The sequence below is a fragment of the Harpia harpyja genome, chromosome 1, assembly GCF_026419915.1.
Source record: "Harpia harpyja isolate bHarHar1 chromosome 1, bHarHar1 primary haplotype, whole genome shotgun sequence".
Lineage (NCBI taxonomy): Eukaryota > Metazoa > Chordata > Aves > Accipitriformes > Accipitridae > Harpia > Harpia harpyja.
In genome coordinates, this window is record NC_068940.1 from 61,524,251 (window position 1) to 61,798,723 (window position 274,473).

Below are 274,473 nucleotides of genomic sequence, written 5' to 3' on the forward strand. Positions count from 1 at the left end.
ATTTGAAAACTATATAGGCTCTGCTGTGCCAATTTTGAACTGGGGAAGAAAAACAGCCCTTATTGTTTCAATACTTAGGTCCACATTTTCTCATTTGCAAAGTAGATCTGTTGCCTTGAGAGACTGACTAGAATTACCTGGAACAAACATTATTTTCGCATAGGATCTGTTTGTTAGCTGAAAAAACAGTCACTATGTCTTGATAGTAATACTACATGATTTCATCAACACATTTCTGTCTCAAGGGGCCCAGTTCTATTTAATTTTCTAGTAACACATTATCTATCCAATTCCTGCCTCTGACTTAGAGATGAGCAGCATACAATTTCTTCAATGTCTACTTATCACATGAGGAAGTCAACAAATCTCTTTTCCACAGTTCCAAGCAGTTTTCAAAGATGTGACAGTTCGCTCCAGTCATCAACTGATCCTGAACAAGGAGGAAAATACAAAAGGATCAATAAATGTGAGAAAGACCTTTGGTATTAGGGAACCCAGACAAAGTGGTGCAGCTTTCTTCTCTATTGGTTTGAAAAGAACACTCTTTGACTGCTGCTCATACTGATAATCCACAAATTATTTGCTACTCTTTTTAGCCAAAGGGCTAAGGCAGTACCATCAGCAACTTCATAATATACCCTGAAACAAAAATCAGATATTACAGCTCCAGGTCTGAGGAAACAGCATCAATGATTAAGACAGCTGTAACATGGAAGGCATGGTAAGCAGCAGTTGTATAAGGCGTTAATAATTTATCAGGGCTCTGTTTCAAATGCTGACATTTTCCATGACTTGGATTTTGCCTATTATTACGAGATCATTACATCACCTATCACACAAGCGTAACCTTGTTAACTTTGAAATAAAAGCTGCTAGACGATACACAACACAAAATTACACAAGCAAGGGAAGTACACAGTGATTTCACAGGCAATCTGGAACTGGGCACCTGACTTTAATTCCTGACTTTGAAAACCTCTCTCCAAATCATTTGCCATCTTCCACTAAGATCCAGCAGCAGTTCTCTCCCATGCCTCATGCTTTTCTTTAGTCATCCAACGCCCACAGAGCTGCACTGCAGGCTTAAAGACCAGTAGGCCAGCCTCACGTCCTATTTCTGCCACCTCGTTTTTATGTACTGTTTCTCACTAATTAAAAGGCCCAGTGATTCCTCGTCACACATCATGCTTGAGTCAGTACATCCAAGCTTTATTTTTGCAGCACTACATTTGCATGGATTAGCTGTTGAACCCTCCAGATGATGTACTGCTTTTCAAGAAGGATGTAGTACAACTGGTGAGAGTCTACGGGAAGTCCAAGACAGTGCTCAATGATGTACAAAAGTCTGACTTCAAAGTATAAATTGAAAAACAGCTGCTTAACCTGGAAAGGGCAACACTGAAGAGAAATAACAATGTTTAAACTCTAAAAGGTAGCTATAAAGAAAAGCTTTTGTGTACATCCACTGCACACAGGACATGGAATAAGCGGGCTTAAATTATAACCTGAAAAACTTAGGGTACGTAGCAACCTTTGCAACAGCAGTAATAATTACAGGAAATGTTTAAGAATAAATTAGACAAGCATTTGTCAAGAATGATACAGAAAGTTGATCACTCACCTTTAGAAAGGGAGCAACAATGGACTGTATTTAAAGGTTCTTCTTTCCCCATTGCTGTCCCTCTGTGTATTTCTACCCTGACCAAACACAAGCATTGTCCCCAGCTGTGCACTTACAATTATGTATGCATATGCACATGTCTACGTATGCAAATTTATTTCTTTGTTACACACAGTTGAAGGAGATTACTCATAGGTAAGCCAATTTACATAAACAGCATTTGAAAGTTAAACACCTCAGTTTCTTGCAAAACATTAGCCCAACAGAACACCGGTAGCGGTATGTAAATCCTTACTCCAAAACTGTGTTCTCTTAAATCTTACGAAAATCATTTCTAATATAAAGCCTAACTCATCTATTTTCTGACATTCCCCTTCTCTGTCATCAGGTACTTGTTAGATAGTAAAACAACTGACTGGGGGCAAACACCGTAACTAGCAAAATAGCTGACTTCTGTAGCAGTTGTATATTATGTCTGAATAAATGTTAGTTCAGTAGGTATATAGGTAGATACACATTCATAAATGCACAAGAACGGGAAGGAGTAATCTGTAACTGGCAGACTGAGAACTCTGCAATAGCATGCAATGTAGATCAACATGCATCTATGGGGAGGGAAGTACAGAAACATTCTTCTGGATTAAAAAAAAAAATGCAGCAATGGTAGGAAAAGGTACTTGGAATGTGTCACTTGCAATCCCCTGAAACAATGTCTGCAACAGCAGTAAGAAGACTGGCAAACTACCTTCTCTGTTCCACAGTGCCTTGAAACCAATATGCATTGTCTGTTGCTAGCTGCCGTTCACGAAGGCATTATGATCAGCAGAAGTGTGTAGGACACCAAAAATGAAGCTTTTAAATATGTCACATACAAGATACTCATTCTCAGTACAGTCTACAAGGCTATACAATTGTAAAATAACTTGTGAGAATGAGGTGGGTTAGATAAGTTTTAAAATGGTGTTTTGTTTTGTTTTTTTCCAAGTGTTTTAGAAATAAAAGAATCTTGGTAAAGTCATTCTCACACACTGCACAAACACACACAGTGTCTCTCCCACTGTGAGAGGAGTATAAAAATGCTCTTAGCTATATGTTAGACAGAGTGACCCAGGTCACAGGAGAATCTGTACTTTTCCACTGATTAAAAGGAACAGGCCAGGTGCTTTGTGCCTCTGATGCAGCAGGAGTGTGCAGTTGCCTGGTAACTTGTTCTGAGCTATTGCATTTTAATCACACCTACATGTAGGAATACAAAGCTGACCGCTTAGGTTTATCAGCCAAAATAGTTTACAGCAACACAATAGTTTATAGCAATTCAGGAAGTTTAACATGGAATTTAGGTATGTGCTTATATGGTTTGATGAACAGAACTTTTATAAATGAAAAGGAAACAATAGAAGTTATTTCTATGTGACTTTAGAGCATACAAAAGGTATAGTCTACAAACCAAGTATCGATTATTAGCAATATTTACCTTTTCAAAGGGCATCATGTAATGTCTCAGACTCAACAAGCATAAACTGACAGACCGTTATGATTTGAAAATTTTACAAAAGTTCTAAGAGTGTACCCAAAACTGAGGTGTTTCAGTGTTTGGGCTAGACTCATTGTCTTCAGTAAATATGTATCTTAATTCTAACACAGGATAAAAACTGATTTATAAATTTCCTCTTGTAAAAATGAAATTGTTCCAATTATACTGTTCATTTGTATTTAAGATATTAAATAGTGCAAATAAGAAGTAACTTTAACCAATCCCTCCCACACAGCTACAAACCACGACCACATACAGTCCTTCCAGACTACACAAGACCCTGTTTCATTCCAGCCATATCATTAGCATAAGCTGTGCAAATCCATTTAAATCTACAGGTTTTTCAGGCATAAAAGCAGAATCCAGCAGCAGTTAAAACCACGTCTTACAACTGACAATGTAATACTTCCGTCACTGATGATAGCACCATAACAAAAAAGAACGGGTCTTTATTGTCCTTAATGAACTCGAGGGGCTGCAAGAAAGCAGTGAAGTTACGAGCATGGATTCTGTAATGTCACAATCAGCATAATTTCCAGATCAAAGATCCAGCCTCCTGTTAAGATGATCAAATACAATTTTGATTTCAGATGACAAGTCATCACAACACTACATTAGGTAGAGTATAAAATCTTATCATCAGATTCTCAGCTAGTTTAAGTCAATGTATTCTGCTGAAGTCAATGAAACCAAACACACCACCGTGTGAAAGAAATCTTTCAGTGTGCCTCAGACCTGGAAAAATATCTTGAAAAATGACTATAACTTTTAACACAAATTCTCTGCATTTCCCACAATCTCTCGACATGGAGCAGTAGTAAGACCCTAACATTACTTTTGATATATTTCTTGCATAACATTAATTTTTATTTTAAAAAGGGGCTACTAAGATTTTCGTAGCTACTCACAAAAAAAATCAATAAGCAAATATATTTGTTCCAAGATTTAAATTATTTGTACAATTTAAAGACTATCAAAGCTCTACAAAATAAAATAGATACATTTACCTACTAATGTAGGAAACTACAGAAAAACTTCAGGAAATGACCAAAGGTGCAGAGGATAGGCTAAGGTAGAAAAATAAAAAAAAACCAGGAGTTTTACAGAAAAATGAGTGAGCAGCCCACAGCATTGGCAGACAACAGACTTTTTACCCCCACTTCCTCCACCCATTCTTCTTCTTCTTCCTTCCTTTTTTTTTTTTTTAAGGAAACAATTTTTCCATGGTTAAACATATTGTCAGGGATGTAGTGGAGGCCAAAAGTTTAAATGAGTTCAAGAGAGGATTAGCCGAATTCTAAGACACGTGCCAACACAACTGCTAGAGAAAGGATCTGCATCACAGTGAAACGCAAACAGCTACTTTGATAATGACACATATTATTCACTAAATTTGTCTTTTACATTGTTGTATAGCTACTAGTATTGAAAAGAGTCACTGCCATGCAAGAAACTAAACTTACAGCACTTTATGCTCTGAGAGAACCGTGGCCCGTCAGCTCATGGCCACGAAGTCTTACAACTTACACGTTTCAGTTGTACACCAAAAAGTTCTGAGGTGGACTGCTGACTGTATTCAATAGTCACAGCTGATGTAGGAGCATATGATAAACTTTTCCCATTTGCCTCTAACTGATGGTCCAAATATTTTAAAGTAACTCTTAAAGTAGGTTACTGGTTTGATTACCCTTCATACAAAATCCTCCTTCAAATGTAGGTTTCTCTTCTTTTCAGATTTAAGGCATGAACAGAAATCAAACCTGCATAATCACTGAAATCAGTGCATATTTTTCAATAAACTTTAGCAGCATCAGAATTTGTCCTCAAGTATCGTTCATAAAGCAAATGCTTCATTCTTCAAAACTTTAGCAAATGTTAGTAATGCTGCACCACAGACTCTCACACCCAGTCACACATGTTCTTCCTGAGACTGTTATGCAACTTGGTATTTTAAAAATCACCATCCTAACTGTGTACTTGATACTGGTTCTCCCCTTTTTAAAGTCTGATGATAAGGAAAAGCTGCAAGTACTACAAACCCAGGCAGACTTGCTTGTTCTTGCCAAAGAGAAAAAGGTTAAGCATTATTAAAAAATAACACTATTGCCTATCTTTAAGTATCCATAAAGCTATGAACACGAACTGTATGGTGGCTCGTTAGCATCAATATTTGAACACGGGCATGCAAAATGTCCTTCAGTTAAATTCCAAATTCTATGAATTAATTGCTGGGCAATTCCCCAAGGATAAAACATCTATTAAAAGCCAACAGTAAGCCAGAAATCTCTTTACATGTCATATGGTAAAAAAAATATAGTGAATCCTGAAAAAAGAAATAGGTATTAGACAGGGAAAGCTGATATAGTTATAGGGCATGTAATAAAACATTTAGTGTTTTGATTTCTTTTTTTATTTATTTCATCAGAATAGTTGGACAAACATGGAAACATTTGCAACAGCAATACTTGGGTCACTTCGAAATCTTGATAACACTGAAATACAGGTCAGCAAAACCTAATCATGTGGGGAGGGCACTTTAGGTCTTATTATTTTCATACACATTCACACACACACATATCTATATACACACACACTCCACAACTCCAAAGAGCTCTTAACTATGCCTGCAAGTAAACTAAAACAGTAGGCAGAAAGGAACCATATCCATACTAAGACAATTAGCCATGTCGTAAAACTAAAGATCACTGCAACAAGTGCCATCTTAAAGAAGAAAAAAAACAACCCCAAAAACCTGAAAGGAACCATCACTGTGCATGTCATAAGCATGAAGTTATTTTAACCTGATGACTACCCTGCTCTGAACTTTAAGCATCATTAAGTTTTATGTATTTTTAAAGTCTAAGGTTATTATTTTAAATGACCTACTTGTAGTGGCAGCCTAAGTAGCATTCTGGAGAACACCACAGTGTCCACAACTTCTACAGGACAGTGCAGTATAGTTAAGCACTAGATTTCTAGGGGAGGAAAAACAAAAAGCACCACCACTTGTTTATTCTATTGAAAAGCTTATTACCTGCACTTCCAAAGCAACAGGCTACAGGAATACTGAATGCAAAGTAAACCAGACCCATCTGGAATACTTTGACTTCTCAGCTCCAAGTTACAAATCTTTCCTTTTGTATTTTAATGGATTAACAGCATTTGGATGCACAGAAACTGTCTTTACAGTGACGTCTGCAGACCTCCGAGTCATGAGTTAAAATGTCTTCCTAAAATATAACAGTCTTGGCACTTCCTCTGAAAGGAGTGAAAAATCCACAACCAGGGAAGGTGGAAGTGAGGCAATCCCGTGTTTTTTTTCCAGAGATAACTAAATCCTGAGAGAACAAGATGTTTGTGCTGTCAGGATAAAAATCCCCAAAGAAACAAAATAGTTTACCTTTCCCTTTGAAAAGTTGCTTTTGAGTCAATATCTGCTCTTTTTCTCTCCCAAGCATGAAACCTCTCTTCAGCTTAAGACTGTTTTCAAAATACTGAATGCAGTAGAAATTTAGTGCACACACCAGAACCTGTAGAGAAACTTATTAAAAAAAAAACCAACCAACACAATAGTACTGCACTGGCTAGAAATCTTTTATGTATTCTGATGAAAAGACTCAACTTATTTCTAGGAAATAAAGCGTTTGGGGCCAAAGGTGACAGATGATGCTCATGTAAGTTTAAAAAAAAAAACCCACAACTTTTAATTTTTTTTAATTGATATATTGAAAAAAGCTGGAGAAGAAAATGGGGACAGAAATGAAAAAACATTCAGGAAGTCAATGGTATAGATTGTCACCATGCAATCTAAATATTATAACTGCAGAACATATATTCAGAACAAGTAAGTCAAAAGTAGCACACTCCCTGGGAGAGGGGAGCGAGTCTCTTTCCCCTTTAACGGGCTAATTTTTCCTGTTACAGAGAACTTCTCGCTGTATTTCGAGCCAAGACCCAGCTAGCAGAAGGCAGCTTTTCTGTCAGATAAAGCAAGGCAAAAGGATCAAGTAAAGCAACTTCCTTGCAGTTTCTTGCTCCTGAGCCCCCTTCTTCAGCTCTTTGTTCTTCTGGTGACAGGAAGGCAACGCATGTTCTGTTCCTGTGAGCCCATACTGTAGCCTGCTTATCCCTACAGTAACAGCAGGCACCTGCGATTCCTCCTGTGACAGAAAAGGACTTAACTGCAAGGTTCAAGCAAACGACTTGAACTTCACTCGCAGACTTAATTGCAAGGTTCAAGCAAATGATTTATTTGAACCTCACTTACAGACTTAACACGCCACTATTGCAGGTTTTACAGATACAATGGAGGAATGCACTACTGCAATTTTTTAAGGCAAGAGTAGTACCCGATTACAACCACAAGCGATTCACAAATAACCACAAGCACACACGCATTTACAAACTCAAAGCATAAACAATATTCACTTACCCCTGCGGGTAAGGGCTCTCAATCCCAGGGAAGTTACCTCGACCGGCGTCCCGATCGAGGGGGGGAAGGGTTTCCTTCACAAGCCAACTGTATAGCTGGAGAAGTGACTCCCCCATTTCCAACCTGAATCTTAGAGTTTTTATCCCCTGACTTGTGGAATGGTGTGTATGACTATGTCTGAGTGGATTATGATATATGCCTAAAGGATTATGTATATCTGAGTGGAGTTTCCCCTTATCTTTCCTTTGTTGGTCTGTGATTGTTTGAATACACAAGGTTGTCATTTGAAACTGAAGCCTAAACCCTCCAGGTTTGGGGGTTTTTTTTACCTTGCTTCCTCGGGCAACTGAATAGTGGTTGGATTGAGACTCAGGGCATACTATTTGTTAAGGGATTTCAAGGCTCAGTTCAGGTTTTGGTTCTTTGAATGGCACAGCCACCGCCCTGTTTAGTTTAGGGTTTATCAGACAGCCCAGGGCTAAGCTGTCTACACAGCTCCCGGTGAGTGAGTCGTCTCCCCGGAGAGACAGGGCCTCAAGGCTGGGTCGCTTTTGTAACCCCCCATGAGTCGCCTGCGTGCACTAGACATGGTGAAACTCATTTGTGAACTGTGATAATAGATAAGCGTTTGTTAATCAAATCTTGCTTATGTTAGTAGAAAAACCAGATGTCGGCCTTAAAACAGGAAGGAGGGGGTCTTGCATTAGCTACAGATAACTGGTAATGTAAACAATGTTTGTGCAAGCCTTGTGTTTATACAAAAGGTAATAAAACATGTATGTGTCAAGTGAGGGGCCCAGGGTGGTCACAGGAGGAAGACTTGGGGCCTATAAAAGGTAATAAAACACGCATGTGTCAAGTGAGTGACACAGGGCAGTCGCAGGAGGAAGACTTGGGGGCCTTCATCCCAGCAATCACCAGGAGGCAGAAAAAGACCCCCCTAGCAACAGATCGGCGCAGATGCGGAGTACACCAAGGAAGCCAGAAGGCAGAAAAAGACCCCCCTAGCAACAGATCGGCGCAGACGCGGAGTACACTAAGGAAGATACGTATACCGAAAATGACACATATACCGGAAATAGAGGACTATAAGAACTGTGGCTACGGGAAGGGGGGTTGCGAGCCGTTGGTAGAGCAGTGGCTCCCCGGCCGCCCAGCGCTGTTTTGCCTATTTACCGCTTGCTTAATAAATTACTTCTAATTATTCACCACAGTCGGCTCCTGGACCTTTGTCCAAACTTATAACATGAACTGTGAGCCGGACAATCCACACACCTCCCCAAAGACATTTACACATAGAAATCAGTTGAGTAGCATGTTACGGAAGCATAAGCTGCAGCGGATATGATTTAGAATCAGTTATTTTTTTGTCCATCATGACAAAATAAAACCAGCATTTTCTTACTTTATAGAAGTTGTCCTAAAGTAGTAGTTACCCCCGATAGCTGTCAAGTTTTTCCATCACAGGAGAACAAATGCAGCCAAAAGAACGTTTTCTCTAAAGTGACTACTCTGAACTACACAAGCAGGCAGGCACAGGCAGCTCCCAATTTAATTAAGTATAGATACACAGCACCGCTTAGTGGTGAAAGCGGAGTCACCACTGACAGGAATGAGAAGTTTTAACACCAACCTTCCCGCGCCCTCCCCTGGACACGAACGAGGTCTGACTGGTCTGTGTGTCCTCACTTGCCAAATACCACTACAGTGCCTTTACTTTAAGAAAGTACATCTGCCAAGAACAAGAAATCCAAGAGAGCTGAACCTCAAGGCCAGCAGAACCAAAGGCTGCTGAGCATCAAACAGATGCATCCACTTAGAAGAGCTTTCAGAATTCTACAGCACACAGCCTAAAGCAGTGCTTAAACAAATGATCCAGCTTAGTATCTGCCTGTACTGCAAAGAATAGCAATCTCTTGGCTCACGACTTGGGTTTTATATAGATTTGGGCCATAAGCAAATGCAACAGATGTAGAAAAACTGAAGACTGACAGCAACTGGAACATAACATTATTTTTCCAGACTAACTCGTGCACTTACATCACAGAACACAGTAACTAACAAAAAGAAAGCCTTTTATTCAGAACAAATTAGTGCATCTTTACAAGAAAGTCATGATTGCAACTTAGAAAATCAGCATTATCATTAGCAATGCACCTTTCCTGAGGGGGAAATCCTTGTCTTTTATGAAATGTCAACTGCAAGAGTGTGTAAACAAAACAAACAATCCACGTCAAAACCCACCCACACCCATACCCCAAAAGCTCTATTTAGATTACATATATATATATATATATATATATGTAACATGTCTTCACAGATGACAACTGTATCAATTTATACTTCAGGTCCTTCTCCTCCAGGAACCAGCTATAAAAGAAGATGACAATTTTGTATTAGTGCCATAGATTTGAGTTTTACAAACCCATACATGACAGTTCTTGCTCTACAACATTTCAGCAGATGGAGACTTCATTTGTAGACCACAAAAGTGGTTTTTAGATTCAATATTATCTTCCTCTCCCAACAGAGGAAGTCAGTTACTGCCAGAGAAGCACATGCCACAAAGAATCTCCAAAATACAAAGAATGTTTAACAAAACACAAAGGAGTTCCTAGATAACATACATTTTGGTTTTCGTCTTTGTTATTCACTTCAAGGAGATGATTCTGTCTAGAAACACTACAGCTCATTTTTAAAAGGACAAAGAACATCCTTCCTTTCATGAAGAAGTTCTCCAATTGCTGATTCCTCCCCACACTGTCACTGTACTGGGAAGTTGATTTCCTCTTTCCAACTTCTATTGCTAAGCAGAGCCCAAAAACTAATAAAGAGCCTGAACCCTTCTACAGGCAGCAGGGAGTAATTTTCCTGGGAAGAAAGTAAAGAACTGAACAACAGAAAAAGAAATACAAAAGGAAAAACATGAGTAAGGGAAAAAAGAAGAGGACAACCATTGTCTTTACTGATACATTCTTAATAATTAGCTGAGCACTTCCAAAGACAAAGAGCATTGCTGATTTCGGGACTGAAGTAAGAAAAAGTATAAAGCATACAGTCTTCCTGACATGGGAAGATGTGTCTGCAAAAGAGACACAAGATCTAATACAGAAACATATCTACGTCTCACTGAAAATTTGCACTCTAAGAATCACCGGCTTCTGCTTCAAGGGCAGTATACCACCAGCTTAACTGGATGGTAGTAATTTTACCCCATACAAGAAGTCAGAACAAGCACTATCCTTTCAGGAGGCAGAACAATAACCAAAGCAGAAAAAGGTTTAGAAATTAAGTCAAGATGGCACTTGCTCAGACACACAGCGAGGAGGTACAAGGTAGGTAAGACAGCAAAATGGAGATTATTCCTCGTTCGCACAGAGCTGACTTCAACTCAAGTCAGTCTTCCTCTCCTCTTCCCACAAAATTAGGAATGCCCTTACGTAGGAAGTCCAGACTTTGTAGCCATCTATGCAGACAAGCAAAAAACTACTCTGGGTCTGCTTCTGTGGTATTTAGGAAGTTGCAGAATTCAGCTTAGGGATGCATAATCACATATTTAATTACTGTTTCAGTACTGATCTACATACATCAGCAGATGATAAACTAAAAATTATAGTGCTTCTGATTTAGTATAATCCAACAGACCTTCAGATTTTTTTCAGAGCATGTAAAGGTACAGCTCTCTGGGCATCACTCGGTATCATAACTGCCAAACAACTTAACAACCTTGTAAGCATCCAAACTGCTACAAACACATTTATACATACAATAATGGATGAAATGTAGATGCATTCCACCTACACACTTACGCAGGCAAACACTCACGAGTTAAAAGCCACTGTATGAACCAGCCTATGGAGTGCTTAACAAAGCCAGTGATTCCCTTGCACAATTGAAGACCAGAAGAACATTCACCAAAATAAAATTAGGGCCACGCTCCTTTTTTTTTTTTTAATAAACTGTAACATACACCAACTAAGACAATAAGACCACTTTTCCAGCATCATTCATACACACATATGCCCCAGAAGCTACTTCAAAGTACCTTATGTAATGGAACTGTCTGGAAAGCGCAGCTTAAAGTAGTTGAACTCAATTACTGATCGATTTACAGGTACAGAAAATAAACGCATGCAGCTTTTTAACAACAATGACTTACCATTGTTATGTTATTTCCATTTAGCAAAATCTGGTCTAGCTTTGTGATTCTTCTGCCCTCAGGTGTAATCTCACTGAAGCAGCATTAGAAAAAGTAAGGAAGAACATATAACCAGGGACAACGATTCCAGTTTTGATTACAGAACTGACATAAATCTCTACATCAAGATGACAGTTGTTGGAACTAACAAATAAGTTGGCCACACTGTGGCGTAATCTTGATAAATTGACCACCTGGGTAAAGAAAGCTACCTGGCAACTAAAAAGATCCGTTGTACTTTTCTACTCAGTACACATAAGGATACAGATTCACCCTCTACATCTTGGCAAACCTCAAAATAGGTTTCGAAGAGCAACATGGCACAACAAAGTAATAAAAACTTAGCCTTAAGTCTGCTAACTTTCTAAATCTTTGCCTAGACCTTAAGGAAATGTAAAAGCAAACAAACTACCGGGAAGTTCAACGCACAATCCACGCAAAGTTGAGGCTACAAATTAGGAACCTGATTACAAGTATAAATCATGCAACAGCTACTCTATGACACAGCTGTCCTGAATAGATCACCCTCTATAGTTCAAGTCCAAGGTACAAACCATTCAGCTGGCAAGTATTCAAAAAATATAAAACCACTTTACTTATAGATCTTACACAATATTTTTCCTCAGGAAACTAAACAAGAGGTAGAAACAATACTTAGAATTCTGTAACGTCTTCTATCACTGTACCTGAAAGTCCAGTTTCAAGGAAAATAAGGCCCCGAATTTTAAAATAAAACTATTTAAAGTTATTTCCATTTTATACTGAGCTGTGAGTTTATCTGTAAAATAAAAAAACAGAATAATACAAGTGACCCGTACAAAAAGGCTCTTCTATCCGGTGAACTCAAACCTCCCAAAAGCAGTAACATAACTGAGCTGGAGCATAAACCGGACGGCCTTAAACGCTTCCGTCAAAGGATACCGACAGAGCCATCAAATCCTAGAAGCGTTCCAACAATTTCTTGTCACTCTTCATCACAATACAAATGCGTGAACCTATGCATTTGTCCACGAGCTCTGCAAATAAAAATAAACTGAAAGGCACAAGAGATTGTTTCACAGAACACGCGTTTTTCGAGCAAAAACCTTAACGTTGTGGCGGCAAAAAAACCTAACTGCCACGGGCACTGGTAAAAAACACGAAAAGGTGGTGGGAAAACAAAAGAGACAGGACAACAGACATTAAAACCCCACGTTTCCTCGCACGCCCTACTGCTGCTAGCACCTCCGCAGGTTTCTGCGGCCGCAGGAACACGCTCCCTTCACCGAGAACGCCTCGGTGCCGCCGGTGCACAGCGCATCACCGCGGCTCTGCCGAGCGCCAACGCTCGTCCCCAGCCGGCCTCTGCTCCGCGCCCACACCTCGGCCCGGAGCCACCCCGCGCTCGCTGCCCGGGCCGGAGACCGGGACGCCCCACCGCCTCTGCGCCGCCGCCGGCAGGGACCGCGCCGCTCACCCCCACACACCCCACCCACTCCGGCTTCCCGCCAAGCGGCGGCGCTCGCACCACCCACGGCCCCTCCCTGCCCGCCCGCCGGCCGGCCGGCCAGCCACAAGACGGGATCCTCCCCGCCTCTCCCCCCCCCCCCCGCGGACACCGGGAGAGCGCGGAAGGGCCCCGGCAGCGCCGGCTACCGAGCGGCAGCCGCCGTGTTGGACCCAGGCCTGACCCATGGCTGCCGCCGCCCGCGGAGGGGAGGCGAGGCGAGGCGAGGCGAGGCGAGGCCAGCCCAGCAGCCCCGACGAGCGGATGGCAGAGCCGTCGCTCCCCCGCTCCGGTGCCGCCTCGCGGCCCCGTTTTCCGATAAAGGCCCCGGGAACGAGCGGGAGTCGCGACACCCCGCGAGGTGGGTGCTGAACGCGTGGCTCGCGCTCCTGGGAGCCGCGCGTGTCGAACGCGTCCCGGTGGAGTTTTAAAGGAAAACCCCCTTTTTTCCCTCCCTTCTCCTCCGGGCGGGCGGCGCCGCCTTGGGCTGTCGCCGGTGCAGCCGGTACCCGAACAGCCCGGCGGCCTCAGGGGGTCAGTCCCCCCTTCGGACAAGTCTTCTTTCCCTCGGGAGCGGCAGGTGGAAGGATTTTAGGCGCTGCACCTCATAGCGGTTTTATGTGCCGATTTTTATGTTTCTCCCCAGACTCGCTCATCAGTTCACAGGAGGGCTGTTGCAAGAAGGATTTTTGGAAGCCCTTTTGCCTGTGCACGATGGGCTTGGAGCCGAAAAACCACTGGCTGTTCAAACAGGCTTTGCTTGCTCAATGCTGCAGCATTAATTAAACCGGCGTTTCGACTTGCAGAGCCGTTGTGCATTTTGTGGCGGGGCAGGTGCCAGCAGAGTTGAGCCTGAACAAACTCCGTCCTCCGCCTCCAGAAACGCACGCACCTTTCGGAGGATGAATGGAGGGCTGCTGGCTCGGTTCTTACATGGGGTTAGCTCCCAGGTAACGCTGAACGCCTGGACTTTCTGTTCTCCGAGTGAAATGCAACCTTGGAAAACGGCGGGTGCTGCTGCCCCGCTGGGCTCTGGGCAGGAGCGCTTCGCTGTGACCGGAGCAGAGAGATGGGACGCTGGACTTGACTTGCTGTGAGGCTGCGGGGCTGGCGTGTCTCCTTGAGCAGCGGGTGTTTGAAGTGCCAGTTGGGGTAGTTACAACGACTGTGCAAGCCGGCACGGGCAGGACGCAGGAACAACCGCAGAACCACGGATGAAATGCAAAGAGTAGATTTATTGTCGTTACCTCACCAGCTGGGGGATCCCTGATACCTGGGCGCAGGCAGACGAGTGGGGACACAGGCACTGCTGAGCTCAGCCCGTGCTAGGGGACTGCCGCCCCTGCTGTTTTCACCAGTTTATCAGGGATTCGCGTAGGTGTAATGTACCACTGTGCTTCGATCCTTCCCACAGCAGGACAGGAATCTCAAGCGTGTTCGGCAGGGTGCCTCTAAGTCTATCGCAGGTCTGCGTTACCTAAACACAGATGTTCTACTTGTCAAGCACGTGAGGATAAATAGCAATTGGGACGATATATGTGCTCTTCTGCACCCCAGCTGCAAGTCACTTGAGCATGTTTACAATCCTCCTCGCCAATCATCCGTTATTATCCCATGTTCCGCTCCCTCGCTCGAGGGACCGCTTCCGCTGGGGCTGGCAAAGCTGGAGGTGTCCACTTGGGCTTGCAGGGTGTAGGGCAGGGTAATGTAGAGGCGCGTAATGAACCCATATAGAAAAAGGCATAAACTTATCCCTACAATAATGCTTTGAATCGGGTGTCCCACCCATCCTGCCAGGGAATTAAACTGCTCAGCCAGCCAGGCACCACTGGTAGATTGTTTCATTTGACGTGTTACGTCCTGGAGATGTTGAATGTCATCCTCTATGCTGGGTATTCATCAGTTATGTTGGAGCAACACATGCCTTCAAGATTGGAGCAGCGTTTATGGTGTAGAAGAAGGAGATAGCCCACCGCCAGTTGATTTCGTAATGTTTCTGGGCATACAGCCGTTACCTACTCAGAAAAAATAGCAATGAGGAACATTAATATCAAAAGCACTTAACACAGTATAGTTCTGTAATACAGCCACTGGAGTTGGCATGCCGATAAAACACATTGTCAAAAGACCTGCCGCTGTTAATCGATACAATAGAAAAAGCAGATGAGTTAGTTACAGTAGAGGCCAACCAAATCCAAGTATTTACATGTTGATCTTGCAGAAATGCATCCAGGGCATGTGCTTCTAGTACAAGATTACAAAGCATGATGAGCCAACCTGTGATAAGGGAGGAAAACAGGAGTGTCGTCTCCTTCCAGTAATACATACGCCATTGCTCCAGCTCCTTCAGCTAATGTTACTCCGGGTTTGATAACCTGATGTGGGGTAATTGCCCACACAGATTGAAGAGCTACGGCTTGCACTTTTTCAGATTGAACTTCAATTTGATGTTGGATTTGCGACACCAATAACAGCGTTCCAATGCTATCTGTCTCCCTAGATAAGGCACAGGTATTCGTCAAAGATACCTGAAATACAAGAGCTTAAGAATCTGATATCAACAGAGGGTGTAAAATAAAAGCAGAAGTTGGGGTACAGAACCATACGGCGTTCTCAGCAGTTATTATATGGATCTTCATGTCTAGACTAAGAGGTTGTGGTCCCAACACACAATCCGTCAGTGTAAACAATTCCATTAGCCCCGTAGTTAATATTTTGGGAGAGATAGATAGCGTCTGGAAGAATTTCAATCCTCACCATGTTTCCTGCTGGAGTTGTTGTAATATGATCATAGGGTGTTCATTATGAATATTGTGGCTGTTTAACAAAAAACCTGCTTTAGTAAGATGTGAACTCCAATGTTGTAAAGTTTTAGTACTGGCTACGTTGCTTAATTGTTCCATCAACATCCTAATTATTCTTCTGATCAAGCCATTAGCTTGGGGATGGTAGGCAATGTGGAATATCCAATCTATGCCTAGCCCTTGAGCCTGATCTTGGACATTATGTCCGCTAAAGCGTGTTCCTTGGTCACTTTATATTTGGTGAGGAGGTCCGTATAGATGAATGAGTTGTTCTAATGCTTCACTTGTGCTATGTTGATTAGTGTATTTGGTGGGTTTAGCAAAAAACAGCCCTGACACTGTATCCACAGCACTGAATACATATCGCCACCCCCTTGACGGGGGCAGGGGGCCCATGTAATCGACCTGCCAGATATTCAAGGCCACCTGACCCTGTTCTATCTTTCCCCATGGCCTATATAATGCCCTTAAATGTAGCTGCATACAAATACTACAATTACATGCACGTGCTTTATAAATACGTAATGGCAGAGGGGTTTGATTGTGACCAAAGTCCCATGCGCATGCACTGTGAGCTGATCAATGTCCACAAGCTATATATGCCTTTATAGCTTGAGCGGGTACTTCGGCAGCAGTCATATTATCTACTTCTCTATTATTTTGTAACTCAAGCGAATCATCTTTTCGATGAGCTGAGATATGCTTTACTTTTGAAGGACACCTTTCTACATATTGCCAAATTTGTTGCCATATATCTGGCCCCCATATAGGGTATTTTTGTACATGCCAATCCTCTTGGGCCCAGCAGGGTAACCACATTGTGAGGCTTTTGTATACAACCCAACATGCCTGCCTTCCAGGATGGTGGCGGGTGCTGCAATCAGTTCAGCCCACTGACTAGATGCCTGTACACCTGTTTGCCATAATATAATTCCTGGAACCAGAGCATATGCAACTGCTCTCCGTTGTCGTTGTCCAGTTGCTGTGTATGTTGCAGTTCCATCGGTAAACCAGGCATCTTTTTTGTGCTCTTCTATTAACTTGTCATAAGGTGGAGCTTCCTCCACAGGAAATGTAGGGCTGTCTCCAAGGGGAAGAGTTTCCCCCAGCGTGGGTATATGATTAAGTGATACAGTTCCTAGAAGAGTGGCGTGTAGAGTGGTTACATGTGGTTTTCCTGGTAGAAATCATTGCTGTAAATAATGTTTCCATTTCCAGTGTGTGGCTGCCTGAGCTACCCCTGCATGGGCCCTGACGGAATCATCAGTAACCCACCCATGGATAGGTGTGGGTGTGTGTACAGTCTCCCTATCCTGGCATGTGATTCTTTCAGTTTCTTGTAGCGCCCAAACTAGCACCCAAGCTAAAATTTGTTTTTCCTTCAGGCTACAATGTACAGCAGAGCCTTGTAATGCCTTAGACCCAAATCCTACAAGTTCTTTCTGATTTTTCAGCCCATTCATCTGTCACAATCCCCACGAGACTGTATCATCTAGAATTGTTACTTCTAATTCAAAAGAATATCCTTGCCTCGGAGTGTATAATTGTGCATGCTCAATCAAAGCATTTTTGCAGGCATCAAAGGTTTCTTGTTGTTGCTTGGTCCACTGCCAAACAACCTTCTTCCTAATTTCTGCAGAGGGTGCATTAATACCACCAGATGTGGGATAAAAGTTCTCCAATACCCTGAAAGTCCCAAGAAGGTCTTTAGCTCTTTTACTGTGGTTGGTACAGGAAATTGCTGGACTGTTTGCTGTACCTTATTTGGTATTTCTCTAATGTGTCCATGCCAAACTATTCCCCCAAATTGTACAGTAGTACTAGGGCCCTGTATTTTCTTTGGATTAATTGCCCACCCTTGGTCCCGTAAATGTGCTTTCAATGATTTGGCAGCTACTGCAATTTCTTGTTGTGACTCTGCCATAATCAACAGATCATCAATATAATGGTAAACAGTAACAGTACCTGACCATAGTGCTACCAGCTGCTATCATGTGGTGGCAAATGGGGGGATTGTATCCCTGAGGCAATACTTGGAAAGCATATTGCTTTTGTTGCCAGGTAAAGGCGAACTGGTTTTGGCTTTCTAAAGCAATGGCTATCAAAAAGAAAGCATTAGCAAGATCTATCACCACCTTCCAGGCAGGGTTGTAAATTTTTGCTAATTTTTTCTATAAGAGTAACCATGTCTGGTACCATAACTGCAAGTGCAGGGTGTGACTTTATTCCATTCTCTATAATCTACAGTCATTCTCCAAGTGCCGTCTGGTTTTTGAACAGGCCAAATAGGATTATTACAAGCAGTCATGGTTTCCTTAACAAATCCCACTTACAGTGCCTGAATGGTTTGAGTAATTTCCTCCTCCCCCTCTTGGAATACGATATTGTTTTTGTCGTGGTTTAACCCCAGCCAGCAACTAAGCACCACGCAGCCGCTCACTCACTTCCCCCCCACCCAGTGGGATGGGGGAGAAAATTGGGAAAAGAAGTAAAACTCGTGGGTTGAGATAAGAACAGTTTAATAGAACAGAAAAGAAGAAACTAATAATGATAACACTAATAAAATGACAGCAGTAATAATAAAAGGATTGGAATATATAAATGATGCACAGTGCAATTGCTCACCACCCGCCAATCGACGCCCAGTTAATCCCCGAGCAGCGATCCCTCGCCCCCACCCGCCCCCAGTTTATACACTGGGCATGATGTCACATGGTATGGAATACCCCTTTGGCCAGTTTGGGTCAGGTGCCCTGGCTGTGTCCCCTCCCAACTTCTTGTGCCCCTCCAGCTTTCTCGCTGGCTGGGCATGAGAAGCTGAAAAATCCTCGACTTTAGTCTAAACACTACTGAGCAACAACTGAAAACATCAGTGTTATCAACATTCTTCGCATACTGAACTCAAAACATAGCACTGTACCAGCTACTAGGAAGACAGTTAACTCTATCCCAGCCAAAACCAGGACAGTTTTACAGTTACCACCTTGGTAGGCACAGGCAGCACAACAGGATCCCACTTTGGGAATCCATGCAAGATGGTTATAGATTGAATAGCAAATCCCGCTTACAAAGTTCCGAAGCAGAAGCAACCACTTAAAGTTTCAACTGTTCATCCTGCCAGCACATCAATACCCCAAATATATTCTTTAATTGGGGCAATTAACACCATCATGGTAAATGGAGTGGCATTTCCTATTGTTAAGGTTACCTTAGCTCAGAGGCCAAGGGTTGAATTTCCCCCTAATCCACAGATCTGTGATGTGACTTCTTTATTATTAATATTACTATGTAATACAGTAACTTCAGGTCCCATATCCACAAGAGCCAACACATGTAAAATCCCCCCAGACCGCCGGCTAACAAAATGAGGCTTCCAAAAAGCAAGCCTTGTTTTGGTGGGTTCATTTGGAGCTGGTTGTTTCATGGGTTCCGTTTGCCGAGTGGACATCTGCAGAAGGCAGCTGCACAGGCAGAAGGAGAAGACCAGCCAGGGGATGGAAGAGAGTCTCTTGAAAGTGGCAGTCTGGGACTTCTCTTTGCTTGCCATGTTTGGAGCATTCACTGTTTGGTAGTGATAAGAGCAGTGGCTTAAGGAAAGAGGAACAGCAAACACAGCCCTTCATCTTATCTAGTTGCTCGTACTTTTGTCCATTTATGTAAAACACACGATTTTGATTTGGTAGGAGTTTCTACACGCTTCTCAGGTTCTACAGGACAGAAGTGAATTGAGCCCCATGGAGGAGAGTTTTTCTTGCCTGAAACAAATTCTGGAATTGGGTTCACTGTGTTCCCACAAAAAAAGTGCTAACCATAATTATTTCTTTTCTTCTTAGCCTTTTATGACTTACAAGCCTCTAACTGAATAGCAGTTAAGAGTTCTTGAGTGGATTGGCTTGTTTAGTTTCTCTAGCACTTTAAATTTAAACATGTAGGGGAAAAATGAGGAAATTGCTAAAAAAAATACAGAAAAATTGAACTGAACGGTAAAGACATTGGTGCAATAAACAATAAAATCCAGAGCCAGAAACGTGAGATTAGAAACAATTGAGCTAAAAAAAGCCCCACAGGCATAACATGTCTGATTTTAGATTAAATTCCCCATTTGTCTTCTCAGGTTGTTTGCCCTTTTCAGCTCATCGTTCCACGAGCATTTTTCCCCCCTGTGGATAGACACTTTCCACTTATGAGAACACAGAAGAACTTTAACACAGAGCTAAAGAAAAAGGCAAGTCTGTTGATTTCTGTCTGAATAGTTTAATTTAAAACCTTGGTATGCCATAGCAAGCTTGGGTGTCTCAACATGATTTACAGAAAAAAGGGGTTTCACAGTATGTTGTCATTGTCTTCACAGTCTCAGCTGTAATAGCTCTAGCCCACAAGAAAGTCCTACTTTTTAGACCTTCCAAAAGAGGGTTTGCTGCTAACGTGCACCTGGGGAGAAGTATCTTCAAGATATTACACTCCTAACCTGAGAATGCCCTGCATCCTTCTCTGATGAAAAAATGTGCTCTAAATGGCCCAGGAAATTTGAGCGTGAACAGAGGGAAATGTGGGGAAATGATCTGAGTGTGAGAGAAATTCTTCAGCTCAGTCGTGAAAGCGTTTGCACATAAATTGATATGAGAGAAGCCTACCACAGAAATGGAAAATCTTGCAGGCAAGAGAATTATGCACAAGTCCCTGTAAGCCCCCTGGCTGGTTACTGAGGAAGCAGATGCTCCCTTTACTACTGTGCTGCCTGACCCGGCACAAGAATCCCCATCTTCTCTTGCTACGAGGCTTTGAGACTATTACGCCTGAGTGAACTCAGGCCCTGGGTCACCACCGCTCAGGCCATACATAATCTCACTTCACTGGGGCAAGGCCCAGCTTTTCTGCACTCAGTGTCCTGAGCAGTTCCGCAGATCGCCTCTGACCTCATGCAGTGGGTGACCATTGTCTCGCGTATCCTCTCAAGGGCTTGACTATCTTCCAAACTGCTCTTGACTTAAACATACTCATTTCCAACTGTGTTGTGGAAAAGAAAAAAACACCAGGTGGGTAGCAGGGAAAGTGCTGTGTGTGTCCTGGACTGCTCGCATTGCTGGTCACTGTTGTTTACTTGGTATCCTTGTTCTGTAAAATAACTGCGGCTGATCTTGACCCACTTCTCTGTACGCCAGTGACTTCTTTGTACGCCAGTAGGGAATGACATTTCCAACTTGGTGTCACAGACACGGGAGTGGATTATTGTAAATACAGAAAGGCGTATTCCTGTGGAATCCCAAAGTTTCTCCTAAGGATCTTCAAGGTACTTTTAACTTTTTAATGTAAATTTGATGTTTGCTTTCTCCATAGTGTCTGATTTGCCTCTCTGTGTGAATATGTTTTTATGTGGACTGTGTTTGAAGACCAATCCCCCTGTCTTGCCTGACCATAGATTTTCTTCCTGGCATGCAAAGGAAACTTAGATCAGGAATTAAACAGCTGATACCATGGGCCGCCTTTCTGGAGGCATCTTAAGGGGAACACTGCTAGCCCATCCTAGCAAAGATGAGAACAAACGATAGACAGCAATCCCCCACGGGCCTTCCCGTCCTCACTGAAAACCCCACCTCCAGGCCCCAAGGACCTCCCTCGGTGGCCCTACAATGGCCCTCTCCTCCCCTCTGCCCCTCTCTGCTGCTGTCAGGTGCGGGGACGAGGCCACTTGCAGGCAGCCCAGCAGCTGGAGGGTAATGGAGACTCCCCGACCCTCCCGGGACACTGTGGCCACCGTCCCGTCGAGGGGACCCCAGGCCTGGCACGAGGAGGGGGCTGGAGCTGGAGCCCAGGGCACACAAGGGCAGCTGCAGGGCAGCCCCGGTGCCCGAGGGGCAGCCTTTCTCTCTGGCAAGCAAAATGGCCACCCGGAATGGGGCATCATGGGCCACCACACCAGCCACCCTAACTGCTGTTGGCGATGTCACCGGCCTTCCGGCACAGAAGCTGGCACCCCTGCGGCCGGCCCACAGCTCGCTGAGCAGCTACAGACTCTGACACCACGCGTGCTTGGTAGAGGAGGACCCGGTGAAGCGAGGCGAGAGCCCACGCTCAGGGGCAAGACAGAGGAGAGGTTCTCGGAACCACTCAGCATGCCTCCCCAGCCCAAAAAACGCAAGCAGGCTGACGGGAGGAGCAGCACCTACGGCAGGTGAGTCGAGCCCATGGAGGTCGACCTGCCGCACAATGGCGACGAGCCCATGGAGGTGGACCCACCTCCGCAGGAGGAAGAGCCCATGGAGGTGGACCCACCTCCACAAGAGGAAGAGCCCATGGAGGTGGACCCACCTCCACAAGAGGAAGAGCCCATGGAGGTGGACCCACCTCCACAAGAGGAAGAGCCCATGGAGGTGGACCCACCTCACGCAGGGCCGATGGGGCACCACACCACCATGCCCGGGGTTCCTCCAGCAGCATGCTGCCCAAAGCGCCGCAGGACCGCCGGGGGCTCTCCGGGACCCTCCAAGCAGCCAGCTCCCAACAAGCGGCGCCAGCCCTAAGCGGGCCAGAAACAGCCACGGCCGCTCGCCAGGCTCAGCAGCAACTTCACCCGGCTTGACAGCCGCACATGAGCCCTGCTTGCCCACCCCCACCCCCGCCCCTCATCAAGGGGGGCCATCTCCTCCGCCCTCAGCGCTGGGGAAGAGGCGAGGAGAGGGGCTGCCATCTTCTGGCCGGCAGCACCACTGCACCAGGAGGTGTCCCTTGGAGTCCACTGGAGACTGCCGGATGCCACTGCAGACCGCCAGAGACCGTCGGATGGAGAGAGACCGACCGCCGGAGACCGCCGAACACCGCTTACACCACTGGACACCATCTGGACGAGCCTCCTGGACTCCCCTGGAGCGCCACCCAGGTTATTGGGGCCTGGACGTGGCATTTGGTCACTCTGAGGGTGACAAAGCCAGTGGGGGGTGGCTGTCCTCAGCTAGCTCTCGCCTCAGCTACCAAATGGGTGGGTGAAGATGAAGCCAGACCCACCCTGGCACTGCGCAGAGGATAGCAAAAGAGGGTCACCAAAGAAGGCAGATGCCCCATCCCTGCAAACATTCAAGACGGACAGTCAGCGCTTTAGAGAAGCACAAGCCTCAGTTCTGACCGGAAGAAGTTTTGACAAGACTGGGCAATAAACAATTAAAAAACCCAATAAAAAACAATAAAGCCCAATTAAAAAACAATAAGCCCCAATAAAAGCCACTTTAAAACCCAAAACAACGCTCTCCTCTCTTACTCGGCACTTTGGAGACTGTATGCGGACTCCCGTGTCCCGTTCTGGTCTCCCCAGGACAGGAAAGACACTGACAAACGTGGTGCGGGCCCAGCCCGGCGCCTTCGAGATGGTGAGGGGCCGGGGCACGTGGCACACCAGGGCAGGCGGAGGGAACTGCCGCCGTGCAGCTGGGAGAAGAGAAGGCTCAGGGCTGGGTCTGACCGCTGATCTTCCACAACGCTGGAAAGCAATTGCTTTCCTGACCCAATACCACATAGAAAACCATCCTGTTGATCTCCCACATGCACTTCACTTACGCTAGTTTTGGTACCCAGAACAGCAAAGGCCTCGTGTAAAAAATAAATAAATAAATAAATAAAAGAGAGCAAGCTCGATTTCCCCCAGCTGGCTTCCCTACTCTCTTTGGTAGGGTACAAGCCACGGGCTCATCTCTCCTACCTGCTTGATCAAACAAGAAGTATGAGAGCACTCAAATGCGAGTGTCATTTGCCAACATGCACAGAAGCGGCCTCGCATCTCTAGTTCACGAGACAGGTGAGAAAAAAGCTTCACCTCAATGCTAAGAGTAAAACATGGAAGTGGAGCTTTGCCATGAAAACTGGTTCTACAGGAAAAAATACCTCTGGGAGTTCCTGAGCTCCTCTGGCTTTAAGGTCTTTAACCCCACAGCCAGCAGGGAGCAAGCCGTGCTGTCAACTACTTTTTTACACCTTGGTTTCCACTCAACAGCACTGATTGCTTTGCTCCCACGTGGAGCCATGGAGCGGACTGGCAGGCATCCAGCACAGGTTACTGGAGCCCAGGGCTTGCTGCAAACCAGGGAACACCCAAAACTGACAGTCCTGGTGCACCTCAGGGACTTCATATCCAGTTTGCTCTGTACATAGGTGAAAACATTGGGGCGGTGGGGTTTGGTTTGGTGTGGTTTACGAGAGGGGTTTGGCTTTGGTTTTCTTTTTAGCTGCTACATCATCTCTCTCCCTCTTAGAGCAAAAAAAAGGCAAACTATTCCATCGCTTACTCCTGCATTTTCATGCCCTTCCAGTTCTCTCTTTTTTAACACTTGCCTAGCTTTATTGCGCTCCCAGACAGAATAGGACACCCCATTCAGCACCCTGGCAAGAGGGGCTAGAATGAAACAGCACTCATTCATTCACAGATGAGTTGCAGCTAAATTACTAACAGACCCGAGAAGCAGCAAGGTGGGAAAAGGCAGTTCTGAACATACACAGGCAGGAGGGCTGTTTCCATCCAGTCCCTCTTCAGAGCAGAGCAGCCCCAAGTGAAAACTACCCTTCTTCAACGGTTTCAGGAGAAAAAGGGGATCCATTTGCTCACCATTATAATGCAATTTGCATTACTCAACGCTCTATTATTCTTACTGACTACAGCCTTCAGTGCATTTTCATTAACTAAGGGCCCTAAAAGCAGCAGGGACCAATTTGGGATCTCACGGGAGGGTTTGAGTATGCATCTGTAGCAGTTGCCAATTCGACCTAATTCCTGTTTACTTCAGACACAATCAGGAGCAACTGACACACCTTTGGTCAGAATCGGGCAGTCTGGGTCAGGTCTCGAGACAGACAGGGCCTGACTCCTTCCAAATACGTCTTTGGTAAACATTGCAATCCACAGGGGCAGTCTACATTCAACACAGGAGACTGGGGACGTGTTTACAGCAGGCACTGGAGCACATTACTCCTCCGGGAAGAGCATCCAGGTCTGCCTTCAGAATTGAAAGCAACACGACTGTGACAATCAAGGGACCGTGTGCACAAAAGGTTGCTCCTGAGCGCAAGCCAGTTCAGCCGGCTTTGCTGTAGAGTCTGGATGGAGAGCAGCATCTCCAGAGCACGGCTCTTGTCATCCTCAAGTTAAGTGGAATGAATTGTCCTTCGGAGGTACTGCCTTGCTCCCGTAAGTAAGAAGAAAGCTTAGACAATTTGCTGCTTTACATGAGGTGAAATGAATTCCAACAAAAGTGAGTTGGCACAATCACCCAGCAGATCTATGGCAGAGTGAAAAACAGAGCTCGGGTTTCTCATTTGTCCTCTTTTAGATCACTGTTTGTGGCAACAAAAATACAGTCACATGAAAGTGGTCGCTACTGAGAACTCTGTTATGGCTCTGCTAGGGCTTCAGAATGGGTTTTCTTGCAGGTCCCCTCAGCGAAGATCCCTTGTGGACTCACAGTCTTTTTTACAGACCTGGCTGTGCTGCTTGGCTGACTAATTAGGGATTTTAGTATTTCTCCTTACACTTCCAGATGTTTTCTCTCATGGTAGAACATGCATTTCCCTAAGAGCAGAGGCCAGGAGCCAAGCAGTCATCACATTCTCACACCTATAACCTACCACTGAGAAAAAGTTACAAGTTACCAAATTTGAAAAGAAATTCTAAGCTAACTTGCCCATGCCTTTTACTAATCCCTGCAGAATTAGGGAAAGGAACAATTAGGTGGAGACAGCAGGTTGCCAGGGAACAGGGTCAGGAAAAGCAACTGGAGAAGAGGGAAACCTGAAGTGAACTGCATGGCTTAGTACCGTCATATGCTGAATAATAACTCATCCTGTGGCCAATGTCACAGCTTTGATTTTTTTTTTTTCCTAACCAACGTCCTGCAGGTGATTCACATGGAAACATGGTATCTGGCACAGTCCCACCAGCAAGCACAGTTTTATGGTATCTTTACTACTCATTGCTAAGACAGACTCTGGCTGACTTCACATCTAAATACTTCCAAGCCTTGCATTGATCCATCTGGCAAAGACCTTCATTTCCTCTTTACCATCATTACTTCATGGTTTTACCTTCCTTGCCTCAGAGAACATCACATCATTTTGTTGGACACTTTGTTAGACGTGTCTTTGCTCCGTATCAGCGTCCACCTTAGAGCTGTATCCTAGTGAAGGACTCGCATCCCCTTGCACTCATGGGAAAGGGACAGGAAAAAGGCCACTTTAGGCCACTTAATCCCTATGCTAGGAACCAACCTTAACATCTCCTGAGGTGAGCTATTTTGCTCATTTTGTCCACTTGAAGTCTCAGTACTTTATTCTTACGGAGATGAATAGGAAAAACGCCACATTCAAGGAAACATTTTCAATGGCTGATCCTCACTAAGGGTGTAACAGTCAGAATACGCACGTGCCCACCCTGAGCGCATAGAAACAAACTTTTACAAGAAATGGCTGTGACTATGCAACCATGCACACGCTATTATGTACAAAAGAAGGCTCTGACCAAAATTTGTCTTCAGTCAAAAAACATGCAAGGTTTCTCACCACAATCTCGAAAGGAGTAACACTGATTGACAAAGAGGGCTCAGAACTATTTGAGGGACGAACCCCAAGCAGCTTTACTGACAAAGTCAGTATTGCATTAAAGGTTACTTCCCAAAGCTGTACTCCAATACAGTGTTAAGGAGCTCCACATGTTCCAGATGCCTTTTTAATCCTGCACTTGACGGTAAAGGCCTCGCGCTAAACATACTCTGTTTCAATCAACTGCATGGAAATTATTAACAATGAAATTCAGTGCCAGAAAAGACATCTGTAACAGTATCTTGGAAAGCATCTGTTCACTTTGCTGTCACCTTATTGTCTTAATTCACTGTGATCTGGTTTTGGTACAGTTTCTTCATTTACTTGTTGATGACTTGCACAAATGGGATGCACAAACTGAGGCAACTCAACCGATTTTCACATATTTCATAAGCAACAGAGGTTTTTATAAATGGAAAAAAAAATGTAGGTTAAGTACTAGCAAGCATTCAACTCTGTTCTCCTTGACTGTAGCCCGAAAGATCTCTTCCGGTCTCATCTGCTTTCCTCACAAAACCTGTGCCCATTTATTTCCCAGCAGTAAAATGTAGCTCCAAGTTTCTCCATTTCTTTCCTGAAAATATATTCCCTAACTAGACAACTGAATACCACAAAAGTGATAAAATCCACGCAGACATCTAGGATTGCAAAATACACTGACCATCAGAGTTTCTCTTACTAGTAGTGTGAAAAAAGGAGTGAGAGCTCAGCTCAGAAAGGCACTGAAGAACTTGCTTTCCAAAAGCCACTACTCGGACCTTTTGCCGAGAGAGATTTATCAGGTACGTCTACAAAATTAAAGTTCAATTTGGACACGCTTTAATAGTTTCCCAAAGCATCCTTCAATACTGACGGTCCTATTTTTGAGCGCCAGTCTGGGAACCTCTGGGCTTCTTGGTTTTCTTCTCAACACCCCAGATCCTGCTCAAGTCAGCTGATGTTGCCAGTGCTTCCCAAATGGTTGCCTATGGGATTTCAAACTGGCAGTCAAAAGCAAAAGCACACAAAACCCACAATGTTTTGGAATTAGAGCACATCCAGACAGTGGCCTTTATTTGGCAGCCGCTGCTTGATCAGCAGCTACAAAATAATAAAGCCCTACTTGAGAGGGAACAAAGCAGCAATCCAAGCCACTCCATATTTTTGCTCAGGCAGTTACAGTATTTCTTAGAGAGATGGGTTGATCTTTAAAACTTTGGGTCTAAGCATATTGCCTCAACAGAACACACACGCTGACACTACAGAAGCAATGAGAAATATCTGAAGCTAGCTTTGATCCAACCAAAACCAGTTTAAAGTCCCAAAGCAGACCATTTTCCTAAAGACACTATCTATGCAGTGAAGCCTACTCAACTAGATGCTCCACTGTTCCTTGCAGACAGTGGCTCTAAGGCTGCTGTTTCTGTTCCATTAGTTCCTTGCATTTCCCCTGCCAGCGTAACAGGAAGCAGTAATTTGCCACCAATATTTGACAAGGCATTACCAGCTGTAGCTAAAAAATAAATTTGATTTTTAACACCTCAATGTAGATTTTTTTTGTTTTTTAAGTTCCTGCTTGCTGCCCACCATGAGACTACTTTCTATATTGGGGGATAGAATTTCTCACGCCACTCCTCCAAATTGATTGATATCAGCCACCTAAGTTCCTGAGTTTTACTCCTAGTGTTCAGCTATAGGATTGCATCACTGTCCACAAGTCGAAATAAACAGGAAACTCAGGCTAAACAGATTAGCAAGCAGCACCTTCACTGACCAGCTTGCTAGAAGCCGGGCCCCGGAGAAGGGCTCATTTCCCCACGTTTATATTAAAAGAAGAGGAACTGACTGCTCAGCACTGTATCACATTTAAGTGTATGCAGGAGGCACCGTGTGTCACGTAAGACCCCACAGGTTGCTTCCCCACCCATGAGAGAGACCGTGGGGCAAAAGTCTTCCTGTCCAGCGCACTGGGCTATTTTTAAAGTACCACCCCTTGGAGTTCAAAAAACCCCATAAAAACCCTATTAGCAAGCAAATCATGGGCCGATTTTGGCACATAAATCATATACTGCAGGAGGCTTATTTTAAATTACAGCTTCTTACATCACCTTGGCATATATAGCACACTGATTTATGCTCCTTGGACTGGATTCTTTTTTGCATTAAGTCCCATTTACAATTTCCAGGCAGGGAGTGGCAAAGTGGATACAGGTTATGCTTGTGCTTTAGGATCAACAAACAGCGGGCTAGCTCTACACTCACTTACAAATGCATGTGTCCAAAGGGTTCCTCTGTGACACTTAGAAACTAGATGGGAGTCAATTTGTATATTATAATCCATTGTCGTGCAGTCTAGCCTCACTACCAGAGGTGAAAACCAAAAGCAGAAATAAGCAAGACAAACACCTTTTAAAGCTCTTTTTCTTGCAGCAATAGAAATACTAATATGTAACACACAAGAATGCATATTGCCGTTCAAACAAGGTAACAACAGTCTGTGGCAATGCTGCAATGTTCCTAGGCAGCCACCGCGTTCTTCCTAGGTTCTTCTGTGGTTCCTAGAGCCGCAAGCTCCAGTCGTCCTTTGAGAGATTAGATAAAATATTCATCTCTTCATCACCTTGCAAAGGACGACACGCCGCACTAACGTGGTGATTTTCAAGCACAGATCGGTCATTATAGAGAATGGCTGAGTCTGACCTAGCATTTAAAAGAAAACATAGGAAAGGTGATGTTTCTGCCCTCTCTAGAGAGTCTCACATTCAGAAGTCTTCCGTTGATCAGCTGCAGAGATTAGTTCTATAGCACAGATAGGAGCATTTTAAGAGCACTTGTAAAACTTTGTTCGTTGCTGCTATTCAGTAAAAGAAAACTGAAGATCAAAATTCACTGCAGAATCTATTTCATCAGCTGAGACTCACCTAGTCTCCTTGCTACATACTGAAAAAAACTGCTGAGCTGTGAGAGGTACGTAAATTTGGAGTTGCATCATGAGACTCTTTTCCAGCTCTTGTGGATGTTGCTCTCATATTAAAGCCTGACTGTACCCAAGGAAGCCATTGCAAGATGTGTCCCAGTATTGTTTCCAGAACAGCAAACTGGCTGTAAGCAAGACAGAACTGAACTGCTTTCTGTCATCTGTGTGCTAGACTATGCTGTCTGGAAGGGCAATCGCCAGTGGGATAGAGTAAGACCAAAGGTACTTCATGCCTTATTTTAAGCTCCAGGGCGTAGATCTGAGATTGATGAATGGCTAAACTGCTCTGAAGACAAAGGTCTTGCTGGAAGCTAATGGCAACAGAGGGCGAGTATGATTTGTTACAGTCCCCACTCAGTTCTGCTTCCCAGAGAGCAGTGTCTATTTTTCTCCCCTGACACTTCACACCCTCTGATGTTCAGTGTCACAGAAATTAAATTGCAACTGTCCTTCCTTGAATTCTTCTACTAGTATTTGGGAAATACAGCGGATCTCTAATTCTTGCCTGTATGAAGCCGTAAGAAGTGGAGCGTGGCTTGGCCCAGAACAGAGGCAGAAGCTTCTCTCTATGTTCCCAAGCTTTGCTGAGCACATGTGTGATTTATCCTAGCAACCTTCACATATCTGTGATACACAGCGTGATTCAGCTAACATACGCCAGGCACAGAATTTAGGCTAAGATGCAATGCATCTTACAAATGCCCAAGTGTGCAGTGTCAGCCGAGGACATCTAGACATTTCGTCATTGCTACCAGTACACTCCCATCGTCAAAATAATACACAGACATTAGATGCCCAATTATCCCTGCACCTAGAGACTTCACAGTCTTTGCACCCTTCTGAATTTTGCTGCCATCCTCATCTTCTCCTTCTCTCTTCCACCAACCCAAAAGCCTTATAGAAGATTCTGAGTTCAAAAAACACACCGGTCCAGTCTAGCTTGTGATCAGCTAATTACTGTCCAGCAATTTACAAAGCTTTAAAAAAATGGCATCCCTGAAGAGGTAATGGTAAACATATCCCCTTGCTGCAGGTGTGGTTTTCCACTCAAGTAAAAATAGTATGCGTAGTCTTAGTGTTCTCTGGTGAATACAGACAGTGCTGAAATCTTGATGTATGCAGTTAACGCTTGATTCTTCAAATTCAACAAGGAGACAAAACGGTTGAATTACTGCATCTCCGCCAAAACTAGACCTTCATCAAAATACATCACTCTGTACTGCAATTTGTCTTCGGCAACTTTACACAGAAATATTTGGGGACCTTCCTTTTTCCCCAGTTATTAACACAAAACAATGCTCAGGAAGCTAGAATACACGCATTCCATTGTAAATGCCTGAGCAAGAGAAAATTACGTGCAACCTAAGGAAGTGAACTTTCCTCCTGTAACACTTGAAAGCAAAAGCTCCTGCACTTTTCTAGGTGGCTGTGCTGTTACTCTCCAAAGTGTACTCTCCCCCTCCATTTCCCAGCCCTTCATCATGACTTACAGTGGCCTGACTGTGCCTGGATGTGAAAGTTGGTGGTGGTTCCAGTGTGCTCATAGTCATGGATGGCAGCTGCAAAGATCATAGCGAAGATCTCCAGCTCTGTCAGCCAGTGCTGAAAAGGGATTACGGGGCAATCAGAGAAGCTGTCACTTGCCCAGGCATTAAGGCTTTTGTCTTTTAAGGCAAGTTAGCCCCTGCTGACCGTCAACGCTGCATGCACATCATTGCCTTTCCCCTGCAGCCTGCCAGCTGTTTTAAAGCAAACTTCTCTGGTTTGTGTCTGATACACAAAAGCCAAACCAGTGCTCTTCCTGAAGCTTCAGCTAAATAAACTGAACTTCAGCAAAATGGTTTCAGGAGCTAATAAGGCTTAAGGCAGAGCAAGGGGAAGAATGTGCCCTTCTTAAAGAGCAACGTGTGAGGAAGAGAGGGAGGGAAACCTCCAGAAAAATCGAGCTTCTTCAAGTGGAACTTGATGATACACAGGCAGGTATGCACATACCACCAGGGTGTGTATTTTCAGCTCAGTTGACCTGGGTAGCAGAGCCTCAAATACAGAAGAATGTCACTACTTTCCAGGAACTGAAAGTCTTCATCGATCACAATCATGAGGAGAACAGGGAACACAACCTCACAAGATGTACGTTTTGTTAGTTATTTCTTGTTTCTAGAAACATCTGAGAAAGCCCTGACGTTTTGTTTTCCTGATTGCCTGGTCGAAGCCTTACTCTTCAATGCTTAAGTCACTTTTGACTTACATTTCTAAATGACTCAGATGCTTTTCATCGTTTGCCTCCGAGTCAATCAATCATTTTATGCCTGGTTTTCCACTGGTAGCACACAAGGAGTGCTATTAACATCAAGTGCATCAGAGACAAAGGCTCTAGATACAGCGCATGCTGTAAATATTTCTACGAAATGCTTAAATGTATTACATTCAGAGAAAACCTTTCCCACAGCAGTTGCCAAGTATTTTTGTAACAGCTCACTGTCAACCTGCAAACGTTCTGACAGACATTCATGTACGAACTACCTTCTAACTCAAAGACCACTAAAGGCAGTATGGTTTCATAAATCTATTCTAGACATCTACTACATATAGCTCAGGGCTCACCACTGCTCTGTTAACCACGTGCAGGGAAAGCACAGATGACTGGGGGGCTCTGCACACAGTGACCTGTCCAGCTCTTCTCCTGCCTTTTGCAGCCATCTCTGCAGAACCAATGAAGAATGAAGCAAGTCTCAGTATTAAAGATCCTTACACTAAAGATGCAGTTTGAAACAACTGGCCAGGGATATTTTGCACAATGCCACTGACCATAATCAAGGTAGCTCTTGTTTTTTTTTGTTTTTTTTTTGTTTTGTTTTTTTGAGAGAAGGGTGAAGAGATGAAGGAATGAGCAGACACAGAAACTAAACTATTTTCTCATTTGTACACAATTGGTCCAGGACAGGAATGGACAGCAGTGGTGCTGGAGAAACCTGTGATGATTCTGTTTCCAGGTATGACTTGTGAATAGGGAATGCTTTACAGATGATGAAGAACACAATTTCAACTTTCAAGCAACCACTTCTGGCAGCTGCAATGGGGGAAAAAAGGAACTAGGGTTTCCAGGCTACACGTCTAGATCTGGACTTCCCTTCCTCAACCGTGGTCTGCCATTTCCCAAAAGGAGAGAGTGCAAATGATGGAAAAAAAATCAGGCACAAGTGCTCAGGAACAGGCAGAGCAAACCTACATTATGCATGCAGAACTACTACGCAACATGCCCAGCTGGCCTAATGCATCCACTTCAGACGTTCTGGGCATCATCTGACAAGTCCCACGCCAACGGGATCTTATGACCCAAGTCTTAAAACATCACTAAGGCAACGAGCTCTGTCTTGAGGTCTCCTACCTCATCTCTTAAGACACACACTGGAAAAGTGCTAACTTGCATGCCCTATCAAAACATCACTTGTTGAACAAGTTCGGGTAATGTAGGTTTTCAAATAGGGTGTAATACACCTGAGGAGAGGTATTAAATATCACAACAGCATGTGAGGAAGACCACTCAGAACACAGACTGGGATTACAGTTGCAAACTGTGGGTAATAAACAAACAAACCAGTGCAGGTAGCACAAAGTCAAAACAGGCTTGTGAGTAACAGGAGGGAAAAAGCAGGTAAGTAATGGGAACCTTTTAGTCCCTTTTTTCTGCTACAACCTTGCAAGGAAAAGCAAACAAGATGGCAAAGAGCCTGTAGAGAATGGATGCAATCTCAATCAAAGCAGCGATACTCCCTTTCACTAGGCTGTGATGGACTTCGTCTTGAGAACGGAGAGCTAGTTTTAAAGAACAAAGCCATCAAGAACTATTGAGAAAGCAGCGGCACACCGTCGCAGGTGAAAAGAGGGAGGAAACGTGAATGTTTTTCATTTCTGAAGGGTTGGCAAAAACCATCCAGAACAAAACCTTCCAACTCTCTGCGATGATAGGGGGTGGGGGGTGGCAGGGGAAGAAGGCATGAAAGAACCAGTATTGGCTTCCAGAGTGGAAGCAAAAAAAGGATAACAAGGCATGACTGTCTTTCACAAACATACAATAAATACGAAGAATTAGCTACTAAGGTAAGTCACTGGCATATAAACAAAAGGATCAATGCATACGGAAAGAAAAAGGAAGAGGAAAGAGCAGTGTTTCCAAATCTAACAAAACAAACGGATGCATTTCCAAGAAAATGACACAAAGCAAAGACAGCAAAAATTAGCTTGTTTCCTTCCCCAGAGTTTGTGGTCTTCTATTTTATTCCAAAGGAGTTACCATTTTCAGAGCTCACGATGATTTGCTTATTAATCACAACAGTCTAGAGGAGAGGAGGTTCTCGCTCCCCCTTGGTACAAACCGAGGTGACAGAAGTCCTGCACTTCTGCAGTTTTACGGGTCTGCTGCAGGAAATATCCTCCTGTAATTCTTGACAGGATCAGCGAAAGAACTCTTAAGCTTTACCATTTGCACCTCATTGTCTGGATTCACAAAGAAATCATATGGTAATTCCTAATAATGATAAAGATTAATCAGAAAATAATACCAAAGAAAGTAATAATCACGGCTGAACAACAGAGTTAAATAAAGGAAAGAAGGAAATGAGCAAAAAGTGTGTCAGCTCTTGGAAGTTGTTCCTACACATCATGCTTGTATACCAATCCTCTAAGAGATAAACATCAGAGTAATTCCAAATTCTCTTTCAACATTATGTCTGTGAGAGAACCCAAAACATTCTAGTTCATATGGTAAAGTATAACAAATTCATTCCCAGGCATCATCCTGAGGAAGACAATAACAGGAAAACTAAAGAGATTTCAGGCACCCAATATGATTAGAGGGAAAGAAGATCTTTTAATTGGAAAGAAAATAGAAGAAAAAAGAAGCCTGGAACAAAACTGGTGAGAGACCTTGTAAATAACAGGGAGCATGACAAAGGCAAATGAACCACAGAAAGATAAACCACACAACCCTTTATTCCCTTTGGGACTAGAACAAATTACCACTATGCAGGCTATTTAAATTTGAAAAAAAAAGCAAAACAAAACAAAACATTTTTCCACATCGCAAAGAACAAGTTAACAAGATAAATGAGGGGTTTTCCATTTTCTTGTATGATTTTTTAGCAAGTCTTTGTCTTCATACCCATGAAGAATTAACCCAATGGCCCCAACATGCCTTCTGAAACCAAAGTCTTGCATTCCAGCATGTCCAAGTTCCTTGCCGAAATATTGTGAAAGTGATGAACTGAACAACTATGTAGCTAGAGTAAGGATAAGGTACTGATGCGAGAAATTCTGGAAATCGGAAAATGTCCCCTACCTTCCTTTACCATGTGTGAACATACTACGCATGTTAGAAGCTAGCCCTGCTGTGAGCAGTAGGCTAGGATCGATGACCTCTAGAGCTCGTTTTCAAACTACATTAATCTATGCACATTGAGATGGGGTGTACCCTGCAGGAGAGGCGGGGTGGAAACTGAGGGGGAAAAAAAAAAACAAAGGAAAAAAAGGAAAAAACAAAGTTAAAAAAAGCATTCTAACAAGGGAAGCAAAGCTGAAATGTCACTGTTGGCACACGGTAAGCCCCTTGCTTCTGGTAGCACAAGAGTGGTTTCTTACAGTGCTACATCAGATCCTAAACCAGACGCCACATATCACTTGGCTGTGGGAACAATCAGTGCTTGGGATTATTCCTGGGAAACAGCAGACACTTGAAATTGAAAAATGCTAGCCTGCCATAACTCACTGCAGAAAATTTTCTTTCTTTTTATACAAGATTACATCAGACTGTGAGGCATGTGATTAATTATATACATGTGTAAATAGCATGTGGAGATCTCTTAGTTAATGTAATAGTTCATAGTGTCATTGGTGCCTTCCATTCAAACTTATTTCATATGAAGTTTTATTTCATTATTAAGCCTCTTTTCCCAGTCAACAGTCAGAAGAAAGACTGTGCAGATGCAATTCCCAGAAGTGTGCTTACTAACTACGAAGGTGAAGAATATAGTTGCTATCAACACACATTTATAATTTTCTTGCATCTTTCCAAGTTAGGATAACAGTCCCTATGACCATGATCATTTGCTTCCAAAGAGATGCCACAAATTACAACCTGTGAAGTTGAGAGCCAGTGTTTTAACTGTGCAAGAAGGAACTCTTTAGACAATCGTAGTACTTTTCGTAAGAAACCAACGTAAGAAATTTTGGAGGACTGAAATAATCTGTGCTAAAACAGTGCTATTTAGTAATAAATAAAAAAAAAATACAGAATTACAGTACATGATTTTATATTCCATACTGCTATTTCTCTAGTCTTTGGGGGCCCCAAAACTTCTGGCCAGTCTGGATACTGGATGTTTGACTGCAAAAAGCAGATTTAAATCTCTGTCACTGAATCAAGAAAAAACTCCAAACCCGAAATGAACAAAAGCAACTTTAGCCACACTTGTAACTAAACCAGACCCAAACTGAAAATGTATTTGTTCAATTTCTGTTCTTTTAACCACACAAAACCATCTAGCTTTAATCTAACAGTAGATGGACATCTAGTGGTGTAATATAATTGACTCCTTTTTCCAAGTAGCTTCATATATTCAAAGCCCTATCAATAGAAATGCTTTCTAGCATATTAATAATTAAAATACCATACACACACTTAAAGGCTCTATTTTCAGCTGTGCTTTACCTGCCTTCTTAATTTCACAAAAGTACCACCAGTAGAAATCAGGGGTCTGGGTTCAGATTAAGAAGCCTTCCACAAGGAACATTTCATTTTGTGGTGAAAAGTGTTTATTATAATCAATAGGTAAGGGTTCAGCCCTGAAAACACAGTACTTGGGCACTTTATGTAATAAACTGGTGGTAATTAGCATAAAAATAGGTCAACATCAGATAGTCTGTTTAAAAAAACATTTTATGCATTAGAGAATATACACAAACTCCAATCATCTGTTAAAACAGATTTGCTCTGGAACAGCCCAACCAAAGCAGGCCCACAAATACAGATATAAGGAGTTGCTCCTACAGAGCTGATAAAAGTATAGGCAATGTTTTTCTAAATTATTGCAGAATCCATTCAATTGCATATACAGATTCAACAACTTATTGATGAAACAGGTGTTCATTTTCAACGATGTTCTGAACAAACAGCAGTCATTGTTTAGCGAGATATTTTACCTTCCTTAACTTCTTGTCACTTTGGTGCATGCCTCTAAGTCTAAGGTCTGCCCAGGTCTTTAAAATATTAACCATCACATGTCTAAAATAATTTTATCTGGTGCTTACTGTACTGAATCAAACTGGGTAACACAAACCTACAATCTTTTAATGTAGAATAAAGAGATTATTCGACATACTTAACATGACTAAAATAATACAAATGACAAGGGGGGGGTCCAATACAGTGATTAATTTTATTATTTACATTAGTGACAACTTCTGCCATAGTCTTGCTGTACTTGGAACTATAAAAATAGAAGGAAATCACCTATAGTGTGACTAGACATAAAACAGTACAGTCCACGGAAGCAATGAGGTACCACTGTCCTCACTAACCAATAGGCTTAGCATATGAACAACATCTCACATAGAAGGTTTTGAAAGCACCTTGTGAAAGGAGAGTGCGAGGGAAAGGATAGTCTCTTACGTCACTCATAAGAGCAAGGGTTTGGAAGGCAGTTCAATACGGGGGCCCTTAAAGGTTCACACACAGTGCCTTTCTTTAACAAGAAGATGGAGGAAAATCATAGGTAAAGTATATGTGATGCCAGTTCTTAAAATGGCAATGGGGGAGGTCTCTATGGAACCTGAAAACAGCACATGCAACTTCTGTTTCTGAACAAAGTGATCGACGACTGTAACAACTCAGAAGTTATATGGAAATGGCAGGAAATAAGGTGAAGAGGTATGCCAGCGATACAAACACTCTGGTTTGTGAAAGCCTAGTACAGTAAGTTGCACAAGTATCTCACATCACTGTGTATGTAATAAACAGCCTGTGAAATTAAATGCTGTTAAATCACAGGGGAGAAAACACTACATTAAGTACATAATGGCAGATGCTAAATTATCTATCCTTTCTCAGGAAAGTGAGTCATTCTGGAGAGTTCTCAGAACTTTAGTCAATGCTCAGCAGTGGTTATAAAGGCAAATACAGCATTAGGAGTCATTATGAAACAGAATAAAACAGTACATCGGGATACAAAATTAATGATACAATTCTAATACTGCACACCATTCTGGTCGCCCCATCTCAAAGAAAACATAAATGAGATTGAAAAGAGCTTCAAGGATAAATCAAAGATACTGAGAGGATTCTGTTCAAGCAGAGATTAAGTGTATGAAGAAAGAAATAACTGAAGAGAGAGAAAAGAAAACCACAAACTTAGGGGCAACCTAAAATATGTGCGGGATGTGATCGTAATTTCTATAAGCAGGGGAGAGAGGGCAAAAAATTAAACTGCACAATGGGGGGGGGGGGTTTGGTTTTGTGTTTTGTTTTGGTTTTTTTTTTTTTTAAAGGGAATGTTATCTCATACAACAAATTTAAACTACAGAGCACATTCCCACAAAATGTTTTGAATGCCAAAAATCAAAATGTGCTAAAGCAACAATTAGACTAATTCATTGAAAATAAGCCCAGCAAGAGGTATCAGAAGCAATGATGTGAGTTCAACCCACAGGTTGACTGCAGGAAGCTGAGACAAAATACTACATTGAATTTGCCCTATTCTTGTACTTTTTACACAAGCATCAACTACACTCCAGTCAGGGGAATACAGGACTAGAGTGGCCCATGTTCTGACTCTGTATTGCCACAACAGACAGAGTGAAAGTAACCATGGAGGAATTCAAACACAGACACCTGATAGCAAAACATGTGGAAGACCAAATTATACCAAAGTTTTGGGGCTTTGTTTTTTAACACCCAGGAGCATTAAGCGCTATGGCTGTTGTCAAATGAAAATAGGTAAGGCAATATGCAAAACTTGGGTAAGAACCATCACCAACATGCAAATGTCTACCCTTCCAGCGTATGTTTGGAAAAATGAGGAGAGGAAGAGGCAGAGAAGCAAGAATCAAAATCAGGAGGCAGGAAGAGGAGCTGGGAGACATCAAATTATAGCATTATGGGAGACACAAGGAAAAAAGGGATGAAAACATCTCAAAGAGGAAGGACAAATGAGAATGAGCTGATTCTGTCTCATTAGCAGCAAAGGAGTATGAAAGAGAAAGAAAGACCTGAATTTCTTCATCTGATATTGCCTCTGCAAAAAGGCAAGAGCTGGAGGGAATAAGATAAAGACAACATATAGAGCTATGATCTTCTCAGAGCATACTGACTGCAAAAGGAAGGCAGGAAGAAGAGATAAGAAAGCAAGCATTAGATGAAGTTAGGAAGGAAGGCACATAAGGAAATTAGATTGTGAGAAGCAAGGGATACTCAGGGCAAGTATCACCAAAGGTAAGAAAAACCGAGCCAAAGGACCACCTGGATGTGGAATCTGGGTTTGTGCCAGTGGAAAAGGGATGTAACAGAAAAGGATGCCAGGAGACCTGTAGGGATGTTAGAACAGGAATTATAACAATAGGGAAGTGGAACAAATTGGGGGGGGGGAGGGGGGGGGCGCAACACTATAATGCAAAAGTGCAGGGAAGAGAAAGATTGGCAAGTTTAAGTGCATAAAATGCGTACAAGCTCAAAGAAAAATAGGGTTCCCCAGTACCTGTAGAGCAAGCCCTTGTCAGGTAGGTGGAATCCAACACTTGCAGTGAGAAGTGGAGGACAGCAGTCAGTATCACTGGCAATTACCAGAATTTGCTTCTCCAGAAGGTGCTCTCACTTATGACTAAGTTCTTACCACAGATGCATGTACTTAATGCTTTTTCCAGCCAACTTGAAGCTTCTGCCCATCATCATCAGCCCTAATAATGTTTGTCTACTTCCTGTTACTGCCTTCTACATAAATAGTAACTTCATGTGATATTTAACAACCTTAGTAACTGGAAGTGATTTTCTGCACTGTACCTTGGAAGACAAGAGTTAACCATAGATATAAAAAGTCTGTGATACATCAACATCAATGGAAAGAACTGATGCTTCTTCAGCTACAAAAGCGGACGATTTTAATACCTGACTCCAAAACTAAAATGCTACTACAACCAAAAGGCAAAAATTGATACATATGAAGTCTTAGCCACAGTCAAGACCTCACTAACTTACACTACTTTTTGTACATTTAAAAGCTTCTTGTAGAATTTTACAGCAGATTAGCAAGAAACACACAAGCCATTTATTATCTGAAGAGGGCCAGTCACCAGTGGCCATTAATTAGTGAAAAATTAATTCTCCCCAAGTGACATTTCTGAATCCCAATTAGCTAGAAGAGACCTTAGTTTATGTAAGAGAATAAACTTTTTTGACATGCAGATTTAAATCAGGAGTAACATTATCTGTTGTTCTGCCCAGTTCAGTCTCCTTTTCATCATGCATGTCACTCTGGATACTTCAGAGTTGTATTTGATCTGTAAATGGTTTAGTCTGAAGCCATGATACACAAATTAATTTTAGGCTATATGAGTTACGCCACTATGTCTGAACATCAAATTGAAGCAGACCTTGACTGAAATTCCTTGTTCATTTTTATGGTATCATTAAGTAAATATTGAACCAATACACCTTTATTCAGAAAAATCCTTTAGTGTAATCTGGATCTTTCCTGTGCGCAGGCAAGTAGCATAAAACATACTTTGAAAGAAAAAAACCAAACAACCTTATTAGGAGCACAACCAAAAGCAAAGCTATGAAGATTACAAGAGCTGCCCCCTACATAGCAAATCACAAAAACCAAGTCATCTTTACACAGAATATTACTGCATTTAATATCAATGCAGTCTGTAAAGCACAAAAGGGATAAGGAAGAGAATAAGATAGAATGGGAACACTAACTCTGTACCTAAGAAAATCAGGGAGGAAAAGTGGTATTTTAGTATTTCAGTACCTAGTATTCCTGCCTTTAGCTGCACCTCTTACTAAATCTATCATCAGAAAACAGGTTGAAAATTCACACACTCATAAAGGAAAGCTTCAGAATAAGTTGCCAGGCAGTATTTTTGCATCTCATGAAAACAATGCCTTGCAGTAAGCTGTATTTTCAGGCAGAAATAAAAGCCTGTAGAATCACAGAATTGCCCATGTTAGAAGGGACCTCAGAAGATCACCTGGTCCAACCTTCCATGGGAAAAAGAGCACAGGTGAGATTATCTAACACCCTGTCCAATACCATCTTGAAAACCTCCAGCAATGGGGACTCTACCACGTCCCTGGGGAGGCTGTTCCAATTAATGGTCATTCTTACTATAAAAAATTTCTTATGTCAAGATGAAACCTCTCCCAGTACAGCTTGTTCCCGTTGTCCCTTATCTTCATCATGTGGCTCCTTGTGGAGGGACCCCACCCCTCAAGGGCCCTACCCCTCATATCAAGTAGGGACTCTGAAAGCATGAACATATAGCTGAACTGGTTTTCACACTGAAGTGCAATTTGTGTCACAGACACAACCCTTCTAGGGCACAGCCCTCAAGACACTGCTTCCAGAAGGGATACAGACCAAGGTTTCCCAGCCCAGGGCTATCAGAGCAGCTCAGCCTCAGGAATTCATCCTTCAACACGAGCTGGGGCTAGGAGAAAGCAGATGCTTTAACGTAAATAAGAAATAGAGCACTGGCAGCCACCTCCCAATGAGGGCAGTCTTCCCCTAAACTGCTCCTAAGGAGGAAAAAAATCCTAACATCCTACATAAGACATCTAGTTTACAAAACTGCCAACCCAAAGCACGCCAGCAGTGTTAAGATTACTTATTTTTTTTAAAGCAGGTCAGTACAATACACCTTTTCTTATTTTCTTTCTACTTTACACTTGTAGGACACACAAGGATACACTAAAAATGCCCTTTAAGGCTAAAAAAACTAGCCTCGAGAGAAAAATGTTAACTATGAGCATGGACTAAAACACCCACCTCCACAGCTTAGAGCTTTGAAGAAGCTACAAAGTATTTCACACACCTCCATGAAAAAGTGAGGAAAGAAAGAAAAAAACCCCACCCCACTCTATTTTAAAATACAGCAGTAATACCTTTAGGGCTCTCCAGTAGCTTATAAACGCGGGAGAGGCGGGCTGGGGGCTCGCGCAGCCTCCTCTCAGCCGCCACGTGCAGCCGCACGCCACCGCTCCTCAGTGTCCCCGCGCCACGCGCGCGCGCGCCCGCCAAACCCGAGAACCCCGCCCCCTCACACGTGTCCGAGCATGCGCAATATAACCCTCACACCCGCCCGACGTGGACCATCCTCCCGCACCTTTTTAAAAAAAAAAAAAAAAAAAAGGCACCCTCTGGACGCATGCGCACTCCGCCCCCGCGGCCCCGGGCGCCGGGGCGGCCGCTGTCAGGGCAGGTGGGCGTGGCCAGGGGAGAAGGCTGTTGGGATGGGGGTGGGGCGGCGGCGGCCCTGGCGGGGTGAGGCAGGCGGGGGAAGCGGCCGGGCGGGCGCGGAGCCGGTTGGCGGGGTGGGCTCGGAGGGGCGTTGGTGCCGGTGGTGGCGGCGGCACCGGCACCGGGAGGGAACTGGCCATGGACGCAACCGCGCTGGAGCTGGATGCGGTGAAGTTCGCGCAGCTGGCAGTGCAGCGGGACCAGAGCGGGCGCTACCAGGAAGCGGTCTTCTACTACAAGGTACGGCGGGGGCTGGCGGCAGCCGGTTCCCTCAGGGCGCCGGTGTCCCCTTCCCCCTCGCCGCGGGCCTCCCTGAGGCCCTTGAGCTACTGGGAGGTTTGCGCTCCTCCCCTCAGCCCCCAGAGGGCCGGGCGAGGGAGGGAGGAGTGGGCCCCTGCGGCCCGGCCCGGCCGTGGCGGGCCGTGCCGTGGCGGCGGGAAGAGGTGCGCAGGGCTAGCGCTGCCTCAGCCGCTCCCCTCCCTTGGCGGGTACGCCCTGGAGACCGGAGCGCTGCTTGGCCTCGGAGAAGACGTGGCGGTTCCAGCCGAGAAGAAAGCGGAAGGCCGAGCGTGCGCGTCGGAAAGTTTGCCTGTCTCCGGAGGAGCAGCGTCCTTCAGGGCAGGTTGCGAAACGCGTTTTCCCTGCGTTTTGTTTTCAGGTGGGAACAAGTACTGGCCGTGCGCTGCTGTTTACTGACGGGCTTAGGGGTGGCACTGCAGCTACAGTACTTGGAAAGCGGCTACGGGCACTTCTTCCAGCTGCTGGAGGCACAACCCCTTCGGTGCTTCTCGGGAAGCTTCGTCGGAACCTAGCTAAAAATGTCTCTGCCCCGATGGTTCTCCACTTTCATTCCCGGCCTCTCCCCTACCCCCACCAGGCCTGAAAGACTGTTCAGTTTTATGTCGGAGATGTAAGAGCAGCACATTTTGGAGAACTGCAAGTGGGCATACTGCAGCTCTTGAGTACGCAGCTGGAAACAACTCTGTTGTATAATCAGTCGTCAAATAAGTAGAGAAGTACATGGTGAAATACAAGATGCTCAGCAGTGAGCTAGCTTCAGATCACAACCTACGAGTAACGTGTTTTTAACCACATGTGAATATTCTTTCTACTAGGGATCTGGTTTTAATATTTCAATACAGCTTCAGGGTGGTGTAACCAAGGGTGCGATGAGGTTGATTCAGTGTCTTCCTCAATACCTATAGACTTACGACTGGTATTTAGTGGCTTCTGTGCAACCAGTATGCGTTTTTCACCTGTGTAAGTGGTCTCACTTTCTTAGATTTATGTTTTGCAAAGTTACATTAAAGTTCCATATCCCACTGGCTTTACTTCTCACCTGCAAGAAGGGATTTCTTTGAAGCCTATGTTTATCCTTGTTGTAGTAACCATTCCACATATTCTGTTATCCTGCCAAAGTTATTTTCTTCCATTAACTTGCTAAGAGCTCTGTAGTTGGCCTTTTGCTTCGTGAGTACTAGGTGTCTTTGAAATGTATAAAAAGCATAGTGTTATCATGGTGGCCTATGCATGTAAGTGTGAAAGGATAGGAAGAGGAGTATTTTTTTTTAAACCTGGTTGTTAATGTAGGGTGAGCTAAGTTTATATATGTAAAGTATATATATGCAAAAGTTATAGTTACCCATAATAATGCTGATAAGCTCTGTGCTTATCAGCAACAGTGTGTGCGCATGGTCTGATAGCTATGTGCAGTACTGCTTTGTTACAATGCATTTCTCAGTATATCTAGAAGAAATTATTGGATGCTCTTCAGAAGAATACTATCTTTTTGTGCAAATAATCATTCTTGCATGCTTTTGTACAGTGTATGGAAAAATCTTTCTCACTTGCTGCATATGAGTGATATTCTTGCTAAGAGCAAAAATGCATCCCTGGCAGTCTTGGTGCACTTCAAGCTACACATGACAAAGACTGTAATCTGGACAATGTTTTCTGGTAGGCAAAAGCTAGGCCACAGAGCAGCACAATTATGGACACTTATGTAACAGGAAAGTTTTAAATCACAACTGCAGCTAAGATTTTTGGTATTCAGACAGGTGACTCGGCAGTCCAAGATTAGGTATTGATTCTTGTGTCAGATTATATGTGAAGGTGTTGGTGTTCAAACCTGTTGTGATCAGGAGGAGTGAGAGCAAACTCAGCAGATATTGTTTAAGCAGAATTCTTTATGTATGATTTAGTCTCGATAGGTTTGGCTTTCTAGACATTACCTGAAGAATCACTGTCAATGTTAGATTAAACAAGAGTAGTTACAAAATATCATCTAGTATTTTGGGGGTACTTTATGAATTTTTTTGGACAGTGCAAATAAGCTCTGGCCTGTCACCAACTTTCTTGTCAACTGCTCTAAGTGGTTCAGAGCCCACTGATGCAATTACTAAGCATGTGGGAAAGCTTGGGTGCTGAATTGGATTCTGCAAGAAGTTGACCTTAAGGATGAAGCATGGGAAATGCTACAGTGTATTGCCGATAGACAGCAAAGGGACCTGTCTGGATCAAGTTTCTATGGCTAGCAAGTGCTGGTTGTCTTCCTGCTATCGTGTAACCTTCATAGATCCCTAGAGGAGGGCTGCACATGAACCAGCTTAGGGTAACTTGCTAATGGTGCTCTACAGAAATGTCAGAACCATATTTGGGCACCTGATGACTTCAGCAAAACAGCTGAAGACTGTTGCTAAGTTTAGCTGTAGACCAGCAGTTAGCAACTTGCAAACTGATGATCAGTAGTTAGCTTAGTGTGACTGTGGCACACTACTTACACCAAAGAACAGTAGGGCATTGAAGAGATCATAAATACTAACTCTGAATTGTACGTCCATCTTGTCACTGGGAGCAGTTGGCGTGCTGGCTCTGCAGGCGGTTGGTTAACTGCTTCAGTCCTTTAGAGGCTTAATTTATAAAAAACTGTTTACGTCTTAAGACCAAGCAAAACAGTTGTGCTTGAAATCATAGAAGCAACATCAATTATGCATTGGTTTTGCAGCACTGGGTTGAAAATCCACATTTGTTCTTTGTATCTTGTGTAGACAATTTAGTATTATGATACAGCACCTGTTTTGTCAGTCTGTACTTGTGGTATGTCACAGACAAATATATGCATCCTTTGAGCAGATATCTGTAGTGCAGATTTTTTTCCCCACCAAAAATAGTTGTATGTTAGCCCTTAACAGTAGTTAATTGCTACATATAAATGGAACAGTCATTCTATTTACCTTTCTCTTGCTGTGGACATTTTATAATATATAAAATAAATGATGTAATATGGTGACGGATGTTTAGAGGGAGTATGTGGTACTTTGTTCTGTGATGCTTGTCAGTGAAAATTTGTCCTGGTGACAAGTACAGGCTGCATCAGGATCAGTTTTAAGCTTGGGCACACTAGGCAGATGTGTATGGGAGCAAACTGCCAAGCTTGACAAAAATCATGGCCATGAAGCACACAAGAGACCCTCTGGCCATGGCTCCCTGCTTGCCCTATGCAGAGCAGCCTCTCTGAGCACCATTTTTGTAGAGCAGCTCTCTAGTTACTGTTCTGCTTCCTACATTGTCAACCTGCTACATGACTGCCTCCTCTTTTCTACTGCTACTGGGAAGACAAGCACTGCCACAAAAATGTGGATTTTTTCCTATGCCAATAATGAAGACAAAATTAGGTTTTTATCCTCATTTTTGTGAGTGACAAATTTCAATTCTCCATATGCTTGTGAGACTCTCAGCTTTGACTGTTTATTACAACCCTGCCAAACCTTACATGTTTTTCATAAATTTAGTGAATGGATAGATAGCTTATGCAACTGAAGGTGTTTTTTCTTAATAGATTTGTGCAGTATGGAAAAAGCCTTAATGCGGATAACGTACTGTGCATCTGAGCTGGAGGTCTACGCTCCCTCCTGGAAGTAGACTTTCATCAATATCTGGTGTTTTGTGTACATACAAACATTTAAAAACCAAAAGTTTGAGGAGCTAGGAAACTTTAAATTTGTAAACTTTCCAGATTTGATAGCTTTATGTAAGTAATACTAAAAGAAAAGACTTTCTAAATCAAAATTCTATGCATTTGATTCTGAAAAGCTTTTATATTGGTTTACTTTCATTGTTATAAGATTAAATGCAAATAACTTGTGAGTAGTTCATTGTTTTTTTTTTAACCTTAAATCCGCAGCTTTAAAAATAAAAGGCAGTTTGTGGCTTGTGAGCTTTACTTAACTGATTTCAGTGCATGCTTGAAAAATTTTACTTAAAATCTCCTAATTCCTTGCATTATTATAGGCAGGCCTAAGATCTGGCCTTATAGAACCTCAGAAGGTTTTTTTAATAGTCTTATAGGTTGTCCCATGTTTGAGAAATTGAACATGATCTCATTTATCACTTAAAACTTGTTCTTTCCACCAGAATTTCCCTGCAGCCACTGAATCTTTTTGCAGATGTAGAGGCTTGCTTTCATGCAACTTATGGGTTCTATAGGCCCTCTGTTTATGGAAAGTGGTTTTCTAGGCAGCAAACGTTAACTTTGCCTCAAATTCTTCTCCCTGCAGGAAGCTGCACAAGCCTTGATTTATGCTGGGATGGCAGGGTCCAACCTGGAAAATATTCAAGAAAAAATAAATGAGTACTTGGAGAGAGTTCAAGCTCTCCATTCAGCAGGTGGGTAGGAGCTTTCTAATTAAACCTCTGCTTAAATTAATTGGGTGGAAAGCCTTTTGGTGCTGTGAAATATGTATCAATGATGTTTGCTCTGTTTTTCATTATTCTAATTGTCTTGTCCTTTGTGAAGGACCACAAATATAATGAGCACATCAGTGCTTTGAATTCTGATACATCAGAAATGATACAAAGACCTACTTCCTAAGGACTTAGGTGTGGGTATTCTTTCCTTTTACATATTCTTAGGAACCATATCTGTAGAGCAAACCTGAGAAAGTAATTAAGTATAGCAACAAAAATTGATGAGGAACAAATCAAAACTTGCATGTAAGCCTCAGCTTCATGATGGATTTGAAGTAAGTGGGTTCTGGTATTTGTGTAGAATTACTACCTTTGAGAGGGTAAAAGAGCTTTTTGCTCTCGTAGGGGTTTCCTTGTTTGATCCAGTTTCAGTGTTTGTACTTAGACCAAAACCTCAAATTTTTGCACTTCTCAGTTAGAATCATAGAATCACTTGGCCAGAAAGGGACCTTGGGAGGTCTATAGACCAATCGCATGCTCAAAGCAGGGTAGACATTGATTTTTGGACCAGGTTGCTCAGGTCCATTCAGGTCCTGAAAATGCCTAAGGACAGAAATTCCCTGGTGCCTCTGGGCCCCGTGTTCCAGGGTGATTTTTTTTTTTTTTTTTTTTTTTAATATCTAGTTGGATTCTCGTGTGTTTCAATTCACAGGCACTGGCTCTCATTCCCTTTCTTTGCACCTCAGTGAAGAGCCTGAATCCATTTTCTTGATAACCTTGCAGTTACTGGCAGGTTGCTGTTAGGTCCCCACAAAGCCATCTCTCCTCCTGGCTGGACAAGCCATGCTCCTGCAGCTTCTTCTCAAAAGGCCAAGTCCTCCAGCCCCAACCATCATTAGGGACCTGAGGTTGGGTGTGGTATTCCAGATACAGTCTAATGAGTGCCAAGTAGAGGGTGGTAATTGCTTTCCCCCATCTCCTGGCTGTGCTGCTGCTGACACAGCCCAGGGTGCTGTTAGCCTTCATTGCTGCCAGGGGCCTGCTGGCTTGGGCTTACCCAGCTGTCCCCCAGGACCCCAGGCCCTTCTCCACAGAGCTGTACCCCGCAGGGTGTTAGTCTGTCCCAGCCACAGGGCATAGCATTTGTCCTGGTTGAATTTCCTGAGGTTACTGTTAAGCTGTTACTTTAGCTTGTCTGTCTCTCCTTGAACAGCAGCAGTGTCCTTCAGTGAATCAGTTTGGTGGGGTCTGCAGCCTTGATGAAAGTGCATTCCATTTTCTCCTTCAGGTCATTAAGGTGTTAAATGAGATAGACACCTAAGGAACTTGCATATTACCGTAGGTGATGTATTTTCACAAATGATGCAACATTTTACATAGTTAAACGTCCTTGTCCTTAGTGCAGTATGAAAGAGATTTTATTTACATTATTTGACACGTGAAATATCCTGAGAGTGTATGTCTGCTTTCAGGGGTGATGGTGTTTTCTTGTCCTTGCAAAGATGTTTTTAGCCAAGTTTGGAAGGATTTGGATTCCAGCCAAGAAATAGATACTACCCATCTGATTAGAACTGCTAGTGTTTCAGTACCATGTTAAGGATGTTTTTACATGTCCACTGCTGTAGAAGGCTAAATACTTTCTTTTTCATTTAGTTCAGTTGCAGAACACAGACCCTCTGAAGTCAAAACAACAGTTGGACTTGGAGCGTGCTCACTTCCTAGTTACACAGGCTTTTGATGAAGATGATAAAGGCAATGCAGAAGAAGCTGTAGAGTTGTACACAGAAGCGGTGGAACTCTGTTTGAAAACAGTATGTTAAGCTACAGGTTAACTTGGTGGAATTATGTGATGGTAAGAAATTCTTCCACTTACGCAAGTGACTGATCCTTAAAGACTGGCTTAAAAATGGAGTACCTGTATTTCCAAAAACTATTTTAAAAATCTTTTTTTCCTTTTATTTTTTTTAGTGTTTCTTCCAGTCTTTATGTTATGTTGCTCTTCAACACTGTAAATTTATGGGGACTTGTGATTTATGTTTTTTTCTTGAACTGGATTATACTAAAAAAACAGAAATATTCTGGAACTTTTTTCATGTTAATTTTTGCCCTGGAGCAAATGCAACACTAAAACAGGAATTAAAAATAGTTAAAACTGAAGATGACTTGCTAATATGTCAGCCATATTACTTTCTGACTAGATTAAAGGAAGTAATTTAAGGGAAATCTTTGCGTGTAACACTTTCTGAAAACATAATGGTCTACTGATGCCACAACTAGTAAAAATACTACTTGATTACTCAGTGCTCAACATTAAAGCTGTTATGAGTTAATTCAATTCACACTGAAATTAAGGGTAAGGATTAATTGGCCATTATGTAAATGATGGAGAATATAATTACAGGTACTGCTTTTTTCCCTTAAGTCCAGTTGTCTTAACTAATTACAGGAAGAGCTCACCATCATAATGTAACTCCACCAAGTCTGTTTTTCTTTTTCCCTTCTTTTCCCTTTTTATAATGTAAATATACGTGGGCTGTTGGGAGGGGAATGTTACTTTTGCTACATGGTAGAGTAAAATCTTCTTTTCTCTGAATTCTGTAACATGGTTTTATGTAGGCTAAAGAACCCTGGTCATACAGGGTAACCAGATCAAGAGTTAGTAGAACTGTTCTAGTTTTTCCACTTTGGCTGTTGGAGCAGAACATTTTCAGCCTATTAGATAAAATTTACTGCAGCAGCATACTGTTTTTTCCTCTGCTGTGTTCCTCCTTCTGTTGTGTCAGTGCATGCAAATATTACTTGCAGATGTTGAAGTTAGTCTGAAATTATCTTATATTAACAACTGCTTTTATCAGGTATTTCATTAGGTACAGATACTGCTCAAGTTTCTTTTAATCTTGACTAGCATATTCTTTTGTTGAGATGACTGTAGGCTTTGTCCCTCGGGGTGATCAAAAAGTACCTCCTTCTTCCCAGGATGAAAGAAGATTGAAGGAACTCTGCTATCTTGAAGCTTTACTTCTGTCTTTCTCCTCAGTATATTCAGGTGGAGAGATTTGTTTCTTCCTTACCCTTGAAGTACTCGGAGAGTAGCCATTCCTCCTCTTCTATGGCTGACTCCTAGATGAGTGTGCTGGTATTCCATCTCCACTGCTTACCTTCATACATCTTTCAAAGTCTTTTCCAACCAGGAACTCTGGAGTGTAATTTACTTGGAAATGAAAATAGTTGCTTATGGAGGGTGTTTCTAGTTTGTTTCTTGGGGTGAAAGTAGCTTGCCTTTTGTTTCCTCAGTTGACCTAGCTGACCTGGGAGAATTGGTCCAGGTACAAAGCTAGAACCTGAAACCTGCTTGCTGGTGTCACAGGAGAAGCCACACCTCATGTTGTGCCTCTTGCAGATTGTTTAGGTGCAGTAGCCATGCTTCATCTGTAAGCAGAACAAAAGTGTGAACTGTCACAGCTTGACCCCCCAACTGGGAACAGAAGTTAGCACTCTTGATATCTGTTTTGGTGCCCTGTCATAGATTATTTTATACCTTAGATGTGCAAGAACAAGAATTTCAGCTTGCAAGCAATCTTACTTGTTTGTATTTTATGAAAGTAAACATTAAAAAAAAAAATTTCCCTAAGTTATCATGATTATTTTTGACTCATTTTGGGAAAAGAACTGGAACACATCTAAGCTCAGTAGTATACGTAACGTTTGGTTTTGTCTTCTTTCTGCCCATAGTGTTTTAATATGGTTAATTCTTCTGGCAAATTTTTTGTGTATACAGGGTTTCCCATGCTGAAGAATTTTAAATATCGCTTCCATTCTATGAACATTCACTAGAACAGCAAAATTATATTCACTTACTTAGATGCTTCTTATGCTGAGATTTTAAAAAAAAAATATTTGCTCATTTCAAAAGAGAATTAGAAAAAATAGCTAGTTACTGTTTGCTGTAATCAATAAGTGTGGAATTTGACAAACTGAGCTTATAAAACCTGCAGGTTTTTTGGATGTGTAGCTTTTTCTTTTATTTTGCACATAAGGCTACTGAAACTTCAGAAGCAGGCCTCCAGTCAAAACTGAAACAGCTGGCTCGACAAGCACTGGATAGGTGAGTATGGCCAATGTTAGTAAACAAACTTGCTGTCAGGGGTAAGTGCACTCTGAGTTGGATTCTCAATCTAGCATGTCTGTTCTGTACTGCACAGAGTATGGATTGTGGGTAGACCTAACTGCTGTAGAGTTCTCCTTGGAGATGGCTGTCAGCTGCTATACTGCTGAATACAGCAGTTGTTTTGTCAACCGTCTGGGAATCTTGGGACATGCAGAATTAGGAAAGGACTGTGTATTTGTTAGTACCAATGCACTACTTCAGTCTTCAGAGATATAAATCAGAGTACTATACTACAATTTTCAGCTTCTATAAAAATGCTGAATTCAGGCCAGCACTAAGGGTGTCAGCATCCCTTCGTAAGGAAGACAGGTTGGTAACTGGGAAATACTTGTCTTGATGGTAGCAATCTAATGGTATGGGTAGATCTAATGGAATGGAGTCTATATCTGAAACAAGATACACGAGTGTAAGTTCCATGTAAGTCTTTTTAAATTAGCTGTATGATGGCAAATAATGGATCATCTTGGGCTAAGTTTCAGTATAAGCTGGTTTTCAGCACTTCTCTGTGCTCAAAAAACCCCCCACATTTTGCATATATGACTATCCAGCAGCTTAATGCAACAACAAAAAAATATGGTTCCTGAATACACAGTCTTCAAGCAGTCGAAATGCTGGGTTGTGAGAATGCTAGTGGATTTTTACTGCTATTGTAGTTGCTAGGTAAATTAAATATTGAAGGTATGAGAGAATGCAAATCAGTTTTCTCTCTCTGTGTTTCAGTGGTCTTGTTCTGAGGTTCCAGATAATGAACACTTACACAAATTCTCCGATTAGCATAATTTAAAGGCAACAAAAATCTAACAAGTTCTGCCAAAAGTAGCTTATATACGAGTTGGAAATGCTATATTTTAATTGATTCTGGAAGAGGAAAATAAATAAGTATTGGCATCAGAAATTGTTTTTCTTAAGAAAAATGGTGTTGGTCAATTTGGGCATTTGCTCATTCCATTTAACATATGTGGGAACACGAACCAAGCAAATCAATAATTGAACCATAACTATATTTTTATCATTGTTGTAAACAAAATGCATTTTTATTTGCTTTAGAGCAGAGGCACTGAAGGAATCTGTGTCAAAGTCATCTCAGAAGGAGAAGTCAACTGCAGCTAAACCAAATCTGCCAGTCAGAACATTCTTTCCACTGGGACCTGATTTTTCTTTAAATGATAAACCACAGACAATCAGAGCAGTACAAGCTAGTGAATCTCAAGGTCAGAGATACACTGCAGAGGAGATTGAAGTGCTTAGGTAAGTTTTTCCAAAATGTTATCATTTGTGCTCACATCCTTTGTGCATCTTACACAGTCAATTGAAATAGCCGAAGCATGAGGTGTATAAATAGAGGGTTGGAAAACCACCTCTTACAAACCCCATTGCTGGTATTACCTACAGATTAATAAATTCTTTTATTCTCTATGGTAATGTAATTAGTGCCTTTTATTCACAGAGCATACTTTCTAGTTTGTATTTAGAAGACAATTTCTTGTAACTGCCAGGATTATTTGTCATAGCCTCATTTTTGTATGTTATACGTAACCTACCTGACTGAGTTCATGAAAGATCTGGCTCTGAGAAGCCAAGCTACAAAGATGTTTTTATAGATTATACAACTACTACGTCACTGGAAATTGAGGAAGAATAATATTTTGTAGGACTGTGACTCTGTTACATCCAGTTCATTTTGCTTTGATTTTTATTATAGGTGGAATAAGCTACAAATAATCCATAAAACCTTTAGCCTAAATCGTGAATTTTGAAAACTATCAAATATACCTTAAAAAAACCAAACAACATTGTCTGATAGGTGTTTCAACCTTCCTCCTCCTCCGCATGCAATAAAAAAAGATTGTTACAGAGGTGATGCTGAACACTGTCCAGGATTTGATCATAAAACATTTAGTCTGCTTGTTGACTTTAGGGGACTTAAACGGACTGAGGATATGGTCATGAAGACAGAAATGTACGTGTGTTGGAAAAGTTGCAGAGCATTAAGAATTGCCTTATTAAAATTTCGGGTTTTTTCCTCTTGTAGCAGTCCACGCAGTGAATGTTTCTGGTTTTGTGGATGGAGGGGGGGCTTTCCGGGGTGGGGTGGGGGGTGTTTCGGGATTTGTTGTTGTTTCAGTCTTGCAAGAGAACTACAAGTTGTTTCACATATTTAATAATCATTTGCTTTAAAAATATTTTGCATACCTTTTTCAGTTAACTCCTTGTTTGAAACTTAAATTACATTCACATTGAAATATGATTATTTTTTTAGAAAGTGTGCTGTGCGCTTTAGTCAAAAATGTACTAATAAACATGCAGTATTTTCGTTATTGTTTTTTGACAAAGTGTTCCAAAATACTGCCCCAATTAGATGAAATCTAAGTGTTGCTAATTGTTAATTGCTGTCAACTTATCCTAAGACTCTCTTTAATGAGAGTCTTAATTGACTTGAGAAATACTAATAGACAGATGTAGTTTTAAATGTGACTTCTAGAACTATGAAGAGGTTTGTGGCTGATAATCATTTCTATCCTGGCATGGTGACTTGTCCGCAGGTATCTACTTGCAGGATGACTTGATGTCTGAGCCATCAAGTACTGCACATTTCAAACCCAAACATATACAGTGTTTGTTTCATTTTCAACAGGTAGTTGTCTTGCTTTCAGAAGCACTGTGTCTTTTTAGTTTTTGAAAACTAATTTTGTTGTTACTTTCTGGAACTTAGTCTTTGAAAGATGAGAGAGAGGTTTGTAACTATATGGGTTTTTTTTCTTATGACTTGCAGAAAGACTTCAAAAATTAATGGCATTGAATATGTACCTTTCATGAGTGTTGATCTGAGGGAACGTTTTGCCTTCCCTATGCCATTTTCGTAAGTGTGATTTGATTACTGAACTTTTTTTTTATTTCCAAAGCTTTTCCCATATCTGGTATTTCTATGTTTTCTTTTTCAGAGTTTTAAATTGTTTAAGTAGGCTTTTAAGCATAATTCAGGCAGATATTTAAGTACTACCACTTTCTTCTTCCAGTCTGATCTTAAAACTTTAGTGTAAGCTGATCCTGCTCTCGAGTCTTTTTGCAGTTGTGTCTTCAGGACTATAAGGACAACATTATATTTGACTTTTTGGAGTATTGGGCTGGGCTGGCAACGTGGGTCCATTTCCTGATTCTACTGCATGCTAATGAACTTAGCTTCCTCTGCCTCAGCTACCTGTAAAATGAAAGTGATAGCTGTTTCCTCTGTAAAGGACTATTCCAAGGAAGAGTGATATGTAACTGCTAGACCTTCATACATGAGCAATAATAATGTTAAGATCACATAGCCATAATAGACAAAGACACTTGGGCTTGGTTGGTTGTTGTTTTTTTCAATTTTCCGCTAAAGGCTTGTCAATCAGACAAGCCTCAATATTTTCAGAACTAAAGAAACTTTTTATTATTAGTTCATCATATTGAAATAAAGTGAAGAATTTGAGTTTCTGTTGATGTAGATAGCTCTTTGGCATTCACTTCTCCTGTTCAGTCCTGTATGAAGGAAGCTTTTGGGTTTTATTTCATGTTTTTAATATTTTTGCCTTTTTTCCATAAAAATCACAAACTTAGCAGTAGTGTTCTTTGAAATTGTTTTACATCTCTGTATACAAAGCTGTGTAGTTGTTCTGCCCGTATTTTGCACCATCTATCAGACATATATAAGACTGAACATACCATGAAAAGCTTTTCTAAACTGCTATTGATTTATTTCTATTATTGATTTATTTGTACACTTTTCTCTCTTAAATCTAGTGATAAATGTGGGAAGTTACCATTATCCCCCAAACAGAAAGCAATGTTTGCCAAGTGGGTGCGACCAGATGACATAACAAATAACCCTACAATGATTTATACTGTATCAAGTTTCAGCATAAAGCAGGTAAATTGTTCCTAAAGAGATATGTGTGCTGCTAGCAGTTTATTGTAGGGGACTTTCTTGTTCAAAAAGGAATCCTGAAATGTGCGAGTGCTTTCCTTGGTTCTCATTGGATTAAATAAATAAATAGTATCACTTCAGATTCCATGCATTTTCTAGCCATGAGAATAAACAGGTGTGTTAGCAGTGGAAGTGAAAATCAGAATTTGAATTCCAACTGAAAATCCTGTTTTCCAGAAGTAGTGGTAAGGTTAGTATGAAAAAAGGCAAGGTGTACTCTGCAGCAAATTGATCACTTAATTTACGGCATGGAAAAAATACCAAGCAAGATTTTTAGATTTTTTTTTTTTTTTTGACAGGAAGCAGAGTGGCCCATTGAGAATAGTGGAAATGACTCGCTTAGTGTTAAGTTGCAGACAGCCCAAGCTATTCTGCAATCAGCAACAGATTATGTCATTGGATATGGTTTTTATTACACAGTGTGTTTTGGGGAAGAGGGAGTAAGTGTGAGTGTATGCTGAGGTATCTGCACTTGCCTCTGATTGTCATTAATAATTCTAACTCTGGTTTGCCCTGTAGGGGCCTCATCTTGAGCAAGCATACATTTCCTGCCTTTTTAGTAGTAACTTTGCTTCTCTTGGTTGAAATCTTTCCCTTTTGAAGGGATTTACTAACTTACGATTTTCCTTCCCTCCACACACCCTGTTTGTCTTTCACTATCCAAGTTATTAGTAAATGTCCTCACTGGTTTTCTTTACAGACAATAGTGTCAGATTGTTCTTTTGTGGCATCACTAGCTATCAGTGCAGCATATGAAAGAAGATATAACAAAAAATTGATCACAAGGTAAGTAGCTGTTGCTTTCTAATACTTTTTCAGACTTAATACTGCCAGGCTTTTGCAGTATGTTCTATGACAGTTGGACACAGTAAAAACTAGCATTTGTTTCCCCTTCATCTCCCTGGGACTCATGTGGCTTCAGGACTTCTGACAGGGAAGCCAACTTCATACAGACATGTATACAGACACTGGAGTCTAACTTCACGTGCACTTTGAGGAGTAATAAATAGTTTGGAAGGTTTTGTTTGGTTTTTAATAGAAATTTTACTTATAATGCTTTACAGGTTTATTTTCCTACTTTGCTATGCCAACTGCTGTGCAACAGGTGGTCCATCTTGCATCTCATTGTCAAATTAATGTTAACAACACTATCTCAGTTCCACTTGACTGGCACCCTGTGATACATTCAGCATGGGTTTGGGAGACTCTGCTGGGAGCCCATTGCCAGACCAGTGTGTGAACTTTGTTCCTGCATTTTTTTGTTTTAACCTATACTCATTAGAACTGAACTTGCATTCTTTTCAAGAGCAGCGAGTTCTGCATGGTTGTCTTCTTCAAATGTTTGACTTGTCATTCAGGCCAGTACTGTATTTATACTACAGATATGTAAATAACCTTTGTTTAATAGCAAGATAAATTTGTTTGCCTTGCTTCTGTTGGAGAAACAATTACATTATTTTTGTTACTATATTAAGCAGAGAACTGCAGCGAGACCAAGGCCTGAAAAAATAAAACCTATTTAAACATCATTATTATTTTTACTAAATTTGAGTTGCTCTTTCATTAACAATTCCATATTTTTGTTCAGTGTAAATTCCAGAAACAGACCATGTTAATCCCATTTTTATTGTTATCAGTGTATGTACAGCTGAGACATTTATGTCACAATCTCTGCCTTTTTTTTTTTTTTTTTTTTTAACAGTATAATTTACCCTCAGAATAAGAAAGGAGAACCAGAATATAATCCGTGTGGCAAATACATGGTGAAGCTTCATATCAATGGTGTACCTAGAAAGGTAAATGGTTTGGGGGAGTCTTAATACTGCTGCTGTTTAATTCATATATTTTAAAGGCTTGGTCTGCTTCACTGTGAAGCTATGCTTGCATAGCAAAAACTTTAGACAAAGTTTTGTTGGAAAGTGCTTTTTAATAGTTAAACCTTTTGAGATTCATTTTGGTTGTGAAGTATGTAACAGAATGTAGGTATTTCTTCTACAGACATTCATGAAAATAGCCTCACATTAAATTAATTAAAAAATCTTTCTATTGCTTAAAAGAATTATGAAAACCATACAGAAACGAAATTACGCATCCCACGTTTATGATAGGGTGTGCAAGTAATCCACTCTTCTACTCCATCTTAGAAAGGAAGTTACAGAACTAAGAAGTACAGAGGGGTACATCCAGGAAGAGTATAGATGACCATAGAGGAATGACTCAAATGACCACAGATTTTTAGTAAGGAGGGGAGGTGCCTGAAGATACATGACAGAATTTTGTAAACTCACAAATAGCTTAATTTTCTTTTCAGTGCAATAAATAAGGGCATGGAATAATGTATTTCTTCATATAATACTTAACTGTAGCACTGATTATTGCAGGTTGTAGTGACCAATGAACATTTATGGGAGTTCAAAAGTTGAGTGGTCATATTCATGGGGTGGGGGGGTAAGGCGAAATTCCTCAAAGGCTATTAATTGCTAAGATAATAACCTCTGGGTCAGGAAGTCCTTGAGTTGCAAAATTCTGGAATCTGAATGTTTCATGGAAGTATCATTTATGTGCTTGCCTTGCTCTTAATACTCTTTCCAACATGTCTCCTAATGGCCTTTTGTTAGGATGAATGGCCATTTGCTCTTCTATGAAAAGGATTATTCATTCCTGTGCAGATAGAATTTGACCAGAAAATGTGCTGTGTTGGTAGCCTGTATAGGTAACGGACTAATGCCAACGTGAAACTGAAACATCTGTTCTGGAAAAGAGTTTCAGACCACTACAAATACTGCAGTAACAATCTGTAATAATGCCAAATATATCCTACCTAATTTAAAGAAGAAACGTTAATACTTTCACAACCGTTTCTTTGGGTTGTTTTTCCTTTCCAGACAGAAGAAATTTAAATCTGGAACTAGAGACTATGAAAGTGATGTGACACATAGTTTCATTCCTTATAGATAAATAACTGGTTTTTTTCTGGTGGCTATGAAGCACAGTCCATGTTCTGTTTCCAAATTAGGTGAGGAATATTGTTTGGCTTTTCTTTACTTTTTATGCTGGTAATTACACTGAACTTTTCTGTGGCTACCTTTTACAATAGATACTAGACATTTTACAAGAGCATGCTGTCATCATCCCCATTTACATAGGGGAAGGCGAGGCAGGTGATCACAGGTCACCCAGTGGACCAGTGCAAGTAGGAGCTGGCAATAGAATTTCTTGTTCACTTGGGCAAACCACTGCAGGATTGATAGAGGTGTCCACATATGAGAGCAATGATCAGATCTGGCTGTCTGAGAAGCTATATATTAATGAGAGCTTGGTTTTATTTTTTAAATACTCCCCAAATACTTTATTAGCTTTATGGTGATTTTTCATTTGTTTATTTCACACAGGTAATCATAGATGACCAGTTACCTGTTGATCATAGTGGGGAACTTCTCTGCTCTTATTCTAACAATAAGAATGAATTATGGGTATCACTAATAGAAAAGGCTTACATGAAGGTCATGGGAGGATATGATTTTCCTGGATCAAATTCTGTAAGTACTAGATTATTTCTAAGAGGCAAAAATTCCACCTAGATAATCTTGGGTCAAATAACTGCCCTTCTAATGAAATAAATGAATTGCCTGGGGAGGCAAGTACTGGGTTTGATGTTTTCTTAATTTTTTTTTTTCTATTTCTTTCTTTCACAAATATGCTTAGCTGTACTTGATGAGATGTATTCCACCAAAATAGAGTGAGCAAGGCATCTTGATGGGCAGAGTTAATCTTAGTTCTCTGACTGCAGGATTGGCACTTACAGTTGGGAAGTGTATGTGTTTATATAGAGTCTAGATGAAAGTGTTGGGTAAAGTCATAATTTTTTTGCCCATATCAATACTGCTGATTTTGGTTTCTAACTGTCGTTCAATAAATAGGACAGTTCTCCCTCATTAGCTAGGGGAGACAGCTAGGAAAGGAACAGGCTATAGTCATTCAGTACATGTCTATAGAGGAAGGAAGTACTTTGATCCATGAAACGTTGTTTATCAGATTGTTCCACTCATTTACATAAATATGTAATGGGTTCCTATAATGTGGTTACTAAAGAAACAGTCGTTGTACTGCAGCTAGGCTGACGCGCAAATTATTCTTTTAAAGAGGGCCAGTTTACTGAAATGAGTAGCCTGCATAATCTTAATTCATTACTTAGGAAGCATTTCTGATTTTAATTTAAAATTCTTTAAAATTTTAACAGTATATTTTTGATTTCATGGTGCTGTTCACATTCTAGTTGGTGTCTTGATAATTGCGTTCTTGGAGGTTATACTAGGTAATCATCACCTTTTGAAAAATGATTATGGAGACAAATGTGGCTTTGTATAAGGGGAAATGTAGTATACTTTTTAATGTATGTTTATGTCAGTGTTGGGCTCCTTTGTTTTGGAGGACAGAAGCTGCTGAGAATAGCTGTGTTTTATTCTCATTGTCGTCCTCTAACTTGCTATCTGGAAAAACAGCTTGACTTGTGACCTTTAATCTCCACCCTTTCCACCCCCTCTGCTTTCAACTGTATTATAGCTTCTGTGTATAATCAGGGTTACTTACTGGCTGTGTTGTACTTGTAATTCCTCAAGTTCCCACCTACCAGTGCTGGTTATTGACACTTCAAGCATTTATAGTCTCTGCTTTTGCTTTGAGGAGTACAAAGCAAAAGAAAAGGGAATAAGCAATATTTTGAGGAGATTAAATGGGGAGATTAAAGCATCTTTTTATGGAAATACATGTCAGTGTCAGCTTTAGCAAAAAGAATATAAAAGCCAAACCCTGAGCCTTAGAAGTAAAACTTAAATTATTTAAAATGCATATATAATAACAAGGTTCCAAATACTGCTTCTGAGACTGTGCTTTAAAAGTCTGTGAATCAATGAAATGAATAGAACACATCATAGAATTGAGCATGATTGATCATTCTCTTATGCTTCCATTGCTCTGAAATTCCAGTTTGTTTCATCAGTTCACTTTCTAGCTTGGTGCTGCCTTTTTTTTTTTTTTTTTCTTTTTGAGGCTTATTTGGAAATGTCCTAAACTAATCAAATAAGTTTTTGTTTGTTTTAATATAGCCTTAATCTTGAGCCTTTTATGTGTAGAGCTATATTGTAACTTGTGTATACTTGATTTCTTTCAAGGCACTTTTATAATTTGTGTACAGACATCATATGCTTATAGATGGATTATCTATTCTGATTTCTTTTGAATGCTTGCATTTCAGAATATTGATCTCCATGCACTGACTGGTTGGATACCTGAAAGAATTGCTATGCACTCTGACAATCAAGCTTTCAATAAAGATAGTACTTTCAGAATGCTTTATCAGAGGTAGAACTTTGTTCTCTCCTAAGTAATTAAAATGCTCTGTAGTAGCTGCGTTACCACTGTAAAAGCAGTGCAATCACCACAGATCCTTTGATAGCATTTTGGTACTACTAGAAATTGTGCTTTGTAAAACCTCCATATACTTTCTGGAAGAAGAATTAAGGTATCAGTGGCTTTGATAGAACAGAAGAGTAAAATATTGTGGAATTTTGTTTGAGGTGATTTTTCTTCTTTACATATGAAGAAAAAAAAAAAAGACAGTAGCCTATTTCCTTGATGAAGAAAATAGAATATAGAATCAGAGAAGAGCAGCTTGGAACCAATATATGTTAGAAGTGTTTAAAAATAGAAGGAAATGTGTTCTGTGTTCCCACACAGTTCCCCAGAACTTTGGCATTGATGTGCTGTCCTTAGCAAGCAGATATAATATAGTATTTCTAATTGTATCACAAGATCTTGGTTATTATGCCCCATTAGTAAATCTGGAGGAGCAGCAAAAGTCTATCAGAACTGCAATACTGATTTTTTCAGACCTACCATAACAATTCTACTCATGGTGAAAGATATAGCTGTAATTTACAAATGTCAGCTAGCAAGTACTTTGATTTCTTTCAAAACAGTTTTGTGCAACCAGTTTCTTATGCGTTTTAGTGCAGCAGAAGGGGGATATTCTGTTGACTGAAACATCTGCATTTATGATAAAAGAGCGTGACTCTATTTCTACAGTGCTTTTTCATTTGGTTAGGAGCTCTCAAGTTGATTGTCAACAACTTTTCAGATATGCCGGTGTCACAATTTGGAGGTGTGACTGCAATTAGTATGGGATCTAGCCATTATAGCATCACTATTGTTCACCTGTGGTAGACTGAAACTGTGTCGATCCATAGTCCAGTGATGCTGTAAACTGTCTAGGGATGCTCAGTATGTACTTGGATTTTAGCATGGGCTGGGAAATGTGCTAGTGTGTTTTCACAGCAATAATTTTGTGAAATTAATAATTGCAATTCAGAACAATTGCAGAACTCAAGTTGTTGTGAGTTGACAATTCAGACCCTGTAAGGCCTATGCTGAGGGACACAAAACGTTAGTGTAAACACCTGCAAAAGTATAGAAGCATGAACTTCTCATTCTTCAGGTTTTGGGAAGCTCCTTTAGAATCCCGGGGGTGTCACAGAGTTGTTAATTTGCTATATGCAGTGATTGGCTAAGTGTTGATGAAACCACATTTGTGTTCAGCAGATGAACTGTGAAGAGTATCTTTAAAAAGTGACACAGATTGAACTTCAGGTTGATAAATGCTGATTTTTATTTACAAAAAATATGAAATTATATGAAAATAATTTTTTGCTTAAAGCCTATACTTAAATACTGAAAGAAAATAGTTCTACTTTCTCAAGCTTTTTCAGGAGTGATTTCTGCTGACCTGTATTCCAGTTTTTAAAAAGCACGGTCACGCTAATGGACAGTGTAAAAACATACTATTACAGTATCTGGCAAATGTTAGTTTGCAACTTGCAAGATTTTAATTAAGCTATTTTTCACCTCTCTTTGAACAGATTTCACAAAGGAGATGTCCTTATCACAACAGCAACAGGGGTGATGTCTGAAGAGGAAGGAGAAAAATGGGGTTTAGTTCCAACCCATGCGTATGCAGTCTTGGATATAAGAGAATATAAGGTATCAAGTAAAACTGAAGATGTTTCCAGATGCCTGTTTGAAACCTGTCTGTGATGGGTAGCTGCTGATTTTTTGCTCTAATGGCTAATATAGTTTATTCTGTCTTGAGCTCCACTGGGAAATTCCAGAAAGCTTAATGATGCTGTATTTTCCTGAGCTATTGGTCCGTATTCCATGTTAATATAAATACCAAAATTACAAGATGAATCCAGCAATTTTATTTTGTATTTCTTTAGGGACTTCGATTTCTTCAGTTGAAAAATCCCTGGAGCCACTTACGTTGGAAGGGACGATACAGTGAAAATGACACAAGAAACTGGACCCCAGATTTACAAAAATACTTGAACTTTGATCCACGAACAGCTCAGAAAATAGACAATGGTAATAAGGTTTAAAAAGTCGTTATCTTTTCAGATAATATAGATCTTTGTGGTGTATCGCTGCTGGAAGGTAGAAGGAAATGCTTAAGCACAAGGAGAGGGAAAGTAAAACAAATACTAGAAACTAAATAGCCCCAAATGTTTAGGAAGCGTTTGTGTATTTAAATCTGTCATTTCAGGTTTGTCTGGGGTTTAAGTAATCTGTACTGTTTAATGTATCTCAAATTTATTGACAAGAAATTACCTCTTTGCTTAAGTGTTGCTACCTCTGTATCTGGGCATGGGGGAGTACGTTGCAAAGATAACATTCTGACAGTAAGCTGTGTAATGCTGCTTTTTAATACATGAATAGACTTTTTGTGGGTTTTTTCCTCCAATATTTGCAAATATGTGTCAACATGCTTACTATAATCAGTATTCAAATTAGTCTTGCCTGTATTTAAGGTTATGCACTGGAGGTAAGTGGTTTTTTTCCCCTTGCATTACATTAATATGTCTATAAACAAATCTTTACATACAGTTTATTTCCAGCTGTAAGTGTAGATTAAGATCGATCTTTGAGACAGTGGTACTACTGTGTTACTGTCCAGAGAAACCACTTGGAGTGATGCCCAGTGTTGTCCTGTCCCATCTTCCCTAGGGAGCAGAAGAGTGTAGCATCTGGAAAGTCAGTGTGGGTTTGCTGGTGGAAGGGCAGGTTGCTGGCAGTTTAGAAATTCTGCAGAAGCTGTGTTTTACAATTCAGAAAGAGATATCTGCTCTTTTTTTTTAGTATCCTAGTTGCTGTCTGTGTATCCATGTGAGGGAGCCCTTCTGTTCAGTGCCACTCTATTTTGACAACAGTATGCATCCAAACCCATTAAACTATAGCATTTATTGATAAGGAAAAATTCTGATTTAAATATAAAAATAGCAGCCCTGGCTTTGTGACAGTTATGAGAGATTTGCTCATTATTTATTTACTGATTCATTTAGTAAGGAATTTATATCTGTAACATCTAGTAGTTAAAATTTAATATAAATTACATTAGTAATTTTAAGGGAGTTGTTTCTTCTGACTGGATTTGCGCTCTGGTCTTGTTGTCTAAGTGTGTAGCTATTATGACTGCATTTTTTTTTAGTGCTGCAAGATCTGCAACTGCCTATGTCAGAGACTTGATTTATAACGCTCTTACCTTTTGAGAGTTAATTTCATCAGGAATCTGTCAGCTTGCAGGCATTATTGTTGGCTGGAGTTGCAATTAAGGGAGCTACGGAGAATTAGAATAAATGCATGAGAATGTTGTAAAGATGAAGCAGATTCAGGATGCCAAAGCAAGTCATGTAGGTGTTGGATGAAGTATCTTAGAAATACATTCAAATGTACTCAATGTTGATTGAATACTTGATGGTGCTGGATGACTACTGAAGTAGGTTGTTGAATTGTGAGAACCTGTTTGACTATGTAATTTCCCCCCCCCCCCCCCCCCCCCCCCGCCAGAAACCTAGGAAAGGGGGAGGCAGGTCAGAATCGCCTAATGATGTCTCTCTCAATACAACAGATTCTTTCATATCTTCTGCTGAGTGCTTGAGAATGAAAAGCATTCTGATAGCTTCAGAAAGTCCTTGATGATAAGCAGAGACTAACTTGTTTAACTTGTTTGTTTTGGGAGCTAAGTTTAAATTAGAAATTTGGGCAATGCAGACATTGCTACTAAGTTTTACAGAAATGTTCATTTATATGAGCTGTATCATTTTCCTGGAAAGAGACTTTTGAAAAACAAGTGAAATCAAGGTGTCTGGTAAGGAAACAATAACAGCATTTCCTTTGTAGGCATTTTCTGGATTGCCTGGGAGGACCTGTGCCAGTACTATGATGTTATTTATTTGAGTTGGAACCCAAGTCTTTTTAAAGAATCTACGTGTATTCACAGGTTGGTCCAAAAGATAAAACTTCTGTGCCGTTTCCACACTAAATGTTCTGATGTGGTGTCTCCTTCCTTCTATTCCTCCTAGTTACAGCTGAAGAGGTTGAACTCCAACCATGTTCCCTGAGCCTGACTCTACACTTTTAAATTCTCAGCCCAGGCTTTGTTTTTTGACTACTTCTATAACATCATTGGACTCTAGTGACCTTTGTGATGTTCCTGTGGACCTAAGGCTGAGTAACCAGATTCTGACCTCAGTGCCACATCTCTGTATCAGAATAGAAATCAGATTTTTGTGCAGTCTGTCTTTAAGCAGTGACCAGACGATGCTTGAGTGACCTAGTTTTTATTTGGAATTCATTTTCCTGGCCAGCAGCAAGTTGTTTGTGCAGTGCATGTTGTCTTTACAGGGTGTGTTCACTGATGTTAGTGTAGTTTAACTAATTCTGTTTTTCACCAGTTGTAGTTATCATAAGTAATCTTCCTTGCCTGCTGATTTTTTCTGAACATGATACCTGTCTCCTACCTAGTATCTATTGCATTCAGTCTTTGTCACCTAGTTTGATGATAAGTGGGTGTCTGTGTTCTGGAAAGCAAGGGTTTCTCTATTTTTCCACTCCACTATACTACACTTTGCCACCGCTTCCACACTGTTTCTGCGTATGTTAGCTCTGCACAACCTCCTTCATCCATACTGCAACTGGTGATCTTACCTGTAAATGCTCCTTCCATATTTGTGTTCAAATTAATTCTAAAATACACTGTGGTGATGTAGCAAGATGAGGTAACGTGCATGCTAATCTCAAAGCTCACCTACTAGTCTGTGTTTCCTTATATTATTAGTGATTGTCATACTGCTGTGTAGGGAAATGGCTACTGCTATAAAAAGTGGAGTAATGATGGTGATAATTTGAAGCTTAGTTGATAACACATGCTGTGCAGTTTTAAAAGTGTGGGAGGGTCAATGGGACTTACAAATAGCTTTATCCACTTCTGTTTCCAGCGTGCCATGCTTTGCATTCAGTCATCAGCACTTTTTATTTTTTCACATTGTATTTTCCTTGTCTAGACAGTTCATGAGGCAGCAGGCAGATTTTGCAATACGGTACCTCAAAGATCTTTAACACTTCATGCAGGCACACTTCCAAACATGAAACAGATCAAATTTTAAAATAAAAATTACCTCAATAAAAAACTGGAGTAAAAAAATTGGCAAGCTTTTGAAACTAACCATAGCTTATATGGGGATTTCTATGGTTACAAAAGCATAGGTGTTTTTCACTTAATATTGGTGTATGCAATCACCAATATGACTGTGATCGGGTAGCCTGGGCTCCTTGAATGGTTCAGCTTTTTCTATGCTTTGTGTGGTTGCAGTCACCATACCAAACAGCCAAGCCGTTTGTATTTATCATTTTTTATTATCATACTTGTATCATAGTGAAGTCATTTATAAAACAAAGCTATAAGATAATGCTTGCGATGCAATTGTATTATGTAACCACTATCATAGATTCCAGTAGAAAATTAGCTTTCAGTAACTTTGTTACTGATAATCGATAGCTCTGTATATATGTAGGACTTGCAAGTTCGTTTTCAAAGCACGAATTAGTATCTTACTCGTCTAATAACATGTCTGTATTACTTTTAGTACTTGGGATGCAAAGCAAGGTCCAGTGAAGGATGCCTACAGCCTGGCTAATAATCCTCAGTACAAGCTAGAGGTCCAGTGTCCACAAGGTGGTGCTGCCGTCTGGGTTCTGCTTAGCAGGCACATCACAGATAAGGTGCCGGGTTCTTTTTCTGTATTATGAGTTCTGCAACATCTTCCGTAAACCTTTCTATATAGCTTTCTGTTATTACTGCTTGTGTGTTCATGTTCAGGTATGAATGCCTCTGTATATGTAAAAATCTTAAATTCAGCAGGTACACGTACCTACAAACAAGATTGTTGAAATAGACCCAGCGTAAAAATTGAGCTAAGTGATTATATTCCACCGTAAAGGTTCTGAAGTAACTTTGAATCTTGGGGCCCAAACTGTTGTAAGTTAAATTAGTGGCAGTTTATTTACTTCACGTATTTTAAAAAGAATTGGATCAGGTATCTCAATAAATATCAGATAATACCATGTGGTGATCAAAGGAGATGGTAGAATGTGTACTTGATTCTGATTAAGCATTAGTTACTTTCCACAGAAGTGTACAACTCTACTTGATTTGTGTTTTTTATAGGATGACTTTGCACACAATCGGGAATTCATTACAACGGTTGTATACAAGACTGATGGCAAAAAAGTTTACTATCCAGGTTAGTGTACCTTCATTGTCAAGAAGATTGGTAGAAATAAATGAAGAATTGCAAAGGATTTTGTGGCGAGGAAAGGCACTTCTTGCTTTAAAATGAGATGCCTCACTCTGAGAGGTCAATTTTCTGAAATAGTTGTTTAGCTCTGTTTGACCACCTTCAGCAGCCTACACTGAAGGAATAAACCAAGTTGTACATGTTGGAAGCACACTACGAAGTCTACGTAGTCCTGCTGACACTTATTTTGGCGCAGCATTTTCTTTATTGTTCTGTTTATTTTGCAGTGGTAGTAGTTAATGCTTAGAGGGAACAGATGTCGTGCTTCTGTTTATCTGATCGCATAATTATTTCCCATGTTTGTGAAATTATTTAAAGGTTTACAGCTTCCACTAAATGAAAATAATTAAGGTTAATTGTTCTATGAACTTGGCTTAGTAAAGTACCTAAGCAAGCTCATGAGATACAGCTGAATACTTTCAACATATTTCAAAGCATCAGGTATGGAATGTTTAAGAAAAATATTTAGATGTTCAGACTTGTCAAAGTATTACTCTTGGTCGTTATAGGTCAGATTCTACTCATCTTGAGAAGAAGGGGCTTGGCTTTTGGAGCTTTGTTGTAGCTGCAAAAAAGCCATGTTTGTTTTATTTCAAGACAGATAGCAGATCTGAAACACAGATTGAGACACAGGAAGTAAAGGTAATGCCCAGGTTGATGGATAGGGTAGAGGGCATTGTTAAGGTAGAGCTAATAATATAATATTTTTATTTATTCTTTACATCAAGTTAGAGATCTCTGTAAAAATATTTCTTGGAATAATTCAGTGAAGGTGCCTCCTAAGGCAGCTAGGGTTTGGCCTGTTGCTTTTACAGATAGGGAACCTCTTTAGAACCAGGGTTGCATTCAGGTAGCTGCTCATGCGACAGGTAATAGCAACAGTTAATTAGAGAGTAGCTTTTAAAGCTCTTTTCACCAAAGAGTGGAATTTGTGTGGTTTTTTCCTATTGGAATGGCTGGTAAAGGTTGCATTGTTCATCTCTGGTCTTGTTCAGTGAACTCTGGTGACCAGTTCCCCTAGAATCCAAGCTGTCTTTCTGCGGAAAGCATTTGTTGAGATCTAACCAAATCATTATCTGTTTTAGCAAGAGCTGATCTTGTTAAAGCATCTGCTTCTCCTTACGTCCCAAGACTTGCTTCTGGTGTTGCTAGTACTTGTAGCAGTGCTTATTTTACATGTGTGTCTTACTGAAAACAAGTAGGCAAACCAAACGCACTTGTATAGTGGAGGGAATTGTTCAGTTGTGCTTGAAAGAGTCTTCCTGCAAGACCACTAGCAAGAACTCGATGATTCATATGTTTTGTCTTGCTATCCAAACTCTTCTATAAACTTTTAATCTCACGAGCTCAAACTTGTTTAAAACCTTTTTCCATGGAAATAGATTGGACAAGCTGCAGTATTATTTTTACCATCTGTTAAAATGAGATCAGAACAAAGCAGGTTAATCCTTTAGCAGCGAGGCTAAGATTTCCCATTCCTAAGCTTCTCATTGTTTTATATTAATCCTTTCCCCTCTCCCATGTTGCTTTGTGGAAGAAAATAAAAGGACCTGATCCTGGGCCTATTGAAGTAATTAGTTAGACTTGTTCCTGCTTCACTGAAACTAAAAGAAGTCTCAAAAGAACCAATTAGAGGCCAAATAACATTGTCTAATTGTAAAAGCAAGTATTTGGGAGGTTTATAATAAGTACCCGCATTTGCATTGGTAGTGGGATGCAACTTCATCTGTGTAATGATCACAAGGATTTGGGGGGGCAGGGGAGAAAAACTGTGTGTGATTTAGTTAAGGAATTAACATGTTTTAAAGTCTTGTTTACCCAGTGGCCAAAGATTTTGGCAGCTTGCACTCCAGAACTGTCCAGCCAATGAAGAAGGAACAGACTCCTCAGAGATTTTTAAAGAGTGCTCAAATGTTCCTTATCTTTCTCTTCAAATTTCAACATAATCACAGTAGGTCTTCTTTGAGTAGTGACATTGGTGTGAGATTGATAAGCAGTTCTTGCAAGTCATGGGATTTAAGCCATACTTTCAAGTGCAGAATTTGTGCCCTGTCATGTGTGATGTACCTCTCCTGAAAATGATAGTTGCTCTTACTTGTCCTTTTTATGAGCAAATCTTGAGGCTCTATTCTTTTGAGAGCACTCAGGTCTGCCTACAGTCTAGCCTTAGTACCAACAATCTGATTTTCCTGGCAAAATTCACTGATACAAAATGGCTAAGAAGTTTACCAAGCTGGGGGATTTTTTTGATCAGGGAAAAGTGTTCATCCTTTTATTTTTCAGCTGATCCTCCTCCATATATTGATGGTATTAGGATCAACAGTCCTCATTATCTGACCAAGATAAAGCTGACCTCTCCAGGGCCCCATATATTTACCTTAGTGGTGTCCCAGTATGAGAAACAAAACACCATCCATTACACCATCAGGGTATGTACTGTTGGTTTCATAATGAATGTAAATAATTAAAGTATCCTTTATTTGTAAGTTTGATAAAAAAAGTGTACTTCTGGATCAATATCGTTATTTTGGGGAGGGAGTCTATGAATGATGGAGCAGAACTACTGGATGAAGTGTTTGATAATGTTCTCCATTTGTAGTTAAGACAATATAGTGTGTGTGTTTTTAATAATGAAATTTTAGTAATGAAGTCAGCTGAAAAAGACTTTCATTTCCTAGAATCTGTGCACAGGCACAGCATTGGCACTCTATATATCCACAATAAGCCTATTGTAGATCCCAATTAAGATTTAAAGGTTTTTGACTTCTCTGAGTCCTTGGACTCAGTATTTAGGTTTTTCTGTAATTGCTGAGTCATGTGATGATCAATGCTAGATGTCTCTTTTTGTCACTAAGAAAGTAAAATGCAGATTGTTTCCATTTTGCTTTTTTAAAGAAAAATTAAATAGAACTAAGTCTTGTTAGTCCAAGCATTATTCTGGATTTTGAGTTTCAGACAGGGTCATCTGATGAGTAATATGGGCATGTAGTGAATAAGTATCTAAAAATGATGTGTAGGCAATTCTGCTTTTTTTTAAACATGTCATGATTTCATATGAAAAGTGCAAGATGAATGTGTGACCAGCTTCTTCTTCTACAACACAGGTGTATTCCTTGTGCAAGTTCACCTTTTCCAAGATTCCTACACCATATACCATTTCCAAACGGGTAAAGAAATATTTTCTTTTATGGGTCACTGGATAATAATTCTGGTTTGGCTTTTCCATATTTGAGATGTACAAGGTTTTTAAATACATTTTTATACTACTGCCCAAAAATGCCATCTCAGGCCATGTTCTAGTAAATGAAACTTAACTAAAGCTTAATCTAAGCATCATTAGCTCAAGACCAATCCTGTACTTGTTACATATAATTTGCCAAACAATTAGCTGCACTGTTAGCATAATTCATACCAACATAAAAGTCCTTGGGCTGGCTCACTCTGTCCACACCACTCTGTATGGATGGTGGCTTAACTTTCACTGGCATTTGGTATGTAAGCTTCACCTTCATTGCAGAGTGTGTTGTTACAGCTGTATTATTGCAGATAAACTGCAAAGCCTTTGTAGAATAGACTGGCCTTTAGAATACAAACCTGTACCCTAATATGTAATTACTCTGCAGAGATCAAATTGTGCTAGTACTACTGCAGAGTAAAAACCCTGCAAAAGTGTTGCTCATTTTCCATTGAGAGAATTGCATGATTTTCTTGGAAAAACTCTTGGCATGATGGAACAAAATCAGCAATGGCAAACCAAAGGCACCAGTAGCAAGACTCTGACAAACGGACTTAGGATGGCAATATCACAATACATTACTGTTCCTAAGTTGCGAAGACATCTCAAAGGTCTGTAACCATTGGGATAAGCACTCACATTGCCAAACAGGATCAAGGCAATATACCCATCATACATTTCATGTAGAAATGCTCCCTGAGAGTACAGCAGCAGGGGCAAGAGCAAAAAACTTGACTGAAATTAAGTCAGAAGCCCAGGCAGTTTTGGGGTCAGCTGCTGTTCATATTTCAGCTGTCAACGTGAGCTGCAGTTGTATCTTCAGCTGAAGTATAAATATAGCCAAGAGCTCACAGGATAAAGTAACTTGTGTATATTTTCATGTATTAGCACTTTTATCCTCAAGAGAGAATAAGTCAGCAGCTGTTAACTTTAATCTCTGTACCCACCATGCATACCCTGGGGAATCCTACTATAGGCAGAAGTCTTCTGTCCAAACCGTAACTTCTTTAGGAAGAAAGAAAGAAGGCTAGTTTGAGCCACAGTGGAACAGTCCATTTTCTAGGATGCTCATGCCTGAAGCCAAGGATTACATTACTTTGTGTGGTCAGGGGGACATGCTGGCTTGCAGCTAGGCTCTTGAGTTCAGACAGTGCTTTGTACCAGCTGTTATTTCTGGAACAGGCCCTTGAAGCTAGCCTGTTCTGGGGAACGGTAAGTGACTAGAGAGATTCCTGGGAACAGAGAGATGATTTGCTTGATTCTTCCAGAAACCATTGTCCTTTTTAGCTCTTAAAAACTGGGCTTAAGTTGGGGGAATGCTTTAAGAGGTCAAAAACTCATTGAAGGTGACCAGCCTGTTTGAGGCAGGATATCTGTTTTATGTTGTATTGTGTTTCAAAAGAAAATTAAGTATGTGGAAACCTCCTATTAATTATTTGAATATGTCTCTCTAGCATTCAAATAAAAGGCATGTTCTATCTATCCAAGGCCAGCTCTGTCTTTATGATTAAATACAAAAAGTTAGTTGCCTGTGCTTAATGCTTCTTTGGTGCTTGCTTAGCAGTCATCACACTTAAGGAGAAACTAATTCACAGTTTACCAGTAAAAGCAAGTTCTGTTAGATGCCTTATACTAAAGTTGAGTGGTCACCTCTGGAGCTCACCAAGCCCTAGGGCAATTCCTGGAACTAAGTGCTGTGGAGGTGGAAAAGGCCTGGAAAGCTAACACCACACAGCAGTTTTAAGTACCTGGGTAGTAGCATGTTGGGGGTTTTTGGACACTGAGTAGAGAAATTAAATCACAAGAAAAAATGTTGCTCCTTGCTCATTTGACAGAAAGGGGAGGGAAGTAACAGGAGAAATGTATCTCTCGGCTATAAATTTGTGTGAATGCCTAGCATGTCTTGCAAGTCTAACCTTTCAGTTTAATGACTAGCAGGAGGAACTTGTAAACAGAAGGCCTGTTTCTCAAACTCTGAGCAGTAGTTTTCCTCTTGTATGTCTTTGTCCTTGTGAAATCTGTCCTTATGGATATCTATCATCTTGTCCCTGTAATGCTCGTTTCCAGAGTACAGAGGTGAATGGGCAAGGCTGGAGGCAGTGATTTCAAAGGCAAAGGTTACAACACAAGTAGTGTTGTACTACCTGTACCGCTGTTGTTTCTCATTTAGCACAACAGAGGAGCATCTGAGCAGAAAAAAAATAACCTGCATAGCCCAGTAGTTAAGGGGTAGGTGAGAATATAGACCTTTCGTTAGATGCAGTTTGTCATAGTCAGAAACAGTCACTTGTTACTTATTTAATATAAGCTGAAAAAAATACAGTACACTTGTAAGGGATCTAAGGCTTTGATTGAGGTGGGTGGAGGACTGCGGTGAAACTCTGACTACTTAACACAATCTTTTACTTTAAAAATCAGTGACCTCTAAAGTGAGAGGAGCCTATAGTCTTGTTTGTGTGTATAAATAAGCAATAAAAATCCTCAGGATATAAAGTATTTTCTGTACTTTTGACTTCTTTCAGGTTAATGGACAGTGGAAAGGTCACAGTGCTGGAGGATGTGGAAATTTCAGAGACACCTACAAAAATAACCCCATTTATCAATTCCAGCTGGACAAGAATGGACCATTGCTAATTGAACTACGGGGACCAAGGTTTGTAGCGAATAAGTGTGCATCAACGTAGCAAGAGTATTACATGCTAAAGATAAAGCTTTGTCAGTATCCTCCATGGGGAGGGTGGGAAGCTCCCTGAAAAGCTAGAAGATAAGGTATGGGAGGTGGCTCAGATTTAGGACTAGTTATATTTCTAACTTCACCATCAATAGCAATTTAAACCTGCCCATTTGCTACTGAGGAAATCCTTGACCTACAAGGAAAGCAGGAGCCTTCTTTCTCTTTAGTTTTGGGGTATAAGCAGAGCTAGGCTTTGCACAGAAGGGAAGAAGGTACAAAAAGGACTTTTTCTTCCTCTTAAAAGTAGTTATGATCATAATTCCTTTTCTTTTGTAGTAGAACTAATATGCAGGATACTAAACCCTTACAGGTCTCAAACAACAGCCTATGTAGTAGCTTCAGCTTCAAAAGTGCATTTACTCTGCCACTAGCAGGCCAGGAGAAGTATTGGATGTCAGTGCCTTATAGAATAGACCTACACAGGTCAAATTCCTTTGGCAAAATTCATGATCTACCTCAAAATACCAATATACAGCACTTCTAAATAGCAACATCCCCTGACATGCAGTCAACTGTTTTATCTTTTGCAAATCTGTACAGTGGGCCCCACAAATAGGCAGCACTTTTCTATCCATCCTCCCCTCTTTGAGGAAACACCTCTCGTGAAATGAAGATGAGTGCAAAGGTGTGGCTATACTGTTCCACTAATTGAGCAGTTTTTTGTACGCATTTTTTTCTGCACTTGCAGATCATATTCAGGTAGTTTGAATGACAGGGGCAGTGGTGCCCGTCACATGTTAAAGGTAGTAGACAAACTGTCCCAAGTTATAGTGCAACATGAGAAATTCTGCTGTGATCACTGACATTGATTCCTCTGACGGCAATCAGATCACACCCCAGGATCTGTGCCGTGTGTCACCACAAGTTTAACTACTTCAAGTCTACTTAAATGCAGAGGCAGACTTCTAGCAGGCGTTTTCCATATAGTCTAGTTCCAAACCTGAAACATGTTCTGCCTTCCTCCAAATTCTACATTCATGTCATGGTAAGTTTGACAACATTTCTGTCACAAATGTGACAAAACTTTTAGATGTCTTCCAGTTACACTGTGTAGTTTTTAATAAATAGCCCTCTTCATGGTAATCCTGATGACCAAAATAACTAAAGTTAACAGTCTGTCATGTCACTTGCAGGCAATACAGTGTTGGTTTTGAACTCATCACAGTCTCGACAGTAGGAGATCCTGGTTCCTATGGCTTTCAGAAAAAAAGCAGCGGTGATTACAGGTAATACTCACTTAATGCAGTCTTAAGAAGTTTGAAACATACTTCAGATCTTAGTTCTAACAGGTAGTTTCTTTTATCATAGGTGTGGATTTTGCTACTTGGAAGTGGAGAACATATATGCTGGAGTTTACAACATTATCCCCACCACATTCCTGCCTCAACAAGAGGGTCCTTTTTTCTTAGATTTTAACAGTGCTACTTCTCTTAAGGTATCACAGCTGCAGTGAGGAGACAGATCGGTGCATTAGTGTTTAAGGAGGTGTTTTTGATCTGTCCTACAGTCTGAGAACAGGTGAATAACTCTTACTACACATACGCATAAAAGAAAATTACATTCTAAGTTAGAACCAAAAGCATGGAATCACTGATTTACCAGTTAATTGTGGTAGACAGCTGTGGTTTTTGCTGCTATGGTATTGGAGTGAGCACTGTTCAACAGGCTTGTGAACAGGCTAAAATACTTAAATTCAAATGAACTGAGAGAACTCCATTTATTGCAATTTTTTCCACACTTCATATCAAAGCCTAGTGAGTTAAGAGAAAAACTAACATTGAAAGTCTCTTCTCCCAAAATACAGGGTATATAGGTTTAAGATTTTATTCTTAAAAGTAAACATGTAAGAAAAAATTTTCTTGTGTATTCTGCTTATTCAGTCTCAGGACCAAATAGCTTTTACTACGTATTTGTGCTGCTATCTTGAATGTTTTCACCACTGAACTAGTTCTCACATCTAAATGTAAATTTATTACTGCTGAGCACATAGTATTCCAGACTAACATGTTCAGCTTATCTAAAGTATGTATATAGGAGTAAAGGAAAATGAAGATTCTGACTTTATCTATTTCTAAATGAAGAACAATGGCTTCACTCATTACATGTATTTTGAGAGCTGTTATTTCATATCTGTATTACTTTAGTACATAATACTACAGGACCAGGTACTCTGTGGCTTCCTTCCTACTAGCTGCAAGACCTAGCTTGATCCAGATCAGCAGTAAAAACAGGTTAGCCAGCAGCAGCAGTACAGTGCAGCACACCCTTCTTTTAGCAGGTGTGAAAGGTTTTCATCTAAAGGTGCACTGTAAGATTCTTTGTATCTGCTGACGTGGTCTCATTTGCTGGTGTGAGGAGGTAGGGAACTACCCACCATCAGCATCCCCGCAAAGAAATGTTTTATCCTCAACATTTTATAAGTATTCAGCTTGTAGGGGAAGGATCATTCAAACCTCTCCCCCTAATAAACCACAGATGCAAGAAATGCACTTGCTGATCCCATTATACAAGACATCTTTTAAAGGGTACCTTCTTCTTTTAAGTTGAAAGCAGTGAATGGAGTCCTTGACCAGTGTCGTCAATAGGAGTAGGGTCAAACTTCTTAATAAAATAGTGGGAGTGGGATTAGTCCAGAATAAGATTTTTTTTAGAAGCCTACTATCTGTGCTCTTCCTCCAGAAGATCTATATACATTGTATCTGAAAAGGATTAAAGATAACGAAGTTTTTCTTTTTAATTTAAACACTAACTGCCTCACTGATTCTAAAATGCATTGGTTTCTGTCCTTTTACAAATGGCAGACTTAAAATTCCACTATATTTGACAGTTGGGGGAGAGGGTGTTTTTAAAACAGCCATAGGATGTTCCCTGCCATTCAGGTTGGTTTAGCAGTTTTCCAAGCAAAAAGGTAGCATTTAAATCTTATTTTAGAGCACAGGTGCTATTTGGTCATTGGGAAACTAAGCACACATGCTACAGGAGCACCAGAAATATTATCTGTGGGCTAAAATTGTTCCCAGAGAAGTCTGCTATTAGCCCTCTCCAGAAAGTACAAGATCCTTTTGTTTCATTTCCTTCATCAGACAGCTGCTTAACAAATGTCCAGCTTTAAAAGGGCATTGAAAACACATGCTTTTGAAAACACATGCCCTTCTGATTGCAGTTCTCTGAGACCATCTGGGCTAGGAAATTTGTGACACATTTGTCACAGTGTGACTTACCTTCTTTTGCAGGGAAGTTTCTGACGATTATTGCAACAAATCAACAGAGGGAACAGCATGGGCACAAGCTGAGCAAAAATCAGATTAGGTTCTTTGTGGTTATCCTTGACCTTTAGAGTATGTGCCAAGGACTGCTTCATCCCTACAAAATTAAAATTTCATCAACTCACATTTTCCCTACAAATGCGTGTTAAGTAAGTTTTTAGCTCAGGCTAAACCATAGTGGCAATGGAGACCTGCATATATTTTATCACCTATGAAGTTAGAGGTAGTTAGGAAGTCTCAACTGAGTATCTTTTTGACAGTACAAAAGGCCAGAACTGCCTGCTTTCAGTACTAAGTTCTTGCACAGCCTCGCTGTCTGAGATCAAGCTGGTAGACTTGCCTACAGTAAAATCTATTGTTTGTCTCTTGTAGTTGGTTTCTACTCTGCAGGAAGGGGTTTTTCTTCCCCTCTCCCCCTACTCCCTGAGCACAAGCTAGTGCCAAAGCTTATGCTAGAGGAAACAAGCATAAGGCTCAGCTTCCATACTGTGCTAAACTAAAACTGAGGAATGTACTCACTTTCTTAATGCCAAAGGCATTAAGGACAAAGGATCCTGTCCCCACCAGGATACACTAACAGTTCTTACATGTACAGTACAGTTCGTGGATTGGGCTCATCCCCATAACTGCACAGGATTTAAGCCTAGTATCAGTGTCCTTTATAACACAAGTTCTATTCAAATATTGTACCTACATAGGCTACTAGAATACCATCACTGCACATTTCCTTTCAGATAGATATAGAACAGGACACTCAGGTAGAGCATTTAAAAGGAAACACAGAATATTCTTATAAATTCTAGACCATAGATTCTGGTTGTGGCAAATTAATTTTACAATAAAACTTTCTTGCCCTTTTTTCGTAGAAAAAAAAAATGTTCACGTAAGCACTTTACATACTTCTATATTTTTTCCACAAATAGATCTGGAAAAAATATTGCAAAGTGAACTGATCCTTAGATTTTAACACAGCCTCAAGCCAGTATCTAGGTTAAGCTTTTCTTTCCCCTACAACATTTAGCAATTTTTGATCCATATGACAGAGGAATATTAGATGCTGATGAAAGCATGAAAATGTTACATAGCAAGACTTTTAGAAAGGAATAAGGCCTGCATGTGCAAAAATTCAAATAGCTGCACAACAGCTCAGACTGTAACGAAGGTACATTGGTCATGTTACTTTATTTCCAGTTAGACAGTCATGCACCTCTTGACCCTTAAGTCTTCTCTGCCAGTAAACATGCAATTCAAGCTTTTAAACGTTAAAATACAAAGCCTCATAAAATATACCAAGAAGTATCCTGCACTCCTGAGTTGTTTGTCATGCACTGTACATGTCTGAACTACTGCCTGAGCTACAGAACAAGGGGGTAACTGATAAAGTGAAAGCCAGTTACTGTAAGGGGCTTTAAGAGGATTTACACTTTCTTTGATTCACTAAGGGAAGACTACTACAAAGAAATTATTTTTAATTCTCTATCAATCAGCGATGCAGAGGGATAACTGGAGATAGCCTCTTCAGAAGTTTTGGCATTCTCCTTACTTATGCACTGCAAAGGCTTTTTTTTTTTTTTTTTTTTAATCCTACTTTAAAGCTCTATACAAGACCCCATAATGCTGCTGTTTATAGCTCAGGGTGAGACACCCCAGTGACACACACTTCCCCCAGGTTGTTTTGTTAGGAAGACACAGGTTAATCCTTGGTTAATCCGATCCATCAGTCCTCAAAAGACTCAGTGAGAGGTAGTACCATGGATGAATGGTATCAACAAACAGCTTCTATCCCATCTGCCCTATGAGTCTCAGAGTCAGTTCTAGTTTCCTGATGCAAGTTTCATGTAACTATTTTGTATAGTAATTATGCAGTTGACCACACAATCTATGCAGTGTTTGAACAGCCAGCTATTTAGAATTAAGTTTGTGTACATATAGTAGAGGTTTTCATTGCTTAGTCAAAAGGACATTTATATTGTTTGATAATACCAAAGAGAAGTAGAATTCCTAGGTTAACATTTACTTTATACATTCTCACTTCAGGGCAGCTGAAGTGATCACATATACTTTGATACACCAGAGGCTTATTTTTATACCCATGAAGGCAGCCACCATCATGTTACACTTCAGAATGCATAAAAAGAGCTCCAACAGAAAAGTAACTGGAGAAAGCTCGTTCCTTTGCCTGTACTCCATAGTGATGTATGTTCATTTAAGTTTGTCATATTTATAATTATGGCTTTTATGAAGTTTAAAATAAAATTAGTTTTCCATTAATTTATTAGACACACAGTTCTGCCTGTTTGCTTGCACGTTTGAAGGGTGATTTACCTGCCAAGTCCAGGGCTCGCCAAAGGAAGAAGGCTGCGGCAAGATCTTTAAACAAATCTTGCAGAAGCATGGTGTAAAAGTAACGGTATGGTGGGTTCCACACCCTTCTATACTTCCTGATCAATGGTTTTACCCTGCTGGGAGCTGAACCCTATCAGGACACATGCAAAGCAGCACACACAACTATTTTTATATCCTGCTAAACATAAAATTAATTCATTGCCCAAGTGCAGGGAGTTTCGGTTTCCAGTCAGAACTGGCAAGATGAGAGGAAATTTACCAAAGAGTGACACCAGGCTGCAGTCTTTGACTGGAAGTGCATATTTAAAGACTAAACTTGCTCCAGGAGAAGATTCAGTTCTTAGCACTTGAAATACACTTAGCTTGCACAGACTCGAAATGTGGAAAACAAAAATGTTTACTGTAGTGTGAAGAATTTTACATTAACTTTGAGAATAGATACACAAGCTGTGGCAGGGACAAAATACAACAGGACTGCAAAAACATAGAATAGAAAATACTTTGGGGGTAATACTAAAATTCCCATCAAATTAACGATATAAACTGACATCTTAGATAAAATGGTGCTTTCAGAAATGCTTAGCCACCAAAACTGAAGAGTCCTAGGATTTTTACTACCACTTATTAGCGTAATTACCAGACACTACTACTGCCTAACAGCTGCTGGCAAAACATGCCCATGCCCTTTCTAGTTTTATTGAACACTTTCTCTAGGGCATACTAAAATCCCAAGTCCCTTTAACAGTTATAAAACCCCACACAGTACAACCTACGGAGAAGCTTAAGAACACATTGTCAATCTACACTGGCAATTTCTTTTCTTCATGCATATTTCAAAGGCGAATCCCTTATCATAACTGTCCTGAAAACATCTATGACTCCCATTTTCGAGCAAAAAACCAAAGTGCTGAAAAATAATACTTCACTTTTCAGGGGAGGAGAAGGGAAGGGGCCAATTAACTCTTTTTGGTCACTGCAATCACCCTCAGAGTCTAAGCCAGACTCAGGAAGGTGGCTAGAAAGGGCCTACCACTGCTGAGTGTCACCTTCCCCATTCTGTCCATCTCATAACACCAGTTTTTATAGGTGTGACATGTTTATCCTTTCTGTGAGCACCAAGGGAAGAGTGAAGGCTTTTAGACGCCACACATGCAACAGCTTTCCTGTATACAAAATACTTCTACAGTTTCAGCATAATACAGACAAATACAGATGTTTAAAGAATATGCCACTTATACTCAAAGAGATCCACTGTATCTAAAGAGCATTTCATTCTACAAAACTGAAGCCAAACTGCTCTCTGCAAATGTCTGGCTTGAATTTCAGACCCCCTACTGGCACAAATTTACACGGGAACATTACTTATTGCTTCAGCCAGGCTGCTACAAAACAATTTACAAAGTCTGTGAAATATGAGCACAGCTTAAACATTTCATAACTTGTCCGGCCTACAAAGGATTTACTGAATAAAAACTTCAGCCCTCCACATCAATTAGACTTCTTAGTGCAGTTTTAAGTTCTTAGAGTAAACGCTTAAGATTTGGCATATATTATTGGCACAATGTTCTTCAAACACTTAGAAGTTCATGTATAAATATTTATACTCCCATTAATCAGGACAGGGCACAAGGAGGACTCAGCCAATCTGGGCAGCTTTTCTGCCTGCACATATTCCCTCTTTGATTTTCATGCACTGAAGGGAGAGCTGCTTCATTCGGTTATCCAAAGCCAGCCCCTCAGTGGAGCTGCTCCTGTTGCTGCTCCTATTCTTGTTCACTCTGTCGCTTGTCTTGTTCTCAGCCCCTTCTGCCCTATCCCCTGCAAAGAAAGGATTAAACTAGATGTTAAACCCAGATTTCATTCTGCAGCTTAAGCTTCAGTGGGTGCTTCTGCAGCTTCCTTTGCCAAAGCGCGCAAAAAAAAAATTATAGGAGCAGGAGCAAGATGCTTTAATGAAACCGAAGTTGGCCTTCCAAGCCGCGTTTGTCTTGTGCACTGCATCAGCAAATTACAGTGTAAACAGCCTTAGGTTGGAGCACACAAGAGCGGTGGTAATCCTCTAGTCTGAATTTGTCAGCAAGGGCTGGCAGAGCCTGCAAGAGGTTCCTTTTGGCATGTTATTTCTTTTTTTTTTTTTTTTCCTGGAAAGCAGAATTTTCAGCAAGCAGGACAGTAATTTAAGAAAAAAATTAAACTCAGATTTTCCTTAAAATAAACATACCATCAGAATCCCACTGATCGCTTATTTCATGAGGAACCTCGAACCCCTCCACTGAGACAGAACTGGGGAACCTTCCCAGCCAGGAGAAAAATAATGAAAACATTTTAGATGTCATCATTAACTGTGGGATGCAGGGCCTTCCAGAACTGCCTTCCCCAAGGAAGCAGCCAACAGGTCAGAGCTCAGTGAGCTGGCGATATGCCTAGGGGAGCTGAGAAGGTTTTCCTGCTCCCTTTATAAAGCTGAAAAACATAGGCCCAGGGCGTATCCAGCTGTGCGTACCTCTTTCAGCTTCGCACTCGGGGGAGGATGCCCCGCTGCATTCACTTCGGGGGCCGAGGACAGGAAAGATCATCCCAAACTCAGAGAGGGATACAGGGCTGGGCAGATCCAGGCTTCCAGGTCGCGTTGCAGGAGGAAACTGAGTGGGCACCTCACAGGGGCTCGTAGGACCAGAGCTGAAGCTGGACACCGACTGAGTTTCCGAATCTTCTTCGGATATGAAGCTGCTGCCATTGTCATCCTCAAACACTTCTGAAGCCACTGCAATGTTCAAAGAATATTCCAGTTAGCAAACCTACCCCCCCTCCTGCACCTTCCTGGGCAACGCGAATTTCTCAGGTTTGCATCTTCTGTACATGCATGCACTGCTAACCCACGGGCTGCCTCTTCTCACACTCTGCCCTCTTTGCAAAGCCTTAACCCAGCATTTCATACATGGATCGTGAAGGCCTGATTCTGCTTGGAGGAACAGCACACCTGCCAGACATGCCCTGCAAGACCAGCTCTACACCAGCTACTGCTCCTCGTGCCAAGATGGTCTTGGATTTTTACTGTTCCTGCTGTCCCCTGCCCAGCTGGCTTTGTTCACTTGACTTCAGTACATAAATCAGGCCAGGGCCTAGTCCCCTGTGCCCACCTTAGCCAGCAGCATCTTGATCCCAGCACAGACTCCTGGTTATTTAAGGCACTAATTAGAAGGCAGATTACTTCCACCTTATCTTCCCACTTTCACAGTTAAAATCCAGCATGAACTCCCAAGATCTCTTTTTGGATGAGGATCATCACGCAAGACCAAATTAAAAAAAGTCCCACCCACATATATGATTTTCCCTGCTCATGTTTGCTCAGATCTGAATTCTCATTAAAGCAAACCAACTCCAAACTGTCTGGCTAGATTAAGCTGCAGGCTCTTTGTTAGCAACAGGAGGAGGAATCCATTAATGAAGGTTCCATTTTGTGGAACATAGAGGGTGTAGATTTTGCTAAAATTCAACATTTTTCAATCTTGGCTCATTGTGGGATTGGGACCTATGAACCAAAGACTTCTGCATGCAAGTAGCCCCACTGGAATCAGAAGGTTTTTTGTTGCGCAGAGGCTGATGCATGTAAAAGTGTGTGCTGAATCACACTGGTCTGAAGAAGTCCCACAAACAGCAAGACATTTACAGTGACCTGAGGTTATCTTCAATGACACCTCCTTGCAATTCCTGCTATTGTTAGAGAGGCTCAAACCCAGCTTGAAAGAGCAGCAGGAGCAAAGCAGCAGCATTAACAAAATGACTCAAAGGAGAAGTTTCAAAGTAGTTGTTCTGTTGCCCCGGCAGCCTGGGGCTCACTTGCGCCACTCGGACACAAAGGGTGCAAACAGAGGCAGCTACCATCATGGTTATTTTGGAGATGTTATGCCTCTTTCTGCTGCATTTGCACATTGCAGCACTGACCTAAAAGACTTCAAACATAAAATGGGTAACGGCATTATCCACCTTCCTGAGCCCCCTCTGGGGCACTTTGTGCTCAGAGACAGTTTGTTGTGGTTTGGGTTTTGTTGTTTTCTTTTTAATGATGTCGAATCCAAGACTGCAGAGTGGTCTTTCTTCTCACATGGTGTGTTTTATCAATATATGGTGAGCAATACAGGTAACTTTGCAGGGGGTGAAAGCAAAAAACGGTTGGGCAAAATAAAGATGTTTCCAATTACAGGAGTCCTCTACTTGGCAAGAGGCACTGACACCAGCTAGTCTACAGCAAGCGGAACTTATCACAATCTAAACTTACCATACCACACAGGAGCATCTGCTAGGGCCAGAAACTCTTGCTGATGATGAGGTGTTTTATTCAACTCCAGCAGACAGAAATCAAGATGTAAAAGGACCTTGGCAGAAAACCCCCACACATTACTACACGTGAGAGCTTAACCTGTCGAGGCTATTTTGGTTATTATGTCTGGCAGGCTGCTAGTCCTGCCCTGTTGTAAACCAGTTCTGCGCTGGCACTAGACACAACCTGGAGTCCTTCCACATATATCAGACTGCATTCAAAGAGAGGGATGTGCCATCCTTGCCTGCAGCCTCAGCAGCGACCAGGAGGGCCAGCAAGTGGTTGCTCCGAATTACCTTTCCTGGCTCTTTCTGCCCCTACATACCAGCGTCCTGAACTCCTTCAGCACAAGAAAACCCTCACCACAGTTATACTTAAGGCTCTCAGGAGGCCTTCTGCACAAGGAGGGGGGACTTGTGGGTATCCAAAGAGGCAATCCCTAACTCAGAAAGGCTCAACCTTGGGACTTAAGGAGTCAGAAGATACGCAGCCATACCAAAACCCCACTGCATCAGTGGGCCCAGACACCACGATCGCTCACTGTGGCAAATCGGGTCCCAGCTACACAGTACTGAGGGAGCTCCAGCACATTGTGCAAAAACTCCTGCCACTGCAGAGGACTGAGGCCAGCCCAGAGCTGCCTCCCAGCTCCCACAGCACAGCCAGGCTGTACCACGGACCTACAGAGCCTCGGCACTGGTACACGAGGGCATTGCACATTCAGCCTTCGGGTCGTGTAATTAGTAACTCCTGCAATCCTGACCTAGACTTTTCCCTGCAGAAATGGAGCTGAAATACAAATTAAAATGGGAATTGTGGGACTGGGCAGCAAAAAAGACTTTCTGCATCAAGAAGGGGACAAAGTGTCCAGGTGGGAGGAAAAAGTGGGCCACATGCAATGTCCATCTATCCACTTTCACCCAGAGCCAGGACAAAAGCAACTTACAATACAACAGACCATTCCAATCTTTGCAGCCCAAGCTGCCCGTGTGCCACCAGAAAGCAGAAGTTACCTAGAAACTTGCTCAGTGGTTGCTGCTGTCACCCAAGAGAAACGTCTCTCATACAGAGTCTCAGTACACTGCATGAGCGTATCACTGCTTCTTCGCTTCCCTTGTTCACAGCATACATACTCTGCTGAAATCACATACTGGCAAAAGATCCTACGGTGCAAAGGAGCTTATCCTTTCAGCCCCTCTGTCCAAACGTTGTGCCCTTCTGTACTACTGTAGCTGCAACTTTAATCCCTTTGCCACAAGCCCAGCACTGCAAGACAAGCACTTGATCCAAAAGGTCTGTTTCCAAACAGTGCTGCCACCTCAGCAACCTGACTGAATGATCTACAACAGCCTGCAACCACCCCAGGCGAGTCACCGACAGCAGCATCACTGGCTTAAAAATTAGGACTGTGCTTTGAAGTGCATTAATTTTGTTCCTTTCATTACAACACTGTACAAAAACCAGCAGCAATGCTAAGGGAACAGCTGATGCATTTCAACTCATACCCCTTCCCCTTGAAAACTGGCTATTAAAGAATACAATAAATTTCAGTAATAAGTGTAATAAGTTAGCCACAATCCCACAACAGCCAGCAAATTTCAAGCTGCAGAATATGCACAGCATCCTTCATCTCAGCATTTCTTACGATGCCCACGGGATATTCGCAGGCACAGGAGCACTCAGTACTCACTGGAGATGGTGTCCGACTCCGGTTTACTTGCTGACAGGTCTTCTACAGAGATATTGCTCCCTTCAGCACCCACGCCACATCCTCGGGGCCCCATGGCAGTGGACCGTCTCCTCTCGTGAATCTCATCTGAGATCATCTCCAGGTTTTTCAAGGCAGTCTTATACTCTCCCTTTGCTAGGGCCAGTTTTGCCTGCAGGTCATCCACTGTTTTCTTCAGTTGCTAACAAGGAAGACAGGTATTAGATGTGCTTTCATTATGAAAGACGCACAGTATGCAGTTCTCCATTATGTGTACACGTGACTTCGCTCTGCACAGGCAAGCTAGCATAAACCATGGTTGGTATCTAGGTGGTGGGAGAGTTCGTAATTCAAGAGTACCCCAGTGCAAGCAGTGGCACTTGTACAGGAGACAGGAGCATGGCAAACCATGGGAGCCAGGGGCTAGGACTGCTTCTGGAGTGTGGTAATGGCCCCTGATTAAGCACAGAGCAGGGGTCCCCCCATTAACATGCAGGATCTCTCGTTAACACGAGTGCAGCTCTCAACAGTATGTCACTGCTTACCCCACAACCACCCCTAAGGGTTTGCTGGCAGCCCCTGCCTGCAGGGCACAGCATGGCTGTGGGTCGTCCCTAAAGGGGCTAAGCCTCACTCTCCTCTGAGCACCAAACCCATCACTTCTTGGTCACTAAATCTGCAGACCAGAAAGCCTCAAACCCCGACAACTGTAATACAGCAGTTTCTGTATCCCCAGACACAAACCCCACTCTACAGCAAGGGCAAAAGTGTTGTACACCCTATGCCCCAAAGGTAAAACACTACTTGGGTATCGACAGCTGTCTCAACTGTTTTATATTGTACATTAAAAGCAATCTGTGCTGTCTTTTGTATTAAATTTTACACAACCACCTTCTTCAGGAGGGCACCAAGCAGCTGTCTCGGAGAAGCAACAGGGCCCCCAACAGCAGGCCTTCACCCATGGAGAAAAGGAGATTTCTCAAAAGATGCCTTTAGCCAGAAGGGATTATTGGGCTGGCACCCAGCCCAGGACGGGCAAGGCTTTGGCTCCATGCAGTGGCTGCCGACCACGGCTGCGCAGGCAGGCGAGAGAGGAGCAGGGGGCAGCCCAAGCCCAGATCCTGGTAAGGAAAAGGTGCACGCCGGAGTCTCTGTGGCCTATAAAGAGCTGTTGCATGTCAGGCAGCCCAGCGAAGGGCTCACAAAGAAGGTGTGGGACATACCGTGCATCTCAGGCAAGGAATGGGAATCTGCTTCTAGCTAGGCTCCTGCTGACCTAGCATCCTGCTGGAGCCTTCCTGCATCCATGGCCAACAGCACAAAGCCACGTGCTCTACTTCGACCCTGTGCACATCCCACACGCCTACAGCACCAGCCACCACCCTTCAACTCAGAGGAGCCAGGGTCCCAGTTTTTGGGGGCCACATTCAGCAAAAGTCACTCAAATAGAAAGAGAGCAAATCTTGCATTTGAATTTTTAGCGCAACTTTGCTCTCCCACCGCTGGCCGCTCCAAGACTAAGGCTGTAATAGCAGGGATTACCATCCCATACACAACTGCCATGCCCACCCTGGGGCCACTGTGCCCTGCAAGGTGTGCGCTGTGCCCAAGCACTGGCTAGACATTGTTGCACCACACAGAGTGCAGTGTGGAGATGCCAAAAAAAAAAAAAAAAAAAAAAAGCCCTGGCAGCCTATCCAGCCACAAGGCCAAGGGCTTGACATCCCAATTCTGCCAAACCCCAAATCAGAAATTCACATGTGTGTGATGTTTGAGTACTACAAGCAGGTTACTTGTTCTGTTAATTCACCCAACCAGCGAACAGAAAAGAGCATCCCAAGCACAGTTAGTCTGATGCATAAAACATGGAGGGCGGGGGGGAACCAAACCAAACCCCAGAGACTTCAGACTACAAGAAGCAAAGACGGTCAAACCGTATTTGGTTCTGGCAGTGAGCAGCAGGGTTTGAACACTTATTTCACACGAGGAAACAAAGCCTCTCAGTCTTTTATCTTTAAAATGTGCTTAGCAAATTGCTCAAGAGGTTTTGAATTGAATTGGTTTTGTACAGAAAGGCAACACAGTTGTCAGAGCACTTTAGATGTAATTGCAGTATTTACCGTAAGCAGTAAAGAGTTTCAGATGGATCCAAATTACATACGTACCTCTAGTTGGACATAGTACTTTGCCTTGAGTTCAAAATAAGGTCTGTGGAAAAACAAAGAACAATTGTTTACAATCACTGGAATTGAATGCAGAGTACTGGAGTGGGAGTTGCTCTCTTCATAGCATTAACAGAGCTATTTTGTGTTTCACTGTAATCCCAAGAGACTATCTACATGCTAGAACACCTACGTGTGCTCTCAATGTCTCTTTTCCCCTCTAATATATCTATTTCTCATGGGTCTTTTGACCTAAATACAAATTGCAAAATTCCAGTTTTTGGAGTTGACAGCACAATTCCTTCAGGCCTAGATTCTGCAAGATATTTAAACGCAATGTCCAGCTTTAGGGCATAGGCATCCTCTCTGTATCCATCTAATTTTAGAGCCCACAGCACATGTAAATTCCCCACAGAAGGTGAACCTTAGACTCCCCCATGTTCAGATGCGGGGGTGGAGGGGCAGTTCTTAGGTTTTTCAGTGGAGGAGAGAGGATGAAGGGAGGTCAGAGCATCACATGCAAAGGCACAGCACTTCCCACCAGTGGCCCATCAGGCATTTCCCTCCCGCTGCACTGCTCTCCAACAGTTTGCTTGGACACGGAAGACGGCGTCACACCTGGTCCATTTCTCACTATAGACAACAAAACTTTCTTACAAGGTTGCAGGAGGACAAGGGCACAAGAGGTACAGTACAAAGCCTAGAAAACACGTTCCGGCTTCGAAGTTTTGAAGCCCACAAGCCAATATCATCCAATGTAACGCTGGGCAGCAAAAAAAGCTCCGATTTTTAGCAGGGCTCACTACACCCCCCTCCTCTCAGAAGCTCTCCTGGAAAGTATGGGAGAGAGAAACAATTAGATATGGTTTTATATGAAATAGAATGTGAACTACCCTTGCCATATTTCTACCCTGACAGCAAGCCTCTTCTGAGCTGTAAGTCCTACTGTAGCTACATTTTGGACTGTGCACTGGAACTCAGCAGTTTCAAACTGTGGCCTTCTGATCCTATATGCTTTGAAGGGTTGAATTCACTACAGTCATACACAAAATAACTGAGTCGCATTTCCCTAAGACTAGATTATTTTGCAGCTTCTGTGTTTTTAATCAACTCCCCTACCGCAACTAGGAGCGCACAGCCAAGTCTGCAATGTTTCCAGTGACACTGATCCAGTCAAACTGCACCTCTGCCTTCCCTCGCTGGGACACAACACAGCCAAAGTCTACACAGATGGACCTGCCAGGCACGGTAGAACACTGCAGTTAGGAGTCTGGATCCAACAGTTAAAGGACTCCTACAGACGTACCCCAAAGCAATGAGAGGGCAGAGATGCTGACAAAATGGCATTGCAGGGAAATGTGCAGGGAAAACAGTGAAACCCACTCACCCCAAATGACCTGATTCTCTCTCTTCCTTACCCTGGTGCCAACTGGGAGGGAAGAACTAGGCTTGAGTCCTAACCTCCCATCAGCTTCCACAAGTCTGGGGGAAAAGTCCCCTTTCTATCCGCAAACAAGCACGTGTGTGTTTGTGCGGTGTGGGGAAAAAAAAAAAAAAAAATATATATGCCATGTATGTGCATATGTAAACACAAATACATACACGTGCATATATGAGCGGGCATGTTTACAGGTAACAGACAAGAAAGATGCCACCTGAGCCAGGAAAAGGACACCAACAGCCTGACATGAAGGAGCTCAAATGTAAGCACTCTTCCTCGCTCATGCCTAACACACAGCTGGGCATCTGATGCTAGCAGAAAGCAATGCACTGGCCAGGTAGGGACTCGCATCTCCTCAGGTTACTTCATTCTACTACATCTACAACCCTGTAACTACTGAAGCCTGGTCCATGACACAGCAGGGCTGGTGAATCTTTCTTCCACTGATGCAATCGGTGTCCTACATCATCAGTTGTCTAAGTCTGTGACATTGCATAGTCGAGCAAAGTGCTTTTTAAGTAGATGACAGGAAGAGCGAAAGGCACTTTGCCCAAGTCACTGGAGCAGAAAGTGACTTCCAAAAACCAGCTAACACAGGCAAGTTCATTATCCTACAGCTCAGAGGCACTGAGCCAGAAGATCTGGTGACTGTTAAGAACATGCAGCCGTGTGCACATTCATAGCTTACAAGCAAGTAAGCACCCAGAAACAAAATTAAAAGCAAAGCCAAAACAAAACAATCCAATGATCATCAACATTTTACACAGCAAATCATCTAAATGACATTCCTCCCGGCGGTCCCAGTCTTACTTTCAAATAGTAACGCTTTAAGCATATTAATCCCGACTGAAGTGAGGAGCGAACACAAATAATTTTTTGCATGGAAAAGAGCAACTCATTCAGTATGTCTACCCACAAGTTTATGGAGAGAGAGGATAGACAACATGGGCCTGAAAGGCCCAGGCGTTACAGCCAACCCTCCCGCACCACCCAGTTTGCTGGTGTTAAATCCTTCCTGAAAAACAGCTAGTAGCCAGTTACACCCTACAATACAAGCAGCTGCAAATTCAGCAGCCTCATTCCCCAGTTTTATGTAGCCACTTGACGGCATTCACGTTTTCAGCTCAGTTTCAGTCCTCCTTTACATGAAAATTGCAACGCTGAAAGACGACTGACCTTTCCAACATCCCTATGTAGCATGACTTCAAATACATCCACAATAAGCCTGTTCGTGCCACTAGACACCTTCCACTTCAATACCAGGTTAGAATAATTGGCATTTCTGCGCACCCCTTATTAGGGGATCTCCAAAACACCTTACCTAGGTGGTTTATGCTGCAGTCAGCCCTGCTGTGAGACGAAAAGGAGTATATTGGGATTCTTCCACATACAAGTAAAAACCAGCTTGTCCTGAGGAGAATGCCAACACCCCTACAAGGGTAGTTTCAGCAAGGAAATGAAGACTCAGAAGGCAAATCACACAAGATGCAGCTGGGGCATCAGGCTCAGCACCATCATTGTTATAAAAAGCTATGTAGGACCCCACTGACAACTTGTCAGGGTCTTTATTTTAAATCTTATTGTAAGGAGGGAACTCCTAGCAGCCAAACCGCTTCTCAGACATTGCTCTTCTCCAGAGGAATCTGTCATTTAGTGATCTGATGATGTTTTTCACAGTCCTTGTGCAGTGCTAGACAGACAGCATGCAGCTCATTCTATGAAGCCATGCTGCTACGCTGTTTTAGCAAACATGCTTGAATCTTCCTTGAGAAGTGCTAATCCTTTCTTGAATTGAGCAAACACCAATCAAAATAGATTTTAGCTGACCAATTTCACCAAAAAGTAATTTTTAGATGGAGGGATTAAAAGCTAAATACAGCAAGCAGATTGTTTAGACAAGCTGCAGTCTGGAAATATAAAGAAAACAACTGAAATATAAAAAGGATTAAGAATAGGTTGTAAGCAGGGCCAAAATCTAAACAGGTTCTGAACAAAAAGCTGTTTCAACTTCTCTGCAACAGCAAAACTGCACATCACAAATGCAGATACATTTATTAATGACACTTGCTGCTTAGCTATGCTCTCTGAAGTGTGTTTCCTTCCCCAAGAACAGCTCTCGGACACCTTTGCTACGGCAGCATTAGGAAGTAAACAAGTCTGATGTACAGCATGCTACTCTGATGCAGTCTCGCACCTTTCAGGTTTCTGTCACTTGCTTTGTTGCTCTCCTATCTAAAAATAAGAACTAAACTGCAAACACACCTAAACTGCAAAATATCCACACACAGAGCTCTGTGGTTCTGTAGGCAGCATCTACGTGAATCCCATGAGCCTGTTTCTCAAGTCACACGCCACCAAAGGGTTCAATGCACTAGAACAAGACTAAGAACATGCCCAGAAAAGGTTTCTTATCCCATTTAGTTCACCTGTCTATTAATTCAGGTGCTTCAAAAGACACTTAGAAGGACAACAAATGCAAGGACTAATACCAGTACCAGTTCTGCTGCGAGGCTGCCACATGCAGACAGATGCCCAAAGGGAGAGATACAAAGGGTAACACACTTTCACAAGTTTGAAAACCTGCACAGAATCGTTATCTCCCACAAACAAACTTCATCACTAAACTCGTCTCCAAGTGTAAAACCTACTTTGATTTATTGATGGCTCTTTTCAGCTTCTTCTCCAGCTGTTTCATCCTTCCCATGGCAGCATTGTATTTGGCTGCAGTCTCCTTGTGAACCAACTCACTTCTCGTTTTGGTCTGTTCTGCCTCCATGACCTTGAATAGGGAAAATACAGGTTGAGTGGCAAGACACAATGATCCATTTCTTGTTATTTTAATTAACAGCAGCTTCATAATCTCTCCAATCAGCTCATGTCAGGAGAGTAAGGGTATAGAAAAAATTACTTTCAGTGAACCTACTTAAAAGTCTTTTCCTGAAAGGAGCAGCAATATGTCAGATTTGCAAACACTGTGCTAGTTATGACAGAGGTGTTGCAGCTTCTTGCATAACATCTCTTACGGGAAGTTCAGAAGAGCCTCAAATTTTGGGATCATCCATATTTAAACCCAGTTAGATATTCAGGAGCAGAGCGCTGCTAGCAGAAGCCACCCAGTTACATTTCACCATGTTATTTCTGTCCCCTCCTGCTTCTCCCACAGGAGCCTGCCTTTCCCCGCAGGGACCCAGCAGGCTGTTCAGCCCCTCGCTGCTGCGGTGCCCACCCTCAGGACACGGCTGAAAACCAGCCGCAGCCGTGGGAGGACTGAAATGCCGTTCAGCTTGAATCACCAGTCACCAGAAACAGTCTGTCCAACCACAGCCGGCCCATTTGAAAGCCAGGAAGCCGGCTTTTCTCTTAAAAAAAAAAAAATTGACCAGCCTGAAATCACGGTTTGAAGACCAAAAATGCAGAGAGGTTCGCACCCCGAGCTGACACCCCTACCATGCAGGGGAGAAGCTGTGCTGATGACCAGCCGCTGTGCAGGCTGGCAGATGGTTAACACGCAGCAGTCCCAGGCCCAGCACGTGAGCTGCTCTCCATGAGCGGCAAGCCAGTCGGGCTGCAGCCCTGCACACAAGCGAGCAAATTCTTCAGGCAATCATTTCTTCAAAGCTTTATAAACAAGCGCTCACGGCCGTGGCATTTTGCAGCAATTGGGAGTCTACAAAAGTAACAGGAAAAGTAAGTGTCCCCCCATTAGCTGGCTCTGCTGGTACCCCATAGTCACACTTCGCCAGTAATTAAATCCAGGGTAATTTTATCGTGCAAATTTGCAATGTCAGAAAACGTCTAAGACAGAAAATGTTTTCTTTAACGCACTAGCAGTCAAGATCCAGAAAGGGAGGTAACTGATATGTTTAAAGAAAGAAAAGTGGTGACACCTCTCCATCGGTCTGGCAATGAGGAGAAAGCAGGCAGTTTTCAGGCTCCCCCTCCTGCAGCTATGAAGGTATCCATACAAAAAATGGCAGGACTTGATTTTCTCCAGTACTGGATTTCAAAATGTCTCAGCTGTGAAACCAACTACTCCACAACTTCATGCAAATTTGCTCCAACTGGCTCCCACCACCAGAACGTGCATCTGAGCTCTCAGCTCCAGAGAGAATATTCAAGATATCTTGATTTTAAATAACCTCACCCACAAAGCTCTAATCTCTTGAAAGTGTCCTAGCCCTCACGCTGAACTGAACAGGGAGAAGAGTACAGTCAGCTTTGACTTGCTTGGAGTGCTGCTCCCTTCACGAAAACTCACGTTGTCCTTTCTGATGCCTAAATGAAAGCGTGAAATTGCTACATGCCAAGGCTGAACTGCATCATCATCAACTAGAAGCTCTTGCTGCCACAACTGGAGGCCACGTTTTGCTCTCCTGCACACACCACTTACTATTAAACAAAGGAGTTGCTACAGAACTTCAAACTACAAGAAAGAAAGGTTTCTAAAGGCTCTTTTGATTAGATGTAAAATAATATACTCAACTCCAACACCCTTCAACTATTTTATATATAAATAGATATAAATAAGGCATCCACTGTCAAAAAAAGGTCAAAAAAAAAAAATCTATCAGATTCCTAATAGGCTCTCTCCTGCATCCTGAAAACAAGCTGCAGCCTCTTATCTTGAACAACTGTTTGAAAGCTAGGTTAATGCAATGACTTTCCATAGTGAAATATGTCAGACAAGGCTGGTTTTAGCATGTTAGTGTCTTAAATTAAAATGCAGTCTCCAAAGTCTGCACAGAAGCTGGTTTGCCTTCTTTGTAGCATGGCAAGGAAACTGCAATTTAAAAATGCTGGAAGCTACAAAATAACAGAGTGGCTGGAATTTGCCAATGCTCAATTAAATGTCAATCCCTCGCATCCATTCCTGGGGTAATATTAGCATCAACTTTGATAACTGGGATGAACCACATGATAAGTACTAACAGCATCAGAGTCATAAAGCAGGTTAGGTGTCCAGTATCATGTTGATTTTGCACATCTTTCACATCAAACATCACAGAAATGCTCAACCCTGCAGAACCGGGATTTGAGGATGACAGATCATAAACACTTCAAAATATCTGACAAAATATGGGATTTGCTGCCAGCCATATATACCCACATTCATTACCCTTTCCAGAAAGAAAAAAAAAAAAAAAGGTTGTATACTTCATCCTTTTGAGAAATCAGTGATGTAAGGAAAACCATCTCCCCCCACTCCCTTGTTTTCCTGTGGGCATTCTGCCATCGGACTCACATTACCCACACAAGCCTGTGGAGAGGCCAGAGACAGCCTGTCCCTTTCCCCTGGGACAGTGGCCCAAGGTGCATGCCCGAGGCTGAGGACAATACCGGGAAGGTTATGAGGTATCTCTGTGGAGGTCCATCACCTGCCAAGATGGATTTAAGTATTTCATTCAGACAAGAAGAAACAAAAAGATCATCCACCCCTTCACAAAAGCCAGATGGGCTTTAAATCGAGAAGCTGTCCACCAGGGCAGGCTGACAGAAACAGACTGCAAGCCATGCTGCCACCTCTACATCTGAGAGGTTCAATGCACAACCAGCTAAGGAAACCCATCACCTTTTAAAAAGGTCTTAGAAATGACCAACAAGGCTTGTGTGGGAAAGAAGTACTTTTTATCAGATCTAATAATACAGTTGGGGAAAAAGCAGTCTTACATGGACTTGTAAACAAGCTTTTGGACACAGTTACCAAATAAGCTGTTTTGTTTAACAGTCACTGTGCTTCTACCACCAGCCTTGCCTTGTTGATGCTCCTAAGCCATCACAGATGCAACAGCATTACTTAGAAAAAGGCAGAGATAAAAGTGAGGATGACACCTTTTCAAATTAAGACTGCTCAAGACACACCTCTCCTCCTTACATTGTACCTGCCATTCACACCCTTGGGGACTCTTACACAAAAACATCCAGAGTGGGTGAACATCTAGGATGCCCACACATTCACTGGACACTTCTGTAGCCCACACCTGTCCTTAAATACTAGATCACCAATTCCAGGCAGAACTTATTCTCCCAAGTAGCACAGGCTACAACTTTGGGGAAAAAAAACCACAACAAAATCCCACAGGCATCAATCAATTCCTCTTCTCTCCTTCCCTACCCCCTATGTCCAATCCAGATGTCTGGGAAAGGAAGGTTGGTGTAGAATATATATTTTTAGTGAGTAAGTCTGTACAAGTAGCTTTGTTCCCCCCAAGAGATTTGCATGATCTAAAGTCAAAGATGGACTCCAGGCAAAATTTCAGTAATAACAACAGGTGCGAAAGAAAAATCTATCAGTGAAATTAAGCAAAGCTGAGCATCTAAGCCAGAGAATTACTTTGGACAACTGTTTCTTTCTCAAAAAATTAAATTGATGACTCTTCTAGAGGAAGAATTAGAAATAAGAGAGGTAAGAGACAATGCAAAAATCAGTAAACCGGGAGGACAGAATCAACAATACCAGGGATTGCATTTAACCCCTGCATTTCCAGGGTGAAGTGACAGAGAGATTAGGGCAGGGAAGAATGTGGGTATTTTTGTTGTTTCTTTTCACAGACTTCTTTCCCCCCTTTTTTCTCCAAGTATTTCTATCTGCAGGAAGTATCTCTTCTCTCTACATCGTGAACGCACCCAAGCATTTTACACTGACAGATGGTATTTCATGGTGTAATATCAAAGGGGGCTTCACAAACCGGATTAAACCAAGAGGGAGCATGCCTCCTCCCTCTTCACTCTCCCCTCATCCCTTCCCTTTTTAAAATGTCTCAGGATCAAGAGCCAAAACATTTCTTCTCCCTGCCAGAATTTATGAACTGAACATATCTCAGGAAAGACTGTAAAAGCAGAACCTTTTTAAGACTGCAGATTGCATCGGGAATTAGAAATTAGCAATTTCTCTTGAAATTCACGAAGGATCTTCCTTTCTGCTCCAGCTTGTCTCAAACTTGAGGTAACGCATCTGTCAGCACTTTCCTTTTGTACATATTTGTGAATGATTTTCAACAGGAGTATAGATGTGAAGACCTCTCCTTCATCCCTTCAAAGTTCTCCATCCTTTGGCCCTTTTATAGCCCTGCTCTCTGCACCCCAAACTGCAGCATTATAACTCAAGGTACTAGCAGATAGGCAACACACTTCCACTTCCCCAAAACATTTTCTCCAAATTTTAGAGACAAACTGCAGTTACCAAAAACCTGGTAAGCCAATGACTAACAGTGAACAGCACTTTTTCTTCTCCAGGCAGGTTAAGAGCTCATCAAACCTGTCTACATGCAAGCTAAGTGACTACATTTCCATTATAATCAACAGAGAATTCACCTTACAATGAACTTGCCCCTCTGGTCACATGAATTGTTCTCCAGGTACCGTCGTCAACTTATTGATCAGGCCTCCTTTGACTGTAATAGAGGTTTAGGCAAGTAACTGGGACATACAAAGTAATGTTCTAGACACCTGAAACTGATGAGCTAAATCTCAGCCTAGGTGTCATTACACTGATCTAAGATCTGTGGAGAAATGGACATCTAGAAAGAAAAAAGACACAGGAATTTACCCCAAAATACACATCAAGGTAAGAGTAGAAACGGGTAAAGCAGCTGCCTGACTGGCAGGATAGCATCACAGTCACTAGTGGTCATCACACAGATCAAGCACAGACATTTACAGGGATTAGTTGCATCTTCACAGGCAGGCAGGCATCGAGCTCCTATTTAGGCACCCAGCTTCCTTTGAAACATAGCTCAAACTGCCAGGTGAAAAAAAAATTGCTGAGTGACAGCCTGTACTCCCTGTACCTGTTCATGCCAGTCCTGTCTGCTCCGCAAATAAAAACCATCTTCCACATGTTACACTTCCAGCCCACCCAGGATAAGCAAAATTTCAGTAACTCTCCTATTTCTCATCAGTTTAATTATATGATTTTCTATATCAGTGGCTACAAAAGCCTTGTTTACAGTAACCCATTAGACTGACACATTAAAAATAGTGTTAATAGCTTTTCAGTCTATGAAGAAATGAAAAAGCAATTATAACATGCAACCCTTATCTCCATTTCCTCCCAGTGAGGGTCTGCAAACAGCTTTTCCTGTTTGGTACTCTGGAACCCAAGTCTTTGTCCACATCCATTGGGTCAAGTGCAAAAGTAACCTGGCAGTATTTCCATACATGCCTGTATAAAAAAAACCCCACAAGTGTCTCATTTGTTCTTTTGCCTACCCTCTTCCTTTATGCTCTCTGTTTGCATTGTTTGTCAGCTACCAAGCTGCTACAGGGCTCGGGTTTTGTTCCAAATTTCAGATTAATTCAATAAAGCCTGCTGCCTCTGCCTGTGAATAGCAAATAAAACCACCTTTACTCTTGCCTGACATTTCTATCAATAGAGAAACAAATTAATTAGTAGCCCACTTCTAACATTTGGCACAGAGGTGCTTTTCTGCATTTGATTCATTGCTGTACAAGGCCCAGTACAACTGTCATTTATAGATTCATGAAAGAAGCTAACAAATCCAAACAACTAGAGTGCAAAAAACTTTTTCTGAGAGTGATTTTGTATGTGGAAGGAAGTAGAGGAATTCTATTTCTTAACCCTCAGCCTTTACCCTCAGAAACAGTTTTTGCCATTAGCAATTCTAATGTAATTAGCAGTTAACTATCGGAGTTAACAGCAACACTGTGGCAATCAAGGAGAACTTTTGTTCTAGTAGATCTCATGCTCCAACCTGTTTTCATTCATAGCTTGGTAGGGAATTATGATGTTTTCTGCTCCTCGAGATCCCAGTTATTCTGTTTACCTCACTGAACACTGAGCACTTCACTAATTGCATGCACTGAAACCAAGGAATTATTCACTCTGCTCCTAAAGAAGTTATAAAACTCAGCCAAGCACTCCAAACAAACTAATGCTGGGTCTGTTCAGTCAGGACTTCCAACAGCATTTTCACTCTTCTTAGCTCTGGCCCTAGCCTTAAGGCCTCCAGTCTGGCCAATGAAAATCACGAGACAAACTTCCACGTAACTCTTTCAAAACCTGCTGTACCCTGAAAAGGTGCAGGTGGGTGCTTTCTGGGAACTGAGCTTACCCAGACTATTTTAAGCACCAGGAAGAGTTGGGTAACACACTTTCCATTCAAGGAGCCATCAGCTGCTCTATACAATCCAGTCTGTGCCTAGGAGATTTTATAACAGTGGTAAACAAGCCTAAGGTTCCTATTTACGGTTCTGCTGTAACCATCAGAGACATTATGGTTTGAATCAGTCCTCCGACACACAGATACGCTGCACTCGGTGATGATACATATCAACATCACCAGCATGACTCCACCAAACACTGTCAGCAGCCATCTTCTGCTCTAAATCACTGGGTTTGCCCATCTCAGGTGTACTCCTCTCACAGACTGTCAGGGAAGGATTAAGGGTTGTAGGAGGACACAGCGATCCCCTTGAAATAGCCAAGGAAAAGAGGAATCCATCTGAACTCTCAAAATTGCTAGCATTTCTTTCCTCACCCACCCCAACACAAGTTTTCATTATGCCAGCTAGAGAGAGGCAGCTGGTACATGGTTGCTCTCATTCTCCACCAGATCTCAGCAGTTCAGCAGTCAGGAGCTCTAAGCAACTCCTTAGATGCTTCCAGTTTTCTCCCCTGTCTATTCTGAGAATCAAAAATTGTGTATGCATTTCTGGACTTTGCTCATATTAAGCAGGGATAACAACCAGGGAAAACGACAGCTGCTGCTGTCCTGGCACACACACACTGCAAAGGTGGGGCTCCCTTCAGAAACACACAGAGGTTAACAGATCTGCAAATACCTAATGATAACAGGGACAATAACAAAAACAATACCCTAGAGTTTGTTTTCTCTTTTTTAACATATACCAGGTTTTCCATCCCTCCCCTACACACAGCCAACATCCTTTTTGTTCCCTGTTTCTTCATCAGGCAGCTGGTTTTTACAATTCACTTTGAAAGAGAGGCTTTTCTTATAACCGAGAAGCTTCTGCAACAGAACAGTGCTACTGCATTGAGGACTGCAAGACAACACGAACATTGTACAGCAAGCTAGCACATTTGGAATAGCAAGTTTAGCTTCACTGGCGTATTAAGGGAACTCTGACAGAACAAAGGTTTTTAACTTCTATTTTTGGTTCTTTCATGTTTAAAAAAAAACCTTTCTGCCTTTTTTTTTTTAAACAGGAAAAAAAAGACACAGCAAATGACAGGAAAATTCTTCTTGACAGATGCTAAAATGAATACCACCTTTCATTGTTAGACAGTGCATCTCTTCTGTAGATTTAAAAAGACTTTACAAAGGAGGTAAGACCTTGTATAAATTTGAAAATTAATTCAGGATAGAGCAGTGTGCAAGCTTAAAATGCAGCACACATTTTTGAGTAATTCTACATTCAAATACATGTTTCCAAAGCAAAATGCCTTGTTCAACTGACTCCATACTAAGAACAGGTTATACTAAAATTGGAACATGTCCCTGTTTTTCCAGAGTAAGAGTTTCCATAACACGTGTATTCAGGAATAGCCATCCCTGTGCAATTATTCTGGCGTAACTCCAAATGCAGATATGCCTTAAAACATTGTTTATCCCTATTACATAGGTGGTAACTTTTTTCTTCTTTAGATCTATTCCACTAGCTCCTAGCACAGCCAGATAGAACTATAGTTTTCCCAGTTGTAGCCCAAGGCCCAAATAATTTAACCTTAGGCTTCATAATTTTCTGTAGCTTCATTTCCTACATGTCGTTTATCTGGAGCAATACAAAAATTTGGTCTTTTAGAAAGTAGGCCTCATACACCACAGGAGAACACAAAATATGAAAAAGACAGATGCTGGGGCAAGTTTGTATTACCCTCTGAGTAGCATGGTTGAGCATCTCTTGCCAGGCAGAGTCAAACTGACGTTTGTCATCTTCCAGTAGCCTCTGCTCAGCAAGTGAAATGGTCTCTTTCGCAGCACGCAGCACTTCAGTGGCCCTCTGAAAATCCTGAGTCGCCCTCTGAGCTTCCAGCTGTGCCTAAAAAAGAGGCAAAAAAAAAGTTGGGATCAGAGACAAAGGAACCCTCACGGTCACATTTAGAAGATCTACCACACTAATCCCGGGACTTTAAAAACACCACACCAGCATTACTGTTTCCCAACCTTTTACTTGGAAGTGACACATATTTCCTCACTGGAGTAAGTACTGCTAAGACAGCAGTTCCCACCCAAACAGGTAATTTGCAAAGAACTGCCTCATGGTGTTTGTAATCAAAAAACGCACAGCTGATGGCCTACAAATAAGCACCTGGCTGAGAGATAAATACCTTGCGAGGTAGGTTTAAATCACTGACAAACATAACAAAAGAAAACGCAATAGCAAACTTGTAGCATGTCAAGAATACATTGAGAATGGCACTCCCTGAGTTTAGTCAGGGTGGATTTTTATCTGGTGCACCATTAATCATGCTGAGGAAATGTTTTGGAAGTATTACATTGCTCTAAAGCATAAACAAGTTTTCTGAGAAGGTGGCTGCTAATTCTGTGGACATTCTTCTACTTTGTTATTGCTGGGACAGAACTGGTGCAGCAAGTCCCCAGTACAGAGACACGGAGGTAACCAAGGGAATTTGCAATGCATGTGAAACACAGATAAAGGCCCTGCTATGTCCTTTGGAAACCGCTGCTTCTTTTCAGCAAAATAACACAAAGTCTGAGCTTGAAGGAAGCACCTTCAAGTGTCTGCATGAAAGCAGGGGAGAAAAGAGTCTTCTGATGAACTATATGGTTCTTGCTGTGAGATCAAAGACTCCTCCAAAACAATATACAACCTTCCCAGCCAAGCAAGCACGGCTTAAAGCCATCTAATCAATGGGCTGTGATCTCTTTTTTCTGGACCAAAAAAAATTCTCCAAGACATTGCATTTACAGACCACCCTCACCTCTCCTGAAGGCTGTAACAAGGTTCTCACCATATCCAAATCCCACTCTGAACAGTCCTCAAGTAAAATGCTCACATCCCATCTTGCAGGCTGGAGCCACCTCCGTTTTTCACACCTGAGCATCAGCCCGCCAGGGTCCCTAACACAGCATCAAGCCCTTGCCTGTTGAACCCAAAAAGGGAGAGCAGCCAATAAAGCAGAAATAATGCCAGGCATACTGCATGTTTCAGTGGTACCGCGGTGACAAAAACCATCACAGAGTTCAGCAGTCTTGCAGTGTTGCACTTTAGTACCAGTGACAAGTCTTAAATGTTCAAAATAGGTGACTCTACAACAAATAGACATAGAATATCCATAAACAAATTACTGGTGTTGGCTGAGTTTTGGTTGGTTGGTTGGGATTTTTTTGTTTGTTTGTTGTGGTTTGGGTTTTGGGGAGGGGTTTTTAAGATAGAGATGTCCTCTCTTTTTATAGTTATCACTGAATGACTAGCAATTTTAACATTCAGGCTTTCAAACATGCAGGTTTCACATTGTTTTCCTTCATCAGAAATTTTTTATTTCTGAAGCTTTTGTGTTCATTTGCTGTCTCTTAATTGCATCAGCACTTTACTGCTCTAGAGCCCTTTTGAGGTTGATGCACAAATACCTTGTTTAGCTCAAAAGTAAAATCTACCTGAACTTTTCTATGTTATATATTTCATAAATTTCTATCTAAAGGAGTATTTTTGAGCTGTTTTGCACTGAAACACCACCCTTCAAATGTAAGCTTCACATTCAATTAATCGAACATCCAGCACTGTCAAGACAGTTTTCGTTTACGCTTCAGTGATTTAAAAAAAAGGAATTACCCTGTTTATACCTATGGGAAATGTCTTTGACAAGACACGACTGACAGAACAAAATAACAAATAAAACTTTACATGTCATGATATACAGAGAAGGAGCCTGAGGCTGAAACAGGGGAAAGGACTCTGACATACAGAATACTAAATTGAGGAAGATGAAGTCTTATGAATAAAGGAAGAGGTTTTAGTGTGAAGAAGCAGTGGTCATCTGGGAAGTGGCTAAAAATCCCTGATACAAAATGGCAAATAAGTAGAACAATGGTGCATTTCTCCAGCAAAGAAGCTGGCTATGCCTCCTCAACACCAGCTGCATGAAATACTTGAGACACCACAGTTATTTGTAAAGGTAATGGGAAAAACCCCTCCCTCCCTGCCCCACGGCAGGGGAGACAGACTCCTAATTTAAACAGAAGTCTCAAAAGGAAATAAAGCACACTAAGTTTCCCTCACAATGTCCTGAAATAGCAGCAAGCCCTTCTTACTTCCCCCTATCACACAAAGGGGCACTTCACTCCAGAGTGACCGTGGAAAAATAGGAGTTACATGTCAGAGGTCCTTCAGCTACTAGCTGGGGAGGGAAATCAAAGTCATCACAATCAGCGCAGTAACTTCCTTCCAGCCAAAGTCCCTGATGCACTTCCTTCTGAAGTGGCTGCTGGCATTTTCCACAGAAGAGAAATTCATCTAACCATGCCCTTTGCTGCTTTCAGGCAACTTACACCACACCACCCTGCCTAAAGCCTTTGTGAAGAGCCAGGGCATTAAAGTGTTAATTTCCATGCAGGACTGCACATCCCAAAGCAGCACAGAGCTTTGAGCCAGTATTAGTGGATGAACAGCATGCTGGGGTAAATTCAACGTTAATATGGTCTCTTAGAAAGTCAAAGAAAAAAACCCACACATTACATCTCCTCACCACCCCAGTCACCAGCTGCCTGTTTCAAATGTATTAACACGTTTTATAAATTCAGAATAAGCCTGGCTAAAGAGTATTTTGGTTTAGCCACTAACTGACCTAAACCATGGTATCCACTAAGCACAGGAAAAGCCACCTGAGGATGTTTAAACAAGGCTCAACCTAAGCTTCCAACAAAGGACAGAGTGAGAAGCCCGAATCTTAGTCCTGAAAATATCCTCTGCTGAATTCTCCAAAAATTCACAAGTTTTTTTTTTTTCTTCCAGTAAGTTTGACGTATGCTAGTAAAGGGATCAAATGCAAATAAAGACCGAAAGTTTTCCATTAAAATAGTTTTGAGACGGGATTTTTAAAAGTGAAATAAAATGCAAGACTCCAGTAAGAGCCCACACCAAGTACTGCAGAACAGTGCTGAGAATGTTGGGAGGAAGGGCAGGACTGATTTTCATGGAAGACCCTACGCGAGAGAGCCAGGTCCCAATAACTTCCAGGCAATAAGGCTGTCAAAGCCTAGCCCCAGTGAAGGCTTCAGCTCCGTGGCTGCTCTGCTGCAGCAGTGGGCCTGCCCGTGCAAGAAACAACTTACAAACACAGGAAAACAGACTGGCAACCTATTCCTAGCACAGGCAGAACTGCACCAGCAAGTAACTGCTTTCGAAACTCTACTAAAACCAGATCCCAGGGGGAATGCGAACACAGAAGTACAGTTTTCTCATCGTAACTGCATCAGCACTTGAAAGTTTCTGTTGGCACAGATACCTGGGGCAGGGATCAACACATCTAAGCCAGCAAAAAAGTCTCCAGAGCATTAGGAGCTCAGTTACTAAATCCCCATGGAAAACAACATTCATTTCAGCTTGCAGTACTAGTAGCTCCTCTGATGAAGCTTCTAAAGCACAATTGGCTGCACAGCGGAAAAATGTTCTTTATGATAAGAAAACCAGAAGCTAAATTTACAGTTCAGCTAGATTTATACTTGCACCTGGACCTGTAGGACACTGACAGCTGAAGCTGTTAACAGGCAGGCCCATAACTCTGGCCACATTCAGGTTCATGCCCCATAACTGTGTGGGCAAATGGAAAACTGAAACAAAACCGTTCTCTCGCAGCTGCATTTGTTAAATGCTACTCTGCAATGGCCATTTGGAAACACTGTTTTGGAACACAAAATGCTTTTTGGTTTAAGCAAAAGAGTTAGTCCAAATAGCAATTTAGCTTCAACAGTTAGCTGAAGTCAGTCTACAGTCTTTTATTTTAAGCAACTTGCTGAAAGCCTGGGAAGGAAAAAAGCCAAATGCTAGAGTAAAGAATGAGACATTAGTCATTAGAGAAACATAAACAGGTTTGTGGTTTTGCCAATGTGAAGAAGGATACTCAAACACTTTTTAGTTAGTACAGTTATTCCATAATTAGCTTTCATTTAAAACTCCCTCCAGCATGTACAAGTTGTTCTGCACCATCACCGACAGATTGCTCTCGCGCTCTTCAGTCTCAAGCCTGCAGGTCACTCAGTTTGATGAAGGAGAGAGTAGCCATGTTCTTCATGTGCTTTTAAAACCACAGAGAACAACAGGAGCTCACGTCTCCATCCAACCTCCTCACATTGTGTATGAACTTCATTTTAGACAGCACTTGTTTCTCTCAAAAGACCAGAATTCAAAGTTCAAATGAACAGCTGAAAACTAGGTTATTTTGCTTTCAAGCACAAACTGGTGTTCGAGTTGAGAAAGGTTTAGCCCTGGGGTGGCATGAGGGAAAATGTACTAGGGGTGAGGACAAAAATCTCCAAGGGAGGTTGGAGGCAAGTGGGATGTCAACTTTCTGCCTATCACACACATTGCTGGTGCTTGATGGAGTCTATCCGATATAAAAGTGAGCATCTCTTTCAAAAGAGTCAGGAGCTAGGCCAGTGAAACCCCTTATTGAAAACAAGGAAGCCTCGACACCTTGGGAACTGGGGAACCTGTGCCCAGCTCCCACTGCCGCAGTGACTGGGAGCTCATTGTGCCTCATCATCAGTGCTTTCTGCCAGGAAACTCAACTGAATGTCTTCACCACTGCAGCCCCTTCCCCCGTTAGAGTAAAATGTAAAATAGGACCCCTTGAGAAACGCAATTAAGCAGCACAGCAGTCTGTCGCACGCCATCTGCGCAGACCACCAACTCTTTCTGCCACTGTGTTCATCCCTCCTCTTCAACTCAATACTCCACAAGCGACCTGCTACAACCGAGCCTCCCACAGCAGTAAATCCCTCCCCTGCAACAAGCAGCACGCCCAAGAGTCCTGCTCTGCCCACCCAGCTCGCTCCTCTCTACCTCTCCTCATGGCTGAGAGCTTTCTCTTCGCCACTATCCACCCCGTGCTCTTCCACACAGGCGATCTCCTCTCATCAGATCACCTGCCACTGATCTCCCTGGCTCTGATACGCACAGCCCCAAACTTAGCAGCCAGCTCCCAAAGAGGTGGTACACAGTAGCAGCGCTCGCAGAAGCAAATGGAGCACTGCAATATAAAATATGTCAACTTTTAAAATAAAAAACAATGTAAAATTAAAGGGGTACTAACAGGGTTCGTAACAGCGAGCTATTAATATGTTGCTGAAAGGAACTCAGTCCTGACAAATCCCTTTTGGTGGGGGATAAAAGCTGCACCCTCATGCTTAGCTTACACAGGGCCTCGCACAGAAGGGAACCATGCACAACAGCTGGATTATATTATTAGCTAAAGATAGTGATGAAACCAAAAAAGCTAAGCCGTCGCAAGCTAATAGAAGAAAACAAAACCAGGCACTTTTAAAAATGCAACCATTCTTCTACAATTGGCAGTGGCATACAGACAGATTTTCAGGCCAGCATAGACACATCTGCTTGCCTACTTTCAAAGCAGAAAACCCTGTACCCTTTAGTTATGAAACACAATTTTCTGTTTAGTCCACATAGCTTTTATTGCCCTAATCCCCCTTTGCAGCCAGAGCCCTTGCCCAGCTGACCTAATAGAGGATTTTTCCCACCCTACCACACATAGCTTCAATCTTCTGCGTTAACATCAACCAAGATATATACTCCTCTTCCTCATTTCATCTAATCTCCAATTTTTGTTTTTGCCTACCTAGTTATCCGGGACTGCACAGTATCACTGACACCAAAACATGGTGCAACACAGCTATAGCATTCATCTGAGGTTAGCTGACATCTAACATACCCTGGTAGACACTGCCCAGCCTCTGACCAGTGAGCACATGTGCACGCAGCTAACAGCCAAGCTAGGTTGCCAGAAATAGATGCAGAGGGTACATTTTGCGGGGCCAAGCCTGCTACAGAATTTCTGCCCTCAGCCAGCCTCCCTCACCAGAGGACCAGACCACAAGTGTTGGTAAATTCATGAAAAGGACATCACTAACACAACCAGCAAATTTCCCATTAGAAACGGCAGTCAGCAAAGTTCGGTTATTTTCAGGTATTTACAAAATGGGCCTCTCATTTATCCAGGTGAACCTAACTCATCCTGCACTGCCAAGGTGTTGACACCCACTTTATTTCAGCATCTTTGTGTTTTTGCCAATAGAAGGCATGAAGAATCTGTTTACAAAATCACTGTAAGCTGGAGCATGAAGGGAACACACGGTTGCTGTTCAGAACAAGGCACCAGCACACCACGTGCTGGCCCAAGGCCTTTGCTCTAAAAGGCACTTGTTTGTTACTGTGAAACCAATGTCTCTCCCACTCATTAATCTTTAAAACAATAGTTTAATTGCTACCAGCAACACGTACTTGCTTACTACCAAATAGATAATGATTAACTGTGTTCCAGTCACACTCTTCAGAAAGAGGCAAGTTTCAGATGTTTCCATTCTTTTAACAACATCACACGGTTCATTTGCTGTGCAAAGTACAACAGGGAACATGTTTAAAAACAGGAACTTTCCTCCATCAGTCACCCAGCAGAGTTGCTGGAGCAGTGCCTGTCTTCAGGGATCACTCTGATTGCAGTGACCGCCCCGCAGCATCCTGCATAAGCTTCTGGTAGGGATGAGGACAGCAGGATGACCACTCGTTGAGTGCGGCATACCTGTCTTGCCCACCACTGTAGTGGATTCAATAATTCAGAAGCCTACAAGGTAAAAGCTGTTAAGGGCTCGCAGCATTCACAGTAACTAGCCGCTGAGTGCTGCTATTTTGGCTCCAGTTTTCCTCAACCTGTTTCAATGCAGCTGGCAGCCAGTAACAAGAAGAGCAGCCCAGACATCAACACAAGGGCCCATAATGCTCAACATCCTAATAACAATCTTGATACAGGCACAGCTGCACCCCCAGCAAATCTGCGGACGATACTAAGTTAGAGGAGGTAGTTGAAGAGGCAAATGGCAGAACCTCAACCCCGATGGACCTTGTGAAACTCAACTGGGCCAAGAGAAACCTCACACGGTTCAACAAGGAGAAGTGTAGAGTCCCGTACCTGGGGTGGAATAATCCCATGATCAGCACAGATGGGAAGATCAGCCCTGCCAAAAAGGACCTGCGTGTTACAACAGGTGTCAGGCTGAAAAAGCTGAAAACATGCACTCCTGTTGTAAGGCAAACCACGTGCTAGGCGACATTAAGAGGGCCACGGCTGGCCAGTCATGGGAAGTTACCATTCCTCCCCACTCAGTGCTGGTGAGGTTGCACACTGAATACTACATCCTGGCCCCCCAGTTCAAGAGGGATGTCAAGACAGGGTCCAGAGGCCTCCAATGACTCCTACAAGGAGTGCTGAGGGATGTGGGCTTTTTTAGTCTAGCAGGCAAAAGACTAAGGAGTAATCTAATTAGCTTCCAGCTAAAATTTGAAGGGGAACTGCAAAGATGACAGAGTGACATGAATGCTTCTCAGCCGTACTGGATGATATAACATGGAGCAACAGCCACAGACGGCAGCTTAGAAGTTCAGGTTGCACATTAAAGAAGTCTTTCTTACCAGGAGGGCAGTGTGACCCACAGACAGGTTACCCAGAGGGGTTACAAATCTCCATCTCTGGTGGTTTTCAAGACTTGGCAAAGCCATGGTTGATGCAATACAGCAATGGTGACAGTTCTGCTTTGAGCAGGAGGCTGGGATCAGATGACCTCCAGAGGTCCTGTACAGCCAGCATTTCTATCAAATACCACGTTTTCTTACAGTTTCTCAAAAAAAAAAAAAAAAAAAGAACACAGTTGCAAAAAATTTGCAGCAATACTGAATTCTCAGGCCCACGCATTTATTTTCTTGAATAATCAGACTAGTGGTGCAGTTGGGGGGTGGGGATTTTGTTTGCTTTTTTTTTTAAGGACCATGACCTTCCTTTCCCCTCTGCCTACAGACTAAAAACTCCAAGATAAACCAGAACTGAGAGGTAGTAAAAAACCCAGAAACTCCTTCTTGCTGTAGATGCTTATATCCCATGTACAGATGCTTATAAACAACTTATAAAATCCAAAGCCTCGGGAGTGACCTCATTTTGGCAGATCTATGAGGCTTTGTGAGCTATGTATTAATCTGTGATGATTGTTTGTATTACTGACAGACAATACAGTCTCTCAAGAGTCTGAAACACCCTTGCATTCTTTAAGCTGTTTATTGAAAAGCTATAAAGTTGTGCATAGGTTAAAATTTGCTTTTTCAACAGCAGATTTGAAGATTTTTATTAGGGTGGAGAAGGCGAAGGGGAGGAGAAGGTGAAAATAAGCCTTGCTAGAGCTTTTTCGAGCACAAATCATTTCCTCCCTCCTGCAAAACTAATGAAATGCCTGTGGAAAATAATAACGAGATGTCCCTTAGTCTCCGCTTTTGATTAGGTGTCTTGTTCTTGTGCTGGGCTTTTTGGTCCCATCCATGCATCCACCCCTCCTCTTCTAACAGCTTAATTGTTATAGAACTGACCTGACTCCTGGCTCTGTTTTATTTTCCTGGTAAACCTGTAGTCTATAAACAGGCCCAGGAAATAAAAGCAGACCTACAAAGCATGTTTGAGATGCATCTAGCTGTGTACTGAAGTTAGGCGATACGTGTAACTCCCTTAAGACAGGATCACAAGCTGTATTCCAGGAGACAAAAAGTTCAGGGCACAACTTCATTAGCTACTTCTGTTACCAGCATACAGACAGTTGGTCTCCTCAAAGACAGAATCCCACCTCCCTTCTTTAGGAGCTATGGAAGGAAATGAGAAAGAAACTATCTAAACATACAATCTCCTTAAACACTGTTAAGACCAAGGCCGGACTGGACAAAAAAAATCAGCTGCCAGCCCTTCTCTGTTCTCTGGTGGCTCCCATCTAGGCTGTACACTAGCATCTTGTGAAACGAGGGCAAGAATGTCACCGATGTGAATGTGAGCCGATTATCACCACTGTGCACTCAGTCATTTGAAGCCTACAGGACTCCTTGCTGTTTTTAATTGATCTAGCTCCTTGCCTCACAGGAGTAGAGAGACGATGCTCATTTGGGCGTGGAGATTGTATGGGAGATACTACACCAAGCCTTTTGGCCCTCCCTCATTTTTCATGAGGTTGTTGTGAGATGCTGGTCTGCTTGGAGTTACTCACATTCATTAAGTAGTCTATGGCACCAGAATATGACAAATTGTTCATCCTAATACCATTCAGCCACAGGCTTCCTGGGCACTCACTGCCATCTGCTTGTTAGTTGTGCATTTCTTTGTGGCCAAAATTATAAGGCTGCTGGCTTCTGGAAGATGGGATCATAGAATATGTACAGGTTTTTCCTCTCCAAAGTAAAATATCTTATTAAGAGAGAAAAATATCAAGATAATCCTCCCTCCAGTATGCACCTGCATTCTGAGAGCTTAGGCAGTGACTCAATGAGTCTAGGGTTTACAGCTGGTTTCTAGGTTTACAGAGGCTCAACACGCTCACCTGCACCTCGCAGCAGTCTCCTTTACTGAAATCAAATACTGAAGCAAGGAACGAACTCCCACAAATACACGCTGCAAGATATACATTGCCTGCCTTAGTGGATTTTACTAATTATCCAAGATAACGTTCAGCACATACAGATGCAACAGATACGTTCAGAAGAAACACCGGATCGTTGTCTCACCTAATTGCCACCAAAGCAGGAAATGTTTGTAAGTAGAAGTTTCCAGAGGGTTGGCAAGGGATTGACAGCCTGGTTCTGAAAGCACGTCTTATGCATGCATGCACACCGACATAAGCAAAGACAAGGCGCATGGGTAGGAGTTTCACCTGGGTGATGGGCTGTTCTGGACGTGTTCTCCCAGTCCCCAGAAAGCCTCACACCCACCAGCAACTGCCCATCCTCAATAGCAAGGACATGCTCTGGAAGAAAGGCCCAGGCTGACCTTGTACATCTTTGACTGCATGCTCACAGCTACTTTTGAGGCAGTCTTTTTCCTAAGGGACCTGCTGAAGAAAATTAATCTCTTGACCCTTCAAATTTTTTCCTAGTGGAATTATATGACTCTACAGCATATGTGAATAACAGGCTTGCTTCACTTAAAGGAAAAGTGGGGGGTGTTGTCCTGGACAAATGAAGGGCTAAGTCCATTCCTTGAAGGAAAAAGTCTAGGTAGCAGCAGGAACAGACAAAATTTCATTTCCACTTCACAGCAATAAAATCCTACTTTAAGAACAAACCATTAGCACCCTTTGCCAAGTGGAAAAAACACCAGACATCAGAAGCAGACACAGCTAAAAAAGATGGACATTTCTTCCACATCCTGGCAGCAAAAATTATTTTCTAACAGTAGAATTGCAAGTTTGCTGCAATTAAGAGAGATTTTTCCTAGAGAAACTGAGTCAACGCACAGCCGTTCCCACACATGCTACAGAGGAATTAGACTCTTCAGATAATGTTTTCCAGCAAGAACAGACAAGAGCTCATAAATTTGTACTGTTCTACTAGAAGTCATAATGAAACACACCCAGAAGGCAGTAACCAACATCCATATCAGATTTATTTTGGCAGCAGCCCCTAGCTTGAGCATTTATCACTTCATAATAAATGCCCACCTATTTAGACCACTGTACACAATAACGATTGGGGTAGCTGAACAACTTCCAAAAAGTTGCAAGACTTGTGCTGCCTTCAACAGTCATCCCTGAGCAATTAGCACGCAAAACAGGTACATAGGATATCACCCTGACCTCAAGTCACCCAGGCTCAAATGCCAGCTACTATTTTTAACAGATGATCCTGTCTGTGGCTTACAATCTCTTGAAATAGCCTTTACTAGTGGCCAGAAAAGATTAGGAGAGGAAATGGTGAGAGAGAACAAAGCAAGGCAATCTTTCCTTTAAATTATTGGGGTTTTTTTCAAATGCTGTAGATTTGCCTCTTGGCAATAGCTATGCAAAGTGCTACAGCTATGCAAAGCTATCTAAATCTCTTGGTTTTTTCCAAACTGAAGAGGATGCAAAATTATGTTAATCAAATCTTCAGACAACAGCAGAGGAAAAAGGAATTCATCTCTATCTATTTTCACATCACAGCACCCTTTGAGAACTGCTTACACCTTCCTGCCAGTTCCAGCATCTGCCATTGCATCTGTGATTAAGCATAATAGCCAGATCACCTGTATCACTACTTTCTGCCTAAATCAGCTGACATCTAACAAAAAAACCCCAAACTTTCCTGCCCTAGCCCTCTCCTTGTAACTCCAAAGAACGGAGGGCATTTCTACACCAACTTACCCCAGTATTCCAATATTTCAGACCTACTTGCACAACACTTCCAGTATTTCACACCAGAAAAAGAACATGAAAAACCATTCTTGAAGGGTAGGGAAAATAATTAGTTCATTGCATTCCTGACAGTTAATGGAGAGGAGGTTGAACAGCTAGCTGGCTTTGTATTGCTGCCATCCAGAATAGCTAAGAACTGATGGATGCTTTGTGGGGTTGGAGAAAGTGGGAGAAAGAGACACCAAAAAAGAGAAAGTAATTTTTTTCATCTCTTCTAGACAAATTCCTCAAAACACTTAGTTGAAAACAGTATTTTCTTCTACTTCTGGGAAGAAAAGCAGAAGAGGGAAGAACCTCTAATTTACAGTGCACAGCTAACAAATTTAAATAATGGAGCCCTTGCATCAATAGCTTATATAAACTAATCATCCATCAAGAGAATAGTGCTCACATAAGACGAAAATGTAGGATGTATAAATACCAACCCAAAATAACTAGACCTATTCACTGAGGCATAGAAAGCACAGATAGACACAGGTGGTCTAACTTTTAGAGGGGACACATATATGCGCAGAATTTATTGATACAGATATTTCAACAACCAAGTAGCTAAAAATTAGTTCCTACTATCCAAAGGTGCCAAGAACATAGTATTTGCAGATGGGTTTGCTACAGATGCCACCTAGTCTCCAGCAAATAAGTAACAGAGCACTAAATATGAATCAGGTAAGGATTTTGTTCAGCTCATCTGTGAAGTAGCAGCTGTTAGTGTTCCCAAACACAGGGTAGATTTCCAGCTGCTCAGGATTAAGAGTGTAGAAACCTGCTAGTCACACTGACCTACTATCCTGCATTAGCAGGGCTGATGGGAAGACAAACACATTTGGGAGCTTTCCTTCACAGATCAGATCTTTGGCGTAACTTTTCAAATCCGACCAGGCAACATCTATTATCTTCTCAGCAGTTTAAGGACAGCTAGTTTGAGACACTCAGATATCACACTGCTCAACCAAATGACAGAGCCAGAACACAGATGTAAAACTGAGGTCTTAAAGTTGTAAGCAAATAAATAACAATGCTAATAAATCAGCCAGGCAAAACCCAGCTGGTTAACCCAGTTAAGTCTCCCTGAGCTCCCTGCTTCCTAGGCTTCGTCACAACTCTGGCCTGAAGGAAAATGCAACAGAACCATAATTCAAGACTTAAAATACAGGTTTTAATCATTCAGGTGGAGCAAACAGAACACACCAAGCACAAACTCCATCTGGCAGCAGTGAAACACTGAGCCATACGTACCTGAACGCGAGGTAGCAACTCCTCCACGCAACTCACAGGGTTTCAATCACAACTGTGCAAACATGACAAGAGAGCATAAGAGGCACTCCATCAAATTTTGAGTGCAGCAAAACATTTTCTTTACTTAACCCAAAGTGCATCCTACTTTAGAAATAAAGTTTATGAAACATGAAGTCCAGGAAGTGACTCCTCACCCTCAATAATAAAATTACTAATGTCAAGATTGCCTTGCTTGGCTTCTTTCCTCTTCAGGCAGATGCCTGGCCCCACAGACAGCCATGCACCATGTGGAAAGGGAGATTAATATACTGACAACGGCCCTTGCGATCACAGCAACGGGAACTCCACATTTCACAAGAGGACTGACGTCACATCGACATGGTTTCCTCAAGATTTAACGATGTGTTTCGTAACAAAAAAATGAAAGAGTTGATGGGAAGAAGGGGTTCAACTGTAGAGCAAGTCCACAGGGAGCAGAAAGGGAAAAAGGACACACAAAACTTCTTAGGCCATCAGGTACAACCCGCAGCCTCCATGCTTCATCCTTCCAGGTACCACTTCATGCACAGCTCACCTACATTTCATCTCCTTACCATTTCTTTACAGCGCTGGGCTCCCCAGTTGCCCACATGGCAACCTCCGTGTCTCCTTTCCCTTTGGAGCACCCCAGCCATCTCTTCCCAGGCAAGGCTTGTGCTGCCTGCCTCCCTCCCTCCCATGCCTGGCCTGCCCCAGCGCTAACCGAGGCCATCGCATCAGCCTCTGCTCCACAGACAAGACAAGTTTCTCAATCACCAACAGGTAAGTCCCAGTTCGGGAAGGGAGCTGCTCCCCTGCTTCTGAGTGGCCCCTCCGCCCCACCAGCCTAAGTAATCCAAAACCGAATCACAGCCATTTCGGTATGGTTGATTTACACACCTGGGGAGCAAGCTCCATTCACCCCATCTTCCTAAACCACAAACTGTTACCTCCTCTATCCTCACACTACTGTGAGGCTCCCCAAGAGCCACCAGCGCAGCTGCAGTACAGCATCTTCAATTAAAAGGGCAAACTATCAGCACAGGCAGACCACAAGTAACACAACCTGTACTGCCAGCCTAGACTGGTTATTGCAAATGGCTGGAGGAGCAATGTCCATACAAAATACCTTCTGCTGGCTCCACCATGACAAACATGGGTGGAAGTACTCTTAGGAGTGACGGCCCCACGCTGACAGGAGTTGTTCTCATTTGATCAAAGGGGCACTTCTGCACACACCACTTTCTACTGCTTTCTCCATATATAAAGTGAACAAACTGTAAGAGAGACCAGAATTAACAGTCCATTGCCAGCAGTGCTGCACAGACAATCATTACTTACCAGTGACAATGCAACACCAAACTATAGCCACAGAAAGCAGTCAAGTGCTCTGGGCGTTTGTGTCTTTTCTTAAACAGTTGGAAGGATTTGTAGAAGGTTTGTCAAAGTCAATTTTCAAGTTTCTGTATCCTTGCTTTGAAAATGTGAATCTACCAGATAGTTTTTTGGTTTCTAAACAGTTAAACCAGAAACACTCCTCAGCCAGGCAAGGTCAGTTGGTTGTTCCACTGTAACTGTGCCAATAATTTTGCTTTTTACTAGCTCCATGGCAAGTTGCCAAACAGCACTGCAAGTCTGTCACAGTTCTGCTGACATTTAATTTCTGCTTCTCAAGTTCCCTGTCCCTCCACCTTTTTTGCCAAGATAAGCTTACCAGATAATACGAATCAGTCTTAACTCCTTGTTGTCTTAAACATGAGCATCAGGACTTCAGCTCATAAAAGTAGGATCGAAAAGGAGATTCCTTATGACATGGCTACTTCCAATATATATACTGATGGATAACACATCCAGTACCTAAGAACCCAAGGGGAAGACCTGGATATCCACCACTGTTGGATCTGGACCCCACAGGTGTCACACACACTCAGTGCTGCCCTCCTGACCACAGCAGAACCAGCTGATGTTGTGATCCGATTAACTCACACTCACTGAGCAAATTTGGATGGGAAACTTGGGTGCTACAGGAAGCGACACTGGCAATTCTTAAGAGCGATTGGCAGTTTCAAACCTCCAAGTTATATGAATTTTAAAAGCTTTTGTCTCCTGAGCTAAGAAAGTTACCACCTGTAACTTTCCACGTTTGCCACACTACTTTCAGACATCTCAAGCTGAACACTAGAAACTGAGATGCAAATGGCCACTTTGGAAAGTTTTGTTCATTTCTAGGCACTGCAATCCCGACTTCTGCAAAGAATGGTATCAGTCTCATCTGCTGAGGAAGACTCTTCCAACTAGGTGAGTGTGCTCTTATCTGCTTACACCCCTCCCACCTTCACCATCAAGTGGCTCAGTTCCTCCTCAGTTCCAGTTCTGCAAGATTACAGCAGTTCCTTTTCATCCTGATTCACTTTGGATACAAGACTCATTGAACCACCTGATGCAGGATTCACCCGACAACTTCCAAATGGCTAAACAACCCAAGATGAGATGTCTGACCTTCCTCTGCATTTAAGGAAGAGGGACATATTTCAGAAGGCTTTTCACATGCACCTACCTCTCACCACTGATTACAGTCAGTGATTAAGGGCCCAAATTATTATTTTAGACTGGGTTCCAAACACTTCAGTAGGTAAAATTAATCAAGGTGAATCCTATACACCCACATTGGTCTACTGGTGTCCACTATTAACTTCTGACCCTACTGGTCAAATCCAACCAAAACTCACATTTGAGAGAGGAAATGATTCCCAGGGGTAACTGGGTTCCCCTAAGTTTTGTGAAGACAGGCAGAATGGAGCGCCAGGATCTGAGTATCTGAAAGCTCATCCCTAATAATTCTTTACTCTTTAAGCTCATTTCTTCAAACAGATGTGGCAATCCAGTATAAAATATTACATGAGAGAAAGATTATTAGTGAGGTGAGAGGAAGGAGCTCTACTACATAAGAAGTTGCAGTGAACAGGACAGGTTAGCTGTCCCTGCTGAACACAATCTATTTGTCCATCAACTGCATTTCCTCTCAGGTATGCCTGGACTTCAGCAGGGAAGAACCATTGTACGTACCGATTCCAGCATGTTTTTCCAAGCCTTTTGAGATAAAAGGGTGCTGCTTAAGAAAGTATGCCAACAACATGAAAAGAAGAATTAGTTGTAAAACTGAACCAGGAGGAGTGACCCAAGAGGAAGCAGAACATGCATACCCTTCAACATACCGCTCTCTGAACAGTTGCTACAGATGGGTCCCTTAGTGAAAGATACATATAAATATGACCTAGCACAGATCTTTCATCTGGTTTTGCCTGAAACAAGTTTTCTGACATTCTTTTGTAAAAGCTAAATGAGATGGGGGGGGGGAATATTACAAAGCAAAACCGTGTCCCTCCCAAATAACTTCAGTACTAAAGCAGAGCAAAGTATCCACACCTACTCCCAACCTGAGCCAGTACTGGGGACTAAAACTTAACTCCTCACTCTGCAAAAAAAATGCTCAGTAATAGGAGCTAAAGCTTAATTAAAAGCAACACTCCCACAGCTCTTATTCAGGTTAGGGTCACTACAAATGCATGGATTGTTTTATTTGTGGGGGTGGGTGCGAACATGTTTTTATCAGATCTTTTTTCCAGCAGAAACAAAGCAGAAAGGCAAGTCGTCCTGTTCAGTTTGTCCCTGGGTTCACAAGTGATGACGTACAGCTAACAGTGTTTTAATGGCACCTCTCACCCAATGACTCCAAAGTGCTTTTAATTCCCTTAATGAACCTGGCTTCACAGCAGCCTGACATCTCCATTTTACATGGGAACTGAGAGAAATGAAGTAATTTATCTACGCCATGCAGCAGCACAAAATCGGCTCCTACCAGCCCAGTGATTTATGCAACAGACCAACTTGCTTTTGCACAGCAACCTGTCCCAGAGCATGCTGTCGCAAGGGAGGTAACACACTTCTCAAACTCTATTACCTCAGACACTATTGTGCAGGCACTCTCCAGCCCCAGCTGTGCAAAATGCTAAGTCAACAGTGGCTTAAGCCACTCCTTACCTCACAGGCTCAAGACCTACACTGTTGTTTACATTATTAAGGTTTCCTGGCAACTTCACCCTTCTTCCCCATTACCTTCAGGCAAGAAAAGTCTAATGCTCCGACGAGTCAGCCAGGGAAGCAGATTACTAGGAAAAAACAAAACAAAACAAACTAACAGACATGGGAAGATTGATCTTCCCAGCACTTCGAACCTGGACCACCTCCACCTTCTGGATTATAGGAATTTCGTATTGCTGCAACATGGTCATTGCTATGTACATACACAATCCTCCTCTATATGCCAAGACTCTTCCATTGAACACGTGCATTATGACATAAGTTAAAGAATAACATGAACAGACAATATGCCAAATGCAAAAAAAATTCTTGCAGCAGAAATACATTAAAATTTTATTAAACAACAAATTTGGATCAAAATGCTCCAAAACAGTCAGGTGTGCCTGCAATCAACACAAAAGGCCCACAACTATACCAAACAAGGAATCACAACAAAGCTGTCTTGGCAGGAGTTGCATGAAATCTACAAGGGCAAGAATACTAGCCCGCTCTCACTTCTGTCTCAGCAAAGCCAAATATTACTGCTTTGGTGCCAACAGACAGCATCCCAGTTCCCCACGCCACCACTTGAGAGGGCAAAGCACGCAAATCCTAATGCTAAGGGGCCATTCTTCTGTCAAAGCAAGTTTCACCCTGAGACAGGCCAAGCTGAAGCTCCCTTGGCATACGTTACACAAACAAGATGCTACAGGACTTTTGCATGGGAGAATTAATTTGTTTTGAATTCACCATCTTCTACCAACACAGGATTGCACCAGATGGGGATAAAGGTGAGCAGACAAAAGGACTCAAGGTCCTAAAGCTTCTCCAGGGAAGTATTTGAGTTGGAGACCTGTTTTTTGCTGACTCCACATGCAGTGACCTCACACATTTTTAATGGGTTTTATCTTAACAGATGAAACGAGTATTTCCAAAAGAGAATCATGCTGGTGCCAAGTGAAAGCAAGCTCCTCAATATGACTAAATACAGCTTGCATCAGGCAACTCACCCTACAACTGACATCTTAAATACAAGTAACTCTGGACAACTCCTGCATTTCTGCCAAACTAGATGTCATTAATTATGCAGTTCTTTGTTCCCAGAAGACTTCAATTTATAGGTCATATTTTTACTTCCTTTTACTGAGAACAAACAAGAATCCACACTTCCCTTTCTCTTACAAGTACAGTCATGCATTTTTCCCTTATTGTTTAATTAAAGCTGCTTCAACGACCGAGAACCTTGTGCCTATGGCACCCTAAAGGCTCTAAAATAACTGTAAAGACAGAAGGAGGAAGACAGGCTTCATAGCCTAGATGTTATTAGAAAATTGAACAGAAAAATACCAAGCTGTTCCCATGCTTTCTCTACAGTTTTACAAATCAAAGTAAAAAGAAAGATGCAGACTGGCATCTAGACATACTAATATTCTGGTACATTCCTCCAGTTTCATATTTGCCTACCCATTCACCCCTTCTCCCCACTTTAATATAGCAAATTTGCTCCCAATTAAACGGAAGTATTCTAGACTAAATTAAGACTAGAAAAATTCTTTAGGCAGATGCTTTACTGATGATTGGTACCAAGCTTTCCAATCTCCTGGTTTCCAGATAGATTCACTGTCCTTCAATGCTAATGTTCCTCTTGGCCCTCACATTTTCTATTTCAAGATTTTATTAGACAAAGAGCCGAAGGGAAACCAGAGACCATCTTCCAGCTCTGCCTGCTGAGCAGATACAAAGAAGGAGCCCTGTTCCATGACTGGCTCCATAACACAAAATGGAAAAAAGATGAACAGTTAGAAGAGGGATCCCTGCTTAAACAAACAAACAACCCCCCACAAAACACAAAACACCCACCCCCCCCAAAAACCACCCCACCCCCCAAAAGAAACCCAAATCAACCAACCAACAAGGTTCTCAAGGAATTAAAAGAAAATTGAGCGTGTAGCAAATTAGCAGATCTGGTGGGATAAGCAGCATTTAAACCTAGCTAATGACCGAAAGGATTGGGAGAAAAATATGGTTCTCTCCAAAAAGCCCAATACCCAAGTAGTGATTCTACAAATCTAAGGACCTTAAGCAGTTTGGGTTTTTTAGTGCTCTTGCAAAGCACCTTTGAACCAGCATGACTGAATGGACTTCAGTGGCAGCAAAGATCGGGGAATAAAAAAAAAAAAAAAAATATCCATTTTCAGGACATAATCCGCTGCCAGCTGCAGGACAGAGGACAAAGTTCACTCTCTCAGTGCCTGATGTTACAAACCTCAAAGTCATCTGATTTTTTTGTACTGCAGAGTACACATTTCTACCATTGACTTTTCCAAGTATAACTCTTGAAGTCCTATGCATTCTGTCCCTTACACAGCTATTTATAGTAATAAAGTATAAAATCATACTTGAGGCAGGGTTTTGGACATTTTTTTTTTTAATTGAACACACTAATTAACACAATATAAACAATTCTTTGATCTTACTTTGTTACTAACTTCCTCCCTTGCTCTAGCTCACTACCAGTTTATCTCTAGCATACACCATAGGGCCCATGAACCAGGATTGCTTTCAGGGAAGTTACAGATGAGTAGTAGATACCGTGCTTACTGTGCTTTAAAGCAGTTTACCTATTTGCCATGCCACTGCTAGTCTGGAGGATTAAGCCCAATAACCCCCACACATCAACCCCACTGCCTGAGACAACAGCTCCAAAACAATGCCATGCAATTTAAAGGATCAACATGGTCACATACTATCTTGCATGCCACATCCTGTCAACCCTATTCCTGCTTCATCAGCTTTCAAAGCAATGAAGCTTGCATTCATGCCTCCCTTTTCTATGCCTTGTTCTGAGGATGTATTCTCTTAGAGTCATAGAATGGTTTGGATTGGAAGGGACCTTAAAGATCACCTAGTTGACCAGGTTGCTCAAAGCCCCATCCAACCTGGCCTGGAACACTTCCAGGGATGGGGCATCCACAACTTCTCTGGGCAACCTGCTCCAGTGCCTCACCACCCTCACAGTGAAGAACTTCTTCCTTACATCTAATCTAAATCTACCCTCTTTCAGTCTGAAGCCATTACCCCTTGTCCTATCATTACCTGCCCTTGTAAAAAGTCCCTCTCCAACATGCCCTGCCTTCTCTTACCCTGCGAGTTTACCTTCTGCCTCCTGGCACACACCTACACTACCTTTCTCATCCCTCAATCTCATCCCCTACCTATTTTTACAAACAAAGTCCTCCTCCTGTAATTTTTATATATTTCACACATGCTACTCCATCTCTCTTTCACTCTCCCCTTGAACACAGTCGCATCCTGGTCACCCAGCCACAAATGCCACTCCACACATACTTCCAGCCAAGCACAGAAGCAGCACCCTTCCCCTACTTCTGCCTCTCCCTGCCTTGAGAGAAAATAGAAGTAGCACCCAGGAACAGCCTCCCTCTTGGGGAAAAAACAAAGACACCGGCAGAACCCATCACAGACACCAAGCAGAAGCACTGCCTAAGCCACCACACACTCAACTGTCAGCTACTTTTTCCCTAAGGTGAGAAGCTGCCTGACATCTCGCAAGCTTTCTCACTTTCCCCACAGCCAGTAGATCACACCCTTACTTCCACTCCTCATCCTTCCCTTCCTCAGCGACATAGGCCCTTTCCAACCAAAAAACCCTATTTTAGGTGCCTATCAGTAATCAAGTAGTAGTTGGGGCAAGGAAAGTAAGGTCCTGATGACAGTACAGAAAGCAGAGTTCAGTTTCTCCCAAGACCAACCCACTTCAGAGCCACATTTAGCACATTCCTGCTTCAGCACAACGTAATCAGTACCAAACCCTGCAGGCTTCCCCAGGTCTGCCCCACTCCAGCCTCTTTCCTAGCAGCTTCCAGTTACAGCCATTTAGCTGCTGAGCATTTTGCTTTAAGAAGAAAAAGCAGATACACGAAGCCTACACTGTATTTTCAGACAATTACAGCTATTGACAGTAAAGAGCAGGGCTCTGAAAGGCCATTGATAATGAGGGGAGAACAGAACTAGTCTTTTGCTATTGATAGTTTGCATCTGCTGTAGCTGTTCCTAGACTGGAGAACACGTGCAGTTGTGGCTGTGAAGAAACACATTTTTGCCATTGATTCACACGGCTGACCTGCAACTCAAGACAGAGACCAGTGTCAGTCAAGCGCACAAGCTTAAGATGTTATTAATAGTGGGAAAGCAATGCAATCAGTATGGCCTTTCCAACTACCAGCACAAGCTCACAAGGCAGAAAGTTCTCACCTGCCTGGCCACCCTCCGAGCTTCCCAGTAAGGTTTAGAGTCTTCTACAGCTTTTCCTATCTTCTTTACCAGTTCATCCAGTTTTACTGTTGCTTCAACCAGCACGGAGCGGAACTTCTGGCGTGCATCCTTCAAAACATTGCAGAAAGGAAAGAAAGGACAAAGACAGATTAGAGGTTTAAAAATTATTTCTACCTGTTTGTTCTTACTTTCAGGTTGCTCTTTAGATTCACACACGAGCTGACACATTCAAAACAGTTACTGGCATTTGGACTAAGCCAGAATTTTTCAGCAGAAGTAATAACAGGAACCCAGAACCACATCTGAGAGCTAGCATCCTGGACACCAAATCTTTGTCTTTCAGAGACAGCTTTTACACAAAGCCTGCAATAGCCTGTGCTCAGTGTCACCTCCGGCAGGGTTTCCCAGAGAGGAATAGCTTGTAAATTAATCACTCAGTGAGGAGGCAAACAGCAGTGTAACAAGTTCTGAGGGGGAGTTCAATGGCAAAGACATCTCATCTAGACAATGCTAGAATGGGGCCAGCAGGCAGGCAAAATCCCCACAGCAGGCTGGCAAATCAGCTGGAATCAGCATCTCTTAAACCTTAGCCTGTCACACCCCTAGTACTGTTCACCCCAGAGACACCATTTCACAATGGAAACAAGGATGGACAGGATCTGCTTTCTGTAGAAAAAACTGGACGCTTCCCACATAGTATATTTTCAAGTCAGCTCCTCTTTCCTTTTACAAACACACCCTACTTAACTTCAATAGCAGCAAAAAACTTCCAGGTCGTTGTGGCAAGACTTCCTGCCATAAAAGCCTGTCTTCTCAGCTATGGTTTGTATCAATGGGTGAAGATGCCTACTTTCCATTTGATTGTAATTATTTACTACATTTAAGAAAAGTAAATTCCAGCTACTTCCAAACTGGATGAGTTGCCCTCCTTACATGATTAGCTGAAGCAATTAAAATATTTTCTCTGCTCCACTGAAACTTCCTCACCTTTAAGCAAAGTGATTCTGCATCGATCTCAGCATCCAACACAGACTCTAAATCAATTGAATTATTGCAGAGAGATGCAAATTCAGGCTGGGACCTGGCCCAGGATTTAAGGAGATGAAGAGGAAGGGCCATGTGAGCTCTTGACAAGCCTTGTAATTCTAATTAGAGAGCAGGATTTATGCAGACTGCTGGAGTGACATGTTGATTATCAGGAAGCAGCTGGCTTGAAGAAGTGCTCTAATTCAGGAGGTTTTTGTCATTATTGTTGAGGATTTCTAGAAGGCACAACTGTTTATTCATTGGAAGATTCAAAATACATCGGAACCTACCACTATGCTCTCAGAAGTGGAAAAAACCTGCAATAATACATTCGTTTTTACAAAAAAAGCAACATCAGTAAAAGCTGCTTTGCTTCCTTTTTACTGTTATCTAAAACCTTAACCAGCTTCTTTGCTTCCTTTTTAGTGTTATCAAAAAAGTTAACCAGCACTGGTAATATTTTAGTCCAATGCAAATAGCTTTAGATTCTTAAGGTAGTCCAATTTATTCTGAGGAAGTATTCAAATGGGTTAATAAGGTCAAAAATGGAGAATTAAATGCACATTAAGTTATTATTTTTATTAACTCCAGTCAAGTCAATAATCTCATTTCTTAGTGAAAGCCTGAATTGTATCATTCAAACAATATGTATTGAGTCAATGATTTTCTCAGTGAGAAGCGTTTGAATATTTTCAATTAAAGTACTGGTCAATATATGGTTCACTGCTCAAAATGAGTTTCACAAGTAACTGAAATAAGACTGCAAGCATGATGACTATATTGCAAGAAAAACGTTAAGTACTGAAGTATATTTAACAACAAAAAAAATTTTCCTGCAAGTGCAGGAAAAAAATTAAAAACGCATTTCTAAATGAGTAAGCCTGAAGGTTTGTTTTTCACTTTCTTTGGGAAAGCTGCATATTAGAATACTAGTTGTGGAAAGCAAATAGTTAAAGAAAAAACATAAATGTATACACATTAGGTAAAAAAAGCCCTATGCAGTGATTCATCAAAAAATTCAGTTCCTATGTTTGTAAGATAAGCACTTGGAACAAAGAAACCATCACTACCAAATCTGTGCTTAGAGACCTACCCCAAATTTATCCATGTAATAATTATGTACACTGTTATCCAATAGGAAAAAGAGGACTAGTCTCCACCTGGAATTAAAAAAAAAAAAAAAAAAAAAAACAAACAAACCAAAAACCACCAAGGACAGAGCAGTCAAACTAACAGGAACTTCTGTACCCATTAATCTCCCACCAAATCAGATGAAGCACATACAAATTACTAAACTGTAACTAATCCTGTAACTGGCACCCAAGGAGGCACAGGTCTTGCGAATGGTTAAGCACACGGTTATCCATGAGCACAGCCCCACTTCACACAGTAGCTAGTTACACAGAATAGGGAGCTTCAGCTGAAGAATATAATGATGTGAACTTCCAGTTCATCATTTTCCCCAAAAGATGCCTGCTTCCTATTTTGAGGCTTTATTTGGGTCTGACCATCCTCATTTTTTCCAGTGAAGAACAGTAACGAAAACCAGAACACCCTGGAACTTTACACCCATGTCATCCATCACATGACTTATTTTAAATTACATTTATTCTCAGGCTCCTGACTGTCAGGAACACAAGCCTGCAGGCTCCGCCACCTTCTGCATGAGCGAATACGCAGATGCTCGTACTCTGCTGGGATCAGTCCCCCTACCAAAGGTTTCCAGCCATCCCCTTTGGACACAGCAACAAGATGCTGAGGTCTCTGAAAAGCTGTAATGCCAAACCCATGCCCTCTCCTGTGCTACACGCACTACTTTTACTCTTCGCTAGCCCCAACTACACTACAAAAGCAAACAACCCCACATTGTGTATCTACACCATGTGCATCCACGCCACCCAGCCTCCTCAATCCAAACTGATTCAGCTCTCATGGTCGCAGTGACCACGACTCCTGTCCAGGAGCTATGGCAACATCTCCTATGAGCAGGGGCACAGCTCCCACCTGGAAACGTGCAGCCGCACTCAGTGCATCGGCTCAGCGTGTCGAACCTGCCACGTGCTGGCAGAGCATCTGTAAAAGTCACCACCGATGGGACAGTGCAGAATTCCCCTGGCAGGTGCCCCCGGGGAAGTTTAAGTAAGAAATACAGGTGCAGCAGCTATTTTTACTCTTCATGTGAAACCTGGGAGGTCAGAAGCACCAAGGCAATTGCACCAGGAGCACTGGGCTTGGTGCACTTGCTACTTACGTGACATGAAAAGCGCATCTGTGGTTCACGGGAAGGACGGGCCTGTGATCAAGGCAATAACTTGGGAATCAGTTTAATTCCCTGCTCTCTGTCTGGCTTCCTGTGTTACTGTCAGTGAGACACTTTGACCCACATGTGAAGTGGTTCAAAGCTATAAATATTCTTAATAGTGTTTTCCTTAAGAATGCTCAGTCAAAAACTTAGAGGCTCAGGAAGAGCACAGCAGTGCAGTTCCTCCATGGTCCCCTGCACGAGGGAAGCCTGACGTCTGTGTTAGGAAGACAACCACACCACCTTCAACTTACTTATCAAGTTCTCTGGTGTGATGTGCCTCCCTGCAAGTGTTACTGTTTAACTGCCAAACTCTTGCTTCATTCAGACCTTTACCTAGCACACATGGATAATAGAGAAAGGAAAAAACAACAATTCCTGCAACTTGCTGTCGCGTGCAAAACTGAGACGGCGCAGCATATGCCATGCAACTTTTCTAGCACAGTCCTCAATTCCCAGTTTCTGTATTTCAGCTCCCTGAAAGATGGTGCTTTCCCAACAGAAATGCTAGTTATTGATAAAAGCAAGTATGCAGCCTTATGTACAAACCCTGTGAGTCACACGCACTATTTCTGGAGGTTTTTAAAAAAAAAAAAAAAACCCACACACGGGTTTGTTTTTGTTATCACTGCACTGAATACATACACAGAGCAGATAAACTGTAACAGAAGCAATGCAACTGACAAAAGACATCTCAAACACCCAGACAACATTTCAAAAGCACATTTTCCTCTCTACTCACTCACAATCTTCCGTGATCTTTTTTAAGAACACCTTGTTACTGATTTTGCAAACAGAAAGGCAATATTTAAAGCTGACTGGCTAACATTTCCAACATTTTCTCCCTCCTATTTGCTCAAATGAGATTATGATAAACCTTTTTAAAGCTGGACAAAAGCTCATTAAGGCACTTCGCCCTCAACATGTGTTGCAAGGTGCAAAAAAAAAAAACAAAACCAAAAGTGAGAACTTTCAACTGCTACTTAAGTTATAGTCTTAATAACTAGACTCTCGCTACCTAGGTGTTTGTCATACACACACTCTAGCAAGCGTAGCACTTCGTGCATCACGTGAACAGCTGCAGATTACTTTTCAGCATCTTGTTCTACGGCTGCAAGAGCTCCACTCTCATCAGCTTTCTTCCTGGACATCCTTAGCACTTTTCTCCCAAATGATAGACTTCACAAGCACAGTTTTAGGGAGCATGCCAGACTTATACCCCACATATGCTTTTGCTGCAGTAGTTCATTATTAAAAGGAGATTTTGCTTCCAGTAACTTGCTGTTGCGCAGCTACCTGCTACTGCACCAAAAGAGGGACAACACTTAATGACAGGCCATCCATACAGCAGCATTTTGGAGATCCACCCTCAAATGTGGAAAGAAACTAGAATACAATTTTATACTTAAGCTGCACATGTTGGAGAATAAAACATGCTTGTTTTCCTTTCTCATAAGTGATGGTGATGAGCTGGAGTTAGATGCCAGATGACAGGCAAGTAACTATTTCTGCCCATCAAATGAAGCGTGTATTTTCAAACATTTTGCTTTTTAAAATGAACTTAACACATCCACCAGGTATGAAGCATCTTAATACCAAGCACATCTAAACTTCATTTACAAAGGTTGTCCTATTACCTTGCTGACAATTTGGTGTGCAGAACCTCTGACAACCCATTAAACCAGCCTGGGAGGTGCATGGGAAATGAAATTGCTGACTGAGAGATGGGCTTCATCTACTTCCAAGAGGGAGGCAGTATCCATACCTGCCTTCCTCTGCTACAGGTCTCTGTAAAAAAAGCTGCAGAAGCTCATTCCAAAGTTAAAATAGCATCAGGATCAACCATGGCCAAGTGTGAAAGCAGGTAGGCAGGTAGGCTTCCCAATTAACATTCACACCAGACAGATGCACATGCATGTGCCCAGAAATCTGCCTCAGAGCATCGAACAGGTTAATGACATCTTCAACATCTATTTGGTGTCCGAGAAGTTAAAGTAAACCAGACTGACTACCAAACCTTAAAAACAAACTACAAGGAAGGAGTTAAGTAACATCTCAATTTTAAGCATGGGGAAAAGTTTTTTTTTCCACACAGCTACTAATTTGCCATCTAAGAACAATCAAAATTGGTATTTGGAAATTGCTCTAACCTCCTCCTTGCAGATAGTTACAGACCAAAACTACAAACACACTGGTATTTTTAGTGCTCTTAGAAGAAAGGAGAGGAAAGCAGGCAGGGGAAGGCACTGGGTGCTCCTTCCAAAACAAGATTTCTCTGCCTAACCTTTCTTCTCTCCCTTAGGCTAGAAACCCATCTCTGCTTCAAGAACGTGAATCAAGTAAAGCCCTTTGACTCACTCAGGTGACAAAATCTTTCCAGAGCCATAGCAGAGGAAGAAGCCTCTCCTTACTCATCCATGGATGAAAGCAGAAGGCAAAACAACAAGCAATCCACACACAGGAGCCATTTCCTATGGCAACAAGTAGATTGTAAAGAGACACGGAAAGATTTGTTCTGCTAGTGCTGGACAAGTCCATCATGCACGTATATCGCACTCCAAAAACCAGCAGGAACACCAGCCAGCGAGCTGTTTCTCCCCTATCTGTGTACTCTTTTGTGGACACTGGAAAATGCTGCACAGGGGTGCTGATAAGGCAGCAGACATTTCTACAGATAGATGTTTCCCCATGCCAAGCAGCCGTGCTCAGTATGAGATTTCTGCCACCGACAGGCCATTCTTCTAAAACTTGAAAGATTGAGGATTTTTTTAAAAAGTCTACTTAAAATTCTTGTGTGTGACAGCGTATAACGCTTGAGCTTTACCCAAACCCAAGTATTTTAGTGAGGAAGTGAGAAGAGCAACTCTAAATAAACTAGCCCTTCCCCTTCTGAGAGGGGTTCAAATGCTGACAAGACTCACAAGTGAAAGAGCACCATAGCTGATACACCCCTTTCCTTTGACTCTATCCGACACCAACCCAGGGTGACCGTTAGGATAAATCCAGGACTAAAAATAACACAAAGTCTTGCAGATCAGGACTAGAGGATCTAGGCAAGCATACAAGAAGGATCCTAACCAGGCCCTACTCATAACAAGCGTGGCTGAAAGCAGCGCTGTTCAGCTCTAGTTTTCATGTGCCGTTGTCTCCCCTTAACAAACATTGGCAAGCTCATAGCTCCAGCAGCACAAAAACTCTCTCTAACAAAAACCACATTTGGGATAGCTGGGATTCCAGTGGTAATTTTAATGGTATGTGCTGTATTTCCCTTCCCTGCAATGCTGCCAGAGGGTCCCTGGGTGAATTTGCTACATCTGAATTGTACTTTCAGGAGCCGGTCAAAGACGTGTAGGAATTAGCCGGACAGGCGATTCGTGCACATTTGCTAAGTACATTTGCAACTCCTGATGTGAGTTCAGATGGAGATGCATTTCCAATAAACAGGAAAAAAGCTCAAATAGCAAGGCGCCGCTCTAACTTGCATTTGGCCAAAACATACTTGTATCTTCATCGCAAGATGTTTCCCCCACCTCTTCACAGACACTTCAAACATAAACAGGGACGTTAGAGAAGCCAAGTGTTAAATCCCTCAGAGGACCCTTATCATCCTTTCGCTGTGTCAGTAATGCTCAGTGTTGCACTTAGTATGAGGAGCATTATGGATTTTAAATCAAGCCTAATCAAAGATTCATTAACAGGCAATACATTAACACAACATATAACTACCATCCACTCAGTGCCCTTTAGCAGCTCCGCAACTCCTGAACAGGCTGTGAGCAGCATCAGGTCAGGATATTTCTCCAGGGTTTAATAGGATAGGTCAAAAGAGCAAAAAATGAGTAATTATATCAAGTAGAAGAATAGATGTAGCCAACTTCAATGCATCTAAGTCATGCCACGCATGCAAACTCACCCCTCTCACACGTGGCTTGGGTGCAGAACTTATTTTAAAAGGTAAAAAAAGGCAGGCTGATCAACTTAAAACAGATCACATGGGAGTGTGGGTGCAGAACTTTTTTTTAAAAAAAAAAAAAAAAGGAAGGCTGATCAACTTCAAAAAGAATTCCCCATTTTATCACCTCTGTGAGCAGCAAATGCCAGTATTTTCTACATCACTCAAACACGGACATGTCTGTGGTGACACCAAGAGAGTGTAGCCTCAAAATCCTAGAAGCCTCAACTGACTTCAGTCCCGTAACATTTCCATCAGGTAAGGCAGCATTTTTACTTCTGTTTTGCAGATGTAGACCTGAAGCACAGTGAGAACAAGAGCATGGGGTTTAGAAGCATTTAACACCTACAGCCTTTTTTCCCAGTTAATGGGAACTGGAGACGGTCAGCAGTCCCATTTAGAGCGACTCGTGCAAAGGTACAGGAAGTCCAGAACAGACTCGCAGTACTTCGATGCCACAAGGTTACTCTTCCTGCTTATCAGAGAGTACATCAAGTCACAAAAACACAGGTGTCTTTTTCTGAACTTCCTTCAAAGAAATATACATTCTACTCAAACACTCCTGTTGCTTTTCCAGATTATTCTGGGAAAAAAATTCAACAGTGGCAATGTATGGACCACGAAGTAATGCTAGAGGAAGCTGGCAATCAGCATCTTGTGCTGTAAATAGCCAAATGATACTGTCTACGTTCCCATGAAAGTCAACTATGATCAGATACTGAAAAGATGAAGAAAATAACAATAGAAGAATAGGATAACTCCATTTTCTGGTTAAAAAAACCCCACATCTTCCTTCTAATGAAAGATCTTGCAATAGCAGCAACTCCACAAACTAGGAAGGGGTAACAAGAGGGACCCAAAGCAGCTAGTAACAGCCAAAATAGCAAATCTTCAAAGGCAAACTCAGCATGGCTCTTCCAGAAGCCCACGTTTTCAGCAGTATTCAAGGATTTTGGAAGTCTCTGAAGCAGAACGATCCCAGTTCTAAACTCCCCCTTTCAAACTGGATTTATCCTATAAGGCTGCTTGGCAAAGCTTTCTTTTCTTGTCCAGAGTATGAATGCAGGGATTTTCTTCTAACCACAAGTGTTGGGTTTTGGTGGGGGGTTTTTGTTTGGGTTTTTTTTAATATCTTTCCTCTAGAAATGTCCTAAGTCCATTTAAAATGCATTTATCAACATGTATATCAATTAAGCCTTGCTTACATCATTCAACTGCATTTGCCCTCAAAATTCAAGCAGATCAAAAGTAATGAAAATCTTTCTGAATTAAAAATTATGCAGTTGCATTATACCACAAACTTGCTTCAATCCAGTAAGATTTTTGGATGAAAAGCGAAGAGGAAACATTCATGAAAGCATACTGTTGATGATATTTCAACTTAATTCCATCAAACACTGCTTACAGTAAGTACTACAGACAGATCTGCAGTAAACATTTAATGACACAGAGGTAGAAAGCATCACATAATCATTCTCTGCATTATCTGACACCTAATATTTCTTAGACTAAGTAAAGTAAGCAACAGTGTAAGATCAAGCTAATGTGGAAACACTGCTCTTATTTATCATTATGTATCTAGGAGCCTTTCAGCCTTTACAGCTCAGCACGTGTCACACACACAGTAGCTACAAATCTCCAGACTCTACAAACTCTTGAACACATGAATAATTTTAATCAACCAGTAAAATCCCATCTTAAGTCACTGGGACTTATTTCATGAGTATGCATTTGCATTATTATTACTATTCTATCTGCTTCATAATGTGTCCTCAGTGCAAGGTTATAACAAGATTAATGAAATCCAGGCAACTATCCATAGAACCATCTTTCAATTTCAGTACCTCAGCATGAAATAAGGAGACTGAAAAAGATATATGTAATGAATTTTTTTTCTTTAATATATGTATATAAAGAGTCCTGAACTCCATTTAATTGGTACTGTTGCAGACTAGCATACTGATTTTTAAAGTTCACTCATAAAATTTAAATCAAGCTAGTGACACTGAACAGTTTTCACAGCTGAAATATGGTTTAATTTTGCATAACAAAGAGTCCCCCATTCCACTAAGTTTATTTGCCAATAAATTCATGATCTACATGCTGCAAAGCACAGAAAATGCCAACAAGTAGGGAGAAGAAAATAGCCACGTGACAAGGCTGCTTTGTTTCCAAAGAAGTTCATAACCCCATATCCTCTTTGGTGCATACAGTAGATACTCCAATATTTTAAAATACTACCAGGAACCATCCCATGCTCCAGGTACCCATCTCGTGAAAACACACATACAAGGGGAAGAAAAAAAAAAAAAAAAAAAAAGGAAAAAAAAAAAATCAATCTCAGCATGTTTTTATATGGTATTCAAAATACTGTAACGTTATCAAAATTATTTAGGATGTAAAGTAGCTTTTTATGCCAGTTTTCCTTTAGCAGCATATTCATCTTAAGAGTTACACTGGCTTTACCTTCTTTGTTTTGCAGTTAACAAAAGAAAATTTAGACACACAAGTAGGACAGTTTGTTTTGACTTGTTATTAGATCAAAAATGCTGAGCCTTCCAGAAAAACTACCAAGTAGCTGAAGCTCAAATTTGGGGCTTTAGAAACAATTTCTTCAGAACCTTCCATTAGCTTTTTAAATGTCCAAGAAAACCTCTTTTTCCAACTAGGAAGCCTTTTCCTTCAACTCCTTCAACTTTCTTTCATTACTTTCCCTACTCCAAGTAACGACAAAAAAGGTAAAACTAACACGCTAAAAAAAAAAAATAGCCACCAAGGAGGAGAACCTGGCAGGTAATTGTACGGCAAAGACCTCTTAACCAAATAAACTTTCACTGTCTATAATCACAAGAACGCAAACCCAAAATGGTGACTTGTAAAAACAGAACTTGTCTAATTTTAGTTTTGAAACCTAAAAATAGGGTTTGGCAGCGTGTGTGGGGGGTTCTCCACATAGGGTTTTTACACTGTCAGCATCCCTCTACCTTCTCCCTTCCTGTTCCAGCTGTTAGCTCAATTCACACCTTTAAAAAAATCATCACCAGACTCTTGCTACCAAATTACCATTCAGGCTGGCACAATTCAGGAGGGAACCTATTCAAAAACACTGTTCTGTTGCTCACAAAACCCAAAATACACACAAGGAAAATGCAAGGATGAATTCTGTACCTCCAACTCCGTCTCTCTGCGATTGATATCATCTGTAGACTGATTCAGTTTTTCCAGCTCTCCCTAGAAAGAAAGGTCAAATGCACATTAAGAAATCAGGGGAAAAAAGCGTCTGAGAAGGCTCATTCAGCACCCCCACTGAAAGCTCACAAGGGCTGTGGCTTCCAAATTCAGTGAAAAGAGGAAACCTTGAGACATGTAGTCTTCTATTTTGCTACTTGTAAGAAAAATAATCAGAGAAGCTCTATAGTTTTATTTTAAGGCAGTACATTTCCTGTCCTGGCTTATTCCTCACTATTAAAAATAAACATAAGGTACAGTAAGTTCTGTCTTGTTAATCAATATAGTCAGTATCTGCTAGTTTCCAGATACACACCCCTCGCCAAAAGGATTAGCATAAAGTTAGGACTATCACAGGAAACATACAGTGAAAGCACAGCATTGGTAAGAACCGTGTCTTGCAGCATGAGAGGCATTTTACTCTGGATTTTGGCAAACCATTTTAGAACACAACCAGTCAACGGGACATATGATTATGTTTACTTAGTCTGCATTTGTGCCAGTATTTTGATCTCTTAATGGCAAAAACAAAGGTGTTAATTCCCTTGAATAAATATTTACTAGAGGTGGTGTTGGCATGAATGAAGTTACTGTAAAAACAAAGCTCATTCTTAATGACTTTCTTACCACAAAAAGCAACCCTCAGGAGCAGGCTCCAATAGCCTTCTTTAATTGAGCAACATGTGAAATCCTGTGATTTCAACAGGAGTGTTCTCTAACTCAAACGTTATTTAATTTTCAACTGGTGTAACAGAATCCACCTTGAAATGTTTAGCTGTATAAACCAAACACTGTAAATTGATTGTCACTTGAGCCATTTCCCACTAGATTACAAGAATGAGTCTGGTTACAATCAGAAGAGAATTAACTGCAACAGTTCTCTTATCCTCGGAGGTCAGATTTCATTTCCAGCTCCTAGGATGTGGAAGATACATGTTTGCATATCCATGTTTTCTGAGGCAGACACTCATACAAAAATTACCTAATTGCCTTCTACTGTAAGGCTAAGAACATTATGGGTCTCACGGAGGCAGACACAGCAGCCTGTTTTTTCACCCAAACAGAAAACTCAACAAAAACGCTGTTTTGCCAACAACGTTCAAATCATGTAGGTGGAAACGTGTTGCAAGCTGAAGAACCTAAGGCCAAAATTAGATCGATAAGCACTAAGGGAGCTCAGCTTCTCAAAATCAGGGCAGTAACAGGCTAGCTTTTGGCCGAGGGCCTCGCTCTGTGTAACCGTGTTTTGTGAATTTTGCAACTGCTCTGCTCGGCCCTGGAAAAAGAAATGCTCACAATGGAGAAAAGAATGACAATTACAGCAAGGAAGGCCCTATGCCAAGGATCCATCCTCTCAGCAACGTACATACATGCTTACATTCGCTCACGACAAACGGTCCCAGCAACGCTGGAGGCAAAAGCTGTAAATCTGCAGCGACCTAAAAATACGTTTCATTTGAGGGACCACAGCATGCTGAAGTTTGCGCCAGGCAGTTGGTCAAGATGCAATTTGGGGGAGAAAAGGTTTGTTTAGAAACCATGCAAGAATAAAAAGCACTTCGGAAGGCATTCATAGAAAGGAAACACCGCCTTCCACCAAAGCTGCTTTTTTAAACAAATAGAACTAATTTTAAAAATCCATGTTTTCCCCCGTTTATGAATTTCTGAGCACCAGCCCCGTTTTACGAGCAAGGTCACGCTGTCGCGGTCACAAATATAAAGGGGAGGGGGATTTCAGCAGGAGAAGGCGGCAGGACGGAGCCCGGCGCTGCCCGGGGCCGGGGCCGGGCAACGGAGGGGCCGGGCCGGGCCGGGCCGCCCCGGGGCCGCTCCCCCCGCTCGCGGCGGGCGCCGAGACACCCGGGGCCGCTCCGCACCGCCGCCCGCCACAGGCAAAGACATCCGTCGGGGCGGGGGTGTGTATATACGTATATACCTATGCACTTAAAAAACAAAAATAAGGGGGAAAAGCAACGATTATAACCATTATTATATACATTATATATGCATTAAATTAAAGAATTCAGGCCCGCCCCCGGAGAGGGGGGGCACGGCGCGGCGGCTCTCACCTGGATGCGGGGGTCCACCTCCTCCTCCTCGGGCCGCGGGCCCTCCTCGGCAGCTCGGCCGCGCCTGCCCACCGGCTCCATGGCGGCGGCGGCGGCAGCGGCTGCCAGCACCTCCCTCCCGCTCCGCTCCCCTCCGCCGCTGCCGGCCCCAGCCCCGTTCCCGTTCCCGGCCCCGCCTCCGGGGGGAACCCCTCCCTCAGCACCCCCAACCCCCCCGTCTCTTTGTGTATTCGCACTGCAAGGAGGAAACGAGCGCAAAATTGCGGGGTTTCCTTTTTTTTTTAACCGTCCTCCCCTCCCCCTTTGTGTGTGTGTGTGTGTTAATGCTTGGGTTTTGCCGTCCTCACCGCCGGGCAGAGCAAGTGCACGCCACTGCAGTGCGTGAAACCAAAACGAGTAGTTTCAGGTGGGGGGAAACGCCGATAAGACCTTGCGTGGCTTTTTTGTTTTTTGACACCTCCCCCCCCTCGTCGTCTTTCCTCTTTTTCAGGCTCTGCTGGGGGCTGATGTGTCTATGGGGAAGAAAAGGGAAGAGAAAGGGAGGAGATAAAAACAATAAAGGCACTTTCAACAACCTTGAAAATTCAAGTGAAAACCAGATTTCTATTGTGTGGCAGCTAGGCAAGCAACCTACTGGATATATACCTACTGGATGCAGCAGCAAAGAACATGCTAAAGACACGTCCTTTTGTTGTCAGTAAAAAGGAACTTCTTGCAAGAAGCACTGACGCTATGTACATGCATGGACCCTGGCTAGCAGAGCAGTTCAGATTAGGGCCTCCTTAATCATGGTGGCAGTGCCCAGACTGGCACCCAAACACTAATGGGAAAAGAGTGGGCAACCCTTCTGACTAGCAGTGTACCAGCAGAGATCAGCTCCAGCCCCTCTTCGTCTCACTGGCATTGGGCGCAGCTGAAACCCCTTCTGTGGGCTGCAGCAAAGAAAGAAAATTTTAAACAATTAACTTTCTCTTCCCTTCTCACAGCAACCCCAGAGAGAGACTAACAGCGCATTCCCTCGCCGTTGAAAAGGAAAAACATGATGCTTTGTCTTTTCCCTCCTCAAGACACAGAGAAGACAGTCCCGTCAAAGCACATGGGCCAGGCTACCCACCTAGGAAAAACAAAGCAAGAAGTGGCAACTGGCTGAGCCAAGGCCCTCCGTCAAATCACACCAACCACACTGACCCGCTTCCTCACTCCCTCTGGGCGGATAACAAGTCATTTCAAACAGATGAGGAATATACCTCCACCTTAAAAGTATCACTTTTGATTTAACCCTGTTTTTGTTAGAAAACTCCTCAAAAGATTACAAAAAATAAAATTAAAACAAAAGTTTAGATGTGGTGGAGAAACTTCCTTTGTGAGACTGGAGATGAAAAAAAATCTCAGCAAAGCACAAGAAGATAAAAAAGCACAAGAAGGTAAAAAAGGAGGCAAAAGAAAAGCAGTCAAGCTCTTCCAAACACTGTAAAGCAACCAAAAAAAAAAAAAAGGAGAAAAAGGAGAGTGGCACAAACATTTGAAAATAGTATAAACATGCAAAGTGACACCAACAAACTAAAATAATCAAGGAACAGAGGAGGTGTTGCAAAAACGCAGTTGGGTTGTTTGCAACATCTTCATTTCTCACAGCAGAAGAAATCATGTAAAAGGAACAAAAAAAACCAAATCAGCCAAAGCTAAGTGTTTTACTGCTGTCCATTAAAGGAATTCAATGTGTACACACAGCCAGAGGTTCCCAGGGCGCTGGCATCTCTCATCCTTTGCGTGCTGTGGCACACGCCAAGACCGTGGTGGTCCAATGTCCAAAGTTACTATCCTAAAAAAGCATAGAAAACACAAAGCAGCATATGGAAGGGTTAATGCTGGCAATCCAACTGTTATGGCTTAATTTCTAGAAAACAAAGCTACGTAAAACAGCTACTGCAGCGATGCCACGTTTCTCCAAAACCTACGCAGTCTGACCTATGGCAATGTCACGCAAAGCACTGCCCATTGCTTGGGGTACAGAAACACTCCTGCGCAGACATGCTCTCCCCAAGGGATCTGTCATTTTTGTGCGAGGACCCTGTTCTTCCATTGCCACCATGACAGTCCCCGTGATTGTCACAGCTCAAAAAACCTGCAGCCAAATTCATCAATCTGCTACCATCGAGGCAGAGCAAGCTGTTTCCTCAGTCATACAGCGGAATTAGCATGTTGGGAGAGCTGCCTGCAGAGCTTAGCACTGTGCAAGAGGCGGTATGAATACACAGGCCCCTTTCGCCATGGCTCTGCAATCTCACACAGAGCCCCAAGGCCATTGAGATCATTTTATATCAAACCAATACATCAGAAAGATTTATATATAAAAAAATCACTGAAGAATGCACAGGTCATACACGTCTGCCATCACTTCAGATGTCACTAAGGCATAAACAGAAAAGTGGCCTTAGGGAAAGGGAAAGGGAGACTACTCAGTACACATGAAGATCAATAAAAGACTCAAGAATATTATTTGCATGCTTAGTTTTCTCTTCCCCATGAAATAGTTTTGGCTGAAACCGCTGTCACATGCAAAGGGCATCCAAGCAACAATTCTGCACAGCACGTAGGCAGGCTTCGTGCTCTGCTTAAGCCAATACGGTGCAAGAAGTCAGCTACGGACGATGGCCTTTGGGTATTACTTTTGCCAAGTCATGAGTGATCTCGTCCCAGCAAATCTCTCCTACACCATCTGTTAAAAGCCAGACACCTCCCCAGCCCCACCCCAGTCCCAGAAAGCCAGTCATACTGACCTTTTTGCTTCCCCCACATGCGCCAAGGCGGCTGAGTAAAGCCCGCACGAGGCTCGACTGAGACACTCTGTGCTTTCTCCTGTATCAATATTTCAGAACCCTGGTCCCAAGCATTCAATATTTGAACAAAGCACTGTGAAGTTAAGGCAGGAAGAAACAGCTTGCTCTTTCACTAATGGGATGCCAGAGTGGCTGCAGCGGAGAAGTAGCCCAGACCCACCAAGCTGGGCTGCAGCTTGACACGAGCTATGCCGGAGATGGTACAGCTCACCTAAAAAGCACAAGGAGAGGTACCGGTGCAGGAAGAGCCACGATCCAAGTTACTTCAACAACCAATTTAACTGCACCAGGCAACATCAGTGTTGCAACACGACAGCAGGCATTTGGGGTACAAGCCTTCTCATTAACACCAGATCCTGGAGCACGGAAACTCCTGGGCAAGGGTGATGCTCTGGCCAAGAGTACTGCTACAGTCTTACTTTGGAGGGAAGTTGTTAGATAACCTGATTTTTTGGTCCCACAGAAATCCTCAGTGTACAGGCAGCATTTGACAGGGGAAAGAAGGAAATGTCTGTACTTTGAGGGAGGAGTACAGAAAGGAATTCTCTCCCTCGTTCTGGAGGATAGTTTGTAGATTAGGTATTACATCTCTGAATAGACATTGGGGAACTAGAAGTTGCATTTTAAATAAAATCAGCTGGGAAGAAGTATGCATTAGTGAAGAAACGCTTGGGGAAACGTACTAATGACTCTAGTTAATTTAGGGGGGGAAAAATCAAAGTGAATGGATAGTATAATTTTACATATATTTGATAATGGCAGATTCTTAATGGATTTTAAGGAAGGGTTGGGGTTTTTTCCAAATCTCATCTTACATTCAAATTTCTGCTCATACTTGCCCTCAAAGCTTGCTTCTGTTCAAGAACTAGAGGCAAGGGCCTAAAACACAAATCAAAGTTACATTTCCTTCTTCAGAAACAAGTATCTCCTCTTTTTGAACACTGATAGCATATTGAGCAGTGTTCAGGACTAATTAATGCACATTTGATGACTGAAGACACATTTGCAGTTCATGGAAACCTTTGTGGAGAAAACAGCCTGAGAGACAGAGCCTTGCTTACAATGCTGCCTCTCTCCTCCAAGGGGACTGGAGAAATAGTTCTGCTCTGAAAAATTCTTCTGCTTTCATTGATTATGATGCTACAGGCTAACTTACAATTGGCCTCAAATATTGAAGCACTGTTGCAATTTGGTTTTAAATAACTTACCATCAAACAAACACAGAAGAACTATAAACAGTCCAATTCTAAGGAGAAAAAAAATCGTATAAAACATAGCCCCCAAAATACATTTATGGACATAAAATCCTCCATGTAACTTCTTAACTGAATTAATACTGAAGACCAGTTTGCCACACTGACTTTTGCAATGTAACACCAGAAATTAGTTTAGCTCAGGGAATCTCTCATTTAAAAACAAAGCCGCCATCTCCCTTTTCCAAACTGCAGCAAGGACATTGCTCTGTCAACATTCAAACCGCATATGCTTTCCTCGTTTTCAGAAGTATATTGCATGCATTCGAAACATTTTTAAACGTTAAGTAGGATCTTGCCCACAGTCACAGTACATTTGAAGATCTGGTCCTCCATATCTTAATCTTTGATAAGAGGCTAAGCACATACTTTTTTTGAAGATACGCACAGCATTTATGGGAGATTTTAAATTCCCTGGATGCACATGCAGGGTATTAAACACTTAAGAAGTGGTCAGAATCAAAACTTCCTCTGGCTTACTTCTCAAGCAAATTTTCATGCTTCCATACTCACAGTGGTGGTGGCAGCATGCTTGTGCTCTGCATTTTAGGAAGTGCTGAAAATCAATTATCTTTTTTACACCAGTTTGTATGATTCTATCACCTTATGAACTTGCATACAAACGATGAACACAAAGACACATTAATGGAGCTTGAGCATCTATGGTACAAGAAGTATTAGATTTTCCCACCTACAAGGAATGTATTTAAAGAAAAAGCTACTTCCCAAAATACCCTTTAATTTCACTTCTTTTTAACAAGCACCATTTAAGGATGATTAAAAATACCCTCTAGGCTTCACAGGGCTACAAAGAAAGGAGGCTCATTTAAAGAGTCACAATCTATTTTCTAGCCACACTAATCTTAATATCTTTCATAAAAACTAAATAGAAGGATTATTAGCAAAATTACCTGCTGGGCTAATTTCTACTGGATATACATTTATCTCCCATTAGCTACTTTTCTTATTATTCTGAAGCCTGATATTGATGATGCTTTATACAGACAGTGTGAGTGCAGTATTGTTTATATATATATATACACACACTCATATATAGTGTGTATATATATATATACACTATATATATATATATATACTCACACACAGTGCATGACTAACAGCTTGATGGATTTCCCTGCTTCTTGTTGTTTCATTGGGAAAGAACCACCATCATTATGGGACTTATTTCTCCTCTTCCAAGCTGTGTTTTGGCAAGGCAGGTGGCAGGTGGAATTTCCCACTGGAAACCATCAGTACAATGACACTACATCTGCAGAGAAGCAGAGCAGTCCTGCTGCTCATGTGGCCAAAATACAGCATGTGGTGCTTTTGCAGATTTAGAAAACAACAGAGTAACATGAGACTCTTCCTCAGATCTGCTGCTGAATGATAAGGAAAATCCCTTTTACAGTGCTTGATACTTGAACAGGGAAAAACCCCTATATTGCACCCTTTTAAGTTGAATATATCCATCGAGGTTCCCAGTCCTGCTGTCTGTTTTCCTCGATAAGTAGCCTCCCATCAGTTTCAATGGGAGCAGGATCAAATGCAAAGGTGGTGTTAGTCTGTACTCAAAATAAGGCCTGAGACAAGCGGTGTTGCCTTGTGAGAGCCAAAATGAGATGCAAGTGCCATTCTCTTCTGCCCAGCCTGACAATTCAGTAATGCTTCTGCAGTGGTGTAGATACATCACTGCTATTCAGTACAAAACCACCCACCCTGACCTTTTATTCTTTAAACTTGGACATCTAGGCAAACCACTTTTAAAACATTTCTTTAAAGTACCACCTCTAATTCCCAAATAGCATTAGCCATGTGCAAGAATACATCTCATTTTTCCAGTCCTTTGTTTGCTCAACGTTCAGACTGATTCCCTATTTGTGGCTATTTAACTACATTAATAGGTTTCTCACTGGTAGATTTAAAGGATAAAATCCCCTCACTGGTCTCTTGCCACCAGCCCACACTGCTCACGATACCAACCGCAAAACTGGTAGAGGAGGGCAGGAGTCCCTGCAACACAGCACTGTGAAAATGTAACGAGAAACAAGAAACTCCAGGTAGTGAAGCTCCTGTGGGTCTGGTTCAGGGTATTCACGTGTCCCGTGTACTTCAGCGAAAGCCATCAGCGGTTGCTGAAAGGTGGCAGTTTCCACAACCCTTCCCTCACACAGCATGGCTACTCTATGCACTCAGCGCAGAGTCATTTTCCAGCTCACCAGGAAAGGGGCTCGTTACACGTCGGGGTGATGGGCACCGCTCCTCAGAGCTGCTTTGTGACGCTGTTCACAGGCACCTTTCCTCTGCCAGTGTGCCATCTCCTAAGGAGCAAAGCTACCCCGTGCAGGCAGGCTGGAGCACAGCTCTGTGCAAAAGCAACCTGGTGACCGCTCCAAGCTCTCTGACCACAGACTTTGCTTCTTAGTAATCTTGCTATCAGACAGGAAATTCACCCATATCCTATTTTAATCTGCTGAGCGCACAACATTGACACCTTGAGCCTCCAGAACACCTTTCATCAGAGGGTCTCAGGGCATTCCTTCAAGCATCACCTATCCAGGGAAACTTTCCCCTTGGTTTCCTGCACAAATCCCATTTCTTATGGGTGCTAATCAATTAAATAGAGGGAAATGGGACAAACATTTCAAGTACAAGGATGGCCCGGAGGATCAGGGAAACAGACACCTATTCAAAATGAGCTTTCAAACAGGGGACTGAGTAGACAAGGTAGCTACAGAAAAATTTGGGACCTTATTCTCATGACTAGCTCAAGTGCAAAGAGAAAAAGCAGAACCCTGGTCTAGATCTGGAGAAACAAAAGACGGGCTGGCAACCAAAGGGGAACTAACTCCTGCCTCTGGGTTGTGAAGGCAGACTGGCAGCCAAGAGGGAAACAGCTGGGAAGCCCAGAGATGGGGACAGGCCCTTCCACAGCCAAGCCTCATTAGCAAGGTATTTAGAAAGGTCTTTGCACAGTCTCTTTGCTTCCTAACCACATTTGGCTGACCCATCAGCAGTGACAGGAGAAATAGGAAACGTTTTTTCTACCCTCCTCTTTAGTTTTCTTTCCAGGCCCATTACAGCCTAATTTACCTTGTGCCAGAAAATATGAGCTCTTCAAGTATCTAGATACAGAAAATATTGTCAGTTTAACAAATTCGAGTTTGATGCCTGCAAGATCGTAAGTGTCCACACTTCAAGCATCTCCTTCCAGATAATCCACAAGCCTTTAAAATATCCAAACAAAAGAAAAACTGTCTCAGCTTTGTAAAAGTGAAATGCTTCCTGTGTACAAAGCCCCTTTCCCCCCTCTCCTACCAATAATAGCAAGATTTCCTGCCCTCCACCCACTGCCTGGCAGAATCATATTCTTCAGTGCTTCTCATTACATAAAAATCAAGCGATTGAACACATTGTGCGTAGGAGTGAAATCGAGTCTGGTTTAGCACCCAACTTTATATATCAGGATAAGAATTAGTGATTACCTGCGTTCCCTCTCCTGCCTTGCCCCATGCCACAACCCACAGGGACATGCTGCTGCAGAGCCACTACCCTGCATTTCCACCTTGGTGCCCAACAGCAGCCCAGGGCAGCACCAAGGCTGTGAAACCTGCTGCGATCCAAACTCAGTCACACAGGGCAGGTTTTGAAGCCTTGCTGCCACAACCGTGCTGCCAGCAGTATCTGACCAAGTGCCTCACATCTCCAAGAGCTGAATGAACACTTTTGGATTGCAATGCAGATAACAGGCTCTCCCCCTCACCTCTGCTCCCTGCTCCTCAACTCTATCATCTCTATTTCTCCTTCACCATCCAAGCTCAGCCTTTTTTCTTCTGCAGTCTTAATACCTTGCCCTTCTTTCTACCATCTCAAGTATCATTTAACCCATTGCTTCCCTCCTTCCTTAATTTGTCTTTGTCCTTCATTCTCTTTTTCCCTTCTTTCTATCTCCCCAACTTTATGTCCTGGAAATCCCTCTCCTAGAAGTGGAATTTGCTGTTCACTCTCCCCACTCCTCAGCTGAAAATTTTCCTCTCCTTTCTCTGTTTCACCCCATCTCTCATTCACTTCCCCACACCCCAACTTTCTACCACCAAAACACAGTCTCAGTAGCGCTCCATCAGCATTGCAGTCCAGACCAGACACCAGTCCTCAGGCTGACCTTCACTCATCCCACCATTCACAAGCTCTTCCCCACAGGTCTCTCAGCCACACAGACAAGGCAGGCATGAAGTGGAGGCTGCTGGGGCTGCCTGAGGGATCTAGGGAGGAATAGAGGCAGCGGCAACAAGACACAGCATAAGTTCTGCAAAAAAAATTAAAGCAAAACTGCCCACTACTTTGGGGACTTCTGAAGATTAGGGAATATCCTTACAGCTTCTACAAACTGGCATTGTGTCTGGAAAGTACAGCATAGATATGCAGGAGCGGGGGGGGGAAAGGGTCTTCAGAGTTTCATGACACTGAGTGGTTCAGATCTCCATCTATTGAAGAGCTCTGAAGGCACAAGACCAAACCTTTAAAGCTACCAGATTACAGATACCTGTGCAACACATGCTTCTGGTCTCACTGTTTGCTAAACTGCTTCAGATTTTTCTCTTTCACCAGTAGGTGCAGACAAGTTCCAGACCTAGACTTAAAAATATTAATTCAATATACCAGCAAAAATCTGTTCCCAAGGCCAGGCTAGCTGTGGTTTCTCCTGGATGGTAAAAGCAAGAGAATGCCAACAGAAGTAGCTTTGGGTAAGAGACTGAGAGAAGACCTATGCTAGTATTATTGTTATATCTACTTTTCAGGCAAAGCCATGAAGAGGCCAAATGACTGCAGAAAGGCATGTAACAATCTTATGGCAAAATTCAAAAGCAGACCCCAAGAGTCACTTTTTTCTCTCTTCTGGACTCTCCTTTTCGGCACACTTCATCCTTGCTCTATTCCTCTAGTTCTGCAAAAGGCCTTTTCTCATTTTTAACTAGAATTACCTATTTAGGAGCCATGCCCTACTGCATAGTTCTTAAAAAACCCCCAAGATTTCCGTAGCACAAGTTACATAACTAAAAAAAGTAATTCTTGCTATGTTAATAAATTATTTCAAAACCAGATTTCTTTTGTTCATATATAAACTGTTCCATAGCACTTGCCATTAGCTATGGTTCAACACCAGTGTTTGTCCAAATGATGCAGCTACATCATTTCAACTCCCACTATGGGGTTGTGTTTGCTTGCCTGTTGCAGAGACTGGAGAATTTTTCCAGTACCATCTGGAGCATGTTGATCCTCCCCAGACCAGACGAGTCTCTTTTGCCCCAGAAAACATGCTTAACCCTAGGAAAGATTAACATATGGTGCTGCAAATTCTGCTTCACTGAAATCTCTCCAATATGAGTTTTACAATCCCACTGCGTAAGAGTTCATAGGGGCAGAAGTGAAGCATGTCACCTTGGGAGTCCATGCAATGCCCCCAACAGTCAGGAAACTCACTTTTTTTTTTTTTTTTTTTTTTTTTTGAGATGCCCTCTAGACCTCCAGAGTAGGGGCTACATAGGATTGCTATGTGCCAGGTAACTGGATTAAAAAGCTGTTCCCTTTCATCCCAAAAGACCATTCATTGTTTTGTTTTCCTTGTTCCATTGACACAAGGAGGTAAGGTGACAATTCCTTTATTCTCAGGCAGTGACTATATCAGAACAGCACTTTTCCAGCTGAAATGTGCAGGCAGGTCATTTCCCAGCTATAACAGGCAGTGCCTATCAAAGAAGCAAGCTCCGCAACAGCAGGAGGAGGTAAGGGAGCATGCTTCAGCCCTTTGGAAAATCCTGCCCAAGAGGACCATGGGGAGCCTGACAGACTGTCCTTCACTAACATGCACATGAACACAAATCACTCCACACTGGGGACTATGTTCCTGTGATCTAAAACGTGACTCCTGAGCCTCCCTTTTAGCTCCTTTGGCCTTTCCTCCAATTTCCTCCCATCTTTTAACTTCCTACCCTCCCACAGGGTAACTCACTCCTTGCAAGGGAGCTGTTAGCACCAGAAACCATACATACACCCCGGCACCCACACTTCTGACAAGCTGCCAAGGCACAAGCAACCCTCCTGTGATGCAAAGCATCTGAATTCCCTGGAAATGGTAGGCATGATCAATTCTTGGGGCAGGTTCTGGGTAGGACAGTGGGATTTTACATGTCCAAAATTTGTTCTGAAAGGGTACCTTCATTTCTCTCAGCTTTTCACATTGTTCTTGTAAAAAAGAGGTGTTCAGGCACTGTCTAGGAAAGGAAAGGATGCCTAGGTGATTTGTTGCCAGGACCGTTTCAGTGAACGGACTGAATGGCTCAGGAAATCAGCGTGGTCACCAGCCAAAATGCAGCTAAGGAGGAAGGTAGTTGAAGGGATTTGTGTTTGACAGGTGTGTGAGGATCATCCAGCCCTTGTTTGGAGAAGGATCCACATATTGCAAAATATTCTGAGAATATGTTTGACACACAGATCTCCCAAGAGCAAGCTTACCAGAAAGGAGATGGATCTGCCTGCTTGGTCACCATCACAAGAAAGGGTTCAGTGTGCTCAACACCCTGGGGACCCAGGAGGCTTGTCTCTGAGATTTCCCAAGCAAATTGGGAAAACTGTCAACAGTGCAAATGCAGTCCTGAGACACAGGGACAAAAGTTGCTGTAACTTAGTCTGGCATCCACACTGCTTCCCAGTCCCAGCAAGCAGGACTGGGAGCGAATGCCAGTATGACAATAGCCGCAGTGACACAATCGGTCCTCCAACTGCCATTGCACAGTGCCAGGGATGTGCGGTGGGATGCAAGCACAGGAACACCCTCTCCAAACAGCAGGAGATGAAATTGATTTTTGGATGCAGGCGTTTTACAGAGAGAGCGAAAAGAACAAGGCACATGTCAGGTGGTCTGCAGTACAGGTCTCCCCTTGCAGGCACCGCTTTGGAGCAATAATTCCTTCAAGGGGGGGAAGGGGAGAAAAAGCAACCACCCAGCAGTGTGCTAATCTTCACAGACAGAGCAGCTTTAACGCTGTCTAATCCTCCAGAGAGAGGAAACAGCATTTCCTTTGTGCCAAGGATATTAAAATGGTTGAAGGTGGCAATCTCCACTGACATAAACTTTATTAAAGGAGGGGTATTTCCACAAGCCCTGAGAAGGCTTGGTCAAAAGCCAGCTGGAGATGCATTGCTATGTAAGCATCTACTCGTAATGCCAGAAAATAGCAGGGAGTTGGGAACTCCTGAAAGAATACATAGGCATCAAGCACGCACAGAAACTAGAGATTGTATATCACAGCCACATATGTCAACTATACAGCTATCAAGCAATAGCATAGCAGCAGCAATGTGAGCAATATGAGCAGCTAATAATTGCCATTTATTCTTCTTAAATTTGGCTCCTGTATTATTTTGCTGCAGCTATATAATTAACTTGTATCCTGAAGGGGGAAGGGGTGCCCCTGGGTTGTCGTTAGGGTTGTCGTTACAAGAATGCCAAACCTTCTTGAGCCACTTCCTCAGCAAAGAATGATTTTTCCATGTAAATTGGATGCAAAAGTGAAACAAAGGAGATAAGCATTCTCAGTAAAATTCTGAGGAATAGGAGCCTGCATTTAATTAAACCTTACTTTAAATAACAGTAGTATTCATGTTCTACTCATAGACACTTTCTTGCATCTAAATATCAGACAACTGTCACTTCACAATGCCACTGAATATAAAGTCAGTTCCTAAACACCTTTAGGTAATGCACAGGAACCATCATCTTGAATTCACATTGATATGTCAGTACATCTCATCCAGCCTTGCCTAAAACACCTTAGAAATAGCAGCTTGCACTGTATGCCACTGCCTGGATGTTCAGAGTCTTGTCGTAGAAATGGGCATAGATGTAAGTTATTTTTTAGGATCCCATACTTTTGTTATTTATATTTGGTCCTACAGAATTTCTGAAGTGTTTCAAACAGTTGCACACATTGCCTCCTTCTTGCGCAAAATGGAAAGAAAACTCTGAATCAGGGATCTGAAATACAGAGCTTTAGTATTGTAACAGAAGCAGAAAGTACCAATGCATTCATCTCCCCTTCCTGGAGAACAGTTCAATTATAATCATGTCCCTAAGCAGATTTTGCACTGAATCACTGTGACATCTGCTAGGGAAATGAACACAAATCTATATCTGCATGCAGCAAATACATTGGCAAGGTTGCAATGGGGGGGAAGGGAAATTAAGTGCCACTTTTCACACAAACTGGAAAATGACAGCTTGGCATCCATGAGTAAATACTAGCAGAAGTGAGAGGATGCAAGATGCTTCTTCACCTTTCCCCCCCCACCATAGTTTTACAAAGATAGAGGTTAGGGACCAAACTGTGACTTCTTATCCCCTGCCTACAGTAACAGCATCTGGATGCATATCACCGTCTGGGAACACTAACGATAATGGATGATATCTGCCACTCACATATATTAGCAGAGCTCCACTGAGTTCAAGGGAGCTGTGCCCCTTCCCTAGCTGAAGAGCCAGTCCAACATGCCAGACCTGGGGGGCAGAGGCCAGAAGAGCCCCAACGGGTGAGGGGGCAGAGTAACCTCCTTCGGTGCACTTATGGAGAAGAGGGATTGCTCACAGCCTTGTCAGCAGCGGGGACAATGTCATGACACAGAAGCAAGGTGGTTAGTCATGACTTGCCTACATGCAAAAATCATTATATAAGTGTAGAACAACCCTCTTTGTACAGACAAAGACACGCAGAAGAAAGGCAAAGGTAGCTCAAATTCCCCTGTGTTTCCCCAAGGACACTTGCTGCAGAGCCACCCAGACGCTATAGCTTGCTTGCCTGTCTGAGCCCATGGGCACAAAGGTGAAGACCTTTCCCACCTTCTTCAGTTCAACGTGCAAGGCTTCACTGGTTGCATCACATGGCAGGGCACAAGGTTGGCTCCCAACTGTAGGATGGAGGAATGGCCATGGTATGAAGCTACTGATAGAAAATCACCTTCTAGCAAGAAGTCCCTTGGCTCCAAAACCTGCCCCAGCTGCACCATAACACTGCGGCCTTTCCTCCATCCCGGTCACACACAAGGGTGGAGATGAACGGAACACAGCAGAGCATGCCTGAGACTCAATTACCTCATGCACAATGTACAAGATGGATCTGACTTTCCACCCATATGGGAAAATAACAACATGATTCTAAGCTTCTTTTAAGCTAATGATACTGTTTACACAGGGTTATAGTAACTGTAGCTGGTTTAGGCGGAAACAGGCTCTCTACCAAAAATACATAAATGGGTACAAAATTTCTGCATATCACACCTTCACCTATAAGAAATGCATTGCATTAATACTTAACAGTATCTCATTGCTGGAGCAGAGCAGCACAGCACCCTTTCATCGATAATGGCTTGTTTTCAGGTGCACCCTCCCTACACTCAACAGCCTGTGTTCAAGATATCGTATATTCTGTGATTAGTATGGTAAGATTAACACGACTGTAAAAAGGGTATTATTTCAGTTCCTTTTTAAAGAGATGTACAACCTTCCACCCACTCTTCTTTGTGCTTTTACAGTGAGAATTTGTTCCTAATTGACATCCAAGTGTGCAGAGTCAGATCAATTCCTTTTCAAAAAAGAGTGCTGCTTTTTATCCTGATGAAAACAGATACTACAGACTTCACTTACAGGATCTGATTTTAAAAATTACTGTAATCAGGCTTTGATGGAACCACTCTGATAACAGATGTGTGGCTAATGTGTTTCCTAATTTTATGATAATTTGACTACAGACAAAGTAAATAAATGGCTTAAAAATAAGCAAAACTTTAGGAACTTGGACATCAGTGATGAACGCCAAACTCAGAGCTCAGAAGTCTCCTCTGGAATGTTATTAGTCCATATCCTCCTACTTCTCCACAATCCTAATCTTTAAAACTTAAGATAAATGTACATAAAGAAAACTTTGAAATTTGGACTCCTGACCTGAATTTGCTTTCTCATGCAAGAGATAAACTTTAAACTTTCAGGAGTTACATATTTACAGTCTAGTTTCACAACAAAGAACATCGATTCTTCTGTTCAGTAGAAAAATAGAAACACTTTCTCTAAAAGAAAGCTGTATTCTATAGTTTACAATGAGAAACTGCTTGGGAAAAAAGTAGAAAAGGAACAGTAGGGTTTTTTTAAAAGCTATGTAAAGAAAGGTTATTCTTAGAACTGCAAGAATTCTTTACATTGGAATAATTTAGTAAGTGCACTGAAATACTTTTCTACTAAATCATGGTTTTCAGCCAGGCACTTCAAATTGCTATTTTCACAAATCCACATGGTCTAACTGCAGGGCTGTTGGCTAGAGCCACCCCACTGCCTGTTTCAAAACAGAGGTGGAGGACAAGTGTATGATCTGCCAAATACCTCCTCCTGTGCTTGCCACAGCCTGACCAAGACCCAGGCTGCTGCTGCCACCCCTGCCTCAAGCACTGAAACGAAGATTGCAATATGACCATGCACAGAGACAGCAAAAAACCACCTGTATGCCTTGAAGGGGAAAAACAAATGCAGAGAAAGAAATAAAATTTGAGTTTTAAAACTCTTTTCCTTCCAAAAGATGTATTAAAAGGGTCTTAGAGCTGTTTTACACATAGACTGACAAGCAATAAAAAGTCAGCGAGAAGTTCAAAAGACACTGATTGCTTTTATCTGCCACAGTTTGCTTTCGAGTCTGCAGTTCTGTGTGGTTTCTCAGATGTGTGGTTTCTCTCTTCTAGGTGTTTCTAACACACCTACTGACTTAGATTCCTATCCTGCAAATAGTCACAGTCATTACATTCATGCATTCTTGTCTGCAATATTCAGAATATATTTTATGTGCATTATACCTAGGATACCTTTAAAAACTACAAGGACTGAAGAGGGACATGCATGAAACACAGCAGAGTTTCGTGAAATATTTCTGTTAAAATACAAAAAGTCCAGCAGTTTTTAAATCAAGACATCCTAAATAGGTTTCCCCCATCAGCTCCCGGTAACACAGTACATTTCCCACCTCTTCATCTACAAGAACTGTGGGTGGGGGAAGGGAATTCTGCAGCTTCTGCATAGTATAGCCAAATATCCTCCTCCTGCCCACAAAATGGCTTAAAATAGATTTACAGTACAGCCCCATTTGAGGGGAGGGGTCTTACTATCATATTTATGCCATTGTTTCAAGCTCTGTAACTCAGAGGACTGGGAGCTGACATTGCACTTCTGGTAACAAGAACTGAGTTTGTAATACAACAGCCTGAACCAGGACTACAAGACAAAAATGCAGAAGGAAAACAATGAAAGTGGGCTGCATATTGGGAAGACAACATAGAGAGCTGAGGTTGCACATGAAACCTTATTTCCCCACTCCATGCTTATTTTCTCTTCTAATGGTGTCCAAAATAGATTTTTGTCATTCTTGTACTGAATTTGTTCCCTACTTTAAGGCCAACTGAACATTTTTTTTTTTTAGGGACCTGAGGAACTCAGGGCAAGACAATGAAAGCTTTCTTGAGAGCTAAAGCCAAGTCTTTATACTAAGAGTTTGAGCCTCACGCTACTGTATGGTATGTTATACCAAAAGCCTTGAGCCAGCTAGAGATGCTTGGGAAAACAAGAAGAGGGGAGTAAACTCTGACTTCTCGCAGCTCTCAGCCCTGTCTGACACCGAGGCTATGCTCCTGCCTGAGAGCACAGAGAGCCATGGAGCTGAAAACAAGCAAATGCAGCCAAGAAACTCCAGCCTCAAGGAAAACCAGAGCCTACCTCCCTCTGGTCCTTTTCTCATGTCCTTAACAGACTGCAAGAGTGGCCAAAATAGCTTCAGAGCTGCTTAACCCAGCATTTTCTCCCTTGTCCATATCCTTGCAGGGCAGCCCTAGCTAGTCTCGATATACAAGCTCAGTGATACGCATCTGCTAGTGATCCTGGCCCATCACTCTCTACTGCTTAATCCTCCCCTGCCTCAAGAAACAGGAGCTGCTATTTAAGTTTCTCCAAACAGATTTTGTGTGTGTAAGGCACTACCGTCCATTTGCTAGCCAGCTTTAAGTTAGTTAGGCAAGAGATACCTAACCAGTGTAAATCCCACTGGCCTGGCAACTCTTAGGAACAAAGCAAACTGCTTAGAGCATAGCTAGCAGTAGCACTTATGTCATCTTGCACTGCTGTTGACATTTGTCTGTGTTTATACTGTAGGAAGGATCCTCACCTGAAGCAACTATCTAGGTAATAATTAGCTCTACCCATGCTTCTCTGGTGGTTACAAGATCTCACAACTTTTGGTTTTTTGGAACCAAAGCAGAAGACCACCAGCTTGTGTGCTTTTTATCATACCTGCCGGAGCCAATAATTCAATCCTCTGTTTTGTCAAACCACTGAAGCTCATCCTCAAATCTGTCACTTCTCTTCAGCTGGGCTGCTCTTCCTCCCACCCCTACTTTCTGAAGGGAACGTGACCCAAAACGGGGAAATAGGCACTGGTCCTGGCTCCACAGAGAACAGGTGCTTTCTTTGCACAAACGTCTGCAAGCACCACTTGGCTGAAAGAACATAAGCTTACAATGAATGAGGTTTCCTCTCTTTCTGTCCAGCTTCACAAACCAGGCTGTATTACATGTAGGCTCACAGGCCAGTTAATGCAATTTAGGATATTTAGTAGCCTAAGAGCTTGCTGAGATGGGAACAAACGACTGAAGAGGTTGGATGACATACTTAACTCTGCGTAGCTGTATGTGAAGAGTGACATGAAACTGTTTGAACTAGTGAGTCAGCGTAACAAGGAGCCAGAGAAGGCTGTTACGGCTCATAAAAGAAAAATAATCTGAATTGTCAACATTTTTGTTAGTGCTTAATAGAAAAAGGAGAAATTAAAAGAAAAAACTGAGATGTTGAATAAGGGTATGATAAGGAGCAATTAACCCCATGCTGGGTGTAGAGCAATTTTCTCAAGCACATCCTCTTTGCAAGTGAGGCACAGCAGGAACTGGGACCAAGGGAGGCAGCAGTGCTTTTGCCAGAGCATTTACCAGTACAGCTTCTCTTCTATAAATGATAAATAAGAACAGGGGTGAATAAATCCTGGTAGTTTCAGCCCAAATTTGGGGTCCACTGTTCTAAGTACTACATAAACGTACAGGAAGTCAAACCTGCCCCCAAACATTTGCGGTGTAAAGGCAATAAAACTAAAGGAGGAAGGAAGTGTTTATCACATAAAAATGGCAAATGCTAGTTAACATGGTAGCTTGTATCACTGAAGGAATAAAGAAGCCAGGCAAGTCAAGTTACTGAAGGGAAGAAGAATTATAAAGAAGGATGTTATGGAAAAGGGCTGGGTAGGAGGTGACTTGCTTATGGGCTCAATTTCCTAGTTCAGAAAACACCCTGAGCCAAGCAGGCACAGAGGTCTGCCTTGTGCAGTGCGGGCTGCAACCCTGTGCAACGCGGGACTCTGCAGAGGACCGTCCCAAAAGGTGCAGCACTGCTTCCCTTCCCAACAATGCACAGCTGGTGCTCATCAGCATCCACACGCTGCATCGGCCTGATCACTCAGAGCTTCTGTCAGTTAATAAAATATCTGTCTTACAATTGTCCGTGAGAGAGGGAGATCCATGCAGTGACCCAGGCTGCCAAAGTAGCTCTCTATATAAACCTTTGCTCCTCTTACCATTTATTGTCCTTTGCATTTTCCAGTGAAATCCCTCATGTGCCAAGGAATCCCAAATGGCAACTTAAGGCTATCAGGATGAGTACCCTCCATAATACAGCCACATGGGAGTACCCACGGAGACTCTTCTGGCTTTCCCCCTGTCTGCACAGCTATGTTGCTTTTTAATGACAACTAGGACTTCAAGAGAAAGGAGGGGAAAATGTGCACAAATAAGCTTATCCCAACATGCAGTCATTTGTGAGCCAGCGTGCAGGTCTGACTCCTACAGTTTAGCTACAACCTGAGAAAGCAGTGTCACAGGAACGCAAAAGGTTTGAATACCTGCATGCACTTTTTTTAGGCTAGGACCATCTTTCAGAACTTTGCTGGTGCACTAAGCTTAAGAAAAAAATTTGACATCTTCAAGCATTTTTCTTCTAAGTCATGGAAAAACGCTCCCTTTCGAAATGCTTATTAAATTTCTTTGAGTTCATATATGAAGTGGATGATTCTGGGGTTTTGCCCTCTCCCACAATAATGAGCGAATGGGCAAATGGGTATCCATTCTGTTACCTCCCCTATTGATTTTGTGATTCCTAGTGTAATCAATCTGCCTGTCTCTCCCCAGACTTCAGCCTCAGGATGAGGAGAACTTTACTAAGGGTGTGAATTACGGGACAGTTGGATTATCTCTGGTGCTGTGTTACAAATATTGCTCATTTGTGAGCACACCCTCAAATTATTTTTTTTTTCCCTCGTCCTGTCTCTCTAATGGGTATATCCACATGAGGAGGTCAACAACTAGGTAAGTCCCAGATTCCATAACAATTACTGTCCCCCCCCCCTCCTGCCCCCCAGCAAACTGCAATAGTGCCCATTCACAACTTATCAAGATAGTCAATTCACATCTCTTATCATCACTTAGGCTTTATCTGTTTCTTTTCAGCCTTATCGGCACTGTTTTGATGTTGATATTCCCGTTTCTGATGTTAGCGCCTTGCGGGCTAACTCATTGCTAACACATGTCCTATTTGCTTTAGGGGAAATTAGTCTATATAGCTTCAGCTGCAGCATTATCCACTTTTCCTTCCTTCCTGAAGCTCACTATCCTCCAGTCCAACCTACACTCACTGCTGCCGCTAGCAAATAATACAACCCACAAGTGTTCCTGTATCCTTCTTTCAAATGCTGCATAGTCTTGGCTCACAATGATCGCCAGAGTCTCTGCATCATCACATTTTATTTCTTGAGAATCCAGTTTTGAGCTTTGACATGCCTTTCTGCATCAGATCTCCTTACTTGTAGTCTGTAGTTTTCATCTTCTAGTACCTCCACAGTACTGGACAGTTGTTCAGCCTTCATAAATTTCGTAACTGATCTGGGTGTTTTCATCTTCTTTGCAAATTACAATTGATCAATATAACTGGTCAGTTTTGTGTTCTCTAGTAATAACCTTTCTCTGATTGCTTTGTCTCAGATCCCAGTCAGCGTATGGCAGTTCATCAGGGACTATGTTAACTCCCCGATGGAAAAATCTGGTGCCTCAGTTTGCATTTTCATTCTGTATTCCCATATTAAAAACAAAACAAAAAACCCCACCCTTCCCTCTTATCTTTATTTGGTTAATGTCAGGGAGGGTGAAGCATGCCTCTAAAGTCTGAGAGACATCGAATGATTCAGAATGTGAGAAAAAAATCTCATGACTGTCTTCATTTTTGCTGGTACCCACTGTCTGCATAAAAGGCTTTTTCAGTTGGCCTCTGCTTTTCCAGAGAACGTCAGCTGTGGTGGCATTTTTAGCTGTGACATTTTCCCAACTCAGAGTATTTTCTTAGTCCGTTATAGTCAGTGTACCATCTGCCGTACAATAGTCATACACTGCCAAGAAGCCTGGCCACAGTCTGCTTTATTCGGTGGACGAGCCCTAATTGCTTAGCCTGGCACAAGGCTAAGTGAGCCACTGGATAGTGTGGCATCCAGTTCCAACTGCTTGTGCCACAGTTTCTCAGGGGTACAACGTTCCAGCACAGTGTCAGAGGCAGCTGTGACCACCAATTAGTTCCAACACAGAACAGTCATGCTTCCATTCAACTTCTGTGAAGAGAGGAGGGAGCGACCACTCTGTAGGCTTCCGGATGCCTTTTGTTCCCCGTTTCACGCTGGGAACATGGCAGAAAGGAAGAGGCCGTGAGGCTGGGAGCCGAGCAAAGCACTGCACATCCTGGATACAAATTGTCCGAGTGATTCTACGGTCCTGCCTGGGGCTAGAGAGTACTGGAGGGCTGGGGAGCAGGAAGGCTGGGGTGATGGTGCTGTGCCTAGCTGTGTATTGGGTGCAGCCTCAGTAAGTATGTGCCAGGATCACCCAACCTGTCGAACAAAGGGCCGATGCCAGTTTTAGTACTCCTCTTGCAGGCTGCACGGCTGTCGGCTCTGAGCACCTGCCTTGGTGCAAGCACTGTAGTATGCAAGCATCCAGTCTCATCCTTCTCCCTTGTGAGCTGGCCATGGCTCCTCGGAGCCGCAGGCAGTGACACAGACCAACCTGCCAACAGAAGCACCACCGTCCAGGGTACCGCTCAACATCCCTGCTCCACTGCTCTTTCAGTGTCTGCTGAAAAGAGATGCCAAGGCTGAACACAATCCTGACCTAAATGGGGAAACTTCACAGTCCCATGCCTCTGTGACACCCCAGCAGCCTGTGTTAACCAGAAAGGGAAGACTTCTTGTCCTGTCCAATGACACCAGTACACTCTCAGCTGTCTCTGGGTCTGCTGCTCTCTCAGCCTGTACAGACACACGAATGTTGACATGACAATGACACGTTTTCTTTTTGATCACTGGCTATTTAGAGTCGAAGTGGTAGGCCAGATGATACTACTTCTACACAGTGGAAATCAGGACAAATTTGGTGGACTGGGAAGGAAGAGTAATACAATGTGCTAGGACTCCCATATCACATGATTAGTAGTCACTTGTAAACCCCTATTGCAGTTCCCCATCAAAGTAACCTTTTATTGAAATGTCTCAAGGCCCAAACCTGTGGAATGCTGTGGTCCCTCCATGGAAGTCAGTAGAAATTGATGCCACAACTCAGCATTTTGTAGGATCAGGCCCCGGGTAAATAAATAAGAAGACTCTGAGCAAGAAAGCCCACAAGATGACTTGGTAGATAGGTATACCACTTGGAGAGGGGCCAGGAAAGAACTGTGCCTGAAGAGCCTGCCTGTGGGAAGAGAGTCCTTTGCGACACTTCTCCTGGGCTGAACACACCCATTAGTCCAAGTCACCGCTGTCCTGGGAGGCAGGAAGAAGCAGCTCTCAGTCTGCTCCATTTCTGCCTATCATCCAGTTGCTGGGAAGGAACCACCTAGGATACAGCCTCTGTGCTTTGCTTGGTGACAGGTTTCACTCCAAGAAGCCTTTCCATGGAGCTCCTTATTTTGGGCTTGGCAGATCCCACTCACTTGTGCAAAAAGCAAGGATAAGCCAGTCCTAAATAAAGAGAAGGGAAAGCATAAGAAAGGCAAGGAGAGGAGCTGCATTGTTACAAATCGGTTTCTGCACTAGCAGATAATTAGCATTTACACTAATTCAAATATTTAATATCCAAAAGAATTACTGTTGCATAAAATGCAGTTGAGGCAATTTTACATGTATCTCATTAGCACTGCCTGGTAACGGATTATACTAAACACACAATGTTTAAAGTGATATATAAAGCCAGCAAGATGTAAATGTAATTTCATTCTATTCTTCCTCTTTCCCTTGAAATGAGAAGGGTTTGCTGGAGACAAAATGGGGATGACTAAAGTAGGAGAAACTGTAAAATGGCTGTCCTGGTTTCAGCTGGGATAGAGTTGATTTTCTTCTTAGTAGCTGGTACAGTGCTGTGTTTTGGATGTAGTGTGAGAATAATGTTGATAAAACACTGATGTTTTAGTTGTTGCTATGTAGTGCTTATTAGTTAAGGATTTTTCAGTTTTCCATGCTCTGCCAGCGAGCAGGTGTACAAGAAGCTGGGAGGGAGCACAGGCAGGACAGCTGACCCAAACTAGCTGAAGGGATATTCCATACCATAGAACGTCATGCTCAGTATATAAACCAGGGGGGGTTGGCCAGGAGGCACGGTTCACTGCTCAGGCATCGGTCAGCAGGTGGTGAGCAATTGCATTGTGCATCACTTGTCTTTCTTGGGGTTTATTTCTCTTTTTAAAAATTTATTTTTATTCTATTCCTTTTCATTATTATTATTATTATTATTATTATATTTTATTTTACCTTAGTTATTAAATCATTCTTATCTCAACCCACGAGTTACTTTTTTTTTCTCTCACTTCTCCTCCCCATCCCAGTGGGGTTGGGGGGTGGGGGGGGAGTGGGCGAGTAGCTGCACAGTGCCTAGTTGCTGGCTGGGGTTAAACCATGACAATGGCAAACCAAACTACAGCTGACTTCACACAGTAATTAATGAGAGAGATACAGCCTCTCTGGTCACGTGCATCTTAGGTAGCTCTGCTTGAATGACTGCTCAATTGGAGAGCAGCTCATCTATAAAACAGAAGAAGTGGGAAGAAAACAGGAGCAGTTCATATAAATGGAAATTTGTCTAATATTTTTGAGGAGTTAAAAAAATATTGTATTAAGGCACTGCATTTTGAAATCTGTATCTTAAGTCACTGCAGTTTCTAAGGTAACAGTTTAGTGGGACTCAAATTAAACAGAAACAAACTGCAAGTTGTCAGTGCAACAAATTACTGCCTCCTAGGTAGAGGCAATTAGGATCCCAGCTGCCATTAACAGAAATAGTATTTCACCTTACTCTCCCTCACATTGTACTAAGAACATTCCCTCTCAATAACAAGTATCTCTGAGATGCAACTATATTTTCTTTAAAAAAAACTTTTTTGTTGTTTTCTTATTTTCTTTCTTCAAGATCCAAGAGTTATTTAAGTAGACAAAAAGATGACTTAGCTGCATATAAGAAAAGACTCTAGCTGTCTTGTCTATAGTTAATTACTACCAGCTCTTCCTACCACTGTGTTAAAGATTTAGACAATTCAGTGCTAGGGTTAAAAGGAAGGTAGCACTGGTTAGTGGCTAGTGCCATCTTGTGAACAAAATCCCAAACACCCTTCCTTCACCCTTTTTAGTCAAAGTGTACCTATGCAGCAGGATAGAGGAAAAAAATCCAACTTTTGCACAAATAAGTAACTCCATAAGAGTTACTTATGGATATGGATAAGAGCTCCATATTTAGGCATAAAACATGAGACCAAGCCTCCAACCAGGCCAGATGAGGGCTTGACAAAGTAGAGACAGTCTAGAGAGAAGAAAGTTATTTTACAGTACAGCTGACGGTAAGCGAAGCTATTCCTTTTTCACTGCTTTGCAAACATTACCTAATGTTACCCTTACTCAAGAAATACACGTCATGTCATCCACAGACTTTGCTAACCAACACTGACAGACAAACTTTCCTTCCTTTTTTAGGTCAGTTTCTTTTTTAAAACCTATGTTTCTTCTGCGCCTGGGCTCCAAACAGCAGTGGAAGACAAGGTTTCACTAAAACTATCGAATATAAAAGGGTTTATGCTATAAATCCAGCAGGCTGCCAAACACAGGGATCACCAACTCGCCAACCTTCCTAAAGACTCCACGAGGGTTGGATTTGCTGTGTTCTGACCGGGAACAGACTGGAAAGACAGGAGGAATCAGGTGAAGAGCAGCAAAAGGCAAGAGAGATCAGGCGAAGAGCAGCACTGCCACTTCTCGTAACATACGAACATCTTTATTATAATGTCTGCTCATGGCACCATGCAATTGTAACTAAAACACTTCTACTTCTGCTTAAAACAAAAGTATTTATTTTGTATCCCTCATCAAGGCACTTTTATCTTTTTCTCCTCCCCGCCCACGCCCTTCCCCACCCTCCATCTCATGGATTTTGCGTACCTACTTCATTGGTTTTTACGATCAGGTTTGACTGTATCAGTGGATCCTCTTTTCCCAACATCAAGGGTGAGCAAGGGGAGGGATGCATTAGATCTCCCATCCTAAAGTACAATTCCTTTGCCATCTTGGAGTTGCAACTGCTCTCAAGGAAGTCGGATGAAGTTTTCCTATTAACTTTGACAGAAGGACCCTTTTACCATGTCTGTTTCGAATCTGGGAAAGTACTTTCCAGTGTTGCCCTTTCACCCAATCCTTTCCTTTTCGAGGATGCATTGTGGTTACCTCTTCATCTCCTGGACTTTGAAAAACTTGATTGTAGCAGTAGGAAAACAAGAAGACTTAGAACTCACATCAAATGTAGCTACTGGTTTCTTATGTACCATTTTTCACTCCAAGATCGTTCCCTCTTTCCTACAGGTCAGAAAGCGAGAGGCAAGGCTTGAAATCAGCCAGGAAACCAACAGCAGGGTTGGGAATGGTACTCTTGTCTTTCAAATTGCAGTGACAAGACATTCAGGCACCATGTTTTCCTTCATCAGACCTAGTATCCCTCATGAACAGAGGATCTGCCCTGCAGCAAGATGGCTTGCTATTCAGATACTGATCCAAGATATGGGAAATAATTTCTTCAGTCCTGTTTTCACAGTAATTTAAATTTGAAGTAAGGAATACATTAATCTCTATGTCTTATCACAAACAGGATGTCCTTCCTTCCTCTTCTTACCCATCTTGCATAACTGAATGGTTACAATTTTTAGGACAGGGATTGTCTCTTACTCTCTGTGTCTACAGCACCCAGAACAATGCTGTCCCATTAATGGATTTCCAGATATAGCCACAACAAGCACGCAGTGAACATTTTTGAAGGGGTTTGTACAAAAGAATCCTCTTCAGAAGGTGCCATATGTTAAACGACATTTGGGCTCCATTCACTCTGGTTTCAGAGACTCTCCTGAAGTCCTGTACAATCCACCATTTCAGCACTTTATATTTCTTTCCACCTACTGTAATGTTCAACACATGCACCATAAAATTCAATAGCAATAAAAACTTAGCTGAAGTAAGGATATACGATGTTAAAGGCTCCAGGAAATGTGAAATCAACCCACAAAAGCAAATTTCTCATACTTTGCTCATACTTTACTCATATTTATGACTCATACTTTACTCATATTTATGAACGTTGTCAACAGTAACATATTCCCAACTCTCCACAAGGCTACATGAAACAAAACCGTATCATCACAGTAACAGACAGTTACACTACTGCTACCGGTGCTGCAAAACCACTTGTGTCCCTGGAGCAAAGTCTGGCATTGCACATCTTCAGCTTTGTTTGGTATTTAAATATGAATAATGCCACTTTTGCAGCTACAGTTTTACTTGCATGTTTTTTGAGCATACCAGGCACATTCTAGCTCCTCTCTTTAAATTTTTGAAAGCTGATTTTTTTTTTTTAAGGATATTCATCTTTGGATTTTTATTGCAGCACCACAAAATGCTGCCTGACATTGCATTTCCTGCGAAATGATAGGTTAGCCTGGCAAATGAACAAACCGTGTTGCTGCTACCATTGACAAAACAGTCTTGCTCCTTCAATTCATCAGTCATTCAAAAGAAGCCTTTATTTTACAGAAGTACTAATACATCTTAAGGTGTTATAACTGCAAAATCACTCTATCATCTCACTGATCTACTATTGGTGACCAAATCAGACAAAGGGCTCCCATAAGAAGAAGTCTGTACAAATGAAGTATAAACTGTGCATTATGGAATTCAGGTAAAAGCTCTCAGTACCAGTACCAGCTGGCAAGCTTACCCTGTCTTCAGTGGGCTTTTGAGAACACCACTGCCCTGCTTTAAGAGATGTATGTGGTTTATGTTGTAGAGTCTGTTTGTGGTATGCTCTTTTCCTTTAAGGTTCAGTTATGTTCTTTTTTAAAAGCCTTTATTTAGTTGCTTGGAAAGGATCCCTTAAGTAAAAGGGCAGGCTAATATTTTCTATAGAGGAAAGTCTATAAGAGGAAGATTTTTCAGTATTTCTAAAGTACATTCTGGCTCTGTTATCAGCCCGGTGATTGTTTCAGTTTACTTCAAAGTGGGTTCTTCTCTCTTCTGAGTTTTAGTCTTATTTCTAACAGGCTTTCTCTTGGCCATTGTGTCCCAGGCAAGTACAGATCAAGAACATACAGATGGTTGATGATCCTTAATTTATTGGCTGCTTTCAAAATAGAAAACAAAGCCTGAAACTGTTACTGGAATCCGATCCAAAGCCAGCAAAAGTCTTTAGTAGCATACACTGTGGAGCAAAGGGGGTATGCTACTGTATTAGATGGAGAGTCCAGTTGCATATTCAACTTCCAATAAGTGACTCACATGCATCCAGACAAGGTTACAAACATGATGTTCCCTGGTCCTAACGGGGGATTTCAACCACCCCAATATCTGTTGGAGGGACAACATGACAGGGCATAAGCAATCCAGGAGGTTCCTGGAATGCATCGATGATAACTTCCTTCTCTAAGTAATAGAGGAGCCAACAAGGAGAGGTGCTATGCTGGACCTTGTTCTCGCCCACAAGGAGGGGCTGGTGGGGAACGTGAAGCTCAGGGGCAGCCTTGGCTGCAGTGACCATGAAATGGTAGAGTTCAAGATCCTTAGGGTAGTGAGGAGGGCGCACAGCAAGCTCGCTACCCTGGACTTCAGGAAAGCAGACTTCAGCCTCTTCAGGGATCTGCTTGGTAGAGTACCATGGGATAAAGCCCTGGAGGGAAGAGGGGCCCAAGAAAGCTGGTTAATATTCAAGGGTCACCTCCTCCAAGCTCAGGAGCAATGCATCCCAACAAAGAGGAAGTCAGGCAAAAATGCCAGGAGGCCTGCACAAATGAACAAGGAGCTCCTGGACAAACTCAAACACAAAAAGGAAGCCTACAGAGGGTGGAAGCAAGGACAGGTAGCCTGGGAGGAATACAGAGAAATCTTCCGAGCAGCCAGGGATCTGGTTAGGAAAGCCAAAGCCCTGATAGAATTAAACCTGGCCAGGGATGTCAAGGGCAACAAGAAATGCTTCTATAGGTACATCAGTAATAAAAGGAAGACTAGGGAAAATGTGGGCCCTCTCTGGAAGGAAACAAACAGGAGAACTGGTTACCCGGGATATGGAGAAGGCTGAGGTACTCAGTGACTTTTTTGTCTCGGTCTTCATTGGCAAGTGCTCCAGCCACACCACCCAAATTGCAGAAGGCAAAGGCAGGGACTGGGAGAATGAAGAATCACCCACTGTAGGAGAAGATCAGGTTTGAGACCATCTAAGGAACTTGAATGTGCACAAGTCCGTGGGTCCTGATGAGATGCATCTGTGAGTCCTGAGGGAACTGGTGGATGAAGTGACTAAGCCACTATCCATCATATTTGAGAAGTCCTGCAGATCTGGGGAAGTTCCCACTGACTAGAAAAGGGGAAGCACAACCCCCATTTTTAAAAAGGGAAAAAAGGAAGACCCAGGGAACTACAGGCCAGTCAGTCTTGCCTCTGTGCCCGGCAAGATCATGGAGCGCATCCTCCTGGAAACTATGCTAAGGTACATGGAAAATAAGGAGGTGATTTGTGACAGCCAACATGGCTTCACTAAGGGCAAATCGTGCCTGACAAATTTGGTGGCCTTCTAAAATGGGGTTACAGCATTGGTGGATAAGGGAAGAGCAACAGATGTCATCTACCTGGAGCTGTGCAAAACATTTGTTATTGTCCCACAAAACATTCTTGTCTCTAAAATGCAGAGACATGGGTTTGATGGGTGGATCACTCGGTGGATAAGGAATTGGCTAGATGGTTGCACTCAAAGAGTTGCAGTCAATGGCTTGATGTCTAAGTGGAGACCAGTGATGAGTGGTGTTCCTCAGGAGGTGGTATTGGGACCAGTGCTGTTTAACTTCTTTGTTGGCAATGTGGACAGTGGGTTTGAGTGCACCCTCAGCCAGTTTGCTGACAACACCAAGTTGCGTAGTGCAGTCAGCATGCTGGAGGGAAGGGATGTCGTCCAGAGGGACCTTGATAGGCTTGATAGGTGGGCCTGTGCAAACCTCATGGAATTGGACAAGGCCAAGTGCAAGGTCCTGCACATGGGTTGGGGCAATCCCAAGCACAAATACAGGCTGGGCGATGAGTGGATTGAGAGCAGCCCTGAGCAGAAGGACTTGGGGGTATTAATGGATGAAAAACTGAGTATGACCCAGCAATGTGCACTTGCAGCTCAGAAAGCCAATCGTATCCTGGGCTGCATCAAAAGAAGTGTGGCCAGCAGGTCGAGGGAGGTGATTCTGCCCATCTACTCTGCTCTTGTGACACCCCACCTGGAGTACTGCGTTCAGCTCTGGGGACCCCAACTTAAGAAGGACATGGACCTGCTTGAGGGCGTCCAGAGGAGGGCCATGAAGATGATCAGGGGGCTGGAGCACCTCCCCTATGAGGACAGGCTGAGAGAGTTGAGGTGGTTCAGCCTGGAGAAGAGAAGGCTCCAGGGAGACCCTGTAGCAGCCTTCCAGGACTCAAAGGGAGCCTACAGGAAAGATGGGGAGGGACTCTTTATCAGGGAACGTAGTGATAGGACAAGGGGTAATGGCTTTAAACTAAAAGAGGGTAGATTTAGATTAGATATAAGGAAAAAGTTCTTCACTATGAGGGTGGTGAGGCACTGGAACAGGTTGCCCACAGAGGTTGTGGATACCCCATCCCTGGAAGTGTTCCAGGCCAGGTTGGATGGGGCTTTGAGCAACCTGGTCTAGTGGAAGGTGTCCCTGCCCATGGCAGGGGGGGGTTGGAACTAGGTGATCTTTAAGGTCCCTTCCAACCCAAATAATTCTATGACTCTATGATTTTGTGTTCCCTGGGGTCTTGAGTGTCCTTGAATGCTGAATGTGAAATCTGTGTTTAGAGACTTCAGCCAGCTGCTCACAGCTAAGTCTAAGAAGTTGTACAGGATTTCAGAACTATCTTTCTGGAGGTAGTTCAGAAAAAAACAGTGGTAATGGTTTTGTGGCTTCTTCAAAGTATTTTTATGTTCCTATGAAATTTGCTTTGCTAATAAAACAAATAGAACAGAAATTTATTGTAGTTGTGCAGAAAACAACTCTCCTTTCCTTCCCTGCCATCCTCTTCCATCCTGCTTTTGAATATTCTGGTTTTAGAAAAACAGCAACAGGTCTGTTACATTTAAAAGAAAATGCTTCTATTAAATGATAAAAATCCCAATTAAATGTGACCTTTCACACAAAAGCTTGAAGCCAAAATTAGAAAAAAAGGCCAACAAAAAAAAGCACATCAAAATCCTTAAATTTCAGATGCACAACAATCCCATATGCATGAAGATATTATTACCCAAGTGAAGAGCAGCTTCTCTGAAATGCAGTCTCCTACAGAAATCCAAGGGTCCAGAGAAGCTGACTGTAGAAAAATACTGAGTGAAGCCTAGAGAGTAGGCAGGCTGTGACTTGTCTACTCTCTGACTTTTCCCTGCAACTGCCCTTAGTTATTCCCATTCTAAGTTCTCTGGATGCTGCAAGCATCAGGAACCTGAGCTGGAGTTGATATGGCGCATCTAGCTTAAACAAGGTTAAGACAGCACATGCACTCCAGAGTGGGAGCTCTGAAAAAGCATAAAGTAACAGTGAAGTATAAAGCTTCTTAGAAGCTAAGGGAGAAAAACAAACCTGGATTTATATTTTCAGTCACACAGCTGCCTTTCCAAATCTTTCACTTCATATATTCTACAAGCATGCATTGGTTACACCTGTGTCTTTGGCAAAGACCTTCAAAAGCAACTGAATTTTCCAAGGATGAGACCTAAGACTTGCTGGAAAAGGAGGTAAACGTTCCCAAACAGAATCATTTAAGTAGAGGTACACAAAATCACTAGTTGTTTGGAAGAATCACATAGTCTTTTTCTTGTGCCCTTGTCTTCCCCGATCTCACAGCAGCAGTATTTTCTCCCCGCTGCAAACACAATGAATGGTGCACATCAGCCTGGCAAGTGGGAATGAAAAAGGTTCTCTAATGGAACATCTTACCTGGCTAATAGCTTTTATCTTTGCAAGCAATGCCTCTGTGTGCCTCCCCATAGTGTAGGCTTATCATCTGCCTTTGTTCTAATAAATGAACTCACATTACAAATACAGAGTGCAAACATAGTCATATCCTGAACCTACTGTAGCCAAGGGCCAGATGTTTTTGCAGAATGTATAACTAGTAAATGTTTGCTCCCAGATGTTTGAAATGGCTCTCAATCTTTCCTAATAACAACAAGCATAACCAGTGAAAAATTCATCAGAGCTACGCTATGGGACGTAAAAATCCATAAACAAAGACTTACCTATTTTCACTAACTGTATCTTAACACTATCTTTCCAATACAAAATTCTGCTTCCCAGATAGTCTTCCGTGTATTACTAATATTGCACACAATTAGGTGTTGCCCTTCTGCCTGCCTGTAACATTAGTCTAGCTTTGGAAGCTGCAACCCTTCATTCCCGAAATTTTACCTTTTAGATGAACAACTCCTTTAACTGTGTATCATCCCTGGCCTGTGAAACTCAGAAAACTTTTTTTCCCCAGAAGCTTAAAAATAATCTTACATTTTTTTCTTCACATACTAATTCTCAACACTGATATCCTCTCCAAATATATATCTATCTTCCAAATAACTCTTTCAGTAAAACACTTCCTAATTGGTAATTTGTATCTCAATATATTCAGATGTATAAACTGTATAACAGATCAAGAAAAAAAAGAACATCAGTTAGGTCTATAAATGACCTTTCAGATTTCATATACCAGTTTTCTCCTATGAGACCAAGGATGTATGTATGTTTTACAGTTGGCTGCTGATGCTTATAGATGCTAGAGTTTCAGGTCCTACTTTTATAGCACTTTGTTTCATAGAAATGATGCATAATCAACCATGGGGACAGTGGTGTATTAACTGCTTAAATAGTCTGCCTTTGGAACCCAAGGAACCTTCAGGTACATGAAAGATGCACAGAAATAGCCTTTTAGCTATCAAATGAACCATACAGAACTTGCTGTGATACCACTACTTTAAAGCTCAAATGGATTTTTCTCAGTAGCCCATATTTCTAAGGAAAGAAAGCTTACCCATGCATACAGTACATGCACAATACATGTGTGGATTTCTGTCTAGTCCTAGCCTGTTGTCAGACACATTGGACAGTATCAACCAAATTTGACAGAACAGTAAAGGACACAAAATATCAGAAGAATCAAAGACATTATATTTCCGTAAATTTGATGGAAATATAGCTCACAGACAGACCCTACTCATGTCTTCACTGAGGCACTGCCCCATTAACATGATCCCTTAATATATGCTGTCTAATTTCAGTAGGAGACATCAGAGAATCCCACACTGGAAAGTGACATTTAGGATTCCCTAACCGCAGGAAAAGCTTTAACCAGAGTCCATGCTTTATTAAACATCAGAGAATGTAATTACAGCACACCAGACCATTAAAAAAAAATTATAAATAAATAAATAAATCGGGTTTTCTTAGTCCCACTGCTTCAATCATTATTTGCTTCTATTCTAAATACTGCTCAGAACAGGGTGATGGCATGAAGTAACTTACTACCTATGCTTACCAGATGATAGAGCAGCTAGCTCAGCTTAAGGGAAACAAAAGGAAGGTCTTCCACAATTGAGGCAGTCTCAGCAGCCCCCCTTGACTGAAGACAACGTAAATCAAGGAACAATCAAGACATTTATTACAATGACGGCATAGTAGCTTGTTGTGCAAGGTGAGCACGATTCAGTGCATGTATATTTCTTTCCAGTCCTTTTGACTCTACCCTGATTACCACATCTCCCTAAGGACAGTTCTTCAAGTAAGGATGGCTGATTAGCAACAGCATCGCTTGTTTGAAGTGGAGGCTAGTACGCAGTTTTTCCTTGTGTGTGCTCATCTTCCTGGCAAACCAGAAATGACTGCATCCAGTACCTCTTGTTGGTTTTCCTTCTCAGATGTGAAATATGAATGCTATTTCTAATTCAAATTTAAGATGGTTTAGTGATGCAGGCAACCTGTTGAGTATCTGTATCCCTGCTTCTAAAGTAAATCCTGTGCAGCATTGTTGGGGGATCAGGTAAAGCACACTAAATACGGTTAATTTTAAGCACTAGTTTTCATTAGTTATCATAATTGTTATTTCTGTTTTTATTAAAAACTATTTTTAAAATAAGTATCCTGTGTTTCCTATCACTTATGTTTTTTGTGGCCTGGTAAATTTGCAGTATTTCATCTGCTTTCAGCACTTGTAGGACTTCTGAATAGAATTTCTCAGATACAGGAATGAAACAGACTCAGTGAGTAGTATAATGTAAGCTGCCTTGGTATTTTAATAATGGTATCTTTTTAATGTGCTTAGCATTTAGATACGTAAACAAATGTTTATATTCTAAATAAGATCCTAATTCATCTGATTTCATGCTTGAAGAAAGTTGTTAGAGGATCAGGTTGTCTTTATCCCCAATTAATTTCAGACGTTCTTTCTTTGATGAGCAGAAATAGTTGAGGTTTTGCAGGTCAGTTTCCCATTTGGAACTGAAATCAGTGAGTCAGAAGTACTTTCTTTTGTATCAAGTGTAGTCAGCTGCTTCTTTCCTGAGCAGAGGTCTTAATTCTTTTCCATCACCCTCAGGAAAGGTATTGGCTTTGCTGTTCCTATCACTAAAAGCCACTGTATTGATGCTACGGTTTATAGTCTGTCACAGACTTATATTCTTGAAGGAACTCCATCCTTTCCCTTCAACAGCCCTGGCTCTTTGCAGTGCAGAACCTCTTCTTGTTCTTGGATGATATAATCTCAAAAACGCGACTGGATCTTTAACCTGCATTTTGAACAGCTGCTCTGCAGCAGAGGAAGCTCAGAATTATCTGGTGACTTGTGCAATGGGCTGTGCTGATCTTGTGTAATATACACAAGTTGCAACAAGGGAAATTCCAATGAAATACTAAGATTTTTTAATTTTGTGTGTGTAAGGGGAGGTCAGATACTGGGACAGGGCCCAGAGAGGTTATGGAACCTCTGCCTTTGGAAATACTTGGAGATAGACTGGGCAAGGCCTTAGCAACCTTTGGCTTTATTTGAGGGTGGCCCTACTCTGAGTAGGGATTTCATCTCTTGAAGTATGTATTAGTATGTGATTGACTGACTCAGGCTGTCATTCCACTGGACTTGTGTGTTGCTAGATGACCCAGTCATACACATCTGATGTGGACCAGAGATGAATATTTGCCTCTGTTTATGACAAACTAGCCATAAGACATGATAATGATTTTTTTTTTCAGCACTCTTAACACTGGCTGCATGTGCATGGAGGGAAGGAAGTAATAACTTTCCCAGCATAAAACCTGAAGTTACAAAGTTAACCAGTCAGAATTTTCCGAACAAATTGGAGCCACCAGAGGTCTTATTCAGTCAATATGTTTATAAATAAATTTGCAGCAAATCACTGCTTTGCGTCAGAGCACCACCACAGCTTTTTTTGGTCTGATACCATGAGACCCAAAGCTGGATTTATTGTATCATCAAACTTTGGCCTCAGAGGAAAAAGCAATTAAAACACGCAATTCTCCTAACAACTCTTTGAGGAGGGTTATTACATGACATCTCCTTTTTTTATGGAGAGTATCATCCTGGGTATTTATGCATTTTATAGTGAAAAAGTATGTTAAAAAAGGGTATAACAGTGATAGCATTATTCTAATCTGAGCAATTATCATTTTGTGGCTTCCCTCAGCAAATGTTCATCTTTAGTAAAGCAGTTCTGCAATGACTGCATGTAGTCAGAGCTCTGTTGATTTTTAGTGGGGCTTGAACCCTGTTACACCAAGTGCCTTAGAGGACTGGGTGTTTCATCCTTTTAGAGTAACAGCACAAAAATGAGACTGAAGGATTGCCTTACATGACACCTCATCACTTCGTCATACACTTGTCAGCATATGCAAAGGCAAGCGCACTGAATTGGGCATCCCAAGAAGGAATTTAAATTAGGCAAGTACTAAAAATATTAATCAGAAGGTCTGAGTCAACCCAATAGACTTAGGTGCAGACACTGAACTAACTATTGCCTGAACAGCAATACACCTTTTTGTGGCTGGCTGTAGCTTCAGTGTTTCTGTGTACTTCTACTTGAGGAACTACTGTCACTTTTTTTGAAGAAACACATTAAATGGAGAGCAGTTATTTCTAATTTTTTTATTTCTCATGTAGTCGCATTTCCAGTCAGACCTGAAAAATAAAGTAGCATGCATTAGCACCCCTGCCAGAAAGGCCTTCAGCTATAGTTGTCATAAAGCAGATGTTATTTTGAGATGAATGGTCAGAAAACTTTATTTGGTCTCTATGCCTCTGCTTCTGTGAACTCTAAATCATTGCAAGTTTTTCTAACTGTGGTAAAGTTTGAGGAAGCTGAGTCAGCTTTAAGAAATCCTTGCCTCATCATACAAGACACAATAACTGACGGGGCACATGTGGTTGTTGTAGTGCTGAGTAAAGTGGATATACTTCCCCCCAACCCTTCAGCCTTTCCAAGCTTATGTAGCTCACCAGAGGTAGCACTTATGTCTTACTGAAAGGCTTTTGAAATTTGCCTTGAAGAAAAACTCTTGGAACACACAAGTCTTCTTTCCTATTCACAGTTTCTCGCTGCACATATTCATTGACCACTTGCTCATATCCCTCAGCCTTGAAAAGCTGAGACAAGAACTCTGGAAGAGAATTTAAAAAAATAAGATGAAGTATTATGTTTAAGCTATTTTTAAAACACTAGGCAGCATTTATATAAGCATATGTTCTTACGTGTTACAGCATGAAAATCACACAGGCCTTCAGATTTCAAGCTGTTCTATGCAGGCAGACTGCTGAATAAAAATCAATACAGATCTCCTTTAGAAACATCAACCTAAGCAAAACAGCTTGCAAAACTGGGTCTTAAGCTTTACTCAGTTTAATTTCCAAAACTTGCCACATCTCTTACTTTCATTGAGCCTTGCCATCCTCATGACTGATGCCAGTGCATTTTCACTTTGTGCAGCTGGCCTTCACTAGCTGAATACATCACTTATCTCAAATATTTCAAAGGTAATCCAGCCTTGTAGATGCATCTCTGCTTGAGGAAGAATACCCCCCTACATTACCAGACATTCACGTGTCATTGCTCAACAGAAAAAAATGGACAAAATGGCAAAGTGGATATGGTGGTACCAAGCCTCCACTAAGTCAAACTGAAAGTATTTTCCATAAACAAAAGAATCTTAGTCAAAGCCTATCTCCCTTAGGGGAGGCAGAAGTACCTCACAAACAGGGTGACCTATGCAGCAGAGAGGGCTGCTCATGCTATTGACTTGTCGTGTTAGTTAAAAATCATCATTTTTCCTTTCCTGCATCTTGTTTCATTTACTCAGGCAGTAATTTCACAATAAATTTAAGCCATTCTAAACTTGTGCTACTTGATAGAAAACAAAGACATGCCATTTTTTCACTGCTCTGGGGGATCAGCTTGATGAAACAGCTGATCATGTAGTTACAGAGGAACCCCAGCACTAGAAGAGGTGGTGTGTTGTGGAAGGAAGATGAGACCACCCACTTTGGTGGTAGTGCAGGCTTGTATCAACCTAAGGCCATTATGAAGCACCGGTTGTAAACATAGTGTGTTCATGTAAAATGAGGGACCCACGTCAATGACATATAAATAAACAGCACTTAATTGTGGACCTATTGAAATCGCATTGTAAGGAAGTTGCACATATTTCATAACACAAAATTATAACCATGCACTCCTCCACAAATTTAATATTATTTCAAACAGTGGAAGAATGGATTTTTTTTTCCCATGGAAGAAGCTCAGTGCTGTTATCTGAGGCCAGACATATAAATAAGCATCATTCAGATCATCCCATGCAGCATTACTTGGTGTACCAGTGTAGTGCTAAACAAATGAAAAATAGCACGGGTTGCAAACTGCAAGGAAATTATAGGAGTCATGTTTCTAATAACAAAAGAATTCTCAAGCATTAAGCACTATTTATGTTAAAATTTGTGAGAGGAATGAGATCATAATGATTAAAAATGGGAGCAGAGGTGGTCCATGAGACAGTCACAGACCAGGCCAAGGTAAAACAAATGCTAACATGAGCAATATAAGACAAATTCTGTCTTTTCTCCTTCCTTCCTCTTCTTCCTCCCTACTTCAATTCTTCCCCAAAGCAAACATGCGTACTAGCAAGGAATTTCTCATTCAGAAACAATTATAACACACAATAAACATGGGATTTAAAATTCCACAGCTAGGTCAGTCTCTTATTTCTCCCTTTAGCATCCATTCTCTTTGTAAGAGCTAATTGTTTAAACAGAACTAAAAATCACTCAATAAATAACAGTTCTCGAAATGCTTCAATGAAGCTGTAGCACAGCCTGCATTATCTTAGATTTCATCATTGTCCTATAAAGAATAGAGAGAGCTCAAACAAGATTAATGGTTTTTATATATCAGAAGCAATTAGGTAATACGTTATGTCATAAAATATGAATAACATTTACTTGGCTCCAAATCAGTCTCTTCAGTGGCTGTACTTAGCTTTAGACTAAGAACAAAGAGCCCCACAGAAATAAACACACAGCTCTTATTACACAATGCCCTATAACTGATAGGGGGAAGTAACGGTTCACTGAAGTTTAGCATGAGGAATTGGGAGTTAGAAGATGAGCTATAATCCCAACTCATTGTGACAATCTAAGCAAATTCCTTCACGTCTCTGTGCTTCAAACTGTCCACCAGTAAACTGCAGTAATTACCTTCCTTCCTAAAGCATTACAAGCACTGAACGAAAAACTTTTTAAATACTGTATCACATGGAAATGTTTTTTGCATCATCTTTACTAAAATAACAGAAGACAGAGTGATCACAGCTAGTCAGTGCTATCTCAGCAGGATTTGTGCACAAGCTTCTCAGTGCTTTAGTCATGGTTCCGCTTTAGAAGTCATTGACTTCTTCAGCAGACCTCATCTTGCACACCTGGAATAGCCTTGCAAAAAGAACGATGCCAAGATAACTACTTAGTTGCATCATGAAGATGATCAATTCTGTTATTGAACGTTGGTCTTTTTCTCCTAGGTAACAAATCTGAATGAAATTCAGCAAATTCAGAAACTGCTGCTCTTGGCACATTATAGCACATACAAGAAGCTTGTAAATAAGAAAGTGCTCCAAAAAGTCCTACCAGTTTAAATACCCTCTTTCTCCCAAAAAGGATGGCAAATGAATTACACCACAATTTAATAGTTCATCTGTGTAAAAGAAAACTTCCATGGGCATGTTGGCAATTCCCTGAAGCAAGTTTAAACAGAAGATTCACAGGAAGAAAGCACTCTACAGTATGTCTTACCTTCAGTAAAAAAATATGATCTTGTCCCATCTTGTCTAACATAAAAGTTTTCTCCAAGTTTGCTGCCAGATTTAAACCTGAGCATTGCATGATCATACAGTCCATAGTCTCTGAACAAGACACACTTGCCTGGTTTTAATACCTGTCACATAATGTGTATATGCTTTAATAAGGTAAATGGATTTAGCCATATATATGTATTTATTTGTATACACATACAGACACATAATTAAGACAAGATATCCTAACACATTCAATACAGAAGTGACATATATATTGAATTCATTCCCTGTGCAACAAAAAAGTTGTATATAAACTGTTCCACATGAACAGTAGACTACAAATAGTTTTCAGATACCTGTTTGGGTGCTGATCAGCTAAATAAGCTTTTTGCAACACTCTTCAAATACAGAGGAAAGAAGAAAATACACAGTTTAACAATAAAAATTAAGTCCTACCAGGGCATTTTCTTTGTTGGATAGTATACAGTCTGGCACATGATTTTGCTTAACGATTAAAAATAAAATTTAGAATACAATGACATTTCTTTTTTCATGTGAGAAAGAAAAATGTTGCAATATAGTAAGAAATAAAAAAGGAACAATTTCAGGAAAATGGATTGCAGGTTTGAGGTTTTTTTAAATTCCTCTTTTGCAAAGAAATCAAGCCATAAAGAGTTTAAAATTTAGAAATACATGGTCATTGGCCATGCTGACTTTAGACATTTGATGCATGCAAGTTTCCTACCTCATCAAATACCAGCTGTATTTGTTAGAGGAGAAAAGGAGTACTTGCCACTTGCAAATCTGTGCAGAAACCTACAAGCGAGTTAAATGAGCCAGGCATCTCCACTGAGAAAACAATAATTAGCCTTTTCATGTGCACGAGCTAAGAACCAACCCTGACTTTGGAAGACAGCTGGAGATATACCAAGAAATCTAACATTCCCTTTTGAAAATACTAATGATAAACCAAACAGGATATCTGATAATATAAACCCCCAAATACACACATATGCATAAATAAAAAATATGTTGACTATTTCCCTCTGCAGTCAATATATGATATCTTGGGGAAATTCAAAACAATCACAATTCAGATTGTTTAAACCACCCTCTGGATGGCCCTATCCTAGTCTATCAACTAACAAAGGCAGCCTAGGGAGATGAGTCTCTCTAGATTAATGCTGATCTCTGAAAATCTGACTTCTAAATCACCACAGATCAAGCATTTTTAATAATAACAATAGCATCCTAACTGTAAGTCACTGTATCCTCTGGAAGTCAATTTTGGTTCACTGTCATTCACACCTTATCAACACAGACACCTCTGCAATCCATAAACATTAGTTCTAGCATACAACCCAGGAGACCAAATCACAGGTTCAAAATACCTTTTTGTTGATGGCATGCATTAGGCCAGAATCCAAACCACCTCACAATACCAAGAGAGAAAAAAAAACATTTTAAAACATATTTTAGTCCCGTATACTAGGTGAACTAACTAAATACATCGATGGAATATTGTATTAAAGATCACCATTACAAGAGGGGTTATATTCTCAGAAAAAAATTGTACTTTCAAGCTAAAAAGAAGGAAAGGGCTTTAAAGGCTGTAAAATCAGCTAGTTTTACCTTGTAAATGTTCTTTAAGACAAGATGCATTTTGTCAGGATGAATGGCAGAAAGCACAAATATAAGTGTGACAACATCCACAGAATCTGCTGGTATGTTTTCTAGAAGATCATCTTTGGTAAGATCACACTGGAACACTTTACATCTTTCCGTACTGTATAAGGCGTTTTTCTAGGGAAATGAGAAGAGTATGCTTTCACTGAAAATTAGAGGCATTTGTTATTGCAGAACAGTAAAAAGCTTGTGAAACTAATCAGTAGAGTGACACAAAATACGGTGGCAAAAGAACATTAACTGCCAACAGGTGACTAATGCAATCAGAAATTCTTTGCTGCATACTACAATAGTGAAACTACAACTACTAGAATAGTCTGTTCTCAGGAATTTGAGAAGGAATGTGCACTAAGACAGTTCAGAAAACATACCATTTCTGTTCTACCGCTGCTTCTACTCTTTAAAAATACAGAAATATTATTAAAAGAAATCCTGCATTACAAGGCGATCAAAGTACATCTCTTGAGCTACAAGTATACTGTAAACAGTTTGGGTCCATGGCACATAACCTGCAGCCAGGCTGTTCTAGCCCACAGTTTTGCTCCGTAAAAGGAAACCTGGTCTGGGCAAGAAGGAAGATCAGCAAGAGCTGTGGAGGCAGACACCATTAAGTCATCCAAAACCCAGGGTACGCGCTCATCCCAACCTCATCTTGCAGTGCAGCTGTGGCATCCCAGGGAGCTGCTGTCCTCTCCTGTTTGCCACATGTATTTCTTCCCATCTTTCCCATGAGATATGCAGTATGTGTCTTGTGGTTCTTGGTCACGAATGTCCCACAAGAGAATGCTTTCATGTAACAGATATATAGAAATTTACCTGTGATTACAAACTTAATAAACAAGGAGACTTTTAAAGCCCCAAGCCCCCACGAGCCTTGCTGGAAGACTCTAACTTTGGACTGCAGTACCACTTACCTATGAATAAGTATAAACATACCTATTTCTAATCAGGCTACAAATTTCCGTAACAATAACTTTCACGGCCCTGTTTTCAAGATTCTCTTTGGGACTCCCTCTGCCCCACAAACATCAAGGGCAAGCTTCCATCACAAACAAATTTTGCTTGTACTACACAGTCAGCAGAGACATAGTAGCACTCCCAAAAAACAGTCTTCACAAATCATTCAAGTAAAGTAATATACATATATTACCATAATACTATAATTTGACACTGAAAAACTAGGTCTTGAGCAATGATTCGGCTTCTTGCATAGGAGCTCCACTGGAATGGATCAGTCTCCATTTTTTGGCAAAAGCTATTCTACCCTTCTTACAAAACGGAAGGCAAGAGAAGTCTGTCATTCCAGTCATCTGTAATTTCAGAAGCTTCTCAAGACACTCTAAAAGAAGTTCCAGATATCACACCAACCTTCACATACTCAACAGCTCTAGGAGAGAAATCACAGGCGTATGCAAAAATATTCAGATCTTCTTCTAAGAGTGGAAACAAGCAGTTCCCAACCCCACAACCTGCTTCCAGAATGGTCAGTTTCTGATCTGCAAACTGGGGAGGAAGAAATCCAAGATAAAGCACATAATTTTTGTTTTCCTCATGATATAAGCAGAGACACTGTTCAATCAGCATTTTAAAAGCTGTATCAATTTTAATTACCACTGATTCAAAAACAAAAGTAGGCATCCACTGGATAATCTGATACTACAAAAAAGAAATCTTGATTTCTGGAAAATTACAAATCTTTTTAGAATATATTAATATTTCTTTAGTCATCTACCCCTTAAGTAATCAACAGATTGTTGTACTATTTCTGTCTCGTCTTTCGTTCAGCTATAATGAACAACAGATGCATCTGGCTATTCCACTTAATGATGTTTTGCAATTAGCCTGTAATTCTGGATGGTTTTCTTCAAAGCAGTGTTCTGAAGTGCACCAACTTGCATCTGAAAATGTCACATCACAGAGAGACAAGTTGTCTATTTAGGACACAAAACAAATATTCCAGATTTCGTTCTTAGCATCCAATATGGGTCAATTATAAACTGAAACCGAACTGATGCATTTGATTCTGAGGAGGTATCTTTGATATTAAAAGAAATTACACAGGCCACTGCAAACTTAACATGTGACAGTTCTCACACTAATGGCTTTGTTATAAGTATTATTAAATCATTTGAAAATAATCAATCCCGCCTTTTACAGTGGAAGTGTATAGATCTCACCTCCCGACACGCTTTTAACTCTTGAAACTCTCTGGTTGTCCAATGTCTGTCTTTGAAGAAGTTGGTGCTGTTTCTTTTGTAGAATAGATCCCAGTTCTTCTGCGCCTCTTTCTCCAGTTTTAGTTGTTTGAACTCAGACACCAAAACCCGATCTTTTGCCAGTCTCTCAGCTTCTTCTGGGCTAAGGATTCTTGCACTGTGGCCTTTTTTTTGGAAAGCATCGTCTTCAATAGATGTTGTTGCTATATTTAAGCAATTGGCTGATGTGTTTTCTTGGGACATCTTAGATTCTGTCACACAAATATGAATGCCAAAGACTCAAGGGTGATTTTTTTTCTTTAGTGTATGTTCCCATCACTTAACCTAGGTAAAATAACCAAGGATCTAGAAGCAGCAGAAAAAATGAGAAAGAGTTACAGTACGCACTTATTGTGATTTTACGGGGATCTGTCCTACCTGATGGACTGCAATACCACTGGATTTCTCTTAATTTCAGAAATCCTCCATCCAATCTAACAACTGCATATGACATCACACTGATATCAAAATTAAAGAAGATACTTAACAGAGTCTGCTGGTCTTCCCTCTGCATCCTAGAAAGCTACCTGACAAAAGAAAGATGGTGCAGCTCTAAGCTTATTTTCACTAAAACTGACTTTAAAAGGAAAGCAAGGGCTTTGTTTCTTGTTAATCCCAGTTAGAACACCTCAGAAAAATCGTAACTGAAAAACAGATGACATTTAAAGGTCCCATTAAAGCTGATGAAACAGACTGTATTCATGTTAGCATTTCTCCTTCCTGCTCTCACCTCTGTGAGAAAACATCAGCGTTTATAACACCATGTCACTCAAACAAGAGAGCAATACCAGTACTGTGGCCAAAATGCCCATAGCCAGCCTGTGTCAGCATTCCTTCCACTGCCTCCTCCTGAGGATCCACGCCAGTTTTAACAATCACAGGTGGCTTTATTTTCAGAAGTTAACAAAAATGGAGCAATGAAAAGAGTTCTTCGTAGGCTGGGAAGGGATCCAAATCTTTCCTCTGATGTCAAACTAGTTCTGACCCCTGCCTTGCCACAAGCATCCAGATCCTGGATGATGGCACATGTGAATTAAATCCTGCATGGCCCAGTAACTCCCAGGGAAGCCCAGGTAGCCAAAATGTGCCACTTACGTATGTCAGTGCCCAGAACCAGCCATTGGTGTCATTTCACCAAAATGGAAATGAGAAAAACCCAACAATACCCACCCTAAAGCAAAAAAAGAGTGGTACTTCACTTATGTATTTTACCTTACTTGATACAAACATGAACATATAATATAAATATGTGCAAATGAAATAAAGAACTGTCAAAATTTTGTCCAGCTTCACAGGAGACAGACAGCCCCTTTTTCCTTCAAAATCAACAGAAAAGTTTGCAGAGAAGAGGCTCCCTTGAAAGAAAGTCTCCTCAAGAAGAGTATATCCTCAAAAAAAGCTTAATCAGCAAAATTTCTATTATATGCCTGGCACGCTAGAAGAAGATCAACGTTTACATTTCTTCGTAGGACAAGCTAGGAAAAAAAAAGCCAAGCTAGTCCTTTCACCGACCCATCTGCGCTCAGAAATCGCTGCGGTGGGAAGCTAGCACCACGATAAACAGGGTTTTCACAGCCTATGTTTAGGCTAAGGAGCCTTTTAAAGGTGTCTAATCCAGCCCTAAGACCGCAAACAGGTAATACCTCTGTGCAAGCCCGCGGACCTGCCACCGGGAAACCGGCTTCCCGCCAAGAGCTGCTCCCTCAGAGGGGACGGGGCTGCCACCGCCGCGCTGAATATCCCGGCGGGGAAGGTCCCTCCTGCCCTGCCCCCAGGAGGGCGGGGAGCGCCGGGCTCCCACCTCTCCTCCGAGGGACGCCCCTCCGGGGACCCGCGGCCCCTCCGCGGGCACAGCAGCCCCTGCTCGGCCCAGGGCCGCCGCCTCGCCTCACCTCGTCCCGCCGTACCCGCCGCCGGCGGCCCCGGAGCACTTTCCCGGCTGCACTCGGCCCCCGGAAGGGCGCCGGGCGGCAGCGCACGGAGGAGAGGAAGGGACCGGCCGGGCGGGGAGGGGACGGGACGGGACGGGACTGGGGACATGAACGGCTCGGCGAGCTCGCCGCTGGACAAGGAGGAGCACCCGCTGCAGCTGGGCGAGAGCTTCGAGCGGCGGCCCAAGGCCTCCTTCCACACGATCCGCTGTGAGCGCCATCCCCTCTTCTTCCCGGCGGGGCCCGCCGCGGCAGCCCCTTCCTCCCCCCTCTCTCCCCGTTCACCGCGTCCCGTCCCCCTGCCGCCTGCCCCGGCGGCGCTGCTCCTTCTGCCGCACATTCCGCTCCTACCGGCGAGCGCCCTCTCCTCGGACCCCTTCCCGCCGGGCGGCCCCGGGGCGGGGAGCAGTACCTGCCCGGCGCCCCGCCATCCTCACCGAGGTTTCCTCCCGGGGTGCCGCCGCGGCTTCTTACTTGCTAAGGGCCGCCCCCTCCCCGCAGGCCGGCGGGGGCCTCCGACCCGCCACGACGAAGCCTTCCTCTTGCCCTGGCCGCCGCTGTTCCTCACCGCCTCCTCATTCGCGCCGCCCCCCCAAGGCTTCGTCCCCCTTCGGCTCCCCTCTCCCCCCTTTCCCTCCCGCCCCCCTCAGCGCCCCTCTCCCCCCTTTCCCGCTCCCTCGGCGCCCATCTTCCCTCCTAGCCCACCCCCGCGAATGTTTTCCCCACAGAGGTGTCCCACCCCGGCGGGTAGCCTGAGGGGAGGCGGGGAGGGTGGGTGACGGCCGAGAGCGCTGGTGGGAAGGAGGTTCGAGCGAGGCAGGCCAGGGAGGACGAACGGTTTATGAAGTTTTTCGTGAAACGTCCGTGGATCGCTTAGGAGCACGAAACGATCCCTTCCGTGAGGGGGTGGCTTGCCATTTTATTTTATATTTTTTTATGGCAGTTGCAGGACAGGTCACCACAGGCCCCGGCCTGGCGGGAGTGCCTGGAGAAGAGTGCATCTGGTTGGCAGCCCAAGCGCCCACAGTTTGATTTTTAACTGGTTATTTTCACGATGAGGCAACGTGTAAACCCAGCAGCCCCATCGCTGGCTGTCCCGACTCCAGCCAGCTGTAATAAGTCACTTCCAGGAAAGCAAGCAGAAATGACTCAAACGCATACGGTACTGCCTAATAAGTGTAAGATAAAACCTGAGGTAGGATCTCGAGCAGTTTCGAAGTTTTCAAATAATTGGAAGAGTATGTGGGTTTTTTAAAGACACCAGATGTTATTCCAACTGCTCTGTTTAGCATTGGGTACATTTAATTTAATATTAGAAGATTGTTTTGAAGAGGACCTCACTGTATCTCTGTACTTGAATTCTGTGGATAAGAAGTTGCTTTTTCTTCCCCTAAATGAGTCCAGGATTTAAAACTAGTAGTAAATCACCAACAGTAAATGAAACTAATACTAAATATATTTCAGTAGCTTTGTATTAAGGTGGGGAATTTGTACAGTTAACAGTAGGATTTTTTCTTTTATGATGCATAATCCTAGGCCCAGTCTCATGGCCTGTATTCATACGCTACGAGTAAGTAATTTCGGTGATATTAGTCACCCAAGCGTGACTTGAAAGAACAACTTTCTAGATTGAGCTGTTACTCAAGCAGATGGTCAATGATTGAGGCAAAGCTATTTTGCTCAATAGTAAACTCTCTCTAGTGGATTAACACTTAAATTTTGTGTCTTTCATCCCTCTGGTTATACATAATTCCACCATGCTAAAAAATACCATACCATACCATATGTTTGGTACATTTAACCGTTTATACATAACACTGAACAGTTTTATCCAGCACTAACATATTAGCAAATCTCCATTTATAAATCAAAACTTTAAAATAGCCCAACTATCAAATGAATGAGGTTGTCTGATAATGTATGAATTAAACCCAAGCCATATCCAGATAGAAATACACTGGATTTCTAGAATTGAAAGTGCTTCAACAATCAATTTCTTAAGGGATTGCAAAGCCAAAGCTCTTCAGACTATAATTGGAAGAATGCAGTTTTATTTCAGAAGAGCTTTCTGTGTGCTGTATTTTCCTTCCATGACTTTCAAGTGAGATCTCTTAATTTCCTGGTTATACATTTTTTTTTTTCCTAACTGTTGATCTGAAATGATTTATCTGGGATCCTAGCATTATATTGTTCCCGTAATCCTCTTCACACAAACTACAATAAGAGGATTTTGTAGGCTAAATTTGTTTCGGCCTTCTTAAAATATTTCATTCCTTTCCGTAATGTTTATGAAATACTGTACTGAAAAACTGAATTATCCCTGGAAAACATATCTTAAAAACATTTGACTTTTGGAAAAAGGACTGTGGGTACATTTGGAGGGACATATGTGCACCTGATCTACAGCAAGATTAGCCAAGCACGTACACTTTGTAAGCTAACCAAATGAAAACAATTTGTTGAGTGTTTGTTTAGAGTAACTATATTTTGCTGATACTGAAGAAAGAAGTGTGATAGTGATATTCCTTTTAATTTAGTGACTGCGCTGTTGAAACTCTTGATCCCTTTTTGGCAAAGACGCTAGGTCTTGTACAGCTGGTTTGTTTTATTTAGCAAGCTTGCACATAAAGTAGGTGGGAAACAATAGCTAGAAATAGATTGCTTGGATGAAAATGAAGGGTATGATTTGGTCTGGCAGTTAAGGCACGAGGATTAAGTCAAGTGTGCCTGATTCTGCTTGTTGTGCTGTCAAAGTAAAACTCAATTGGACATTAACATCCTCTTAATGACAATTTATTACAAGCTGGGGTTTTGGTTTTTTTCTGCAAGTGTGCTTTTCATAGTAGAATTATATTTTTAATTTGTTCTGAGATATTAATTTCTTAACTAATGCAGTAATTAAAAGCCTTGATCGTGAATATAATTGCACTTCTTTGTATCCAGAGATGCTAGAATTGAATGGGGGCTTATTTTAAAAACAAACAAAGCAAACCAATGTATATCTGTCTGATCTTACTTCACTTTGTCTAAATCCTCTGTCAAAATATTACAGGTTCTGATACTTTTTTCTGGTTTTTATGGCTCATCAGCACAACAAAATAATGAGGGGAAAATACTTTTAAGTTAAAATGCTCTTAGTTCAAATAAATACACTAAACAGAAGTGCCTTGTTTGGGGACAAAGCATCCTATACAGTGCAGCAAAAATACTTGAAACTAGGGTTAGTTTAAAGCTATTACAGTGTCTCACCTTAGTCATGCTTTCCATCCACAGTGGCTTTGGACTAGTATGGAGCCTGCTGAAGTAAGATCAGCACCTCTTGTTTTTCCTCATAAGTGAGATCTGAGGTCCCCTCTACCTTTGAGGAGGTATCGTGGAGACAAGATGGCTGTTAAATAGCCAGAAATATCAGTAAGGCTAAGTAAGTTGGTATCACTAAATTAGTCTTTGTCACAGAGAGAGTCCTCAGGTTTGGAATTGGCAGGAGCTGCACAGAGCCCCGAGTCTTGAAGTTGATACTCTTTTGAGATGCATGGTACAGTTTTACACTTGCCTGCGAAATTGTCATTCAAAGTCTGGGGTTTGGAGAAGCCTGCTTTTGGTCTTCAAACAGAAGGTCTAGAACCTTACTTCCATTTTAAAAAGGAGGTTTAGAATCTGGTACCATCATATCACTGGGGCACTGAGCATAGACACATTGTACTGGTGCGTTATTCCACCCCCGTTGTAAACACTAGCATGTATTTTAGCATTCCCTATAATCACAGTGAATGTGCAGTGACGCTTTGCAGGGCAGGATGACACTTCTGAAGGCTCTAAGAAATGTAATCACAATTGTTTTCCTCTTTAGATGATTTTAAGCCAGCATCGATTGATACATCTTGTGAGGGGGACCTCCACGTGGGTAAAGGAGATGATGTAACAATCACTTTACCACATATTCCAGTAAGTTTGTTATATATGTGTCCTTGTTTACTCTCCAACAAATTTGCAATGTAGTTAGTCTAACGTAAATGTTATTTTCACTTTCATCTTTGTTAATAGAAGTGGGTACAATATTTGAGCAGCCAGACTTGTAGTGTGTTACCTTAGGGAAGGACTGTACAATTGAATCTTTGTAAAGGGTTATATTTGTAAGGTTGCAGTCTGTTCTTTACTTCTGATTCCTTCCTTCCTACTCTTCCTTGAATAACAAGAAGACTTTTACTATTAGCTGATGCTCTATATCTGGTTTCCATCCATTTTTAGTGCTATGGCTTAATGAAGAAAGGCAGAGTATTTGGGCTTTAGTCAAGGTTTGATGCTCAGAAGCCACAGGTAGGCCTGTAAGCATATTCTTCCCATTACTAAACCATGTACAGATAGCATAGAGGGTTCCCTACCTTTAGCTTTAACAGTAGAAGCAAGAGGGGCGGTTCTGGTAAGTGACAATGAAGTTGTTTCCCATCCACTTCCTCCTCAAATTATGCCATAAAGATCCACAGTGTGAGGATGACGGTCAACCAGCAATAAAACAAGTGATCAAACTGTTTATAGGTGCAGCTGTTTTGTAATTGAAAGTTCAGTGGTTTCCTTACCAAAACAAACGAAACTGCTTGCATGCTGGAACTGGATTTGTTTATTAGCTGAAGCTAATGCTATGTGTCAAGCTGATAAGCCAGAATTCACAGACATCAATGGGTTTGGTGGTTGCAGGGGGGCACCAGTCAGTTTGGAAGCTGTGTGTCAGATCTTTTTGGTATTGTTTATTCTAGCATGTTGGTGTTTTTAATTGGTAGGTGATGGTACTGTGATAATTCTTACTGAATGAGGCTTTAGCCTGTTTCCCCCGGCTCCTGTTTTTTATATGGCTTTGGTCACCTTTAGGGCTGCAGGAGGTCACATACTGGTTTTTGTCTATAAAAACAATGAGCATGGTAGTGCTATTTGAGAGCAGGTAATATGATTAACAGCAGTGGCATTCATCTTGGATTGACTGGGAACAATGTTGCTCATTCATCTTTTGTGTTGAGCAGCATCACTTGTAATGTCCCTTTCCGAATCTCTGTACTGATGAGTTTAATTTGATTGTCTTCCCATGAGTATGAACAGCTTTAACCTTACAATATGCTTTGGAGGCTTAGGCAGCTAACTGCACTGAATGCAGCCACCATGCATATGTTGTTCCAAGGCAGTGCTGCCTGTGTTCCAGACAAAGAGCTGGAAAACACTGAGCATACTGGAAGAGTGAGAAGTTTTGAGATCGTTTCATCCTGACAAGATTTGCTGAATTTCTTGGATCCTGCTTTGGTTCTCAGTTGCCCAACAGCTGGATAAGATTCAGATTCTAAGTTGTTTTTTGAAATTGCCTGGTCCCTGAGGCAGGGATAATTTGTTCAGTGGAGATATTTTGGTGTCCCTTGCTGCTTGGATAAATTGAAGTACTATTTTTACATGCAGATTTAGTGGATTTAATATAGGATAAACAGTCTTGGTTGGGGAAGTGAAGAATTTCTGTTTGTTAAAAAACCCTCATGCATGAAAACAAATTGATTAAATGTCAATTGTTTCACCTACCTCCTTCTTCTATCCTGTAATCAGCAGAATCTGTAAGCCAGTGTTATTTAGGCAGTAACATGAAACCTAAACATTTAATTTTAAGTAGAAGGGTGGGACTGTTGATTTGCTTAACGAGGGTTCCATTTCTGTGTATTTATTTAGCCAAAATCACAGTCTTTGCTGAGTTAGGAGGCTTCTGGGTAGCAGAATTACAGCCAACAAACTTTGATCAATTTTCATTAAATTTGTGCATTATATGTTTCCTGACTTAGTTGTCAGTGAGTAGGATTTGACTTGCTTTTTATTCTCTTAAATGTTGCTTTCCTCTCTTAAATGTAGGAGTGATAAAAATGTAACATGCCTTTGAAGACTAGACTTTCTTGAGACATCTTTTCTGAATCATATCTGTATCTCTTACTGTTATCTTTGTTGGGAATTCAGATTTTTCACCCTTACTGTTCCAAAGCCATTTTAAATTCAAACATACTCTATTTATTAGCAATATGGAGAATAGGATTTGTATTCTGAGTGGTTAAAATATGCTTGTTCATTTTTGCTACTCAGAATAAAACGTAGAAGAGTGCATTTTTTTCATTTTCTCCCTGATTTTGGTTGCTTTCTTACAGCACGCAGAAAGGTGCACATGAATAAACTTTTTTTTTTTTTTTTTTAATTTCTTTTGTACAGTAGCCTATACATTACAGAGAAGTCTGAGAAGGTTTCATAGCTGAGAACATATTTCTGGATATCCCCTTTGAGTAACATGTCCTTTTTCGACAGGGCCAGGTGTGTGTCCATGCTGCTGTGTGCAGGTGGGCCATAGATTCTGCCTCCTGTAACCCCAAAACCCAGGGTATGAGCCAGCCTGTATATGGATGCAGTACAGCTCAGCATAATCTCAGCAGTGTCAGTTAGCCAGCATGCACCACCATGAGTTTCTCTTTATTGCTTCTCAGCCTAAGCCATTAGACTTTTATGGCTCTATGCAGCATTGTGTGGACTTGGGCACTTTCTGGAAGGCATCAAAATACCCCATTTGCTTTTGAGAAGACATTTAGCTATAGTTGCGTGGCATCTACGTGTTAATCTGACTTTGAAGAAGGCAGCTGTTCTTAGTTTGTGACAGTTGCTTGTAATCCACTATGAAAATACTGCCTTTATATAAGAAAAAAAAAAAAAAAAGCGGTTTATTTTTCAATTGACCACATATTTCTTTAGGCAAAAGTTCTGCTACACAAATAATTAGAACGTTATTTCTTGTCCAAACCCAAGCAGAAATGTCAAGAAGATTTCTGACACTTGTCAGGGCCAGCTATGCAAATTCAGTTATGTTACCATTTAGGGAATGAGAACTGTAAATAATGGCAACCATGGAGAAGATGTTTTGTTACTGCAGAGACACTTAAAATGATGAAAGGCATAATGATGCTATGAGGAAACATCTGATCTACTGCATACAACTGGGTTTTGCCCTTTTCATGAATTAACATTTTCTGTAGGAACTAAACATTAACTGCTTAGCCTCTTGGTCAGAACAATACATATATTCATTTCTCTTAGTGTTTATAAACTTCTGGGTAGGGGAATATAACCAAACAAATGTGTGCTCTTTCTTTGATACCAGGGTTCAACTCCACCAATGACTGTGTTTAAAGGAAATAAAAGGCCATATCAGAAGGACTGTGTGCTTATTATCAATCATGACACTGGGGAGTATGTGCTGGAAAAACTTAGTAGCAGCATTCACGTCAAGAAAACAAGGTAAAGCTGGGGACAGGGCTGTTGATAGGATTAATTCTTGCTGAAGTTTCTTCTTCAGACTGGCTTCTGAACAAGAACTCAATTTTCTTTTATTTTGGAGTGATGTTTAATTACTAAGCCTTGTGGGCTTTATATGGCCAATTATCTTGCCTAAAAATGCAAATAGGAGTTTGAATCCAAGAGTAAAGAATTTGTAAATTTTCCACTGCTGAAAGGACATAATTATAGTTTGCAATGAAACACCTCTGATGATTTGAAGCTTTGGAAGCTGGCTGAAGGATGAGATGTGTTTCAGGAATCTCTGCTTAGCTGAAAAAGACCATGGAAATATTAGGCTGTCAAAATGATTGTTGGACTTTCTAGGTTTGTCCCCTACAGCTTCCTGTGGGAGTCATGATGCTTTAATAACATAGTCTTAGGGAACAAGAAACACTCATCCCTGTATTGGATCAGGGATATATAAAGTGGAACACAAGTCCAAAGCCTCCAGCTGGGGGGGGGGAACTGTAGAAATAATGGTTATGAGGTTTTGCCTAGAAGAATTGCTGAGGCCAGAAATCCTGTCTGACCCAATATTCTTACTTCACTGCACAAATGCTACAAAGTGTGCAGTTGGAACATTTTTAGTAGTCTTGCTGCTCTGCAAGTACCTGAAGTCTCTGGATCATGTTCTTTCAGCATCACTGGACCACAAGTTATTGGGATCTAAAGAGAAAGCAGTTATTCAAATGTCTTGTGAAGAAGAATCTCTGAAATAATTTTACAAGATTTACATTTGAAAAGAAAAAAAAAGAAAACACACTTTATTGCAGCGTAGAACTTTTAGCTGCTAAAACTACTAGTAATGTGGGTTACAGCTCATCAGCAGTTGGCTGGAAGTTTGCCAAGAACACCATCAGTTCCAGGTAAATGAACTGTAACACTCCTCTGAATCAGTGATGTGAAAATTCGTCCTTGTAGCATTCATCTTGTCCAGTGGATATGAGCATGTCATGGATGAGATTTGAATTCCCAGTTTAAGTTCTGCTGGACTTTGTCCAGGTGAAGCTTAAGTCAGAAAGGAGCAAAGTAGTGCAGGAGGGCTTTGGTTCCATGAGGTGGTGGATACACTGAGTTTTGGCTCTGGTGAGGTGAAAAATACTTCAACTTTTCTCAAGCAGAGGCAGGGTGGTGCAAAACTGGGGATCCCTGTTTTGAGGAATAGTGCTTTGCAAAGTCATTCAGTTTTCTAGATCAGAAGTGTCTTCTTTTTTTTCATGGCTACTTTAATCTTTAATGACCTCTTGGCACTCTGTGGGAGCAGAGTTTTTAGTGTTAATGTCCTGATGACATTCACGGGGGAATAATTGCACTTATTCTACATAAAACCTTCTGTAGTTCTAAGAGCATAGTTAATACTGGAAACAATCTTTTGCTTTCACCTTCCACTTGATACAATGAGTGTATTCCCAAATCCTTACTTCTGTTGTAAATAACTGTGTAACCTGCGTTAATGTGGTATCCAATAGCTGCATTTCAGTGATGAATGAAGAGGTAGTTCTGTGCTTAATTTTTGAGGGTACATCTACAATTCAATGAGGCACAGAGATACCTGAGTTAGTGCTAAACGTACTAGCTCAGATACCAGAAGTGGTTTAGGTGAAGCCCCAGGAAGTTCCGCATGGGCTGGTTTAACTTGTTTCTCAGTGGGATTAGCTCACAGGCACAAAGTGTCACACTGCTGAGCTGGGAAGCTCCTAGAACTGAAACTGAGCCCTAATAGCCACATAAGCTGCTTTTGTGCTACACTACATAAAGCCATACCCCAAAAGGCTTTGGTGTTACGCAAGAAATACACCACATGCTTTAACGTCACTATGGTGTACAATAGAGGGACCTGAATAAGTATTTTGTTTGGGGTTTTTTTCTGCCAAGGATATTGACTGTCCTACAATCTAAATCACATAATTGATTCAGTAAAAGGAAGAAATACCTGATCTGAATTGAACAGCTAGGCATAGCGTTATTCTGGAGACAATTTCCCACTAACGAAACAGCTTAAACTATTTTTAAGGGATAATAGCAAATGAATGAAAAACAGGAATTAAATACTTGCATGCTGTATTTAGCAGTAAGAATGATTGCTCTAGGCAGGTTGACCTCTAAGAGAGTTCAGTTTGAGATGATTTAATTGCAAGTGAGAAAATTGTTTCTTTTGCTGTGATTGTTTTAAGCAGGATTTTGTTATGAGTGGATTTTTATCATGTAGTTACTGTAAATTACTATGATTGCTTATTCTTTTTTAAAAATACAAATACTAATTGCTAAATTAAAGCCTTCATTGTTCTTCAAGTAGAGAATTTGGCACCACTGAACCACATCTGGATTTGAAAATACATTTTGTAAGGGTGTTGCAGTCTAGTTGTCTATGCTTATTTATTACTGAAAGCAAGTGTTGCGTATAGAAAGCTGTAATTCACTGTTTAACTTTATAAAACAAAGTAGAGATCTGTACAAAAGGAATTCACAGATGATGCATTAGTGCAAGGATATTGAAAAAGCTGAGCATAGTTGCACAGTACCACTGAATGTCTCTGGTTGTTTTTGCAGAGCAGAGGGCAGCAGTAAGATCCAAGCCCGAATAGAGCAACAGTCTGCCCGAGCATCTCAGCCTCCTTCACAGTTCAGAGCCCCAACCAAGCCAGCAATTGGACCTAAAACTTCTCCTTTGAAAGATAATCCTTCACCTGAGCCTCAGCTGGATGACATTAAGAGAGGTAAAGAAGGGTTTGTAGTTCCCTGAGTTTGGTTGGTTTTGTCTGTCTTCTTTAGAATAAAAGCTATGACTGTGCAATTTATAAAAATGTTAGAATGTTCAGGGAGTAAAAGATGGTACTTGACAGCTGGTTTGTCATCTTTATATCTTGTTTTAAGGCATCTTAGTGAATTATTTATTCTTTTCTGCCAGCATAGATATTTATACTGCAGTCTTCTCTGGTATGAGAGAACTTCCTCTTTCTCGATAATTTTCTCTCTTCCAAACTATTTTTCTGTTCTGAAAGCAAGACAAAATAAGCGTGAATTCAGAAACCTGTAGCTGAGTGCTAGATGAGTTGAATGGGTGTCTTAGGCAACGACAACAACAAAAGCTAATGGTCCAAGATCTAGTTGTGCAATCAAGTAACTTGGACGAAAGTTATTCCTGCACTGAGTAAGGTTGGAGCCATTTGCCAGTGAGATGGAAGGGCTGGGTGGCTGTGTTCCCATCACAGGACCTGGAGCCTGTGCTATGCCCAGTAATGCTAGTAGGGGAGGGATGAGAGAGTGAACAACCCTGCAGCTTCCCCTTTACCACAACCACTCCTCTGCAGCTTTGATCACATCTGCTGTATAGTTGCTATACTTCTATTAAAGTACCTTGAAGGGATGACTAGCTCAAATCAGTCTCCTGCTCAAACAACGCTTTGTCTCAGTGTTTCACTGTGGGCAGGGTGCACTTTCTTTGCCCATGTCCTTCCTTTCATACTACTGTGATACCTGGTTTTGCTGTGGATAACACAGTCAGAATGAGGAAGACTTTAAATTTAAATTTTTATTTGGTTCTCTTGTGTTTCTTGTATGGCACCAGATGCAATTATTTTATTTTAAGATTGTTCTTTCTGTCTAGTATTTTTTTTCTGGGTCTCTTTTTCTTTCTCTTTTTTTTTTTTCTCTGTCCCATGTAGCTATTTTTGCCTGTAGACTTAGCCTATGTTAATTGCCCAGACTATGTTAATTACTTAGCAGGGTATTTTTTCAGTTTATGGTAATCACTAGGTGACATTTTTACTGCTAAGCTATCTGTGTGTTTGCATAGGTGCTGACTGGTCTCACTCTTTGGCAGCAGTAGTATTTTCAATACCCGGACGCTGGTCAGCAGACAGAATCAACGTCTGAGAGTCTGTTAGCTACAGTTCCCTTAACTGCATTGCCATTTTTATTTTCTGTGTAATAGGTAAGGAGAAAGATAACAGGTGATATATCAATTTAAAAATTGAATCAGTTGTGAATTTTAAATGTCTTTTATTGTAGTGTGTAATAAGTTAACCATTGGGGTACTCTTTTGTATACATACAGCAATTTGTAAAGGTCGTGTTATAGTAAAATAATTACTTTTGTCTGGTGTGACATCTATTCTACAAAGACCATTTTCTAGTGGTCTAAAACATAAGTCACATTATTCAGAACTGTCCTGATCATCTTTTATTGGAAAGTACCTCCAAATAAATAACCTGTAGAGTTTTGTTTCCAAAATCAAGCAAAAGAACACCTGACTTGTACTAAAAATAGGACTTCAAGTTGGCGTTTTATAGGGAGAGTTGTTCAAGGCCCCAAAAGAGTGCAAATACCTGGACAGATGTTTTTTTGCTTACAGTATATGCTCTTTATAACTTTTTTCCAGCATTGATTATCTAGAGCATCAGCATTACTAAACCATATCATAAGAACCTACTTGGGAAAGGTAGAACTAAAATGGCACCATTCTACAATGAAAATAATTAATAAAACTTAATTGTAAAAGCTGTGAGAGAGTCTTCAGTCCTGTTACCTTCCCTTAATGTGTCTTTTTATGAACAAAGACTTGTAAGTTCTGAAGAGACTGTGTTTTTTCCATTCAAACAGTAGCTTTCCTTTTGGGTGAAGTACCTTCTTTGTACAAAAGATAAACATAAAGCTGAAATTCTGTGTTTTTTCTTTAATGGACACAGCACAGAACTTACAATCCCCAAAGGAGGTGGTTGAAAGGATCTCTGGCGCTATGACGCTCTCTTGCTCTCAGTGTGCCTTACTTAAGGGTATGTTAAGACACATAGCCCTTGTGATGTTTAACAATAGTTTTAAGGTAACCTCAGTGCAGGTTTCTGCTTTCCCCTGGTACCCTGAGCTGTGCATTCCCATAGCTCCCCTTACAGAAGAGCTGGGAAGCAAACTTTCAGGTAGGTCAGTTCTCTGTCCCATTACACAGCTGTCCAAACAACAGTGCCTGAAGACAGAGTCAGAGCATGTGGGAGTTGAACCAGTCCTTTCCTTCATGCAGAGTGGCCTTTGGGAGGCTGTGTCTAGGGTCCTGCATCAGAGGAATCTTTTCCCCTGCAAGCTTTTACATTGTCCTCCTGCCTGAAGGGAGCAAAAAAGAGGATAAGAACTTGTTCTTTTGAATACTTGGCTACATCTGATAACATTTCATTAAGTGGTGAACATTTGCACACATATACCACAATAGAGCCATTTATGTGCATGAAATAATCGGTGTTTATCAGACATGTTTGACCACAACAGAAATGTTTTCAATAACATTGACATAATTACAGCATGCCATACTTGAAAAAAAACCCACAGAAACATATTTCTGGTTTGGAGGTGGTAAATTCAGTGCTTAAAAATCTGAGCAGATCTTGTTTACCTAAAATGCAGCTGTAGCGTGTAAGAATTATGCCATAGCACTGTGTTTGTCTCTCAAGAACACCTCAATCAAATTTTTTGCACTTCAGTGTAAAATCCTGCCTCTTCTAGCTGCCATCTCTGCATGCTCAAAGTGCCAGTATCAAGTTGATTTCTCTCCACCTTGCATACCATTATTAACAGTAAGCATTCTGCTATAGGCATGCAACCTTATCCTCCTTAAAGCTGAATGACTTTATTTCCAAAAGTCCCTGGTATACTTGCAGCCCAATGTTAGGGCTTTAGTTAAAAATTCTGCATAGCCTATTGGAATTGCAAGAGGAAGTAAGAACCCTTAGATGTGATTATGGAAAGACATTAGGGCATTTGATATGGAATATATACAGAAGACAGCCCTGTTCAGAAAGGCTGTTCTGTTTGTATAATGATTTCTGACCTTGAATTTTTTTTTGCTCTAAAAACTACATTGACTGCCAGTGTAAAACAGTAAGCCGTTTTGTTTTCTTGAAAGAAAGCCTACAGTTGTAACATGAACTGTGCAAAAGTTAAGGTTCCCCTAGCAATGTAAGCCTTTTCAGATGATGTACACGCAATTAAGGCAGGTGTTCAAAACTATACTGTATGGAAAGCTTTTTAAAAGTAAATGCTGCACATCCTAACTCTTCTTGTCTTTTAAACCTTAAAGGCGCATCAACATGAGGCATTTGATACTATGGTGCAAAAAGATCTAGGAAAGGTCTGACTTCTGTTGTTCAGCTTAGCATATATGTACATACATACACACACAACTATTTTGATTGGAGGCACGGCAAGGAAAGGTTTAGCCAAGGCTTCAGTACCTATAACTGCACTAAACATAACAGGCAAATAGAAAAATGCAAAATCGGACAATTTTAAAGCAGACATGTTTTGTCTACAAGGCTTTGGTGTCACCATTGGCTTAGCCACCATCTTTGACAGTGTGACACGAGGGTTTTGAATAGACTTGCTTAGTGGTCCTGCTGGAGTTCTGCCTGACAGACTTTTAGCAATGCAGCAGCCACCATAACATTAGTGAAAACAATTACTTTTTTCTCATCTGCACAGACGAGATGTTTAGATTTCTGGGCTCAAGAGACAAGAGAGACCTGAGAGGAAGCTGACAGCCTGTGATTCAAAAGCTGAATAGAAGATGGTCTCAGACTGTTTCCACTGGGACCACAGTCACTGATAAAACCCTTAATTCCCAGTCCTTGAAGCTTGTGATATTGGTGCTGTTTTGCTTTTCCTGCCTGTATTCAGCGTAGTGGGCCTTACCACTTCTTCCAAGGCATTCTCCCTTTTCCTCCTCATAACCAAACCTCTTTTATGGGCTCTTAGTTTTCTGCTTCCCTAGCAGAAAACCCTCACATTTCAATCTGACACTAATCTCTAATTCTGTTTAAAATTAGCCAGGCTAATCTTCCTTTACCATTCATCAGACTGTATCACTTCCTTCAGTTATTTCCTTGCCTACTGTATCGAGTTCAAACTTCTTGTTTAGATTTTTTTTCCCCTAGATTTCTGGAGTGCATTTCTTGTTGCATCTTTTCCCTTTCACCACCAATGCCTCTTAGATTGCTTCACCTTCTTCACGCTATTTTATATACTGCTTTCTGGTCTGCTATGTTCTTCTCAGCCCATGTGCCAACACTCCTCCATTTCAGCCATAGACTCTCTAACTCTGTAAGCATACACGTGCAGTTCTCAGACACTTGTCCTTTATTAGACTTGTTTATTGAATCTTTTTGCAATATGGACCGTGGTCTGTAGGTGATTGTGCTTGCTACAATCCAAGATATTCTAACAATGTATTATTATCATCGCTATAACTTAAAACTGACAACTTCATCACTAGAAGTATGTGGAAATTTTACATCATTAAGCTAGGGAAAAAAAAGTTTAAATCTCGGAATTTTAAAGGGAAAGAACCCTTATTCCTGTTTACCTTTTCTTTAGCTTTCACCTATGAATTTCTTAGCCTTGAAGACAGGGAACATTTACAATACGAAATCCTCAATATGGGTAGGCTGAGAACAGTGATCTTGCAAGTGCTCATTTGTCTGTGTATCACACTCCAGGTGTGAAATGGATTTTTAAAGCCTGCAAGACTGTGTTGGGAAGGAGTAAGGGAGAAAGACATTACAGTACAAAGTAGTATCTTCTGTTGGCCTAATCATATATTCTTCCTCTGTCTTCCAATGGTCTGTTACGCTATATCTTCAAGATGAAAAAGTAAGTTTTACCTGGCGTACTGATAAACTAGAGAGGACACAGGCAGTCTCATCTGGGATCTAGATTTAGGAAGTAAGTTGGAGGAACAACCCCACTATCCTTAAATAGCCTCACCTCTGATTCAGTATAACTATAGCATTTGAAATTGATCTCTGAACTTTGAAATTGAAAACCAGCAGTTTTAAAACTAGCAAAAGAAAACTTAGTTTCTCAAACCAATACATGCTGAACTAGAGGAACTCACTCAAGCAAATAATGTGGAGGCTGAAAACTTAGCTGTTACTCTATAGTGTTAAGCAGCTCAAGGAAAGTGGGTCTTATTAAAAAAGGGAAGAGTTCCAGTTGTTCAGACTTACTCCTTGCAGGGGCTGAAGACAAGAAGCATTAAAATTGTGCCATTTTTACATAAAGGAAAGACTTGTTTTACATGATCTGGCTATGCCATAACACAAGAAGGATGTCCCCAGCTGAGGAGCTGGGGTTCATCTCACTCTGACACACATCTGACCTAAGGTGAATTACTCCTGGCATCAGTTCTCCATTTGTCAGGCAGGGATGGTAATACCTCATCTCTCCCTTCTTTCATTCTTGTCCCTTTAGCTTGTGACTTCTCCAGGGCAAGCACTGAGTTCTAACCCTTTGGGTATAGAACTGATAGCACAACAAAAGCCTGAATTTTGAGGGTTTCACATCGTATGCTCAACATATTTGTGAATATTGTTGTCCCATGGAAACCTGCCTAGGTGAACCGAGTCATTAGATACTCGACTTTGTGGGTGGATACAAAAGAATTGTCCTCTAATAGTGTTCAGGCCACTTACAATTATGACAAATTTAACAATATGGCATGATTTGGGGTGACTTACCTTAACAGCTGTTTAGTAACCAGTTGTTCAGCCAACACTAGCTGTTGCTCATGTGGCTGTCATGCTGTCATGGTATTCCAGTGTTGCTTTGCACTGGAAACCCTGAAGTGGGGTGTGTCTGACTTGAATAACTTCCCAGTTTCAGAGTAGTCTCTCTATTTTCCTGGCTACTTGTAAACTCTATAGCAGATTAAGGTATTATTACCACTCCCCAACATGTGAATATTCTCAGCTGCCCCACTGCAAAGTTATCTGATGTCATCCATCTGCTCCTAAAGTTTGTTTAAAATGAGTTGCGTGACTTTGCACTGGGGCAGTTTCATACATTATCTGAAATCAAGGCAGTTTCTGTTGTGATCATGTGCCTATGCTCCCCTCCCCCTTTTTTGTGTTTTCCAAAAGCCTAAATGTCATGTCTAACAATTTCGATTCCTCCATGTTAAGATGCTTTTAAAAAATGGGCTGGCTGTTGGTCTGTAAAACTCAATCAGGAAATGTACTTACTTTGTATGTAGAGCATATAACCTGTTGAAAATAATGAAGCAGGACATGCTTTGAGGAGTGTAAAGTTTATAAACAATAGTAGTGGAAGTGAAGGCTTTATGATACTAACCTATGCTATGCTGTTGCTTCATTAAATTTAGCTACAACAACTAAGTAAAAAAAGTTTTCAGAATTTTTTGTTTTCCTTCCTGGTCTGTCTCTTTCATATGAGATATTTTGATATGATAAATTATTCTTGACAAAACTATTGCATTTTCACATTCTTTTCCAAAATTCCATGGGACCCTGTTTATGGTTTCAACCAGATGAATGTCCTTTTATTTCAGAGCTGAGAGCAGAGGTTGAAATTATTGAGCAGATGAGCAGCAGCAGTGGAAGCAGCTCATCAGATTCAGAAAGCTCATCTGGGAGTGAAGATGAAAGCTCCAGCAGTGAGGGGGAAGAGCCAGCACATGTTTCCCCTTCCCAGCCACCACACCAGCAGTATAACAACAGGAATGCTGTTGCTAATGGCACCAGCAGGCCACAAGGAAGCAATCAGCTCATGAATACGCTCCGTAAGTAAAGGCTTGTGTCTTATCGCTGTGGGAAGCTACTTGAGACCACTCATTTCCTTAGCATGTTAGGCTAACTCCATGAAGTGCAGTTTGCCAAATAGTAATCCCAGGGAGTTGCACTGGCTGAAATATGTGGGCAGGTTTTTTGAACAGAGAGCTGAGACTTGTCTGAAGGTGTGGAGATTGCTTCAGTTTGGTCCAGAGCACCTGTGGGCATCAGTGCAGTGGCCCCCGTTGACCATGCTGAGCCTTGATTCAGGCCTCCAGGTGAAACGAGTGGGTAGAAAAGCATTGGTGTGGGAGGATCTGGTGCACCAGAGGATGGGAATTATTTTAATGTGAAAACACAGATTAGACATAAATAGCGGGGTTGTCATGTGCATCAGTTAAAGGTCTGCAAAGAATTGTGAATGGCACAAGGCTGTCCTGTGGTCATAAATGCACAGTCTCTGTGGTCTTTGTTATTAGTGGTATTGCTTTGTCAGAGTATTTATACTGTATTGGTCTCAGCTGCATTTTCACAAATAGCACATTTTGAAGGGAAATTTAAAGTGCCATGTATTTGGTTAAAATATTACAGCTGTGGCATTTGCAAGCATTGAATCAATACAGACTCACTCCACCCTTTAAAAAGTGTAAAAAACATTTTTAAAGCATAGTTTTGTCCCATGAGATTCTCTCTGGGGAGATGGTGTACATCTGTGTTGCTCCTTCCTTATGCTAGATCAGGTGTATTCTAACTCAGTGGAGTTAAAATACTGCATTTACAAGAAACTAGAACTTAGTTACCAGAAATTGTTCTTAATTCCTCCTGAGGTATGTTTGCGTACATCTCTTGGCACCCACACATAGGGAACTATAAATACAGATAAATGTAGGGTTTCCAGCTTCAAGATGACAAGTATATTGTACAGACAATACTGAAAAGGCCTGAAAAACTGGAGAGGCCTGTCAGTCTTCCTGTCAGTAGGGAATGTCCAAGTGAAATCCAAAGTTCAACGAAGTCAGTAGGACTCCTTCCACTTCCCTGTTTCTGGTTGTGAGCTGCCTCTTCCCTGCTTCTCCTGGGCCACAACAGCAATACTGCATAGGTCATTGAATGTCAAAAAGCCTCTGACTCCAGGAGAGTTTGGGAACTGGTAGGGTAGCCCCTTTTTTCGGGCAGTGATTTTTGCCTTTGGATTTAAAGTCCTTTTGGCAAGGATTAATATGTCCTTGGGCATTCAAGTCACTGGTGACCATCTACATGGGGAGAATCACCCCTAACCCAAGTTCTTGTTTCATAAAAGGGGAGAGGAGATGAAGAAATCCAGGGCATAGCTGTTGCATAGCTGCTCTGCAGCTGCTTGGGGCAGGGCCATGGAAGAATGCTGGAAGAGCTGGGTTCAGATACCAGAACACAGGCATGATTCTTGCCCCCTTTTATCCCCTTCACCTCACCAAATCACAAGCGCTCTGCAAAACAGGGTCTGAGACTGTAGGTTTTATCCATATCCTGGCCTTTTGTCTGATCTCTCTTTGCACTTTGGAGGGGGGCCTTCACTGTCACAGCATGTCAGCTTAGTTCAGCCGATAGCCTTGAGTTGCAATGGCTTTAACAATCCTTTTGGTTTATTGACATGTAGAGGCCTTGCATTGGCTACCCAAATGGCCTTAAAACAAAAAAATCTATTTTAAAGGGGCCGAGAAAGCCAGGGAATTCCCCAGTGCCTTGTCCCAGAGCCATATACGGGAGCTTGGCTGGGTGGAGGCTGTGGATTGCCTTCCGCAGCTGCTAGCATGGGGAATGCTTTCTCCGACCAGGGAGCAGCTTTGGTGGCTGTGGAGCCAAGGACACTCGGTTTGGCCTGGATCCGACCGTGTATTAGCCCCATGCAGCTCTTAATGTTCTTGGGCATGGAGAGCAGTTCCATTAAATGACAGATAATGTTTGTATTCATTTCTTGTGTTATTCTTATTTAAATCTTCCAGTGTAAATGTGACTGTTCTTTGGTTTGATTGCCATGAAATGTGAATTAACGCCTACTCACTTGTTGTGTTTTGTTTTTTGTTTTCCATAGGAAATGACTTGCAGTTGAGTGAGTCTGGGAGTGACAGTGATGACTAGAGGCTGAGCTTTTGCTGTTTCTGTTACATATACATGAAGAACTAATTTACCTTGAAGTGATCCTATTGCTTATGAAGAGGAGCTGGCACAGAGATAGTTCCCTGTGTGGAATTTTAATACAAGAAGTGCATAGCCCTATAAAATAGCAGATGTTGAGGGCTGGTTTACTTGGTGAATTCAGTGTATATTTTGTGTATATTCTTATTCTTTTAAAGCTTTAAATAGATATGTACAGTGGATAAGCCAATACATGTTTCTCTGTTCCTGTCCACCATCTGTAAGTTTAATGTGTACCTGTATCATGTCATCTAAAAAGTTCTTGTTTGTAGAAGATATTCAGCCCATCATGACTTTATGGGGGACTTTTGTATATAGGGTAAGCATGAGCCAACAAGGAGTTTAAAAAAACATGCAGGAGCTAGTGTGTGCACTGAAGTGGGACTGTCGTAAATTAAGTTTCAATACTAAGTTGATTTCTTTGGTTTGGGACTTTTCTAATGTCTTTTTATTGCTGTTTAGGGTTGATTTAATGGACTTACTTTTAAACAGTTGGAAAATAGAAATCATAAAACCACGTTCATCACAAACCTTGCTGCACCAGTGCCTTATAAGCAGGTTTTTTAAATAGTGCTTCAATTCCTGCCACCTTTCCTATAGGGAGCAATAGTGAAACCTCCTCAGATTGCTTTTGCAAACAAGAGCTGTATTTCACATACAGCCAACTGTACCCCAAGGGCAGTTACTCTAGCAAGATGAAGGATATACATCAGTCACCTGAACACATCAAAATAAGAACCAGATCAGCATTTTCTTTTGCAACTGAAGTGTCTCATTTAACTCGGACATTAAGACCTAGTCTTCAGAAATGTTTAGGAGCCCAGTTACCAGTGAAATTGCAGTGTCACAAAAATAAGATACTGGACTTATTGAAATTGTAAGACCAGAGCCTTCTTCACAGTTTCCTAGAGAATGCAGAAAGAAGAGATGACTAAACAATTAACTGTGAAACAGCAGAAGTCTCTCTCCCACCACAGTTGTCCAGGTAGACTTTAGTCCATATTGTTTGTTGGATGGGATCTCTGTGCTTGGCAGGAATACAGAGAACATGAAATATTTGCCTAGGGTGAAATTCACCCCTGTTTAAGGGGGTTTAAAGGGTGCTTAGTTGGATTATCATTAACTTTTTTTGCTTGCATGGAAAATGAGTGCCACAGGCAGCTTCTTATAGCTTGAACACCAAGCTGACTTTTTAAAACCAAAATTCAACTGACATAGGACAAGTGGTGCTGTAGTTGTGGTGTAATCCAGGGGAATAGGAAGCTGAACTGGATGCCTCTCCATTTTTAAGTGTCTGCTTTGCACTGCTTTTGTCTTTCTGTTAGTTTGTGTTTTAATGCCTGTTTGTTTACTGAGCTCTTTCCTTTTTTTTTTTTTTTTTAAGGTGTTGAAGAACAAGGCGACATTTGAAGGGAGATTTTATTAAATGGTTTATTTTTTTGCATAAGATACATATTTGTGCATATTTTTGCATCATTGTACATACATTTAAAAATACTTGGTTTTTTAAAAGTCTTTTGTGATGTGGGTACATATTTTAACAGACAATTATGAAATATACTTGATGGAAAGCCAGAATTGCTCTCCCTTTTTTTTTTTTCTCTCCCCCTGTTCCTCCTCCAACAGTGAAAGTGCTCTGTTTTAACAAGCTTGTACCAATTTGGGATTTTACACTTTGGTGCAGGAGATCTGCATGGTAGCTGGCGGTCTAATTAATGCTAATACTGCTCCTGACTTTTCCCCAGCTTAAGATCTAAATAAGCAGGGAGACATTTCTCTGATGCCTTTTCCCCATTACTGGAGCTTATTCCTGAGTTCTGTTGACATTATTTGCACTTAAATGGAAGAGCAGCAGTGGAGCATTTTCATTGCTTATCATTCACTGGTTGCTCATGTACTCTGAGATCCAGGACATGTCATGGGAAGTTTAGTAAATATGTGTAAATAAAATACATGAAACTTAAGAGGGTAAGACAACACCAGGCTACATTGATTTGAGTCGCCAGTTTAATTATGGTGTAGATCAGCAAGTGGGATTCATTCAGATAATCAATTGCTGCCTTGTTTTGTATTTGTACTCTAGGTCGTGTTTCCCTGCTATCCCTTCCTAAAAGATTTCTTCCCCTCCCTTTTTATTGGTAACCAAATCAGCATATTTTCACAGAACTACACCACTTTTAAACTACATTTGGCCATCCTTTGCATCCCCTGGAGATGCATCGTATCAAGGGCGGCCAACCTGTTGTTTGTGAGCTGTTTAGCTGCACATTCCACACCCAGACTACAGCATCTGGCTGCCCACAGGGCTGGTGAGTAACATGGTGGCCCACAGCCCACTTGCGGGTGTAAGCAGGCCAGTGCCTACACGTGTGTGACCAGCCTGTCCCCTCCCTGCCACTGTGTCCCGAGCGGCTCCTGGCATCTCCTGCCTGAGAAGCTCCTGGGATCTCCACCCTTCCCACAGCTCTCTTAGGTATGTGGAATGTGTTTTGTGAATGTGAACCATGTGGAGGCTTCAGTAGGCAACTTTTAAGATCAGAAAGGGTGGCTGCAACTTTTTATCCTTTTTCTAAATATACCTGTGAGTGTGTTTTAAAGCCATTGCCAGCCTGACATTTTGATTTGGGCTCTTAAAAGTTAATGTTTCCTATATTCAGAAATAGTAAACATTGTCTATCCTATTAGATGGTTGTTCATTTGTTCATGATTTGTGCTAAGTTTTATTCAGATGGAAATTGGAATTCAGGTTACTTGCAGAAAAGCAGTTAAGTGTTCTTTTAATTAGTTGGCAATATCTTTAACATGTATTCAGCTCTGGGGCCCCCAATATAAGAAGGACATGGACCTGTTGGAGCGACTCCGGAGGAGGACCATGAACATGATCAGAGGGATTCTCCTATGAAGACAGGCTGCGAGAATTGGGGTTATTGAGCCTGGAGAAGAGAAGGCTTGGGGGAGACCCTATAGCAGCCTTCCAGGACTTAAATGGGGCCTACAAGAAAGCCGGCGAGGGACTTTTTCCAAGGGCAGGTAGTGATAGGACAAGGGATAATGGCTTTAAACTGAAAGAGGGTAGATTTAGATTAGATATTAGAAAGTCTTTACTGTGAGGGTGGTGAGATGCTGGAACAGGTTGCCCAGAGAGGTTGTGGATGCCCCATCCCTGGAAGTGTTCCAGGCCAGGTTGGATGGGGCTTTGAGCAACCTGGTCTAGTGGAAGGTGTCCCTGCCCATGGCAGGGGGGTTGGAACTAGGTGATCTTTAAGGTCCCTTCCAATCCAAACTATTCTGTGATTCTATGCTGGAGAAAGAAGTTGACTAAAATATGTTTTGATGAAACCTGTTCATGAACAAAGTATTCCTGATTATTCCTGGTAGGTTCTAATCCTGCAGGATTTTAGTACTAGCAGATCTTACCACCTTGTGCTAATTTTTCCACATAAAGTAGGAACATCTTTTATATGCCAGTTAGTTAAATGTGACTTAACAGTGCATATGGAATGCAGTTATCTGAATGAACTGAAACTAAGTAAATATTTCTTCGCGTTCATGGGAGAGCTGCCTGCTGGCTATGATGAGGTTAGCAGTTCAAGACACCTTTGGTTTCTGATGGTTTCTGTTCAGTGACTTCATCCATTTCAGTGGTTTGACTTTTATTAAAACTTCACCAGCAAACATGGCCTGCTTATGACTTTTCCCATAACTAGAATTGCTTTAGGACTAATAACCAATAATGACTTAAATTGATTCAATTAGATTGTCATAATTTCAAATATTGTTACAATTATTATTATTTTTTTTTTAATAAAAAGGCTTGGTTTCCAAAGGAACAAATTCAGTCACCTGCTTGTCTGTGTTGGACACCTTAAAATACGATTGCAGCAATGCCCGAGCTCCTCTTTCAAATTTTAGCCATGTGCAGAAAAGCTCCCACCCACCTTTGCCCTTGTTCCACCCCCAAGGGCTGACCAGCCCTGTGGGCAGGCACAGCTTGAGTCACTCCAGCTAAACCACAGGCACGGTCACCTCCAGGCAAAAGGTGTCCCAGTCCCCTGATGAGAGCCACGTATCTGTAAGAGCATGCAGCACTACCCTTTCTTGTTCCACCAAAGTATCCCCCTCCTGTCTTAAGTCTTGGCTGAATTGATTTTGTTGAGAAGGCAGACTGATAGGAAAATGTTTTCTTCAGCATTGCTTGGAATAGCTCAAAGCTTAACTGTGGGTAGTACATCTATTTTGAAGATACTGTGCCTAAGTTGATTTGCACAGTTTGCTTTATTATAAACTAGCTATAGGCCTGTTTATAGCTATGTATAGAAACAGTTTGCTGTGCAATGCTTTATAGTCTTTTTTTCCTCCTTTAAAGTCCATTTATTTGAATTAAAAAAAAAAGTTCAACAATCCATGCATGTCTCTTTTTTTTTTTTTAAATTTGGAAACTAACAGAAATGTAACCTGGAATTGTAATGGAGAACACTTACTTTCAGTAATTGCCCATGCTTCATTGTTCAGTGTGCTATGCATTTCCTGCTAGCTGCTGAGTCAGAGGGATCCTATGGAAAACACAGCTGCCCAGCAATGGGCATGTTGGTGGGATGAAGGCTTCTGCTGGTAACTCTGAGGGTCTTGGGTTCAGCTCCTAACGATGAATGACAACATCTTGAATCTGCCTGGTTATTTACAGTTTCTTATACACACACAAATACACGTAATATAAAAGGAAAAAGAGCATTGCTGATGCTTGCCTTAAAAACAAAAGCTGCGATGTTGGGGAATCGTTGGCACAGACATGTGAACTTAAAGTAGTTGATTGTTACGGATATTGTACACCCAAACCCTGTTCTCAGAAGATAAGCTGATTAAGAACTAATAGTTAGCCTCTGGTTTACGTGAGAAGGGTGTGTATATAAAGTGAAAGGTATCTGTTTGGCTATTTCTTCCTATTCCCACTGCTTACACTCCCTTCCTTTCTTCTGTAATTCCATTATTTCTAGCACATGTATGCTTTCTGCTGCCAAAGTCCTGCAGGAATTTACAGGAAAGGAGGTGGGTGTTGAAACGTTATGAATGCATGAGCTGTATTCACCCTTGCTCTAAATTTATTGTAAATGACAAAGACCTTGTGAATGGACCATCTTCCTGCCCCTCCTTGGCTTTGCCTTCATTGGGACTGAGCAATATTCCTTTGGACAACAGGGGAAGAAAGGGCTGGATGCGAGAGGGTGAAACACCTCAAGCTGCTGCTGCTGCGTACATTGAGGACGCTCTCTTGCAGAGCCATGGTTTGATCTAGCCTGACTTGATCTTGCAGCTTCGTTGTAAATAAAACACAAAATTCATTGCTACCATTACCCTGTGGCTGAGAGGAGAGAGGTGGAGCTTGGAGAAAAAGTGGGTTAAAAATATCTTGCTAAAGGGATCTGCACAAGAGTTTTGGTGAGATGTTTGACCCTGCTGCTAACTTTCATTTAGGTCTGCCAGTGAGTTTTTGTGTGCTGTGTGTAGTGGAGGTACCCACATCTCCCTGGCTTTTGGGGCAGATGCTGTTGGAAGCAGGGGCTGGAGCAAGGCTGACTTTTTTTTTTCTGTGTGCTGTTGGATTTAGTTGAACCATATGTTTTAAAAATGGCACTGACAAGCTAAATAAGACAACTGATGGGATATCTTGGAAGGAATTGTACGAATTTGACTTGAAATCCTACAGAATCCGCAGGTCTGGTACATCTGCCAGTGATTTTAATTCTCCCGAACTTTTGTAAAAACAAGGCTTTCTGGAGGCAAAGTGTAAAAATGCACTAAATATCATATTGAAGGTTTTGCGTGAAAATTTTGACCGGCGTTTCCTTCCAGACCAGCTAGCTTTGTTGTAGGACCCTGTGTGAAAATCTTTGAGGCACACTTGTACAGGGCCTCGTCTGAAGGAAAATGTTCCCTGCATGTTGCAAATAAGATGTAATTGTCCACTTCTTTGCAACCCCAGCCAGCCCGTAAATTCTGCCATCACCCCTTCATAACTTGGGAGTTGGCTTTTTCCTCTGTAGCTCTGACACCTCCTTAACGTTTTCCTACTGGCAGATATTGTAATCACTAACAAAAATAACCAAGCATCTGCTCAGGAAAACAGCTATCAAATAGTTCAGTGAGCAGCATGAGTTTTACTCCAATGCTTCAAATAAGTCTTGGGACTGTGATAGTGTATTGGGTTTGTGTGGTGGGGTTTTCGTAGGGGGGGAGGGGCTGCAGGGGTGGCTCCTGTGAGAAGCTGCTAGAAGGTTCCCCGGTTCCAAGGCCAAGACCATCAGTGATGGTGGTAGCGCCTCTGGGATAAAATATTTAAGAAGGGAAACCTGCAGCATAGAGGGGAGATGGATGCAAGAGAAACCCCTGTGCAGACAGCAAGGTCAGTGAAGAAGGAGAGGGAGGAGTTGTGCCGGAGGAGGGGATGCCCCTGCAGCCCGTGGTGAGACGGCAGGCTGTCCCCCCCCGCCAGCCCATGGAGGGGAGCGGGGGAGCAGATGCCCACCTGCAGCCCGCAGAGGACCCCACGCCGGAGCAGGGGGTGCCCCTGAAGATGGCCATGACTCCATGGGAGAGCCCACACTGGAGCAGTCTGTGACTGAAGGACTGCAGCCCATGGGAAGGACCCACGTTGGAGCAGTTCATGAAGAACTGCAGCCTGTGGGAAGGACTCATGTTGGAGAAGTTCATGGAGGACTGTCTCCCATGGGAAGGACCCCACGCTGGAGCAGGAGGACATCCCTCATGATGCAAGAAATATATTTAGGTATGCAGTTACTGTGTAATTAGGGAAGAGAGGTGGCCGCTTGGGTCTGGATAGTGGAGACTGAAGGCGGAAAGGAAGGGTAGGGATGGGGACCACTCAGCAGCAGCAGGGTCTGAGGTGGTTCCCTGCTCTTTTCAAAGGGGAGTTAGTGGGTCTTGAGGCAAGGGAGATTACCAGTTCCCCCTGGGAGAAAAGATACTGATTGAACCTGATCCCCAGAAGTGAATGGGCACTTCCAAAAACCAGCTCTGTGGTAACCCTGTCTTACTCCAAATTAATTCTTTCAGGCTGATGCAAAAGACTAAGGTACTTTACCTCAGGAACAGAGTCAGATTTTCTTCCATGCTACTGAGGACGGACTCAGCATCATAAACAAACTGGTGTAAACAAGAAAATAAAGCCCCTGATTAAACATTAGCCAGTGAAGATACTAGGTTTGGTGGTTAGTTAATCCAGCCAGTGAACTTGCTTCCCAAATGCCATCACGAGATTTTAAGGTGCAGTAAATATACTGTAGCTGTGTCTACACTACCAAGTAGTATAGCCCAGGAGCAGATCCATGATGCAGAAGAGTGCTGAGATTGCAATGTGCGCACTGTCCACCTTTAATCTGAGAGGAATCCACTTCATGTGACCCCTCCATGATGCAAACCACAGCAGGGTAGGTGGGGATGATTGGGGCATTCACTTTGTCAGTGCTCTCCTGACCTGAGCTAACCACTAATGTGTACGCACCTTGCATGAACTGGCCCTGTTCCAGCTTCTCTGCAAAAATACTGGGATAAGAAACAGCTTAAGAAATATTGCTTAATCCCAGAAGCATAATATTAGGCTTTATAGAGACATTCTCAGTATGGTATTAATATATGAATCATGCTGAATAATAACACATGATCAAATAGCTGAGACTTAACCATTTTTTTAAAAAAAACCCTTTTTCCGCAGGAGGAACTCATATTTTCACAAGCTTTAAGGCATGAACAGCATTCCTATGTAGTACACACAAATCTCCATCTTATAAGGTGCTAAGTGACTATGCCAAATCAAAAAGAAGGCTCTCAGCAGCACAGCTAGGACCAGGCTGCAGATTTTCTCATCCAATCCTAACAGCAGCCTCATGCCTGCAACATTAACGCAGCACTTGCCTGTGCAGGAAGGTATCCCAACAGACTGAAGTTGGGAACCAGTCTGACTTTCAGAGAAGGGCTTTTAATTGCAGATGAATGATCAATGCTTTTTGCTTTTAGAAGTGTAGGCTAAATTTGGGAAGCGGGGGAGCTTCTTTTGCCATGGGGTGTTGACCTGGCCAATGTCACTGCCTGCACTCGCTTTTATATCGCTCTTCCCCTAAAGCAAGTGACTGTAACAGAAATAAGTGATGCTTCCAACTCACTGTGGACCTACTGACAGAGCAATTGCAACAGAAGTTAGGGCAAGGTCTGGACTGGTGTCGGTGCTTGGGAAAAGACCCTCAGGGTATGATGTGCCAGATACTGCTGTATCTGTGTCAGTTCACACCAGTGCTTGTACCAGTATCTTTTTTTTTCTCTGTAGACGATACAGTCAATTTTCCTCTGCTTCTCCCAGCCTTTAGAAGGAAAATAAATCACTGTAGTTAAAATCACAAGTCCTCGTAAAAACCTGCTTGTGCCCAGAAAGCTAAGTATCAGAGCTTGCCTGAAGCTTAGGAAGAAGTGGCATCTTTTTCAATAAATTTGCATCTCTAAAGAGATGATAAGTGTTGAATCAATTTCCGTATGTTTAAAATAGCAGAACATTAAGGATTCTGGCACTTCAAGCAATCAACAAATTTGGGACTATTATGAGAATATCTTTTATACTAGTAGAGCAATTCATCTGAAAATCAGGGACAGTCTGCAGCTCTGTGCCCTTTCAATATCATAAAGGATCGCAAATTTGACAAAAAATCCTGTTTGTTTGCCTGAAGAGGTTATCGTGCTTTATGACATTCAGGTCTTTGCAAAACCACCTTTCAGCTCTTAATAAGCCAATTCATAATATAACCCCCACTTGGCTTGCCTGGCCACATGATCTGCTCATGGCTACACAGATCCAATGATAAACAAGAGTGTTGGCAGGTACTTCCTGGTAAAAAAGGCAGGAACTGTGGTGTACCAACCTCTATGCCCAAAAAAGATGCGAGGGCAGAAGCTGTCCAGTGCTCTCCTCCCGATTTCTCCCATCCCTGTATCCATCCTGTGCTTGCTAAGCCTCATCTCTGGCCATGTCTGGATGGCTGCTTGCTGACCCTCAGCTGGCTGGCCCTAAACAAAGCTCACAACTCTTCATTCCTATCATCGCATCTATATTTGAGATGAGTCATACTGTTTTCAAAAGGGCACTGAATATTAAATGTGTATGCAGCCCGTGCTTCTGAAAGTTTCAAGGAAAATCAACTTCTTTCAAAATCAGCTGGTGGCGTTTCTATCTGCGTGCAGTAGGATGAAGGCTTCGTGCTGGGCTTTGAGGGTCTGAATAAAGGGAGGATGGATGAAGATACCTACAGAGAGCTTCAGGTGAAGTGATCCATGGCAAATGCAGCCTCTTGTGTCACACTCAGTTTGCTGAGTCATCAAATATTTCCATTGTATTTCAGTACATTGCTTACAAATGTAATGTGCCATTGCTTTAATAAATGCATAGCACTATTGAGCCTGAAGACACCCCACTGTTACTGCTCAGCACCCAGCAATGCGGTGTAATACTGCTGGTCTGGGTGTCAAGAGCAATAGAGACTTCAAAACTGCCTGCCTGCAGGACCAGGAAGATGACAGGGCATCAGTATATTCTCCCTCACACTTAGCACATGATCTTCCTGCTCCTAAAAAGCAGAGATTTGGAGGACAGATTTGGGGGTTGTTTGATGACTTTTTAAAATTTAAGTTCGTATTTTGGAGCAGGTAGTGCCACCAGGGAAAGCTGCTAATTAGCAAGTGGATTTTGCATAGCCCAGATCTTCATCGCTATTTATGTGCTTGATTTCTTACTGCCAAAGCAATAGGATGTTCAACCATTGACTTCAAAAGGAGGATGTCAGGATTTGTGGGAGCAGCAGGATCTTCGTTCTGTGTAGATCTTTAACTAACATTTTTTGGTAGTTTAAAACTTAATTGAGAAACCATGCATTTCTAATTTACCTTCCCTCTACAACATCTTCTTAGCTTAGGTCATTCTTCACAGTTTTCTTGCTCTTTCCTCAACTCCATTTACCATGGCAATGGGTTAAAAAAAAAGCAACCCAAAGCAAAGACAACAGCCACAGCTGCATTCCTCATTAAAGACAAGAAAAACACAAATCGCTGTCTAGGTGCTCTAGAGGGAAAGTCAGGTGGGGAACAATTTGCAAGATAACCAGCGTGCTGGCTCCTGGACTCCAGCCTTGGGGAATGATGGGGTTGGGATTGTGTGCTCGGGAAGGATGCAGCACCCGATGGGTGGGTTGGAAATATCGTAGCGGCCAGGAATTTTTCACTTTTTAGTAACCTCCATGTAGATGTTCAGCAGTTAAAAACTGATCTGCTGGGCAACAGTCACTCGGCTTGAGTCCCTGGAAGAACCCCCCCGCTGCTGTGCTGCAGTAGGATGTTTAATGCTGTTACAGGCTCAGTGAAAACATGTGTAGAGCTGTGATGGTGCAAGGACCGTTGAAAGCCCTGCATAGACCAGGCTTTTGCAGGGACAGCTGTTGCAGCACTTCTCTCAAGCAAGTGCAATAGTCAGGGCTCTGGACATGTGAAATGCATGTTGTGAATGAGTTGATATGGATAACAGTAAGAAATGTTTTCTTTTTCAAGGTCCATGGTGTAAAGAAGGTCTGTGAGAGGGTGACCACAAGGCAATCAGCCCCTCACCCATTTTTCCCCCCTAGGATTTCTCGATCCTCTTCTCTTCTGGAGCAAGGGAACCAGTCTTTCCTTAGGAGACCAAACTGCAGAGACAGCGTAGAGATGCAAGAGAATAAGCTGACACAGGACAGCAATTAACGGTGTACCTCTAATAATTTACTGAAGCTCACTCTCCTGACCTTTCTGTATTTAGATCAGCAGGAAGGGTGCGTAATGAGGGCCGCGAGAGGGCAATCGGGTTCTTACAGCTGGTCAGGCGAATTAATGCAAATTGCTTGGCAGTTCACCAAAGCAGACCAATGAGGGCTCTTCATAAGAAAAAAAGAAAAAAAAAATCTTGAAGGTGGCCAGTCCATGGGCTGGATTTGTCAGATTTCTAACCCACTGTAAAGGAGAACAGTGGTTCTGTGTTTTGGAGAGACACCACAGCCGTGGGTGAGTTGCCTTTGTCTGACACATTTCACAAACCCTTCTGCTCCTCTACCTTCCGCAGCTTCTCGCTCCCCCTCCCCTGCGTCCCTTTTCCTCATGTCATTTAATGTTGCTGTGTCCTGGGGGAGTAGGGGAATAGTGAACACTCGGCAAGGTGCTCTTCCCTTCCTCACTTGAGCACAGGGCTGTCAAGTTTCCAGCTTTCTAGACCACACTCATCACCAGGCATCTCAGAGGCAAGGGCTTTTTTTAAGGAAACTCCTGGCAGCCAGGTACCTGATACTTTAAAAACCTTCCCCTCCACACCTCCTCCAATCCCTGCAAACGGCAGAAAATTGGTTTATCCACTCAACCCTCGTGCTGTCATTCACCTTTGACCCGACAATTTCATTTCTGGGAACGTGGAGGACTTGCATAAAACCAGAAGTCACCTGTAAAATGACGAGTGCACGTGCTCTCCCCTTCCTAATACTCTCCATACACTCTTCAAAGTGAAATGCCATTTCCAGTAGGCAATAGTTACTGGCTGGTGGCATCCATCTGAAATGATCCGGCAACATTTCCCTTACCTCGTGATGGCCTGGATTGAGGCGATGGAAAGCACTGGAGCTGCTGTGTCCTGGAGGAAGATGGAAATGGAAGTGCATCCCCGCAGGGTAGGGGGAAATACCTTCCCTCTGGTGCAGTTTCCCTTCTGCAAGCCGTCCTTGCCACAGCAGACAGCTTCTTGACCTCCCCTCTCCTCCTCTCCCAAGGAGACAGCTGTTCCCCTTATGTGGCCATCCTTCGGGGCATGGATGCTCATGGGTATTTGGAGCAAGTTGGAAGCAAAACCATGCGCTTGACTTATACTGGCCATCTACCCGTCTACTCAAATGAGCAGCGAGTGCTTCTGCTTTTGACTTGCAGAGAGGCAGAAGGGTGTCATGGGCACTGCATCCGCCTTGCATGCACGTTGCCATCCTTCAGCCCCTGGCAATGGCGTGATGGCCAAGGGCTGCCGAGCCTGGCTTATTCTGCAAGCAGCACTTCTGCGGGTTGATTTCTAGCATTGCCAAAATCACCATGCTTTACCGGGTTGTTTTTATAATCTGCTTTTGGGGTACAGGTGTAAGGGCAAAGAGACTCATCACATGTAAATAAACAAATAAGCATGGCTCTTCGGTTTGAATGGCTATGCTGTCAGACGTGACAAAGGATTTTGCAGCGCATGCTGCAAGAAGATACTTAAAATCTCATTCGAAACCTGTCAGCTTCCCTACCCCACAGAAGGGAGATAACAAACAGCACATACTTCAAAGCTACGTTTTAAGGACTAAAAAGATGTTCACGCGGGGCTTTGAAAACGCACATAAATCATAGGTGTTAACACCAAGACCTCATTTATTTGAAATGGTGGCTGCTTGCAGTGCAGCCTTGACCTCCCCTTGCTGCTACGGGCCAGGACGCTGCCAGCTGGGAGGACACGGCTGCCTGCCTGGCTGCCTGCCTCGGGTGGCCCCAAACCTGGGTGCCAACCCCTGCGCATGGCCCCACCAGCGAGAGGGAAGGCGAAGGCTTTGTTCCCACCGTCGCATCCTTACCCAACGCCAACACCGTCTTCGGGGAGGACAGAAAACAAGGCCAGACCTCGGGGAAGCGCAAAGAGAAGGCAGGATTGGGGTCGACCTTGGCTGCTGAGCACTGTGGTGGGGGAGATGTCTGCCCGGGCAGTGGCACCCTGCCCACTAGTTGCAGGCAAGCCGACAATGTCCCGTTTTAGAAGAAAGGGCTGTATTTTTCCATGTCCTATTTTCATGCTAATTATGTAAATACATTTGGAAAAAAAACCCCACAAAACACCCAACACTGAAAGAGCGCTGAAGTTGCAAAGCTCAGCACAGGACTCACGGCCTCGCCAGCCCCCGGAGCCCCGACAGCATGTGGTCAAGTTTGGGTTTCTGCAGGACCCCTGCCTCGTTCAGGAAATGGCAAATGGTTTAGGATTTCCTTTCCAGGTGTGCAGGACTCACTGCTCCGGCCCAGGGCTGCCTGCAAAGCCACGGATCTTCCACAGGTGCCCCACACACCAAGTGCTTTGCAGGTATTACTGCACCCCCCCCAGGCCTGTGTGGTAGGTAGGAGACTGATGTTGCCTCATTTTCCCCTGGCAAAGGGAGGTGCGGCGGGACCGGGATAAGTACCTACAAGAGCACTGCCAGGTTCTGGGATCTGAGGCACCTGGGCCAGGAGTTTTGGAACATTTGTAATTTTTACCATGCTTTGCACAGTCAGAGCACAGCTTGAAGTGCAGTGAGGGGTGCTCAGCACTTGCCACTCTAATAGCAGCCCGGGAACGAGGGCAATATCCAGAATATCTGCAACGGAATAAAGGAAATGTCCTTTGGTGGAAAAGTCAGCAATCGCATCCCACGTGCACAAAGGGGCTGAGTTATGGTTGCACGAGCACTCATGTCACTGGTATTTCCTGATACCTCAGTGCTCAGCTGCAATGCCAGTGGAAGTTTTTCTCCATGGTATCATTAGTACCGAGCTCTGCCGCACCCATGCCCGCAGCTGGGCGAAGCCAGGGGGGCCGGAGACGATGACTGATGACTGTGTGGTGGAGCGCAGCAGCGTGGGTGCTCAGAGCATGCCCCGGGGCCAGCCAGAAGCAGGGTGGGTGCCTCCTTGCCACAGCCTTGCTGGTGCTGCCCCGGTCGGCCTCGTCCCCTCCACAGCTTGCGACCTCACCAGTTACTTTGGCAGCGGTCAAATGATTTATGCACCAACTAATATGTACGATGGGAGTGTACGATGTGCGACACAGACCCCGTCAGTTGGGCGTTCGGTACCTGTGGTGGAAATGCAGTTAAACACCGCTCTGGAGACAAGCAACAGCCGCTGGGCATTATTTAGAGGCCAGGGTTGCCTTCGTCGGTGCAGACTCTTCTACCTGCTGCCATGTACGGGCTCTGTGCGACCTGGTTACCTCTATGAGATCCCAGGCTTCCAGCTAAAAACCCACCCAAGCCTGTGGGGATTTGTTTTCCTTTGTGGCACAGTAGACACCGATGCAAATCGAAGGCCCTTTGTAAATGCAGATCAGCGCTTGTATCTCATATGCCTTGCTAGACATACAGATAATCACTTGGGATATGCTAGGAAGAGCAGTATGTACCTAACAGCAAACGCATCGGTCCCCAGCATCGTTGACACAAACCATAAAGCTTCGCACCATCACGGGGTGAATCTGTCTGTGTCTAGACAGCCCAATGTCTTGCATTTGGGTGGCTTCCGCAAAGCTTAGCGCCAGGGGGTACCGATTGGTTTAGCGTAAGAGGGTATTGCTAGGCGGACTTTCTCTTTCGTAAAAGACGAAATTCTGGATCGGTTCTGGAAAGCAGAGTCTTGCTGACAACGGGTCCCTAGGTGGGCTTCCCCCGTTCGCCCCCAAGTTGCCAGAAGGCGTCAAGTCACTTGTCCGCAGCAAATTCCCTGCCGGGCGGCGGCCGCCCGAGCCCTGACGCCGCTTTTTCCCTCCCCGGCGGGGCCGGAGCTGGGAGCCGGGAAACGAGAGCGGGGAGCGAGGAGCGGGGAGCCGGGAGCCGGGAACCGGGAGCCCGGAGCGCGGCGGCGAGGCGCGGGGCGGCGCGCGCGGCTGGGGGGGGGCGGCGCGCGGGGCGGTGCGCGGGGCGGCGCGCGCGGGCGGGCGCGGATCGCGGTGGCGGCGGCGGCGGCGGCGGCGGCGGCGGCGGGGATGGCTTTCGAGGCGCTGGCGGAGGCGGCGGAGCGGTGGTGCGCCCGCACGCCCTTCCAGCTCATCGCCGCCGAGGAGACGGAGCGGCGCATGGACTTCTACGCCGAGCCCGGCGTATCCTTCTACGTGCTCTGCCCGGAGGCCGCCTGCGGCGACAATTTCGTGAGTGCCCCGGGAGGGGACCGGGACCGGGACCGGGACCGGGACTGGGACCGGGACCGGGACCGGGGGGGGAGCGGTCACGGACGCGCGTGGGTACCCGCGCGTGTGCATGAACGGGCGGGCGGCCTCTGCGCCGCTTTGGGACACTCCCCCCCTCCGTCGGTGCAGATCCCCGGTGCTTGGGGGAGCACCCGAGGGGGAGCGCCGGCGGGGGGGGGGGGCGGAGGAGGGGGCCGTGCCGGGAGGGGCGGAGGGATGCCGGGATGGCGGGCGGTGGTGCCGGGATCCGCGGGTGCGCCCGGCGTGTGGGCCGGGGGTGGCGGGGACAGGGCGGGGGGATCCTCCCCAGCGCGCACCACAATCTGGAAAATGGAGTCCGCCGCCGGTGGGGGGCGGCCCCGCGGGCAGGGCTGCGGGCAGGGACATCCCCCCCCCCCCCCGCCCCCGCCTTCCCTATCACCCCGGCCCGGGGAGGCTGCGGGGGGGGGGGGGGGGCGGGAGAGGAGGGGTGCGAGCGGCCCCCTCTCCTTCCGCGTCCCGCGGGGGCCGCAGCTGCTGCTCCCCCCGCGGCCCCCCTCCCTCCTCCCGAGGTGCCGGGACTCGGCGCAGGGACGAGCGGACTGGCAGGGCTGTCACGGCAAATGGAGAATGGGCAGGAATAAAATGGAGTCAGGATGACAGGAGGGCCGCGCCACCCCCGCCGCCGCGCCGGGGCTGGGGGACCCGGGCAGGTGCCGGCCCGGCGCCGCCGCCGGCTCCCCTCCCCGTCCCTCGCGGAGTTCGGCGGCAAGTTTGTGCAGAAATGGCACCGGGAAAACAACCCCTGGCTTTGGGATTGGGGTGTGTGGGCGTGGGGGGGTGGGGGTGTTCCCCCCCCCCCCGCCCTCCCGGTGCTGAGCAGCAGTGCGAGAAGAGTTAACCGAAAAGCGGCACCTCGCCACGGGGTTTGTAACCTGCAAAACTCCAGTTAACTGCAATGAAAGGATTTTATTTTATTTTTTAAAAAAAACTAGCTCCTAGTGCAGACCATTATTGTAGGAATGTTGTAGGTCCTTGCCTTGCCGGAGCAACTTTCATCCCTAGAGCTGCTTGACAATTAAATCCCTTTCCAACAGGTAAGTGCAGTATGAACCCCTTTCACAGATGAGTTCGTGGAAACAAAGAGCAGTGAAATGACTTCTTCAGGACCACAAATCCCGGCGAGCAGGACATTTATTTATTGTGTTGGGCAGATGGTCATGCTGACTTATGAAAGAAGTTATCTGAAGTTTAGGTATGCATCTGTCCAGGGATACATGAGACCTTCAGCCGCTGTCCTGGCCGTGGCAGTGGAGCATCTCTGGGTGTGGATTCTCCTGGTCCACAGTGGGACTGGCCCTGCACACCCATCTCCCAGCACCGAGGAGCCCGTCAAATCCCGGCACTTGTTCCCTTCTAGAGACGCCTGTGATTGGAAGGGGCCATGCCTACTGGACCCTTAAGCAGGGATACGTATGAGTCCAATGAAGGACTAGGCTAAAGCTGTGATTGGATGCTAATGATATTGGAAATTGCCAAGAAAGCTCATTATTTTTCTTAGATGTGTATTGTTTCTTTATATGCTGCTCAATAATTGAGCAAACTCTTTCAAAACAAGATCTAGTCAACTTCTTTAAAAAAAAGCTTAAGCAGTTTCAGGCCCTATTGCTATGCTTCCAACACTGGCCAATTTTTGTGGGTTTGCAACCACATTTTCCCTTTTCTTTTTGGCAAATATTTTCATTCCAGGGTTGCTGTGGGAAGGACTCCCCGCCCAAAGCCACCAGTAGTAAAACTGAGCAAAAGGGCCAACTGCTGTCAAATGCAAAACATAAACAGTGGAAAACTAGAGGCAGTGTTTTCTTCTGTCTTTTTTTGGCATAATTACTTGAGGCACTTTTTGTAGTATTAATACTTTTAAGACAGGCAGATAGGTGTCATTCTTAATTCTTTTCCTGTTGATGGTATCTCTTTAATGCGATTAAGAACCACTAATAAGCTGATTCACCAGCATCGTGTTTTCGGCTCCTAGTGCACTGTGGGGCTTCATTTCTGCTCCCAGCTTGGCTATCTTGTGTTTTGCAGTCATTTTCTCTTTTTGTGTTCCAGAAGATAAGTTTCCTTTCTATGTGCAATTACAGGCTAAAGTTTATTTTAAGGAGACTTAATACAAGCCAGGGGTCTGATTCGCATTTGCACTCCAGCCTTGTTGCATGGCTTCAGTAACACAATGGAGTGTGAAAGTGAGTAAATATAAACAGAATTCACAGTGGCACACTTTACAGCCTTTTTACACCCTGTGACTCTTATAAAGGAGCCTCACATTTAATAAGCATCTGGTGCCTGGTATTCTTGTTCTCTTTCTTTACATCTTCATTTCATAATAATGCAACTTAAAAAGCTGAAGCTATGTAGGAGGTGCTGGAGAAGTCCATGATAACCCACTTATAAGGAGGAAATGATGAGCATGATGAACTTAAAAGGGAGGAGGAGAAAAACACAGAAAGGTTGCCAAGATGCAAACTGGGGGAGATTAACTCTGAATTTTCTATAAAATCAGAGATTCCAGATCACAACAATCATATCATTTTGATTTCCTGTAAAGGTATCATTAGGCTAGGTTTTTAGCATGCCAGGGATGCAGAAGACCCATCTAGATGCCTGCTGGCATTTTCAGTACCACCTGGACACTAAAACTCTCTGAATCAGCATTTTAGATAGCTGAATTACGTATAATTTAGCTCTTGAGGCTCATGGTGTTCTCAAAAAATTAACTGGACTTGTGTAGCCATAACCAGTGAGGGTGGGGGTTGCGATGCTATTCCTTATAGTCTGTCATTTGTTTTGTCACTGTGTTATTGCTGGTATTCAAATTAACCGTTAGATCAAATAAAAATATGATGCCACCTTGATGCAAAATATTCCTAAAATATTTTAGAACAGAGTTGGCGAGTCTGAATATTTTCTGCAAGTCCAATTACCTCCACAAAGAAAAAGTTTTGCTGCCATGCTCAGCAGGTGGGCTGGTTAGAAAAAGGTGGTCCAGCAAGTGACTCTCATCCAGCAACACCGAATCATCTAAAAGCGTGAGGGAAAGCAAACCCCTCCAGATGCAACCCTATGAATTGCCTCAGCTATGTACTGTGTGTAGGTGCTGAACTAAATAATTCAACCATGATCCTAGGTCAGCTGAGGTGGAAATTAGTGGCTGTCTGCTTTTGTAGTGACACAAAGCAACTGTGAGCAAAACTGGGCAAGCTTGGAAAACACATACTCAGATGATGAGGTTAATATTTTTTTAATTGCGCAGCCATGGCCGAGCACTGTGGTCCACTGGTTTGCTAACAGCCCGCTTCTCCGACTGCAAAGAGATCCTCAGGCATCGGGGGGGGGGGTCCAGGAAAAACATCTCCGTATGTGCAGCCTCACTGACTGCTCTAACTTTCTAAGCAGGAGCTGAAGCCTCAAATTACGTTTGTTTTTATTTTGAGAAGCCAAAATTCCTTTTGCAGGTTCCTCTGGAGATGCATGAGTCAGTGGTGAGACTCAGTTCCTGCACTGCCTCAGTGCAGCGCTGAACAGCCACAGAGTCCTGTAGATGCAGCTGAACTTATAGGTGTTATAACCCTGGTCTTTATTATGGTTGAGTTTTCTTGGGGGGGAAGAAGAAATCAAGCCATTGCTGAATGAGATGCGTGCACTAATGGCATGTGTGAGTGCATTTGTTGCTACAACCAAAGTTTTAAATCTTCTGCAGATGTTGAAATTGTTGGAAGCCTTACTTGCTTACTGCCTTATGATGCTATGCAGAAAAGTCTCTTCAAAGGCTCAATGATCAAGTTACTCGCTTAGGTTTTCCCCTTGTGCTAGATCATCTTATTCTGCGCTACTGCTGACAAATTCACGCTGCAGTCTGAAACGTGGTGCAGCTTGAAAAGAGACTGTAAAAACATGATAGGACAACACGGGGTTAACTTTCCCTGGGGAACGAACTAACTATTATTTATAAAAGGGCAGGGCCTGATTTTCATTTATGTGGAAGCTCCTGTGTATAGCTCTGGTAGTCAAAAGAAGCCACAACTTAAACAAGAATCAGGATGTTAGCAGTCATAATCGTTTTTTACATATAAACAATTACAACAGGTTTAGCATGAGCCATGAACTGCCAAGCTGCAACATCCAGCTCTTAAGTTTGACACAAAGATTAGAAGTTAACTAAACTGTTATTGCTAATGCCAAGTATTAAGAAATCATGGGCCAGACCTCCAAAATCTCAAGGCTGTTCTTAAAATGTGATTTGAAAGTGTTCATTTGATATTTTAAAGAGGGTTCATTTGAGTTCACTTCATGTACCTTCTGCCTTTTTAGGCCATAGAAATCACAAAGTGCAGGCATTTTTTATATTTTTTTTTGTAAATAGAAGCTGGGATTTGGTTGTATATTTATAGGACTACAAGGCCCATGACTCTAAGATGGCATGAAGTATCATGAGACTTGTGGTATGTGCCTTTGAGAGTTGGCAAGACTGTAAAGAACTTATTTTTATTGCCAGACTGGTTAAGAGATGACTCTGGTTACATGGAAAAAGCAGAACCTACTCAGTAAGGCAGGGCTCTTTTCATAACAAAACATTTCACTATGTTTATGCTTGTAAAATGCAACAAGCAGCAAAGAAAATGTAGGTCAAGTGAGGCTCATAGCAAGGCAGTTACAGTTTTCATCTTAAAGATGCAGCTTAGATGATGTTAAGTAGTGTTTTCTTTCAGTAAGTGTAAAACTGCATCCCTGGCAGGTATTCACCGTGGAACAGGAAGGCGACATGCAAGCCTTATGTTAGGGATTGAAACATCTGTTGTTCTTACTCTTTCCTTGTATGTTAGTTAAGCTTCAGAGAGACCCTCCTCTTTCCTTTTTTAAGCATAACCTACCGTTTATAGCACAGTAAAAAGCTGCACAGCACTTCAGGGAAAAAAGCTGCTGTGCAAAAACAGAGGTATAAGAGTCTTAAACCAATTTTGCAGTGTTACACTTCTCTGTGTAGCAGACTATCTTAAGACAGTCCCATGCACAAAGTCTTCAGAAAGAAGGTCTTTAAAAGTATGCGTTAGCTTGTGCTGCGTGCTGCCCTTGTGTGCAAGAAGCATTGTTGCCTGAGTGCTTCCACCATTGCTCATGAGCTCTGTTTCAAACAACCTTGTTGCAGCAGAATAAGCATCAATTTTGGGAGAGGCTTCACAGAGCCAGGCTGGGGAACCAGCATCTGCAAAACAAGAGCAAGAAGAGAGGAATATCCCAAATGGATTTAAATGTGCCTGCCTGGGAACAGAAGATTCAGGTCTAGGAGAAGTAAACCTCAAAACAGGGAGGGAGACATGAAGTGTCAGGATGTTGTGAGTGCCCAAATTTCTCTCCTTGGCTCTGTCTCTAAGGTGCAGGTATATTTTGCATCTTTTCTTCTGCACTGTCGAGAGAATTACACATCAAGTTCCACCTCCAGGGTCACATCACACTTGAACTAATGCCAGGAAGACAGAGAGATCCTCTAGCTCTTCCTGAGGGCTTCATTGCAGCGGATGATGCAGAAGAAGAAAAAACCCAATAGGACTTCCAGGTCTGAGCAGGGCTGATGTCAAACGAAAACACCTTTACTCATAAAATGTGCATGTGCAAGGCATGTGTACCCTTCGTTGCTGGTGCAGTTGTAAGGCTGCATTCTCTTCTGGATCGATTTCCCTGCTTTCTGATGCATCGTATTAATAAAATCAAGGTTTCTCCTCAGAAGCATGGCTTCTGAAACAGCCTGCAGTGCCCATCCCCATTGCGGATCTGAACAGCAGGAGGCCCAGTGTAGTTTGGCAGATGTTTACAACATATCACCTTATAAAATCACGTGGAAGGGCCAGCGTGAATTCCTGTTAATGCCTTTTCTTTCTCGTGTTGCTGTTGGCTTTCAGCACGTGTGGAGCGAAAGTGAGGACTGCTTACCTTTTCTGCAGCTTGCACAGGATTACATCTCCTCCTGTGGGAAGAAGACACTCCATGAAATACTGGAAAAAGTCTTCAAATCCTTCAGACCCGTAAGTGCCTCTTTTTACTTCTAAACATTGACATTTACCCGTGACTTTTAATAGGATAGCACTGGATGGAGCAAGGCAGTTTTTCTTCTGCAGGGACTTACATCTCCAGTCAGCTGCGTGGGCACAGGGATGTTAGCACATAAGCTACTATCAGGCAATTGGAAATTGTTTCTTGGAAGCCAGCTGCCTTTTTATTTCCATTTCTGTGTTTGAGAGGATGAGATTCCTGGGCAGGGTGGGAGCCCAACTGGTGCGGCAGCCGGTGGCACTGGCTCCCCAGCTGCACAGGGGCTCTCATCCTGCTGATGCAGCGCTGACTCCGAGGAACGGGATGCAAGTCAGCGCTGCGGGACTTTGTGGCAGAGTTATGTCCTGGCACTGGAATTGGGGAGTTTTGCAAGGATCTGGGTAGCGAGAGTAAACCTCTGGGAAGCTGGAAATACGGTTTCTCCTGAGAGTAGTTTGTTTTATTTTAGGGTTGGGTTTTTTTCTCCCAGGTGGTCCAGATTTTTCTCTTGGGATGGTTGCCACTTGGTATTTGCAAATGCCAGTTTGGTCACTGAGAAGAGAACAGAAGCTGGGTTTTGGCGGGGGTGTGTGTGTGTGTATTTTTCTGGTTTGCTGCTACTCAGCTTTCTCTGTCCTTGTTTAACACTAAGATTTTGGTCAAAGCCTGGGTTGCATCAGTGAGGTGACTTAGGCTGGCTGTTGTCCTTCATTTTTGCCAAATCCTCCCTGTTGCACAGCCTCTCCTTTTGAGAGCCTTGGGCTGGGTAAGTGGCTGGTGCAAAGCAGAACAGAGGTTTGTTGCCAGAGCCACGGTCCCGTGATGTCCATGGGAAAGCTGACCGATGGACATTTTTAAACTCAGCTGAAAATATAGACCTTTTTCCCTCCTCTCTTTTTCTGGCTGACTAATCGAGAAGACTGAAAATGTATCCCAAGTATTTAGAGTGAAAGGGAGGGCCTGGAGTGCCGATATGAAAACACCGGCCTCCCTGTGTTACACCCTTGCATTGCCTTGCTGCAGACTGTTGCAGCTGGTCGACATAAAAGAGCATCATTTTAAAGAATCCTTTGAGAGACTGGAAATAAATAGAACAGATGCACACTTTTCTTAGAAAGGACTGGAAATCTGATCCATCAGTACAGCTGCTTGTAATCGTGAAAACATACAAAAATATAAATATGTTTCCCAGAACAGTATTCGGCAGTTGGATCTTCATAGCTGTTTTCTCCTGCTCAGAAAAGCTGTGTCTTTGAGGAGAAACTTCCATTGGTTAACTAAAGAGGACTTCAAAAAGACTTAATTAAATTGGTACAGATCACTTATTTCATTTAAACCACATGTATTTCAGCATAGCTTAAGTTGCTGAGAAATTGGCTTCAGTCAAACCAAGTTGAGCTACTCTTCAGAATAAAAAGGTTCAAAGCAAGGGGAGCCATTATGCTCATTTACTCTGGGCCTTTCATTAATACATCACATTTCACCCCATGATTCCTACCACTGAGCACATAAATTGTGGTTGAGCTGGAGTGTATCTCTTCCAAAGACATCCAGTCTTGATGTAAAGTCTTCAGGTGACTTAAAGGATACAGCACTACTGGGCATTTTTTCTTCTCATCATTAGTTACGCTCCTGTGAAAAACTTTTATTTACAATCTGCATTTTTCTAGTTTTGCCTCCTAACTGTTGAATTTCATTGTGCTTTTGTCTGCTCCAAGCCAGCATCCTCAATTGCCAGAGACCTCTTGCAGTCTTGTAGTCAAGTACTTCTTCATTTTCTCTTGGATGTACCACAAAGATTAAGTTTCTCAGATTCTCCTTTGACCTAGTATTGAGAGATTTGCATCAGTGTAACAAAACCGGGTTTATCATTTGAGGTATGGTTGTGTGTAGACAAGTCTAATAAGGAGTGTGTTGACATTTTTCCCTTATTGTAATTATTAAAAATAGCACATGCATGGTAGGATAGATTTTTAAAAGTGAAGGGTGTTGCCATAGATGTATGGAAACAGTTATTTTGCACCCTCAGGCCTTTGCAAGAACAAAACCATTTTTCATCAGTATTGGAAAATAATTTCCTTGGCATTACTTTGTGCTGTCCCCCATCCTTTCTCTGCTGGACCTGTCTTGCTAATAAAACCACCTTGCTGTTAGCTTGGAGGTAACAGTGCATTTGCAGGGCATTTCTTCTGCGCTATCCCAACCAAGTCTGCTGTCAGAGACCGGTTTGGCAAATTTCAGTTTGAGAAATGGCAGTTTAGGAAAAATTGCTGCTGAAGGTCAGACTGGCCTCTTCTAAAGTGTCTGATGGTCCTGGCTGCTCAATCTGAGACACTGAGGAGGGGCCAGGTTTTTAGCATGTGCTTGGTAAGCACCTTCTGAAAGTCTTTTCCATTTCAGTATTTTCAGCTGGACATCCAAGATTATTAAACAGTTTTCAAAGTCTTTGTCGGGGTCCTTCAAAGGGAAATGTTTGGGAGGAGACACCAGCGGTGCACCTGCAGCTCTCCATGCCCTCCTGCATGGCATGAGCACCTGCCCTCCCTTAACCGAGGGCTCCCAGACCGATTTTTGCCTGGTAACGCAGCTCAGCCTGCTCTGCACATTCATGGTAACAGCCCAGCCGCGTCTCAGCAGGCTTACCGTGGGGCTTGCGGCATGGGAAGGGACTGGCTGCTCACGCTGCTGGGCCCCATGTTTCGGAGGTGGTGAGAGCAGGGACGCCCAGCAGTTGGCATCCCTCTCAGTGAGAGACATGGATTTCCCTCTGCTTACTGCTCTTCCCTGGGTGCAGGAGGCAATGAGGGTGGTCTGGGAGCTGCTCACCAGCCCCCACTGCTCTCAGGCATCTCTCCCTTATGTTTCATGGGCATAAACACAGTGCCAGGGCAGGATATTTATTTAGACAAGGCTTTCAAAAAGTGTCGGTTAACCGTTGACAGCTAAACCGCATATCTAAATCCTGCTCTAGACAAGGTCAAGCTGTTTCTTTGCTGAAGGTGGTGGGGGGTATGTTGTCTCTGGCCATTACTGCCTTCCTGGGTTGGTTTCCACAAAACTCTGTCATCTGCCTTATTATCCACTTACTCAGGGAGCATCCAAAAGTGCCAGACACCATGCAGGTACATGAAGTGATATCAGTAGCACTGGGCTCAAACACCACTATTTGCCTCAGAGCATCTCATCTCCTCTGATGCCCTTGTCTCTCTGGTGCCAGAAGTGTCCATGCTGGTGCCTGTAAGCACATCTGCCTGGAGACTAAGCCCTTCACACTGGGATTTGACAGAGCCATGTTATCTCTAGTGTAGCATCATGTGGACCACTAAAGCTTGGTCTTGTACTTGGCTTATTTTTCAGTGTGTTTGTGTGTCTGCTTTTGGTAGGAGGCAATGTCACTCTGCTTTCGTGAGTTTGCAACTTAAAAGTACTAGGTTATTTGTATGAAATCAGGGCATTTCAAAATAGTTAAGAGAAGAAAGACAAATAAAAAATAAAAATGCCTGAGGGACGTTGCACCAACTGACAGAGTTTGCAGAGGACCAAAACATGAGTCCTACAGTTCAGCAGCAAATTCCAGGGCTCCCTGATTGAGCTCACCTTCAGCCTAAAAAGCCTACATCTGAACTGGGGAGTCTGCAGTGTAAAAGCCACTTATCCCGTATTCATTGAATTCATACACATCCCAGTGACCTCTCCTTTGCCTCCAGATGGGTAGTTTGGCCAGCAGGAGTAAATAGATGTAGTTCAGGTGGTGCTGCTGCTGGTCGTCCTCCCTCCTCACCACCCTCCTGTCCTCCTTCTCGCCACACATCCTCACCTGGCAGTTTTGTTCCCCTTGGCTGTTTGGCTGATGGATCAGCTCTCTCTTTCTACACCCCTTTCCTGTTTTACCTCTTTCCTCCTTGTTTTTGCTCTCCATTAAAGTCCTTTCAAGTTTACCATGTAGCTGATACTTTAATATATGAAGTAGATATGGACTAGAAGCAAAAACTAGTGTGTTTGAAAAAAGACAAGGTGGGAGTTGGTCTAGGGTCAACTCAGGCCACCTTCATGATCTTATTTTGTCTTCATCTTTTATACACCCTCCTTCTGTTTTGACCCAATGTTTGTAGAGCTCCCTGCACTTTGGACCCTGATCCTCCATCCTTGGGGTCAGGGTGTGGGCTGATTTGTCACTGCAGTCCAGGGAGCAGTAAGGGGATAACAGTGGTGAGGGACCATAGTCCTGTGTGAAGCAATGAAATGTGACCCCTAAAAGCAGGACCTGCGCCTAAAAGCAGGACCTGCATGGTTGAGGTCCTTGGTGCCTTGAAATATCCTAAAGTGTCCGTGAGAGAACAAAACTGCGCCTCTTTTGGAGGAACATCCATCCCATCCCATCCCATCCCATCCCATCCCATCCCATCCCATCCCATCCCATCCCATCCCATCCCATCCCCATCCTTCCTACACTCCATAAAACCGCTAACGTCAGCAGCATCACTCTTTGATTTATGCTGCACCAGGGAGAGGAGAGCTGGGTGTCCCAAGGGTGAAGGGAGAGGGGATGTGTGAAAAGCAGGGTGTGCTTCCCGTCCTTCGGGATTGTGCGCGTCTTTGCAGTTCTCTTGGTGTATGTTGTGTCTTCTGTGCTAATTTTGCATGGGAAAGGCTTACGGTATCCCATAAAATGAAGATTCACGTGGCTCATTTCCCTGCAAATCAAGGAGGAATTGTAATCGGAGCTGAGCAAAAAAAATGTGATCAAAGCTCTTTCTGCTGGGTGATATAAACGGGGCAGTACAACACTCACATTTACTTTGAATACACCAAATCAGTTTAGCAAAAATAATACTGGTGGATAAGAAAGTCTAGAGGCCTCACTTTTGCATTTTAAAACCTGAGTATTTTAGTTGTAGCTTCAATATGAAACAAAACCCCCGCATCCTGAAAATGAACCAAGTAGCTTCATGTTCAGCTAAGCATTTGATTTGAAAAATATGTATGCATAGGAATATTTACTCTTTGTTCTGCTCAGAAAACATTTTCAGCTTGGGGTCTCTCTGTAAATATTTTTAAAATGCGAAGGAGGGGGTTTAGTCAGCAAATTCTCCTTCCATTTCCCTGCCGAAGAAACCCTGCAACTAAAAAACTGGTTTTCTTCCAGTAACAGTGGGGAATACAAGCTTCATTGGACCCAGAGGCTAATTCTGTGCATTGTATTTGTGTCCACTGAATAATTTTGAATGTTGATCACAGACTAAATTAATTTAGGTCCCTAAAAATCTGCCTCATCACAGCCTTCTCATTTTCATGCTACCACCTAGCAAGTGTCACCCTCTTCCCGATTTTTCTGGGCTTTGCCTCTTTCGAGAGCTAACAGCTGCGTCACTCTCCAAACAGGATGTTGCATGCATCTGTGCTGCTCTTCCAGCCCTGGCAAGCTAAATACATGGTATTCCCAATAATGCCTGGCATACAATTTTGCTTTGTGGCTATTAGTAGCTGCTCGTGTAGGATTCTAATACGAGATTTCCACAACAGATGCATTATTTTGACTATTATTTGGTTTATCTGTCTTCCTGACTTCTGTTGGCTTGGCAACCTTTTGGAGGAAAGGGGAAAAGTTCAAACATCACTGTTTACTCATTTTCCTGTAGCAAACAAGTGCCATTGCAGTGATAGAAGCCATCAGGTTGAGGCATCCAAACATTGTCCAAGGAAGATGGACTGGCAGTTCTTCACAAGCCCAAATCTAATTTGCAGAAATTTAGAGGGACTCGGACAATTTTGAGTTGAATACACAGTATTTCTCACTGCGAGGGCTTCACCCAGCATGCAAGGCTTCTGGAGTGATGGATTGAAGGGTTCAAGAGAAGCACTTAACATGGTGGGATCTTTAGGTTTTTAGGGACTCCTTGCCTACTCCATACTAGCCAGTTCTGCATGAGAATGCTTTCTTCTTTGGCTTTTATAGGGTTGCTGAACACAGTCTTAAACTGAGATAACTACTGCTACAGTACTATCATGGTTCTTTCTGAAGTTAAACCACTGCCAAGTGTAAACAATCAACAATTTGTGATATGACCTCAGGGAAGAAGGTGAAGCTTTTTGCAAGTTCCTTGCTTTGATTTTATTTATGTCCTGGTCTCTGAGCACTTAATTTCGTGTGAGGATGCATTTTCAAATCTTTATCACAGGAGGGAGAGAAAGAGTGTCAAGATCGTTACGCAATACTATTATTCCAGGGTTTGAGGTTTTCAAGAAGTGTCACCTAGGTATTGTGTGAAGATTTGCAGCAAAGCTGCATGAGTGGGTAATTCACTGTTACACAGTATTTTCTCTTCTTTGTAGTTACTTGGGCTTCCAGATGTTGATGATGATGCATTTGAAGAATATAATGCAGACGCGGAAGAAGAGGAACCAGAAGCCGATCACCAACAGATGGGTGTCAGTCAGCAGTGATTTTCTGAGAAGCTAAAAAAATTTGGAAGCCTTTGGTACCAGGTGGGGTCAGGTGGTCCCACGTTAGCCTGTTCGAATTCATACATCACATGGGGATATCTGGCTCCCAGGATGAAAGTTTTACAAAATGGTTTAAAAAAGAAAAAAAAAAAAATCTGTGATAAGCTTTGCTAAGAAGTGACCTGAATTTTGCTCCTGCTTCAGTGGGTTTTCTATGGAGTTGTCTTGGTAGCATTCTGCCATTATCAGTCTAGAAGTAGTTTTGTCACTGACTTGTCTCTTCGATTTATGTTCGGGAGTGGCGTTCACTGACATGAATGTAGAGTACTGAGAATGTAGGAAGCGTGTGGTGAGAGTGCCGAGTCCTCGTCGGTGACCTTTCCGAGGAAACCAGCGCAGAGAGCAAATGCGACTTGCGCTTTTCTTTTTAGTTCAACAGCTATGGTTTTTGACAAAGTACCAAACTTGGAGAGATTTCTCCTGAAAAACACTAGTTTAATATGGTTGGTACTGCAGAAGTGCACATGAAGGCTTAACAAAATTAATGGGAAGCGGGAAGTCCAGGGGAGTATTGGTGTCAGACGTATTAGTGTTGTTTTATTAACAACCAAGTTTACAAGTGCTGGATTAATAACTGAGAGTAATTAGTATCAGCAGTACACATTATAACCAACCCTGGTTCTCCAACACCATTTGATCCGAAGCCAAATGCTGCTTTCGTACAAATCAATTAAAAAATAGCCATCGCCTATCTCACTTCTGCATGAAAACCAACTTTAAGCTTTGCTGTTTTTAATACACTGCTAAATTATTACTCAAACCTCACAGCATTGTGAATTGAAGTGCAACTTAACTTTGAAGCCATAAGGGTATAAACCAGCACCTGGCTCTTAAAATTATGCTGGATATGTTCCTCTCCCTGGGCCTTTGAGCTAGTCTGGACAGTTACACCTCGCTGGAGGGGAGCTAAAATACTACTACTTTGGCTGATACAAAAACTAGTGAGGTTTTACTTAGCTGGGGACTTGCTCCCCAGAGGGATTTGGTGGGGTCTTGGTATAAAGGAGAAGAAGACCCGTCGTATTTTATACCAATTTTGCATGGATTTAAGTGACTCGGATGAGTGCCAGACTGTGAAGATGCAGGGTCTCTTTATTTACTTGCCTTTTGTACTGAAAATATAAGAAGCAAAGGGGATTCTGTTGCAATACAGCTGTTTTCCATAATTGAGCAAAATGTTTCTAAATTTACTCCTTTTTTCCAATTTTTTAAAAATCGTGAAATGAAGGTCACATGCTTCAAAAGCCCTTTTATACAGAATTAGCTTTATAAAAACAAAAAGTGAGTGACGACTCACTCTTGGACAACTCCTAGAAACAACTCGCACCATTTTGAAAACCCTGTTGTTAGCGATGTCTCCTTTTCAATAGATTTTTTTAAAGGCTTATTTTTTTCAAGGTTACTTAAGAGAGCAAGTTTGCTTGGTGGTTTACATTGCTGATGATGGCTTGAGAAATGCATAGCACTTGATTTTTCCAATCTGGGGCAAAGACCTTCCATAACCAGGACGGTGTGTCATACCTGAAGTATGCACAGAAGTGTCTACAACACTGTAAAAGTTGGAGTTTAAGAATATGAAAAAAAGTGGAAGAGAAACAGAGCTTAATGCAACTGTGTACATTCTTTCGGCATGCAGGCATAAACATGGTAGTCGCAGCACATTTTCTATGGACTAGTGACGTGAGAACCGTGGCAGTTCATTGTATAACACTGTACAGCAGCAATAGGCTTTTTGCTTACTAAAATAAAATGTAAGACCAGTGGTTTCCATCCCTGCTTTAAGTCCCTAAGTTTTTCTTTCCTCTCCAGCTAAAACAGACACCATAACCTTAAATAGAGCCTTGCTTTGGGAGAACCTTTCTCTTCATAGCATCCAATCTTTTGGTTGCGGCTCATGCAAGTAGATCTTTTGGGGCTGACTTTCCTCTGCTGTAATGTAATGCAAGACATAATTTGCAGTAGCGCAAGCTGAAGGCAAAGTCCTGCCGTTCAGGTTTGCTAGCCACTTGCACCCGTTTTGCTTAGGTGCAGGTGGCCAGCAGCGACATGCACGTGCATGCACCCACACGCACACTTACACGAGCCCCGGGCACGGCTGCGTCGTGAGCTGGGCTGCGGGCTCGGTCTGACTGGGAAATAACCCTCTGCCTTTTTACAGACAGGCAGTTTTCCAGCTGGATCAGTCCCACCGTCTGGTTCAGCGCGTCGCTGCACAAGATGAGTGCCGGCACAACAGAGGGGAGGGCGCAGGGGTGGACGTGGGTAGTAGCTGAGGACCTGCAGTTGAAGGTGCCTGGCACAGTGTTAGGGGCCTGTGGCCACGGTGGGGATGCAATCTGAATTGGCTGAAGTGCTGTGAAGGATTGACTCCACAAGGCTCAGTGGAGAATTGGGCTCTGGGTGGCAGCGGCATAGGCAGGAATTCATGAAATGAGGAAAGACTGTGAGATCCAATGCTTGTAATTGCATACAGGAGGTTGTAATATGTATGTACTGTGCTCTGCTACCTTTCTCTGCATATTGATTGAATTGTTAATGAGCGGTTGAGCATTAATATGGTTGCAAGTAAACATAACGCTGTAAATTATGTAGATATATTATTTTCTGTATTCACTAACTCACTTTTTTTCGGAATGCCATATGCCATTTGGGTGACTTCCACAGCAGACTGCAAGTGCTGGACAGCCGGGGAGCCCTTCTGCAGTGCTCACCCCTGCAAAATTCCCACTGAAGCCAGCGAGATTTTGTTCAAATGGGACCTGCAGGACTGGGCGCTCCAGGGGATGTGTGAGGCTTGGTCCTGCAGCAAGCTGAGTGCTCTTGTCCCCTCTCACTTTGCTGGGAGCCGAATGTGTTGAGCCCTGCTGCTGAACTGAAGCATGACCAGGCAGCACTGAGAATAAACTGGAATTTTATACATAGAAAATTTAATTTACATGTGTATTAAATGTGAATGAGCATTAATATAGAATGTATTTTATCAAAAAATATTGATTGCTTACTTTGACCAAATACATTTCTGTATTAACATGTTACTTGTTCCATACTTACCAAACGATGCAAGAGATGTGGAACTGGTTTAGTTGTATTACAGAGTATTTTTATATTTTATTTGTATTTTATTTTTCCCTCACTCCCACCACATATTGAGGTTCCTAGCCATTTGATAATTAACCAGGGGTGGCATGACCCAGTGGCTAGGCTGCCAGACTGAAACACAAGATTTGCGAACACATGCATAAATGCTTGCAAGCCTGGCGACTCGGTGAGAAGATGTGGGTTCAGAGCTCTGCCATTGCCTTGCCCTGAGCTTTGGGTGCATCTCAGTGGCTGGGAATTCGAGGCAGGCCTCCAGTTATGCATCCAGGCCTCCATGAAATTCAGTGGGAGCAGGGTACCCCCTTTGAAAGTCTCACCTTAAGCCTTTTGTAAAAGGGACCATTAGTATTATTTGCCCACCAGTGTATACAATGCTTTTAGATCTGTGGGTGAAAAGAGGTATGCATTATCATTGCCTATCCTCAAAGCAAACCATTAGTGAAAGGACACAGAAGAGTCTCCGTTTTCCCTCGCCCTTCTCTCATAGGCATTTCATGCTCTAGCTAAATATAAATACACCAGAGCAGAGCCTCTTGCAGAACTGGCACTTCTGAATATGAGTTGCATGAATGCAATGAGCAGAGTGCTGCTTGGGGGATGAGAAATAGATGGGATGCCAGAGGGAAGAGCAGACTTCAGAAATGTAACAACTTGTTTGGGTAGCAGGGGCAAGAGTGAGAAGGGTCCCTTTCAGAGAGATGCTGAGATTTCTGAGACAGCCCAAACCATCCTGCCAAGTATCTGCTTATTGAACCTATGCAGTTTATAAAAAAACTGCTCTGGGCATTACTGGGGTCTTGAGCTTGGTTGAGTTTTTCCGTTAGTGTCTGGCCTGATGAATGCATTGAGATGGTTGAGAGAGGAAGGAATGGAGAAAAGGCAAACTAAAAAGCTGCCTTCTCCTCTCTTCCCCAACACTATTATTTATGATATTGTGTGAGTAGGTAGGAGCAGCAGTCAGGGAGCAGGAAGCTGCTTTATTAGGTGCACAGTAACATCTCTTAAAAGGACTTGCTCATGAGAGAAAAAAATTGGCAGAATGTTCCCTTCACAGAAATGTGGGGAAAGCACACCCCTGAGCATGATGACATGAACCCTGCTAGACTTCAGCTCTACCTCCTGCCCTGCTCTGGACTGTTTTCCAGGCAGTTTCCCTCTGTGCATAGTGCTGTGCCTTTGAAAGTCGCATGCTTGTAAGAATGCCCCTTTTGATAGGAATAGCCAGAGTTAGTTTTCCTGCATCAGTGACCTGCACACTAACTGCTGCGTCTTGGCACCGTGTCCCATGTAAGGTGTGCTGTGTGAAATGGTGTCTGGGGGCAACAGGGAGGAGCTTCTGCTACAGCATTGCTTAGTAGGTAACTGCCCTTTCCCCTTCTACAAGGTGGGACATGAGACTGTGACAGTAAAAGTGATTGCAATAATATGGACGTTGCTTTGGAAAGCTGCCATACAGGGCAGATTCCCAGCCTCTTTCAGCATGTTTCCTGACCTTTCACTGGGACCCAGGGCTGAAGTCCATGGCTATTTTACTCATAGTCAGCTTTAGCTGTTGCAGGAGGCGAGGTTACCACTTCATCCATCCTTACCTTGTGTCCACCTTTACCCTGTGTCCATCCTTACCCCGTGTCCATCCTTCCCTTGTGTCCATCCTTACCACTTCATTCTTCTCAGAAATTCCCACTCCCAGAAGAGGGGAAGCAGAGGAAGGGGGAGAGAAACACCTCTTACCTCCCACAGCTTGCAGCCAGGTGCATCAGTGAGAGCTGCAGTTCAGCACAGTGTGTTACCGAGCTGTGTGGTCCTTTCTGCACAGGCAGCACCTTCTCACAGGGGGATGAGGTGGCACGGGAGATGTGTTATCCCTTGAGGACCCATGAGTGCTCTATGCTGGACAGGGGTTATGCAGAAGAGAGCAGTCATTTTAGGTGCCAAACCCCAGATCTTTTCACAGGGAGTAATGCCTAGCTAAATAATCCAGTCTCTGAAAATGATGACCCATTGAGGCTTTCCAAGCTGTGCATCCAGAAAATGAGACCTCTCTGGCTGCCAGTCGCTGGGGAGCCTGGCCCAGCCTGCAGATCTCTTTCTCAGCGCTGGCAGGTTTTGGTCTGGCCACAGGACATGGGAAATTGGGAAGGATCCCTTCAGGGGCTCTAGCTGGATGCCCCTTTCTGTAAATCGCTGAGCAGAGGGAAATGCTTTGTTTTATCTGTTTAATTCTGGCAGATCTCCCCTGCTCCCCGGCAGCCTGTCTCTGCAGCCAGCTGCAGCTGGGAAACCTTCACGTGACAGCCAGGCAGAAGTGACTCAGGGCAGTTGCTCCTAGACCCTGTAACAGGCTGAGCTTGAGGTGATCCCTGCAGTCACCACGGAGCTGAAGGCTCAGGGACGTCACTTCCAAGGCAGATACTAAAATAAAGAGATTCCTTAAATTTGTTCCTTACCTCTGATAGGAAAGACTCTTGAGGGCAGACCCTGTCACCTTGGGTTTTTATCGGACTTCTTCTGAGACTTACTTAGTTGCCTTGTTGGTATCTGATGTCCGTGGCAGGTGTATGAAGGAAACCACTTAACCACAATCACCTGTTCAGTGAGCCAAATTATCATTTACGTGCTCTACGTTTGACTTTTTTCTCATTGCTGATTTTTTTTTTTTAAAGACAGACAATCCCTAAAGGTGCATCTGCATTATTGCAAACCCAAGTTTCTACACAGCCATGTAGCACTGCACTGTCAGTATGAGCTTGGTCAGAAACAAATATACAGATTAACAAAAAGGGCATTCATTTGTCTGCAGAAAAAACTTCTTTGAACTAGTTACTGCTGACTACAGTAAAGCTCACTGATTTAATGTAAAATACATTGAACTTTGAAATTCCCTTTCTGTACCGACATGCTGTTGCTCATGTAAGCAAAGATCAGTGGTAACACTGCATGTAAAGGATGTCTGCTTTCATCTTTGGGGGTGGTGGTGGAAACCTCAGCTCTGGATTTCAGTCAATGCAATTTTTTTTTGTTGTCAAGTTTTCCTTTACTAATACAGGGACCAGTCAGACCTCAACACGTCAAGCAGAAATTATGTTGCGCCATGCCATGCAAAGGCTGTCTCTGCTGTGCTTTCCACCATTTTTCTGGCTGGAAGATCTGTCTTTGGGACTCCAAAGCTGTGAAATGGGTCACCAAAAGATGTTGCCCTTTTGTTCAATGCTTTAAAAGGTGTAAGCCTTCAGTGGAGCCCTGCCTTTCTTCTGATCCTCCTTCCTCTCTGACAACCGAGACATCAAATCTAGCAGTGTCATTACACCATGAGCTTGCCATTAAATAGCTTACCAAACTCTGATGACTGATGGAGTCTTTTCTCTGTGAGCAAAATTAACTAAATGGGAATTTTGAGGGGCTAAAGTGTACCTACAAAGCATGCGGCAAAGAGAATGAGAGGCTTGCATTTCCTGGGGGCTGTCGGTGCGTGGCGAGTTAAACACAGTGTTTGCAGCTGTAAGGAGGAGAAAATGATTTCATCTGAGCTTTGGACACTGTAGAGTAAGCCCTGCCTTGCAGGACAGGACCCAGAACTACCAGGTGGTTTGGTTTGGTGCAGTCTGAGGCAGTGGATTTGCTGTCAGAAGATGGGAATTGTTGGTTGTATTTGTGAATGAGCCAGTATTTCAGACCTCCCAGGTCGTCTTCTGTTTTGCACAGATTAGGGAGACATCCGTTCTAATTAAGAGACATGTAACAATGCTGAAATGCAAATTGGTGATTCTGTTCAACTCATTTGTCTCTTTTCTTTAAACAGTGCACTTTTAATTGCCACTTTGACATTGTCTCACCCTGATTTGAAGGAATGCTGTCAGTTGTTACCTTTTGTCATGAGCTTCTGTCTGTGGGTTGAAGAACATCTTCCAGCCCATGGAAGAGCAAGTACTTTAACTTAGCACTTGTCTTGTGTTCTTTGCACTCCCCAGGGCACGAGCGCTGAGTAGGAGCATGCCAATTACGTGCCCTGTGGTGTGTCCAGAGCCCTCAGCATTGTCTATAAAGCTGTTCCTGTGGCTGGTGGAGTGCCTGCCAGGACTGACTCCCTCATGTTGGTGCATGGTCCCAGCAACACAAGCCCCACAACCTCTTGAGAGGGACCTTTGCATATGGTGGAAGCCACTGTGACACTTAGGCTCTGGCTACATATACAGCCACGCTTGTGGAAGAGGTGACAGTCCCAGCATGTGTTCAGCTACTTGGAGGCTGCTGCCTGCTCAGGTCTGCTGGATGGACTTCTTCCTGCATCAGAAGGTCGAGTGAACTTAAACAGTTTAGAGAAGAGCTCTCTGCAAATATGGACCTCAGCCTACGGACAACAAGCTTCCCTGCTGTGATGGGGAGCTCACACACAAGGTGGTGGCTGCAGCTGGGGGCACTCTGCCATGCAAGTAGTTTTGCCCCAGCCCAGGTCTGTCCACACTCCAGCTCCCCAGGTATACATCATGCCTTCCCCAAGTCAAGAAATCAGGATATTCCTGGGCTATGACAGGTTTTGGCTTTGTATCAAGGAGAACAGATCCATTAGAGATGTGCAGTTTGTGTTGCCTCTGTAGGCTCCTGCCTAATGCTTTGTGTCCTACCACAGCTGTCCTCAAGCAGAGTCAGCTGGGACATACAGATACCCCCCCCCTTCAGCAGCTTCATGTGCTGTTTAAAGGAGCACATCAGATTTTATGCTTTCTTTCTACAAGTCTTCGTGTTCCTTCTTCTCTGTGACAAGGTTCTTGCTTCCACCACTTGTTTAGTGAGTAATGAAATGCCATAAAAAAGCATGTTTAACTTTATTTCCAATGCCTAGGTGTATGCATCCATGCTTTTCACCGAGTAGTGCTGTAGTTGTGACACCAAGGCAAGGTTTTAATATCTTTTATTAGACAAACTGATACAGAGGGGGGTGAAAGCCACAAGCTCTCAAGCTCCCAAGTGCTTCTTGAAATAAAAGCAGCGATTATATGGGGCAGTCTGATAGCCGGTAGTATCTTTCCACAGCAACCTTACCTTGCCTGTACACTTTTCTTAAGGTATTGCTGCTGTAATGGTGCGATGGAAGAGACAGCGTTGGAGCCAGGTTTTTATTTACAGCCTCTAATAGTGCTAAAGGGCCCAGAAGTGGGTGTCAGCTATGTTATACCCACCACAGGGCTCCTTAGGAGTGTGTGAAGGGCTGTAGGATGCCGTGAGCTTTGAAGCCCTTATGCTTTTGGGTTTGTAGCAGTCCCCTAGAGGTCAGCAGAGCCTAAATTTTAAAGCAACTCTAGCCGATGGCAGCATTACAGGCATGATAAAAGCAAGTTTGCTGCTGGCCTGCAAGACCCTGCTTTTGCTCTCTTGCAACTTCAGCTGTTGCTGGAGAAGGACTCAGGCTGGGGAAAAAGGAATCAGCGCATGGGATGAAAAGTCCTGCTTTGGAGATGCAGGGGCTGAGAGCTTGCCATGGAGAAAGACCACAGAGAGGAGGGGGAAGAAGCAGCTTGAAGATGGATGCCGGCATTGTCAAAGCTGCATAGGGCAGTGGGAGCTGGTGCCTACACCTCTTAGCTCAGTGGTACCCATCCCTCCTGGGACCGTGGCTGGACTGCACTGTATCAGGAGCAATGGCCCCTCAGAGTAAGCTCCACTGCAGGCGCACTTTGTGTGCATGCATCTGCACTCCAGTGTTGCAGCGTGTGTGGCTGCTGGTCACACTGGTCTGCTCTCAGCCTTGAGCTACGTCCCCAGTGCTGCGCTGGCCTCACCCACGCTTCAGCTGCTGACCAGATGTCACCTCTCTGCATGCCCAGGTCCTTGCAATCCCAACCTACCTTTCACAGGCACTCATCTCACCTATCATCCCTGCCCAGGACTGGAGGTGGAGCTGGGTTTTCCCCGGACCTTCTCAGCTTCTGGGGCTGGAGTGGCTGTGTAAGGGAGCCAAGCTGTGCCACATCCAGATGACTTGAGGCTGACAAGCCAGTCGCAGACAGCCACTCCATGTCCAGTCAGCTTTCCACAGTACCAGGAGAGGGACAGAGTTTTGGCACAAGGTACTGGCACAGCCATACGCTAAAGGGTGCTGAGGAGATGGCGAGTGGTGAGTCCTGCCCTGCATGTGCTAGCAATCCAGGGGCCAGACCCCAGACCAAGACCCTAATTCCTGCTGCCAGCCCCTGGAAACGCTCAGCCTTGCAGCAAGCAGCCCCCATCAGGTAGACCTGAAACCAGTGCTGCCTTTGCCTGCAGGGCACTGTCAGTGTGTGCATTACATTTCTCAGTAATGAGAAAATGAGTTAGCTTGAGTGGATGTGAGCTTGCATTTGCCCTACATACTGCTTGCCCTCTCCCCAGCTACAGCTGCAGGCTAAATAACTGGGAGTGCAGTTGGCAAAATATGCCTCTTTCTGCCCAGTTTTTTTCCTGGTCAGCGTGCCCAGGACTGTGGCTGCCCTTTTCCCTATTGTTTAGCTGGCCACCCTCCAAGCGTGGCTCTCCATTTTCCTCTGCATCCTTAAGGACCATATGCTCAGCTCCAGCAAAGCATTTGATGAGGACTGAGATTTGCAGGCTTCATTCAGGAGGACATGTTGTACTGGAAATGCAGCGATTCATACAGAAAATCAGTGCCAGTTTTTATCCCATCATGCTGTCCCTTTTGGTTAATAAAAGTTAGGAAATTTTTATATTGGCTCTTCCTGAAGATTTTTTTTTTCTCTATTACTCCTTGTTTGCTGTATTTCTTTTTGTTTCTGCAAAACCTTTATCAGCGAAAGTTTTGAACTGCCTGTGAGTCATGTAGCAGCAATGGGGAGTGGCAGCCCAGAGCTGTGGGAGCCGAGCATGCGATTTTGTGCCCCACTTACATCTCATGACAAAGGCTGGGTCACCCAGCTATCAGTGGACATCCTGGCTGCAGTGCCTAGGGTGGTCAACCACAATGTCGGTCATGTGTCTCCTCCATGTGCCACTGGCTACAGAAAGTGTATACCTTAACATTGATGAAATCAGCTCTGGTTTTGAGCCTTCTTGAGCCTTCTGAAATCACTGTAGCAGACTGCAATGAAATTATTTATGCAAAGCCTAAATTACAAAGCACAGACCTGTGGACCCTTTCTCACCTCCACGAAATGTCTGAGCCTGAAGGCAAGACAGTTTTATGGATGCAACAAGCCATGAGCTGAAGATGTAAAGTGGGATAATGGAATGCTTGCTGAGGCCTCTCAAACTGTGCAGCAGGACTTCCTTCCCCCTCATCCCAGCGCATGGGTGCATGTTTTTCCAGCTCTGCGGGATAGCAAGAGGCACCTTTCTGGGAACTACAACAGCAAGGCTCTTGCTAAATTCCTTTAGGCTTTGTCAATGTGCAGTTTCTTTGTTGCATCATCCAAAAAAGGGAGGGAGGGCACTATCTCCAGAGCCGGTAATGCAATCACTAACTGGGCTTCATCATCGCTCCCTGAACCCTCCCAAGCACACATGAGCAGTTAATTAGATAACTGGCCCCATGCAGCATCCCTTGTAAAAGATGGGTTGCAACTCAGCAGCAGATCAGCAAAGGCACGTACCACCAGCGCTGGGAACCTGCTTTCATGCATCAGCACACAAAAGAGCTCAAGAGGGAAACTAGGGATAGGCTTACCATCTCTGGGGTCTTCAGAAACACATAAGAAGTGATGGAGATAGCATCTCAAAACTGGTGGTGGGGGGGTGTTTTTGGAGGAAAAAAAAGCCATCTTTGTTTCTGTGGAAACCAAGCAATGAACAGCAGCTTGTTACCTCTCTTGCTTCACAGGGGGGATGCTGGCACAGCCAGCCCTGGAGGAACAGCGGCATGGACCTCGGGCCAGCAGATTGCAGCTCAAGGCAAAGGGAAAGAGCCAAGGAGGAGATGTCTGGGAGGTCACAGACCCCACCTCAAAGAGGACTGTGGTTCAGGAGCTGGTGACCTACCTGAGGCAAGGAAAGGGAACGGTAAAGAGGAGATACAAGAAGACTGAGACCAGGAAGAGGGCATCATAGCAAGGGGACTGGTGGAGAAGGGGATCGGTCTGATCTGCTATGGGACTGGAGAAGCCCTTGTCACAGCTGAGTGCAGCCTGGCTTGGCCAGACCAGGCAACAGAAATGGACATGGGGACACAGCAGCATCTGATGGAAAACATGCAGGCAAACATGGCTGTAGCAAGTGCCTCTGAGTGGCAATCACTGCACCTCTTCTTCCCCCTCACCATCCCCCAGCGAGATGCTCTGCGCCTGGTCCTGCATCAGCCACCATGGGCTCCAGGAGCTGCAGCCCACCCCTGACCCACTCCCCTGTCACTCAGCTTCTGCCTTTGCAAAAGAGAGCATTGGCAGGGCCCCAAATCCTTGTGACTAAGCACCAGCCTGCTGCCATGGTGCTCCACACCCAGCCAGCCAGCACACCGAACAGAAAGGGCTATTTGCTGCTGTGTGAAGCACTGTGCAGCTCTGTGGCTCAAGTCCCCTGTACCCTTGGCACAGCTTGTCACCATGTCCATTTGCACAGTTCACAAACTTGTACATGTTATTACACCATTAGAGCTTTCACCACCAACTGTTCTTTCAGAACAATAAAAATGATATTGTCCTTCCTAACAAAGTTTCTTTCCTCCCACTGGCCCTCCAGCAGGGTTTGTACAATGCATGGCAAGCCTTGCCCATAGACAAGGGACCTGCCCAGGCCTGCAGGTCCCTGTGCTCTCCCAGGCTGACGCCTGAGAATTAATGGGACGATGATGCTGAGAGTTAATACAACCAAAGCAAAGTGACCAAATGCTGCCATTCAGTCACCTGCAGTGGCCTGACACATGCTGTTGTATCAGACATTTAGGCACACAAGTAAATTACATAGAAGACATGAGTAACCTGTTTCTGACTGCTACCACTGAAGCCAGCACGTCCAATGGGCAGCTCACACAGTCTTGCAGGTCCCTGAATCTCTGCCCTCCTTTGCCTTTGCAGCTGCTGCTTGGCAGAGTAAAGCTTCCAGTCAGTGCCTGTCTCCTACCCTTCTTTTCTCAAAATGCATGCACCACTCTTATCCAGCAGCAGTACTTAAATAGTGTCAATCTGCAATCCCAATATCCCATAAAATGATTTGTTAGCCATGATAACAGAGGAGAAGAGCTTCCAAGGCGAAGGGGAAGACTGTTGATATCACCAAAGTCTGTATTAGCTATGCTGACAAATGAGCTTTTTACATTAAAGAAAACAGAGGAGAATTCCTGAAAAATTTCAAGCAGCCTGAATGTCTCCAGTCAAGCTCATTTTGCCTTGTTAAACTTACACTAGAGCACAATGAAGAAATTGCTGTCTCTATAGGTGACCACTGAGGGACAGTGTGGAGTGCAGCTAAGAGGAATGGGGATGCCCTGTGGTGCTCCCATGAAGTCCTAACCATCAGTAACCACTACTGCTGATGACCAGTGAGTCTTACAACATGTAGTAGCAGCAGAGTACACAACCATTACTCACCTGTCCAGCAGCCAGCCTGCAAAGATGAAGTTGGCTGGCACTGGCCATTTGTAGCCAGACCTGTGGGTTTCATGACAGTGGTGGCCACATGCTTCTGAATGGACAACCACACTCTCAGAGTTACGTGGTCTGCTGTCACCTCCACTGTCAACCCCAAGAACTGGTCACAGTTCACAGCCTCCCTGATGGACAGCGCAGCCCCTCCTAGCCAAGGTGGGCATTTTTCCATGAAGCCTCCTTTGAAAGGTCCTCTGTCTTCCCTTGTCTCAGCTGCAGTTGCTACTACTGCTACAGAAAGATGTAGCCAACAGAGGCTGGCAGAGCAGGCATGTGGCTCACCAAGCCACAGCCAGACAGAAGAGCAGGACAAACATATCAGCAGGAGCCACTGCCTGCTAACAGAAAGTAGCAATGTTGCACATGGAGCTGTCTTGGCCACAGCAGCACATCAGGAGTTTGCAAAGTCCCCGCAGTCCCTGAGAAGCAGGAGAACATGGGAAGCTAAACAGGGCTTGTGGAGTTTGACTTGCCAGATGTGCAATGTGGACCCTCCTGGCTATTTTCTCTTTCATATCCTATTGGTACCATATGAAAGTCTCCATGTGAATTAGGCCTGACTCACCCATGGAAGAAAATCCTACGTGGGGAGGAAACAATTTGATCCAGTGACTGGTTCTATGTGGAAGCAGCAAAAGCCTGGTTTAATTTCCCTCCTCTGCTGTGACTGTTTGCATTCCTTCAACACCATGTGAAGTATTCTTGCATTCACACCATGAGGGTTACCTCAGAAGTGCAAGTACCTTCTTTATTTCTGAAAGTAAAGAAATACATGTTTGGTAGCAAAGTACAGGGAGTGGAAGTATCCCAGGTCTGCAGGTGGGCTGTTGCTGGGGACACCCGCTGGGTCTGCATCCCCTGGGAATATGCTGGGCAGGACAAGCTTAATTCCTTTGCAGTGGCTCTGACCCCCTGGCAAGTTAGCACTCAGGGTATTAAGTAGTACCGCTGGGTTTGTTTACTGATAAACTTGCTAAGATGCAAAATCTGTGTGAAAAGACAGCACGTGGTTAAAGCTGATTTTACTGACATAGCTCAGTGGTTACAAGAATCTCATAAAAGAGCAAAATCCCAGTCTCCTCTTCAGCTTAATCAGTGAATCTGAGAGCTGATTTTCATCCAGCTCCTGCTCTTTTTGTCCGTCTAACCAATTGCTTTATAGCTGCATAGAGAACTCTTAAAGATGTTCTGGCGAAGCCTTTTCCTTCTGTCTTCAGGGTTTGCTGGGTCATGGAGTCCCCTGGCATGTGTACATGACTGCCAGAGGTGCCTCGGAGGGCAGATGGCAGGGGTGCACCTTGAATGACCTGGCTCTGATGCAGGAGGACTGGACAGCCTGCCTCAGAGCCTGGGCAAAGTCTTGGGCGAGAAGCCACGTACTGACCAAAGCCTGCTGGAGCCAGCACCTGGGCATGCCGCTGCGGAGGCAGAGCTCACCGACAGCTCTGTGAGCCGATGTCAGTGCGGAGGTGGCACAGACATGCGCTGTGTGCCAAGGCAGGCACCCCGGCATGACTCCGCATCCTCCGGCTCGCCTGCTCTCTCCTATGCCAGTGTAGGAAGTTTTCTCCCCAGCCCTGCCCTAATCACTCATTCCTGGCCTCCGGCCACGGTTTGCTGCTCCTGGTGCTTCTGGTAGAACTGCACCGTGACATGAGCTGGGTTAAAAACCAGCAAGGGCAACCAGGTTTCTGGTTTGTTCTGAAGGGCTGTTTTAAACCTCAGTCATGTTAGCAGCTCATTTACAGTTGCTTCAACTTGGGGATCAGGGGACAAGCGGACAGGGATGGGGACAGGATGGGTGGGAACATCTTCAGTTGGCTTTGCTGCCAAAGCTGGCGAAGCAACATCCCTACACCTCAGCCTCGCTAGAAGCTCTCTCTACTCTTCCTGGGCTTCTATCACTTTTCTGGCAGATTCCTACATTGCTTGAAGGAGTTGTATTTCCCTTTAGGGAGTAAATGGTTCACGTAGTTTGGCATTTATTCTGTCACGGCATATGTGGGACTACCATTAACATTAACAGGAATGTCACATCCATCCAGAAGAGAATAATCTGTTTAATGGCTAAATAGGAAAGCTATGTACATTAAATTTCAGGCCGCTAGTCAGCTTTGTGATGTAGTTTTCCCTTTGATAAAATTGAGACTTATTTCAAAACAGGAAATTACTTTTTCCCTCTTTTTATTCAATGGGTGCCACAAATACAAACCCACCCCTTGACAACCCATAGAGGTCTCCGCTGTAAGTGATGTATTTATAGGAGAGGACATGTCATAGATGCCTTAATGTAACACCAGCTTCTGGCTTTGTTGGACTGATGGCTTCTGAAGTGACAGATAGCCTGGGACTTTTGTCTCAGCTCACACCCTGTGCCAATCCATGAACAGCTTTTACAGGCTGAACTTAAGCATTCGAAGTTTCTCCACTGGAAAGCAGGAAAGCAAGGTGATTTGAAAGAATGCTGAAAAAAATCAGGTGGATGATAGGTACTTGATTTGTAGAGGTATAAATTACCACCAAGAATTTAGCTGTTCTCAAGAAGAGAGTAAAATCTGGCTGCATTTCATCAGAAAATTCAGATCAGTTGTACTTAAGCCCATGCTATTCTTTCAATAATTAAAGTTCTGGCTACAAATTTGCATAAATAAGCATAAAAGTTCTTTGTTATGGATTTTAATAAATGAAATGGAAATACAGCTAGAGAAAATGGGACCTAGGGAAAAGAGTCACTGGGGATCAGACAGCAGTGAGGCTTGGGACTATCATTTGAACTGCTGCCTTCTCTGTTACACATTCAGCTCTTCAGTAGATATATAGCAGTTGCTTTTTTTCAGTATTTAGAGTGCATATACCACTGCACTGCCAAAACAGATTTTGAAGAGTGTGTGCAATAGGCAACCCAGCATGCACAGCAGCAGCATTAGCAGACAATAGCACCTGGATGGCATGCACATTTCTGGATGCAGTCCAGCTCAAGCGGGACTTCATTCTGCATTTGGCCATTCATTTCTCTCCAGCCCTGCTCTCTCAGTTGTGCCAGTGAGACTATTTGTCAGGACCCACAATGAACAGGACTGGAGACTTGATTTGTATTAAAAACAACCTCCAATACAGACAAGGTTATTTCTAACCCAGGCTGGTTCACCTTTTGGCCCCAAATCAGGAGCTGATGGAACAAGGGGATGTTTCTAAGGGGCAATGAATAGCAAGGGAAGAAGCCACTGCTGAAAGAAATGTGAGTCAAATGACTACCTAAGACGATGATCTGTCAGTCCTCCTGTATGTGCTTCACTGCTGTTTGTTTATGGACAAGGATGTTTGTCCTGAGTTGTGGCTAACCCTGAACTGCAGGTGGAGGTTACACACAAACAACAATGAATGTTTAAGTACTTGAATTCACAACTGTGTTAATTAAGGAATATTAAGGTATTCTTAAAAGTCCAAGAACTGAATTGAAGCTCCTTTCGGTTGTCTCAAGGTCACAAAAGGACCTGGAAAAATCAGGACAAAGTGTGTTTCCTTCCCTACAAATTCCCACATTGCCATCCCTGCCATTCCCACTGGATAAGCTCTTCTCCCATTGCTGGCCACCAAGCAGTTCTCAGCTGCTAAAAAAAAAAAAAATCAGGCCAGACGTGTGCAACCTATGTCTGGGTTAGGCTAACCCCTGGAGCCAGGGGACAAGTCTGAGGTGGAGGGGAACAAGACCCACCTTCCCTGACCCCCCTCCTAACCCACCCACAAACCTGGAGGGGCTCAGGCTGCTCGGCTCTGGTTAACTGGAAACGTACCAGGCTCATACTAAAGTGCAGGCAAACCACAAGCCAAAGGAGTATCTTCCTTGATATTTTGTTTAAACAACTGTTTCCCCTATAAGCCATGTATGCTACAGCTGTATATGCTACAGCCCGATAATTAACAGCTTGTTCATTATGTCTGGGGTGGATAATAAATACATTGTGTCCTGTCTTCTACTCTCCCCATGCCAAATAAGGAGGTACTGTGAGTTCTTTCAGGGCTGCCACTAGCTCCTGCCGTGGGCTATTCCCAGCACAGGTTACACTGAAGGGGGATAAAAAGCCACCATGAGCGAGTACCTTAGTCCTCTCTCTGGCCCCTTGCCCCCATCGGTCTTTGCAGCTTCTGACCTCCCATGGGGAAAGGAGCTGCAGCATAACTTCTTCCCTCTTTCCCCCATCCTGTTTGCTCCTGGGGGAGTGAGGAGGGAAGCCAGAGCCAGGGTGGTCCCATCTGGCCCCCCCCTCGGCGGCCGCAGCTGCAGCCCTTCAGTCTTCAGGGGCAAAGCTGCTGGACGCTGCAGGCGGAAGCCAGAGAAAGAGAGAAATTGGTGCCTTGCAACAATTTGTATTAATATGCAACCCGGTTTCTTCAGTGTTTTCCTGAAAACGTAATCTCAAACACTACCGCTTCTATCATCACTTTTGAAATCAAATATTTCTCCTAGAAAGCACTTTTCTGCCCAGCGTCAGGACAAGAAAGCTCACCCACAAAGCAAAGGCTCTTTAGAGCTTCAAATTATGAGTAGTGGCTGTTCTTAACACAAGTAACAGGCAGCATTCATAAAAAACCTTAGCATGGGAGCAGGGCCGAGCTGAGAACATGAATATTCTGCTGCTTAAAGAGTCTGGCAGACTCATCCTGGCGTCTGCGGCTGCCCAATATGATTTGAAGAGTTGAAGAGGGAAGATCCAATGGCTGGGGGGACGCACTGGATACAGGAGAGCTTCGCAGATACTGCTGCTAGTTCCCAGAGAAGGAGCCCAGGGCTGCAGATAGCTTTGGGCAGTTTGCAATTGCAAGGGATCATATTTTTTTCTTGCTTGTGGCCAAGTCAGCTGCTGTATTCAGAAATGACCATGGGCAAAATCAGTGCTGGGCACAGCCACAATATAGGGAGGAGAAACCACACAGTAGTACATCTGCTCCCCTGGCACACAGCCCAGCATGTTAAACCAGCAGTGTTGGGGAAGAGAAGGGGAGGGGAGGTGAGAAAGAGCTACAGCCTCCAGAGGCTTCCTTGCTCTGGCGGCGAGTCTTTCTTGGGCAAAATCTTCCCATGTTGGATAAGTTTGTGCATCCCTGTGCAGCACACTCTTAACTCAAGACATATGATTAAACAGTTTCCTGAATATGGGGCAATCTCAAGTGTATACTTATAGGCCTTTGTCCTGATCTCTTACCTGCGACCCGTGAAAGAGCAGGGTATAAGATGCTCAAGGGAGCGTGGGGGGGATGGAGTTACCAGGCTTGCCAGCGGGGCTGTGAGGTCAGTCTGGGGGCTTCCCCAGGATGCCCTGGGTTGGCAGCCAGAGCAGCAGGATCCTACTCTTCTGAGGAACAACCTTTCTTTGCTGCAGGGAAGCAGATCCCACTGTGCTGCCTCATCCAGCTCGCCCTACCAGCTGCTGGAGACTGCAGCAAGGGGAAGCCCAAAGGCAATGATTTTGGATCAGAAACCTCCTGACCCCCACCACCCTCTTGCTAGAGCTGTGCAAACTCTCACGCATGCTGGCAGTCACCAGGGGACATTAATTGTAGGATGAATTGGGGTCTTGCAGTGTAAGTGCTCAGGGAACTATTTGTCTATCTGGATTTCTCTGCTGCTGCCACAGAGAGGTACTGATCTCTGCCTGGGAGCTCTGTGTGCAGTCACTGTGTCAATATTTAATCATGGTAATTAGCAGCAGGCTGGGTGGCTCAGGAATTCACAGCTCAGCATTTACCTCATTCACCTCACCCATCTTTTGGGCATGTAAAGGATATGTCTACGGCAGAGAGAAGCAAAGGCTCACGTAAGTGTAGCTGCCCCATTTTTTTGGTAAATGTTTTATTTATAGGCTTTCACAAATGCATCTTCCTTTTGCTTTGGTGATACATGATGCTGTAAACCTAGGAACAGAGGAACTGCATTCCAGATCAAAACAAATTATTTTCATACCTAACCCATGGGCAGCTGCCCTTTGCTACCAGCATTTTAAGGCTTTTAAATATCACTGACTGGTGGCAGCACACAAAGCAGCCTCTTTCCTCTGAAAACTGGAGTAAGGCAAGACCCTGCATGCCTCGTAGCTCTATCCCGGCACTACGGCAGAGCAGAACATGCATCCACTTATGTCGATCAATGCCCTGCATGTCTCCCAAAGGCATCAGCTACCAGGAGTGGGTCCTCCAAGTGTTAAGGCGCGAGGCTCAGCCAGCAGACAGGGGCTACTTGCTTCTGAAATCTTTAGGAATTTCTGTTCAGGAGAGTTATAAATTAAGCTCTCCTTGGGGACATCGTAAATCAGATCCAAGGCTGCCTGCTTTGAAGCGGCTTTCCAACATGGCAGAAGGACTTTCACTTGTGGTGTACATGAGCTAGGGCTCCAGGATATACTGATTCTTCAGCTCTGAAAGTTCAAATTAATAGGTGTGGTAAAATGAAAGCCAAATGCAGAGAGTTGCAAGGGGAATGGGCAATAAAATGGTGGATAAAACTTAACATTGATAAATGTTTCTGGGACTCTTTTTCCTGCAAAAGAGAAAGTTCAGAGGGGGAATACTAAAGGGCTGTGAAGTCAAGAGTGATGTGAAGGTGGAGAACGGGAAAAAGGTTTTCACTTTCTCCTCTGATACAGGAGGTAAGGGCTATTAAATGAAACTAGCAGGAGGCAGGTTCAAATAAGTGAAAGGTGTTTCTTCACCCAAGATGTACTCAAGCAGTGGAATAGGTTACTTAACACAGGAGTATGTGGGTGCCCAAAGTTTAGCTCAACTAGGTAAAATTGTAGAAGAACAGATTTATGGGGGGACCAGAAATGGCTGCAGTGCCCCGCCATTCTCTTTTTAGCCCATTGAGTTTTTAGTGGCAGAGGAGAAGCCATCAGAACAGGAGCTGCATTGAGTCCTGAACTGGAGAGACCTGTCATCCAGGGAAGCAAAATTCGCTGTTCATATAACAAAATGGTGATGGACTCACAACATACATGTCCATCACATAGTGAAGCCTCTGCTGTCAGCACTTACTGCACAACACAAGATAGTTACTGGGTCAATGTGCCTACCTCATCCATCCTCACCCTGTCCCATATCTCCAGCAGGGCACTGACTGCACCACATCAGGTGTTTAGGTTACATGAGTGTTTGATAGGAGATAAAGGTTTGAGTTGGACACACCACTTCCCAGTCTCAGTCCTCCCCAGAAATATGGATCAGTGGGCAGAGTACTGGTAACAGTGCTCCAAGACACATGGTAAACTGGGTCCTGCTTTTTTAGAGCACAAATAGCGCAAAATATTGCAAATACAGAGTGATCAGCCTCTCTCCTGCCCCTGCCCAAAGGTGCTGGCCTGTGGGACCACGGACTGGGAGAAGGTCTATGGCACTGTGGTGTAGCAAAGGGGGCAGCAAGGCAGGGACTATTCATCAGGGCCCAGTGTGAAGAGAACCAGCTACTTGGCTCCCTCTCCTTGCACATCTATACTGAGCTGTCTTTTCTGTGATGCCTGGTGAGATCCACCTACCACCACAGCACTGGCCTGCCCACTGTCTCACACCACACAGAAGATACTCCAGATATCATTATCACCTTTCTCTAATGCCTGTGTGCATATGCTAGTGCGTATGCATTAACTACAGTGATGTAAATACCCATGTATGTATTTTTATATAGATATAAATAGCTATTTTGGGTCTGCTATTTTCCAAGAAGATGAGGATTTGGAAAGGGCCTTTTTTTCCCAGAGGAGGCAATTAGGTGTTTTAATAAGGGCTGTATCCTGCTCTGCCAGTGATTGGTGAGAACGACTGCCACAACAGCCAAGCGGTGCAGTCGGCAAGTGTTGGGCTTAATCATTTTTTGACAGGACCAGGTCTCTGTGGAACATTCATAAATAATTAACCCTGCTGGGGGTGCAGGAGCTGGCTCATCACTGCAGACCCACAACAAAACAGACAACAAAACCCCAACTAGACCCTGAATATTTTCTGGTTAGTGGTGTGAAGCTTCCTACTAAACCAAGCTCAGAACAGAGCTGCTTGTTCATGCTGCAGAGGAGAGGGTATGGCATTAGCATCCCTTGGGCCTCATCAGTGACAAGGAGAGGGAGGGGGAAATAAGCTGGAGCCCTGATGAGCGTGGATGGCAGGAGGTGAGTGAATAGGGAGCATGACAGCTGCAAGGCTCCATGTCCCCTCTGCTTCTGACAGCAGTGCCTCCTGGAGCTTTTGTTTCTCTGCAGCCAAGATGACAGCCTTGTGCATCTTTTCACCAGTGTACACCTCCCTTCCAGATGTGGATGCTGTGCACATGGGACCGAGCATTGTCAGAGCCCGCCAAACAATAGGGCATTAAGGGAAAATAGAAGGTGGCTTTCTTCAAGCCCAGACTTTCTCACTCCCAAGTGATCTGGCTTTCAATGAGAGCAGCTTACCTGACTGCACTACTCCTTGCTGCGTGAAGGGAGAAGGAAATAGTCAGGAAATATGCCCTGTGATGGCAACGATTAGGAAAAAAAATCTGCCTTCTCAACGCAAATGGAAATTGATAACAAGGGAGCAATAGACTCAGAGCTTTCAGGGTCCTGCTTTCTCATCCCCATCCTGCCACCCTTGCGTGTGTCAGCATCCTTCCTGCGTGCTGAACCTGTGCTGGCGCTGTCATCACATTGCTGTGACCTCTTTGAGTTCAGTGCTGTGTCTCCTGACCTAGCGCTGTGTCAGTGAGAGATGGAGGGGGCTGTGCTCAGCCACGCATCTTGCGATAGAGCAGAGGAGACATGCGAGTCAGAGCTGCCATGACCCTATGGCATGGCAGTATTTGATTTGCCAGCTGGTTTCACTTCTGAACCTCACTCCAGCATGGCAGAAAACCACCAATGGAGGACTCCAGGTGTGTATCTGAGTGAGCCAAGGTCCCGATTTAGTGTGACGTTGTACAGCCTTCATCACCTCGTGGACTTCTTAAGGCTGCAAATGCTGGAATAGCTGCTTTGGTTTTGTCTGGAGCAAACAGTGAAAGCTCCAGGTTGGTCTGGGATGCAGGAAGGTGGTTTGGGAACTGCCTGCAACTCTGATAACAAGACCTCCTAAGACAGCTTGCGGGCTTTCCTCTGAAGCCCTGCCACTTGCATTCCCATGTCCTTTCCCTGCTTTTCACACAGTTCTCTAAAAGCAACCTCCTCTTACCTGTTCCCAACCCTGACTCTGATCCGGAGGGGGACTGCACAAGCCATTTTACTTCTGTGGCTCTTAGTCTTCCCACCCACTAGAAGCTCTGCCAAAAGACCTAAGGGTCATGGTTCCCGATTTAACCTGCATGGACGATACCACGCTGCGATGAAAAAAGGGAGGCGCTTGATTCACACAGATAAGTGGGTGTCATACTTTAGACACTGAACGCCACAGAATTGCTGGAGTTCTGTATTTGGCATCTAACAGCACACCAAAAAAAAGCAGTTGATATTATTTCAGTAGTTTGGGGGAAAGCAATGACCCAGGAGGGGAGGGGTGTCTAGGTAACACTCCTGGCACGCAAAGACTGTACAAATGGACAGTGCTCAGTGAGATGAGAAAGAAAAACAGAAGATTGAGAAAAACAAGGATGCAGCGCTCAAATATGCTGCTGCTGATGTGCAGGGAATAGTCTTTCCACCACAGGCAGGACAAGGAGAAGTGAACTTAAACTGCAGCAAGGGAGACTTAGACCAGAAAGTTAAATTTCCTAACTTGTGGCATTCTGAGACACTGAAGGAGGTTGTGTGGGTTGCTTACTGAATCTGTCACTGCAGGTTTCTAAGAGCAAACTAGGAAAATGCCTGTCAAAAATTGTTTACATCTAATTGATTCTGCCTTGGAGCAAAAGGATAGACTAGATGGTTACTAAAGGCCTGAGGCAGTCCTATTTCCTGAGGTGCTTTTAGATGTGCTAATGATCTAAACAGTTCATAAGAGCTAGGTATTTGTTTTTAATACCTAGCATACCTGGCATGTTTGACATGCTCTTAACCATGGTCTGGCTACAAAGGGAAACTTCTCTTTCAGTTAGCTAGCAATGTCCCAAGCAAATTATCTGTATTAAAAATGCCATTCGTGGCACATATTTTTAAGAGCAGCATGTTCATCAGGTTGCCAGCCAGCCAGCTTCAGGACATGGAGCACACGAAATCCCTGGCTCACACATTTATGAAACATGTGTCCCTGTGTCCTCCTTAAGTTAGCAAAGATCTGTCATTTATGACAATAAACAGCCTTGATTGGACTTGACCAGGGTTGGGAGCGCTCACATGAGCAGGTAAGGAGTCAGGTCAGAGGGGTCAGGAACTGCCAGCACAGGCTGGAACAAGCACAAGGAACACTCCGCCTTGGTGATTTCCAGTTACTTTCCAGTACAGCATGAGCTAGCCTGGCTTGGCCTACTGTAATCACCAGAAACACACAGGTCCAGATGAGGCAACATGCCAAAACCCACTGCTAACCTGACATCCATGGAAAAATGGAGAACAAAAAGATACCTGCTTTCTAAGGATGGAACATACCACAAGCTGAGATGGCGTGCCCACCTGTGGGTGACAGGCAAGCCTCCATACAGAGTGGTTTTGCAGCAGCTGTCAAATAATTCTTGATGCAATCTGCAAAAAAAACCAGGTTTCCATTAACCCCCATAGTGCTGGACTTGGGGGTCTCTGCAGAGGAAAACCTGCTAAGAAAACCTTGTCACTACATAGGTTCTTCCGCCACGCTCTCCTGTAACACACATCCTTCACAGGTCTTAATAATGCCCACTTCACATCACTTCCCCAGACTGTTTCAACTCCAGCACCATCTACAAGATGTGGAGAGGAAGGTAGGAAGCTGGGGCAACGCTGCCCAGGGTCACAGTGCAGGCCAAGGGGCAGAGCCAGCAGGCTGTGCATTGGTCACGGGTAAAACTCCCATTTTGTCCATTGTTTTGTCTGCTCTTCTGAAAAACCAGCTCTAAGCACAGTCCTGCCTCGCTCCTGACCATTTGTGAACAGCCCATGCTCTCCATGTGCCTCAGCATATCAGGTATGCCAGGGATCCCACCAGCAGTGGACAGTTAAGTCCATGCCCTTGCAGGGGAGTCAGGTCTGGAGGGTGGCTGTGAGGAAAGGTGGACCTGGCCACAAAGACCAGTGCATCAGTCCATATTCCTTGTATGCTACTCTGCCTGCTCTGCCTGCTGCCAGCTGAAGGCTAAGGTGCTTATCAAAGTCACTTCTATGCAGAAAAGCATAGGAGAAGGCCAAAAAGCAGGTCGTTTGCTGCAGATTACTACTTGTATAAGGATTTCAAGGGTGGACCTGTAGGCTCAGTGTACCTAAGCCAGGCGGGCTACTGAGATCCAAGGAAGAGATGGCCAGGCCTTCTCCTGAGCAGCAGTCATGAACATCCCTCTAGCAGGCTGAAGCACAGCACACTGGTCTATCTGCTGAAACAGCATTGATAACACAGGGATGTGTTATGAGCAGTGCTTACACAGCGCCAAGGTCTTTTCTGCTCCTCACCCCACCCCACCAGCGAGGAGGCTGGGGGGGCACAAGAAGTTGGGAGGGGACACAGCTGGGACAGCTGACCCCAACTGACCACAGGGATATGCCAGACCATATGACGTCATGCTCAGCATATAAAGCTGGGGAAACTGGGGACCTCTTGAATATGCAGTCAAATGCTCTTGAGTTTTCTCACTTTTACCCTTCTGGTTCTCTCCCCCACCCCACTGTGAGGGAGGTGAGTGAGCAGCTGCGTGGTGCTTAGTTGCTGGCTGGGGTTAAACCGCGACAGGAAATTATCTCCCATGCTGGTGATGCAGGCTGAAGAAAACCATATCTCCAAACCCAAGCAGCAAGTAGGATGGTGCTAAGCTCTGCACTAAGTCTCCTTTTGTTGGGAGCGCCCTGGCAGGATGGATCAGGGATTCTGTGGCAATCCAATTTAAATATGAAAATGTACAGAGTAAGTATGAAAATTAATACATAATTCAGAGCCCTCTGTACTGCCCTGGGGCTTGCTTCTGACAAGCTTACACTAAGAAGCAATTAACTTTGAAAATGACCCTATTGGACCAAGAAAGCAAGGCAAAATTTTCTGTCTGACGGCAATTTCAGTTCTTTAACACTATTTCAACATATTCCATTTTTCATCTGCTATTACTGTGGTTTTCCCCCAAACGGCGCGCAACCTTAAAGATCCCAGGCTTTGGGGATTTTGGGAGGGTATGGATGAACTCATTAGCAGGAGCAAAATGATCACTGAATGAAATAATTTGCATGGACATTTAAATGGCTACTTTTAGGTTGCAGAGCTCTTCTTTCAGTAAAAGGAGAACAGTTTCCTTTTGAAGTTACTGCGTGAAACTGCCTCACGTTCCAGAAAACAACTTGCTGGCAATTTGCATTGAGTTTTCTTCACACGGTGATGTCTAGTTTGAAAACAACAGAGGTAAAACTTCAAAAAATGCCCTGTTCCCAATCACTTACACTGGCTCCTGAGCTTCGCTCTTGCTGAAAGCTTTAGCTTCTTGGTCTTGGTTTCCACATCCCAGTTTTTCAGCAAGGTATGGAGACTTTGGCAGTTGCCAGCCAAGCGCAGAAATAAGGAAAGCCTTTGGTAAAGGAAAGGAGACAGATGCATTGGTTACCTGCCAGAACGGAAAATTACCAAGGGTGTGTCAGCACCACACTGTTTTGCACCACGGAGGTGCAATGTCTGCACCGGCACTCCAAGCTGGCTCACTGGTTTATTATGTAAAGGATGCAAATAATAGAAAAGGCGATAGCAATCTTACACCCCTTCTGCTGCTGGTAGCCCCGCCTGCTGCAGCATGGGATGAGCTCCTCTGCCTTGATCACGGCATGCTGAGATGAGTCCCTCTGCCTTGATGACAGTACGCTGAGATGAGCCCCTCTGAGCAGCTCTGAGTTCGCTAGTGCTCTTACACGGTGGTGCTCATGATACAGATTCACCAGTAGCTGATAGCAGTTGGGTCCAGCACGTGGACTTAACTGTGAGGAGTCCCTTGGACAATACGCTCCGATACCTCATCTCATTAATAAAATTACAGTTCCTGAATAGGTGCGTGTAATATTTCCAGTGGATAAGACAATGCACGATACATATACTTACGCCCATTGAATACATGTACGTGGATTAACTACGCATTGATTATGTGTACATTGGTTATACTATTGTTGCCGAAATCCGGAATAAAACTCCTTAACAGCAATGAGAAGTTAAGAAGCAGGCACTCCTTTATTGCAGCGCTGGGCACACGGGGGATCACTCTACCTATCGTGTGCACCTGTCTGGTTTAACTATGCAGGTTAAATACACACCTGTTATACATATTCACTAGATTTCCGAGAAATGTTATACATAATCATTAGTTTTCTGGGAAACTATTAACATATGTAAATGTCCTTTACGCAAGCGCGTTGAAGGTCTCTGGTGGTCTTCAGAAGCCCTCTGGTGGTCTTCCATAGTCTTCCTCACTTGTCTGCTGCTTGACCTCTCTTAGGTGATTCTGCGCAGTACGATACTTGCTATCATATATTAGATTACACAAAAGTACATTCTATGTTAATTCCTTTTCAATGATTGGTCTTTTAATCATACCATCTTATTAATATTCTTATGTTAAAACAATCATTGGTTGATCTCACATAATCCATTAACCAGAACTTTGATCAAAGTAGGGTTTCTAAGCAACGGAACTAAGGTCCATAACGATTTCTTAAAACAAACCACTATAATTAACCAATCTGTGTTAAAATTCTATGGTTAGCTGACTGTCAACAATACTTGTATTCTTATGATTATACTTAGCACATTTTGTAATGTTCCTTAAGTCTCTATAACTACGTTGCAAACTTCACATTCCTATCTCACGATTTTATTTTAATCAAATCTTTATCAAAGTATTTGCAACATTTCCCCCCTTTGAAAGTTTTGAAAATCATTTCAATACTTTCACTATAATTTTACTAATTATTCACTATAAGCTGGAGGAAACTCTGGGATTGATTGTCCGTTTTGTTGTCTTGCAACAGCTTGGATGATCATGTGATTAAAAGAAGTTTTACGAGTAATTTGCTTTTTCAGAAAATAGTAAATCAAAATGATCATTAAAGAGATTATCAACAAAGTTAATACTGTACTAATCAATGATTTAATCCAAAAACTTAGATTCCAGCCTAATCCCTTAAAGATCTTGTCTATCCAACTCTCTTGCATATCTTGTTGCAACTCTTGTGTGTCTTTCTCAATTTTTCCCAATAATTCTAAATCATGTTCTACATCCTGAGTTACATTCGGAATGTGTATGCAACAATGGTCCATTCTGTCTTTTAAATATCCACACACTCCGTGTTCTTTAAGTAAAAGCATATCTAAAGCCATTCTATTTTGCAGAGTCATTTTGGAAGTGGCCTGTAATTGTATATTTAGATCTCTAAATCCTTTTCTGGTCACATCATTGGCCAGTTTTTCTACCTGTCCTGTTAGTTGATACAGCCAGTCTTGATTCCTGTATATTGCCAAAGGGGTTAGTAGAGATTCTAGGGCCTAACTAATTCTAACTCCAGTGGAGGGTTCATTCCATTCATCATCTATTTCTGACCTTTTCGCCCGTTCCAATTTCAAATTTTCTAATGATCCTCTAAAAGGAGACTTTTTCCAAACTGGGCATAATGTTGGCATTCCCAAAGTAATTTGTTTTACCTTTCCATCAAGAGGCAGATGGGTTGTCCAGGTTCCATCACTCATTGCCCAAACCAAGTGTCCTGGACTCTGAATAGCAGTTTTTCTGCAACTAAATATTGTTCCTCTTTTAGGTTTAAAGGTTTCAGTCAATTGGAGATCATTTTTAAGTCCTCTACACAAGCAGCCATATTTCATGGCTGCTGCTAAAGGTGGAATTCTTTGAATTGCCATGTCTTTAGTACTGCAATTGTATATTTTCTCACATTTTCACCAAGATACTAAATTTTCCTTTTCTTGTAATGTACTCCCTTTGTCATTTACTGATGGCCAAGTTGTAAAAATGGTTCCATCCCAAGTGAAACACCAAGGACCTTTAGCCATATATTGGAATTGAGACAGTATAGTCATAGACCACACTGAATGCCAACTAATTGTCCTTTCTGGTATTGTCTGATTAGCCTTATCACATTTCCATTCCATGACCATTCGAGTTGTACTTTTTTTAACTTGTTCATCATAAGTACAATATCCTACATTATGAAATCTCCCAATTTTAATAAAAACAGAATTTAATAATTTTTCACAATCTGCCCTGCTCCCTGGAGACTTCCATTGCTTCTTAATATTTGTAACTTATTCTTGCCATCCAACTACTGGCCTTTGTTCACAGTGGGTAGTCACATTTCTGTGTTCTAAATTAGTCAAATTCATTGTCAAAATTCCCCATGGAACAGATTCACCAACTGCCCTTGGTATTGGCAAACAGGCAGTAATTTGTGTCACATTCTGGAAATTAGCAAATCCCTTGATCGATCCTACCATCAAATTTTCTTCCTGAGTTTTCTTTGGGAGATAAATTAATTGTTCAGCTTGTCTCATTTCTTGTCTTTTTCTTCAGCTCAAATTGTCCTGGTAGATACTCGCTTTTTTCCTTATCTCTCATCCAACTAATTTCTAATTTGTCAGGATCAAATTCTGGAATCTGAGTAAAATTACATCCCAATCCCAGAGCACCTCCATAGTTCACTGTTACTGGTTGTTTAGCCACAATCTCAGACCAGACTCCCACTAATATTATTTTCCAAATCAAAATCCATTTCCCCCAGATTTCAAAATGATATGCAAGATTAGACATGCTTCAAAGTCAGTTTTGAAGTTCTAGGGTCTCTATATACAACTTTCCAAGATGATGGAGCTTTCTTCACCCGAGTATAGTGGATCCATGCATCTGATTCAGCAATCTTGACAGCAGTGAAAGTAGTCAACAATATTTGAAAGGGTCCTTTCCAGCGTTCCTGAAGAGGTTCAGAAGTCCATGTCTTCACATAGACATAATCACCTGGTTGGAAATCATGTACTGGATTTTCCAAAGACAGAGGTCTGTTCCAAACAACCGCACTTCAAAGTGCAGTTAAAGTTTTTCCTAAAGAAAGTAGATAGTTATATACATCTTGTTTTCCTTTTAAATGTATGCTCAGATTTGGTTCAGGAGATTCATAAGGTTTACCATACAGTAGCTCATAGGGACTGATTAATGTCCCACTCTTTGGCTGAACCCGAATTCGTAAAAGGGCCAGTGGGAGTGCCTGAGGTCATTTCAAATTAGTTTCCTGACATATTTTACTAATTTGTCTTTTCAATGTTTGATTCATTCTTTCCACCTTCCCACTAGATTGTGGTCTCCAAGGTGTATGTAAGTCTCAAGTAATTCCCAAAATTCTACTAACACCCTGGACCACTTCTGCAACAAAATGGGAACCTCTATCAGAAGAGATTCCAATGGGTACTCCAAATCTCGGAATAATTTCTTGTAATAACCTTTTAATGACCTCCTTTGCTTGATTGGTCCAACAGGGAAAGGCTTCCGGCCATCCTGTAAAAGTATCAACCCCCACCAGAATGTATCGATACCCATTTTGTCGAGGTAACTCTGAAAAATTTATTTGCCAATAATCCCCTGGTTCCATTCCTGATTTCAATATTCCCATTTGGACCTTCTTCTTTACAACTGGATTGTTTTTCAAAAATATTTCACATTTAGCAGTTGTCATTTTAGCTATTTCTAGCATTTTTACTGATACCACTTGCCTTCTCAAGAGTTACTAATGCTTCTGCTCCCCAATGACATTCCTTATGTTTTGTCTGTACTATTTTCCTCATTACAAATGGTGGGACTACTACTTGACCTTTTGATGTCACCCACCATCCTTCCAGATTTTTTCTTGCATTTAATAATCTCCCCAATTTCCCATCCTCCTCTGAATATTTAGGTTTTTCCTTTGGTAATGCAATAGTTTTTGTAGGAATTAATGCCATTTGTAAGGCATTCCTTTTGGCTGCTTCCCTAGCTGATTTATCTGTTAATCTATTCCCTACAATCTCTTTTGTATTCCCTGATTGATATGCTTTACAGTGCATGATTGCTACTGCAGTTGGTTTCTGAACTGCTTGTAATAAATGCAAAATTTCCTCTTTATATTTAATGTTGGACCCCTGAGAGGATAATAATCCTCTTTCTTTCCATAAAATCCCATGGACATGCACCACACCAAATGCATATTTCAAATCAGTCCAGATATTTACTTTCTTTTCTTCACTCAATTCTAGAGCCCTTATCAAAGCCACTAATTCCACTTTCTGAGCTGAAGCTATGCTTGGCAAAGCATTGGCTTCTATAACTGATTTTTCAGTTGTTACCGCATATCCTGCATAGCGGATTCCATTTTCGACGAAACTGCTACCATCTGTGTACAATTCCCAGTCCGGATTGTCCACAGGTACATCCTTCAGATCCTCTCGACTGGAATATACATTTTCAATGGTTATCAGGCAATCGTGTTCCAGTTGTCCTTCTTCCTGTACAGAACTCAGAAAGACTGCAGGATTAGTTAAATTAGTGGTTTTCAAAGTCACATCATCTTGTTCCATTAAAATTACCTAATATTTCATCATTCTGCTCGGGGATAGCCAATGGCCCCCCTTTTGCTCCAGCACTGATATCACCATGTGTGGCACATATACCACCATCATTCTTCCCAAAGTCAATTTTCGAGCCTCCTGTATTATCATCACAGTGGCTGCTACCACTCTCAAACAAGCAGGCCAGCCTTTACTTACAAAGTCCAATTGTTTGGAAAAATATCCAACCGGTCGCTTCCAACTTCCCATCTTCTGAGTCAGCACTCCCAGTGCAATGTGTTGTTTCTCATATACAAATAACTGGAAGTCTTTAGTCAGATCCGGAAGTCCCAGGGCTGGTGCTGTCATCAGGGCCTGTTTTAGATTCTTGAAAGCTTTCTGCTGATCTGGACCCCATTCAAATGGTGGACCTTTAAGAGCTTCATATAATGGTTTAGCCAACAGACCATAGTTCATTATCCATAGCCGACACCACCCAGTCGTTCCTAAAAAGGTTCTCAATTCATGGGTATTTTTCGGCTCCGGGATACTGCAAATTGCTTCTTTGCGGTCTGTTCCTAACTGCCTTTGCCCTTGTGAGATTTCAAAACCCAGATATATCAGAGTCTGTTTTGCTATCTGGGCCTTAGTTCTAGAGACTGTATCTGCTTAGCCCCCAAAAGTTTAAAAGGTCAATTGTTACCTTTATACATGTTGGTCTCTCTTCTGTCGCTATCAATATGTCGTCTACATACTGTAGGAGCAAATGTCCAGGTTTGGGAGCATCTCGTTTCCACATCTCAAGTTCTTTTGTTAATTGGCTCCCAAAAATTGTTGGACTGTTCTTGAACCCTTGTGGTAATCTTGTCCATGTCAATCGTGTTTTTCATCCTGTTTTTGGATTTTCCCACTCGAAAGCAAGCAATCTTTGACTTCCTTCTTCCAGGGGTATACAAAAGAAAGCATCCTTCAAATCAAGCACTGTAAACCACTGATGATTTTCCCCTAGAGCTGTTAAAAGTATATATGAATTGGCCACTACAAGACGTATGTCTTTCACTATCTGATTTATCGCCCTCAGATCCTGTACTAATCTATATTCTCCTGATGGCTTTTTCACTGGTAAAATTGGTGTATTATATTCAGATTCACACTCCTCTAAAATTCCATATTCCAAAAATTTATCAATTAATTTCTTGATTCCCAATCTAGACTCAGGTTTAATTGGATACTGCTTCAATCTCACAGGCTTCACATTTTCCTTCAGTTCTACCTTTACAGGCTGTGCCATTTTAGATTTTCCAGGTATCTCTGTGTTCCAAACTGTAAGGATCACAGCATCATCAACTTCTTGTGGCATCTCCTGAATCTTAACCTTCTCCTGTATCATCAATATTTCTCCTGTCTTTGATTCTGGTATTTTTAAAAGAATTTCTCCTCCCTCAAAAGCTATCTGTGTATTTAATTTGGATAACAGATCTCAACCCAACAAGGGTATCGGACATTCTGGCACATACAAAAATTCATGTGTAATTGCCTTATTTCCAAATTTTAAATCAAGGGGTTGAAAGAATGGTCTATTTTCCTGTTTCCCAGTCGCTCCAATTATGTTAGCTGTTTTATTTCCCAATTTCCCTTTATAAGTATTCAAAACAGAATATACTGCTCCCATATCAACTAAAAATTCAACTTTATCATTTCCCAGCTTAATTGTAACCAGAGGTTCAGCTGGGTTCCCCTCCGGTCCCCTTCATTCATTTAAAGTCATCATTTTTGCAGCCTCTTGCTGACTTGTTTACAGTTTAGGGCAATCCTTTTTCCAATCTCCATCCTCCTTACAATATGCATACTGATTCATTCCTAGAGGTGCATTAGGTTCCCGGTTACCAAAGTTTCTAAAACCCCCTCTTCCCCAAGCTCGTCCTCTCCCTCTTATTGCACTTCCTGTTAGGACAGCTATTAACCTGTTATCTCTATTCTTCTCTTTCTTTTCTTTCCTTTGTTCTTCCTCTTTTTCCCGATTGTTATAAACTTTCCATGCTGTTTCTAGCATTTTATTCAAATTTCTTGAATCCTCTCCCTCCAATTTTTGGAGTTTTCGCCTTATATCAGGTGCTGACTGCCTCATAAAAATCGAAGCCAATTGTTGTTGTTCTGCCTCTGTTTCCAATTTTAAATCAGTATATTTTCTAGCAGTTTCCTTCAATTTTTCCAAAAACACAGAGGGAGATTCATTTTTATCCTGCTTTATCTCATATAATTTAGACCAATTCAAAGCTTTCGGCATTGCATGCTTTACTCCATACAGTACCCATTTTTGATATCGAGTTAACCTTCTCCTGTGTACAGGGTCATTTGGATCCCACTGGGGATCTCCCGAAGGAAAACTCTGCTCTAAAGTTCCAGAGAGCGTTTCATTCATAAGTGCTGCCTCTGCTTGTGCTTTTCCAGTTTTTAATACCATCTGTTTTTCAGTACTATCCAATAAATTATCCAATATTACTTGTAAATCATTCCAATCGGGATCCTGAGTTCTAATAATTGTTTCTACAACCCTTCCTACTCTCTCTGGATCTTCTCTATAAACCCCTGCTGCCTGTTTCCATGTCATCAAATCCATAATAGAAAACGGCACTTTGACATATACTGGCCCATGCTGTCCCACTCCCTGTCTCAAGGGAGCTAACAACTGAGATTGCTGATGAGTTCTCCGAGACACTGGGGTATGAATTACTACTTCTGCTGTCTCATCAGCTTCCCTCATTCTAGTACTATCCGGTTCTATTATTCTCCCTGATTCAATACTTCTTTCCCATGCATGTGAGGGAGAGAGATCCTGCTCCTCCCTTGGTGGGGCTATTTCTAATTCTAGTTCCATTTCATCCTCTTTTGGTACCGTACATCTAATGCACCTCCTTCCAATATCACAAGCCGAACAACAACTCTTAGTTTTCTTATTTTCTGAAGTTAATGTCATTACCAAATTGTCTCGACTAATTAACTTGCATTCTTTTTGCCAATCTGTTCTCTGCCTCAAATAAAAGAACAGATCCACATATGGCTCTTCACTCCATTTACCCTCTCTCCTACAAAATAACATTAACTGTAATATAGTATTATAGCTTAAAGTTCCATTTGTTGGCCACTTCTCCTGATCTTCCAAAACATACAAAGGCCACCAATGATTACAATATTCAATCATTTGATTCTTACGCAGATCATCATGCAATTCACCCCAATGTGTCAACAAACATCCCAATGGAGATGTTTTCGGTATCTTTCCATCAGTGGATAAATTTCCCATACTCTTACTCTTAAATAATTTGGCTAATGCCATTATACTTGTATTAAATACCAAACATAAAATATCAAATATCAAGTACTAGAATACCAAACCAATGTCAGATGCCAAGTATCAAGTACAGAGTGTCAAATACCAAATGTATGCATCAAATACCAAATACCAAACAAATGCAAATGACAATTGTCCCAAATATACAGATACGCAAATGTTCAACCCAGCAATAGCTTTCGCTTATGACTTACGGGCAGACGCCTAGGCCTCTACACAAACGGGTACCCTCTGAGCCCCAACCCTGCGAAGCTTTCGCCATGCCTTACGGGCAGGCTATCCAAACAAATTCCAAAGAAGAAGTGCCTTACCCTTTCTCCAGGGAACGTTGCGAGGAGCTTTGTGAGTCGAGAGCGATGGTTCCCCCCGAGAATCCCTCGGTGCCGGCCGGAGTTCGATCAACACTCGATCTCGTCCAGTCTCACTCGCAAGGTCCCATCTGGGGTGCCAAAACTGTTGCCAAAATCCGGAATAAAACTCCTTAACAGCAATGAGAAGTTAAGAAGCAGGCACTCCTTTATTGCAGCGCTGGGCACACGGGGGATCACTCTACCTATCGTGTGCACCTGTCTGGTTTAACTATGCAGGTTAAATACACACCTGTTATACATATTCACTAGATTTCCGAGAAATGTTATACATAATCATTAGTTTTCTGGGAAACTATTAACATATGTAAATGTCCTTTACGCAAGCGCATTGAAGGTCTCTGGTGGTCTTCAGAAGCCCTCTGGTGGTCTTCCACAGTCTTCCTCACTTGTCCGCTTCTTGACCTCTCTTAGGTGATTCTGCGCAGTACGATACTTGCCATCATATATTAGATTACACAAAAGTACATTCTATGTTAATTCCTTTTCAATGATTGGTCTTTTAATCATACCACCTTATTAATATTCTTATGTTAAAACAATCATTGGTTGATCTCACATAATCCATTAACCAGAACTTTGATCAAAGTAGGGTTTCTAAGCAACGGAACTAAGGTCCATAACGATTTCTTAAAACAAACCACTATAATTAACCAATCTGTGTTAAAATTCTATGGTTAGCTGACTGTCAACAATACTTGTATTCTTATGATTATACTTAGCACATTTTGTAACGTTCCTTAAGTCTCTATAACTACGTTGCAAACTTCACATTCCTATCTCACGATTTTATTTTAATCAAATCTTTATCAAAGTATTTGCAACACTATTGATGAGATACACCATAAGTAGCATAGGCACAGCATCTGTGATACGGAGGCATACACCTGGGTAGTCATGGCACTGCACGTCACTGGCTGGTGAGCATGGGAAGGCAGCAAACATGCAGGTTGCTCCTCGTACAATAACTACTCCTCGTACAATCATTTCTGCGTCCTCCACGACACACACAGAAAAGTGGTTGCTTCTCCATATGAAACCAAATGAAGTCAAGGAAAAATAAAAATACACCACCACCACTCATAAAGCTCCACGCACTCAAGGGCACTGGGATCAGGCAGCTCTGCTGAACTGAAGGGCCCTTCATGCCACTTCATGTATAAGTGTGAACTGTGCCCCTGTGAATTACTAACTTGTCCTTTAGGAGCAAATTAGATGAATAAGATTCCAATTTCAGAGCTAATGCCCCTTTGAAGTGTTGCTTTGCCTTTGTGCACTTCTGTCTCTGCATTATCAGAATGTCTTCCATGAAGCTTTATTATCACCGGTAATGAAGAACTAAGAGGCAAAATTTTCTATTCAAGGATTGAGTTAAAAACCCCCAACTTCCCTGGATACTGGAAAATCAAATAGAAGACTCCAGGGCAGAAGGGCTAATTAAAAAAAAAAAAAAAAAAAGCCTGCTTTACTATGAAAACCCTTGAGGGGAGATAAAAGATGAAGGGAGGTGCATGCTTGAATAATAAGACCTTAATGGGTTTGGGTCCATGTCTAATACAAACCATTGATTTTGGCTGCTTAATGAAGTCAGTTATTCGATTAGAAAAATCTAATTTAAAGGGACACCGCCCACTAAGATCACTCTGTTGGAGAAGTCTGTATTGCTGTCATAAGTAACTACTAATTTTTTTGCAAAATAAAAGAGACTAGAGTGAAAAAAATCCGCTGGGTAATCACTTTATTTCATACGGCTGGCAGAATTAGTGCTATGTCTTAGCTTCTCTCTTTGCTGTGTCCACTCCTTGCATGCTTTGTTTGGTCTCCCAGTGGCTCATTGGGAGTAGAAGAAGGCTGGAGAAGTATAATTTAAAAAATAATAGGAAGATGTGACTGTAAAACAGCAGCAAAAGATAGAAGCTGGCTAGATAGAAGCCGGCTAGATAGAAGCCAGGGACAGGAGGCATTTCCATAAGATATTTTAAACACTTTATTTGAAACTGGGCTATTTCCAGTTTGAGAGTGCCCACATAAGTAGGTGGGAATTAGACACATCATTCTCAGGGCAAATGTATTGTTTCATTTAGAAGTGACAGAGCAGGAGTGAGACTGGGCCACTGACACATCTCAAGATATTAAGAATAGTGCTCGTCTCATCTAACTTTAAATGTTACAATATAAATGTCTTTATCTGAGCGTGAGGTTTGATCTGCCTTTGTAGTCATTGGGAAGAGTGTGAGTCATCTCACCCCAATGCAGACATCTAAAAGAGGGCAGATGACTCACACCTTACAAGTACCTACTTCTCTTCACTGATGATAAAGGCCAGCTCAGATGGAGACATCTGATGTTAGGTGAGATGACTCCCACCTTGACTGGACAGACTACTCTAAGATGCAAAATAGGAAGTTAGACAAAGAACAACACATGCAGACTACTTAGCACCTGTATGATATGTTACCCTAATTGGTGACTTGATAAGAAATCTTGTGTCTGCTTTCTTACATCCATGTACACCAGCTGGAGAAGAAAGTCACCATTCATTCAGGACTGTCCTGGTATGCTCTCTCCCCACAGGAACAACAGCCCAGATCAGCTTAGCAGAGGCAACATTGTGGGTTAAACCCTGTGGCCCAGGTTACGCAGTCGTTCAGACCGGGTGGCTGTAGCAGTCAATTTTAGTCTGAGCAGCTGTGAGAACCATGCCAACGGACACAGCAGTACATGGTGTAGGAACATGAATGTCAGGAAAGCAGCAGGTTTTTGGTGTTAGACAGAATCATAGAATCATTTAGGTTGGAAAAGACATTCAAGATCATCAAGTCCAACCATCAACCATGCCCCCTAAACCATGTCCTGAAGTACCCTGTCCACTTGCTTTTTTAATATCTCCAGGGATGGTGACTCAACCACTTCCCTGGGCAGCCCATTCCAATGTTTGACAACCCTCTCAGTAAAAAAATTTTTCCTAATATCTAACCTAAATCTCCCTTGCCTCAACTTGGGGCCATTTCCTCTCGTCCTATCTCCAGACACCTGACAGAAGAGACCAACACCCACCTCACTACAACCCCCTTTCAGGTAGTTGTAGAGAGTGATAAGGTCTCCCTTCAGCCTCCTCTTTTCTAGACTGAACAGCCCCAGCTCCCTCAGCCGCTCCTCATAAGACTTGTGCTCCAGGCCCCTCACCAACTTGGTTGCCCTCCTCTGGACACGCTCCAGCAACTCAATGTCTTTCCTGCAGTGAGGGGCCCAAAACTGAACATAGTACTCGAGGTGCGGCCTCACCAGTGCCAAGTACAGGGGAACAATCACCTCCCTGCTCCTGCTGGCCACACTGTTCCTGATACAGGCCGGGATGCCTGGGCACACCACTGGCTCATATTCAGCCGGCTGTCAACCAGCACCCCCAGGTCTTTCTCTGCCTGGCAGCTTTCCAGCCACTCTTCCCCAAGCCTGTAGCGCTGCATTGGGTTGCTGTGACCGAAGTGCAGGACCCGGCACTTGGCCTTGTTGAACTTCATACGATTGGCCTCAGCCCATCGATCCAGCCTGTCCAGATCTCTCTGTAGAGCCTCGCTACCCTCAAGCAGATTGACCCTGCCTCCCAACTTGGTGTCGTCTGCAAACTTGCTGAGGGTGCACTCAATCTCCTCATCCAAATCATTGATAAAGATATTAAACGGAACAGGGCCCAACACTGAGCCCTGAGGAACACCACTTGTGACCTGCCGCCAACTGGATTTCACCCCATTCAGTGCAACCCTCTGGGCTCGGCCATCCAGCCAGTGAAGAGTATATTTCACCCAGTGAAGAGTACACTTGTCCAAGCCATGAGACGCCAGCTTCTCAAGGAGTATGCCATGAGAAACAGTGTCAAAGGCCTTGCTAAAGTCAAGGAAGATAATATCCACAGCCTTTCCCTCATCCACTAGGCGGGTCACCTGGTCATAGAAGGAGATCATGTTGGTCAAGCAGGACCTGCCTTTCGTAAACCCATGCTGACTGGGCCTGATCCCCTGCTTATCCTGGACTTGCCATGTGAGTGCTCTCAAGACAAACTGTTCCATAATCTTCCTCAGTACCGAGGTCAGGCTGACAGGCCTGTAGTTCCCCGGATCCTCCCTCTGACCCTTCTTATAAATGGGAGTCACATTGGCAAGCCTCCGGTCCTCTGGGACCTCCCCTGTTGACGAGGAACGCTGATAGATGATAGAGAGTGGCTTGGCAAGGACCTCTGCCAGTTCCCTCAGTACTCTTGGATGGATCCCATCAGGTCCCATAGATTTGTGAGCATCCAGATGGCGTAGTAGAACCAGGCAGCCATCCTCCTTTTCCAAACCCCCTGTTTTCAGTCATCTTACCTTGTCCTTCTCAGACTGACAAGCGGTGACGGTGGCCACTGGTTCATCCACAGCTGGTGACATCCATCTGCAAGGGTCAATGAAGAAATTGTCCAGAAAATCCTGTTTGTTGGTGACTGTAGCACCGTCGCATGCTTAGGAGGCAACCTTTGTAGCATCACCCAGGAGCTCAGCCTAATCACAGTATCGAAAAAGCAGGTTTTCCCCCAGGCCAGTATTACAATCTCCCTGAGAGGCCAGCTAAATAGCAGTTGGCAAGCTTATCAATTTTGGCGCCATTCCTTCAATCAGCAGTAATTGCTGCATTTCAAAAACAAACCTGTCATTCAGTCATCTACAAAGTTGTCTTTGGAATGAATGAAGGATTCAGGGCTCAGCCAAAATGACTGCATGTCTGACGCTTGTTATTTCTGCTCTCCTCCCTGAATGGTAATCTTGGGCTCTGTAGAACTGCCTAACCCAGCTTCTACAAATGCTTCCCGTACTGGATTGTGGGTATGTGCTACACGGACATGTCATTAACACTGAGACTCTGTCTTGCAACAGTTTCCTCAGTATTAAAACCTGATTATTAAGATCTCAATAGCATTAGGACATACATTCAGTGAGGATGGGTGACTCTGAGTTCCTGAGCAGTACTTTCACAGCTAGTTAGCTTGGGGCAAAGAACAGCTAGTGACCAAGATAGTGCTGTCAGGATATCCTGAAATCATCCCACAGAGCCAGTCAAAATTAGTAACTGGAAGGGCAAAACTTTGGACACAGGCATCTAGAGACAAATCTGTGACCACAGCTTTTGAGGCCAGCCCGGAGGGCAGAAGGGAGGAGAGGGTGCTTAAAGAGAATGGGTTAGCCACTTCTGCAGACTCTAAATCTGCAGAATCTAAAATTCATGTGCCCAGCTTGTAGCTGTGCACATTCCTCATAGACTGGTGTGTTTTCATGTGACTGCACCAAGAGTTGGTGCATTGGCTAAAATTAGTTATAACACATCTAGGAAATGGGCAGTATAACAACACCCACTAACCATAATAATACTTGTTATACTTCCCTTAGTTTCTGAAACAAAACCTGTTTAACCATTAAAACATCACAGGGAAATTCTGCTGTTAGGTCTTGCCATCATTACAAAGCAGAACCTGGTGCTGAAGCTCACTGCAAGTGTTGTCTCAGGTAAGCACATTACTCTGTGAACAGCAGAACAAATGGATATTGAATACCTACAGATCTGTGTCCTATTTCCCCTCATCTGCCTCCAGCTATGCCCTCCACAGAACTCCCAGCTTCCACCTAGGTTGTCTGATAAAGTAACAACGCCTATGATGCTGTTCCTTCTGAGTCCATGCATTGAAAGAAACTGGGATTACACAGATCTGATCTCTAAATCACTGTTTGTCCATATAGGTTGTCATTTCACCAGTTGTGGAAGAAGGGCAGGATAATGGGAAGTGTCATGGCATGCAATTTTGCACTACTGCAGAATCCAGTATGGTAAAATATAACACCACAGACACAAAGGCTTTGCCTCAGAGACCAGAGGAGGAGAGGAGTTGTGTGTCAAATTGTCTTTTTTGATATCACTAACAAGTGTTTTGAAATCCTCTCATTTAAAACCACTTTGGCATATTTGGTTTTGCTCTCTCAGGCTTGTTGGTGATATTCAGTTTTGAACCCAATTCCCAGTTTGCTCCACCGCTGGCAACTACTGAGTCCCACCTGTGTGCCAGCACCCGCACCTGCTACAGACAAAAGGGTTAGAGATCTAACTCGCCAAGTCCTACATTGCTTAAGTTCAGGGGCTATCAATTTTTATGAGCACTCAGAGATTGTTTGGATTGGTTTTCTTGTCTATGCAAGTTCCCAAATACCAATATTATTATTTATATCCATCAAGTCTCTCATTAATCCAAATCCTGCCCTCTAACAAAAAAACCCATATAATGCCTCCTAAGGGAGGAGGTTGCTTCTGAGTCACTGTCAGAACAGCTTGTTTTCTGGTCTCATGGGCTCCCCAGCATATCTGGCCTTTATTTCTCCCTCTTTCTGGTTTTACGAGTCCTCTCTTGGATTACAGTCATCTGCCAGAGTCCTGCAAGGTGGCAAGAAATGAACAGGAATGTCTGGGCATTTCTCTTAGAGCTGCCAATCAGTATCAGTGTCGAGTAAATGACCTGGTGCTCGTTCACACTGCCAAGTAGCACTGGACATGAGTTTGAGGCATGTTTCAGCAAAGAAACCTAAAAATTAGGTATCTGTCCTTATTTTTGTAATTTGAAGGCTATTGGTCAGAAGTGATTAAGCATTGAAGTGTGCCTGTTATAACATGGCACGATAACTTGGCTAAGCATTCAATGACCTAGCTAATGAGGAAAGATGATCTCAGTCTGTTTATGAGAAGCAAAACGGTTCCAGGAGTGTCCAGATGGCAAAACAAATTGGTGTGTGGTAGCATCTCATTTCCACATCGCTGGGTGAAAACCTGCGTGAGAAACAACTATGCTGGGCCCGAGTCCTGGAAATCCTCCCACATGTGCTACACTATCAGCATATGGGCAGTGCTGTTTGAGTCAAGAGCACAGCTTTGGCCTCTCCTTCAAACCCGGTAGCCGGGCTTGTGATTGCCTACAAAGGCAAGCTACATGCAAAAGCTTCTTGCTGCTGGAATATGAGGACCATGGTGGGCCATTGCTGTTGTGATGTAGGCAGAGAGGTGTGAAACTTGCCATTCTCTTGCGACAGTGATGAGTGTCTCTAATGAACATCAGAGTTCCTCCCCCCTGCTTAGATGAAGGCAAAGAACATGCCTGACTAGAAGTGTTAGCATCACTGCTCACTTTTTGGCAAGCAGGACATTAACTCATCGTGACACTGGGAACAATGAGATTGGGTTTGTAGTTTTTGCTTGTTTGTTTTATTGTTTAAGTTGAGAGAACTGTAATGAGATAAAGTACCCTCTGGAAAAAGCTAATTGGATTTGAATCGCTTAATTAATGGAGATAGCCACCTACATAAAAACTTTTTTTCCTAAGTAACGTGGATCTGCAATCTACAAAGAGTCAAAATCAGCACATGTTTTATGATACAGTGCTCAGGTATTGATTAACCTTAACATTATTAACAGTTGATGAGGTACTGGGCACAGTTCTTCTGTTAAGGCTTTTATTGTTCAGGTAGGCTATACGTACATTCATATATCATGAGCCATACAGCAAAATACTCACTGCTAAGAACAGGGGAATTTTCTAGTTTGGTATTTTCTTTTCAAAAAAATATAACCCAGTTATAACAGAGAATTAAAATATGACAAAATGGTGAACAACCAACTCACATCAACCTTATGGTTGAAGTGCTGGCCTTCATCTGAGGTGAAAGCATTTCTTATTTAACCTGCAGAAATTATTCTTGCAATTACTATTAATATTGATTAAGCTGATGAATTTACAGTTGTAGCATTCTTGGCCATAGTTTAACAACACTGAAAGGAGAACATTTGTGCCACATTCCTGCTGCTTGTTGGAACAGGAAAAAATATAGTCTCATGGCAGTAGAGGCATGGCTGTTCTCTAAACTGTCACCTCCCATAGCATCCAGGAATTACCCGAACCAGGTAATGCTTAGCTGATAGTAAATGTGATAAAAGTCTCTCAAAATACCCAGGGGATTCACAGAGCAGTAGCAGGATTTCCTGTCTCTTGGACTCGACAGGAAAGAGGTATCAGAAGAGAAAGACTGCTGCTTTAGGTGGAGGGGGGACCACTGGCTTGGGAGGGACTTGAGAGATGCAGAGAGAAATATCTTAAGATACACATTAATGCAAGCTATAGGCTTTCCAGGATTTCCTTTCAGCCAGCCACTTATCTTTAAGTGCGCCCTGCCAGACTGGTACTGTGATGGACCAAGGGGCAGAGTTAAGGTTACAACCCTGACATTTATGGTGCTCAGTCATGATACTCTATACCATTTTCTTAATGTTAGGTGGGATGTTTCTATGAAACATGGCTCTTCTGTTAAGTTTCAATAGGTTCTTCCTTAAAAGGAGACCCATGCTCTTAACAGCAGTTCAATGGACCCAGTACTTCAGTACCTTCTGAAGACCCTGCTGACGTTAGGGGAGCTTCAGGCTGTTAAGTCAGCTGTAATGCTTTCACCTCCTGAGATATTTCTGACTATGTCTATGGTGAGGGATTGCTTAGCAGAGTTGAAACAGACTCTCAGTTTTGCACTTAGATATTGCTAATTGTGGTGCTGACAGACTAGCTCTATCACAATGTTATGAAATTAGACATGATCTTAATTGTCTCGCAGGGTTTAGATTTTTGAAGTGCTCAGTGCTTATCCCCTCTGTGTTGGTCTCTTTGGAGATCAGATTTACCCTGAAGCTCAAGATCGGGTCTCTTGTTTCAAGTGCAAAGTACAAAAACAAGCTACTGTGCAGTAGCACAACAGGACATCTCCTCTCATTATTTTCCCTTTGACTAAGAGACAAAAGAATCCATGGCTGAATTTCTGCCACTTGCCAGATGTCTTTCTGGCTACCCTGCTAAACTGTGCGGGACACTTTACTTCTTTGATTTTCTTCCTCTTTTTTCCAGTCATAGTGGGCTAGTAGTGGGAAGAAATATTTGAATTTGGTTGTTCATCAGATTTCTGGACATCATAACAAATGATTTGTGAAAAGTCACATTGACCTGGTGAGGTGTAATCAAGTTGTCTTAATGTCAGTCTAATATTTCAGACTTCTGAAAGTCTATTGACATTTTACCCTCTTGCAAACAAGCTCAGAATCCCCTTAACCAATGTTATAGCTTTTTGAGTCAACAGACACAGCTCCTAACATACATGCAATCTAACCTTGGCTCTAACTTGTCTTTTCTTTTTTTTCCTCCAAATCCCCTTATTAATTTTCACCACCACATTTAATGCATTGGTCCTGAATATCCTTAACAGAGTAAATATGTTAAATGTGTTGTGCTCTTGAAGCAACCTATCACAAAGAGGTTTTCCTTGAAATATAAATGACACCTTCAAATTTGTCTTCTTTCCATAAATAAATCTATTCTAATGAGGTCATTTGTTCCAAGAGCATTTTCTGTTCTCCAGTGTTAATCCCCTTGCAAGTCTCTTCAGGCCTTCAGCGTAAGTCATATCATTGTTGGTAATCAGTTGTAGCTCTCCTGAACATGGGCTGTGGTGGCACACAGTCCTGTAAACCAGTGCCAGGCTAATGAGGCAGTATGAGCAGGGCTTTCTTATTTGATTGAACTTTGGGAATGTGAATTCCCTTCTCACCATCCTTAAGCAATTTGGTTTTTGGCAGATGTGGCAAAGAACATCTGGCCCAGAGATACAGCTCTTTTTAAAATACTACCTGTACTTTATCATGAACATTTGCCTACCAGAATGCCCAGCATTTCTACTGTAATGTGTAAGCATAAAAATGGACAATCCATGCTGGGACAAGAAACCTTATTGTACTGTATACAGAAAGGCGCTCAAGCACACTTTTAAGTATGGGTGAAGTTGCCAAGACGTCAGACCATCCTAACTCATGACGTAAACTATCTGCTGCTTAGTGTGCTCTTCCTGTTAACATGTATTTTATAAAGGACAATTTTATTTCCTGCACCCTTTGGAAAATGAACGAAAGTTACAATAAATAATAAATACTTCTGGCTACTTCATTCTGACCCAACCCATACAGTCTAAAGAAAAGTTACCAAGCTACCATGAGATGTGATTGATGGATTATTTATGCCTAGTGTTGCTGTTGCTAGAAATGCTCAAAAGAAAATGAAGAGAAATAGTAAACTCTACCCGTATGAATGATGCCGCTAGGCTGAATAATTAGGACTGTATTGTGCAGAATTTTTTTGTTAATTGTGGGTCAAAGAAAACAATCTCACCCAACTTCTTAAAACTTGCACAGGGCTAATTAACTACATCTCCGCAGCACCAAAATGCAGAGTCCAGTTTTTCTTTCCTTTTTTTCATTAATGCAATGAATGGCTGAAAACACCATTATCATACCCAGCAATCACACTGGCAATGGGGGTAAAGGGATTTAAGACGTAAGTGGAGCCTGAAGTGGTCAGCCAGCTGACCAGGATTTGTACAGGGTGTTCCCAGATGTCCATTTCCCAGAGTTAACAGAAAACCTTGGAAAGCAGAAGATAACCTAGCACCACCTTGAAGCTACTCTGTCTTGCCTTAGAGGGCTGGAAAAAATAAAAAATAGAGCTTTTCCCACAACCTTGTTCCAGGTACCTGACTCAGTAGGAACAGGGCCCAGTTTTTACTTGGAACAGGGCCTTAATGTTATGTCTGATCAACAAATTTATACAACTTATTTTGCAAACTTACAGTCACAGAGATTAACAAAACCCAGAGGTGACAAAAGTATGCAAATTAAATTCTTCCTCAGCAGCCATTAAAGCTACTGCTTTTCAAATGAAAAGCATGAGTATATACTTGACTATGTTTGAGTATGTACAAGAATAGGTGCTATGTCTGAAAATGTCTATTTGCACAACAGCCAACTCCTTTTCTGAGAACTCTTATAACAGGAAACTATTAAAATAAAACAGAAAGTAAATTAATAATTTAGAGATCTCATTTGTATGAATCTACTTTATAAAATATGTGTATGTGGGAAGCCAACTGACCGGAAGATAAAGTAAAAAGCCATGAGCTCACTGTGGAAGGAAAGCTATCTTTAGTCAAATTTAAAAGAAATGTTTTCTATTCAAGGCTTCATATCATGCTCTATTAAATTATAAGAGTGAAAACAGGTTCTGATTTAAGAAGAGATGACACAGAAAGATGCAATGTGTCAGAAATGTAATTGTATATTGTATGCTGATGCTCTGCTTCTCTTCAATTTGTTGGAGGTTGACCAAACAGGGAAGCTGACCATAGCCAGGAGAATCTTAACCCTCAAGAGTCCAATCCTGCAGCTCATATATACAGCAGTACTATTTTCCCCTTGTGTAATCAATAGGGCAATTCATGTTAGTTAAGAATTCACAGGAAATAAATCCCCCGAAATATAGCTAGAGTCACTGGGGCTGGAAGTGAGAGTTGTCTCTGAAATTTAGGCCATAAAGATCAAACCCACAAATAATATAGGCTGATATAGTCTTTAAGATGGATGAAAAATCACCTGTTGAGAGTCCTCCCCACTATGCATGGTCCCTTTCAATGGCAAATGAAGCCTGGGTGTCTTGCAACTAAATATACATTGCAAATCTGTCTCCGAGTGCTGGTAGCACCCATTGCTGCCTTACCATGTTCCAGCAGAATTAGTGACCCTGGTTCATCAAATCTCCTCATTACCTCCAAGGAGTTTGACTTGTCCCCAAGACACTCCTGGCTTCTTTTGTGAGACAGCAGCCTCTTCCAGTCCAAGTCCCACCTGGTTCTTTTGCGCCTTGGTTGCCAAAACCCAACATTCAGGCAGCTTGAGCAGAGGCAAAGAAATATATGGATAAATAAGAAAGGAAAGCTATTTTGCAGTTTAAATGCTATCTCAGACATAAAGTTTGACAGCCCTGGTATTTGAAGGTGTCGTGGTTTAACCCCAGCCAGCAACTAAACACCACGCAGCCACTCACTCACTCCCCCCCCACCCGGTGGGATGGGGGAGAAAATCGGGAAAAGAAGCAAAACCCGTGGGTTGAGATAAGAACGGTTTAATAGAACAGAAAAGAAGAAACTAATAATGATAATGATAACACTAATAAAATGACAACAGCAATAATGAAAGGATTGGAATGTACAAATGATGCGCAGTGCAATTGCTCACCACCCGCCGACCGACACCCAGCCAGTCCCCGAGCGGCGAATCCCTGCCCCCCACTTCCCCGTTCCTATACTGGATGGGACGTCACATGGTATGGAATACCCCATTGGCCAGTTTGGGTCAGGTGCCCTGGCTGTGTCCTGTGCCAACTTCTTGTGCCCCTCCAGCTTTCTCACTGGCTGGGCATGAGAAGCTGAAAAATCCTTGACATTAGTCTAAACACTACTGAGCAACAACTGAAAACATCAGTGTTATCAACATTCTTCGCTCTGAACTCAAAACATAGCACTGTACCAGCTACTAGGAAGACAGTTAACTCTATCCCAGCTGAAACCAGGACAGAAGGGAAGAAAAGAAAGACAGGTCTTTACTGCTGTCACTGCAGAATGGCCAGCCTTTGGCTTCTTACAGTGTCAGTGGAGAATGGCAGTGCCCAAGAAACGGAGATTGCAATACTAAATGAGGGGCTACAGTGGCCAAGCTGGGTGCAGTCTGTGGTGATCATGACTAAAGTACTAAAAAAATCTTGTCATGTAGAAGGGCATTCATTTTACCCAAATTTAGTCTTCTAGATACCAAGCATCTAAGCTAACCTTGGTACAGAGCCTACCTCTATAGTCAGTGGAGACTGGCCACAACTGGGGGCAATCATCACATCCTAAAAAAAGAGTGTAAGCTTGGCGGGCTGAACAGCTTTTGGAAAATACCCATCATTGACCACTGACTATAAATAAAGCATAACTAACTACATCAGATAAGGTTAGGTGGAGGATGCCAACCTTTCCTCCTTAGTTCCAGGACTGATCCTCATTCACAAGACTACTCTTCTGACTAGGATTTATAATTCCAGCCAGTACCACATGGATGAGTGCACATGTAGAAAAGAGAGAATACATTGCAAAAGAGGCCTCCTCACCCAAAGCCTTTCAAAATCACCTAAACCACAAGAACTTCAGTTTCTACTCAAACTTTCAAGTATTGATGAGGTCCCCAGGTATCTCTGGAATGAAGAAGGAGAGCTGAGCAGCCTTCTCAACCCTATTCTTCTCTATAGGCTCTGAAAATGGACTTCCACACTGACAGGGAAGTGGTTTCTTGAAACCCACTTGCCTTCCATCCTGCTCCTGAGGTTACTGCTGGTGCCACATTCACAAGCAGGTGGCTGGAGACTCAGGCTACAACTTGCCAGCAGAGGCTCTTCTTCTGTATTCTCTCAGCGGTTAAAAAATGGCTTGTACACATAAGCTGTACTGCTTTAGCCATTCCAGCATGAAGACAAACTAGTATAGCCAACCTGGAGAGGACAGAGAGGATATCCATCTATGCTGCACTAAAGAACACTGGAAAAAATACCTAAATTGGCTTTATAGGTTATCCCTGTGTCTCTTTTCACTGCCAAGTCAGAAAAATAACTCATTAGTGCCCTACTGACAGCAGCAAGTGACTTTTGATTGGAAAATAGATGCTCTGGTGAGCTCTGAGGGGTTTGCAGGAAAACAACAGAAAACTAACAGGTCCTTAATATTTGTGCTCTTATGGTTATAACCACAGTGAGGAGGACCTGAGAGAGATCCTCACCATGCCAAAAAATTCAGCAACTGTCCGCATTGTTCAGAAATTAGGACATCTTGTATCTAGAGAGGAGTTGCATAATGGACTTATGAAGCTTCAATTCATAATGCTTTGCTACTGAACAGTAGTGCCCAGGAATGGAACTGTTCAGGAAAAGTCACACAGAAGGGCCAGTACATGGTTCCAAAGAACTCCTATTTACCGAGACAAGAATTAATGACTATTCTGAATAGGTAACAAACTCAAAGACAACAGGAAAAAATGAAAAAAAAAAAAAAGAAAAGAACAGCATTTAACTTGATAAACCTCTCAGGAGGCTTGCCTGAGATTAGTTGATGAATACATGAGCTCGTTGGTGCTGTACTTATGTCAGCCCCTACTTTTCTTCTAGGCTCTTCCTCTTAACCTATAATATGACAGGGTCATATTTATTTGGTGTTGTCCACAAAGGCTAAAGGGCATTTGATGATGGATAAAAAATAGAGAGAAAAACTCAAGAAATGCCATTTGCAATTTGAAGCAGGAAATATCAGAGTGACTCACTTTGAGAACAGTGAACCTTCTGAGCCAATACAAGACTCTCTCTATCCATTTACCTGGAGGTCTGATGTAGCTGGCCATTGCTACAAAACTTTGCAGAGGACTCTGACTTGCAGAGGTCCAGGAAAATGAGCTGGAGGAAAAACCAAATCAGGTGGTGTATTATTCTCTTGCATTCATGATACCAAAGGAAAATATGAGTGAAACATGCAAAACCTCACAGGAGCCCTCTCATTCCCTACAAACGGCTTTGTGCTTAGCACTGGTGTTGTTCTGCAAGTCATCTGTTGTATATGACTTGGTCATTTCATCACAAGCATGTATTCTACATGCTATAGAATACAATTTCTAGTTGCCTCAAAATTCCCTCTTGTCAAAGGCTTTGCTTTTCCTTTAAAATTGCTCACAGGCTTTGAATGCAGAATGCCCTGTGTCTGACTTCACTACTGCATTAGACATAGTCAGGGCAGACCTAGGGATGTAATATGACAACAGATTGGCCAGTATGTGCGCAGATTTGCAATTGCTCGTTCCTGCCTGCTCTGGAAACAATGGAGGAGCAGAAGCAGCTGGTATGCAGAGGAGATGAGGCGTAACATCTCTCTAGGAGTGCTGACTGCCCAAGCACATGTGGTCCTGCCAGTCCTGGGCTGTATGCTGGTGAGAGCAGGCAAGCTCAGACAGCTGTTTTCGAGGCTGTAGTCTATTCCTGTCTGTATACCATTTGTTACAATTGCCCAGCATGGGCATCTTGCTTCGGTCCACAGAGTGCCGTTTGCTATGCATTGCAGCGCTTCTCCATGTGTTGGTTCTGACAGTGGCAGCAATGATGCTGATAGGGTTGGGTCTTACACGCTGCCTGACAACCTTGTAAGCCAAATTCAGTCCTTACTGTGTTACAAGGGGAAAACAAACAGCATGGAAAGGACCAAAGTGCGGCTTACACAAAAAGGCTTAGTAAAGAAACATCTTTCTCCATGTCCTCAGCTGTACTTGCTGGCTTCATTGACTTCAATGGAGTTATTTCAGCCTACACTAGCTGAGAATACAGCCCACTAGACTATGCATTGCCATGTAAAATTCCTGTGAGTGGTACGGTTTATTTTCTCATTTGTTGGTTCTGCCATCTGGCACAGCCTTCTTATATGCTTCTCCATTCACCATCCTCTGAAAACATCTTTTGTGTTGTCTATAGACATGTCACTTTTCCCTTGCCAAATATTAGCTTTATGACTGAATACTTCTGATTCCTTTTGAAATCACTTCACGTTACCTTTTCCCCCCTGACAACACTCTCAGGTGTCTATTTTGCAATGTTGTGTTCTGTTTCCAGGTGCAGTATGGGTTAAAAGAATACAGCTCCAGTTTTGCAAACATTTGTGCAGCTTCATAGCTTTAATGGATCCTGGTGACTATAAATAACAAAGGGAAACTAAATAATACACTCCTTCTTATGAGTCACATGTAGGTTGGCTACATTTCTGAATTCACCTCCTGAGAGAAGAAGCTTTGCCTCCATTATAAGACAGACACATATCATCCCGTGATGGCACCACAGGGTCAGACTGTAGCCGATGAAAAGTCATGAATGTCACATGTACCAGAATGAGACATTTAAACTGAAAACTCTTGTGATTGATACAAAACACAGTCTCCCACAGAGGCCTGTGCTCATCTACTGGGGGATGGGGTTAGGAATTCTCCTGCAAAGATTCCAACATTTAATTTCCTTTGACTGGATAGCTGCAGGCAGTTGTTCCTGAAGATCTAGATGAGGAACTCCAGGAAATCTCCTGGGCTTGCTTTCCACCCTCAGTTCTCTCTGACTTCAGGGACACTTATGGTTGTCCACCTCTCTCAAGAGTCAGTGGCTTTGGACTTTGGACTTTCAGGCTGATAAATATGCTAGATTATAGCCTTCCTCCCTTGGAGTGAATGGTAACCTGCTCCACAAGTGGCCCCACTGATGTCAGCAGGAGTACCTAAGAACTAATAGCCCCTTTGCAGTGATCAAGGGCACCAGATTCCGACGAAAAATTATATCAGATTTAACTTTTTCCATTTTGAAGGGTCATAACTAGCTCCCTTGTTCTCATTGGAGCTCTGTGGACTAAGGAAAAAGGAAAAGCTTTTCTAACTACATATAAACACCATCTCAACCAGTTAAGTGTAGAGTACTCATCCCACTGAAACCACAACAGGACTTTTAACAGGACTGCACCAGTTGGCCTTCATGGCTTTGTCTCATGGCCCCCAGGATTCTGCACACAAGTCTGGAAGGACAGTTAGGCTGGAAGGAAAGATGCAGCCAGGACTTGGTTCTGAAGCCTTCAAGCACTGAGGTTAGAGGGAGCTTTGCTTTCATCAGAGATAAAATATTTGCTTAGGAAGAACATGTCAGCTAATGATTTCAAGAGTGAGAGAAAAGTGATCTAAGACAGATCCCTGAAAACTGATCTCTTCTGCCAAAGACCACTTATCGTTCCTGGATCAGACATTATTTCCTGCCATCATGAAGGACTTGTGAACAAGGTAATTATGTCACCTGAAAGAAGACAATTTTTTGGTGTGGCTACACCATTTCCACCTCAGCTCTTCTGAAAGAGGTCATTTACTAGTAATTTCAGTCAGTACTGTTTGCTGCTCCCTGTGTGATCTTGCCTGCTTTTTGGCTAACTCTTGACCTCTGGGAAGAGGATGGCAACAACCACAGCTCCCTCTCCAGGTCCAGAGTGTCATGGTACGGAGCAGTGAATGAATAGGCAATTCTTAATGGCTCCCACATCACTTACAACTGCAGTAACAGGTTTACTTTTTCCTATAGACACCGCTGAGTGGATAGAAAATATATTAAAAAGTTCTATGTATCAAAAAGTGCTGCTGAGCTCTTCTCTCTTTGAGATATAGCTGAAGAAATGCATTGCTCTGGTTAGTACCTATCAGCTGATGGTTAGCAAACAGGAAAGGTGGGAAGCAGGTGCATCAGGGTGAAGCTTTTCAGTGCTGCTCTGACCAGAAGAGTTAAGGCACAGCACAGGGAGTTACTCTGAACCTTCAGTTCTCATGGGAGTGGGAAATGTTCAGCAGCTCTTGCGTGGTCCTCAGCGTGTTTCAAGACCAGGGCTTTTTTTAGGATATTATGTATGGGTTGAACCACTTCGAGTGAATAAACAGCAACTCAAAACCAAATTGTGAATGTCATGTGCAGGGTAGGTGACCTCCAACAGCAAACAAAGCAGAACTTTTGATCTTGAGACAAGCTGTTTCTCCCCTGGAGGGTGTCCTTTGATTCAGTCTGTGTTTGTAAAATGATTAGAGAAAATGAGATATATTGCAAAAGATCAGGAGCAGCAAGAACCAAACACAAGAGAAAACATTTAAACACAAAGGCAGGGGTGGCAGAGAGCGAGCTCTTCTCCATTTCACTTGTGCTTCTTTCCCACTTGCAAATACGCTGCTGGGAGATTAACTGAATGAAGTAAAGCCAACGTTGGGATGCAAAAAGAGGAGCTGTGACTAATTTCTATGACTCCTTAATAACTGACTGGCAAGCTGGTATAGCGGATCACTAAATGCCATGAATCATTTGCAGACCAAGATCAAAGAGTAAAGAGGACATAGTTCACCTAGCTGGGCATTCGTGCAGGGCTTTGACTACCTGAAGCCTTTAGAAAACCATTGTTTTTTCTCTTCTCATCTCTAACCTCTTTTCACCTCTGTTTCCTTCTAGACTCAGCCATGTACTCATTAGTCTACCTTGTCTAGTTCTTACTTACCTCATCACATTAATCAAGGAGCAGAATTTCAGCTTGTTTCAATTGTTTTTTACCAAGAGGAAATCAAGCCTAAGGATTTCTATTATTTTTTGTTCCCTTTCTTCCAAGTGCTGAACCTCGTATTGGGTAAAATAGAAAAAAATCTCCTTTTGGGAAAAATAAGGATTGGCTGGTCCTGTGCCTGATCCTATTTCATATTTTGCCTTCATCTGAATATAGTGTCTTGTAATTGGAAGACCTATGGAACTGGCA

At 42.9% G+C, this 274,473-nt stretch overlaps 5 protein-coding genes, 2 long non-coding RNA genes and 1 pseudogene across 21 annotated transcripts; 4 read left to right on the plus strand and 4 right to left on the minus strand.

Annotated features, from left to right (window-relative positions):
• Window positions 1–9,645: 9,645 nt before the first annotated feature.
• LOC128154586 (U6 snRNA-associated Sm-like protein LSm5) lies at window positions 9,646–12,749 on the minus strand (annotated as a pseudogene).
• A 765-nt stretch (window positions 12,750–13,514) lies between these two features.
• On the plus strand, window positions 13,515–15,397 carry LOC128145944 (uncharacterized). Its single transcript, XR_008236632.1, has 2 exons — window positions 13,515–13,632; window positions 14,152–15,397. It is a non-coding gene; the product is annotated as an uncharacterized LOC128145944 (long non-coding RNA).
• A 26,792-nt stretch (window positions 15,398–42,189) lies between these two features.
• Window positions 42,190–78,132, plus strand: CAPN7 (calpain 7). 6 transcript variants are annotated; one of them, XM_052796823.1, is made up of 22 exons: window positions 42,210–42,355; window positions 42,774–43,267; window positions 46,676–46,780; window positions 48,455–48,612; window positions 50,839–50,906; window positions 52,017–52,217; window positions 53,743–53,829; window positions 54,744–54,870; window positions 55,628–55,713; window positions 56,630–56,723; window positions 58,320–58,466; window positions 60,182–60,288; window positions 61,842–61,962; window positions 62,199–62,343; window positions 64,156–64,255; window positions 65,901–66,036; window positions 66,482–66,557; window positions 68,895–69,040; window positions 69,716–69,778; window positions 72,369–72,499; window positions 73,714–73,806; window positions 73,889–78,132. In XM_052796823.1, the coding sequence occupies exons 3-22, from the start codon at window positions 46,702–46,704 to the stop codon at window positions 74,031–74,033; spliced, it is 2,310 nt and encodes a 769-aa protein (XP_052652783.1). In that variant the 5' UTR covers window positions 42,210–42,355; window positions 42,774–43,267; window positions 46,676–46,701; the 3' UTR covers window positions 74,034–78,132. The 6 variants fall into 6 exon arrangements, with proteins under 6 accessions (XP_052652765.1, XP_052652809.1, XP_052652783.1 ...); XM_052796805.1 differs by lacking the exon at window positions 42,774–43,267 and having other exon boundaries at window positions 42,190–42,355; window positions 46,672–46,780; XM_052796814.1 differs by lacking the exons at window positions 42,210–42,355; window positions 42,774–43,267 and adding an exon at window positions 42,374–42,773 and having other exon boundaries at window positions 46,672–46,780.
• Window positions 48,652–132,573, minus strand: SH3BP5 (SH3 domain binding protein 5). Of its 2 annotated transcripts, none has more exons than XM_052796873.1 (9): window positions 132,453–132,573; window positions 130,324–130,386; window positions 119,855–119,983; window positions 98,679–98,843; window positions 90,473–90,603; window positions 86,387–86,429; window positions 84,204–84,423; window positions 80,696–80,956; window positions 48,652–50,230 (listed from the first exon to the last, which is right to left on the minus strand). In XM_052796873.1, exons 1-9 carry the CDS (start codon window positions 132,531–132,533, stop codon window positions 50,163–50,165), a joined length of 1,161 nt encoding a protein of 386 aa, XP_052652833.1. In that variant the 5' UTR covers window positions 132,534–132,573; the 3' UTR covers window positions 48,652–50,162. The 2 variants fall into 2 exon arrangements, with proteins under 2 accessions (XP_052652833.1, XP_052652823.1); XM_052796863.1 differs by lacking the exon at window positions 48,652–50,230 and adding an exon at window positions 78,572–80,010.
• A 33,866-nt stretch (window positions 132,574–166,439) lies between these two features.
• On the minus strand, window positions 166,440–176,125 carry METTL6 (methyltransferase 6, methylcytidine). Of its 8 annotated transcripts, none has more exons than XM_052796913.1 (7): window positions 175,992–176,125; window positions 173,509–173,892; window positions 172,700–172,834; window positions 171,278–171,448; window positions 169,644–169,785; window positions 166,829–166,966; window positions 166,440–166,487 (listed from the first exon to the last, which is right to left on the minus strand). In XM_052796913.1, exons 2-7 carry the CDS (start codon window positions 173,788–173,790, stop codon window positions 166,462–166,464), a joined length of 894 nt encoding a protein of 297 aa, XP_052652873.1. In that variant the 5' UTR covers window positions 173,791–173,892; window positions 175,992–176,125; the 3' UTR covers window positions 166,440–166,461. The 8 variants fall into 8 exon arrangements, 7 of the variants coding, with proteins under 7 accessions (XP_052652873.1, XP_052652857.1, XP_052652878.1 ...); XM_052796897.1 differs by having other exon boundaries at window positions 175,930–176,086; XM_052796918.1 differs by lacking the exon at window positions 175,992–176,125 and adding an exon at window positions 175,955–175,974.
• EAF1 (ELL associated factor 1) lies at window positions 175,542–196,159 on the plus strand. The gene is made up of 6 exons (XM_052796954.1): window positions 175,542–175,727; window positions 179,368–179,462; window positions 182,680–182,816; window positions 185,406–185,572; window positions 192,187–192,417; window positions 194,478–196,159. The coding sequence occupies exons 1-6, from the start codon at window positions 175,625–175,627 to the stop codon at window positions 194,522–194,524; spliced, it is 780 nt and encodes a 259-aa protein (XP_052652914.1). The 5' UTR covers window positions 175,542–175,624; the 3' UTR covers window positions 194,525–196,159.
• Window positions 196,160–209,344: 13,185 nt separating this feature from the next.
• On the plus strand, window positions 209,345–238,446 carry MTURN (maturin, neural progenitor differentiation regulator homolog). Of its 2 annotated transcripts, XM_052796972.1 has the most exons (4): window positions 209,345–209,564; window positions 215,537–215,659; window positions 222,000–222,152; window positions 233,077–238,446. In XM_052796972.1, the coding sequence occupies exons 1-3, from the start codon at window positions 209,403–209,405 to the stop codon at window positions 222,108–222,110; spliced, it is 396 nt and encodes a 131-aa protein (XP_052652932.1). In that variant the 5' UTR covers window positions 209,345–209,402; the 3' UTR covers window positions 222,111–222,152; window positions 233,077–238,446. The 2 variants fall into 2 exon arrangements, with proteins under 2 accessions (XP_052652932.1, XP_052652922.1); XM_052796962.1 differs by lacking the exon at window positions 233,077–238,446 and having other exon boundaries at window positions 222,000–223,940.
• A 17,679-nt stretch (window positions 238,447–256,125) lies between these two features.
• On the minus strand, window positions 256,126–256,833 carry LOC128142294 (uncharacterized). The gene is made up of 2 exons (XR_008235349.1): window positions 256,407–256,833; window positions 256,126–256,286 (listed from the first exon to the last, which is right to left on the minus strand). It is a non-coding gene; the product is annotated as an uncharacterized LOC128142294 (long non-coding RNA).
• Between the last annotated feature and the right edge of the window lie 17,640 nt (window positions 256,834–274,473).

Bases quoted from the DNA above. Each gene is read 5' to 3' on its own strand.
- CAPN7 (XM_052796805.1), top strand. From the start codon at position 42,254: ATGGACGCAACCGCGCTGGAGCTGGATGCGGTGAAGTTCGCGCAGCTG. The intron at 52,218-53,742 runs GTAAGTTTTTCC...TATGACTTGCAG, and splicing joins GAGGAGATTGAAGTGCTTAG to AAAGACTTCAAAAATTAATG. The intron at 69,041-69,715 runs GTATGTACTGTT...TCTACAACACAG, and splicing joins CCATCCATTACACCATCAGG to GTGTATTCCTTGTGCAAGTT.
- SH3BP5 (XM_052796863.1), bottom strand. From the start codon at position 132,533: ATGGAGCCGGTGGGCAGGCGCGGCCGAGCTGCCGAGGAGGGCCCGCGG. The intron at 130,387-132,452 runs GTGAGAGCCGCC...CTTTCTTTCTAG, and splicing joins AGGTGGACCCCCGCATCCAG to GGAGAGCTGGAAAAACTGAA. The intron at 98,844-119,854 runs GTGAGAACTTTC...CCTCTTTTTTAG, and splicing joins CTCGGAGGGTGGCCAGGCAG to GCACAGCTGGAAGCTCAGAG.
- METTL6 (XM_052796913.1), bottom strand. From the start codon at position 173,790: ATGTCCCAAGAAAACACATCAGCCAATTGCTTAAATATAGCAACAACA. The intron at 171,449-172,699 runs GTTGGTGTGATA...TCATTTCCCTAG, and splicing joins GAGCTGTTGAGTATGTGAAG to AAAAACGCCTTATACAGTAC. The intron at 166,488-166,828 runs GTAAGACATAAG...TTTATTTTTCAG, and splicing joins CAAATTTCAAAAGCCTTTCA to GTCTGACTGGAAATGCGACT.
- EAF1 (XM_052796954.1), top strand. From the start codon at position 175,625: ATGAACGGCTCGGCGAGCTCGCCGCTGGACAAGGAGGAGCACCCGCTG. The intron at 182,817-185,405 runs GTAAAGCTGGGG...TTGTTTTTGCAG, and splicing joins ATTCACGTCAAGAAAACAAG to AGCAGAGGGCAGCAGTAAGA. The intron at 185,573-192,186 runs GTAAAGAAGGGT...CTTTTATTTCAG, and splicing joins GCTGGATGACATTAAGAGAG to AGCTGAGAGCAGAGGTTGAA.
- MTURN (XM_052796972.1), top strand. From the start codon at position 209,403: ATGGCTTTCGAGGCGCTGGCGGAGGCGGCGGAGCGGTGGTGCGCCCGC. The intron at 209,565-215,536 runs GTGAGTGCCCCG...GTTGGCTTTCAG, and splicing joins CCGCCTGCGGCGACAATTTC to CACGTGTGGAGCGAAAGTGA. The intron at 215,660-221,999 runs GTAAGTGCCTCT...TCTTCTTTGTAG, and splicing joins TCTTCAAATCCTTCAGACCC to TTACTTGGGCTTCCAGATGT.